Source organism: Dipodomys spectabilis, unplaced genomic scaffold (genome assembly GCF_019054845.1).
Source record: "Dipodomys spectabilis isolate Male_0828 unplaced genomic scaffold, ASM1905484v1 ptg000095l, whole genome shotgun sequence".
Taxonomy (NCBI): domain Eukaryota; kingdom Metazoa; phylum Chordata; class Mammalia; order Rodentia; family Heteromyidae; genus Dipodomys; species Dipodomys spectabilis.
In genome coordinates this window covers 48,027,993-48,310,000 of record NW_024870772.1, presented here as the reverse complement: position 1 = coordinate 48,310,000, position 282,008 = coordinate 48,027,993, and the positions used below count along the sequence as shown (strand labels likewise).

General features: G+C 47.2%; 4 protein-coding genes across 8 annotated transcripts; 2 read left to right on the top strand and 2 right to left on the bottom strand.

The window, feature by feature from the left end:
• The first annotated feature begins 63,685 nt into the window (after window positions 1–63,685).
• Veph1 (ventricular zone expressed PH domain containing 1) lies at window positions 63,686–181,864 on the top strand. The gene is made up of 14 exons (XM_042685563.1): window positions 63,686–63,740; window positions 68,925–69,209; window positions 79,574–79,789; window positions 88,039–88,213; window positions 104,851–105,017; window positions 109,324–109,533; window positions 127,401–127,621; window positions 136,439–136,648; window positions 138,176–138,573; window positions 153,303–153,442; window positions 155,537–155,671; window positions 167,123–167,240; window positions 175,505–175,641; window positions 181,393–181,864. Exons 2-14 carry the CDS (start codon window positions 69,072–69,074, stop codon window positions 181,627–181,629), a joined length of 2,502 nt encoding a protein of 833 aa, XP_042541497.1. The 5' UTR covers window positions 63,686–63,740; window positions 68,925–69,071; the 3' UTR covers window positions 181,630–181,864.
• Ptx3 (pentraxin 3) lies at window positions 95,062–100,480 on the bottom strand. The gene is made up of 3 exons (XM_042685565.1): window positions 100,351–100,480; window positions 99,591–100,004; window positions 95,062–95,669 (listed from the first exon to the last, which is right to left on the bottom strand). The coding sequence occupies exons 1-3, from the start codon at window positions 100,478–100,480 to the stop codon at window positions 95,062–95,064; spliced, it is 1,152 nt and encodes a 383-aa protein (XP_042541499.1).
• A 10,532-nt stretch (window positions 181,865–192,396) lies between the features above and the next one.
• On the bottom strand, window positions 192,397–194,118 carry LOC122112901 (sperm motility kinase 2B-like). Its single transcript, XM_042685850.1, has one exon. The coding sequence runs from the start codon at window positions 194,116–194,118 to the stop codon at window positions 192,397–192,399; it is 1,722 nt and encodes a 573-aa protein (XP_042541784.1).
• A 39,797-nt stretch (window positions 194,119–233,915) lies between these two features.
• Ccnl1 (cyclin L1) lies at window positions 233,916–246,058 on the top strand. 5 transcript variants are annotated; one of them, XM_042685376.1, is made up of 11 exons: window positions 233,928–234,275; window positions 234,541–234,615; window positions 235,169–235,278; window positions 240,671–240,791; window positions 241,506–241,570; window positions 243,231–243,330; window positions 243,436–243,540; window positions 243,624–243,765; window positions 243,992–244,103; window positions 244,387–244,485; window positions 245,319–246,058. In XM_042685376.1, exons 1-11 carry the CDS (start codon window positions 233,976–233,978, stop codon window positions 245,668–245,670), a joined length of 1,581 nt encoding a protein of 526 aa, XP_042541310.1. In that variant the 5' UTR covers window positions 233,928–233,975; the 3' UTR covers window positions 245,671–246,058. The 5 variants fall into 5 exon arrangements, with proteins under 5 accessions (XP_042541313.1, XP_042541314.1, XP_042541312.1 ...); XM_042685377.1 differs by lacking the exons at window positions 233,928–234,275; window positions 234,541–234,615 and adding an exon at window positions 236,780–236,852 and having other exon boundaries at window positions 235,189–235,278; XM_042685379.1 differs by lacking the exons at window positions 243,436–243,540; window positions 243,624–243,765; window positions 243,992–244,103; window positions 244,387–244,485; window positions 245,319–246,058 and adding an exon at window positions 241,813–241,826 and having other exon boundaries at window positions 233,916–234,275; window positions 243,231–243,324.
• Window positions 246,059–282,008: the final 35,950 nt, after the last annotated feature.

The window sequence follows — 282,008 nt, the reverse complement described above, 5'->3', positions numbered from 1 at the left end:
TCCCCACCCAGACTCATTATAAGCATGTATAGAATATCATAGTACAAATGCCTTGGTGTAACTTGCATATGTTAATTTAAAAATCTTTAAAAGCAAAAAGTAAAAAAACAACATCTTTTTCCTTTGTCCTAATGAACCTATGGTAGCTACCTCAACTTACCAACCATGTTAGTTTATAACTATATATGTATTTATAACATTTTTTGATACCACATGCCTAGGATCTGTTTTGAATAAATACAGTATAGGAATGCTCAGCCCTCCCTATGGTGAGGTTAGTTGTTAATTATTCCAAGGCAATTATTTATGTGCTTGCCGTGGGTCTGCGAAGCCCCAGTCCTCAGTGTTCAGACGCGGAAGAGACAAGTAGACTTGCAGAAAGACAAATTAATTATTTAGGGAAGAAAGCCTTCATCACGGCACCCAACCACTGCACTTATTAGGCTTTAGAAAAGAAAGGAACCATTACCCAACCCAGTTCACTTTTATTGTTCTTGGTTCTCCTTAAATATCAGAATTTCATATCTGCCCTATTTCATGGAAGGAGCCTGCCACCCCCCCCCACATCTCCCACCCGCTCCATCTCATCTCCTTTCATTACTACAGCCAAAGGACTCTGAGAGGCCTGACACGCACTCTTCCCTGTGGGAATTCCCTACAGCTCCAGATCCGGACTTCTGGGCGAACAATTGGTGGTGTGGGGGGGGACCCTGCAGCACCTCATTTTCCAGTGCTTTTGAAAACCGAAAAGCAGAGTGCATAGCCCAGCCTGGAACGAGGCCTTTCTTTTCAGCTATTCGCTGTAAAACATTGAAAACTAGAGCTATCAAATTTGATCAAATGTTTTAAAACAGGTTAAAATCGATCCTTGGGTTGTGTGTTGGGTTTTGCCCAAATAGGCCTTAGATTCGGGCCTGGGCAGTGTGAATGTATGTCATCAGAAAAGGGACAGAGAAGCCCTTAACGGTGACCGTTACAGCTACCCAAACTCAAGGCCTGTCAGAAGCCTTCTTCCTCTCCGCGTGGAATATCCAGTCTCTGGGCTTGCATGTACGCTTGGACTAAACGGATAAAATGCAGTGAGAGTTTTTGTCAAACAAAGACTTGTTTGGTTTGGGCCTTGTCAATCTTCTTTATGGAACAGAAAAACATGGAAACTCCTGGGTTAGCACACACCTGTGATGCTAGCTATTCAGGAGGCTGAGATCTGAGGATCACAGTTTGAAGCCAGCCTGGGCCCAAAAGGCCATGATACTCCAATTAATCATCAAAATGCTGGTAGTGGAACCCCAGCTTAACAGAGTGCTAGCCTTGGGGGGAGGGGGAAAGCTCCAGGACAGCACCCAGGACCTCAGTTCAAGTCCCAGGACACTGTCTGTCTCTGTCTCTGTCTCTGTCTGTCTGTCTCTCTCTCTTTTTCTCTCTCTCTCCCTCACACACACACACATACACACAAATACTCACAATAAGTGGAAACCCACAGGAGGCAGGGCCTTGTGGCTCTGGTCTGGATCGCCAGTGAATATTAATTCCATTTATTTCTGTGATGTTCGTCCAAGGGTAAGCAGCACCTTTCTTGGAGAAACTGCAGGTCCCTGACTGCCTTTCTCTCCCCGTGAATCCTCTCAACCCCTAGGAGAAGCTGGGGAGAAAACCCTCCCCCTGGCTGCCTGGACAGATGGATACTCTGGGTTTGGGGAGGTTACGTGGGTTTCCAAGGAGAGGCTGCTGGGGGAGGGAGCGCTGGGTTCTGGGTTCAGGAGCTGTGGATAGGAATCTCAGGAACACAGGCTCCTCTGTGTTACACATGCATTCGTGTAGAGAGAAGGCAGCTAGATGCTACAGGTTTTCTGCTGTGCCTTCCCATTACACACACACACACACACACACACACACACACACACACACACACACACACTCACAGACATGGGGGGGCTGGGGTTAGCCCTGGATTAGAACTTGCAAATAACTGGCTTCCTTTAAGGACCTCAATGCAGTCTATTGTTTCAGACTCTAATACTGGAAGGTGGTGTGGCCGCCTCCTCCCCTCACCCTGCAAACAGGGCTCAGGTATTTCATTATGGCCATATTTAAGGAGCTGGGATAAGAACAAGCCCCCATTGATACGGGCTTTACTTTCGGAACACACACACACACACACACACACACACACACACACACACACGACTTTATGGAAGATTTATTGCCATCATCACAGGAGAGAATAAAGATGGCGTGTAATTCAGGGAAGAAGGGAAATCCTACATCTCCAGGGATGTGGGCCAGAGGCCTTGCATTAGCATCCTGGAATGAAGCAAAGATGCAGGGCCTTGCTTCTCAGGTGTGAAGAGTGTCAGAGCAAGGGAAAAGAAAGATTCCACATCTTAAGAAACACATTCTTCTACTCAGTCACAGAGCTGGGATTAGAATAAGACACGTTAGAAGTTTCCAAAGGTGAACTCAAACAGAAGCCCTGCCTGTGGGGACAATGACCTGTCCTCAGGACACAGAAATAGACACATCAAAGTTGAGGAGGAAAGAGAATACCATCTTCCGGATGAGCGGGGCCTTCCCGCTTGTGTATATGCAGGTTTGTAAGTACAATAGATCCTTTGGTAACATGTTTGTACCTCAAAGGCTGATTTTTATTATTTTTATTTTTAATTTTTGAATTGCACGTCTGCCATCTAGTGGCCAGTTTCTAAAACAGCAGGCTCCTGGTGTTAACTGATGTCATCCCTTGGATGCAAATTACTTGGTTGAAGGGGTTTTTTTTCCTTTTTTTTTTAATGACTAATGCCTGCATCAATCATAGCAAGCTATCGAGAATTTCACTTCCGGCAGGCTGGGCTGGCAATGGCTTGCAAGAAGTAAAACTATCTGCATATTGGCCATTTAAATCATAGCAAGTTTTGTGTGTGTGTGTGTGTGTGTGTGTGTGTGTGTGTGTGTGTGTGTGTGTTATTTTTTCAGTGCTGAGACCAACTTCCTTGATTCATTACCTACAATTGAATTAACTTGACATTGTTTCTGGGGTCTGCCAGGAATTTTACCAAATTTATGCTTAAATTCATCATGTATTCTACTGTGAAAATGAAGGAGAGTTGAGCCTTTGATTGAAAATGTCTGCGAAGCTTTCTCAGTTCAGTGTTCTAGGTGGAGAGGGAGGGGGCTGTGGGGGGATGTGGGGAGGGAGGGAAGGAGTCGGATGGCCTTGAAGGGGACACAAGGATCACCATAGGAAGTTATACCACTGATCATGAGGGAGAAAATGCTTCTCAGGAGCATCAAGTTGACATAGAAAGAATTAGAATCCAAGCCAGAACACATTTTGTTTTTTTCTTTCAGGTCTTTAGCACCTCTGAAGCTTGCCATTCTCTGTGTGTGTGTGTGTGTGTGTGTGTGTGTGTGTATACTAGACCTGGGCATTGTCCCTTAGTTTTTTTTGCTCAAGACTAGAGCTCTACCATTTGAGCCACAGCTCCACTTATAGCTTTTTGGTTAATTGGAGATTAGAGTTTCTCAGACTTTTCCTGCCCGGGCTGGCTTTGAACTAAAATCCTCAGATCTCAGCCTCCTGAGTAGCTAAGACTACAGGCGAGCCACCAACACCTATCCCTGCTTCTTCCTATTTATTTGTTTTTGCTGCAACAACAATATCTAGTTAGAATGTCATATGATGATAGTTTACATTGTCTTTGGTTATAACTTCTTTTTAAAGGCTACTGATAATGTCTTTTCATTAAAGTAGTGGCATAAAATGTCCCTTTAGGAAGGGATCAATTCTGGGGACTGACCTCAGTCCTTTCCCTTGCTAGACCCTTAAAGTTTCCCTTTAAGATTAATTGACTCCAGGAAGCCCGTGAGTCGGTTAGAAGGAGCAGTGTAGACTAGGCACGGGCAGTAGGCACAGGAGCTCAGGGGAGGGTGGACTTCAGGGCAGGTCCATGGGAAATGGTGAGCTGCCCTGGCCTGGGCACACGCGGTCTCTCCTCCCCTGGGGGACCTGGCCTCACCTGCAGGACCGCCAGGTCTGCTGCTGTCTCTCCTGCCACTTCCTGCCTCCTCTTCTTTTTCTTGAATAATTAATTTACTGTTATTCTAGAGGTGATGTACAGAGGGATTACAATGACAGGAGTCAGGTAGTGAGTAACGAGTACGTTTCCTTTCGCAGTGTCTTCAGTTCCTTTCCCTGTCTCCCTCCCTCCTGTCTCCACCCATGAGTTGTAGGCATAGTCTACTTTCACCAGTGTCCAGCGAGCGCACTGCTGCACATTTCCACCCTTCTGCCCTCCAGTTCTGTGCCTGCCCCCGCCCTCCTGAAGATAATCACGTGAATACGCCATACATAAAGAAAGGAAAACCGAATCATCAAAAAATATAAATTATATATCTATATAAAGAGAAAGAAAGCTCTTGTGGTTCCATATCTTGGAGTTTATTTTGATACATATATATGTAGATAGATAGATATTATTTTATGTCAATATAAAGAGGCACATAGGCTTTGTGCCTTGGTGGTTTTCTCTTCTGTAGAGAGAGGGTTGGGAAGAGCAGGCTCAAAGCAGTCAGTGAACTGAGAGTCCTTCAAGCACTGTTTACAGAGAAGGAATTCTCTGTCCAAATTCAGGGCACAGAGCTAGGAGAGGAAGAGGTACTCTCAATAAAACCTCAGGTTGATAAAGGCAGACTTGATCCTCAGACCTCCGCCTCCTGAGTGAGCTGGGATTCCATGCGTGAGCCACCATGCCCTGTGGTGAAAAGGCATGGCGATGAGGACCTACGCCCATGTCCACCTGTCCCCAACCCCAAGCCCCCAGTCATGTCTGCCAACATTCTAGCTCCTGCAAGCGGCCATCATCCGATCAAAGATCTATCAGAACATAGCATGTCTTATCATGGGGTTTCAGAGGCACAGCAGAAATCTACTCCTGAAGGCCAGACAAAGCCGGCTGCAAGAACACAGCAGGCAGGGGCGGCTTTCCTGCTGTCTGGCTCCGAGTGGGGCGCAGCGTGGGCAGCAGGAGACAGCGCACGCCCCTCCCCCGCCCCCCTTCCCGCTGGGGAGAATCCACCATCGCACCCTGGTGACATCTACATCCTAGTGACATCTGGGGGACTGGCAGGTGGAGATCTGCAGGAAGAGCGGAGGATTATTCTAGGTGACAGGATCACGCTGGGGAGAAGCAGGCTGGCCAGCGGCAAGAGAATGCCGAAAGCTTAAGGAACCCTAAGAAAATCTGGGGTGCAGGAGAGCAGGCCCAGGTCAGGGCTGTGAATCGGAGATTCAGGATCTCCAAAGAACCACCAGAAGACCAGGCGTGGCGTGGGGCTCCCCACGGCAGAACTCTCACCTGGAGCAGCGCAAAGGTTGACCTGGGCCCAGGGAAGCATGCAGGAACTGCAGAGTGTGTGGCAGGAATGTGGCCCACAGGCTCTGTGGGGAGGGAGGAGGTCCAGAGACCGCCACGGGCCTCTGCAGGGTAAGCCAGCGCCTGCTGTCAGGCCGGCCTGCCTCCCACGCCCTCTTCCAGGGGCAGAGAGAGGTCTGAGCCACCTCGGGCCACAGCCACCCAGCCTGACAAATGACAGGTCCCAGAGCCACAGCCCCATCCTGGGCACCTGCCATCCTCCGCTCTGGACGTGGTCTGGCCTCTCCAGCTAGATGGGTCCCTGCTAGGGAGGTGGGTCATCATCGTCATCATCATCATCATCATCGTCATCATCATTATTATGATTAATTTAGGCAGCTGTACAAAGGAGCTGCCTCTGAGCCTCCATCAGCGTTGCCCCTTTCCACCTTCTCACCCGGGTGGGGCTTCCGCAAGACAGCATAAGGCAAACCTAACGCCAACACGTCTGCCCGCCTGGCTGCTCAGGACCCAGGGCTCCCCAGCACGGCTGTGAAGAACAGAAAAACCAAGGAGGGGTGACACTGTCCATGAAGAATGCACTCAGCACCCGACTTGCCATGTGGGGGCCCCTCAGTGCAGCACCTTCGTAATTGGAATACTATGTTCTTAAGTGCGGACTTTGGCCATCAGACCCCAAGCTCTCCTCTCTCAAGGATCCTCAGCCTGCCCCTCTGCCACCAGAGAAACCAGCATCCCTCCCCTCCTCAGCCCTACCCCTCTCCACAGCCCTCCCTCCTCTCCTAGCCTTCCTTCCTCTCCTCAGCCCTGCCTCCTCTCCTCAGCCCTCCCCCTTCACAGCCCTCCCCCTCTTCAGAGCCCTCTCCACCTCTCCTCAGCCCTCCCCCCTCTCCACAGCCCCCACCACACCACCAAACCTGTGTTTGATGTCCCATGTGCGGACCCCAACTTCTGAAATGGAGAGAAATAAATGTCTGCTCTTAATAGGTTGTCGCGTCTGTGGTGATTTGTCACCGCAGCTCCAGTGCCTGGCTGTATCCGCATCGCGTGGACAACTTATGTTTTTCTGCGGGAGGCCAGGCTACCATTCCACTATTGAAGGGAAGGGGTCCAGGTCTCAAAATCCCACAGCTCCTCCCCCCAACCCTCCTGTATCCACTCGGCACAGCAGTGCTGGGAGGTGGACAAGCAGCTGGGGGGGGGGGGGTGAGGGAGGGCAGCGTGAGCTGGGTCCCCGGGCTCTGCCACCCCTGAGCAAACCCAGCAAACCCTGAGTGGCCACAGAGAGCCACGGCAGACCCTCACACCCTCATCTGCCCCACCATGGGCCTGGGCCCCTTGCAGGCCCCGGCTAAGAAGGCTAGAGCAGGACACAACCTGTGTGGATCTCAGATCTGCTCCCAGATGGCTCTGCAGGGGAAATCCCAGCAGATCCCCGAGGGCCGGAAAGAAATGGGGATGGAAGGAGTGGCTCCCCCAGAGCTGGCCTCCTGACAGCTGGGTGGCAGAGGTCAAAGCCAAGACAGGCAGTGATGGCCACACATCGCTTCTCTTCGCTTTATCTCCAGACCACAGGAAACTTGAACTCTATGCCTCTTCAGGAACTGTTTTCAAGGACAATTATCATCATCTTCTTTAGCAAGGAAGCAAGCCATTTCTAAAATCTCTGTCTTATTGGAGGTGTATGATTCCAGAGAGGCCTGAGCCAGGTGCCCCCAAAGGAAGCTCCGTCACCCCACAACCCTAAAGGGCCCCTTGGAAGCAGTGGGGGACAGGCTTCAACTGTAGGAACATCAGGGACATTGGGTGCCAAGGAGGCTCCTCCAAGGTCTTCCTTTATCTTCCTCTCCCCTCAGGGCCTCTGTATGAGACAGGCAGCGGCCACCAGCCGTGGCCTGCTATCTAGAAGGAAAGACCCTGGATGCTAGCTCCTCCTTCAGGGGAAATGTCTTCACTTGTCAAAGCCCAGCTATCTGGCCTCTTACTCACATGGCTTTGAGCCATGTCTGTTTCTGTGCGAAGCTGATACTGGATTTAAAGTTCAGCATGGTTCTTTTGTAGGTTTATGGGAGGGGTGGAGGGAGGAAGAGAGGGAGGGAAGGAGGGAGAGGTGGATACAGAAGCTACGGGCCCCAAGTATCCAGGGGGATGCTGTGTCCGGTCCCCCTTGAGGAGAGTCGCTGCTGCTTTTGCCTTTGGGGAATTAACCAGATGCCCCCACCCCGAGATGTCCCCCCCCCCCGTGGCCCTCCTCCCCCCATTCTCTCCTGAGGCTGCCGTGACATGAGGTAATGACACTCATCTCCAGAGCCGGAAGGCCGAGCTCTGACTCATGCCTGTCTCATCTGAACGACTCTGCACTCAGTACCCATGCCGGCGTCTGCAGCCACAGAGGTACAGCGCCATCCACTGCTTGTGTACTTCCAGAATTCAGTTTGGGGTCGTAGGAATGGTTGTGCAATTTCTTTCTTCCTTTTCTTTTTCTTTTTTTTTGGTCGGTCATGGGGCTTGAACTCTGGGCCTGGGCGCTGTCCCTCAGCTCTTCAGCTCAAGGTGAGCACTCTACCACTTGAGCCACAGCGCCACATCTGGTTTTCTCACGGACTTACCTGCCCTGGCTGGCTTTGAACCGTGATCCTCAGATCTCAGCCTCCTGAGTAGCCAGGATGACAGGCATGAGCCACCGACACCCGGCTTTGCACAATTTCTTTTGACATCGGGCATGGGGAGCTCATGGATTTATCTGGGAATCCGGATCGAGTCTGATGTTCAGTGCGGCCGTGCTCAGGCAAGGCAGGGCAGGGCTGCTGCTCCTCCGCTGCATGGCCAGGCTGCTGCTGCATGCTGCCAGCCCTGCTTTCCTGTCCAGAAATGCCAGGAAGGTGGCTGCGGGAGGGTTCCCCATGCGGCTCAGCTCCTCCCTGGGCTCTCAGGACACAGGTGCTGTGTTCAGATCCTCCACCTGTCCTGCACAAGCCACAGTCTCCGCTTCGTGGAACCTAACCCCACCTGCCACTGCATCTGCAGCTGTCGGCCCCCAGAGGATGGCATGGAGAGATGGAGACCCCCTTCTCTCCCCCAGCCCACAGCAAGCCCAGCTTGTGTCCCACAAGGGTGCCCCCCTCCCCGTCCCCCTTCCCAGGCCACATGTACTCCTTTCTGTCTCACTGTCCAACTGCTATCTGTCACCGTGTCCCCTCCCTGCCATGCACCCTCAGCCCCTGCACAGGCCAGGGGCCATCCCAGGACACTGCTAGGAGGCCTTTCCCTCCCTTCCATCTCTCCCACCACCAGGGAGCCCATGGATAACCAAGAACTGAGGCTCTCTGGACTCCCACTGTGCTTCCCGGTGATTTTCTGATTGTTCCTGTGTCTCCACCCAGAGCCACAGCTGGCATGTGACCGGTGTCACAGAGCCGGGCACCGAGGTTCACACTGGCCCCACCAATGCCAGCTCAGCTCCCAACAAGAAGCCTCTAGGAGGGTGCAGTGCCCCTCTGCTTGCAGGCGCACCAGAGGGGGCCGGGGCATGTGCACAGTGGGTGTGGAGTTCTGTGTTTCATACGTACAGTGGGTGTGGAGTTCCGTGTTTCATGCACACAGTGGGTGTGGGGTTCTATGTTTTATGTGCAAGTGGATGTGGAGTCCCGTGGCTCATGCACACAGTGGGTGTGGAGTCCCGTGGTTCATGCACACATTGGGTTGGAGTCCCATTGCTCATGCACACAGTGGGTGTGGAGTCTCGTGGCTCATGCGCACAGTGGGCTGGAGTTCTATGGCTCATGCACACAGTGGTGTGGGGTTCCATCTCCTGTCCTGCTCCCCACTGAGCTGTCCTGCAGCCCCTGCCCAGTGTCCCTGCCTGGCCACCAGAGCTGAACTTTCTGCCTGCTGCCCCGGCAGGTCGCGAGCTGACCTGCAAGGAAGCTGTCTCGGGGCCTGTGGATTTCACATAACCAAAGCTATCCAGACAAGCAAAAGCTTTGGAGCCAGAGAAATCTCACTGAAGTCTCTCTATCTCTACTTACCTGTGTGGCTCTGGGTAGACCAAGTCTCAACTGGCTCGTTTGCAGCATGTCTTCTGGGTCCAGACTCGATGACATGAAATCTTATGTGGAAACTTTTATGTGCGTGTGTGTGAGTGCGTGTGTGTGTGTGTGTGTGTGTGTGTGTGTGAGAGAGAGAGAGAGAGAGAGAGAGAGAGAGAGAGAGAGAGATTCTTTCATCAGATGGCTCACCCATACTAATTCTCTCCCCTCACTTGATTGGGTTGGTCAAGCCCAGGCAGGGCAAGCACACTCTCTTCCCGGCTAATGCTGTCTGTGTACTCATAGTCTTTACAAATCCTGCTCCTCCTGAGTGCGACACTGAGCCATGCACCAGCATCAGGGCAGATGCGCTAATTGATTCACTAGGCTTGCCCTGCTGTGTCCCCCACCTGTCCTTCTCCGGGAGAGCGGGAGGTTCTGCAAAGACAGCCACCTCCAGGCCAGCCGGCCCTTCTCCCTCGATCTCAGCCATAACGCACGGTGATGGATGGCGTGCTTCCGCGCCGCCGTGTGATTGCGGTGAGCAGCGGCAGCAGCGGCGTTGAGGAAATTCAGACTCACAGGGAACACAGCGCTGCCCAAGCCACCGCTGTTCCAAAATTAGACCTTTCCTCCACTCCATCATTACATGGGTAAGCAGTCAGAACACTTCCTGAACGAGAACCACAGATCAGAAGTGATTTATAGAAACATCCACATGTGTGGATGGGTGGCAGAGAAAGGAAGGGAGGCTGGGCCCGGCCCCAGACCAGCCACGGCTCCAGCCAAACGACAGCTGCGCCTGTGCCAGCCTGACTCAGCTCACAGCCTCCCGGGACAAACAACTACGAGGGCCACTTGACTCACAGACTTCTCAGATCACGGGGTTGGCTGCAGGGCCTGCTCAAAATTCAGCTAGCTGGTCAGGCACGGGTGGCTCACGCCTGTCATCCTGACTTCTCAGGAGGCTGAGATCTGAGGGTCATGGTTCAAAGCCAGCCGGGGCAGAGAAGTCAGTGAGACTCTCATCTCCAAATAACCAACAAAAAGTCTGAAGTGGAGCTTCAAGCTTCAGTGGTAGAGTGCTAGCCTTGAGCAAAAAGAGCTTAGGGACAGTGCCCTGGCCCAGAGTTCAAGCCCCAGGACTGACATACACAAGAAGTCTGGCCTGGGTCTGGGCTTCTGATGAGCTCCCTCCATCTTTGGCTCTCAAATCTGCTTTCCCAAGGGACCTCAGGAGAACTCGTCCATGAAGGGAAGAGTTTGTGCTGTTGTTGTTGCTTTAACTTATTATTATTATTATTATTATTATAGAGGTGATGTACAGAGGGGTTACAGTTACACAGCTCAGGTAATGAGTCCATTTCTTCTTGAAGAATGTCCCCTCTTCCCTTCTTTTCTCCCATCTTTTCCCCTCCCAACCCCTCTCCCCCACAAGTTGTATAGCTCATTTCTCACGTGGTGTCTGGTGAGGATCACTGCTGCATTTGTTCACCCTTTGTCCCACCATTTCTGTGACCGGAAGCATTTTGATGCCAAAAAATGGCATTTGGCACTCCCAATCCTGAGCATTCTACGGTAGCTCGCTGTGGAATGTCCGCTGTCCATCTCACAGCCTCCCCTGCCCCCAGCCTGGGCAGTCACTTCCCATAGGTACCAAGTAGTGTGTGTTGGGCGGGGGGGGGGGGGGGGGGAATGTCTCAAAATTCCAAATTCCAAGCATGAATTCTACCGCCAGGACATTGAGTTTACATCATGATGAAGTTGACAAATCCCAAAGGAGTCATGGCACACTGGGGCCATCTGCTCAGGTCCAGGCCGAACAGTGAACACTGTCCGCTGCAGGCACTGGACACTGAGTCTTGTTCAAGAACACTGGGTGATGTGGATAGGCGATCAGGTGTGAGGACTGGTGTCTGGAGGATTGGTGAAGTGTGAGTGATATGGCAGAGCCCAGTGCCTCTTTAATTCAGTACCATCAAACTGAACTTCAGAGCCGCTGTGGGTCAGTGAATTCCGAGTGAGGTCTGAAATCCGGTTACCCATGGGACTCGCCTGAGCGGTTCAGTTCCCTAATATAGTCGCGAAGCATGTAACTCAGATTCACTGAAGCCTGAGCTGTAGTGAGGAGTCATTGTTATTTGTTTGTTTAAGTTCTTGGGTGATTTGGAGAACCACTGACTTTGAAATGTTGCACAGATCTTCTGATTTCTAAACATGTAGGAGACAGAGTGTGCTTTTGTGTGTGGGCATGGTAAGTGAGTGTATCTACAGTTTTTTTTTTTTTTAATTTTTTTGAAAAAGTTCGGTTTGGGGGTTTGATTTGTTCATTTTTGGTTTGTTTTTATAGGTCATGAGATTTGAACTCAGGGCCTGGGTACCACCCTAAACTTTTTTGCCCAAAGCTAGTGCTCTACCACTTTAAGCCACAGCACCACTTCTGGGTTTCTGGTGGTTCATTGGAGATGAGTCTCACGGACTTTTCTGGCTAGGCTGGCTTCGAACTGTGATCCTCCGATCTTAGCCTCCTGAGTAGCTGGGATGACAGGTGTGAGCCATTGGCACCAGGCTTTATTAGTGAAAGATGTTTGGTTGATGTGTGGAAATTGCAAAATAAAGATGTGGCCCCAACCTGGTGCTACCCTGAGCCCTCGGGGAGGAGCGCTGTGGGCAGAGGACGCCCATTCACGTTGACTCCACATCAGGGCCTCTTCCCCTGCCTCTCTCCTCATCCAGGTCCCCACAAGCAAAGGTGGCTGCATCAGAACCCACGAGGTGCCCTGTTTTCGAGGGGCTTCCCTGGAACCTGGGGGCGGGGGATTGGTCTGTGGCATCATTTCTAATGGAAAAAACCTTTGGCAGGGAGGGCCTCAGTGCGGCTTCCTGCTCGCTGTGAGGCGGCAAGGCCTGGGTTTATCTCAGCCGGGGCTTCTCAGAGACATGGATTTCTCTGAGAGTCTCCCGAAGTTTGCTTTCAACCCTGCCAAGGGCAGATTAAATGGCTACATGAATGGGCAAATGCAGGCGGCTTGGAAACAGATGGTTGGCTGTGCACGCTCAGACACTTTGCCAAGCCCTGGATGGTGGAGTCATGTGAATGAGAAATCCCATCGCGGCTGGGTTTTTATTTCTTCAACCTATGGCTGACAGCAGCTCCCCTGTGCCCTGGCGGCTGGGCCACGAGCAGCTACTCACTATTATTTGTCTCCCATTGGGCCAGGCTCCCAGCCTCCCTGGATTGTCCCGGTCTCTTTCTCTGAAAGGGAGTGTCATTCTAGACTAAATTCCTGATGGTGTGAATGACTTAGCAAGGGCTGCCGCTTATCCCCAGAGCTGCAGAAGGCTTTAAGGCCCTTAATAAATATGACAGCCACCACGGCCAAATAGTCTTCCAACTTGCATTGGGGATGAAAACAAGCTTGAACAGTCCTCACAAAGGGTATCTCTTCAATTATGCATCATGAATTTTAAAGTCAGTAGGCAAAGGTGTCAGCAAATGATGGCACAGCTGAAAAGCTGGGGGAAAGACGTGGCTCTGTGCTGAATGAATGCACAGATGCCAGAGAGATCGCAGTTCAAATCCCAGCTCTGGCTCTCCTAAACGGTGTGATTTTGGATGTTTTATAATGTCTCAAGGCTTGGTTGTAAAATCAGATAATCAGCCTCACACCTAGCGAGATCAATGAGCATGAAGAAAGGTACCATTCCTGACATTCATAATTCAACGAAGGACTTTCTATGCGCAAAATACCATTTGAGCCACAGCACCACTTCCAGCTTTTTCTGCATAGTTTATTGGAAATTAGAGTCTCCTGGACATTCCTGCCTGGGCTGGATTCAAACCTCAATCCTCAGATCTCAGCCTCCAGAGTAGCTAGGATTACAGGCATGAGACACTAGCACCTTTTAAACAGTGATCAAATAGTTTTCTCCAATGAACTCTCTTGTTGGTGTAAGTTCTAAAGAAGTATGGTGGTCACATGTGTAATCTTTGTCTTGCTATGATGTTTATTGCATATCCTTTAGTAAACACTGTCCTGTGTGGAAATTAATTTATAACTTCCAGTTATTCTATATGCCTTTCCATCCCACCCTATACACACATGGACCCAGACAAAAAGTTGTTTTTTTTTTTTTGGGTCCAGTCATGGGGCCTGAACTCTGGGCCTGGGCACTGTCCCTCAGCTCTTCTGCTCAGGGCTAGCGCTCTACCACTTGAGCCACAGCGCCACTTCCGGCTTTTTTCTTTTTTGCTTATGTGGTGCTGAGGAATCGAACCCAGGGCCTCAGGCATGCAAGGCAAGCACTCTACCACTGAGCCACCTTCCCAGCCCCAGACGAAAGGTTTACCACAGCACAGATCCAGAAGGATCTGAAATTGTTGTCTCTGTTGGTTCTCCTGACTATTTAACCCTGGTAAAATCCCTTCAGACAATTCAATAGTATATTCCAGATTTAAGAATCAGAACAAGCTAGGCACCAGAATCTTACACCTGTAATTCTAGCTACTCAGGAAGTTGAGATTTGGGGACTACAGTTCAAACCCAGCCTAGACAGGAAAGTCTGTGAGATGCCTACTTCCAATTAGCCCCCAAAAAGCTGGAAGGGGAGCTGTGGCTCAAGTGGTAGAGTGCTAGCCTTGAACACAAAAGCTCTCAGCGCCCAGGCCCTGAGTTCAAGCCCCAGGACCAACACATATAAAAAGAAAAGAAGAGAAGGAAAGAGGGAAAGCTGACATCTTATAAATCTTATAAATATAGTCTAGAGCCCAACGGCACCGTGAAGTTTGTTTTATTCCTTCATTTAAATGATAAGGTAAGTCAGGCGCCGGTGGCTCATGCCTGTAATCCTAGCTACTCAGGAGGCTGAGATCAGAGACTCTCGGTTCAAAGCCTGCCTGGGCAGGAAAGTCTGTGAGACTCTTATCTCCAATAAACCACTAGAAACCCAGAAGTGGCACTGTGGCTCAAGCGGGAAAGTGCTCGCCTTGAGCTGAAGAGTGCAGGGACAGCGCCAAGCCCAGAGTTCAAGCCCCACAACCAACAACAACAACAAAAAAATGATAAAGTAGTCCAGCCATACAGCTGGGAGTAGCAGATAGGGCAAATTAACTGGTCACAAGCACCATGCCAAAGGGGACTGGACATTAAACTCCTGACAACATTGCAGAAGAGGCTTCAGGGCAGTGAGATTCTAGCCTTAGCCTGACTAAAGCAGTCTACTGAGGTTAAAACGCTGCAACATCCAAATAAAATCAGTCCTCAAGGTGAAGTGGAGCAGAGGAGTCATGGAGAACTTCACTCCAGGAAATGAAGCGAGGGTCTTGAAGGACAAGTGCACACACCAATGACTGCACAGCAATTACAGGATCTCCTGAATCCACAAGTGACTGCACTGCTCTTACAGGATCTACTGTACCTGCTAGTGATCAACAGCTCCTACAGGATCTATTGCATCCACCAGTGATCACACAGATCCTACAGGATCTGCTACACTCACCAGTGATCACGCAGCTCCTACAGGATCTACTGTACTCACCAGTGGTCAACAGCTCCTACGGGATCTATTGCACCTGCCAGTGTTCATGCAGCTCCTATAGGATCTGCTGCACTCACCAGTGATCACACAGATCCTACATGATCTCCTGTACCCACCAGTGTTCACACAGATCCTACATGATCTCCTGTACCCACCAGTGTTCACACAGATCCTACAGGACCTCCTGCACCTGCCAGTGATCATACAGCTCCTGCAGGATCTACTGCACCCGCCAGTGTTCATGCAGCTCTTATAGGATCTGCTGCACTCACCAGTGATCACACAGCTCCTACAGGATCTCCTGCACCCACCAGTGATCACACAGATCCTACTGTGTCTAGTGCATCCACCAATAATCGCACAGCTTCTACACTACCAGGAAATAGGGTTTTCCTCTACTCCCTTCATGCTACCTCAGAACCAAAATTAAGCAGAATTAGCTGCTTTTTCTTCCCAATTCTGCCACTCTCCTACTTCAATGGGGTTTGTTCTACAGATGGGAGGTTTGAGTTGTTTGACACTTTAGCCTGCAGGCAACCAACTGATGGCCCCGTCCTCTGACTGTGAGTGTGGAATCCACTCCGCTACTTGGGCCACAATATCCAACTTCCCACGTGCTGCTTCGTGTTGGCCATGTGCCTCTATGTTCTCATCCTGGACGGCATCTCAGCTTTTGGTATTCCAGGATAAAAGCTAGTGTGAGGCCACGCAGGCTCCTCTCAGTCGCTCTGTCATACACGGTGTCTGTCACTTAGTTACAGCCCAGTTCATTTGCCTGCATTTACAGAGTCATTTTCCACCAATCTTCTGATCTTTTTTTTTTAAATGTGAACCCCTGAAGGGAGAAAGGATGAACAAATGCAGCCATGGTGCTCACATTATGTTGAAAATGAACTATACAACTCGTGGGTGGAGATGGGAGGGAACTGGGAGGGAGCGAAGGAAGGGTTGACATCTTTACCTGACTTCTATAGCTGTGGCCCCTCTGTACATCACTTTTATAATGACAATTAAATTTGTTTTCATGGGAACCTTGAGTTGACTCATTCTAAAATCATGATACATATGACTGCTGTCTTGGTTTGGCCTCATCCTGTGTGCTCTGATGGCAGCGTCTTTTCAGTGAAGGTATCTGGCAGGTGCTCCATTCCATCAGCTGCACTCTGAGACATTCTGGAGCAGTAGTGAGTTCTTTAGTTGTTCCCCAAGCTCATGGCATGATGCACCTATCTGCTGACTGGAAACGAGAGCCACATCTCTCCTCTACTGCCCATGTAGACTATTTCAGAAATTCTGTGGCTGCTTCAGTCCATGGCCCTCTTAATGGCATTGATTTTAATGTCATCTTCCTCAGATTTGTCCATATTTTTGCTTTTGTCCAAGCATCCACAAGTTGTGGATGAAATGTGGAACTGCTGACTCAGCAATCTGGATGGACACATCATTGGTGACATCGCATAAACATGTCACTTGACTGTTAGGAAAGAGATGGGAAGGGAGACTTAGAAATAATCACCTATTCAGAGCTACTTCTAACAACCAAATGACACAACTTAAAAGGAAACGTTGGGTTTCCTTGGGTGGAGAGGGCTTTTTATATTTGCAACGTCAAAATAATTGACTAGAAAGATTCGTAGAACCCAAATTTAAAGGAAACACAACAGCCATTTTTGCAAGAATGAGATCTGCCAGGCATGGTGTGGATGGCAGAGATCAGCATCTCACAGAGCAGGAAATCCAGGAGATGCTTTTCAACTATAAGTAAAACCCAGGGTTCTTCTGCCAGTTTTGTGACAGTCATTATTGTTGCATTTACAAGATGAGGAAGACCATGAGAAGCATGCATTTTCCTGTCATTTATCCACTGTTAGTGAAAGAACAAATAAAAAGTTAGTAGAGAACTTGGTGGTTTGCTTTCTAAGTTTTGATGTGCATCAGACAAGAAATTTCCCAATTATCACAGTGTCTTCCAGTGTTACTGGACTGTGGGACCATTTACTCATTGTTTTCCAGAAAATCCCCCCTGGAGATTTATTTGTTACATATGAATTCATAATCAAATTACTTTGTAACTCCAAATGAGTACACTTGGACATTGGGTGAACAATTCAAACCTACTTCCCTTTTGCTCAAATTTTATTTAAAAGCCCAAGTAAATCTTTTTTTTAAGCCACATCCATGTAGTTCTATTTTCAGAATAAGAGAAATTATTAAAGGTTCAATACACAAGAGTCCCTCTTACTCTGGTCTTCCTATCATGCTCTGTCCAAAGCTATCTAATCTTGACATGCTAAATCATTAGAGGCACCACCTACCCTGAGATCTCAGAGAAATGTTTTATTAGCCATCTTAACTTTGAGTTTAAGTCTTGCTTAAGTCAACAGTTAGATCAACGTCAACTGTGTGTCTTCCAATGGAAAGCTCTAAATCCCAGGGTAAAAAAGTAAAGATATTACCACTAGATTCCCTTAGTGGTAAGGAATTTCTCTGAAGAGATGCTGGTCTACAAATATATTTTTTTTCGGCATGAAACACAATGGGAATAAAGCAGAAGAACAGAAATTCTATGGCCCTCTTGTCTCCAGATTCAGTACCCTACCCACAGGGGGAAAATAGCTTTCATCATAAGAAACATTGCTTAAGTTATTTTTTTTTCAACAAGTAATGTTGTATGTGAAAAATTCTATCACCCGTGTTTTCAAGGAAAAGGGGTAGGTACATTACCTTGTGTTTCTACTTTATGATGACCTGTTATTTATTTGCATTTATAGACAAAATATCCTTTGGCACATCATGCTTATAAATCAGTAAGTTGTTCCTACTCCAGATATTTAATAGTACTTTTTAAACACTTGCCCTGAGCTAAGAGCCAGTGATTCTATGGATTGAACTTTAACTCAGGCTTTAAAACTGAGCTCCAAATAGAGATGACTCTTACTGGTGATCTGAGGGGAGGCTTCCCTCTTCCTTGAAGCTATGTGAGCCAAGCTTGCTCTCTCCTGCTGTTTGAAGTCATCCAGGGAGGTAGCAATGGCTGAGCTTTTGCTTGGAGACTCCCACAGACTCACCCGTCTACCAAGACCTAGCCAAGAAGTCACAGGAGATGGAAAACCAGGGGTCTTCCCATATGCTCCGCTTCATACTCATGACTAAGACCTCGGTGTCCTCAGATAGAAGCTGGAGACAATGGCTCATCCCTCTTCATTTGATATATCATCTGTGGGGTACAGTGCTTCCACTAAGGGGAAGAAGGAGACGTAGACAGAGAGAACAGAGAGAGGAGAGAGAGAGAGAAACTTCTAAATAGCAGGAGTCCTACAGTGCATCCACCAAATGTTAAGAGCTTTATACCACACTCCACAGTCCCAAAAAGTAAAAAGTAGGTTTCCTTTTTATTCTACTGTTTTGGTGTAGAATGATCCAGAAGTCTAGTTGCTTTTACATAGGCTGCTTGACTCGGCCAGAAATAGAAGCCATTGTTAGGTGTGGTCATTACGTTCTTCCATCAACATAACGATACTGGGAGTGAACAGTCAAAGCAAATCTTTGAATTGGGACTTGTAGAGTAAATCTCCTTCAGAAAGAGTCACGGCAACCTGGAATAAATAAATGTAATACCCAGGAGTGTTCATTTGACTTTTGGGAAGGGTGCAAAGTCCCTTGATCTAATCCCCTTCCCCGCTGCTCACAGTGTCTTTCAATGACTGAGCTGGGAACATACCCGGGAAGAGAATATCGATGATAAAATATTACCCAGTGTTTGCATTTCAATTTCATTGAATTCTGGTTTTCATCTCAAAACAGCTAACCAAGATGCAAAGTCTGGTCACAGTCCACAGAAAGGTTGCCAAGCTCGATTTTGTTAAGTCTAAGTGAACTCAGCCTGGGCGGCCATTTTGGTACCTGCAGCTCCGCCCACTTCATCTGCGTGCTGCAGCTCCACCTGGAGTTTATAGCAGTGGGGAATGGTGGTTAGCATGTTGCTGATGGGAGCCTTTGTGATTCTTAAAAAGTAAATTCAGCTATAGTGAGGTTGAAACACCGGGGAAAGGGGCTGGGAAGGTGGCTCAGTGGTAGAGCGCTTGCCTTGCATGCCTGAGGCCCTGGGTTCGATTCCTCAGCACCACATAAGCAAAAAGAAAAAAAAGCCAGAACTGGCGCTATGGCTCAAGTGGTAGAGCAAAAGCCGGAAGTGGCGCTGTGGCTCAAGTGGTAGAGCGCCGGCCTTGAGCTGAAGAGCTGAGGGACAGTGCCCAGGCCCAGAGTTCAGGCCCCATGACCGGACCCAAAAAAAATAAAAAAATAAAAAGAAACACCGGGGAAAATAGATTGACTAAAACTCCTTTGTCGTGAATTTTTTTAAATGTGCTGTAGACCAACATGTGAAAAGAGGAAAAAAATGTTCAAGTTCAAGCCAAGTTCGAATAGCTTTTTGCACTAAGGAACAAAATAAAACAAAAACAACAGTTCGAGAGCTCAACTTCCTAGACCCGAAAGCGTGTAAAAATTCAATATCTAGAGAAGTCATTTTTAAATCAAAAATTAAGTTTCGAAGTAATATTAAGCACAAAGTAGTGCATGCAGAGAGACCTGGCTCAGGCCTGCCTACCTCCCCTGACATTCAGCTTACATGCACAGTCTCTAAACTAGGGACCATGTGAAGGGAAAGGCTTGGTGACATCTCTTCTTCCCATGATGTGTGAGCACGTGCACCACAGTGGATTTTAAACTGGAGACAAAGACACTGGGATGGAATTCCTTCTCTGGTGACCCCATACCACAGCAAGCCCAGCCGCACAGGGCCTCCACCTTCCCCGGTCTCTGGCAGACCTGTGTCCTCACAGAAATAATCTACAAAGAAACTAGAGTCCGGAGGGAGAGGGTTTTGTGTCTCCATGTGCTCCAGGCCTCACATACATAATCAGTGACCTCCCATATTCCAACATGATGCCAGCTACTCGTAGGAAAACAGCGCAATAATAAGCTAGGGTGTCCTGCCGGACAGAGGGGCAGCCCCATCCACCTAGCAGCAGCCAGACACGCAGCACATCTGTCACAGAATTCTTCTATAACACTGGGAAGTGTGGTCCGGAGATGCAGAGGAAGGGTGGTGTTTCACAACCGCCATGGCCATGTCCCACAACGGTTACTTGCACACCTGTGTAGTAACACCGGCCATTTTTTCCAATAATGCCTTTTTGTTTGCCAGTCCTGGGACTTGAACTCTGGGCCTGGGCACTGTCCCTGGACTTCTTTTGCTCAAGGCAAGTGCTCTATCCCTTGAGCCATAGAGCCACTTCCAGCTTTTTGAGTGGTTTATTGGAGATGAGAGTCTCATGGACTTCCCTGCCAGGGCTGGCTTTGAACTGCAATCCTCAGATCTCAGTCTCCTGAGTATGAGTAACTAGGATGACAAGCATGAGCCACAGGTGCCAGGCTCCAATAATGCTTTTTAAGATCTAAAAGTATAAGTCTATCTAGACCCCTGGAGAAATTCTTTTTATTTAGTACTAGTACTAGGGCTTGAACTTGAACTCAGAGCTATTACTGGGGCTCGAACTTGAACTCAGGGCTAGTCCTGGGGCTCGAACTTGAACTCAGGTCTATTACTAGGGCTCGAACTTGAACTCAGAGCTATTACTGGGGCTCGAACTTGAACTCAGGGCTAGTCCTGGGGCTCGAACTTGGACTCAGGGCCTAGTACTCTCACTTGGCTTTTTTGCTCAAGGCTGGCACTCTACCATTTGAACCACAGCTCCAGTTCCTCGATCCATTTTATATTCAACAAATATTAGTTAATTGTCTATCAAGCTCTTTTGAATGCCTTGAGAACATAAGCAGAAGATAAAGAAAATCTCTATTTCACAAGTCTTTATAATGGAATTGAGACAGGAATCAGGAACTTTGACCTTTTATTGAACTAGGACTCTGAGTACCAAGACCAAACTGGGCCCTTTAAACCTGTTCTGTAACCTTTAGAAACCTGAACTCCTCCACTTTTCACTGGCCCTTCTATATTTATCAGGATCTCCATTTTGAACTTGTCTGTATGCCTCTAAGATTTATCAGAAAGATATTTAAGCTTTTGTGGAAGAAGAGTATGAAGTACTCATCCATTTTCCCTTTGTGTTTCCTTTATCACTAATGGAGAGAATAGCTAAATTTCTATTTCTGTGAAGCCCTGGGTTCAGTCTCCAGCATGAACACAAAACGAAAACCAAAACACCACTTCTGTGAGAGTATCAGGGTTTCCCAAACAAGCATAGAGGGGGGAAGCTAAGTAACGGTACTAAGGAATGATGTTTTTCAGCCAAATGGAGTACAAGGCTCCAGAAGAAGAGCAAAGTAGCAAATGAAATGAGGAAGCTGAGGAGCAGGTATCACATCGCAAATTTAGGCAAATGGACTTTGTCTCCAGCAATGAACGTTCTATCAAATCCAATTTCCTTCCACAAGCTTCAACTGAGTCGAGGCAGAATTGCATTTCAAGTAAGCATGTTTCAGTGATTGGCTGTGGATGTTAACAACAAAGGTTGAAAGCCATTATTTCTCCATGGAAGCTACCACAAAGTAGACCAGGAACCATTTCATGGCAAGATACTTAACACAGAGAGACATGGAGATATAAAAGGCCATCATTCCAGCCTTGTTGTTCCTATTTTTTTGGCATCTTTAAAGTAAACATCTCATCTTTTCCCAACTATTAAATATTAAGGGGCTGGGAAGGTGGCTCAGTGGTAGAGCGCTTGCCTTGCAGGCATGAGGCCCTGGATTCGATTCCTCAGCATCACATAAGCAAAAAGTAAAAAAGCCGGAAGTGGCGCTGTGGTTCAAGTGGTAGAGCACTAGCCTTGAGCTGAAGAGCTGAGGGACAGTGCACAGGACCAGAGTTCAGGGCCCATGACTGGACCCCCCAAAAAAAAAATATTAAGACTTCCTGTTCAACTCAATCTTTTGGATTCACCAAGTCCTGTGAATCTCCTGGAATCTTCCAGAAGGGGCTTGCAGTGGCAAGCACACAGACACTTGGGGATCTGAAGATTGGAAGAAAAGCATCCCTCTTATCTGATTAGAGGCTGGGACGGTGTGGGTCTTGGAGTACAAATGGCTGCCCAACATAGTCCTGGAAGACATCTGGTTTACCCTGCCCGGGGTGGGATGGAAACAGACTCTTCTCGTGGGCGAGGGCAGTACAGAAAGGCGGACACCTATAGAAGTTTGTGCTCATGGTACCAGACTGGAAGGGAGACTCCAGCAATGCCGCAGAAGTGACCACTGGGACAGGACGGGCAACTTCCTCATCTCGCTGTGATCGAATCCCCAATGACCACTGCCACCTGGCAGAGAGCCAGCAAATAATCGTTATTGATTTGCTACAATTTTGTTACCACCTCATGGAATGGGAGCTTGAAATTCAAATTGAATTATAGAAAAATAAGGCTCCATTTTCTGCAGGCCTGAGTGGCTGGGCAGTATTCTCATGGGCTACAATTTTATAAGAAGTTTGGTATTTGGGTTTAGTTTGGTATAATTGGAGGTGATTTGAAGAGAGGTTTGTTTTATGAACAGATTTTTTAATCTTTTATTTAAGTGGTTTTGTTTCATCAGTTAGCTGCTCAGAGTTTGAGAAAATAAAGAAGAGGGCGAAATGGTCTCTTCTTATTAGAGCCAAACAGAAGTGACCTTTTGAAAGTTATTAGTCTGAATCTTCACATAGAAAAACTCTAAGATAAACTAATAAAGTTTGATAGAATTAAGATCTTAAGGATTGACATTTAAAATTATTTGTTATCAATTTTAATCTTAATTCAGAGATTGTATACACATTTGAAGGTTGAAGTTAGTCCAAGGTTTTGCTATCAAAGTCCCCCACAGACCAGAATTCGGGGGAAGGGGGAGAGCAGAGACAAGAGGAACTCAAGTTCAAAATCAGCCTTTGCCACATAGTGAAGAGACCACACCACAACCAAACCAGCCAGACCCAAAAATCTCCTGCAGAAATTCTTATACACTGGATCCACCAGACCTAGAATCCGAATCTTTCTGCATCTCTGCGTCCAGAGATTCTGCCTTGAAAATGCTTTGCATTCTTTTTCTGGAATGAGTTCAAGCTGCGATATACCAATAGGTGATACTCATCCCCTTAAGAAGTTAAACCTTTTACAATTACCCACAACCAAAGGGGAGGCCTACCCACCCAGCCCTGTCTGCTTTAAGAACCACAGAGCCACTCAGATCACAGCTGTGGGTGGCACTCTGTTTTGTACACTCAAAAATACACAAGCAAACCCACTCTGGCCACTGGTGGCTCACGCCTATAATCCTAACTACTCAGAAGGCTGAGATCTGAGGATTGTGGTTTAAAGCCAGTCTCAACCAGAAAAGTCCATGAGACTCTTATCTCCAATTGACCTGCAAAAACCTGCAAGTGGAGCCATGGCTCAAGTGGTAGAGCACCAGCCTTGAAAACATAAGCTAAAGGATCATGCTTGGAACTTGGTTCAAGCCCCAGTACTTGTACAAGAAGAGAGAGGGGAAAAATCCACCTATTGGCTATGGAAAAAAGTTAGAAGAGGAAGTAATTCCCACCAATTTTCAGATAGTTGCCGAAAATCTTGATGGGGGAAATAAAAAGCTTTTAATTTTGTTAGCACAGCCCTGGGTTGGAGTAGGATGTTACGGAATGAGTGTACTGCAGGAAGAAAGGCAGAACTCCCACTGAGGCAAGCTGCTCCCCGCGCCCCGCGCTCCACTTCCCGCACCCTGCATCCCGCACAAGACAAAGGACCCACCTGAGGCCCCAGGGTCTCTGCCCCCAGCACAGGGGGACCTAGGCCCCCACCTCTGACCCCGCCCACTTGTCAGCAATTCTCCCCTCCCAAGATTAAATCTGAACAACAGGAAATTAATCCAGCTCCCATAATTCTCCCAGCCGGTTACTAATTTCTAAGCTCATTTCCTTCTCTAAACTCTGTCTCTGCGCCCTGCCTCGTCCTCTGCACCCTGCCCTGCGCCTTGCCCTGCGCTCTGCGCCCTGCGCCCTGCCCTGCGCCCTGCGCTCGCGCCAGGCCCCGGCGCCTCTTCTACTGCACCTGCGCGCTCTAGTGCCACCAGTGAAGTGGTCTTGCCCGCGCGCTGCATTCTAGAACCCTCCCTCGCCCGCCGGCGACTGCGCCCCACGTGGGCTCTGAGGTCGTGGGAGGGGATGCGATGGGTCCGGAGGGTAGACGTGTCGTTTAATGAGAACCCCATCTTCTCTCCAGTGAGGACCCCATCTTCTCTCCAGTGAGGACTCTGTCTTCTCCTCTGGCCCTGCGCCCTGCGCTCTGCGCTGCACCCTGGGGTCCCTGCGCAACTCCACAGGAGCCAAAGCCATGCCCTGTTCTGTTTTGGTGGGACTGAGTTTTGAATTCGGGGCCGGAGCTTGCTAGGCAGGTGCTCTACCACCGGGCCATACCTCCAGCCCTCTTTTTTGCTGGTTTATTTTCAGGATCGGATCTTGTGTCCAGCCTGACACGTGGCTAAGCAGTGATCCGCCTGCTTAGGGTTTCTGTATTTTCTGGAATGACAGGCCTGCGGCCCCACACCCAGCCTCTCTGTGGAGATGGAGGCTCTCTCAGGCTGTCCTGGCTCCCCAACTCAGATCCCGCTTATCTCGGTCTCCCATGCACGTAGCATAACATGGCAGGCCCATACAACTGCACTCGACTTTGAGATAAATTGGAGTCTCGTGGACTTCTCCACCCTGGGTGGCCTCAAACAAGGATCCTCCATTTCTCAGCCTCCCAAGTAGCTCAGGGTGATAGAAAGAATCAGCACCCCTTGCTAGGAATAGGTGACACTTCTAGCGTTCTCCCCCCCCCCCCCCCCCACACACACACACTAGTGAATCAATCTCTTTCTTGTCTTTGGGGAAACAGACATTTTTCTCAGCTTACATAAGAGGAAATTTCATCTTCTAAACACTGGACATTTCTTCTCTCCTTATTTGTTTGTAGAAGACACTCTGCTTTTGGCCTCAGACTTCCATTATATGTGTTTTCCAAATGCAAACTTCCATTATATGAGCAGAGTATGGTGACAGACCTGTACTCCAGGACTCAGGAGGCTGAGAACCGAGGACTGAGCGTACAAGGCCAGCCTGGGCTACATAGCAAGCCCTGATTTCAAAACGAAACAACAACAAAATCTATACTGTGGCATAAATAACAAGAAGCACTAAGTAGAGATACTCTTTTTGTGATATTAGTGCTGGGTATTGAACTGAGGACCTGTGCTTTTTCATTCAAAGCTGGCGCTCTACCATTTGAGTCACTTCCCTTCAAGCTTTTTGCTGGCTAATTGCAGACAAGAGCCTCATAAATTGGCCCCAGCTGGCTCCAAGCCATGGTCCTCAGATCTCAGCCTCCTGAGTATCTAGGATTACAGGTGTGAGCCACAGGAGCCCAAGCCCTCAATGATTTTTTTTTTTTTTTGTCGGTCGTGGGGCTTGAACTCTGGGCTTGGGCGTTGTCCCTCAGCTCTTCAGCTCAAGGTGAGCGCTCTACCACTTGAGCTATAGCGCCACTTCCGGTTTTCTGGTGGTTTATTGGAGATAGGAGTCTCATGGTCTCTCCTGCCCGGGACGGCTTTGAACCACGATCCTCAGATCTCAGCCTCCTGAGTAGCTAGGATTACAGGCGTGAGCCACCAGCGCCCGGCTCCTCAATGATTTTTTTAAAAACTGGCAATCACCCAAAGTCAACCAACAATGTTTGGGTTATTTGAAATAAAAGGTAGGTTTTGCTATTAAGAGATGTATTCAAGCTGAGCACCTGTGACTCATGCCTCATCCCAGCTATTGGGAGGCTGAGAACTGAGGATTGTGGTTCAAAGCCAGCCCAGGTAGCAAAGTCCAGGAGACTCTTATGTCCAATGAACTACTGAAAAGCCAGAAGTGGGGCTGTGGCTCAAGTGGTAGAGCACTAGCCTTACGCACAAAAGCTCAAGGAAAGCACCCAGGCCCTGAGTTCAAGCCTCGGACCAAAGAAAGAAAAGAAAAAAAGAGAATAAAAAACAAAGAGAGAGAGAGAGAGCAGGAAGAAAGGAAGGAAGGAAGGAAGAGGGGGAGGGAGGGAGAAAGGAAGGGAGAGAGGGAAGGAGGGAAGGAAGGAAGAAAGGAAGGGAGGGAGGGAGGGAGGAAGGAAGACCGCACTGGCTCCTGCAGTCTGGGTGCCCAGCCCATGGGAAAGGTGTATGCCACTGGCTCCCCGCCCTGGTGTGCATGGAGATTCCTCCGAGAAGGGTCATGCCCTCATCTTCAAGCTGCCTGAGCGGCTTTGCCCCATACCCTGCCCTCAGATGAACTGTGGTGTAGGCCCAGACCCCACCCGGGGCCGTGGTGGGCTGCCAAGGGCGCAGGGCTGAGCCTCAGCAGCAAAGATAGAACCTGGGGGTGAAGGAAGCATGCAGAAACCAGCCACAGGGAGCAAGAGCCAGAGAGCTGGGACTGGGGGGGTGGGGGGCAGAGGCAGGTAGGGCCTTGGGCAGCCAGGGAGGGGGAGAGGGGAATGAATCCAAATTAATCTCATTTGCTCTCCAGTTAAAAGAATTTTTAAAAGGGGTTTTCGGAGAGTCAAAAGTGCCACCAGGAATGCCGGAGTCCAGTTCGTCGTGCGTGGTGTGTGACTGGGCTGGGAAAGGCTAACTTCTACCCAGATGTCCAATAAAAACACTTAGCAAGTATCATTTCCATAAGGCTCCGTCTACTTGAAACACAAGCCAGTTGTTTGGGTCCAATTTATGAAACAAGGTCTCACCAAGGTTAAGGGTGAGGAGGCCCGATGACAACTAAATTGCCCTAAATGGAGCTGGAAATACCACCTTAAACATTCTCCTCTCCCAAGAAATGCCTAATCGTAAATCAAGCCGCTCAAAACGTATTAAAAATGACAAATAGAGCGAGCACTTACATTTCATTTTTTTTCTCTTTTAATTCACCAATGCATCAAAGATTTTCTCGAAGGCTCTGATTCTGCACAAAAAGAAGATGAAATGTACCAGGAATGGAAGATTCTGGGGATAAGAAAGGATATTAAAAAAAAAAAAATCAAATGGTGACCAGACTTAATGTTAAAAATTATTCTGAAAATAGACATACTCATTTAAAGACAAGGAGATGAGGCTTGTCTTCTCTGAGCGTAGGAGGGGCACTGAATCTCACCATCATTAGACACATGGTTTTCATCTTTGAGGAAATCGTGCATTCATTCCCGGGCATTCAAGTTCATGGGCGCTATTTGTCTACAAGCTCTCTCCTCATTCTTTAATAGGGTTTTGATTTCAATGGGGTTTAAAAAAAAAAAAGAACTTCCAAAGCTCAGTAATGTTTCCTGGATTACCATTAGACTCGCTTTAGAAGTTTGGAGGAATGTGGTAAATGAAACTTTATGTGCAAGAATCCTTCCTATGCCATTGCGTTAGGAATAACAAGCCATTTTTTTATGTGTCCCTTCCGCTGTCTGTAGAAATTAATTCTCTGCAATAAGAATCATTACGTGACTATGTGAAGATACAATGTTCATCTGGAGCTGGAACACATTAGGAAGCGAACAAGAGCGTAGAGGAGTCCAGCCTGCGGAATGGCCAGTCCTCATTCGCATTCTCGCCTGGCGTGGCCTGTGGCAGGAAGGAAGAGCAAACTCCTCTCCCTCCCTTCCGGGCTATTATAGAACACCTCGGGGAGTCAAGCAATTCTCCAGCCAGCGGGCCTGATTTTGTTTTTCACAGCCATTTTCAGTCTGCCTGGAAACATCTGTTTTTAATTGAATTTGGATTTGAAAACTAATTTCGGCGAGATTGGGTTCAGGCTCCAATCAAGTTGGAGTGGAGAGATTATTGCTTCTACACGTACCCCGAGCTTCAGGAGGCGCGGGCCAAGGGTACCCTACTTCCTGAAGGCATGCAGGAGACGCGTGCACTTGGAAATGAAGGGGGAATGGCTAATTCTCTCAGGGAATGTCTTTAAAGCCAGTGATTTGGAGTTTTAAGTTACAGCTTTTAGAATCGGGACTTGATTTGGGGAAAGGTCAGTTAGAGGGCATTGCCTTCCCGGGTACCCCCCCCCCCCAGGTGGTGCGGTGGTTTGGGTTGCTCATTGAAGAGATCAGAATCTCATTCTCTGTCTCTGTCTCTGTCTCTCTCTCTGTCTCTCTCTCTCTCTCCATTTGAAAGAAATGGCAACAAGTACTCTACTGCCTACATTACAGTTTCTCTTCTAATCTCCCAATGGCACAGAACCCTTCTGTGTACCCTACCACCTCTCACCAGAAAGATAGACGAAAAGAAGGAAAGTCTCAAGTCTCCCTCTGTCCCAGGCCGGGGCCACCTGCTGAGTACAGGGTCCCTCCAACTCTTTACCCACCAGACTTTTCTAAAGCCTCTGCCTCAAAGCATCTAATTTTAAATAAGCCTCTTCTTTTTCTAGTTCACACACACACACACACACACACACACACACACACACACAATGTATATTCTTGGAGTGGTCATTAGTGATGTATCACAAAGTACTAAAATCATACATAGCTGCTAAAGTGCAAGAGGCTGTTTTGATTTTCTTTAATGGCTTGGTCCAAAAATAAATAAATAAAAGTAAAACTCATGCCAAGAATTCTTAAGGGATTCTTTGATTCTCTGTTGGAGACTTGAATTGTTCACTTTGCAATGTGACTTCCAGCTAGTGTCAATTTTATCAGGCTGACCAAGAATATAAGAATAAGCACTCCTGGATGTTTTGAAATTGAACCAACCAAAAAGTAAAAGAACACCGAAATATACTTTTCCAATGTGATTAAAAAAAATTACTACAAATGTTAGCCACATCCATATTGAGAAAAGAAAAGTCTTGTATTCTTTCTGCATGCTCAAAAAAAGCTAGATGTTGGTGGCTCACACGTATAATCCTATCTACTCAGGAGACTGAGATCTGAGGATCACAGTTTGAAGCCAGCCCATGCAAGAAAGTCAATGAACCTCTTATCTCCAATTAACCACCAAAAAGCCAGAAGTAGAGCTCAAGTGGTAGAGCATTAGCCTTGAACAAAAAGAACTCAGGGACAGTGCCCAAACCCTGAGTTCAAGCCCCAGGACCAGCACACGCAAAAAATTAAAAGATGCTAGAAAGTTTCCTTACGTCATTAAGCAATCGCTCTAAATATTTTATTCTCTATAGACCATTAACACTCACTTTTATTGAGAAAAAAGCACTGATTATCATTCTCTAATTTGAAATGTTCTCTGCTGAGATTTTCAAAAGTAACAGCTCTTTTTTTCACCCTCAGTACCTGCTATTATGATCTCACTAGAATTTAATATCTAAAATGTGTCAATTTTAATGTTTAATCTTGGCTCACATTTTTTATTTGATGAACTACAGATAGCCAAGGAAAAGACCTTCATTTGAATTTGCTCCCCTGCTAAAATGCTAATAACCTCGGAGACGTTGGAAAAGGAAGAACTTTCCTCACAAATTAACGTCTCAGATACAATGATGAAGTGATTATAGCACTATTTTATTTCTTAGAAGAGACAATATCTAAGAACACAGTTATTCCTCAGTGGAATTCTAATGACAAAAGATTCAAAAAAAAACCTGAGAGAGAAGACTCACAAACTTGCGACAAGCCACAGACGATAGTACACAGGTGGGCACTCCTGAGACCCAGGGCCTGCAGTGTGACCCCACCCCGGTCATGTGACTCCCCTCAACCCAGGCTGTGTAACCCCCCCCCCCCCCCCCCCCCCCCCGCTAGTCCCAGCCTAGGCCAGCATAGTCAGCTGCAGGAAGGCCCTTCAGAGCCCGTAATGGCCTGTAACGAACAAAAGCAGCAGCAAGGATGTTAATTGTTCTTTTCCTTTCACTACCGAATACATCGTTTCCCAAGTCAGCAAGGTTTTACCTTGTGTTTCACAAACATGGGTGATAACTTCTCATTACTTAAAAAATGTACATCCTGCCGGGCGCTGGTGGCTCACGCCTGTAATCCTAGCTACTCAGGAGGCTGAGATCTGAGGATCACGGTTCAAAGCCAGCCCGGGCAGGAAAGTCTGTGAGACTCTTATCTCCAAGAAAACCAGATGTGGCGCTGTGGCTCAAGTGGTAGAGCGCTAGCCTTGAGCTGGAAAGCTGAGGGACAGTGTCCAGGCCCAGAGTTCAAGCCCCACGACCAACCAAAAAAAAAAATGTGCATTCCTTGCACAAATTCTAGAGGGTAGAATCAGTATCAACTAATATCAACAGTTGGAGATAGTAGCCTTGCCTGTGTCTCCTTTTTATCAGTGGTGGTGTTTTGCTTTTGGGACACCGTCTTGCTACTTTATCCCAGGCTGGCTCTGAATTTGCCATTCTCCCGCTTCCTGCTCCCAAGTGTTAAGATTACAGACATGCACCACCAAGCTCAGCCTCATTCTTACCATTGATATACAAGGTATATGAATCTATGTTCATGTGCAGAATATACAAGATACACCCAGTGTATGCAATACTTTTTCTTTGTCTCCATTATGGATAATTTTACACCACTACTTTAAAATCACTTTAGAGTGGCCTACTTATTGAGCATTTGTTTAGGCTGTCTCCACAAAAGCTAAATCACCTATGTGCTAAACATTACTGTTTCTTCCTTCTTCATTGTCTGAGTTCGAGTCTCATTGCTTTTCTTCTTTGCTCGGGAAAGTTTTTGTCCCAATACTCTGTTACCTGTGCTTATTTCCTAATCTGCTCTTTGTCTTTTACTTTTATATTTATGGTTGGCATATAACCTTAACAACTTTTATAATTAATTCTATAAAACTGTTTCCTTCCCATCCATTTCTTTCAATATTACATCAGGTGGGAAGCATCCTGTTTCTCCATGGATAATGATCGCCTAGATATGAAACTCACACGGGGTTTAGCCAAGCAAAGCCCACCTACAGCTGCCTCTTGTGTTCAAGTTCAAGGGGGGGAGGGGCCGCGGAGGGTGGTGTGGAATCTCCCTCAACCGTGCATGGCGGCCTGGTAGCTTCTCCTCTGGAGAACACTCCTGGGTACGGCTGCTGATTTCTTTATTCTTCTCTACTTCTTAATATTTCTTTACCTTTAAGAAATGCTTCATTTCAAAATAGTAACAAATATGTTTGGACTCGTTGGGTGCTCAAATGTGTTCATGAAAAAACCTGATTTTACTCTCATTCAACACTGATAAGCTCATCTAAAGGTTTTGATTTCTAGGACCTATGGCAAAAGAGAGGAGGGAGGGAAGGAAGGGGTAGAGATAAAGAGGGGGAAAGAGGGGAGACAAAGGAGAAAACAGAGAGAGGAAGAGAATGAGAAAAAAGAGAGAAGGAAGGAGAAAAAGAAAGAAAGAAAGAAAGAAGGAAGGAAGGAAGGAAGGAAAAGAAAGAAAGGAAGGAAGAAAAGAAAGGAGGGAGGGAGGGAAGGAGGGAGGGAGCATACAAGTGCAGATTTAAATGAGGGTTGAGAAGGGTGCAGGACTGGAAGCACACTGGCTTCCTGCTTGATTGACGCTGGCACACGGCGATGTCCACGCTGAAGGCTGTGTGCCTGCTCAGGTGGCATGCACTGGTGTTAGTATGGAAATCCAGTGCATGTGAATTCTGCTTCCAGAGCTGAAAGGAGCTTGAGAAGCTGCGAGGGTGGGTTCTATCCGGGGCTCTGCGGAAGGTTGGTCCCCATCAGCATCCACGCGTGGCGGGAAGGTGGACGCGGAGAGGCGGAGGCGCTGCCAAGGGCCGGGAGGGAGCCCAGCAAAGAATGCCTTGCAGCTCCCGCAGAGGCCAGGGGGTCCAGGCACAGGGCAGGAGGCAGAGAGCCACACATAAGCCCTGACATCCCAGTCATGCCAAGAGTCCCCTAAAAGCAGGAACACGGGAAGAACAATGGTCCTGAGGGGGCGATCGAAATATTCAAAAACAGTCCAGAAGTCACTGAAGATAAAGCGGAAGCAGTTGTTTCCTGAATTCTTATGCTTTTGGAACCCAGCGAATAGTCAGGAGTTGTGGGTGGTCAGGAGGTCAGGTGGTCAGATTGCTCAGCCAGGCACTCAGCTGAAACCAATTTGACTGATACTTGCCTTTTTGAAATAACTTCAATATTGGTTGATTTTTCTTTAGTCTGATCAATATCAAGATTCCTCGTTCACGCACAGTCTCTTCTCTAGCCCAGATACATGAAGTTCTCTTCACACTGCAGAAGATGCGTGGGCAAGGTGATCAAAGGTGCAGCCCTTGGTCAGCTTGGGTCAGGCCTGCGCCCCGTGGCCTCCACCCCATGGCCGCTTCCCCATGGCCTCTGTCCCGGGCAGGATGAGGGTCATCTCTAGACTGTCAGGATTTGCGTTTTCTCTGGCTCAAGATCTTACTGAGCCCTGAACAATTCTTGCATACGAAGCTACACTACCTCTGAAATGAACACTGTACCCTAAATATATTTCCAAAAGTCAACAGACATCTTGACTGTTTTACTGGTGAGCATGGAGGGAGGGAGGGAATCTCTTCCTGGCACATTCATCTCTCTCTCTCTCTCTCTCTCTCTCATATATGCCAATCTTGGGCTTGAACTCAGGGCCTGAGCACTGTCCATGCACTTTTGTGTGCTCAGCCCTAGCTCTGTAGCACCCTGGAGCTGAGCTGCTTAGGAAGGGAGGGGCGCAATGGAGAAAGGAAGGAAAGCAAAGCGAATTAGCATTCGAAGAGATTAAATGTAATATTAGTAGCCCTAGAAATTAACAACAAACCTAAAACATGAAAAGCTACTCTTGAGAGTGCAGCCAAGCCTCTCAGTGGAGAGAGGTGACAGAAAGACCAGAGCTTGAGACAGATACAAGGCCACGTGGTGTGAGACACCAGGGGATGGCTGGAGCTACCAGGGATCCTGAGATGAGGAAAAAGAAATTTTTTCACCAGTGAATTGCCTACATTTCTAAGGACCAAGAGAATGAGACAATGCAATTCACACCTCTGCACGCAGAGGCTGAAAATGAAGTTATTACCTCACAGGAAATATATCTCCCCTATCGGCACCCACATGGCTGAAGATTTGTCAAAAGAGCCAGCCAAAGGACGCCTCTGAAAGATCTCCAAGGAAAGAATTAAAAAGCAACTGGTCCATAAACTTCTCTATCCGAGCAGAGCGACTTGCTCCCTGTGGCCGCTTGATGGTCACATGCTCACTTAATCAGTCATTAATAAAAGCTGGAGAAGAGCCAAGAGTGATGATCAAAGTGAATGCACTTCTTTAGAAAGCCAGGAAGTACTGGGGTGTAGAATCTTAGTAAATACACAAGACAAATATCTATGTGGAGGTTAAAAAAGAAATCGTCCCTTAAAAATCAGCACATCATCTACCAAGGTAAGTCTGTGATTCCAGAAACTTCTCCAGTCTATTCTTAATTTTTTACTGCTAGCTTCGCATCAGGAGACATGAGACACACAGGCATGTGATGGTAAGAGTCTAGGTAAATCACTTCCACTTGTTTAACATCAAAACTGATGAAGCCTTTATTTTAAACCATTTGGGGAGTGTGAGCCGCAAAGGTAGAGTTCATGGTTTCTTATATATTACAACCACATGTTGAGACAATAAAAAATTACCTTCAAATAGGTTTTGCATTGGATGGGATCTGTTTTATTCCACAATGCTCCAGGTTAGAGAGACCATCAAATACACAATCCTTGGTGAAACTTAATTTTTTTTTGAACTCCGCATTGACCCCACGTTTAACAGCATTCCAAATTCAGTCTCCTTTCCCCACATGAGATATTGGAGCTAAGCAGGACTCGCTTCCAGAAACCTCATAAATTGTCTGAGCTGCACAGTTTCTGCCTGAGGGAGCAAATGGAACAGAGCTGGACTATTATACCATTGCAGACTATTTGCTGCCGAAATTCTGGATTAATTCTGGGTTGATTGAACAAGCTGTGGTGATGAATATATATATATATATATATATATATATATATATATATTCCATTGTCTTAGTGACCTTTTACAAAGTAGTCACTGATGCTGTGATTTATTTAATCGCCTTAGAGTAGCCTCGCTGAGGGGAGGGTGGACAGCGGAGGAAACCGATTGAGTGCACAGAAATCCTAACGGCTTTACCCGAGACTTCCACACCGTTTCTAATTCATTCATCCCACTACTGATCACTGAACACTTGCAACATGCTAAATTCCCAAGACCCAAGACTTGACAAGATGGAGACAGGCCCTGTTCTTATGACTTGTAATTCACACCATGACACCATGAGTTCACCTGATAAAACCTGACAGCATCTCAAGTTGGTTTTGAAATCGCATGTCTCTCCTTCGTAGGCCCTGCTGGGGTAAGTTGGCTGATGACCCAGTTTCCCCCTCTGTTAAGGAGAGGTTGCTATGGAGAATGAGAGAGCCAGGATGGCATGCAGAGGCCTGACCTCCTGCTGGGCCCACAGCTGGGAGCCCTGGCTCTTCCTGGAACCCATGGGGTTTAGAGCTGGTTCTGTAGATTCAAGCCACAGATCTCACACCTGTGTGGCTAAAGCCACCAGGGGGCAGCAGGGAGCCTCACCCCACTGGGCATCTTAAGGAAGGGGGCCACTCATTGGCACACAAGGGAAATGGTGTTTCGCATCACTTACAGAAATCGCCAGGAGTGTTTGACTTTTCCAGCTAGTCTGTCTTGCCTAACGGAATGGAACATGTCTTGATTTATCATTTCTGTTCATTTTCCAAATTACACAGAGCAATTGAAATACAAGTCAATATCATGGAATATAAATGTGCCACCTCCAGACACTCTCGAGATACTGAGATGGTGGTGAGAAACGTTATGCCTTATCAAAGAATCTTATGGGTTTTTAATGAGAAAACGTTCTATTAAAATAAAGGTATTAAAATGAACTGCTCTGTCTTAGTTTGTTTTCTTCCAACTCTTATGACTTGTGGTGTGGGAATTGTGGGCTCTCAGTCATACCCACACCCACAGAGAAGACATCAGGGACTCCTGCAGTGCAAATGAGGATGGACACTCGGGAAAGTTAGCCCAGAGCCATTGCTACCCTGGGTCCATAATGTGGTTGAAGGTGGCAAGCTCACTAACGTGATCACTTACACTCAGCTACAACCTGCAAGCCTATGTCCCCAAACTCACTGCCCACCCTATCCCTGGTATCTGCATATGACAGTTATGCGTGCACATGCCTGTCCTGGAGCTTGAACTCAGGGCCCGGGCACTGTCCTTGAGCTCTTTTGTTCAAAGCTAGTGCTTTCTCACTTGCGCCACAGCTCCACTTCCAGCTTTTGAGTGGTTAATTGGAGATAAGAGTCTCACAGACTTCCCTGCCTGGACTGGCTTCAAACCACAATTCTCAGATCTCAGCCTCCTGAGTAGCTGGGATTACAGATTGGAGCCACTACCACCTGGTTGTGATTTTTTTTTGAAGTTCTCAATATGCTTCATATTTCAAATGCATCTGAGGGCTGATTGTATTCTTTATTTTCCTACAATCTTACAGCTAACTTATCTAGGCCTGTGCAACAACAGGTCACAGTGTCTATGGAGGTCTCTCTCATTTGCCTGAAGCTTGTCTGTAGAGCAAGCACTTAGTGTCTGACTTCTCATTGTAAATAAACTTAGGGATGACAGAAAACTTTGATTTTCACAACTGAACTCCTTCGAAAATCACCCCATGGCCACAAGAAAAGAATAGAATAATTCAATATCTCACTAAAGATTACTGGAATTTTTGCTTTTATCAAAGAATATTCAAAAGGAATTCAACGTAAGATGGTGAATAGATTAGGTACACATGAGGTTAATTGCTTTTTGAAATGAATATAAAATGTTTGTAGGTCTTAAGGAAAAGGCTGTGAGTGCAATGTATTGACAACCTTGTTGTCATATTGAAAATGTTTTAGAGCGGTGCTTACTTAAGACCTTCAAAATTCAAAACACAATAGGACGTTGGTTCAACATAAACTCAATGTAATTGGAAATGCTCAGTATATTTCATATAAGAACATTTTGATATTTTTAAAATAAATGCACATCAGAAGAGGAAGAAGAAAATACAGTCATGAACTCAAGGCATATTCTACAAAATGAAGTAAATTGAGGGACGAGGTATGTTGGTAGGGATGGGAGAGAATCTTGGAAGAGATAACATTGGACAAAATGCCTGGTATTCATAAACCGCTTCATTGAATGACAGCTCCTTGTACAACTATGCAAAGATTAAAAATGAATATTAGGGTCAAAAAATCCTAAATTGTAACCTTGAATGATAAGATTCTTACCTTACTGCAGCAAACAAAAAGCCAATCATAGAGGCAAAGCTGATTGCCCGCTCTGGCGTCCAAGGAGTTGGATACACATTTCTGCCAGAGAGACTGAGCCCTGGGTCTCAGACACACAGCTTTCCTGGGTTCTGTGAAGTGTGCCCAGTCACTTGGGATTCTGTAACGAAGGCCTGAGCAGTCAGTGGTGCTGGTTCCTGGGAAATGCAATTTAATGTCAGAACAAATGGTCTTCTTGGCAAAGTATGTCTTCCTTTGGTCTGAGGCTTAGCCATAGATTGCTTTGAAACATAAATCTCAAATGTAAAATCTAAATATTCTGTGAATTTCTTTTCCTCAAATTGAAGACCTAAGGAAATGGAAAGACATCCCATGTTCATGGCTTATAAGAATTAGTATTGTGATAGGATTATGACCCAAACGATCTACAAGTGTGATATAATCTTTGCCAAAGTCTCAACTCTCTTTCTTAGAAAAACTGTATAAGTGGATTGCCAAGGGCCCCAAATAGTCCAAATAACTCCAAATAAAGAACAGGCTCGGAGCGCTCACTCTTCGTAGCTTCAAAACTGTGACAGTAGTCACAACAGTTCATCACTGCATTCGGAGAGTCATACTGAGCAGACAAACAGAACTCAATATCCAGAAGAAGTCCATACATCTTTAGTCAATTGATAGCTGATGGGAAAGCTAAGACTATTCAAAAGGCAAAAAATTTTGTTCCCACAAATGATATGAGGACAACAGGAAATTCACAGACAAAAGTTTATTTCTTACCTCACCTCATGTACAAAGATTCTCCAGTACTGCAATATATAATCTGTTTAATCTGTATATATGTGTATATATATACATATATAGAGACAAAGTCAAACCTATAAAACACTTCGAAGAAATTCTAAGAGTAAATATACATGAACTTTTTATTTGGTGATACAGTTGTAACTACAAAAGCACAGCAATAAAGGAAAACAGAAACTTCATTAAATTAGAAAGAAGATGTGTATCAGAGGACATTATAAAGAAACTGACAAGACAATGTACAGAAAGAAGAAAACACTTGTAAGTCATGTCTCTGTAAGGGTCGAGTCTGCAGCATTATAAAGAACTCTTCTTACGACACAACCACAAAAGGAAGATATCCCAATTGAAGCAGATTCATTTGGGGTAGATTCCTTTTTTAGTTTATTTTTCTATCATCTTTAAACAGTTATATAGAGGTTTCTCAGGCCAACACGTCAATGTATGAGCGCACACATCTGGATGAGTGTCACCCCGCACCCTTCTCCCCATACTGTCTCCAGAACCCCACCCCTCCCTCCATCTTCACAGACGGACATTCAATATTTTATTCTCTTTTTCCAATATGATTTGGGCTATTGGAAGCACCTTAAAATTCCCTTTGACTTGGAAGTTTCTCTTCAAAAAAAAAGTATTTTTTTAAGGCTGTTGGAATTTTGAATCTGTAGATCACTTTGGACAGTGCCTCATCGGAACAATATTCTGCCTTCCTACCCATAGCTAGTGGATGCTTTTCCTTTTTTTCTCTGTTTTTAGGTCTCATTTATTTCAGCAATTATTTATACTCTCCAGGGTACGGTGTTTCACCATTGTGGTTCTATTTGTTCCCAAGTATTTTCTTCTTTTGAATGGTATGCTAAGTAAGTTCTCTTAAGTTCCTGTCCACGTTGCTCAGTGTGACACAAAAAGGCACAAACGTTGTCTGTGTGTTGGCATTGTATCCTGAACCTTGAGTGGCCACCTGTTAATTTAGGAAGTGTTTTTAGGAAGTGTGTTAGTAGACTTCCAGGATTTGCTATCTGTGAGATTATATCATCTGCAGATGGAAATCGTTTTATTTCTTTCTTTTCAACTTGGATAGCTCTTACTTCTTTTTTGGCTTAATTGTCCTGGCTTGAGCACCTAGCACTGTTCTAAGTCATACTGGGAACGAATTGGGCATCCTTGTCTTATTTCTGATAATAGAAGGAAAAGTTTCCAGTCTTCTCCCACTGAATATGTTAATGGTGAGTTTTTCTACAACTACCCTTCATCCTGGGAAGAAGGCTCCTTCTGTTTCTAGTTGTTTGGTGTTTTCATCATGAATTGGGTGTTGGATTACATCAAAAAAATATTTACAGCAATTGAGATGATTATGGGTCTCTTTGCCTTTGTTCTATTAATATGGCATATTACACTGATTGACTTTCCTGGGATAAATCCCCGCGGGCTAGGGCATATAATCTATTTAATTCGCTGTGGGTTTCAGTTTGCTAGTATTTTGTTAATGGCTTTTGAGTTTATGTTAATAAGGGCACTGGACTCCACTTTTCTCTCTAGTTGTAGCGTTGCCTGACCTGGGCGTCCGCCACATCGGGTGAGCTCATTCCCTTCACTTCCGCTCTCTTGGAAGAGACTGAGGGACTGGTCTCACTTTTCTTTAAAGGTTTCATAGAATTCACCGCTAGAGCCCATATGTTTCTTTCAGGTGGTTTTGGATTTGTGTGTGTGTGTGTGTGTTTTGCCAGTACCGGGGCTTGAACTCAAGGCCTGGGTGCTGTCCCTGAGCTTCTTTTTGTTCAAAGCTAGCACTCTGCCACTTGAGCCAAGCACCACTTCAGCTTTTTTGAGTAGTTTATTGTAGATAAGAGTCTCATGGAGTTTCCTTCCCAGGCTGGCTTCAAATCACAATCCTCAGATCTCAGCCTTCTGAGTTGCTAGGATTACAGGCATGAGCCACCGATGCCCAGCTTCCTGGGTGGGTTTGAATGACTAGTTCCATTTCTTAACTTTTAGATACTTTTCTAATTTTTTTCTGACTCAGTTTTGGCAGATTGCTCCTCTAGGAATTAGCCAACCTCAGTGGGCCTGTGCCAGGCACAGCACCGACTCTGGTGTCTGTAAAGTTGGGAATAACGCCCCCCTGTCGCCTCTCATCTTATTTGCATTTTCTTCTGATCCTAGCTAAATGTTTTCTAGTTTGTTGAATTTCAAAAGAACTCAAGTTTGATTTGTTGAAGCTCTCTACTTTTTTTTTTTAAGACAGGATCTCACAGTTACGTTTAGGCTGGCCTTGAATTCATGATCCTTCTGTCTGTGCCTCCTAAATGCTGGGATAATAGGCATGTACCACCATGCCCGATCTCTACTGTTTGTCTATCCTGTGTTAAAGTAGCCTTCGAAAAGAGCCTGAAGGTCATAGACAGCAGAGATGTTCGTTTTAAGTACAGAAGACTCTTGGACAAGTTTTATCGGGAATGGAGTAGCATTGGGTCATTACATTTGTAAACGAACAGTTTTATTCCCAACTCTGAGGCACAAACACGGAGAGTTTCAACCTCTGTGAATTCTTCCTTCTCTAAGAGGTACAGAAGCGCCTGCACCTCGCATCCACACACCACCCAGCCGGCAGTGAGACAAAGACCACCCTCCAGGTGTTCGATGCTAATCCCCCCGCTTGTGGTTTGATTTGCTGTTAATGCCTCTTCCCCCTGTGCGTTAGCACCGTGGACCGGTGAGGAGTTGGGTGGACACCGGAGCACCCTGCGTGCGCCTCTGCAGGCCCCAGGCGCTCGGCTGAGCGGCGTCCGGGTTTAGGAAGAGCCATTGGCAGCCGTGCTAAGGACTTCTGTGACCACCCAGCCCGTGCGCCCCGCGCCGTGGTGACAGCCACCACCCCCGGACGCCAAAGAAACCCACTCGTGGCCGTGGAGGCGATCGAGAGCCCTGGAGAGGCGCGGGCAGGCCACTCACGGCTGCTATCACAGCAACGGGAGCAACGGCCTGCCGTCCCTTCAGACCCCGCAGGGCGCCCTGAGAACCAGGCAAGAATGTCCGCTCGCCCACCGAGCGGGCAGCGCGGTGAGGATGGCCCTGCACGCTAACGCGACCCAAGTCCCCGGAGCCAAACCGCCGGGTGCTGCGCCCGGGTGCTGCTCCGTGGAGCGGGAGAACGCTCGGGAACAGCCGTGGGGATCGTGCGTGGCTGCGCACCCCCCCACCCCGGGACCGATCGCCCCCGAGGCGGACACGCTGGGCGCGCGGCCCCCGCCCTCCGTCCTCCCCGCCACGCGCGCCGCGGCCGGTGCCAAGCCGTCCCCGCAGCCCCCCACGCGTGCCCCGGCGGATGCCCGCATGGCGGCCTGAGCAGCGTGGCTGGCGCCGGCTGCAGGCCACCACCCGAGCGCGCGGACCTCAGGGCCTGGCCTGCGGTGGAGGCGCCGGCCGCTGGGGTCAGCTGCTTCTCCTACAAGACGTGGCCAGACGTGGCATCCTTGAAGAGGCCGCTGGCCATCCGATCACCGAGGGCTGCTGCTCAGTGTGGCTGTTCAGGTTCACTGTGGTTGTACAGGCTCTGGTTGCACGGGCTGTGGTTTTCCGTCTGCACTGCTCTACGCCCAGCAGACTGGACATCCTCCCCACCGAGACCAAGAGATGGCAGCCGGAGATACCAGGTGTTAAGCATCCAGCACTGCTGACTGACCCTCGAGGCTCTGGTTCTGTAGTAATTTGCCCTCACTCCCTCTAGACAGGAAAGCTTTGGGAGGTGTAGGAACTCCACACACACACACACACACACACACACACACACTCGCTCTGCCTCACATTCGGAGATGAGAGATGGCTCTTTCCCCTCATTCCTATTCTCACGTTCTAGAAAAGCAGGTGAAGATGACACTTGGAAAAGAATCACAAGCCAGGAATGATGGCTCATGCTTGTAATCCTACCTACTTTGAAGGCCGAGAGCTAAAGATCTTGGTTCAAAACTAGAAAGGAAAGTCTATGAGATTCTTATTTCCAAGTCACCACCCAAAGGCCAGAAGAGTAGTTGTGACTAATGGTAGAATGCCAGCCCTGAGCAAAAAAAGCTAAGCAATGGCGCTCAACCCTGAATTCAAGCCCCAGGACTGACACCAAAAAAAGGGGGGGGGGGATAAAGAGGAGGAAGTAGAAGGAACAAGGATGTGATGGAGGGAGTGGAAAGAAGGAAGGAAAGAGGGAGGGAAGGGAAGAAGGAAGAAAAGAAGGAGGGTAGGATGAATGGAAGGAGGGAAGGAATGAAGGAATGAGTACTTATTGTGACTTTATTTTGGTTAGTAATGCTGGTGAGTCTCTTCTAATGTTTCCTCTAATGTAAACTGTCTTTTTGATCCATTGGATCAAATTGGATTGCCTCTTTCTTTCTTTCTTTCTTTCTTTCTTTCTTTCTTTCTTTCTTTCTTTCTTTCTTTCCTTCTTTCTTTCCTTCCTTCCTTCCTTCCTTCCTTTCTTTCTTTCTTTCTTTCTTTCTTTCTTTCTTTCTTTCTTTCTTTCTTTCATTCTTTCTTTCTTCCTTCCTTCCTTTTTTTTTGCCAGCGCCAGAGTTGGAACTTATCATGCTGTCCTTGCTCAGCTTTGCTTGCTGGCTAGTGCTGTACCACTGGAGCCATGCCTCCAACCCTACTTTTTGCTGGTTATTTTGGTGATGGAGTCCTGAAAACTTTTCTGCCTGCGCTGGCTTTGAACTGTGATGCTTAGATCTCAGCCCCCTAAGTAGCTAAAATTACAGGCATGAGCCATCAGCCCTAGATTTGGATTGCTTTTTTTTCCCTTTTAATTCTTTATAGATCCTGTATGTTAATCCATCATCAATTGTATGAAATTTGGCTATATCTTTTCTCCAGCTGGAAAAAAATTATATATCATTGACTCTTTTGTATGATTTAACAGAAGTTTTAAATTACAACATAATTACATTTATCAAATGCATTTGTGGTTTGGGGGGTTTTTTGGTCCTTAAGAAACATTTTTATTTTCTTTTTTTTTTTTTTTTTTAGGTCTGAGACTGGGACTCAAAATAGGTACCTGACACTTTTGCTCATTAGCTAGCATTCTGCCCCCAGTCCCAAGAAACATTTCCACCTAAAGATTTTTTGAAAGTTTTGATTTTTATATTTCTAGTGTTTACCACATAAATGTAATTTATGATGTGAGTTGAAGCTATGGTTGTACTTTTTTTTTTAATTTGACTAATTATTTCCCCCCTTACCATTTGCTAGTTTTTATTTCCCCCTTGGGTCTGCACGGCCAGTTATGAAATAAATGCAGTGTTCCCACATCCTGCAGGCGCTTTCCCACTCGGCTGGCCCGCCAGCCCGCTGGCCCCACGCTCTGGCCGAACCACGCTGCCCACTGCCGCAGCCTTAAAAGAAATCCTGCCATGACTGGGCTGTGGCAGAATTACACACAAGCGAACCAGTGATGCAGAATAAAAGACTCCAGTGTTTCCTTTTCTGTGTGTGCTTGGTATGCCAGATGTTTTGTGTTTTGCCTCTTTGGGGCACTGGGTGCTTAGCTTCCCCTGTCAGGGAAGACAGTTGGGTCACTCATAGTGGGTGGGGACAGAGCCATGAGTGGACTGTGTGTGAATGTCGTGTATTCTCATCAGTGAGCTCGGGGGGTTCGCTCAGAGCGCAGAGCAGCCCTCTGGAGCAGCCTCTCCCCTCTGGCACCCCATCTCCAGACTCGGGGCCCTACCTGACTTCCCTTGGGTCTGCTTTCAAGGCAGTGAGTTAGAAACGGGACTAAATGAGTCAACAGCCCACCAATCGTTACTGTCAGCGCCTTTACGACTTGAGTTTTGTGTGTCATTTGGGGGTTAACTCCAATTCACAAAGCGATAAGGGAAAAAATCAGTTTTGAAGAGCCTAGATAAAGCCAATTTTCAATGTATTTTTCTCATTGTAAGTAATTGCTGAAGTCATCGTAAACATGATTATTCTTCTCCAGATTGTCTCCCCCCCCAAAAAGTAAATATCCATTTTGCTAAATCTTTTGTGCTTAGTGGTGTTACGTATGCATTGCCTACCCTCCACACAAGAAAGAAAGCATTACTGCCAACATTTCTTTCCCACAGAAAGCGTGCACCTAGCTTACTATTTTTAGATTATTTGTGTTTTTGTAGTTACAATCTTGTGAGCGCCAAAGAGTGTAAGCAGGAGAAACCATAGTCACCTGGATTTGAAGAAGATGAGTTTGGTTTCTGTGAAGGGCGGTTTGAGCCGTTAAGGAAAGATGCAAAACCAGAAATGGGGTTCTATGAGAGACTCCCCCGCCCCCAAGGAGCATCACACACAGGAATCTCTCACCCAAGTGGGCAGAAGGAGCAGAACCCAAGACGAGTTGCTGATCGAGAATGAAAGGTTGGCTGAGGCGTGCAGGCTTGGGTGTCGGGCGCCCCTGGGGTCTAGTCTTTGTACTTAGGTTCTTACGTGTATGTGAGAGCAGGTCCCAGGAGTTAGGGAGCATCGCAGGGAAGATAGGGGTGTCTCAGGGCTGGGGTGGGAACGCAGTTTGGACTTCTCAGCCACTGAGACACAAGCAGGGTCAGGGGAGAGGGGAGAGGGCCTGAGGCTGACGCTGTCCCGGCTTTACAGCGGTCACCAGAGGCATGGATACAGGAGACAGCTGGCTTTCTGGTGGTGAATTGGAGCTAATCATTTCATGGACTTTCCTGCACAGGCTGGCTTTTTTTTGGCGGGGGGGGGGGGGGGGGGGGGGGGGGGGGGGGGGGGGGGGGGAAGTCCGGTCATGGGGCCTGAACTCTGGGCCTGGGCGCTATCCCTCAGCTCTTCAGCTCAAGGCTAGCGCTCTACCACTTGAGCCACAGCCCCACTTCCGGCTTTTCTTTTCTGCTTATGTGGTGCTGAGGAATCGAACCCAGGGCCTCTGGCATGCAAGGCAAGCGTTCTACCACTGAGCCACCTTCCCAGCCCAGGCTGGCTTTGAACTGTGATCCTCAGATCTCAGTCACTTGAGGGCCTAGGATTACAGGTGTGAGCCACCAGTGCTCAGCTGAGATTTGTATTTCTTGAGAACTTCATCTTCCCTGTGTGATGGCTCTGACTGGTGGACAGTTCAGCCCCCCGCCAGTTGGGCCTCGGGCTGGGCCTCAGCCAGGCCTCGCTCTGGGAGGTTGTGGGCAAACCTCCTCAGAGGTTCACTTCCTCAGCTGCACAAAAAGTCCACTGTGGTAGGCGTCAGTGCCTTCCTAGCAACATTTGGTGAGAAATGTCAAGACGGAATTAAGCTCAGGCACAAAGATTTACAGCCAAATGCCGGCCATTTTCCTCATCTTTATGATTCATTCAGACTTTGTATTCGGGGCCTGTGGCCACGGTAATAATGCAAAGAGAATCGAAATCATCATTCATATTATTAACAAGTGGGTTTTTTTCCAGTAATATTTTGAGTAAGTGCCTAATAAAGTTGAAGAAATAAAAGTTACTCATGTTTATTAAAGAGGAATTACTAGGTTGCCATTCATAAGCTTGAATATCCTGCTTAATGGTTTCCATACATCCTAGCAGAAACCCAGTGAGTGAATTATGGGGAAGCAGTCCACAAACATGAAGTGGTTTCCTTTTCTACCGTTCCTTCCCACTCCCTGAACTCGCAGTGGGTTGTGTAGCTCAAGGAAGGTCACTTCTTACAACAGAATGAACGCATTAGGGTGACACTGGTTGTATTTCAGCCCACAAGTGAAGGCCCCCGAAGCTGCACGGTCCGACGGTGCCCCCTTGTGGAACATGCAAGGAACCGCAGACAGGAATCTAGGCTCTGCATCTGGCTGGAGAAACAATGACTAGAATTTGTGCTGACCACACTGTTAGGAAGATGGCCCTATATACACCAGGAAATGATGGTAGCTGGCCAGAAAGGGGGAACGAGGCCAGTAAGGCTTGTAATCTGAGGTTCTAGAAATTTCTCTAGCTCATGATGGATTATAAAAATGCCAAAATGAGGTTCACCAGAGGAGCCTTGTCGTGAGCCGGACCTGCTGTGTGAGGGTCCCGCTGTACTGCGGCTGGCAGCTTTGCTGTTCTCTGAGCTTCGGTATTCCCCTGTGTAAGACAGGACAGTAGCAGCACCTCGTTAGGGGTGGACTGCTGTGATGAGGGCTGCCGTGTGGAGAGAGGGAAAGAGTGGTCCGGAAGTATTTTTAAGTGTAGTGTCTGCTATAATAGTGCACTCTCTCAGTGTCTGTCTGTCTGTCTGTCTGTCTGTCTGTCTGTCTGTCTGTCTGTCTCTCTCTCTCTCTCTCTCTCTCTCTCTCTCCTGTCTGTGCATTAAAGCACTGATGGACACTTGCCTTGCTGTTTCTAAAAATGGTTCCAGATGGGCTGGGAAGGTGGCCCAGTGGTAGAGTGCTTGCCTCGCATGCATGAGGCCCTGGGTTCGATTCCTCAGCACCACCTAAGCAGAAAAAAAGCCAGAAGTGGCACTGTGGCTCAAGTGGTAGAGAGCTAGCCTTGAGCTGAAGAGCAGAGGGACAGCACCCAGACCCAGAGTTCAGGCCCCACGACCGACAAAAAAAAAATGGTTCCAGAGACAGACATTCACCAAACACCCAGGAAAGCTGTGCCATAGAGTTGGGGGGCAAAACCTCTCTATAAGTCTACCAGAGGAGGAAGCCAGTTCTGCTGGAGCCATAGTGTGTGTATGTGTGTGTGTGTGTGTGTGTGTGTGTCTGTCTGTCTGTCTGTCTGTCTGTCTGTCTGTCTGTCTGTTCTGTCTGTCTGCCCAAGTGTGCCCACATGTTTGGCTCCATGTGTCCAGCTGGTTTCCACCCGGAAGAGGTGAGGTGGGCAGAAGCAGCAGTGTTCAGCAGGCTGCGCAGGCCACGTAAGTGGTGTGAAGTGGGGGTAGCGTCACTGTGAGAGGCTGTAGACAAAGACAAAAAGCAAAGATCAAATGGCGCCCTGCACATGGAAGACGGCGCCCTGCACATGGAAGACGTCTCCCTGGCCAGATTCTCTAACCTGTTCCCACGATGTAGCTGGCAGAAGGGAAGTTCCTTGTCCACCAACTAGCAACTGGAAGTGAAAGTCCTGCTCCTAATCACTGTAAGAAATAAGTTTATTTCACTTTTCATATCACGGATTGACAGCGTGATGAGCTCTAAAAGTTCATTCATCTTGGCCAGTGTCATGAAATCAAACACAACCAAGCTCAGTGGTTCCAGTCAGCCATCTTGGATGGTCCCTGCGTGCCAGCCATCTTCCAGCTTTGCGTAGATGGCCCCTTGGCCTGGTCCTTCTGCTGCTGTCCTCAGACCCCTGTGTCCAGCACTCCAGTTCTTCCCTTCCATGGACTCGGGCAATTCCAACCTGGTGAGCTCCACCTCTGGGTTCCCATGTGCGGTTTTTCTTCTTCTGGATCTTGACAAGCATCGTTATTTGTGGGGTGGGTTAGGAATAGCACTCGGTACTGTTGGAGTCTCCCATGGCCCTCGGCCCTCATCTGGGACCTGAAATCCCCTCCAGACCTTTGATTCATTCTTCCTGCTGGCTGGACCACTCACCACGTGGGAAATCCCTTGCTTTAGTAGATCTAAGACCATTTTTCTCGGCTCTGCCTTATCCACACAGATTGATTTTTAGTGCCCCTATAAGACATTTGGGGGGGGGGGGCGGGGTCCGGTCTTGGGGCCTGAACTCTGGGCCTGGGCGCTGTCCCTCAGCTCTTCAGCTCAAGGCTAGCGCTCTACCACTTGAGCCACAGTGCCACTTCCCGGCTTTTTTTCTTTTTGCTTATGTGGTGCTGAGGAATCGAACCCAGGGCCTCATGCATGCAAGGCAAGCGCTCTACCACTGAGCCACCTTCCCAGCCCCCTATAAGACATTTTTATATTTGTCTTCAGCCTTCCCTTTCTGCCTCGGACTGTGATCCTCCTGATTCTACTTCCTATGTGGTTGGGATGACAGATGTACAAAACTATGCCCAAATTTTCATTGGTTCAGATGGCTGTCCTGGAGCCATGATTCACTTGATCTCAGCCTCCTGAGTAGCTAGAATTATAGGGGTGAGCCACCACACTCCTCCTAAATGAATCAATTCAAACAAATCCAAATAGACTAATAGCTATAAAGTTAGCTAATTCTTCCAGAGTGCTTGCTATGCTAACGACTTGAATGATGGGTACTGTGCTAGCTCATTTAATTCTCCTAGCATCTTCATAAGCTCCTGCTTTCATTTAGCTGAAGAATGATGGGATAATGCTCTGTACAAAAAGGACACAGCTGCTGTCTGTGGGTCAGCTTCAGCCAGCGGCCCGAGTTTTTACATAAACGTGCTGGTCTGTAGCTACGGTCCCATCCCATGTGTGACCACCACTGGGGCCCGAAACTGGGAAGACTGGAGCCCCCGTGGCAGGGACAGTGTCATTACCTGGTCTTTCCATGGGCTTATATTGACCACCTACTCCAAAAGCTTTGTGATTGTTGTTCTTGGCCATGTGGCTTAAACTCTAGGTCTAGACTCCAACCCTGGGCCTTTTCCTTTAAGGCTTTGAGCTACAGGGGTTTTTTGCTGGTTAATTGGAGTTGAGTCTCTCTGACTTTCCTGCCCAGGCTGGCTTTGAACCACAATCCTCAGCTCTCAGCCTCCTGAGTAGCTGGGATTACAGGTATGAGCCACCAACACCTGGCACCCAGAAGCTTTTGAGGCATGCTAAGAAGTCATTTTTATTTTATGTTTGTTTGCAGCCTGAGAAGGGAGCTCCATTACTCTCCACACCTATTCTAATTTTCTAGTGCTAGTATTTTATGCTTTGATAGTATGTTAAAGCCAAGTCTGTGCATTCATAATGTAAACTAACTTTCCTTGGTAGGAATTTTTTTTTAAAAAACCCTAACATGGTCTTTCTGTTTTACAAAATTTAGAAATTGATAGTGCCTAGGACCAGACCTCTTTTTCCTTTTATTTTTTGCCTTTTCGAGTATTGCTGTCGTTTTCATTGGATTGAACAGTTGAAGTCTGCAGAGATGACTCATACCCATATGAGTGGCGATGCTCTAGCCTGGCACGTCACGCCTCCACCTCCACCTCCTCCTCGGCCAAGGCCTTTGCGCCTTCTCCCCCGACGTGGCATGGGGCTCGACACTTTCTTGTCAGAGACAGAAGAATCAGATGGTTTATTTTCCAGAAGCAATGAGCAAATTCCGGAACCTTCAACATCAAGAGGAACCAGGAAAATCCACCAAGGGATTGCATTTGTTGGACCTTGTTTGAACTCACTTTTTTTTCTTTGTTTACTCTCATTAATGCAGTACATGTGTGTAAGAGGGGGGGGGGGGGAGGGAGAGAGGGAGAGAGAGAGAGAGAGAGAGAGAGAGATGTTCTCAATTTTCATGACCCAACCTTAAGCAAAGGAGAAAAATGCCAGAAGGTCCAACTAGGAGACTATTCCTCTAATAAATATTGGTTTTGATACCATCAGAGCCCTGGGAAAGGGAATCAGAAACTTGCTGATGATTCAGCAGCTCAGTCAGTGAAGAGCACGTGGAAGTCGTGCACCACGCTGCTGCATTCGTACCCACGCTGTCCACGCTGCCGTCCACCATGCCTCACCCCGGCCCTGCATGGGTGAATCTGTGCTTAAAGATATGTCACGGCGAATCAACAAAATATGCAGTTTGATCAGCACATTCTGGGAGCAGATCATTAAAATATGCAACTGGATCCCTGAGTGCATGAAAAATTAACTAACAAGTTTTGTATCTTGATCAGTTTAATGAGCAAGGAGCCGCTGAACACGAGTGTCAAATCGCGCAGCCTGGCAAGGGGCAGGCGGGGGTCTGGAAGGGTTGGAGAGGAGGCTTTTTCGGGTTTCAGCATGCCAGTCAAGTTCAATGTCAGGGAAAGCTGATTAGCATGACGAGGCGGTCCAGCCGGAGCCCAGCAGGAGGTGGGATGCGGACCTTTCTCATGCAAATGAAACAGTGATTCTCCCTTGAAGGCTTCATGAGGCCTCGGCCATGTGCCTGGAAGGCCGTGCCAACAGCATTGGGCATGTGTACACGCGAACACACACACACACACACACACACACACACACACACACACACACACACACTCATGGGGGGGGAGGGGATGTAGGAGTAGTGGCAGCCTCTTGGAACTCCTTAAATCATCTGACCTTGGAGAGAGGGAGGGGTGGAAGAGGATCTCTTTAATCAAACTGAGTTAGATGGGCACTGTGCTCCTATGAAAGCAGAGGCTTAGAGCCATGAATGCCCGGCTAGGGAGTCGGAGGGAAGAGGGAGGGAATGAAGCGCCAACGGTGGATGGATGCCCACCAGGAAGACGTATCAACCGGATTGTCACAGATGACTCCAGGGCCCATGGTCACCCTGCTATCGGGCAGGCGACAGGCCACTGTGCACGCAGCCACACACAGCCCACTGGCTTGGCTGGTGCAAATGGGGGCTTGAGCGGCTGTCTGTTAATTCTGCATGGTGACTTTATCTTGGCCAACCGGCTGGTAACATAGCTGCGGGAAGGCTGTTTTCCCAGGGCATACCTTCCCCTCCTTTCACAGGGAGCTGGATAGCAGCAGAAAGATGGCAGGCCTAAGGGAAAGACCAAAAGCAAATCCACGGGAGAATGGGCCACCAACAAAGAGGAGATTGGCAGCCATGCAGGGCTGAGGCCGGAGCTGGCTGCTGGCTGGCCATGCTCTTAGAAGAGGGCAGGAGATGGGAAAAGAAACAGGCTCGTTTTCTTCCTCCCCTGACTAAATTGGATTAGGCTTTCCCAAAGTGTAGCCCAAATGACGACGATGGGTCAAAGGTGAAGTCTGAACAAACTTTTCACTTTCCATAGTTACGAGTTCTATTTGCATGAATATTAGGTAATACAACACCAATCCCATGACATCACCTCCTAGTCCTTAGGGTTAAGTACAAAAAGGAGCCAAAGTAAACTACAGAAAACGCTACTGCCTGTGTACTAATACACACACAAATGGATTTCTCAGGAATTATAAAGGAATTCTCAAATGGATTCACTTTAGGAATATTTGAGCCTGGCAACTTCTGCCTGAGTAAGAAAGTGTCGTGCAATCCAATCTATAAGCCAGACTGTGTGCATTGTAAATGTGTAGATTGGGGTAGATGTGTGTATGTATGTGTGTATGTCCATCTATGCAAATGCACCCACACCCTAGACCTGAGCTTAAACTCAGGGCCTGGGCTCTGGCTCGGAGCTTTTGTGTTCAAGGCTAGTATTCTACCATTTGAGCCAACAGGTCTACTTCGGACTTTTTAGTATTTTATTGGAGATAAGAGTCTCACAGACTTTCCTACTCAGGCTGGCTTTGAATCATAATCCTAGATCTCAGCTCCTGAGTAGCTAAGGTTACAAGCATTAGCCACCAGTGTCTAGCTGGGGTAGATGATTATTAGCAGGAAATTGGGTGGAAATCAAAGCATTCTAAATTAAGAAGCAGAGATCAGGAGAATCACCATTTGAGGCTAACGTAGGCAAAAGTTAGCAAGACCCTCTCAGCATGCACCCATCCTCCCAGATATACAAGAAATTTTATATCCAATGTATTTTAATAACATCAGGAAGAGAATGAAGTTCAAGCCACATTCTGGGAGAACATATTTCAATACATTATACATGTTTGAACATATATGTATATGAATAAAAGAATCCTAATAAAAAATGATCCCAAAGAACTTGTTGTGAATGAATAAGCACAAAAATGGACAAGTAGGCAAAAGAAATAAAGATACACATGCAGATGAATTTTGCAGAAGGAAAGATGAATAACAGATCAATGGGAAGAGGATGTTCAGGTTCACTGATGACAAGCAGAATCTCCACTGAGAGGGACATAACCTCACACTCAAAGAAGTGGCAAAAACTTAAAAGACTTGTGGGTGGAGATGTGGCTCCGGTGGTAGAGTGCTAGCCAGTGAGTGAAAGCATCAGGTACTGAGTTTGAGTCCTGGTCTCATACCAAAACCAAAACACAAAAAGGAAAGAAAGGGGCTGGGAAGATGGCTCAGTGGTAGAGCACTTGCCTTGCATGCCTGAGGCTCTGGGTTCGATTCCTCAGCACCACATAAGCAAAAAAGAAAAAAAGCCGGAAGTGGCGGTGTGGCTCAAGTGGTAGAGCACTAGCCTTGAGCTGAAGAGCTGAGGGACAGTGCCCAGGCCCAGAGTTCAGGCCCCACGACCGGACCCAAAAAAAAAAAAAAAAAAAAGGAAAGAAAAATGTTTAGACATTACCAACTGTTGGTGATGTAGAGTAAGTGCTCTCTGTAATAGAAAAAAACTGGGAACAGCAGTGAATGGAGAAAGGCTACATAAAATGGAGTGAAAACAAGGAGTGAAAACATGGAGCAAACTTCTGTGCAAGTTTACTAACAAAATCAACCATAGATCCACAAATTCCCAGAGTAGAATGTTGAGCAAAATCATGAATTTCAGACTGATCTGTACCATAGAATCACACCAACTACATAAAAATAGGACATAAAACCATGAAGAAAAAGAAGAAAGCCAAATGTCGGTGGCTCACTCCTGCAATCCTAGCTACTCAGGAGACTAAGATCTGAGGACTATGGTTCCAAGACAGCCCAGGCGGAGAGGTTTTGGAGACTCGTCTCACACAAACCAGCAAAAAGACAGGATTGGAGGAATGACTCAGATGGTAGAATGCCAGCTGGGAATGAAGAAGTCAAGCAAGAGCAGAAGGCCTTGAGTACAAGCCCTGATACCAGTCCAAAACAAAACAAAAATTAAAGCAACCTGAGAAAAAGAAGGAAAGAAAGAGAAAGGAAAGAAAGAAAGAGGAAGGAAGGAGAGGAAGGAGGAAGGAAGGGAAAAAGGAAGGGAAGAAGGGAAGAAGGAAGGGAGGGAGGAAGGAAGGGAAGGGGAAGGAAGGAAGAGAAAGGAGGGAGGAAGGGATGGGGAAAGGAGGAAGGAAGGGAGGGAGGGAAGGAGGGAGGTAGGAAAAAAGAGAAGGGAGGGAAGGAAGAAGGGAAAGGAAGGAAGGAAGGAAAGAAGGAAGGAAGGAAGGAAATAATATATAATTGAAACTGATATGCACTAGTTCTGGATAGACAGAGAAAGGGGAAATTAGGGAAAAGCATACATTCTAATTGAGTGCTCATTAAGAAATGAGCTGAATGGTAAGAACTTGAATGTGTTTTAGTCATATATACATGACATATATATGAAATACATATCAATTGTACGCTCATGTATATATATTTTATAGGACTCATACCTAAAAAACACAGAGATGAGCACATGAGTGTTCATTTCTTAGCATATGTGTGTGTAGATACAGACCTCATACATGAATGCCTATAAATGTATGCATAGGACTCACAAATGAAAAAAAAAAAAACAAAAACAAAGGTGGTTTTACAAGACCATAACCGTCTCGTTGACGGACCTGACCACAGCCGTCTTGGGTCATGAGGAAAAAGGATCTGTGACCGCTGGTGATACAGAGCTGAGACACCGGTGCAGACGTGAGTATTTGGCACCTGCCACGTAATGGTTATTGAAGAAATGTTGGGAGAAATGGAAGAAAAGAAGGGGAAGGTGGTGGAAGGAAAGGTGGGAGAGAGAGTGGCTGAAGAGCAAGGGAAGGGTGGGGAGTGAGGGGCCGGTGCCCTGCATTGGGAAGAAGTAAATCTGCACAATAGATAGACTCTTGTCTGTGGGCAGTGCCCAGTGCCACCTGGCGGGGGTGAGCCTGTTCTGTCTCAGGACGCCTATCCTGTCCGGCCCAGTACTAATGGCTGTACTGACAGCTGCCGGCCACCACTGAGACTTGCTTGTCAAACATGAACTACTACGCGGGGTTATTATAGTATTATAGATTTTTTTTTTCCCCCTGAAAGAGTAATCACTACTACTCATGGGAAGTGACAGAAGCTGCCTGGTAGTATTTAATCGAATCCAAAACTATAAGAAATAGTCCAGCTATGTAAGACATAGAAAGAACAAAAAGGATTTTTTTTTCCTGAAAAATCACGATAGAAGGAATGCCGCTGTGTATAAAAGAAAGCTGTGACCTGACCCAAGGAGTCACCTGCTTCGGATTCACTGGAATTGGGGTTGCAGTAACGCATCCTTTGTATGCCACAATTTGCATTATAATTAATTTTGTAAAGTCAAATAGATACAAAAGAATATTCAAAGCACATTTTTAGAATACAAAATTGATTTTTTTTTTAAAAAGAAGAAGAACTTGAGCCTGGCAAGGTTGCTCAAGCCTGTAATCCTAGCTACTTTCATAGATGCAAATAACCTATTGGAACAGCATTCAACCTCCTCCTTCCTCTCTTCAGCCCAGGCCCTCTGCTGGTCTCCACACACTGTCCAGTCCATTCCTCTGATCTACCTTCCCTGCATTATCAACAGCTTTTCATTGAGTTTCTTTTCACCACTCTCATATGTGCTGGCAATGTGCTACAAAGTTATTCAGCCTCTTTCTTTTTCCCTCTACCTTCTGTGGATCCATAGAAATAATTATGTAAATGGATATACATATTATGTATGTACACATCCGTGTGTGTGTGTGTGTGTGTGTGTGTGTGTGTGTGTGTGTGTGTGTGTCTTCTAGGTCTAGCTTCCACATATGAGTAAAAACATATGTTATCTTGTTTTGAGCTTGGCTTGTCTATCTCAATACAATGTCATCTAATTAATTACATTTCCCTGAAAAGGACATTATTTTGTTTTTCTATGTCTTTGTGAAATATTCCATAGTGTACATAGATAAGAAATAGATAGATGATAGATAGATAGATAGATAGATAGATGATAGATAGATAGATAGACTGACTGACAGCACATTTTCTGTATCTGTTCATCTGTTATTGGGCACTTCAGTTGATGATGTCATTTGACTGTAGTAAGCAGCGCTGCAGTAAACATGGCCATACAGGTCAGGTGTCTTTCTGGTATGTTTATTTACTCTCCTTCAAATATGTGCCCAAAGGGGCTAAGGTCACAGGGAGATTTTACGCTGTAGAGGAATCGCCACACTGATTTCCATAGTGGTTGCATGAGTTTACTCTCCCACCCGCAGTGTGTGAGGGCTTCTTTTTCTCCACATCCCCACCAATATTTGTTGCTGGGTATATTCCTGGGTGGAGTGAGATGGAATCTTTGTGTAGTTTGATTTGCATTTCCTGATTGGCTAAGGATGATGAACTTTGCATTTCTGTACAGCCAAGGATGGTAAATTTCCTGTACAGCCAAGGATGGTACAGCTTTGTGTATGTTAGCTGTTTGTATTTCTTTCTGTGTGAACTGTGTGTTCTGTCTATCCACCCATTCATTGATCAGATTACTGGTTATCTTGCTGTTGAACTTTTTGAATTCTCTTATACATTCTGGACATTAATCTTTTATCTGTTGAGTAGCTAGAAAAGATTTTCTCCCATTTGTGAGTTGAGTCTTGGTTTGGTGACTGCTTTCTTTGCTGCACAGAAGTGCTTTAATTTAATAAAGTCCTATTTGTCAATTCCTGCTTCCATTCTCTGGGCATCTGGAGTGCTATGCAGAAAAAAATTTACCTATTCAGCAGGATTTTTTGAGATTGACCTGAACATAATTTGTGTGTTTTTAAGCCATTCAATTCTTCAGTCATTCATGCCATCCCAATACATGAACACCACACCTTACTTTTCTTCTTGGTGAGTATTGAGGTTTGTTATGTGGTTACATTCGTGTTTCGTGCACTCATTTATGAGTGTGCTTCCTGAGGACTGTGAGTGGGCGTGGCCAGGGTGGGTCACAGCGCAGGCACGTAGCAGCCCACAACCATGGGCACCGGAAATCTCTGTCCTCCTGGGCCGGTGGCTCGTGTTGAATGAAGCCAGATGTCATTTAGATATCTATCAAAGAGCAGAGCTTTTAAAAAAGCCAAAAACTCTGTTTCTAAAAAGGTTCTGACTGATAATTCTGAGGGGAAACAAAAAACATGATGTTAGTGGTAGAAAGTGAAATATTATGTTTGGCACTAACTATTGGGAAAACACCCAAGTTTTGTGGGTTCCTGACTTTATAACTACAAGATATTTGGATAAAAGTATACTTACTGGAGGTAACATATGAATTCATAATCCAAGGGGGGAGAAGCCTCATAAAAATAGCTTAACATTAAGTATGTCTTACAAAAGAACCATTTAACTTGGCAAAATATTAATGAAATAAAACAGATGGGTCAGATTTCCTTTAAAATCCACATAGGAATAAAATGTACTCAAAAAATACGTTACGGCCTTTGCCAAACTAGAAACATCTGAAAAGAACCTAAGAGGGCTCCTTAAGACACAGTAAGTTTCTGGCTTTGCGGACCGTTTAATTATGTGTTGTTTTCATAATGCAGCACATGAAGGCTGGTGGCCATACCTAGCTTACCAAATGCACAAATCACTCTTTATGGGGCAGTAAAGATAAAGACAATAATACCACCCACACAAAAAAAACATTGAATTTCACAGTCTTACCTTCCTAACACATGTTTTATATCAACCTTACTAGTTGTTTTCTGAAATCCCCATTAGTTAATTGTTTGGTCCTTGGAATTTAGTTGGAAATCTCTTCGAGGGCCCAAAGATGCAGGAACTTAGCAAGGGGTTTTTGTGGCAACCATGATGGCATGGTTTGTAAAGAACGAGGCTTACCTATTCTGGGAAAGCATGAGCAGAGGTCAGACCTTTTTCCAGGCATATGATTGCTTCATTTTGTGTCTGAACTCGGTAAGCTCTTAAACTTTTAAAAACCTAGATTGTAGACATTATACAAAAATATCCATAAGTGCCATTTAAGAGAAAATGTAGTAAAATTTAGTCTAATCCCAGTGCGTATGTAGACTAATTTTGTAATCCTATGGGAAAAACAATGCACTTTTGAAATAAACTTTTTACTGCCTTAGAATTGCACTTTCCATAAAGATAATCTAGGTAAACCTAACCAATTGCTTCGCTTTGCTGAGGGCAATAAAATATAGAAAAGTAATTTTTAAGTGTTTGGAGCTAAAAAAAGATCATCTCAAGGTTTGAAAATACAAAACAGATAGTTTTGAGTCGAGATGTGGAGAAAACAGAAGGCCTGGGGATGAGCCAGGTAGGTTTCGGATGACCCGCTGGTACTTGAGCATCACAGAGGTTGAGAAGCTTGGCCATGGCTCAGACAGTGATGCTCACAGAAAGAGGAGGAATGTCAGGCATCGGTAATCCTGTAATCCTAGCTACTCAGGAGGCTGAGATCTGAGGATCGCCGTTCAAAGCCAGCCCGGGCAGGAAAGTCTGTGAGACTCTTATCTCCAACAAACCACTAGAAAACCGGAAGTGGCGCTGTGGCTCAAGTGGTAGAGTGCTAGCCTTGAGTTGAAGAGCTAGGGACGGCGCCCAGGCCCAGAGTTCAAGCCCCATGACCAACAAAAAAAGAAAGAAATAAAGAAGGGAAGGAAGGAAGGAAGGAAAGAAAGAAAGAAAGGAAAGAAAGAAAGAGGAGGATATGATGCGGTCCCAGACCTACTGCAGGGGAAGGAGAGCAGCTGAAGCTTTTGAGAGTTTACAGGGCAAATCAGAATAAAGAAGCTCAAGTTGGCCTCAATTTATCTCAAGACGCAAAACTGGATGAGAACCAAAGCTAACGCCCCCAGGTACCTGACAAGAACATGATATTCTTAGCCTTAAATAAGCTCTATAGAGTACATTGCAAATACAATGTCCATTCACACACCAACACACAATGCCACATACACACACACACACACACACACACACACAAGCAAACAACAAAATAGTCCCAATAGTTCACACAAGAATTTTTTAAAAAACTAAACAAAGAAAAATTTTAGACACATAAAAATATGATGGTTGAGATTAAAGTAGTAAATAGGATAGAATATTAGTCACAGCTGAGGAAAAAAAACTCATGAACTGAATGAGAAGGATGAGTAGCCAGAATGAAGTTAAGAAAGTCAAAGGATGGAAACAATACCAAAATGTGACAGCTAAATAAAACAACAAAGAATAATGTTGTGCATGGGTTCCTAGGTTCTTGTGCTTTCTTCTACTAAGAGGTAAAAAGAGAAGCTGTGAATCAATTACCTCAATTTCACTTGATTTGTGTGTGTGTGTGTGTGTGTGTGTGTGTGTGTGTGTACCAGTCCTGGGCCTTGAACTCAGGGCCTGGGCACTGTCCCTCAGCTATTTTACTCAAGGCTACAGCAGCATTCTACCACTTGAGCCACAGCTCCACTTCTTATGACCTCAGTTGCAAACTCAAGAAAGTAGAAAAAAAGAATAAACCCAAAGAAAGTAATCATAGTGTATGAAAGCCATCCACTGGTAGCTGACACCTGTAATCCTAGCTCATTGGGAGGCTGAGATCTGAAGACTGCGGTTCAAAGCCAGCCTGGGTGGAAAAGTTCCTGTGAGCCTCTTATCTCCAACTGACCACTCAAAAGCCAGAAGTGGTACTGTGACTCAAGTGGTAGAGTGCTAGACATGAGCACAAAGAGGGTCAGGGACAGCACCCAGGCTCTGAGTTCAAAGCCCACAATGGGAAGAAAAAAAAGGTATGAAATCTATAAGTATACTTTAAAGGAACTATTTAGGAAGTTCAAGGAAGAATGTCACTCCAAGAGTTGGGAAATATAAAGGTAGTAGAAGTTGAAGATAAACAGTGAGATCAAAGCAGACCTTAATGAAATAGAAATGACAACAACAAAAGAAAACCAACAAAACTCAAACTCATTCTTTGAATAATGAATGGCAAGATGGTACAAACTAATTAGAAAGAATTAACCAAGACACGTTTTAAAGTAATAATAGAAAGTAAATGGTGGTGCTAAGCGTTTGGTTACTTTTATTCGTGTTTGAATTGCAAACTTTTGGAAGGATGTGTGCTTTCTCTTGTGGTAAAGAGTCAGATAGGAGCCAGGTGCATGGGATACAGGAGCGTTTGGGTGTGTAAGTGGATATCTTTATGCTTCTAATATAATTTAATGTATAAATTAAATATTTTCAAAAATTCAATTAGAGCAAAATACAACTTTTTGTAGCAAAGACCCCCCCCTGAAAAAAACCAAAGCTGAGACACAATTTAAATATTATTATTATATAAGTAGTAGAGTTTAGAGTCTACAATATGTAAAACACAAATCAAAAAGAAAAAGAGACTTCAGATAAATGCATGAAAACAGTATAACCTTCAGTTAGTATTTTAGAAAAGTCACAAACATGTTCAGAATTTAAAATACATTTCATCTCCTCACTTATCAGGAAAAAAGAAAATCAACATAAAAAGGTATCATTTTTATTCGCTAGTAGGTCAAATTAAGAAGTCTTTTCTAAGTTGTCAGAGAGGTGACAAAAAAGAAAACAGCCACCAGGCTGGGAAGGTGGCTCAGTGGTAGAGCTCTTGCCTTGCATGTATGAGGCCCTGGGTTCGATTCCTCAGCACCACATAAGCAGCAGGGGGGAAAAAGCCAGAAGTGGCACTGTGGCTCAAGTGGTAGAGCTCTAGCCTTGAGCTGAAGAGCTGAGGGACAGAGCCCAGGCCCAGAAATTCAGGCCCCATGACCAGACCCCTACGCCACCCCCCCAAAAAAAGAAAACAGCCACCCTAATTGTGAGTGTATTGGTTGTACAGTCATTTTGGAGCATCCTTTTGGCAGTGTTTTATAAAACTAAAATGTGACATGCTCCACAATGCAGAATCTCGAGCACATCCCTACACCTGTGTTAGAGAAGGCTTGCAGGGACTCTCCTTCGGGTATGTGCTTAGCTGACACTCACCAAGGCCTTGCATTCCAACTGTGAGCCCAAGCACTCTACAAATCTCACCCCGTGGCCCCATACAATCTCACAAAGTAAGCACCATGAGCACCCATCTGTCCCTGTGCTTTCCTCAGTTTCCCCTGCTGTCCAGGCCCGTCAGGACAGCCTCCTTCCTGTCCACAGGCTGGAACAGTTCTGAGCCCCATCCTGAGATTCTTGCTTCCAGTGCCCTGACAGTTTAAAGGATTGACCTCACTGTCAGACTGGAGTGACCACCGCTCACTCCCCTGCGGCCACGCCAGCCTCACCGTGGCCGTGGGGTTGCTTGCATCCCATCCCGAGATACCTAGGGATAATTTTTCCACCTGTCCTCGGAGTCCATTACTTTTATCATAGCTGGGATTAGCTTATGTGGTTTGAATGGTCACTGTCTCATCCTCAGTGTGGGGTCCCAAGGGTGTGGGGTGGCCTGGGGAGGGGCCTGGAGCAGTGCAGATGGCAGCCCTGTGCCACTGCAGCACCCCCTACCAGGCCCCTCCCCAGCCCTTCCCCAGGCACACACACGGTGACCCTTCTCCCCCTGACTATCCCAGCTGCAGGACTCCCTGGGGATGGAGTAGGCAAGGGCCACACGTGGAGCTGGGGGACAATATTCCTCCCAGCTTGACTGCCCCTGTGAGCCGGCCAGAGTGGAAAGAGGTTGTCCCGAAGTGAGTTTCCAATCTTCTTAGACTGTGTGGCCACAGCCAGAATCCCAAGTTCCTCATTACTTCTCAGGCTCACCCCTGGGGACGGGGGGCGGTGCACAGCCATGAGGGTCAGTCGTGAGCATGCTGGCCACTGCACAGGTGACTGCCCTGAGTCCTGGAGAAGCCTCCTGGGGCCAGCCTCAGTGAGGCCCGGCTCTCACATCCCCACACCCCTCCAGCACAGACAGGCATGCCCATCACCCCAGCAGACAGATGGGTTTCTTGAGGCAGCTACCCTCTGAGCCAGCTTTGTGGGGGCTCCAGACTGTGTCCCAGTTCATCCAAGGAGGCGCCTGGCCACGGCACCCTGGGGCTTGCTGCGAGGTGAGAGAAATTCTTTTTTTTTCCCCCAAAGCCAGGCTACTGTGCAGACTTCAGGGCACTTATCTAACAGGAGGCACCCTGGGAGGTTGGGAAATGTTCCCAGAGTGAGGCCTGCCAGTAAGAGCGCTGATAGAGAATGTAAAGAGCTCTCTCTTTCTCCCTGGCCCCATGGAGTGGGGGCTCCCCACCCCTCTCTCCCCTCCCCTCCCCTTCCCTCTCCTCCCTGGCTGGAACCTGGTGGCAGGTGCCAGGATATTTTGTTTCTCCTCCTGTGCCATTCTCCCAGGTCTGTGGATCTTACAAGGTTTCCTTTCTTCTCTTGGTAATTCCCAGAGTTCTCCTGGGAGCTCTCGCCTGTACAGACAGCCTTACACCTGTTGCTCGGGCTCTTTGGGGAGTAGCAGGTGAGTACCTACACCTCCCCTCTGTCCCCCGCCTGGAGACCCCCTCTCTGCTACATTTCTACAGGTTCTTAAGATGTCACCTCTTTTATTCCTGACATGAGCAATGTGTGCCTGGTCTGTGTTTTTTCTATTGATTTAGCAAGCTCTTCTTTTTGTTTTCCTTCCTCAGTAAAAGGTTGTAGTCTTTTTCCTCTCATTGTCAGGACTGAGAAACTAATAAGGGAAGAAAATGGATCTCATTCCGGGAGCTTCTTTCTTTCTGCTTATGAATGATTTCTATTGTCAAATGTTTATCTTATTGGTGCATTTATACAGGTATTCCTTCCCCCAAGAAATGTTTCCTGAGTTCTTCCTTTGGGCCAGTAGAAGGTAGAGCTAGAGTTCCTCAAATGAGCTCCACCCCGCTGTCTCTCTGAGGGTCATCAGTTTTTGAGGGAGCGTGGGGTAAAGCGCAGAGGTGGAGTAAAGCGCAGAGGTGGAGGAGCAGTGGCTATCTGACCTCACAAGGTCAGAGGCAAGGGCTGTGCATGGGCCCTAGCAGGCGGCATGCGTCCAGTGGAGGAATGGGCAGCAGCAAGTCATGAGGAAGAAAGGAAAACAACAGTCAGATATCAGTCGGTTCTTAGTTGCAAGCGACAGAGCAGCAGTGTCTGGTGAAACTGAGATGAGTTGTCTGAGAAGATTGGAGCCAGCAACAATGCCAGGGGGTAGGGGTGGAGCACTGTTGCTCATGGCATGGAAACCACACAGCTGCCACTGCCCTGGGCTCCAGGTCACCCCACTGGTAACCCTGGTCACCCTAGCAGCCTGACCTTGCAAATACATCCACTCAGGAAACTTAGAGGCTTCTGCTGCTAGACTCAAAGTCATTTCTGTGGTTCTTCTTCACCAAGTTCTTTGCTTCAAAATCAATCTTGCCCAGAGAGGCAGCGTGGATATCCTTGGGCAACAACAAGCACAGGAATGGAGCTTTTACCTCAATGGGCAGAGCGCCATTTTGAATTCGAAGCAGAAGAGTCACAACGTGTCTGGTGGCAGAATTGAGGGGATGACCAGGGGCTGGGTTGGTGACCTGGAAGGGACAGCTGTCACTATCCAGTTGGTCAGGATGAAGGGTCACCAGCTCCTTACCTATATCCCCAGGGAGGGGCTGGTGGCCACCAGCCACCAATCTACTTCCTATCCCCATGTGGGCTGCTCCACACCATGCACACATAACAGCCCTGGGCTAAAGAGGGCCCTGCTGGTTGTGTGACAAGTCTTCCACAGGGTGGCCTGGGGGGGGGGGGGGGAGTGGGAGTGGGGGGGGGCAGCAGTCAGTGTATTGGCTCAGCTGTGGCCTCACCAAGAAGCTTACTCTTTCTGTCTATAGTCTGAGGACCCTAGCTTCATTGTGGCTGGATGGAGGTAAAGGTCATTTTGTACTCCTACAGGTCCATCTTCCCTTCTCCCTTTTCTTCCCCTCCCTGCTTCTTGTCAACAACTCAGGCAATTACTTCACTGAGCCAGAAAGGGAAGTACCTATATCACTAAGCCTGCCCACAAGATGGAGTCTCTGATAACAGGGCTGCTGTAGGCCTAATGGTCTACCTTCTTAATATCTCATTTAATCATAAACCCAGCACACTGGAGGAGGGGAATCCTGCAGGAGCATGCAGACTGGGAACGTGGATTGTGGCGTCACTGCCAGACCTCTTCATCCAGATCATACAGAACATGAAGGACACAGAGTGGACAGGACTCAAAAGAGTCACTGAAGTGTAGAGAAAGAACGGAGATGGGTGGAGAGGTACTTGGCTCTCCTCACACAGGAGGAGCCAATCAGGAGCCTTCTCTGGCTCGGAAGTAAGAGGTGCTGCTTTTGTTATAACAGTTGTCATTGAAATATACCTTTGACGATGAAACAAACTCTACCTGTCATGGTGTACATCTCTAGTGCCCTACTTTTAAAAGCAGGATGCTCATAGTCAAACCAGCTTTAGGGAAACTGGCTTCAGAGCCCCAAAGGAAGGTACCATGTTTGCTGGTGGCAGGATCCACAAGGGCAAACAGTCCATCTATCCTCTTGCTATCGTGTCTGGCAGCACAAATGTCCCCTCCTCGCGGGCCAGATATTCCTCCTCACCCTCAACTTGGCCTGGAAAGGTCCCATCTCTCTCCCATACATTAGTCACATTGTCCCTTTAGGGCCCATCCAGTTGATGGACATTGATTCCACCCAATGAGCATGGTTTCTTAGGGAGATTTAGCTAGGGTTATGGCTGGGATATGTGGATAGTGGGTGGTAGGCAGGGGAAAATGGTTTTTCACCTCCTGAGCGTGGCTTTTTATTCAGCCAGCAGTTTGTTTGCACAGCAGCCTAATTGCCGGTGATGTGAACATATTACCATTTCCTTACATGTTCCCCTCCCCAGAGGGTCACAGTTTGACTGAATGCACTGGTTGGGAGAGGCTCAGATGAATTGTATCCCCTACAGACAGGCAAGACCTGAGGTCACTGGAGAGGAGAGAAAACCCTTTTCTTCTGCACCCTTGGGAGAAAAGAGCCTCCGGTGCCTTCAGAGCCTTTGAAGAGCGTTTTCCTGCAAGAGCGAGGAGTAAGAGATGAGGGACCACCCTGAAAGACACCCTCCCCCATGTCAGGCCTGAAAGAAGAGTTCTTTCCTTGGGAAATAGGAGGAAGTGTATCAGCCGTTAGGGAGAAGTTGGAGGAATCCCTGGGGTTGTTAGTGTTTTCTTCCCAGCTCTAATGCCATGCCATGCAGATGCAGGCAGGGACAGAGGCAAAGGTCACGCAAGGGCAGGGTGCTGGGAGCGCCTGCTTTTTCTCAGCAATCTTCTAGCCATGTGGAATTTTCTTCCAGCGTGTTAGGCTTCAATATTTCATTCCACTCTTCCCCTCTCTCCCTTTGTCCCCAAGTCCTTTCCTCCATTCCAGGGGGAAAAAGTGGGGGGAAGGAGACTACATCTGATAGAAACCTAAAACTTCCTTGATCCCTTAAAGTGAGTTATTAATTAACAGAACCTAAATTACTGGTTGGTAGACAGATGTAAATCTAATTCTTTTAAACTGCCCAGCAACTCAGAGAAGCGGCTGGAAGTCCACCAGAGAAACCAGTTAGGCTTTGTGCCAATGGTCAGGTCTGAAGAGAAGTTTGGGAGCCGGGAGGGGAAGTTGCTAGTTTGTGGATTCCACACTAGGTTGGAGGGAGGGGCAGCCGATGCGGGAGGCGCAGGGAGCCACCAGCAGCAGCAGCAGCAGCAGCGGCAGCAGCGGCAGTGGCGGCAGCAGCGGCAGTAGCAGCAGCAGCAGGCCAAGCAGGGGCTGCAGACAGCCTAGCAGCTCACTCTAGGGTCATAGCTCAACTGCACTAAAGATCAGGCTTCAGCCACCACAGTTGCCTGGCCTACGAGGTACGGTTGTTTACTTTCCTGTCCTTTTGTTCAGCTAAAAACTAAAGCTGATGTCAGAGAGCTTGGGGAAAGGGCTGGGAAAGGGCTGGCGGTGTCCAGCCGGGCAGGCAGGCACTTCAGGTACTGGGCTCAAAGTCCACGCCTTGGTGGCTGACTACATACAACACATCTTTAGGCCTTAGGAGCTAAAAACCGCTGCTTCTCGATCCTTAAGGTGTGCCGTTTGTGTGTCTCTTTACTCTGTGATAGTCTCCTTCCCCAAATAATTTTGTTGATCTCAAGAAATGCTTTGAAATGGGCAGAAACTGTCCCTGCCTACAGTTTTTCTACACAGGTCCACAGCGACCAGGCATGGCCTTTGCTGATGACCACCGCTGCTGTGGCTTCCTCTGGATCGCATCTTCCAGTCTAACCACCTGCTTTTCTTCTTCTGCACACACATTAAATTAGTATAATAAGCAGCCATTGTGTCCAGTGACACACATAGGTTCTTTACATTTAAAGAAGAGAAAAAAATACTTAGGAGATTCTTTGGATTGCTCATAGAGTTGTATAGTGTGCGCCCTGTACATACAAATGAAGAAAACTCTAACATGAGGGCTTTTCATAGTTGGAGGGTTTGGGATATTTTCTGGCGGGGGCGGGGGGGGGGGGGGAGAGAAATAGACATAATAGACTTGGAATTAGGGCTCAATTTTTATGCAACGATTCGTATCATTCCAGAGCAAATATGATCTGCAAATAAACTTTAACAGGTAACAAACATGGAGACAGTATGAAACTACCCTGAAAGCCTGCAGGGTTTAAAAAGCTCATGGGTAAGTTCTCTCTCATTCCCTGCAGGGAAACCTAAGTTTCCTCTTTACCTGGTTCCAATGCTGTAGCATGTACAGAGAACTAAATAGATTGAGTTCCTACTTAAATCAGTGGCCAATTTGATGTTTGTCTCTGCTTAATGGCCATCAGCCTAGTACAAACACACAGTACGAGTCCTGGTCCAAAAGACAGAGTCAGTGGGTATCGTCTGGAAGATCCGAGCCTGGAAACTGTGTGCAGAAGTGGTAGAGCCGTGCCAGGCAGAGGCACCCAGGGGAGTGCAGGGCACAGAGGCAGGCATCCAGGGACAATAAGCCCTCTGCAAAGGGCTGAAATGTGTGCGGCCAGTTCCATGGGAACGCCTGCAGTCCTGTCAGCCCGTGAGCAAAGGGACGCCCTCCCAAAGAAACTTCTAGCCTTTCTTTCAAGGGGAAAAATAATCTGAGAGCTTTATAAAAAAACGTTCTGGGCCCGGAAGGGTCTAAGTTAGCGAATGGATATTTTTAATTCAGACCAAGAAATCTGAAAATGTATTGGTGCATAATAATGCTGTCCAAAAACACAAAAGAGAGAGGGAGAGAGGAAGAGAGAGAGAGAGAGATGGGAGGGGGGAGAGAGATCTTGCCATTCTCGAAACTTTCTGAAGTTGAGGAAATCAGGAATATTCTGACCTGAGTTGAACGCTAGGGGCTGAATTCCTCTGGATAAATTGACTTCCTGTGCTAAGTAGGTTTAGGGGAACGCCTCACACCCCTCTGAGAATCAGCATTCTCTACTGGCATACCCCCAGAATGGAGGGAATGAACTCTCCCATGTGTGTATTTCCGGATAGTCTACACATGCATAACGAAGTATTCCTTTACTCAGTAGTGCACATGAAGTGCAAGTACCCTTGCAAGGTCGTTGAGAGGGTGCGTGATGTCCCTCTCGTAAACTTACTTGGAAAATTCACGCATCTGAATTTAGGCACAAAAATGGTCTGAGATATAAAGAATTAGGACACATGCTCTGGGTGGAGGGAGGGGAATCACCGTTACTCTTCAGCCTTAATGCGGGTAGGGTCTCTCTCCAGAGGATAAAATAAAGTTGTTACCCCCAAATCTCCAGAAATACATTCAAAAGCAAATGAACTGTATCTGGATGTTAAGACTGGAGGAAAGGGTGATGAAAATGCATACATGATGCAAATAGAGAGGACCAGAGCGCCTCAACACCGAGAACGCCTATTAGTCATCTGTTACCTCTGGAAAGGGAGGCAGGAAGCCACGTGCCTGGGACTCACACCATGATCCTAGCTACTCAGGAGGCTGAGAAATGATGATCCTGGTTCAAAGCCAGCCCAGGCAGGAAAGTCCACAACACACATCTCTAATTAACCACCCAAAACCCAGAAGTGGAGCTGTGGCTCAAAAAGTAGAGCAACACCAGCCTGAGAGAAAAAAAAAAAACCCAGGCAAGGGTACAAAGCCCTGAGATCAAGTCCCAGTATAGGTGCATGTGCGCATGCGCGCATACACACACACACACACACACACACACACACACACACACACACACACACACACACACACACACACACACACGAGGGATAATAGGAGGGAATGAGCTACAAGAACACAGTGCTATTAAAGGACTGGTCCCACTCCTTGGGTGGACGAAGGACAGGATTCTGGGTGAATAAAGGAACTTTCCGTACGCGAGGTGGCGGGAAATGCTGGTGATCATGTGGTGTGCAGGAGGGTTTATGGGGTCACTCTCCTCTAACCAGGAATCATGTCCACCATGGCTTGGAAGGTGTCACACCTGGAGAGAGAGTGTACATCCTGTGATCCTGAAGAGGGACTTCTCTGCAGGAGAGCCCTGAGTACTTTCCTGTGATGACCCGTAAACCCACTAAATCCCCTCTGGGGGAAAGCAGGGGCCAAGAGGAATACTTGGTGTTTTTTAAGCATGGTTCAAAGCATGTACTGTTAGCTTTTGGGTTAACAGGGACAGTTTGAGGTGCCTTTTGTTCTTCTCTGAAATGTTAAAAAAGGTAAGCAAGAGTGACTTTTTTTCTGGTTGTTGCTGCAGTATTTAGAAGTACAACCAGTCTGGTGTAATCCTAGCTACTCAGGGAACTGAGATCTGAGTATCATGATTTGAAGCTAGCCAGTGCAGACAAATCTGTAAAACTCTCATCTCCAATTAACTGCCAAAATGCTGGAAGTCAAGTTGAAGCTCAAGTGGTAGCATGACAGCCTTGAACAAAAAAAACTAAGGAAGAATGCAAAGGTTCTGGGTTCTAATCCCAGAGCCAACACACACACAGAGATGGGCGGGGGGGGGGGGGGGGGGGAGTGGGTATCAGGCCTCAGCCCCATCTCCCCTGGGCCCTGGGGAGACTGCTGACCTTCCCCACCCCCATTCTCCCCAGGGTGAGTGTAAGTTTTCACCAACACTGGGAGTTCTGTCTTCTCCCCTAAACAAAACAAGGCTCCTTTACTGGAGCTGGCTTTGTATCCCCCAGAAAGCGGCTTTCACTGGGTGCCTGTCCAGAGCGAGGTGCTGCCTGTCACCTGACCCTGCCCCTGGGGGGGGGGGGTGCTGCCCGTGGCTTTGGGCTGCATTCCTGGAATTCCTCTCCCTGCCACAGCCCACACCACCCTCCTCCCTGAGCTGAGCGGAGGTCACCAGCCGGCTGCGCCCAGTCTGAAGAGGTGGAGTAGCAAACAGCAAGTTAACGAGACAGGTAAACTGGGGGACAGTTGTGACTCCTCGAAACCATCATGCTTGTTTCTTAGGGAGAGCTCCTCCATCAATCTGTGCTTAAAAACAAATGAAAACCAAAAAACTAAAACTGCCTGAAGAAAGTGCGCCTCAGATAAGGATTGCTTTAAGATTAGGGTAGGAAATAATGAAAAGGAAAGAAATTAAAGAGGTGGAACACAAGAGGCTTTTGCAAGCCGGTGGGTTGTTTTTTGTTTTTTGGTTTTTTTTGGGTCCGGACGTGGGGCCTGAACTCTGGGCCTGGGCGCTGTCCCTCAGCTCTTCAGCTCAAGGCTAGTGCTCTACCACTTGAGCCACAGCGCCACTTCCGGCTTTTTTCTTTTTGCTTATGTGGTGCTGAGGAATCAAACCCAGGGCCTCAGGCATGCAAGGCAAGCACTCTACCACTGAGCCACCTCCCCAGCCCCTGTTTTTGTTTTTTTGAGATGCAGAGAGTGTTGAGGTTTGGAGGCTGAAGTGGCCTGTGGCTCAATGTGGCACTGAACTTGCTGTTTCCTCTTCAATAACATATATTATTAATTAATAATTACTAACAATTATTGACACAAGGTTGGTGGGAGCATGAGGCGGGGAAGCTTTGAGCAGAAATCTTAGAGTGGGAAGCCCCTGAGTCTGGAGGTACACGTGGGTACACGCATGTGTGTTTCAAGCATACTCAAGTGTGTGTACATGTGTGCATGTGTTTGCATTCAGGTGACCCTCAGGATAGTGACATTTGTAAGGAGAAGGAGTTTCTCAGGGCATCAGGCAAAAGTTGTTGGGGATCTGACCACCATTGCTGTGCTGGAGCCAGGCTCTGTAGCTCATTCTATAATCCCAGCTACTCAGGAGGCTGAAACCCGAAGATCAGGGTTCAAAGTCATCCTGGGCAGCAGGGAAGGGTTAGGTGCACACCTGTGTAGGAAGCAAGACCCCTATCGGAAAGCAGCCAGCAAAAAACAGGGCTAGAGGCATGGCTTGGCTGCATCATACCACTGTAACATGTGTGAGCTTTACCCAACCCCAAGGTTCACCTAACCCTGAGGGCTGTGGCAGAATCCTGGAGCTTGTTGCTGCTTGATTAGGAGCACGTAGGAGTATGGTAAGGCTTGAGATCATGTATGAACTAAGGGAAGTGCCAATTTCTATTGCCAAAATAGCAGAATGAATCTAGGGAGGAGGGTAAGAATGGCCTCCGTGTTCAGGATCCTGAAAGACACCAGGCAGGAGTCTAATAGCTAGTCCTGTGTCCCCTCGTTCCTTTGATCCTCGCCTTCTTTTTGATTTCCACAGCAGTCTGGAGAGGGGACAGCTAGCATGTGCCAGGCCTATTTGTTTCTTGTCCACTTTTTGTTTGCCTTGAAATAGAAAAGAGAAAATAAAGAAGTAAGTGCAAGGTATGAGCTGCACTTTTTTTAGGTTAAAATTAAATTCCAGGGAGATCTAATCATTTCTGACAGAACTTCCTGAGCCAAAAATAAGTCGAGAGCTCATCTAAAGACCATCAAGCTGAATCTGTCACTCGGTCCACATTTCCCCTCTGGCGGAGCTAAGGTCACGTCCTGTGCACACATGCCGTTCTGCCAGTGGCTGAAGCCTGTCATTTGTTTCTCTTTCCAGAGAGCGGCTGAGACAACCTCAAAGTCTGGAGGAAAATGGCTTCTTGTGGAATATAAAATCTACCTCCTGGTACATGGTTTTCTCTTCCTAACGCCTGATAACTGAGCACACAGATCTTCAGAAAGTCAACTGATCAAATCCCTCATCATGCATCAACTGTTCAGACTTGTCTTGGGACAAAAAGATCTCTCCCGAGCTGGGGACCTCTTCTCCTTGGATGACTCTGAGATCGAAGACAGCCTGACAGAAGCTTTGGAGCAGATTAAGATAATTAGCTCATCTCCAGTAAGTACTCTAGTTTATAGACAAAATCTCTAAAGTAATGTAGGATTGGATACCACCCGGGGTGGAGAGGAAGTGATGGTTCCAGGGGAGAGGGAGTACCAGTGATAGTCATTCACTGCTCTGTGGTTCAGTTGGTGTCTAAGAAGAAGCATCTAGTTGCTGGAACAATAGATTTCATAGAGCAGTGCTGCACTTGTTCCATGTGCACTGTGTTTTACATGGCTCTGGATGGCTCAGATACTTACCTCCCCCAAAGACAGACACTCAAAAGGATGCAATCTTTTCTCCTGGCTCTGATATCTGGTTCTATGTGGACAGCCTCAGTCTACTGTCCCAATGCCAGAGGCTTTGTGAAGAAGTGCTTAAGGCATGGGTCAGTAATCATTGAGATCATTAACTTTCGGACCCAGGTAAATATAAATCCACTCTTCTATAAGAAAGTGAGAATGTACAAGAGAATCAAATGATGACAGCGCATGTGAAATACCAGGGTGTGAAACCCCGCTTGAGCAACTAGCACACACTTTACAAATAATGATCAGAACTGTAAGACAGGTCCTGTGTGGGGTAGGGGTGCTGGTGAGGGGTGTGGGTATATGAAGAGAGTGAAGGAGGGAGAAGATGGTCAATGTGCTTTACATACATGTGTGAAAATGGAAAGATATTATATTTGTTGAGATTGTATTAGGAAGGGAGTAAGAAAATGAGGGAAGGTAACAGGTACCTTGTATGTTATATAGATGTATCAATATGAAGCTCCATTCTACAACTAATGGGTGCTAATAAAAATGCAAAAAAGAAAAAATGAACAGAAAAAACATCCAGGGAGTTGCTGGCCTAGCAGGCAGGTGTGCCACCGTGTGCCTTCCTGTGGGGACCGGAACTCTGGAGATGGCAGCCCCAAGTGACGGTCTCACAAATAGAGTGGGTGAGCGTTTCATTTACACCCTTAAAATGACGTGGTGAGTGGCAGTAACAAACTTGAGGTCAAAGCTGGCCTGCCAAGATCCACGGGACATCAGTATCTGGGGCAGTGTGTGCTGGAGGCTGAATAATGCAGGAGGCAGGATGGGCCTTCCTGCTGCACAAGTAATGTGAGACCCGGACAGCATCTCCTGGGCACCAACAGTATGGTTACCAGGGCTTGGTGATGCAGACTGAGTTGTCTCTCAGGTTGTCTACCTCTTCTTTGCTCCATCCTCCACCCTCTGTTCCCCCATTTTATTCAACTCACCCAATTTTTTTTTATCAGTCATGGGGCTTGAACTCTGGGCCTGGGCACTGTCCCTCAGCTCTTATGCTCAAGCCTAGCTCTCTACCACCTGAGCCATAGCACCACTTCCAGCTTTTTCTGCTTATGTGATGCTGAGGAATCAAACCCAGGGCCTCATGCATGCAAGGCAAACACTCTACCACTGAGCCACCTTCCCAGCCCCAACTCACCCATTATTAATCACAGGGGTGAACAGACCATTTTAAACCTCCTCCAGGCTTAAACCTCCTCCAGCATTAAGCCTGGCACTGGTGACTGTGTTCATGCTCCATGGCTCTCTTCCACGTTCTGGTAGAGAGCTGGTGTCAGGGCATCTGGGCAGCCCTGGTGGCTCCTTGTGAAGCCTGACAGCGTCTGGCTTGCTGGCAGATGCTTCCCCACTGAGCAATATCCCAAATGTTCGTCCCTTCCCAGGTATCGCCTCTCACAGCAATGGCCTGTCCACACTTTCTTCTCCAGAACATTCATCAGCTTAGGGTGACTCAACTCACCAAGCGTTCCTAGTACTTTTCCACTTTGCGGGGTGATGCTACCATTCCCAACAGCCCAATTATGACCTTTAAACAGCAAGATAATCCATCGAGGCATGATTAAAGCTAACAAATTTATTTGCACTGTTTACACCAGAAAGGGGGCCTGTGACTACCTTGTCCGGGGCTGGATACCCAGAACCAAGAGCAGCCTCGACCACCAAGCCTCCAAGCCTCCAATGGGCAGCCCTGATCCCCTGACCTTTATTAGTTGGTCTGCAAACCTCCAATTAGTCTGTCGGTCTGCAGACCTCCAGCCCCAGACCTCCAAAGCTGCAAAGCTCCAAGCCTCCAAAAGGGAAGGCTTTTGCCTTTCTTCCCTTCCTCCTCCTCTGCAGGCCTCTCCACTCTCCTCTGGCCTGCCCTGCTCTGCTCTGGGAGGCCTCTCCACGGGCCTCTCTAGAGGAGGCCCCGAATGACCTCCGACCTCCCGAGGAGACCTGCCCTGCCCTCCACAGGCTGCCCTGCTCTGCTCCGGCAGGCTTTCCCCTCCTGCCATCTCTCCCTCCACTCCTACTCCTCCCCTTGTCGCTCTCCCTCCCTCCTGCAGCACTCCGGTCTCCTCCAGTCCCCTTAGGACTCCCCTCAGGACTTGGAAAGCACAGCCCTCATATAGGCTAGGCCCCTCCCCTTTTCGGCGGCATGCCCGCCCCTCCGGTGGCATGTCCCTCCCCTCCATTGGCACGCCCCGCCCCGTGGAGCAGTGACGTCAGCCTCTCCATGTCCCGCCCCCTCCAGCGTGCCGGGCCACGGGTCACTCTGATTGTCGGGGCCCCGCTGGTTATTACATAACCTCCCGAGGAGGGCCCAAATGACCTCCGGAGGAGGCCTGCCCTGCTCTGCTCTAGTAGGCGCCTCTTGCCTGCTCTCCCTTCCTGTTGTCTCTCTCTCCACTCCGTCTCTCCACTCTCTATTCTCCATCACTCCATCCACCTCCCCCAGGACTGAGGGTTTCATTGACCTAACGGTTTTGTCAACTGTCATTCTTGCTCCTCCCCCAAGCTGCTCACTGTCCAATCACTTCCTGACAGCTCGTCACGTAAGGCTCGAATCCCCACCCCCTCCAGTAGCAGGCCCCGCCCCCTTTCTGTGGCATGCCCCACCTCCAGCGGCATGCCCCGCCCCTTTCGACGGCATGGCACGCCCTTCCGGCGGTGTGCCCTGTGGGGCGGTGACGTCAGCCTCTGGATGCGCCGTCCTCTCCAGCAGGCCGGGCCTCGGGGCCAGGCTGATTCTTGGGGCCCCCTGGTTATTACACCCCTCTTCTCTAGAAATAACATGGCTGGATAGGCCATGTTTATCTTCACAAGTGAAAAGATGGCAGAGCAGCTCAAGCTAACACGACTCATCCGGGTCCCGAGGACTGTCTCCACCAGAGGCCTGCGGCAGTTCCGGGCCACAGCCTCCAGGCTCCCGGGCTGCTTTGTCTCTGGCAAACTCAGGACTGAGGGCAGGTGAGCTGTCGGCGTCTGTGGGCTGTGTGGGCTGCAGGCCTGCTCACCGGGCGGCCGGCCGTGGGGGAGCTGCCCAGGGATCCCCAGTGACCGTCCATCTGAACAGGGATTCCCCAGTGACTGTCCCGTGTGAACAGGGATTCCCCAGTGACTGTCCCGTGTGAATAGGGACCCCCCCAGTGACCGTATATGTGAACAGCAATCCCCCAGTGACCATCCCGTGTGAACAGGGACCCCCCCCAGTGACTGTCCCATGTAAACATGGACCCCAGTGATAACCCCTATGAACAGGGACCCCCTAGTGATCACCCCATGTGAACAGGGACCCTTCTAGTGACTGTCACATATGAACAAGGATCCCCCAGTGATGGCTCCATGTGAACAGGGATCCAACAATGACCATCCCGTGTGAATAGGGATCCCCCAGTGATTGTCCCGTGTGAACAGGGAGCCCCCCCCAGCGACCGTCAATGTGAACAGGGACCTCCAGTGATCACCCCGTGTGAACAGGGACCCCTCAAGTGACCGTCCCATGTGAACAGGGATCCCCCAGTGATCGTCCCATATGAACAGGGATCTACCAGTGACTGTGTGAACAGGGACCCCCCCAGTGATCACCCCATGTGAACAGGGATCCCCCAGTTACAGTCCCGTGTGAACAGGGACCCCCCAGTGATTGTACCATGTGAACGGGGACCCCCCAGTGATACTCCGTGTGAACAGGGATCCCCCAGTGATTGCCCCATGTGAACAGGGATCCCCAATGACCATCCTGTGTGAACAGGGATTCCCCCAGTGATTGCCCCATGTGAACAGGGATCCCCCAGTGATTGTCTCATGTGAACAGGGATTCCCCCAGTGATTGTCCCGTGTGAACAGGGACCCCCAGTGATCACCACGTGTGAACAGGGATCCCCCACTCATCACCCCGTGTGAACAGGGACCCCCAGTGATCACCCTGTATGAACAGAGATCCCCAGTGATCACCCCATGTGAACAGGGGTCCCCCACTGATCATCCCAGCAACAAGTCTGTGCAGCTTCTCTTTCATTCATTTCTATCACATCTCCTTTTTTTTTTTTTTTTTGTTAGTCCTAGGCCTTGAACTCAGGGGCTAAGCCTCTCTGTGCTCAAGGCTATTGCTCTACCTCTTGAGCCACAGTGTCACTTTCGGCTTTTTCTGAGTAGTTTAGTGGAAATAAGAGCCTCACAGACTTTCCTGCCTGGGCTGGCTTTAAACCTTGATCCTCAGATCTCAGCCTCCTCCATAGCTGGGATGACAGGCATAAGCCACTGGCCCCTAGCTCACTTTCCCTTCTAATGGTTATCCCTAACCATGGAAGCAAAGGAAACATGGTAACTTCCAATTGACATGTACTAAGCTTAAGGTAAGGCTGTCTGCAGCCTCTTCTCTCCCTTTTCAGGTTGACCCACAAGGCCCCCTGTGGCTCGCCTCCCATTAGCACTGCCCATGACCTTGGGGGGGGGGGGGCTGGACATTAGATTTCCTTACTGGATGTCTCCTAAGGACCTGGGCCCCAGTAACCAATTTCTCTGCAGGAGCTTGGACCTGCCCTCGTGGCAAATACTCACTGCGCCAGCGCTCATGCGGGTGACGCTGGAGTGGGGTTTGATACTTTTTCTCTGTCCTTCATTTTCTTGTTCCTCCCCCACCTCATTTAGTTTATTGTTGTTTTAATGGTGAAATATAGTGGGGTTGCCTTTACATACATCAGCTAGTAAGTACATTGTCTATTGCATAGTGTCATCTGATCCCTCCCCCCTCCTATTCCCTCCCTCCACCCACAGCTGGCATAGTTCACTCTCCTCATGGCCAGTGCAGCCATGCGGTCCACTGCTGTACTTCTTCACCGTCTCTGCTCTAATTCCCTGCCCTGCCCCCTACCATGTGTTTGTGAATACACCTTATGTAAGGTCATCCACAAATGGAAAAAAATGGAGAAAAAAGCCCTTTGTTTCCCTATCTTTGGGGTTCATCTCCGTATGTGTATTATTTTATATACAACTGAAAAGGTGCTTGCACCTTTGTGATTCTCTCCAAAGATAATCTTCTTTAGTTTCATTGTATGTGAGTATCTGGAATTCTGTGTAATTGTTCATATCCCAGTGCGTTTTAGATGTAACTTCCACATATCAGGGAGATATGCCTTGGATCTCTCAGAGCTTGGCTTACCTCAGTTAACATGATTTGTTCAAGGCCCATTCACTTCCCTGAAAATGACATTATTTTATTCTTTCTAATGTCTGTGTAAAATTCCATTGTATATAGGTACCACATTGTTTGGATCCACTCATCTTTACGGCATCTGTGTGTTTCCATATTGTGGCTATTGTGAACAGTGCAGCAACGAACATGGGTGTGCAGGTGTCCTTATCATATCCTGGCTCATGATGGTCAGGTAGATGCCCAAAAGTAGTATGTCTGGATTGTAGGGAAGGTCTGTGTTTAGTTTTTTGAGGAACCTCCAGACTGCTGTTCAGAGTGGTTGTGTTAGTTTATGTTCCCACCAGCAGTGCAGTAGGGTTCCTTTTCCCCCACATCCCAATTCACAATTTTAGCCAATCTAACAGGGGTGAAATGGAATCTCAGAGTTATTTTGATTTGCATTTCCTTTACGTCTAGGGATGGTGAGCATTTCTTCAGGTGTTCCTTTGCCATTCTTCCCTCTTCTTCTGAGGAGTCTCTCCTTAGCTCCCTTGCCCATTTAGTGGCTTGTTTATTAGGTTTGGGAAAGTTAGTTTCTTAAGCTCCTTGTGTATATTTAATATTAGGCCTTTGTTTGATATATTGCTGGTAAAGATCTTCTGCCAGTCTATTGACTGTTTATAATTTAGTAACTATGTTCTTAGCTGTGCAGAAACTTTTTATTTTGATGTAGTCTCACTTGTTGAGTCTCTCTCCAGTCTGCTGTGCCCCTGAGACTCTGTTCAGGAAGTTCCTGCCTGTGCCCATAAGTTCTCATGTCTTTCCTACTCTCTCTTGCAGCAGTTTCAGATTTTTGGGTGTGATGTTGAAGTCTTTGATCCACTTTGAACTGATATTAGTATGTGGTGACAAGCAGGGATCCACTTTTAGTTTTCTGCATATGGCTACCCAGTTTTCCCATCAGTTGTAAGAGGCTATGTTTTTTCCCACTGTATGTTGTTGGTTTCTTTGTCAAATATCAGATGGCTGTTTATATCTGGTTTTATTTCTGGGTCTTCTAATCTGTTCCATTGATCTTCAGGTCTGTTTTTGTGACAATACCAAGCTGTTTTTGTTATTATGGCTCTGTAGTAGATTTTGAAATCTGGTATTGTGATACCACCTGCATTGTTGTTTGTTTGTTTGTTTTTGCCTAGAATTGCTTTGGCTATTGTAGGTCTTTTGTTGTTCCATATGAATTTTTGGATTGTTTTCTCTATCTCAGTAAAAACTGTCATTGGGATTTTGATGGGGAGTACATTGAATTTGTATATCATTTTTGGCAGCATGGCCATTTTCACAATATTGATTCTACCTGTCCATGAACATGGAAGGTCTTTCCATTTCCTGGTGTTCTCATTGGAATTGTATAGTTTTCGCTATGAAGATTGTTTACATCTTTGGTTAGGTTGATTCCTAGGAATTTTTTTTGAGGCTATTGCAAATGGAACTGTTGTTCTGCCTTAATTTTCTTTTGGTAAAGGGCCCCTCTTGATGGGGTCTTCACCAAGACTCACTAGCATTGGCAGATTGCTGCCTTGCCTGCCAGGGGAGGGAGGGACGAAGATTGCTAATCTAAGCTAGTCCATCAGAATTTATCCCGAGTAATCACAGGTGGGAAGCTAGCAGAGGCAACTTACCAGGAGAATGGTGGAGGCCAAAAGAGGGGGTCATCTGTCTGTCACCCACGCTGCCTCGCCCACGGAGCAACGGCTAAGCATGTCGGCATTTCCTTCAGATCTACAAGCCACTTGTTAGTAGTAACAGCAACAGAATAGCAGCAGTTGTTGTAGCTACCCCAAATCTTGTTGCTGCTTTCCATAAAAATATTCTGGCAAAGTCACTGCTCTTCCTCTCTTGGAAGTTCAAATGCTTAGTGTATGCCTCCTTTTAGCAGATGAAAGCTTGTTCCTGAAACTTTCTACACATTCTTCTTGTTCTTAATCTCTGCCTCCAGGAATTAAGAGTCTATCTACCCTCTGCTTCTGCAAAGGGGGAAAAAGCCTGAAACATCGGCGACAAGCTCAGGTCTCTTGGCTGGCTTCTGACTTTCTGAGTGGACACTCTTTGATCCTGGGGTTTCCCATGATGGAGAAGGGACAGAGCTATTTCCTGGGAGTGTCAAATTAACTAACCATAGGAAACTTGTTTCCCTAATTTGTCACAATAGTGGTAAGAACAAGAGTAATTTGTCTATAGATTCTAAAAAGACATTTTAATGAAATTTACTTTTCATTCTTGAGATAAAACCAGAATCAGAAAACTAAGAGAATACATGGGTTCTTTTTTAATACTATAACTTACAGTACCAAATATCTGTCTCAATGACAAAAGCCAACATTATGCTTATTAAAGAAATTGAACAAAATGTGTAAACTTTGGAAAGTGAAAGAGACATGTCCTATATGATTTATAACATTTACTGAACTATCTTGGTTTGGCCATAAAGTTTTACATCAAAAAGGAAAGGATGAAATCAGTGTTCTTGGGGTTTTTTGGTCTTTGTTTTTTTATTCTTTGCCATTCCTGGGCTTGAGCTCAGTGCCTGGGCTCTGTCCCTGAGCCGCTCTGTGTTCAAGCCTAGCACTCTACCACTTGAGTCACAGCACCACTTCCAGCTTTTTCTGTGTATGTGGTACTGAGGAATTGAATCCAGGGCTTCATGCATGCTAGGTAAGCACTCAGCCACTAAGCCACATTCCCAGCCCAAATCAGTGTTCTTGGAATCATCACTTTTATGTGGAAGCTTAGGAAATTCTTGATAACAAAATAAGCCTTGATAGGTAAAATGCACACACCTCAGAAAGGCAGCAAGAACCACAGAACTCCTAGAAAACCCAGTAGGTGATCTAGATACTTACCATAAGGAAGAAAACTTGAGCTAAGCAAGTGCTTACAAAATACAATGGATTTGCTACATGAGTAATAGCTAATTTAAAGGGGTAAACCACAATGTGTTTGTTAACAAGAACAAAACAAGACAAGATACAAAAGTAAGCACCTCAAAACACTTTGTAAGTTGGGGCTGGGAAGGTGGCTCAGTGGTAGAGTGCTTGCCTAACATGCATGAGGCCCTGGGTTCGATTCCTTAGCACCACATAAGCAGAAAAAGCCAGAAGTGGTGCTGTGACTCAAGTGGTAGAGCGCTAGCGTTGAGCTGAGGAGCTGAGAGACAGCGCCCAGGCTCAGAGTTCAGACCTCATGATTGGCAAAAAGAAAAAAGAAAAGAAAAGAAAGAAAAAAAATGAACAGAAAAAGAAAGGAAAAAGAAAAAAAACTTTGTAGGACTTGAATAAACAAAGTGACAAAAGTATAATTACAAAAGAAATGACAAACAGATCAAACAGAAAACACAGCCTTGCAACTGAACTTCATGTATACAGAGCAATTATCTAGGAAATGAGTTATTCTGTGAGTGTGTGTGTGTGTGTGTGTGTGTGTGTGTGTGTGTGTGTGAACTTGAACCCAGAACCATGCACCTACTAGGCAAATTCTCTATTGCTGAGATCGACCCCCCAACCCTGGAAATTAAATGTCTAATACATAGTAGTAAGCAGCAAAACACAGTAGCTACTTGGAAGAAAATAGACATTTTAATTTACTTCTCTAAAAACAGATTAAAACACTATATTGACTGGTTAAGGTGACTTTCTAAAATGACAAATAATGGAATATTTTGTTGATTTTTTTATTCACCTAGAAAAAAAGAGGGGTTTGCTAGATTTTCATTATACTTTTCAATAAAGAAAGCAACATGTTTTTAAATAAAATCACAGAAAAGGGAATGCATAGATGACCTCTGTGCCATTTCAGAACACTACCTGGCACTCTCATTCATCAGTATAAACTCTTTTTCACATCTTTTGAACTTTTGTACCATATCTATACACTGTATTTGAAGTCAAAAAAAATTAAAAACAAATTTCTAATTTAAAAAAGGAAAAACAATGAAACATCAAATGATTGATAAGGTATGACTATCCAAATTCTTAGTGTATTAGTAAGTAGTAACAAAACACTCTAAAAATAATAAAATGTGCAGACACATTTGCAACCCAAATGCTGGCGTAATACCCTTGATAGAAAAACATAGTGCACCAGGGGAACCAAAATAAAGTCATCTAAGGTTAAAAAAAAAAAAAAAGACATGACACAGTACACAATTTTCAAAGAAGAAAACACAAATGACAAAAAGATGTGAAAATATCTAGCCTCTCTTTGGATCAAGGAAATTCCTAAGATAAGCAGCAATGAGATACTGTTTTTCAGTGATTAAATTACAAAAATAAACCAAACTTAAAATACTTTGATCTTACAAAGGCACGGGGAACTAACTTGGTCTTCACCCTGCTGACCGAGGGTAAATGACTTTTATCCCCCCAAACTTTCTGGAAAGTCATGCTATGAGTCTTGAAAATATCCCTGCCCTTCACCTCAGAAACTTCTTCTTTAGATGAATCTAGAGTACAATGAATCCACGATGCAGGAGGGAATTGTTCAAGGCATGTACTGTCCATTCACTGTATCATGTGTATCCTGAAAGAGAGAGGCAGCTCATGAGGAGAAATGAAAAATTGCTTGAATTCTTTCTTTTTCATAACTGTTACTGACAGTCACATAGCCTGAAGATTAAAGTCACTTGCAAATGACTAATGAAGCTCCTCTGGGCTCTCGCTGTCCTCCTTGGTGGGTGCTGTAGGACCCTGTGGTATTTTGGCAAACTTGCTCATCTGCACGTCTCAGGGGGGAAAGATATGTATGATGTCCGGCTTTATAACCTCACCCCCACCCCTCAGCACCCAGCATGGCTTCCATTTTCTCAGTGACAGAGCTAGTGTACCCTCCTTTGAAGGATGACTTTGTAGACTATGACTTAACATGAAGGTGTCCTTTCCAAATAGGATTACCAAACCAGTAACAATGACCAGGCTGTGGTTGAAGTCTGTATCACAAGAATAACAACAGCCATCAGAGAGACAGAGTCCATTGAGAAGCACGCCAAGGCCCTGGTGGGGCTCTGGGACGCCTGCCTGGAACACAGCCTGAGACCCTACGGGAAAGACGAAGACACACCTCATGCCAAAATCGCATCGGACATCATGAGCTGCATTCTGCAGGTAGGTGGGTGCTCGTGTTCTAGCAGCTGGATGCCGAGCCAGCAGCATGTGGAAGCACATGATGGTTCTGTGCCAAGACCCTGTATCCCAGGGCCACTTAGACACTGTGTGACCACACCACTGGCCAGGCCCAGCAGCACGCTCGCAATCCCAGCTGCTCAGTAGAGGTGGGAGGAGTGCGCTTCTGAACCAGCCCCAGCAAAAGTGTGGAAGATCCCATCTCAACCAAACCAAGTCTGGCAGTGTATAGCTGGCACCTCAGAGGCAGAGATAGAGAGTCATGGTTTGATGCCAACCCAAGCAAAAGCATGAGATGCTGTCTGAAAAACAAGCTAGGAACGGAACTGAGGGTATGAGTGCAGTGGAGAACAAGTGTGAGGCCCTGCACTCAATCCCCAATAGCGCACGCACACACACACACACACACACACACACACACACACACACACACACACACACACACACACACACACACACACACACACACACACACACACACACACACACACACACACACACACACACACACACACACACACACCATTACTAAGCCAGAAGGCTGCTAAGTAATACACTGAGAAGGTTCTATCAAGCCCCCAGTTCTAGACAAGACATGCTGTAAGGAATTCAGGTAACACCACTGCAAAACTCCCATGTGGTTCGTAAGGTGTACACATAGAAGCAGCTGATAAAAGCAACATATGCCAGATCCTAAAGAGGAAATGCATGTGAGGAAACCTTTCCCCTCAGTGGGGTCCAAGGAAGGAATGGAGATGAAGCTAGAGATACGGTGAAAACAAGTTCCTCTGCCCTGCCTCTCCCTCCTCTGCTGGGGCGCGATGCCTGGCTCGGGACAAACCCGGTCTTTCTCTTAGAAGTTGGGACATTTTGGGAGAGAAGCACACTTACAATTGTCTCACTGTAACCTGGATGTTGGTGGCACACACCTGTAATCCTAGCTACTCAGGAGACTGAGATCTGCGGATTGCAGTTCACAGCCATCCTGGGAAGGAAAATCTGTTAGACTCTTGTCTCCAATTAACCACCAAAAAGGAAGAGTGGAGGTGTGGCTCAAGTGGTAGAGTACCAGTAGTGAGTCAAAAAATTGAGCTAGAGCACAAGGCCCAAAGCTCAAGTCCTAGTACAGGTACATGAGAAGAAGGAAGGAAGGAAGGGAAGGAATGGGGTGGGGGGTAGGGGGAGGAGGGGAGAAAGAGGGAAGGAGGGAGGGAAGATTCAGTAAGTCCCATTCAGGACATCAATCCACAGAAATCCAGTACTGGTAATTGATGAATGCACACTCAGAGGCCCCTTACTACATGAGCAATCTCCATGTGTGGACAAGTACCTAAATGAAGCTACTGTTTGTGTGGGGTTTAGAGCTTCCACTGAGCTAGGTTTCCATTGTCCACTGCCATCTCCTGGAAAAATCCTGAAAAAGAAGATCCCTGCTCCCCTCTCCTCCCTTCCTCCCCCACTCCACCTTGCCCCTCCCAAGGCACTGGGCCTTCCAAGATGAACACACCTGGTGGTGAGGGTCAATGGAGACTGAGAAGTACACTGGGGATGCTGCTCTTGTTGCTTGGATGGTGTGCTAGAGTGACATTCTGGAGAACTGGCAGGTCGGCCAGCAGCCACTGGACGCTATGAGAGCCAGTTCCAGCCATTCCTGCAGCCAGGGCCTACCAGACTGACTGACCAGAGCTGTGGCCATGTCATCTCTTCTCCCCTCCCTGCCCTTCTGCTGATGCTTATACAAAGAGAGACATCATCAGAGGGGCTGCCCAGGGACAGGGCACAAGGAATAATTCCTAAACCAGACCACATGTGTTTCCCTCTTTTTAGAGAAGTCCGGTGTCCACTTGCCGGTCCTGCTGAGTCCTCATTCAGTCACAGCAGGACAACCAGGCATACAGAAGAAGGACTGGCTATCTCAATCAGATTGCTAATTGATAATGTTGAGATTCTATTGATAATCTCAGATTAGTTAAGATTAGGCAATCTCAGCTCTACAAGTCACCCTAGTATAATCTTGGCCAAATCCATCCTTCTGTGACCTCAGTTTCCTTGTATGCAAGATGCAGGCAATAGGAGCAGCTTGTTAGGAGCTTGTATGAGCCCATCCTTGCCAAAATGATTTTGTGGTGAGGAGTCAAAGCACAGTCATATAGCAAGTGCTGCCTGAACATTATTAACTGTGGTTGCTAGGGTCATCAGCTGTACCCAACACTTTCCCAGGACAATTAAGTTCATCCATTATTTATTGGAGCCATTGTCTGATCATCTAGCTCTACCCTAGCCCAAGTTATAAGCTTGGTTTATTCATGGAAGTGATCTCAGCACCTAAAATAGCACCCAGTGCAGAGCCGGTGCTCAAATCATGTTTACTGAATTACAGAACAAATGAATGGGCTTTGGAGAAATAATGCCCCTGGCTTTGGTAAAGCTACACTGCTCTCCAGAGTGGGGCCCAGGATCTGATCCCAGCATTAGACAGAGGCCTGGAAGGGAAGAGAACTGGGGCAAGCCACCGCCCCTGAGGTCTGAATCTTAGCATCTGTCACAATGCCCCCTGGAAAACTGTGTCAATAGATTTTTCTATTTAGCCAGACTGCAAGGAACCTGGCACTTTATAGGTAATTCCAAAATAAGTGTGACAATGCTAGAAGGAGTGTTTTAATAATTGAATTTTTCTCAAGCTCGATCATTTCCTACAGCTCTTTAGTTGAATGTCAGACCTGAAAAACAGCACACTTTTCAATTGGTGACATTGTACATAGTGGTCTCTTCTACTCTAGCTTGTTTCCTTCCGATCTTAAAATGCTGGGAAATAGTCCCAAAGTGCAATTTCGAAAGAAGAAAAAATCTTCTCTCAAAAGCTCAGGCTGGTGTTCATCCAGTTAAGAAATATAATCATTGGCAACCGTAGAACAAAGCCCTTTTGTTTTACCTCTCCAGCAGTAGATAGCTGACCCTACAAGCACCCACACTCAGTCTCCTCTCCAGCACTGTACACTCACGCCGAAGCTCGAATACGTGCCAGGGCTTCCAACACTGCCAGTTGCTGCGTACATGGTGCAGTTGCAGGACCAGTGCCGCCAGACTTTCTCTGACCGTGTGCCATATCTGTGATCCAAATCATTTGGGAGATAGAAATAATTCTATGGGCCTGAGATCTGTTATATTCGCTGCCTTTGAACGAGGGCTCGGGTACTGAGAGGGGGTTGTTTGTTACTTGCTGGTTCCCCAGGACCTGCTGTCCGGCGGCATCTTGGCTTCCTCGTGCCTTACTCACATCCTGTTGGTCATAGCAGAGCCCATGACTTCTTGATGCCCGAGGAACTGTCTAGACACTGGGCCCAAGAGGCTCTGGTGGCCATTCCTTAGTGATTGTGTGAACTAATTGCTCTTTTCTTGATCTTTTCTTTCTTTGAGAGAGGTCCAAGACTCATGTGGGAGGGAAACAGAAAATTCGGGTTTGTTTGCTTACAGGATGGCGTTAGTCATCTGGGGTGAGGACATACATTTCAACTGGAACCAGAAATAGACTTGACTAGCTGGTCACTATTTTTCTCCAGAGCACCTACAGTTGTTGTAAAGAAGAGATCAGACTGGTTAAGATAGGCTGGTTTCAATGTTGTTACTGGCAAGTAACGTTGACCCCAAAGCTTAAAATCATCCAGGTCTGGAAATGGTGATTTCCGTTGACTGATCTTTCACAGCTTCAATGCCAATACCATTGTTGTTCAACAAGCTACAAGTGTGCAAGGGGGTCGGTTCTCCTGATGGAAGGCATACATCACCTCTCTACCTTCAAGCCGTCCTTGGCAAAAGAGCCAGAATAGATCGGACACACCTGGAGTTCTTTGGTGAGAATCTCTGAGAATTGTGTGAATGAGCTGGCTTCCATATTGAACCCACTACAGTGTGCCATTCACATTCAGAAAATTCTGAAACAAAGATGGTGACACTTGCATATAGTTTACTGTATTTATGCTAACTTTTGAGTCTACTTGAAGCTGAATTTCAACTCTTTCCTATGACATAAGATAGCTAAGAAAAAATGGTTAGCCCATGTCTGAATTAATTTTCAGTTAACAAAACTTCATCATTAGGACCTAGACCAAAATTAGCATCTAAAGAAACAGCGATTTTGTCATGCTGTTAGACTGTTTGGGTATCTTCATTTGTAAAATGTCTGTCTAATTTTCTATTTGGTTGTTTCCTGTTTCTCAAAGATCTGAAGATTTTCTTATATATTCTAGGTATGTGAGACTTGTTGGATAAGAGTATTGCAAATGTCTTCTTTCACAGTGGGAGTTATCCTTTTACTTTTAAATGCTGCCACTTGATGACTAGAAATTCTTCCTTTAATCTATTCTATAACTTTCTCTTTTTTTCTTTTTCTTTTTGTCAGTGGTAGAGCTTGAACTACTGGGCCTGGGCACTGTTCCTGAGCTCTTCAACTCAAGGATAGCGCTCTACCACTTCAGCCACAGCACCACCACTGGTTTTCTGGTGGTTAATTGGAAATAAGAGTCTCATGGACTTTCCCACCCCATCCTCAGATCTCAGCCTCCTGAGTAGCTAAGATTGCAGGTGTGAGCCACCAGCACCCAGCTAAACAGTGATTTTTTTTTTGCTAGTCCTGGGCCTTGAACTCATGGCCTGGGCACTGTCCCTGAGCTTCTTTTTGCTCAAGGCTAAAACTCTACCATTTGAGCCACTGCACCACTTCTGGCTTTTTCTGTTTATGTGGAACTGTGGAATTGAATCCAGGGCCTCATGCATGCTAGGCAAGCACTCTACCACTAAGCCACATTCCCAGCTCTTCTCTCTCTTTATTGTTAATATTTTTGAGTTCAGTTTGAAGATATCTTGGCCTCCAGGTAGGCCTGCGGCCATCAGTATATTCTGTGTGCTTTCTTTTCTGCCTCAATTTTCTTTTCTCATCTTTAGATATTCTGTGTATCTGGTGCTGATTGCTGCTATGCCTGGTATAATAGTGAATACACAGTTTTCTCCCATGTAAATAGCTACTTGTCCCAATTGTCACCACTTCCAAGATGACATCATACTGCCGAGAGACCTGTATGCCACTGACGATCTGTAAGACTTGGTTTGGGAAAGGTGAAATCCTCTATTTCCTACCATCTACAGATTTAGCTTTCTCTCTCTCTTTTTTTGTTTTTTTGTCTGTTGTGGGGCTTGAACTGTGGGCCTGGGCGCTGTCCCTCAGCTCTTCAGCTCAAGGCTAGCACTCTACCACTTGAGCCACAGCGCCACTTCCAGCTTTTTCTGTTTATGTGGTAACGCAGGGCCTCATGCTTGCAAGGCAAGCACTCTACCACTGAGCCACTTTTCTAGCCCAGATTTAGCTTTCTCTTTAAGCTCCAGGAGAAACTTTAAGAACAGAAGTGGGCTAGGCATCTGTGGCTCACGCCTGTCATCCTAGCTACTCAGGAGGCTGAGATCTGAGGATCACGGTTCAAAGCCAGCCTGGGCAGAAAAGTCAGTGAGACTCTTTTTTTTGGGGGGGGAGCGGGGGTCCGGTCATGGGGCCTGAACTCTGGGCCTGGGCGCTGTCCCTCAGCTCTTCAGCTCAAGGCTAGTGCTCTACCACTTGAGCCACAGCGCCACTTCCGGCTTTTTTCTTTTTGCTTATGTGGTGCTGAGGAATCGAACCCAGGGCCTCATGCATGCAAGGCAAGCGCTCTACCACTGAGCCACCTTCCCAGCCCCGTCAGTGAGACTCTTATCTACAATAAACCACCAGAAAACCAGAAGTGGAGCTGTGGCTCAAGTGGTAGAGCACAAGCCTTGAGCTGAAGAGCTCAGGGACAGTGTCCAGGCCCAGAGTTCAAGCCCCACGACCAATAAAAAAGAAGAAAATAAGAAGAAGAAGAAGGAGGAGGAGGAGGAGGAGGAGGAACAACAACAACAACAGAAGAGGTGGCCCAGGCCTTGCAGTGTCAAGATACAGACTCAGATGACAAAGATATCAGTATAGAAACGAATTAAACAACATAGAATTTACCTCATCTCTCATCAAACAACTCAGGATAGCAGTCCAGGGGTGGTATGGTGACTCCGTGGTGTCACAAACCCAGGCTCCTTCTCTGTCTTCTCTGCGCACATCAAACAATGCCTGGTTTCTCTCACTTATGGTCTAGATAATTGCTCAGTTTTCTACCTTCTGTCCCAGGCAGCATTCAAGAGAGAACAAGACTCAGGCTCCAGTCCCTCCATAATAATGACAACAGAGAAGCTGAACATACAAGCCAGGCACAGGTGGTGCATGCCTGTAATCCTTGCTACTCAGGAGGCTGAGATGTGGAGAATTGTGCTTCAAAAGCAACCCAAACCCCCCTCTCCCCCCCCCCCCACAAAAAAAAAAAAACAGTCTGAGAAACTCTATCTTCAAACCAGCAAAAATCCTGGACTAGGGTCTCAGCTCAAGGAGTAGAGCACCATCCATGAGCTCAGATTCCAAAAGAGAGTAAAAGGCCCTGAGTTCAAGTCCTAATGTGATACATGCGCACATGCACACGCACACACACATACACACACATTTCTATCCCATTGTCTGAAGCTGTACTTGGCAACACCCAGTTGCAAAGAGGGTTGGGAAATGCTATCTCTAGCCATGTGTCAATAGAAACCCAGCAACCTTCCACCAAAGGAAAGGGAGTGACAGCTCCTCCTAATATCTCCCCACCTGCCCAGGTCTCCCTTCAATGTGTTACTTGCTGTGGATTGAACCAGGATGCTGGTTGCCGATGTGTAGGCTTGTGTTTAGATGGTGATCCTTAACCCAGACTTCTTTGAAACATGGTCAGTACACTCAAAATCCTAGAAAGTCTTCCTGCAGCACAGTCAGGCTGTGAGATCTACTTATCAGAGAGTGGTCAGTCTATATTTATCCATCCATCCATCATCTATCAATCATTCCATCTATCTATCATCTATCATCCATCTGTCCATTATCTATCTATTTACATACTTCATTTGCAGTACTGGGTTTTAACTCAGGCTCTATTTTCTATGCTTGGTTCCTTTTAAGGTAGTCATACTTTTTCTCCTGGGGGGGGGGGGGGGGGGAAGGGGGTGTCTGGAACTGTGATCTCTCATTTATGCTTGGGTGTCACTTGGTTTATAGACATATACCATGGTGCCCACCTTTTTCTGTTGAGACAGGGTTTCTGGAACCATTTTGACTGGGGATAGGATGGGGAGGACAGCCCTGTGACCCTCCTGACCCCCCACTTCCTGAGCATCTAGGGTTCCCTGCATGAGCCTCTAGCACTGGGCCTATCCAGCATGTCTGGGAAAGATGGTGACATTCTGTACAGGTGAAGGCTGGCTAGTGGGGACCCCATGAACACAGCAGGATGGGAAAGGGTTCAGATGAGAATCCAGGGCCTGCTTTTCCCCTGCTCCCCTCCCCCACACGAGGTGCCATGACAGTTACCACCAGAGAGGCAGAGAGGTGCACTTCTTTTTCATTGATGTTATGCAATTTGACCCACCATAACCCTATACCTGTATTATCATAACTCTACTCTAGGAGCCTAGCTCAGTAAATACTTTATAGGTGGATGGATGGATGGACGAACGGATGGACTGATGGATGGATGGATAGATGGATGGATGGATGGACAGATGAATGATGGACAGAAGGATGGATGAATGGATGGGTGGATGGACAGACGGGTAGACAGATGGGTGGATGGATGGATGGATGGATGGAAGGATGGCCTGACGGATGGATGGATGGATGGGCAGACGGATGGACAGATGGGTGGATGGATGAGTGGATGGATGGATGGACGAATGGATGGATGGATGGACGGGTGGATGGATGGATGGACAGATGGACGGATGGATGGATAGATGGATGGATGGATGGATAGATGGATGGATGGACGGGAGGACGGAAGGACGGATGGATGGATGGAAGGATGGACGGATGGACAAATGGATGAATGGATGGATGGGTGGGTGGGTGGGTGGGTGGGTGAATGGATGGATGGATGGATAGATGCATAGACAGATGGATGGATGGACAGACAGATGATGGGCAGATGGGTGAATGGATGGATGGATGGAAGGATGGATGGATGGACAGACAGATGGATGGATGGATGGATAGATGGGTGGGTGGATGGCTAGGTGGATGGATGGGTGGGTGGATGGATGGATGGATGAGCCATGACTCATTTATGAGTGGCTGGCTTGTGTCTCCCCAGAATTACAACCGGCCCCCCGTCATGGCCGTGGCCATTCCGGTAGCCGTGAAATTCCTGCATGGCAGCAGCAAGGACATGCGCAGGAATTTGTCCAACTACCTGTCACTGGCGGCCACCACCAGGGCGGAGTTGCTGGCAGGCCACACGGAGGCAGTGCTGTCGAGCGTCCTGCAAGGTGCGGGCAAGCTGGGTGTGTCAGGGTGGAGGAGTGCATCCAGGAGGCACGGACACGTGCGTGGAGGGCTGGGAACTTGCACATGGAGGGTTGGGCGTGCGCGAGGAGGGCTGGGCAGTATGTGGAGGGCTTGGCAGTACATGGAGGGCCGGGCATGTGCACACAGAGGGCCGTGTGCGCAGAGGGCCAGGTGTGAGCAATGATGTATACAGAAAATACATGACTACTACTCCTGGAGCGAGGGTCACGTGGAGGGCCATGCATGTGGAGGGCCATGTGTGCTTGAAGGGCCGGGCGCGTGTGTGGAGGGCTGGGCCTGGAGTGAGGGGCGCGTGGAGGGCCATGCGTGCGTGGAAGACCAGGCCAGGAGCGTGGGCGTGTGGAGGGGTACATGGTACATGAGGGCCAGGCTTGGAGGACCGTGCACTTGGAAGGCTGTGGGTGTGGAGGGCTGGTGGGTGGAGGGCTGGTGCGTGGAGGGCCGGGCCGGAGCACAGGGTGCTCCATAGGCACAAGTTGATGATGGACTGGAAAGTCCTTGCCAGAGCCCGCTTCTCTTCCCAGGCGCAAGCCCCAGCCTTGGGCCTCCTTCCCGCCCTGCGCCCCGAAGCCCAGCCGTTTCCCATGACTCTACTCAGCTGGCGCCACCCTCAGCCATGGGGAGTGAGGCCACAGCATCATGGGCAGTGCTCGCTGAGGCCAGTAGGGCAAAAACCCTCCTCCTCCTCTGCTTTCCAAAAGCAGAAGCCTTGTGCAATGAGGCATACGGAAAATGCAAGGCAACTTCACAAATAGGAACCTGACTCAAGAATACTACCATGCACACGCAAGCACACGCACTCACACAACCAGCTCAGCACACCTCTGACGGTTCTCCCCACATTTGAATGAAACATGTCAGGTGACAGAACATTCACTTGCCTTCTCCTTTTCTCTTTGGTTTCAGATCTACCAGAAACCAGAGTTTTTTATATTTGTGGTCAGAAAACAATGTACTGTATTATTTGATATGCATCTAGACGTCTCCAGCCATCATTAATAAAAATGCATGAGGTCCATGAGTATTTTGGCCCATATACGACTGACACAACCCCTTCCTGTACATGGATGACACAACCCCCTCCACAATATGACTGACACATCTCTCATCTGACTGACACAACCCCTCCTGTATATGGCTGACACAACCCCCTCTCCATGCTCAGGATCAGCATCAACCCCTTGCGAAGTGAGCTGAGCTCCTTCAACTGCAGGATCAAGTTGATAGCTCCTTTTTATATGTGGTGTTGAATTTGCTAAAAGTCCAGAGGAGCAATTATGATTTTTTTACCACATTGAAAATATTTTTTGGAAAGAATTCTAATACTCACCAAACATTTTAAAACCATAGTAGTTAGGCTTGTAAGTAATTTATGAAAGAAAAAAAAGAATCATTATGTCTTTACAGCTGCCAAGAACTTAGCTCATCCATTTGTTTGTTCTTAATGCTTTTTCAATAATGAAGAAATCTTTGAAACACAAAATACACTTTCTAAAGTCATTGCAAGCATTTGATATAAACAAATGACTTGGTTTATTTGTTCAGGCAGTATTAAAATTACCATAAAAATGGTAATTAGACCTATGAAAGGTTTTGGATTTTAGAGCTGATGTAACTGTAAAACTCCCCAGTCACTCTCTGGGGTTGCAAAGCAAAGAATTTTGTATCACTGCATCATTTTCTGCTTTGCAGAGCTTTGCCTCCTGCCAAACAGCTTTGGAAATCATCACTGATTTCTTTTCTCATTCTTAGCCTTTATACCTTCTTCTTTAGCTTGTAGTGTTCTAATCTTTGTTCTCCCATAGTTATACTTCTAAAAAAGAAAAGAAAAGAAAAGGTCACCTCCCCAATAATTACAGTACCGCTGATAATAACTACAATGGCTAACATTTATTACATGCTTTCTTTATGGTAGATTATATCACTTGATACCATAAGAACCCCATTTTACCAATAAGCAGAATTAAGTAACAGAAAAGTCCTGCTATCAATGGCTGAAGAAGAGAAAAAGGAAGGTTGAAGAAGAGACGGAGACTCAGGAGGAACCAGAACAACAATTTGCAAACACGTTGTGTGACTGAGAGATACACAAGGACTTCAGACTTCCGTTGTTACTTGATTCGGGGTTCAATGGCCATTCCCAGAGCCATGGCTCAGCTTGCTTTCTGTGGATTTGGTTGATTTCATGTCCCACAGTGTGGACCACCCCAGCTTTCAGGTCCCCTTCATCAGGAATACTAATAGCCAGAAAATGCCCATAGCCAGTCTCAGTTTTTCCTTTCTGACAGGGACCACGTGACCATTTCTGAGCCAACCCATCACTGCTACCAGTGTGCATGCTGTACATCAAATGGTGGAGTTGTGGTTGCCAGCCACCCTCAAAACAAGATGGAGTCAGCTTCACGATAGCCACTTGGGTGAGGGATTAAGAAGGAGTGGATCCAGAAGAAATCCAGACTGTGGTCAGGACCCAGCACTGGACACAGAGACTCTACAGATGCCCACGGTATCATCTTTAGATGAGCATGCTGAATCGCAGGGAGCTTAAAGCAAGACTCTTTCATGGCCATTTCACTGGAAAGCCTACTTTACTGCTGAATCCCAGCTCCACCAAATACTGGTTGCATGCTTCATTTTGCTGAGCCTTCATTTCCTTCTGCATAACAGATTGGTCTGGGCAATCACATGAAAGGAGGCCTGCACATAGCCCTCAATAGGTATTCGCTTAGAATAGTGAAGATAAAATCATGACTGTCTCCTTCTATTTGAGCTCGTTAGGGCCAGAGACAATCTACATTATCCCGGGACAAATTCCTGTATTGAATCACAAGTTCTTTCCCGCGGCCTCCCATGTGTGGTAGGCCTTTCCCTGGGGCAAAACCCCATGTTGCTCTTTCACACAGTAAGCTTCCAAATACTGGGGCACAACTACCATTTCTCACTTCTCCTCCACCCCACCCCTCTTCTTCCTCAGTCATAACTATCACAGATCTCCTGCCAGCTTGCTGACTTGGCATATGATTACTCAGCCTGCGTCCAGGACATTCTCTGGTCCCTCCTGCTCTCCCCTTGCCATCCTGCCCTCCATAGCTAACCATGATGGGCCAGGCTTCATCCTGAGAATTAACGTGGACATAGCCTCCTGTAAAGAAGCTGCATTTTGCCTAGCATATCCAAGAAACAGATTCCCACAGCATAACATCTTTAATGTCTTTTGTGCTTATGGTCCACCAAATCTCCAAAGACTTTTTTTTTTAAAAAAATAGGAGTTCTTGAAAGGACACATGGAGCGGTGTCTGCCGAACTCTGAATGTTTCCTTCTTGTTTGTTTCTGTGAGACTTTTATCTCCAATAAACCACCAGAAAACCAGAAGTGGTGCTATAGCTCAAGTGGTAGAGTGCTAGCCTTTAGCTGAAGAGCTCAAGGACAGCACGCAGGCCCAGAGTTCAAGCCTCCACAACCAACCAAAAAAAGAAAAAGAAAAAAGAAAATAAGATTTTCTACAAGCAAACCCCAAATACTTCATAGTCAGGTTTTAGACACAATAAGAGAAATTTCTGTAAACTTGCAGAAAGTGATGTCAAAACCCAGGAACAATTAATTGAAAATATATTCATAGTTATTTATGTGTTTATTATTATTCTCGCCAGTACTAGAGCTTGAACTCAGTGCTCCTACCACTGGATCCACAGCCCCAGTTCCAGCTTTTTGCTAATGAATTGGAAGTAGACTGACAGATTTATCTGCCCCACTGGTGTCAAACCATGTTGTTCATATAACCTCCTGAGTAGCTGAAATGTTGCTGAAATGATATTATTTAAAGCAGGAAAAAAAGCACACAATACCTAGTAGAAGAGTGAAATAAAATTATAACATTTTGGAAAGCAATCAAAGATAAGCAAATATATCAATATACTATGTCATGAATGGAAGAATTTGATGTAGCTCAGATGTTGCTTTTTAACATATTCAGTGAAACAGTAAAATTCCAACTGAGATTACTATGAAGGACAACAAAGCCGTAAAAAAGACAAAACAGAATAAAATATCTCAGCCAATTTTGAAGATAGGAGTTGTGCAGTAGCGGGGAGGCAATAATTTCCTTAACATGTTGTAAAATCCTAGCAATGAAGAGAACACAGTACAGGTGCAAGAATAGGCAAGGAGCATGAACCAAGGGCAGAAGTAAGCCCTTACAGACCTGAAAACTAGATAAATATACAGCAGTGAAGCTTTGCAATAGAAGAGTAAACTATTCAATGAGTTATCCTAAGATATTTGTCCATAGCACATGTCTTTAATTTCAGGTGACATAGAAAACTGGATATAAAAACTGATAGCAACGTCACAAAAACAAAACAAAAATAAACTCAAATTATACCTAATGGATACATTAGTGAGTGCTTCCACTTGAATTTGAATTAAAAAAAATAAGCCAAGGTGTCACCTGAGTTCTCCCAACTTATTCTTTGCCGCATGCATACGGGCCATGCCACCTGTCCAGTATGGGAAAAAGAAGCAACATGAGCTACCACATCTTGCATGCAAGGTGACTGATTTATTAGGAGCATCTCTCTGGCCTTAAAGGATCGTGTTGAGAGCTTATAGGGAAGTCTATTTGTACATGTTGATCAGGACCTCTGTGACGTGGTCTACACCACTGGTATCTAACTGGAAAGCAGTGACATCCCTGAAGCAAGGGCCTTAAGAAGGAAGTCTGCCCTTTCAACATACCATTCCCCTTGTGCCCTGGCACAAACCACAAGATGGCTCAAATGACTGGAAACTTAGCAAATCTGGGGAGAAAATGTCATATTATCTCCAAAAGCGTTCCAATTCCTTTCTAATTGACTGACAACATCCCAGAAAAGGCTGTCTAGTTAATTAAAAATAAATGCAAATTTTATCTCATTTCTTCCTTTGTGTGAAACAAGATTCAAACCATTGCTTAGTGAGAAGTCTCAGAGAAATGGAGTTAGAAAATTCATTCCAACATAGCAATAAGAATATGCATCACGCAGGACAGATTAAATGTAAGTCAATAAAGCATCTATAATTGGAATATTTCTCAGCCCACTGTTCATCATGATTTTGGGATTCTCCAAATATCATCATCATCATCATCCTCATCATCATCATCATCGGAATTGTTATCAGCAACAGTGTAGTACCTGCCATGTACCAGGTCCCTAGTAAATTATTACAGTCGGAGCCATGGCCATTTGTTAACTTTGATACTTCCTAGAGAGATACTCAAGCATTAAAAATCCATGGAACAATTCTTCCTGAAAAAAAAAATAATAACAGCTTTAAGGTAATGCATTACAGGTTGTTAGGAAAAAAATTACTAAACCAATACTTTTAAGTAATGAGCTATTAATTTCATTTTATTAGGAATATTCAACTTGAATGCTAATACACATAATAGAATATGAATAAAAACCTGGAGAGAGATACTTTGGAACAGACAAGAGCCTTCTCAGGACTACTAGCCCAGCCTTGAACGTGGTGCCTGTCAGAGCTGACACCTTCTCCACTTCACCAGCAGATGGGGCCCTGTAGGAGGGGGAGGCCTGCACCCACCCCAATTGCGTGCACACTCAGAAAACGACTCAATGGAAAAGAATCCTAGACTCTCAGTCAGTGACACCTTAAGTTACATGATCTGCTGAGTGGTTTCCTGTCCTCAAATCCAAAATAGGTCTCCTGAAAGGCAAATGTCACCAAAGGTGAGGTGAACATGCTCACATGGTGAGGGAGCACTGTAGATTGTTGTAGAGTGGCATGGCTTTAGTGGAAGCTGGACAAGTTTATGGGAAAACTGAATCTCACATCTGTAGAGCAGCCCTGGATTCTGCAGCCTGAGCTCGCAGATTTTCCCCTACTGGTATGGATCTGTGTGACAGACAGCATGGGGTCTGATGGTACAGACCGGTGGCTGGAGTTACAGCCACCACCCCCACACTCCAGTCAGAGAGGAGGGAGGGGAGGACCATCACACACAGCAGTGAGCTGTTCAGAGCCATCCCACACTCCAGTCAGAGAGGAGGGAGGGGAGGACCATCACACACAGCAGTGAGCTGTTCAGAGCCATCCCACATTCCAACCAGAGAGGAGGGTGGGGAGGATCATCACACACAGCAGTGAGCTGTTCAGAGCCATCCCACATTCCAACCAGAGAGGAGGGTGGGGAGGATCATCACACACAGCAGTCAGCTGTTCAGAGCTAGGGCACGGATGGCGTTGCTGGCCCTGTGCAAAAATGCCTGGGGAGAGTGTGGGCCCTGAGGTCAAGCCTTGTGCCCAGCACACACTCACACTGACACATTCACACACGTTCACTCACCCAAATTCAAGTGGAGGACACGAGCTAGTGTTATAAAACATTTTATTTACAAGAGACTTATAAAAATAAAATTAATACAAACTCACTTTACAACATAACTTACACGACTGTGTTCTGGGGAAGGGCCGCGGTTACCGCCGTGCAGCCCCCCCCCCCCCCGCGCTTGTTACAAGCTCACGTGGGAGTGTGGGGTGTATCAGAGCGAGGACTGCGAGCCTCCTGTTCTCCTGGCAACGTAGGATGCGCTCAGGCCGCAGCGAGACGAACCCAAAGCGACTGGCCGCTGTCCTCTGCGCCGCCGCCCGGGAGGGGATGGGAACGGGGCCGGCCGTGCGTGGCCCAGCCTCCCCGCCGCACCCCACGAGCCCGTCCGGCGCCGCGTGTCCGCGCACGCAGGGGGGTCCTCCGGCCGGCCCCGCAGGGCGCGCATGTCCGTGTCGCGCGTGGGGAGGGCAGGCGGCCTAGGAGAGGTACTGCGCACCACCATGGGGCAGGATCTCGGTGATGCCCCAGCCGACCACGTTCCCGCGGACGTGGCAGGACTCGTCCCCGCCGGCCTCGCGGATCTCGGCCTCGCTCAAGACACGGTCCCAGATGTTGAAGCCGGTGAGCCACCCAGAGAAGGCGGGAGCGTCGTCGACGCTGCCGGCGCCTCGGCCGCCCTCCTGGCCGATCCGCAGGGCGCCGCCCGCAGGGACCTGATGGCCGGCGGCCACCTCCGCCGCGGCGGCCAGCAGCTGCCCGTCGGCCCACAGGGAGGCGCGGCCGCCCCGCGACGCCCACGTGCCGCACAGGTGCGTCCACCGCCCCGGGACCACGGCCCGGGCCGCCGCCAGCCCCTGCCCTTCCCCGCCCACCACGAGCTCCACGGCGCGGGGACCCAGGGAGAGCTGCATCTCGCGTGGACTCTGCTCCGTGCCGTAGGAGAAGAGGACGGTCTTGTTGAGCACCTCCGAGGCCCGCACCCAGAGGCACGCGCTGAAGGCGTGCAGCTGCAAGGGCCGCACGGGGTGCACGCTGCCAAAGATCCGCGGGGAGCGCATCGGGAACACGAGGGCCACTTCACAGCCTGCCGGGCGAGAGTGGGGGGAGAGGGGCGGGCGTGAGACACGTGCACTCCGGGCCATCTAACTGACATCACCATGCACATCGCTGGTGATGGAGAGGCCTCTGTCCACTGTCTGCCTCCTCCCACCTTCCCCCCACCCTGCCCGAACCCCAAAGAGAAGATAAACCCCGCCAACCAGCCCCAGCCCGCATAATAATGACAACCAGGCCTCACAATCCCTCCCCTGCAACTGCCATCTTTTCTTTGTTGCCGCTTTTCTAGTGGTCCAGTCACATTGAGTTACATCAGACAATGATCCTGTAATCTCCAAGGATCTGGAGCTCAGCGCCATCTCCTCTTCTTGCTATGCTTGGGATCCTTGAATAACAAACTGAAGCTCAATGCACCTAGCCCAGTCTCCATCATTAAGTGGAATTCCACATCAGCGATGGAACCTGGGAATCCACCTTCATATACCACACATTTGGGGATGGCTGTGCATGTCTAGTTGATGAGGTTTTTAAACTTGGGTTTTAATGTGGGCAGCCTGCTTGCAGAAGCCCCTTTCACACTCCACTGCCTCCTAATAACAGAATCCTTACATTTGGCTATGTCACTGAAATTCAGCTTGCTATGTTGCTATTAGGGACTGGGCAGCTCTTGGCAAGCCCCTAGTCGCTAGGCTTTAGTGTTCTGTATAAAAGGCCCCACCTCCTCTGTGAGTCTGTAAGAAACAAGGTGTGTAGCACTCAAAAAGGACTTAATGGGTTAAGGACATGATTAAAAACGCTTAACTTGGTCAAATAAACCCTTACAGTGGCCCAAAACTGTAATTCTAGTTATTCTGGAGGCTGAGATCTGATTGTGATTCAAAACCAGCCTCAGCAGAGAAGTGTGAGACTCTTATCTCCAATGAACCAGCAAAAAGCTGGAAGTAGAAGTATGGTTCAGTGATAGTTGTAAGTGAAAAAGCCTGAGCTCAATAGTTAAGCAGGAATAGAAAAATCTTTGAGTAGTGACTTCTTTTTTCAAAGGGCCTCATTGGAGAACACATTTCTGCAGAAGAGCCCTTAGGAAGAATTAACATCAGGCCAAGAGGTCAGTCTGCTGTTAACCATGTCCCTCCCAAGGCCATATGACTGGGCTGAGAGCTGGAAGGGAAGACGTAGGTATGTTTGGGGAATGGTGGTGCCAAAGCCTTTAACAGATAAGCTCAGATTTCTGTAGAATATATATGTATATAGAGAGGGAAATTTTTAGAAACTAAATTGAGATTAAACATTCACTTTATAACAACCTACAGAAGATGAACCATAAAATAGTGATTCCTATAGCATGTAAAGGCAAATTGGGGACTAGACAGATCTTCCAGGAAACAAAACTTTACATGTTTCCATGTAAAGTTTTTTGATAGCCTGTGTTACTGCCCAACAGGTGGCTCTGATCCAGGCTCTGTCCTGAAAACAGTAAGCAGAAGTAGACTTGATCTTTCAATGATAGTCAAAGAAGATGCAGTGATCTAGCAAAGTCATAAAAAAGTAACACAAGAGCCCTGATATCAGTACTCACAGCTGTCATCCTTGCTATCCAGAAGGCTGAGATCTAAGAGTGACAGTTCAAAACCAACCTGGGCAGACAAACCCAAGAGACTCTAATTTCCAATGACCCAGCAAAAAGCCAGAAGCGAAGCTATGGCTCAAGTGGTAGAGTGCCAGTCTTGAACAAAACAAAAGCTAAGAGACAGTGTCCAGGCCCTGAGATCAAGCCCAGTCACTGAGATATTTTATTCTGTTTTGTCAATACTGGTACAAAAAGAAAGAAAGCAAACAACCAAGCACAATACTAATGCATAGCACTGGTCCTGTCACCCCTGAAAATTCAGATTGTTCTGTGAAAAACAATGTCAGAGGTTTTGTAATTTTATTATTATTTTGCTTTTTGTCGGTCATGGGGCCTGAACTCTGGGCCTGGGTGCTGTCCCTCAGCTCTTCAGCTCAAGGCTAGCACTCTACCACTTGAGCCACAGCACCATTTCCAGCTTTTTCTGCTTATGTGGTGCTGAAGAATGGAACTCAGGCTAGAGCCTCATACATGCAAGGCAAGCACTATAACACTGAGCCACCTTCCCAGCCCTTGTACATTAATTTTTAATGAGGCTTTTTTTACTGTCATGGGGTCTGAACTCTGGGCCTTGGTACTGTCCCTCAGCTCTTCAGCTCAAGGTTATTGCCTTGAGCCACAGCACCACTTGAGCCACAGCACCACTTCTGGCTTTTTTCTGCTTATGTGGTGCTGAGGAATCCAACCCAGCGCCTCATGCATGCAAGGTAAGTATGCTACCACTGAACCACTTTCCCAGTCCCTAATGAGGCATTTTTTATGAGATTTTGCTGGGTGTGATGCTTTTCCTTGCCCTATTAATAAAATCAAAGCTCGTGGGACAGAGGTTGTCATATCTGTGGGTGTTTGAGGATTCAGATCTCTGCTAGGTTTCAGTAAGGAGGTACTCAAGAGGGAGCTGACTGCAATGTAATTTACTAAGTCTGTTGAAGCAGGGCCAGGGGTCAGGTTTGCATTCCACAGAGCCCCTTGATGGAGCCTGGGAGACCCCAATTTCTCTGGCTGGGGTACAGTGCCTGGTGGAAGCTCATGTTGGAAGATTTCTGTGGAATTTTTTTTGGGGGGGATGGGGGAGGGGGGGGGTTGGGAGACCAGTGATAGAATCTCTTGATTCCTCTTTTAAATGGCAGAAGCACAATCACGAAGTGACTTTTAGCTAGTCTTTCTATTCTATCAAAGATTAAACAAAATTAAAACCAGGTTCTTACAGGGCCAGCAAGATGATTAGCCCCCCCTTGGGAGTGAGGCTGGCAGGGGAAAGATTTATTGGAGGAACTGCTCCCGGATTTTATGTACCCTGTATGTGCAAATAGACTAAATCCGTGCATGACAATAGCACAGAACTGTTTGCTACCACGTTGAGGAGCTCTACTGTATGTTGGATTTTACGCTTTCTGTCTGAAGCTTACTTCACAGCTCAGGAACTATTCCACTGACTCGCGATCTCCGATACTTAGGAGAAGACGAACCACCTGCCTCAGCAGGTCCGATGAAGCCTGTGCCCCCACAGGCTTAAGAACGGTCCCCCCCCCCTCGTTTCCTTGAAATAATGGGTGGGGGGATTGCTTGCAATTGTGTTGTTTCTGAGATTTCTCAAGAAACATTCGAATTATATTCGAATTATCTGCACTGACCTTCTAAAACAACGCACGTATTGGGTTTTGTTTTGTTTTTAGAAAAGTTGACTTCTGCAGTGTTACTTCTGGCTTCCAAGACCTTCCTTCCTCCCTCACCCTGTGTGATTCTGGCTTCAGGGAGGCCACGGACAATCGTGGGTCCCTGGTCGGTGGCCCTCGAGTCTCGGGCTACCACGGGCAGGGAGGGTCACCGACAGCCCCTGACCCTCGCGGTCCACCCCTGGGAGGTGGAACTGGACCCCGGGTTCCCGCGGGGAAGGCGCGGGAGGAGCCGGCAGAGGGCGGGTCAACTCGGCTGGAAGTCTGCCGGACTTAGTGCAAGGAAATCCGAGCTCCCCGAAGACAGGGGCCCGATAGAATCAGAAGAGGAGGAAATCCCGAGGGGAGGGAAAGCGAGCCGCGGGGTGTGTGGGGGCGGGGGGGGGTGAGGTCCAGCGGGGCTGGCGGAACCGGCGTAGGGGCCTCGGGGTCTGGGTCAGGGCTGTGACGTTACCGTCCCCAGCCTCCTCCGGGCTCTCGGGTCGGGGTCGTTTTGAAAGGGAGATTTCCGGCCGGGGACGGGGTGCGCGCGGTGGGGGAACCGCCGGGGCCGTGCGCTCCCACGGAGAGGACCCGGCGCGATCGCGACCCGACGCGGGAGGGAGGACGTGCGGGTCCCCGCGGGTCCCCGCGACCCGGACCTTACCTGCCGGCAGCCCGTGGCGGGCAGCCCACCGGCGCACCGCCCGCAGCTCCGCGCGGGTCTCCCGCAGCTCGCGCAGCATCGCGCCCAGGGCGCGCCCGGCCTCCGCCTCCGCCGGCGCCGCTGGGCGCCGCGCCTCGGCGTCCTCCAGGCGCGCCAGCCGGCGGCTCGCGTCGCGGCTGCCCTGCAGAAGCTCGTCCAGCGCCCGGGCCAACCGGGCCTCCCCGGGGCCCGCGGCGCATGGCCGGGCCAGGCCGCCCGCCAGCCGGCCCAGCTCGGCTCGCAGCCTCTGCATCTCCCCGCGGAGCACCGCGTCGGTGGCCTCCAGCAGCATGGCCTCCCGCATCTGCGAGTTCTCCAGCATGGTGAACAGTTTGTCCCACTCCGAGGGCTCGCGGCGACAGTCGCACGGCGTGGCTAGGGAGCAGGACACACACGCATCGGTCACCGGCCCTGGGCCTTCCCCGCGCCTCCCCGGGGGTCCCAGGTCCACTGCAGGCCTCCCTAGGGATCCCAGGTCCCGGCCGATCTCCCCGGGGGTCCCAGGTTCGGGCCGATCTCCCCGGGGGTCCCAGGTCACCTCCTGCTCCTAGCACCCCTCCTCTGAAGGACACCCCCAAGCAAGATGCATGCAGGTCTCCAGAGCGCCCCCCGAGTGAATCTCTAGGCGCAGACCCCTGTCTGCGCGATCGTCTTTGTGCCGTGCGCGCCGGGGTACAGCGGGACCCGAGAGGCGCCGCGGCGGGAGAGCCGGGAGACTCACGCTCGTCGGTGGGGAGCTGCGCGGGCTCCAGCTCGTTATCCAGGTTCAAGTACAGGAGCTCGTAGTCGTCCGCGGGGCCGGCGCCCGCGGCGGCGCTCAGCGCACACAGCAGCAGCGCGGGGAGCCGCATGGCCAGGGCGCGCGTCGGGGCCGCGGAGGGGATGTGAGCCCCGGCCAGGGAAGGAGCGCGGGGGCCGGCCGCGTCGGAGCCCAGCCGCTGAGGGGATGTGAGCCCGGGCCCAGCCCGGCCCTTAATAAGGACCGCGAGTCCGTGCGGGGCCAAACGCGCAACGCCGCCCCGCGCGCGCGAAGCGAGTTCCAGCTTCTGGGGGAGGGGACGGGGGAGGTCGGGGAGCCGAGAACTTGCACAATGGTTTACCCTGATTGGAGGAGGGCCAGCGGGGAGAGAGAAGAGGGACTGGACTCCCACTGTCCCCTGGAGATCAGTGGTGACTTGGATTGGCCGGGCTGGGGGAGGGGGGGGGTCGGGAGCGCAGGGGTGCAGAAATCACCATCTGGCACAGGGGGGGCGGGGGGAAACCTGCGCGGGATTCCCACCCCGACCGGCCGGCCGAGCAGAGGAGCCAACCCTCTCCCGGGTACTAAGGGCGCGCCTGCCTGGCCCTGACCTCAGCCGGGAACGTGCCTGTCCAGCCTGGAATTACGTCCACGGAAGACGGTACACTTACTTTGCCATCCTCCGCTGTGACGGCCACAGAAAACAAACGCATCCTCTGTGCAGAGGCTTTGGGAAGATCTAGAAACCCATTTGGGGATTCTGCCTTGCTACCGAATTCTGTGATCCCAGTACCTGGACAGACCCAAGACTCATTGCACATTCTCCTTCTCAGACCCGGTTCATCTGCTCCTGCAGACGACCCACTGCCCACGACATGGCTAGAAACCGTGCCTAGGGAGACACGGGTTGGTAAACGTGGAATCAGCTGTAGGGTGGATTAGAGAGCTGCTGCCCACATCTATAAACAGAACACCGTCCAGCCATAAGAACAAATGAAGAAAATCCTCAAAAAAAAAAAAACACGTCAACGTGGAATGGAAAAATATATTACTGCATATGGTATATAATGTAGTAGGATATACTATCATATAATTAATATCACCATACAACATAACTACATCATAATTAATCCACTATAACCTATGGTATTATTCATAAAATGTGAAATCATGCAAAAGATTATGGAGACATACACGTGTACTAACGGTGTAAAGATTTCCCGTGTAGAGAAACACCGATTCTTGCATGGAGATTGTCTTCAGGGAGAACAATGAAACTCATAAGAAACAATTAAGGCAGGAGGTGATGGACGGTGTCTGGCCCCTGCCCTTATTGCCTATGCTGTCATAATTTATGAATGAGAATGAGATTTCTTCATCCAGCTGTGTTCCCTTTTCTGGATACTATTTTATTATCTTTGAATAGTTCAAGAAAGCAGTTTATGGATATGGTGCAGCTTGATCAATGTTGCCTGTCCAACACTCTCACCCACCCCTCCCAGCCGCCTCCTCCCCATCCCTCACTTTTCTTCGTTTTTAAGTCAGATATTGAATTTTTTTGCCATTCAGCAGAGCAGTTTGTGTGATCCCTTCAACATTTCCACCCCCTTTGACCCACCCTTTCCCTTATTTTTCTTAATTCTGTGGTATATACAATGAATTCTTGCCTGAATTCTCCCCATTTCCCAGCTTCATCTACCTCTCTCCCTTTGGCCCCCACAATCCCCTCTTGCAAGTACCCATTTCCTGGTACTTATTTTACTGGGCTTTGACTTAATCTTCTCAAAGAACTATACTATTTGAGCTTTCCATAGTCTATTATCCTTCAGTAGATTCATTTGGAACTACTTGCATACCACCTGTGGGTTTACTTATAGATTGGTGGGCACATTCTAGCATCAGTTTCTAACACAGAAAATTATTCTGCATTGACTTTTTTATTACTTGATTTAAAATTGAGCTCAGCTGAAAATGACTGAGCTAGGATTCTCTCCTCTAAGCTAGTGACAGTTCTCCTTCTAGGCCTTCAGTTACCATTATACAAAAAGCCACTTGTGGTGTTTCTGTCCCACACCATGATATCTTCCATCAGAAGATGGTCATCGTGTCACTATAACTAAGCCCTGTGACCTAGTGTGTTCCGTACAAATTCAGTGCTGCACTCAACTCTCAATCCTTCTGGGTACCAGTGCTTCATGTCTATAATACTAGCCTGAGATCTAAGGATCATGGTTCAAAGCCAACCTGAGCAAAGAAGTCTTTTCTTTGCGTTGGTGGTGGTGGGCTTTAACTCAGGACCTGGGCACTGGCCCTGAGCTTTTTGGCTCAAAGCAAGTGCTCTATCACTTTTTTTGTGTGTGTGTCTTTTATTTTTTGGTACTGAGGATTGAACCCAAGACATCATACTTGCTAGGCAAGCGCTTTGCCCCTGAGCTACATCCCAGCCCATTTGTTGTTGGTGGTGGTGGTGGGGCCTGAACTCTGGGCCTGGGTGCTGTCCCTCAGCTCTTCAGCTCAAGGCTAGCACTCTACCACTTGAGCCACAGTACTACTTCCAGCTTTTTCTGCTTATGTGGTGCTGAGGAATCGAACTCAGGGCCTCATTCATGCAAGGCAAGCACTCTACCACTCAGCCAACTTCCCAGCCCATGCACTCTACCACTTTGAGCCACAGCACCACTTCTGGTTTTCTGGTGATTCATTGGAGATAAGAGTCTCACAGACTGGGCTGGGATATAGCTCAGTGGCAAAGCGCTTGCCTAGCAAGTGCAACGTCCTGGGTTCGATCCCCAGTACCAAAAAGAAAAGACAAAAAAAAGGGTCTCACAGACTTTCCTGCGTGGGCTGGCTTTGAGCCATGATCCTCAGATCTCAGCCTCCTGAGTAGCTAGGATTACAGGCCAGAACCATGGCACCTGGCTCTATGAGACTCTTATCTCCAAGTAACCATCAAAAAGCTGAAATTAGACCTATGGCTCCAGGGATAAGGATATAAATTTGAGCAAAAAAGCTAAGGGAGAGCACATGGTCCAAAGTTCAAGCCCCAATATGGGCATACATGCGCTCGTGCACACACACACACACACACACACACACACACACACACATATACACGAACACCCCACTTTCAATCCTTTAGGAAGCTCTTATTAAGTGATAAACAGAAAACAAATAAATTACATAAAGTTGTTGAAAATGTAATGTAATGGACACGATTTTTTTTTAAATCTGAGTATTTCCAACACCTTACATTCTGTGGGCATACAACTAAGACATGTTTGAGCTAAGTCCAAAAAATACAAATGGGAAAGACAATTCTCAATATTTATTGTCACCAAATACATTCATTTTTATCCCTTTCACTAAAGGTAAGCATTGATATTCTGTAAAACCTCAAAATATTTGAGAATTCTTTCCTTCATACCCATTATTAAGTATCTTTTACATAGGAGTGCATCCTCGCCTCTTAATGAAGATCTATGTGTGTACAGTTCCTGCTTTTAAAAAATTCTGTCCATGTATGTCTCCTATAAACAAAGCCAAATTTAAAAGAAAATCATTTGGGGCTGGGGTATGTTTAGCTCAGTGGTAGAACATTGCTTAGCTTGTGTGAGGTCCTAGGTTCAATCTCTGGTGTTGCCAAGAAAAAAAAATGAAAAAGTAAATAGTGTCAAGAAAATTCTTGTCCAAGAAATCCCTAGAAACCAATTCCTCTGAGATGCTTAAGTATTTGAGAGGAATTTGGGAGCAAGAGAAAAAAAATCCATACCATCAAGCAATAAACAGATGGCTCCCATATGTTGCTTGCCTATGGAATATTTTCTCTTGAGGTGTTGCCATTTGAAATCCCTGTGTCTGCACACCTTGTGGAGGCAAATCATATGTGACAAACTGAGGCCCTTCAAAGAGTGCAAAAGTTAGGGACTTAAATCTGCATGGCTACTTTTTAAACTATTCCTAACACAATACCTGCTTTCTGAATGTCCTTGACCTCCATCATTCTTTGTGGCCCTCAGGAATGTGAAGACATTCCTCTGTGGTTTTTCCCAATTTTTTTCTCTTCGTTCAGTTTCATTTGGGTTCAAGCTTTCAACACCACTGACTTTCCATTTTAGCATCATTGAAACCTGGCTCCTTGTCAGGAATTCTCCACTGGAGCCTTTCCTTCCCAGGGCGTGGCCTGCTTACTGTCAAATGTGCCTTGTTTCCCCGAGGTACATTACTCGGGAAAATTTTTACTTGGATAAGAGTACTGATTGTATCATGAAACAGCCCCTTTCATGAAATCAGCTTAAATCATGCTTTAGTGGAGTTTTTTTTTTTTTCCTCAGAATAAGATACTGTGGGTTTTTTTCTCCCCCAACAGAAAACAGTTACTGGCCTTGCTATGTAATGCATAAGAAAATGCAAAGGTATGTATTGACATCAATGTTGTTTCTTCTGCAAGCCGACTGATGAAGCCTTTTCTGGTTCACCCCACAGGAAATGTCATGTTACTGAGGGTGCTACCTGCTGTGTATGAAAAGCAGCCTCAACCAATTAACAGACGCCTGAGTGAACTCCTGGCCTTGATGTCTCAGCTGGAGCCCCCAGAACAATACCATCTACTGAAGCTTTTGCATGTAGCAGCAAAGAGAAAACACGTGGAGGTAACTGCGCCTTGTACACTTGCTGCAAACAACAAGATGTAGTTCCTGATGGAGGGAAGGAATGGTGTTCTCAGGGCTTCTCCTCACTCATGCATAAATAAACACCGTTCTTCAGGAAAAGCTCTCAGCCACTTCCCATACCTGTGTGTATGCATCTGTGTACATGTATAGATGAACTGGCTCATGCAATTATGAAGGCTAAGAGTTCCACTCTGTTGTTTGCCAGCTGGAGACCCAGGAAAGCCTGCGGTGTGGCCCTCAAGTCCCAAACCCTAAGAACTGGAGGAATAGTGAGGGAGGGCGAATCTGTTTGAAGACAGGAACACCAAGCAATCAGGCAAAGCAAAATTTTTATTCTATTCTATTTTATTCTATTATTTTTATTTTATTTGCATTTTTCACCAGTGGTAGCATGCACATTGGAAGGACAATGTGCTTTATTCTACCTACCCACTGAGATGTTGATTGTATTGACAATTGTTCTCACAGACACACAGATAGAATGTAATCAGTCAACTGATATCAGAAATGATCCTTCCTAGGTACAACAAAGGCAAGCCATAGCGCAGATCTGTAGTCACTGCGGGGCAGTTTCAGTGCTGGTTTATTATTTTCTGTTTGCTGGAGATTGAATGCTGAAGTTAGGCAAGCATTCTACCATTGATCTAGATCCCAAACCCTTAGTGCATGTCTACTATGTTTATACAGAGTTAAAAATAAGTAGTTTCTCAGGTTGGGCCAAGGAAAAGATCATTTGTGAGGAAATCAGCCCATAATGAGAGCAAAGCCTCATTTTCTAGATAGCACATCCACTGTTGTTTGTATTTAAATGAAAGATTGAAATGATGAGGGTATTGGTGATTACTAGGAACACAGAGCCCAAGCCAGAGGACTTCCAATCATGGAAGCTCTCTACAGTGAATGTTGTAGAAAAGTCAAACAGGACTTCAGATGAGGCTTGATCCAAGATTCAAGCATGCGAACAAAAAAAAAAAAACCTCTCTTCCCACTTCTCAGGTTTTATTTCTAGATTTTTGGACCCTCAAGATCAGAGGGTCAGTAGCTCATCTAATAAAGTATTGATCTAGGGGTGGAGCTCAAGGGCTGAGTGTTTGCCTGCCACATGTAAGGCCTGGGTTCTATCTCCAGCCCAGGTCACAGCAACATCCACACACCCTGGGGCTGCAGGGTGTGCCTGTCCAGCCAGTGAGCTCCCATTCTTCCTCAGCTCCCAGCAGACTCCAGACTTTTCTCTGAGATTTGAAGCCAGTTCCTACTAGACAGCGCTAAGGACACCAGCCTGAGGAAATGCCTGAGAACAATCTAAGAACAATCCATCCTAAGCCCAGAGCACTGCTTTTCCTCTGTGTGTGTTTGTGTGTGTGTGTGTCTGTTTGTGTGTGATAAGCTTCAAGAAATAGCTGTTTTCTATCAGTGTTATTAGGAATGCACAGCAAAATAACCAAATCAGGTTTCATATCTAAAACTATTATTACTTTGCTTACGGGCTCAGTTTCTCTGCCCTTTCCTATTTCTGCAGATTCAGTGGTGCCCAAAAGTATATATCAGAGACCCTTTTCCAGACACCCTCTCCCCTCCTTCCCCCTCCTCTCCTCTCCCTTCCTCTCTTCTCCTCTTCCCTCCTCTCCTCCCTTCTCCTTTCCCTTTCTTTTTTCCTTCCTTTTTTCTTTCCCTTCTTTCCTTCCTTCCTTCTTTCTTCCTTCCTCCCTTCCTCCCTCCTTCCTTCCTTCTCTTTTTCCTTCACTCTTTCCTTCCTTCCTTCCTTTCTTTTTCCTTTCTTTCTTTCTTTCTTTCTTTCTTTCTTTCTTTCTTTCTTTCTTTCTTTCTTTCTTTCTCTCTTTCTTTCTTTCTTTCCTCCTTATTTTCTTTAAGGTATAAACAATACAACAGTGTCCTGCAAGATTTGGGGTGTATGGCTGGCATTCAGACTCAGTAATGAAGCTAGCTAGTATGACTAGAGCTTCATGTCCTGTGGAGCATGGTTTCCAGGCACACGATCTGCATAGCAAGGATTGGGATGTGGAATTGGATGGAAGGGGCAGGAAATGCATGAGCATTTTCCTTTTCTAATAGTCCCGGGTTGGGTGTGAACCTGACCCAGAGCAGCTGGCTGTGGCTTCTACCTTGGTGCCAGGGATCCCTGCAGGACACAGCCGCTTCCTGAGGCACAGGCAGCCTCACAGAACTGCGGGTTCATCCTGGAAACCAGCCCCGTCCTTTCCTTCCCAGAGTACCCGTCCCAATATGAAGTTCAATCTATACATACGTACGATAATTCTGCTCATCCTTCAACTATGTTGTTTATGTTAAACATCTACAATCACTCAGCTGTGGAGTGAGAATAATGTTTTATTCAAATGTCACCCTACAAAATTATTTAGATTTCCCCTCCATCGATTAATCCTCAATATTTATCAACTCATCTGCTGTGCTAAGCACTGGAAACCCACAAGCACAAAATCACCATGATTCTCAGCCTGCTGAAGTTCATTCCAGCCTGAATCACAGGCATCCAAACCAGTGCTGAGAAAGGGGAGGCAGGAGGAGAAGGAGGTGCAAGGACCCCAGAGCCAATAAGGGCTCCATGGAAGCTGGACTGAGGCAGAAAGGTGACAGCCATAGACTTTCCGGAAGGACCAGTTCATCAAAGGCCTCGCGAGCTCTCTGGAGAATGAGAATCCCAAGTAGAACAAATCAGATGAGTAAAAGCCCCAGTGAGACACAAGAGCAAGCTTGGTGGGTGAGGACCATTTTTGGAGCAATACAGGATAATTGAAGCATGCTGTTGGAGGAGGTAGGATGGAGAGAGAGAGAGAGAGAGAGAGAGAGAGAGAGGAGATGAGGGGGTGGGGCTGAGTGTGAGGGGGCGGGGCCAAGCTTCTGTCTGGACAGCAAGGACTGCAGTGGACGCGGGCATCATGAAGGGAAGGGACACCACTGTGACCACAGGATGGGAGGGCACTGGACAGGCAAGACAGAAGGCAGAGGACCTGTTGGGGCGCTGGAACTGTCCACATGCAAGGCTGTGGGATCCTGGTCTCAGTGGATGTCCCCACAGAGGGGCCTTCGCCGAGCCTCCAGCCTGCAGTGGGGTTACCTTCTGTAACCGTGCAGCCCTGATGCAGTCACTTGTGTCTGGAAGGAATCCTGTCGGATATGCAAGCAGCTCTAATAACCCCAGCACCTAGAACACCAGGTGCTACAGAAAGGGCTCAGTGGATGTGTGTGGATGGAAGAAGGAGGAGCAGGGAAATGGGGGAGAGAGTGGGTGGACACATCTGTGGGGTGTCGGGCAAGGGGAATGGACAGGCCTTGGTGATTGCTGGCATATGAGGGACAGGACTGGGAATCACCCCCGTTGCCTGGCTCGAGTAGCCCCATGAATAATTGTGTTGTTTATGGAAGGGAAACAGTACACCAGATTCAATTCCAACACTGAACTACACTTACAAGCTACCTTACCAAAAAAAGGAACAAGCCAAAAAAAAAAAAAAAAAAGAGCCAACCAATAGCAAACAAAAAAAATAAGCCTAACAGAAACATGATGGCCCATTTTCTTTACTCGTTTAACTTTACATGATTTTTTTCTTTCCTAGTTCTTTTATTTTAGTAGACAAAGCATCCTTAAATTCTCAGTATGCCATAAGTCTATGTACTAATGTAGTGACTTTATTCTACCCCAAAATCACATGTTTTCCTATGAATTATTTCATTTTACATTTATAAAAGCATTTGAGAATCTAGAAAGAAATGCTGGGGCAATGGGAATATGGTAGAAATCATTTTGCTTTAGTAATTTTATCCAACTGCTATTTTCTTGGATCAAAATGGAAGATTGAAGGCAGTGTAGGAAATCTTTCCCGTTGGTATTGCTGAACTGTCTCAATGGTATTTTCCCAAATTGAAGGCTTTGGGTAAAAAGCTTCTTACACATCTCCATTATCCTCTAAATCATAGCTCCTGTAGTTGGTAGAAGAAATGGAACATTCCTCCACATGAAATCTTGGTTCATGAGTAGCAGCCTCAAAGCATGATGTAAGCTTTATTCTTCCATGGCTGGGCCCAGATGAAGAAAAGAAAGAAACTGCAAGTCCTGAAGATTTTATTGTACATTTTACATTCCCAAGGCTAGATGTTTGCCTGAGTTCCTGTGAGCATAATAATCCAGGATGTGTTAAGTTCATATGTAATACTCAAAGTGTTGGCTCTCAAATGAATTCTGATTTAATTAAGCTTCTCTAATTGTCTGTTCTTTCTCCCCTCCTCATCTCCTCTCTGTCTGCAGGTGGTACAGAATGGTGTTCCTTTCCTCATCAAGCATTTGAAGGATGCAGCCCACAATGATGCCATTCTGAACATTCTTATAGAGATAGCCAGTTATGAGCCGCTGGCTTTGACCAGTTTCCTTCCAATGCTGAAAGAGACCAGTGAGAAATTCCCCTACCTCATCGGACAAACGGCCAGGATCTACGGAGCTGTTGGGCGTGTGGATGAAGTGAGTTTGGCTTTTTCCTCTGTTTTCCTGAGTTCCTTAGGCACAGTGGCCTGCCAGAGCTCTAGAGTCCCCAAATTTCTTCTAAAACCTCTTTAGACCTTTTCGTGGCATCTGCCTCAAGGGATTGGAAGTGTGGAGGAGAAAAAGGAAGAGGGAGGGTTAAGATGAGGAGCCCCTAAGACTGATTCAAGACCACTTTAGAATAGTAACAACCCATAAACGGCTTCATCTCCTTTCTGGATGGAGCTCTACTTAGCCGCATGTGAGCACCGAGTTTCCTCTCAGAGGTGTGGACTCATGAGAGCCCGTAGCTTTCATGTCAGTAGGAGCCTGGGCTCTGTATGTTCTGAGCTCTCTGGATCATGTGACTCAGGACAGTGAAGTAAATGTTTGTGGATGTCAAAGTTCCAGCCTAAATATTTGCATAATGGAATCGTTCAGCAAGAACAGCAGGATTCTGTCAGAGCCTTAGGGATTAAGCATGTAAGAAAGCTTCTGGGAATTTGAATATGTACATACACACATACACACACACACACACACACACACACACACACACACACACAAATACGTTTCCTCTCTAATGACTTTTTTATGTAGGGGGTTAGGATTTTAAGTATTCTTAAACAAAAGCAAATATATAATTGACAGAAGCTTTTCATTTAGTTTACTTGTATGCAATTAGACAAGGATAACACTGCTAAGATTTTAAAAGGAAATGTCATAGATCACTAAATTCAGTCCCCTAAAGCACAATTAAAAATCAAGAAGGTTAGCTAGGTATGATAGCTCACACCTATAATTCCAGCTACTTGGGAAGCAGAGATGGGAGGATTGAGATCCTATAGTAACAAACAAGACAGACATGATACATGGCTACAATCCCAGTCCAAGAGGATCACAGTCGAATGCCAGGCCCAGGTAAAATGTAGGAGACTTTATCTGAAAAAAATAGCTAAAATCCCAGAGGGAAAAAGTGGCCAAGCATCTTCTAGCAAACATAGGCCTGGAGCCTCAAACCCTGGTACTGCCAAAAGGGTACCATGCCAGCAATGGTAGTAAATGCCTGCAATCCCACACGCAATGGGATTGAGGCAGGAGGACTGTGAGCATAAGACCAACCTGGGACACATGACAAGACCCTGTGTCAAAGAAAGACAAGCAAACCAACCAACAAAACCCAGGCAGGTGACATGACTTACCCAGACAAGGACAGCTGGAGCTAAATCACTACTATACTTCACATGCACCTTCAGACTTGGTCTGAAACCCACATCTGTGGTGCTATTTCTCTTCTTCTGACTGAGTTGTGTTCAGCCCTGTGGTTCCCAGGGTTCCACCTGATGGAAGGTCTTGTCCAGCTCCCAGAAGGAGGTGGGGAGCCCAGTTCCCACACAGCCTAAGACTGTCATGTGATATGGGTCTCAACGGCATCATGTGACGTGGGTCTCACAGGGCACAGCTGCTCAGCAGAACCCCTTTCTACCTCTGCTGTGGGGAACCCCTGCCATATGCCCTGGCTGCTTCCTGGACCTGATTCCCCTGTTGGTATCTTTATTGCCAAGGAGGCTGGTGTAAGCTAACAGCTGCCTGACTCAAACAGCTGGCATTTCAGATTTTTGCAAGGAGAAAAAAAAAAAATCAGTGTCCGTGATGTATGTATCTCCTTTTGTTGCAAACACATTGATGATTCACTGAGGTGTGTGAAAGCTCTGGGAGTGACTAAATGCCCACTGCCCACTGCAGTCTACCCACAGCAGCTGCACTGCTGTAGGCTCACCCGAACGCAGGCAAAGCTCCGAGAGCAGTGTGGTACTGACAGCATGCATGTGGCTCCCAGCCGATGCACAGCAAGGAGAGTTGGACTGACATAGCCTGAGGAGTTCAGTCCTCCCTCTGTGTTCTCAGGAGATTGGTACCAGCACCCCAGAGGGTGCCCAGATCTGCAAGTGCTTAAATACCTTGCATAAAATGGTACAGTATTTACATCAAACCTTTACCTACTTCCTATTTACTTTAAGCCCTCTCCAGATGGCTTGTGACACCTAATGCAATATGAATGCTACACTATTGACGTAGCACTGTAGAACAGGTTTGGCTGAGAGCAATGCACAAAGCCCTAAGCAACAGTGCTTTAAACAATTACAGCATCTGTTTCTCTCAAGTGTTATGTCTAGAAGGCAGTCAGTTCAGAGCTCAGGCTCTTTCTATGTAGTTGCTCTCCCAGCTACAAAAACACTCAGAACATATGGCAACCATGACAAGATGGTCCAAGTCAGCTACCCTGTCCACCCATCAGGTCAGCATCTCAACCAGCAGGATTGGGGAAGAAGAGAGTGACTCTTCTAGACAGACATGCACAATCCTTCACTTGCATCCCACTGGCTAACTAGAGCAAAGATGAATATCTAGCTGCAAGGGAGGCGGGAATGTCTCATCTCCATTCAGTTGGCCATAGCTCAGATAATCAAGAGAGATGGGCAGAAAGAATGAGGACAAGCAATACTTGCAGGTCAAATCATTTCACTGGGTCTTTCTCCCCTCAAAAGTGATGGCTTTACATGGGATGACCTCTCTTCTGGCTCTTATTTTGATTCTGTCATTCCATTTCATTTAGGATCAGTCTAATAAAATGACCTGTGCTCAGAAGTACAAAATTACTTCTCTACTCAGAAGCAATGCCCCCCTGGCCCTTATTTCTGCTTTATTTAAGTGAACATGCTCAACTATATAAAGAAAATGTTGTGAAACTATATGAAAAGGCCAAAACCCTGGGGAGGGGGAGTATGTTTCTATTCAGCCCATCTAGATTCTCTCAGATTCTCTCTAGAAACAAGAGTTTCTGAGGTATGCTGAGAGTTGGGCATAAGTGAAGTCCATTATGGGATCCTGGATATCCATGGAAGATGAAATGATAATAGAGAAAGGGGCAGGAGCTTTGTCCTAAAAACCCCACCACAGTCTCTGTGGGGACCCTGGGACGGGAGGAGGCAATATGAGACATGGTGTTCTCAGAGTGTGGGATGAGAAACGGGCCCTAGTGAGCTCAGGCCCTCTCTTCTCTCCTAAACCATCTTTGTTGAAAGCTAACTTGACTTACAGTCTGTCTCTTTGACACCTGAGTACATTTCAGTTATGTTCAGAGCTCTAAAGAATCAGCTACTTTTCCTACGACGATTTAAAAGATTTTAGAAATACAAAATGATCATTTTGACTTTGGGAAACTCACTCCAATTTGTAAAATATATATGATCTGGGGCTGATTGCTACCTGCTGACTGGCTTGTAGAAACCCCCACAGTTTGGTCCTTAAGAAAATATGGGACCATCAGTCCAGAGATAGCCACAGGGCAGACTCAGCCTGGAAAGTTATTAATTGGCTTATGTCTTACCTTCTGTGCTTGCCTGAGCCTGGCATAAGAATTGCAGGTCTGGCTCCAAGAACCAGACTGGGTGTGATTGTCTTTCAAATCAAGGCCCATCTGGGTGGGCAAATGGTTTCCGACAGCTTGGTAATGGAACCAGAATTTTTTCTTCTGTTTTGCTCAGCAGAACAAAGCTGTAGTCATACATCCTTATTTTTCTCTACCCTCCCCAAAGGAGCTCAGTGACTTTCCTTGCACAAATTTAAATAGAGCCATGATTAATATAGCTGGGAGGATCTTGTGTCACTGAAGGAGATTCTATAATAACCCATAGGCCTCATCCGAGCCTGTGCTTGTATCGAAGGCTCATCTTCTGGGTGGCAAGTGCAGCAGGAAGGATCCATGGACCATGCTGGACTGGGCTACCCCACCCTTGAGATGCTCTTTTCTGCCCTGAGAAGGTCACTGTGAAGGTCACATTTAGTTCACCGTCTCTCTAGGATTTACTCTACTCCTGTGGGATGCTCTGCTGAGGCAAATTCACAAAATAAGAACTAGTACTTTATTAGACATATCCCCCAAATAGCAAAAACCCAGGAGTGCCTGTTTTCTTTCTCAAATGAGAAGGTTGCCATGGAGAGCTCTCAGCCAACAGCAGAAATAAGCTTGGTAATTGCTCGGGGTCCCTCTCACTGTCACCCCCAGAGAACTCACAGTCAGCACTGGGCGGTACCTATGCCATGTGCTGACAGCAGCACAGCGACAGTGAGCCAGTGAGCTGAGCTGTGCAGATGATTGGGGGTGGGGGTGGGCAGGGGGAAGCATCTCCCAGCCAGAAGCGTGGGGTCACGCCCTTATTTTTCTTTTCTGTGCCATGCCTTCAGTTCTGGTTTTTGCTAGTTGTTTGGACATAAGAGTCCTGCACACTTTTCTGCCTTCGAATGGTTTCAAACCGTGATTCTCAGATCTCAGATCCCTGCATAGCTAGGGTTATAGGCTTGAGCCACTGGCACCCCACTTCTGACTAGGTTTTAGCATTTTTGTTTGTTGATGTCTCCCCTCGCTGCCTGGACTCTCTCCCCTCACTGCACAAGGCCTTGGCCCACACAATAGGTTGTGGTAATCAAACTGGTCTTCTTCCTATCAAATAGGCCAACGTGGAAAAGACTCTTTAGAAGGATTTGATTTTTATTTTTTAGAGGCTATCTTGAATTTATACGATCTGTCCCTCTACCTAAGTCTCAAATGAGTGCACTGAAACTGTTTTAGGTCAACAGCTCCATCCTCATTAGGGCCTGATCTATTAGAAGTCAGAAACCAGCAAGTATCGAGTGCTCTGTTTTTGAGCTGGAAGCCAGACGTTGAGCCCACAGCCGTACAGAGTGGAAACGAGGGTTGGCAGCATCAAAGTGCTTAGCAAATGCTCTCCTCGCACAGGCAAGGATGCTGCGGGCTGCTTGTGTTTCCTCAGCTGGAGACCACTGGGCTGCACCTGTGAAGAATCAAATGGCGCGTCCCTGGCGCCAGCACTGCCGTCGCAGGCGTTAAATCCTGTGCCCTCTCCCTTGTTATTCTAACTGGCTGGAATATGCTGGCCCAGCACATGGGTGTATTTATTACATCCTCTCTGGGCTCAGAGTCATGGATGTTTTTTAAGTATAGAAGTGACCCACAGTTTTGCCCAGGTCATGTTTCTCTGACATCCGGCAGACCTACAAAATCAGTTCCATGAGGAAAAGGAAAGAAAAGACAAAGGCAACTGAAGAGCGAGTTACTGCTCTCATCCTGCTGCTGGGAAAACATCCTGGCAACTGGGGTTGGGGGAAATGGTTCACACGTTTAACTTGCAAATCGAGAACCTGGGGAAGAGCCCACCAGTGATGTGGGACCATAGATCCCCACGAATAAAGAGTTTAGTGAAAACTTGGGTAGACTCAATGACGTTAGGATTCATTTTTCTCAAACTGATGGGTGCCAGTTGGCTGCTAGTTAATACCACAAAATTGTCATTGACTGAGAAAGATTTTCTTTTTCTTTACAGTGAAAATAATTTTGGTTTCCTCTTAGTGCTGAGAATCAAACCCAAGTCTTTGTGTATGCTAAGGACTCACTGTTCCGCTGAGCTATACACCCCTAGTCTTTGAAAATAACAACACTTTATACTATAAAAAAAAAAAAGGTTCTACGCTAACTGAAGACTAAGCCAGTTGCTAGTGGCTCACGCCTATAATCTTAGCTACTCAGGAGACTGAGCTCTGAGGATTGTGTTCAAAGCCAGCCCAGGCAGGGAAGTCCGAGAGACTCTTACCTCCAATAAAGTACACAGAAAAAGCCAGAAGTAGCACTGTGGTTCAAGTGGTGGAGTGCTAGCCTTGAGCAAAAGAATCTCAGGGACAGCACCCAGACCCTGAGTTCAAGCCCCAGGACTAGCACCAAAATAATTAATAACAATAATACAAAGGCCAAATTTCCAAGTGGAAGGGAAAAACAAAACAATTTCAAATATACATAAATATACTTCCAAATAAAAATGTTGCTATCCCATCTCTCAAGGAGTTAGGGCTGGATTGCTGATTGATTCTTTCTAGATACACATTCAGTGGGCGTAATCACAATAGAGAGAGGAGAAAAACATAGCCACGGACCTAAAGATATGCACAGCAAATGGGAGCAGGGGAAGCAAGGGAGACGTACAGGCTAGACAGATTTAGTTTGATGCTGGCTGTTTATGAATCTTGGGATGAATGGAGAAAGTAGGAAGTGCCTCTTGTGCGTGGGGAGTAGAGGTGGGAGTAGGAAGGGTATCATAACTGTGGCTTGTAGGCTAGGTATGTGTAGGGGCAGAGGAGAGGGTCCCAGGGGAACCACACCCCAGCATCCACTGGGAAAAGGCACTGACTCTTCTGGAAACCCTGAAGTTTCTACTGCTGGGAGTGGAAGGTGAAAATGGAAGGGAGGACAAGATGGGCTGGCCAGCGGACTGGGGCTGCATGCCCGCACTGAGGAGTGCATTAGCAGGCAGCTTTCCCCTTCTCTAACTTTGCCCAGGTGATCTGGGGAGAGCATTTTGTTTCCCTCGGTGGTGTAGACACACAAGTGTAATCTTACACTGCAGAGTGTCAAGAGCCGCATCAGTAAAAGGATGGACAGTGCCGTCAGTAGTGGAGAGTGCTGTGCATGAAGTGACGTGCTGTCATGGTTATCCAAAATGTCCAGTGACAGTCAGCTGTGCGCCTTCCAACTGACTCAGTCTACTGAGAGCCTCAGAACTCCCTGTAGGCTGGGAAAGCTTGGCAGCTCTCACGGTGCTAGGACACTGGGCCACGATGCTAGGCCACTGACACATGGTGCCAGGACACTGATACCCGATGCTAGAACACTTACACATGGTGCTACACATTGACACACGATGCCAGGACAGTGGCACATGGTGCTAGAACACTGACACAGGATGCTAGGACAGTGGCACATGGTGCTAGAACACTGACACAGGATGCTAGGACAGTGGCACATGGTGCTAGAACACTGACACAGGATGCTAGGACAGTGGCACATGGTGCTAAAACACTGACACAGGATGTTAGGACACTGGCACATGATGCCAGGACACTGACACAGGATGCTAGGACACTGACACACAATGCTAGGACACTGACACAGGATGCTAGGACACTGACACAGGATGCCAGGACACTGACACAGGATGCTAGGACACTGACACAGGATGCTAGGACACTGACACATAGTGCTAGACATTGACATACAGTGTTAGGACACTGACACTCAGTGCTAGGACACTGATACACTGTGCTAGGACACTGACACAGGATGTTAGGACACTGACACATGATGCAGGACACTGACACAACATGTTAGGACGCTGACACACGATGCCAGGACACTGACACACCATGCTTGGTCTAAGACACTAACACACCATGCTAGGACACTGACACAGGATGTTAGGACACTGACACACAATGCCAGGACACTGACACAGGATGCTAGGACACTGACACACAATGCTAGGACACTGACACAGGATGCTAGGACACTGACACAGGATGCCAGGACACTGACACAGGATGCTAGGACACTGACACAGGATGCTAGGACACTGACACATAGTGCTAGACATTGACATACAGTGTTAGGACACTGACACTCAGTGCTAGGACACTGATACACTGTGCTAGGACACTGACACAGGATGCTAGGACACTGACACATGATGCAGGACACTGACACAACATGTTAGGACGCTGACACACGATGCCAGGACACTGACACACCATGCTTGGTCTAAGACACTAATACACCATGCTAGGACACTGACACAGGATGTTAGGACACTGACACACAATGCCAGGACACTGACACAGGATGTTAGGACACTGACACACAATGCCAGGACACTGACACAGGATGTTAGGACACTGACACACGATGCCAGGACACTGACACAGGATGTTAGGACACTGACACACAATGCCAGGACACTGACACACCATGCTTGGACACTGACACTTGGTGTTAGAACACTGACACATGGTGCTAGGAAACTGACACACAATGCTAGAACACTGACACACAGTACTAGGACACTGACACATGATGCTAGACACTGACACACTATGCTAGGACACTGACAGTGCTAGACACTGACACAGGATGCAAGGACACTGACACATGGTGCTAGACACTGACACACGATGCCAGGACACTGACACACCATACTTGGTCTAAGACACTAACACACCATGCTAGGACACTGACAGTGCTAGACACTGACACAGGATGCAAGGACACTGACACATGGTGCTAGACACTGACATACGATGCCAGGACACAGCCATATAATGCTAGGACACTGACACAGGATGCTAGAACACTAACACATGGTACTAGACTGCCACACGATGCTGGGACATTGACACATGGTGCTAGACACTGACACACGATGCTAGGACACTGACACAGAATGCCAGGACACTGACACATAATGCTAGGACACTGACACTTGGTGCTAGGACACTGACACAGGATGCTAGGACACTATCCCACAATGCGGGCTCCTTCTCACAGGGGGTGTCTCAGATTAGGTCCCATCCAAGTAACATAACAGAGGCACACAGACACTGCCAAGTGTAGTGCAGAGAGAGCTGGTGGCAGGAGCAGCTGGTTGTGAGGAAGGTGGGGTCTGCAGAGAAACTGGATTGTGTCATAGCTACTGGGTGTCAGGATCTGCTTCCTGAAGGCAGCCTCAGTCCTGAGAACAGCAACTTGGCATCACCCACCATGTCAGCAGAGTCTGCAACTCAAGTTCCCTAGGGTGCATGCCCCAGGTGCCTGGCCTGGCCCACGGGTGTGCATACATGCACGGCGTGCTCACACTCACATACCACTGGAGCTTGCTTTGGGAGACGTGTTCATTTTCACGTGAAGAATCAATGAACACAGCCCAACCTGCACACTTGTGGAAACGCCACAGGAAAACCCACCGGTGGTTATCATAACAAAACAGTATTTTTGGCTGGGGCAGGATAAACCATACTTAGGAATACACAAGTTTAGGGATATTGCTCACACGTTCTCTATGTGGGCACTGTAGGAGCAAAGAGAAATAAGATGCTACCTTTTGAGAGGCTGTTGGCTTCTTTTTTTGTTTGTTTGTCAGTTGTGGGGCTTGAACTCAAGGCCTGAGTGCTGACCCTGGCCCTCTCTGTGCTTAAGGCTAGCGCTCTACCAATTGAGCCACAGTGCCACAGTGCCACTTCCATTTGAGGGGTTAATTAGAGATAAGAGTCTCACAGGGGGACTTTTCTGCCCTGGCTGGCTTTGAACCAGATCTCAGCTTACAGGTTACAGATCTCAGATCTCAGGTTTGCTCGGGTTTGTGACGCTTCCTGTGCATGGCTGTTGGGGTTCTCTCCCCACCCCCGCTTCTATGATGGTTTCACACAGAATGTCAGGGGAAACATAGAAGCCCATTCCTCTTGCTCAAGTTTCATATGGAATTGTTTAAAATCTTACTTGGCTAATCAAATTCCCAGAGATCCCTTCAGGCTGGGACAGACAAATGTCACCATCCTCGAGGCCTTATTACAACTCACTGCCAGAACAGAGGATGAGAACACCTGAAGGCAGAAACACTTTCTAACTATAATTCTATTGCTACTATTAAAGTGTTGGACAGAGGAGTTGCCATTTGGTAAATCAGGTAATGAGTACATTGCCTTTTGGACAATGTCACCCCTTCCTTCACTTTTCCCCAAGTTCCTTCTTCCTGTCCATGCCCACGGGTGGCGTACTTCATTTTCCACATGGTATTTATTGGACATTTGTTCATCCACCCTCCCTCCATTTCTGAGAGCAGATACGTTTTCTGAAGAGCTATGAATGCTTTTTGGACTGGTATATGTCAGCCTTCATTGTCTGCTTATCACAAATGTAAGCCTTGATTTATTTTGTGGGGATTGGTGGTGGTTCATAAGGTCTGGACTAACGCTCTATAGGGAAGACCCTTAGCGGGTACCAGTGACTTACACCGCCATTCTAACTGCTTAAGACAGTCAGGAGGATTGCAGTTTAAGGCTAGCCTGGGCATATACACAGATGTCTCTTCACCCAACAGCTGAGGATTGTGGCATGCTGCTTCTATCCCAGCTCTGAGAAGAAGCCTACAATACCCAGATGTGGTCCAGCTGTGCACCAGGCAGGAAGCAAGACCTCAAAAAACAGCCATGATGTTAGGCATCGGTCCCATTAACAGCAATTTCCTTCCTCCCTCTCTCCCTCCCTCCCTCCCTTCCTCCCTCCCTTCCTTCCTTCCTTTCCTCCTCCCTTCCCTCCTCTCTCCTTTACCTCCCTCCACTCCTTCCCTTCCTTCCTCTCTCCCTCCTTCCCTCCATTCTCTTCCTCCCTCTCTCCCTCCCATTCTCCCTCCCTTCCCTCCTTCCCTTCCCTTCCTCCCTCCTTCCCATTTTCCCTCACTCCTTCCCTTTTTCCCTCACTCCTTCCCTTTTTCCCTCCCTTCCCTCTCTTCCTTCCTTCCTCCCTCCCTCCCTCCCTTCCTTCTTTCCTTCTTCCCTCCTTCTTCCTTCCCTCCTTCCCTCCTTCCCTCCCTCCTTCCATTCCTCCCTCCCTTTTTCCTTCCTTCCTCCCTCCCTCCTTCTTCCTTCCCTTCCTCCCTCTCTCCCTCTTTTCTTCCTTTCTGTCACTTCTCTCTTCCCTAAAGCAGTTAAGGCAGATCACAGTGAAAATCCAGTTTCTATTAGAGTAAATTTTGTCATTTTGCTCCTTTCTCTAATGAGCAGTAATGAGCACATGCTTTTTGCCCACTTCTTCCCTTATTCCAGAAGCAATTCTCTTTCTCTCCCTGTCTCTTTCTTTGTTTCTCCTCAAACCAACCAGCTCTGGCCCCGCATACCTAGCCAGGGGCCTGTGGTTACTTTTCTCTCGGCTCAATAATTATACCACATTTGTTAAACAGATACTGTCTAATCACCACCAGGCTGCTGCTTCAAGTTCTCAAGATATTTTTCAATACTGAGTTCCCTACGTTCTTTCAAGAAGTTTGCTTAGTTAAAGCAAAGGGAATAGTGGAACCTTTGTTCTGGGTAATCAGTGAGAGGTCATTTGCATGAAGGGGTGGGAGATTCCGGCTCAGAATAATCCAGTCTGGGACCCTTGAGCCGACACAAAAGGTTTACCTTTAAGAGGCTCCGTTCCCAAGCCCTGGGTGAGTAGAAAGAAAATCTGAACTACACCACCTCTAAACCTTTTACCACCCACAAAACAGCACTGCATTCAAGGCTCAAACTAGACTGCTACAAGCTTTAAAATCTATTTGGGGATCCATGCAAGGCACAAATGCTGGAAAATAAACTCTTAGCACAAAGGAAGGGACTCAGGTATTGAAATGTAAATACGGCCACACTGAATAAATGCTCTGTGGGGTAAATTTAAAATGGGAAAATTTGATTTGATAGTAGTTCATGTCCAGCAGTTTTGCACCTTAAGAAGTAAGAAATGAAAACTGACTTGTGGAATTTAAAATCCTTTGTACAACTACTTCATACGTATTTTTAAAGGAACCTGAAAAAAAAAGGAAAGAAGAAATTAACCAAAATGAAGTGAAAACATGATGTTGCCTCAAAGAGCATGAAGTTAAATTAATACATGAAGTCAACATTAAGTTACTAAGTTTATTAAATTCTCAAGTTAATAACTCACTATTAACATATTGACTGAGGAACTGAACACAGTAAGCCAGCTTCTACATACTTCCATTTCATCCAAACTTTTTTTCGAGTAAGATATATAGTAAGAATCAGATTTAAGTAAGTCTGTGTCATATTGCTTAATAAGGAAAAAAATAACACCTCACTGGATTTCCTACACTAGTGGGATTTCTTTAGTATTCTGTGCCATGTACATTGCGCTGAATTGACTCCAATTCAGCCTTACTTTTTATCCTGTTACAAAATCCGAGTTTCATACAAAACAAAGGGTACATCTGTTCTCATCAGCTGTTTCTTAACTTTTATTACTGGAACTTATTTTTTAAAATTGTTTTGTGCAGACAGCGTTTTTCACTAGGCATGATTTATTACCCTGCCACGTGCCCCAGAGACTTCTTTCCTGACGCCCTCAAACTGAGTCAAAATAATAAAGGGAGTAAAGACTTCCTTCCCCATCTGACTGAGTGATCAATTAGGGTATGGAAGCATGTCTGTGCTTAAAGTCAATTTTATCAATCATCGGGTAGAAAATATGTTCAATTATCCCAGGATAATATAGAAAACAATTGAAGTGTGATTGAAGATTGTCACTTGGAATGCTATCTTAAAAAATCAACCAGGGGCCAGTGGCTCACGCCTGTGATCCTAGTTACTCAGGAGGATGAGACCTGAGGATCTTTCCTGCCAGCTCAGGCAGGAAAGCCAGTGAGACTCTTACCTCCAATTAACCACCAGAAAACCGGAAGTGGCGCTGTGGCTAAAAGTCATAGAGGGGGCTGGGAATGTGGCTCAGTGGTAGAGCGCTTGCCTTGCATGCCTGAGGCCCTGGGTTCGATTCCTCAGCACCACATAAGCAAAAAGAAAAAAGCCAGAAGTGGCGCTGTAGCTCAAGTGGTAGAGCGCTAGCCTTGAGCTGAAGAGCTGAGGGACAGCGCCCAGGCCCAGAGTTCAGGCTCCACGACCGGACCCAGAAAAAAAAATTAAAAAAAAAAAAGTGGTAGAGTGCTAGCCTTGAGCAGAAAAGCTCATAGATAGTGCCCAGGCCCTGAGTTCAAACTCAGGGAAAAAAAACAAAAAAAAGCTCAAAATTAGGTGACTTGTACCTAAAATAGATACTGGTAAAGTTTGTGTCTGTTTGGATTACCTTAGCACATAAAACAGGATTCCAGGCAGTTCACACTCTGTGTGTTCTGTCCAACCCTTGAATATGATAAACTAACATTTGAGACATCTTTCTTTACAAGCTTTGCACATTTTATGCTGGCATTTTAAGACCAGAAGAGTCTTATTCTTGTTTGCAAGGTATATTTTTTCAAGAACTAAATCTATTGATTAAAGTGTATGGATCCCAGGGCTGCTGGACCTTACTGGCTTGTGTACTTCAATAGCAGCAAGATTTTGCAGAATTGACTTAGTTTGATGAAACAGTAGAGATGATTTTATGAAATCTCCATCCTGAGTACATATGTTGTAATATTCTGAGGCTAAATAGAGTGCACAATACCTTTTTTCCTCATTTTTTTTCTGTGCTAGTACTGGGCTTGAAGTAAGGACCTTGCAATCTTTCTTGATGTTTTCCACTCCAGGCTGGTGCTCTACCACTTGAGCTACACCTCTACTTGTGACTTTCTTTTTGGTGGGGGGGGTCCGGTAGTGGGGCCTGAACTCTGGGCCTGGGTGCTGTCCCTCAGCTCTTCAGCTCAAGGCTAGCACTCTACCATTTGAGCCACAGCACCACTTCAGGCTTTTTTTTTTCTGCTTATGTGGTACTGAGGAATCGAACCCAGGGCCTCAAGCATGCAAGGTGAGTGCTCTACCACTGAGCCACCTTCCCAGACCTACTTGTGACTTTTTGATGGAGATAAATTTCGAATGGCTTTTTCTGCATAAGCTGGCTTTTTAACTGTGATTATCAGATCTTAACCTCCTGAGTAGTTAGGATTACAACGTGAGCCACGAGTGCATTGCTTGGCCCAGGACTTCTGAAATACAGTGTTGCCTTAAGGAAAAAAAAAAAAAAAAAAATATATATATATATATATATATATGTATGTATATATATTTGTGACTTTGACCTAGTAGCTCAACTAGCTATTTCCTTCACAGAATAGTTTTTACTTGGAAGAATGTTCGATAGATAGCCAACAATTATTGAGTCTGGATATTTGGTAGATATTATCTGTTAAAGATATGAAGTGAGCCTTTACTTCAGCCAAAACCACTAACATGACCTCCCTCTTCCTTCAGGATCCATGAGGTTTGATTCCAGGACCCCCAGGGCTGACAGAACCCAGATGCCCCATTCTCTTGTATAAAATGACATAGTATTTACATGTCACCAGCATACATTAAGTCATTGTCTACCTTAAATCACTTCTAGATGATTTTTAGCTCCTTACATGCCAGGTTGTCCTGTAAGAAGCAGTGCGCTGTATTGTTTGGGGAACACTGTTGGGAACCAGATCTGACTGTGGGCTGTACAGATGGGCCGTGTTTGCTCTGCACCTTTGTGATCTGCTGTTTGCTGAGCCCACAGATTTGGAAGGTGGCTACAGCACACCAGGTGCATAGCACAGAGAAAACGTGAGAGGGGAAATGAAAATGTGAGTTTGGGACCATCTGTGCCCACCAGTCTAAAAGCGGCTTACCAGTGCTTATCCGAGGACTGGCACCATTAATAAACTTGTGGTGTGGGGTTAATCTAATGAAGCTCAGGCTTTGGAAGTCCAGCCTAACAGTGAGCAAGTATTTTCCCAGATGACTAACGTCATGCACAGAACAAAATGGAGCCATAGACATGAACGGAGCTTGGTCCAAAATGCTAATAATTCATGTTTCACATTGCAACCAGGTTCTAAGAAACTATTACCTATTGAGTTTTGGTGCAGCATCCAAGAATATATACACATCTGTTTGGATAATAGGCCTTCTTTCCCCAGCTTAAGGCCAGATTTAAACCCACATACAGAAGCAGATATGAGAATCCAGCTGGTGTCCATTCTGGTAGCTACAAAAGAGATTTGCACAAATGAATAAAGAGACCACTCTCCTTGCCCCATAGTTGTTTTGGAAAATATGAATTTTTTTAAGCTGGGAATGTGGGCACATGCTTCTTTGTCTTCTAAGAGTGTGCTGATTCTTTTGAATCTCTCAGTTTTAATTTCCAATGTGGTAAATGCCCGTAGATAGACAAAATGTCTGCAGGGCTCTGAGGAAGGAAGAGGGCTGGGAGCGTGACTCAGTGGTGGGGTGCCTGATCTCACTACAGCCAAAATAAATCAATAGAAGTTAAGCGAGGAAGGGGGCCTAAAGCCAAAAGGTTAAAGAACAGCCCATCTATTTGTTACTTCCAGAGTGTACACGATGTTTGTGTAATAAACCAAACCCAAGTCAGCAAGGAGAACTAGGCCTGTGCAGGCCCAAGCCATGGGGAAAAAGGGGCTGGCTTGTTGGTGGGCGGGCCTGGGTTTGTGAGGGAGAGGCACAGGGAGAGAAGGGACAGTCTCAGGAGGGGGTGCACATGTTGCTTGGAGCAAAGGGGACCTTTCTACCCGTGCCTCAGTTTCCTCCTGACAAATGGCAGCAGTCCATGCTTCTCCAAGAACTGCATGAGTGAACACTGAAAGCTTGGTGCTTAGATTGCTCTGGGTGGCTCTGCTGTTGTGGTTGTAATAATAATAACAATAACAATAATAACAGTAACAACAGCTTGGTGTCAGGTTCGCTATGAAGGCATGCAGCAGGGCCTCAGGTGGGGTGTCTGATGGTAGAACACAGCCTCCAGCTCCCAGAGACAAAATACCTTGGGGCTGAGGAAGAAATGAGAACCTCCTCGCCCCATTCTTGCACTAGCATTGCACTCTGTGCTCCAGAAGCTCCAGCTGTTACCCCACGAGGCTCCTAGGTGCACCCAGGGACTGAGAACAGGCCGTGCCAGGGTGGCCCAGATTCCTGTGTCAGCACCAGAAAAGTCTCCATTTTTCTTCTTCCTCAACTGTGATTAATCTTCCTTTCAGCTCAGTGAAGTTGCCAAAAGATCATCCAGAATTATGTCGATGTCAGCAAATACCCATGCAGCCAGCCCACCTTTACGAGGACAGATGCTTCCAAGAAAGGCCTTGCCAGTTTTCATAGTGAGAGTTACTTAGGTTTTGTTTTTTTTTTCAGTGCAGGGCCTCACACATCTCTAGTCCAGGAACAGTTCCTAATAGGGGAACAGGAAACTTTCTAGAAAAGTAAATGACATGACTGTGGCTTGACTTAAAAAAAAAAAAATTATATATATATATATATATATATATATGTGCGTGCGTGCGTGTGTGTGCGTGTGTGTGTGTGTGTGTGTGTGTATAGAGAGAGAGAGAGAGATGTTGTTATTGTAAAGGCGATGTACAGAGGGGTTACAGTTACACAAGTCAGGTAAAGAGCACATTTCTCTCTCCCAGTTTTCTTTCCTGTCCCCACCCACAAGTTGTCTAGTTCATTTTCAACAGTGTGTAGTGAGCACCACTGCAGCATTTGTTCACCCTCTGTCCTCCATTTCTGTGCCCTTTAATTGCTTTACCAAAGACATACAAATGAACATACAGGACAAAAAGGAAAGAAAAACAGCAATAAATAAATAAATAAATAGGGAAAAAACTATTTCCGGGAGTCCATTTCAATAAGTATTATTCTGTATGATCAGATGCACATGGGATTGTGCCTTTCTGTTCCTTCCCTAAGAGTGTCCCCCTTTGGTCTCATTGTGTGTGACTGGCCTGGCTTTTTTTTTGGGGGGGAGGTCTGGTTGTGGGGCCTGAACTCTGGGCCTGGGCGCTGTCCCTCAGCTCTTCACTTGAGCTACAGCACCACTTCTGGCTTTTTTTTTTCTTTTTGCTTATGTGGTGCTGAGGAATTGAACCCAGGGCCTCAGGCATGCAAAGCAAGCGCTCTACCACTAAGCCACCTTCCCAGCCCTGGCCTGGCTTTTTTAAATGTTGGAGCTAAGTGTCATATCTCATGCCCGTAATCCTAGCTACTCAAGAGGCTGAGATCAGGAGGACTGAAACTTGAGATTAGCCTCTGACCAAAAACGTTAGTATAAATAGAGGAATTTCAGTTTAGGCTGGGCCATGATCCTCAGATCTCAGTTTCCTAACTAGCTAGGATTACAGGTTCAAGCCACTGCTACCTTGCTTGGTTTTTTGTTTGTTTGGTTGGTTGGTTTGGTTTGGTTTTTTTGTCATGGGGCTTGAACTCTGGGCCTGGGCGCTGTCCCTCAGCTCTTCAGTTCAAGGTTAGCACTCTACCACTGGAGCCACGGCTCCACTTCCGGTTTTCTGGTGGTTCATTGGACATAAGAATCTCACAGACTTTCCTTCCTCAGGCTGGCTCTGAACCTTGATCTTCAGATCTTAGCTTCCTGAGTAGCTAGGGTTACAGGTGTGATCCACCAGCGCCCTGCCTGTGTGGCTTTTACACAGTTTCTAAAAACCACGAACTAAAGACTAGGAAACTCCACTGCTAGAATTTTCTTTGTAGTAAGTACAGAAATCCTTTGCGACCACATACTTCATTTGTAGGGTCATGTTTTGGCATGTCAGTTTTGCTTGACTCAATTAATTGGGGCGCATGCACACGTGCGAGCAAGCACACACACACACACACACACACACACACACACACACACACACACACAGAGGAGAATGCTTAGTTCTTTGCCAGGCCCCAGTAACTGAGCACTGAGGAGGCCTCTCTGGGAGTCTTGGCTGGCATCTTAACTGTTAGAGAAGTCTAAAGTAAACGGGGCTCCTTCAAGGCAAGCACGCCCCTCTGGTTGGCCTGTGCCATCCAGAGTCTGGTACAGGCATACCATATCTGTTGGGTGATTGAGTGAAAGCATAGGCAAGCCAACACACATGACCCCGGAAGTGTTTACAGGTGTTGATCATTTAAATCTAACTTCCACATATGAGAGAAAACATGCAAACAGTGTAACAAAATAGCAGGAAACTGAACCATGTTTTGTCCGGGTGGGAGGAGGAGACGAAGGGAGAGGAGAAGGGAGAAGAATGCAGTCATAATATTCAGTGTACACATGTGAGCAGGGAACCAGGAAATGGGGTGGCGGGGTCAGGAGAGGTGGGGGGAACCATGGACGGGGTGATACACTGATCAAGAAGCCTTGTACTCATAATCTGACATGTTGAGCTGGAACCCCTTGGTACAACTACTTAAAGATAATATGTTTTAAACTCTGCCCCTTGCGGTGCGGTCAGGAGCGAGCACGGAGCTGCCTGCCGCCCCTGGTGAGCCAGCTGGCCAGCGCTGAGCACTCATCCCACCACCTCCTCCTGCTGGAGATCAAAAGCATCACCGATGCCTTCTCCTCCATCCTCGGCCCCCACAGCAGAGACATCTTTCGCATGAGCAACAGCTTCGCCACCATCGCCAGGCTCCTTTCGCGACAACTGGGAGCTGCCAAGGCGGAAGGCAGCAGGTGAGCAGAGACCTGCTGGGCCCCAGGCCCATGCCAGGGAGGGGCTGGGCACATGCAGACCGACCCCTGGCAGCAGACTCCTCTTCCCACGGGCTGGGGCGCCCCAAGGAAGGCCAAGCCCACATCCAAGCAGAGAGAAACTTCTAGATCAGCTGGGTCATATGCCAGAACTTTGCTACCTACTCAATAAAAGATGTGCAGGATACAGTAAAGTAGTAAGAGTGTAGTGCAATAGTCATGCTGTTCAATACTTCTTTATTTCTTCAGCAAGCATTTGATAAGTACTTATTATGCACCAGGTACACAATACGTGAAGAGACTGAACATATTCTCGCCTTTGCTTGTTAATAAAGGAGATAAATAGTTAAATAATTAGAAAAATCTAACTTGACAGTAGTGGAAAGTTGTTGATGAAATGGCTTCAAAGAACTTCAGGCATGCTGAATGGAAGCCTCTTCCTCTGTCTGAAAGGGAGCTGAGATCAGACAAGACTTGGAGGAGGAGATGTTTAGAACTGAACACAGACTGCATGTGCAGAAGCAGGTTTGTTTAAGACCTGTGTCACCGTGAGTGGCTCGGGTGTAGGTTATGAGAAGGACAGCCACTGAAGACACTGCTTTTATCCTGTAGGCTATGCCATGTCTTCCTGAGCTCCTAAGCGTGGAGCTTAGGAGCCCATTGCTCTGGCCTCTGGCCTCCTTGCGTAAACTGTCTTGAGAATCAGCTAGGAGTCAGGGGAGATGGGGAGGGACAGGACGGTGTCCACATGTGTGAGTTGTGAGGAGGTGGTGGGTGAACCAGCAGTAGTCTGGCTGTGCCAAAACCAGGGTACCTGGAGTTGATGCAGTGCACAAGACTGACCTGGCAGTAGCTGGAGCTTTGGAAAAACAAGGGAGACCTTGCAAAAGAGAGGGAGGGAGGGAATGAGGGGTGAAAAGGAAAGAAGGAAGGAAGGGAAAGGAACGGCAGAAGAAAGGAAAGGAGGAAGGGAAGGAGGGAAGAAGAGAAGAAAAGAGAGGAAGGAAGGAGAAGGGAAGGAGAAGGAAGGAACTAAAAACAGAAAGCAAGGAAGGAAGGGGAAGAGAGGTGGAAAAGAAGGAAGGAACTGAAATGTGGCGTGCAGGGCCGTGGGGCTGTGGCTGGGTGACAGGTTGTGCCTGTGTAAGCCCCACCCCCCCCCAGTAATTCCACCCCCAGCACCACACAATAAAGGTCACCCCTCACCCCGCCACCTCCGCCTCACTATATCCATTCAAAACACTTCTCAGCCTGCACCCCCTCTCCCTGTCAGTCTCCATCTAATGGATGCTAATCAAGGGGCAGGAGCCTCCAAGCCATTGTACGGCTGCTCAACCCCCTTGGTGGGTTGCTAGGGTTTCTCTTCCATCATCCCCCCCCCACCTCCATGACTGTCACAGAGACCATTGAGTCCCAGTCATTTCCATCTGTACCCCCAAGATAGAAAGGTCTATACTTTTGTCTACAGCACACAGCAAAACCTGATCCTTACAATTAAAGAGGGAAAGAATAAGCGACGAGATGTAGAAGGGAATTAAAGATGATAAAATACAAAACAAGATGTCATCTCATTTACAAATGTGACACTAGCTCAGCAGGCCAGATTTTTAGACCTGAGGCCAAAACTATTCGAGTGTTCAAAGAAAGCCCATTAGCCTCCCAGAGAGAATGAGAAAACAAGCACTGAACTTTCTTTGTGCCAAACGTTGCTGAGTAGAAGTTTCTCAAGCTGCAGCAGGTGAGAATGTGTTTTTCCTGTTGCTCCATTCTAACAAGTGTTTATTTATATCTAAGTAAAATGTGTGTCCAGACATACTGGACATTGTATGCATGTATGAAAATGTCACAACGACCCCCCAACCTTAGATGACCAATATATGCTAGTGAAAGTATTTATTAAAAACAAAAATCACCTTGTAACAAAGAAATAACCAACAGACACTAAGTCACAGGACAGCCAGGGCAGAGCATTTGGACTTTGAAATTAATTCTGGAGAAACAAAAGGGTGCAGCCGCCTTTGTGGATTGCCAAGATGGGGAGTGGGGGAGGGAATTGCCCCACCTGAGGCTGAACAAATTCTACAGAGCCTGCTGGGTGGTCTTTAGCCATCCCCTGTTTGTCAAGGCCAGGAAGGAGAGCATGGCGCCTGGCTGCTACCGGGTGAATGGCCGGCACCAGTGTGCTGCTATGGTCAGGCACTGAGAGCAGTTTGCTATAAGTTTTAGGAGATCAAGCCCAGACCCCAAATGGGCTTGGGAACTGTGAGGAATGGAAACTGTGGACAGAAAGAGATAGGGAAGTAAACGAGAAACCGGAAAAGAGAGTGAGACAAGATGAGGAAACAAGAACAAGAACAGAGGAGTAATGCTCCAGCCTTGCTCCCTAAACTTTTGACTGGGCTAAATGATAGATACATACACACATACATACATATGATAGACGATAATGACAAACATGATAATGAACAACATGATAGACAGATACACACATAAATACATACATATGTACTTACGGTAGAAGATAATGAGAGATATGATAGATATGATAGGCAGATACATAGATAAGTAGACAGATACATACATACATAGTTATGATGATAATGTTGACATGATAGACACATGGATAGATACATAGATATGATAGATGATAGTGATATGATAATGATAACATAGATAGATAGATATAGGATAGATAGGGTGGACAAGCAGACAGACAGACATAGATTCATTAGAGAAATTACACATAAGAACTCCCACTTATGGGGCTGGGAAGGTGGCTCAGTGGTAGAGCGCTTGCCTTGAACTGAAGAGCTGAGGGACAGCGCCCAGGCCCAGAGTTCAGGCCCCACAACCGGACCCAAAAAATAAAAAATAAAAAAATAAAGAACTCCCACTTTTTCAGGCAAGCCATGTGTACACAGGAGAATTCGGATTCTTTGTGAGCGGGGTAATGCACATGGTGGGTTCAGGATGTCATAAGTGCCATGGGTGTTCTGGTTAGTGTGGTCCCTGCCTAGGACAAGCTGACAAGCGCTACCCAACAAAGCTGCTTTTCAGAACGAGTTTTCTAAGGAAGAGGTGTATCTTGAAGAAAGAAAACTGGAACAGCCCTGTGTGTTCCTCCCTTCTCCGTGGTCCCCACTTCATTTTCGGCCCCTCTGGGAGCTGCAGGATTAAGTCTGGTGAGAGGCTCTGCTTAGGCTCCCCGGGGATTCATTTGTCCCCTGGCCATCCTCCTCCAGTGGGCCAGCCAGCGCTGTGGGCTGGTTTGCCTTCCTCAGATACCTGAGGAATTCATTCATTAGCCAGCAGGAGCTCCTGCTGTAGGCTCGGCCATAGCGATGGGCCGGCGAGGCCTGGGCTGCTCTGCAGAGTGTGGGCAGAGGATGTGGGCAGCCTGCTTCAGAGGGAGGGTGCCTGGCTGCTCCCCCGGGGAATAGGGGAAGAGGGCAGAGCCCTTCCATGGAATGGGGCAAGGCTGAAAATTGGTGGCCAAGGGAACTGCGCCTGGGAGACCCCATTTCCACACAGCCCAGACTTCTAGACAGGAAGGTGACCAGGAGTCCAGCCCTCTCCCACCAGTGAGGGGTGGGGGACGGGGTCCAGCGGCTTGGTATTTCAGCCCGACCTGCCCCCCACCATGGTCCTTGTTCTTTCTGTCATCTGTCATGTTTGGATTTTATTTTCTACTATGATGTCATTATTTTATATTCTGATAGGGGATTTCTGAACATCTTCTCAGTTTGGGTAACAAGAAGGTGCATAATTCCTTTCTCCAGTTTTATGGAACGCTTAGTGACTTAAGACTCCACTCTGTTGACCCAGAGAGACCAGGATAGGGTCATTCTTCCTGGGAACTAGTCTTCCTAGTCACCATACGAGGTGTGACTTAGTCCTGCAGTAAACTAGGAGAAGCCCTGGGGCTGGAGGACCGGATGGAGTGAGTGAGGTGGGGAGCACATTCCCTCCACTGCCTGGCTGACCTGCAGCCAGTGCCACATCTCTGCTCTTCCCCTCCTCTGGCTTACAGGGACCCGCTCACCCAGCTGTGTGAGAAATCATCCCCGCACCGTGGCTCTGTTCCACGTCTCCCAGTGCAGGCCTGAAACCCCAAAGAGTACCTAGTACCAAGCACTCTTTCAATAGATAGATAGATAGATAGACAGATAGATAGATAGATAGAGATAGACAGATGATAGAGGGATAATAGATGATAGAGAGGTAGATGATAGAGCTAGATCTATGGATAGATAGATATATGGTAGAGGGATAATAGACAGATGATAGAGATAGATAGATGATAGAGGGAAGATAGGTAAGTAGAAGATACACAATAGAAGAAAGATAGGTTGTGGGGGAAAGATAGGTGATAGAGATGGATGATACAGGGATGATAAAGAGATGATAGAGCAATAGATAGGGATAGATAATGGATAAGTGGATGATAGAGAAAAGATAGATGATAAAGAGATGGACAGACAGACAGACAGTTTTTTCCAATACACATATGCCTGTGATAAACTTCATATTATTAACTTGGAAGCATTTGGAACAAACCATAAGTAATAATAAAATAGACCAAAATTATGACCTCCAACTACAATGGAAGCTATCTGAGCCTGGTCTCTCTGGTCCTGTCAGAATATCTTATTGGAATGCCTTTTGCTTTTTCCCTTCACTATGAAGTGAAGGGGAGGGAGGCGGAGCTTAACTGCTCTTAAAGGTAGACACAAAGTAGCTAGCAGGTGATGACCTACACCGCGCTGCGCGGGTATCCTGGGCTAGGGACATTTCTTGTCCCTGGTGAGGTGGAGCAGGGTGCCTGATTTCATCATGCTTCTCAAAAGGGTGTATAATTTTAAACAAATGAATTGCTTCTGGAATTTTCCACTGAACATCATGGGCCACTCTAACCCCAGAAAGCAAACCTCAAAAAAGTGAAGCACACATGCCCTCAAGTCCTTGGGCATGCGTGCGCACAGGTGATTTTACACAACATGTCCTCCAGGCCAGAACTACTGGAGGTATGACTCAGACCAGCACCCCGCGTACACAGTTTCAAACCAGACTGCAGCAGAGTGAGTGCAGACACTGAAGCCAGAAAATGTGCATTTGGAAACACCTGCAGCGACTCGTGTTGCTGCCACATGCAGCGCTCACGCAGGTTTTGCCTTCTGTATTTCCACGCTGCAGACAGCTGAGCATCTGCATGACACAAAATTGGCCCTTCCTTGTACAAGGCTTAATACTTTTGCCTAGTTGTAGGAAATCCCTCTCATGATGTACGATTGTTCCAAAGTCAGACTTGCAGTGCCATGGGACCGGCCTCCCTCGGTCAGCACACGAAGAAGCCCCCCAGTGAAGGCAGGGTGCTCTCTGCTCCTGGGGTTTGAGCAGGCACCACCTGTCTTCCAGACTTCACTTTGCCTGCACACACCTCCCTCTGTAGGGTCCACAGTGGGAAGCAAACAACTCGGGTTTTCCCACTTGAATTTTTCTCTCTCTGTGGCCTCACTGTCCAATCTATTACCTCGAGTGATGCTTTTAGAAACCCAGCAATGCAATCATGAGTACCACTTTAATTTAACAAAAATGAGGATTGAGTGATTTTCCCTTGCACAAATAAACTGCACATGGGAGCTGTGGGTGGGGTCTTGGCACCCTCGGGTTAGGAGCAGCCCGTGTCTGCATGTCATCTCTTCCATTTTGTTGTGCTGGCTTGTTTTCTTGCAAAGATGGAGATTGAACCTAGGCCTCGTGCGAAGAACAAGCCCTGAGGCCCCAGCCCTTCTAGAAGATTCAGGTGGATAGATAAACTGAGGAGGCAGTGCTTCTCAGAGAAATGCTACCCCAGGCAGGCCCACACTCGGACCCCAGGGTGAGGGCACATTTGCCCATCTCTGCTCTTACCTACTGAGTGATCAGAGACAGAAGACCGTGCCTGGGCCCTCGGTCATTGCATCCTCCTCCTCCCGCAAGATTCCCTCTGCACAAGCACAAGTCCTGGACACGCAGCTGTAAGCCAACATTGTCAGATATTAACTCAGGTCATTCGTCTTTGATTTGGGAGCCAGTCTCTCCACTCCTGCCAGCCTTATAGTCTTTCTCTCAGTTTAGGGAGAGCAGAAAGCTACCCAAGGGCCAACTTGTTTCTCATGAGAGGGAGGGGGAGTGGTTATTAGCCTTCTCCCCACCCACCCCTCACCCTGGTCATCCCTAGAGGTAATTGTTTAAACTTTACTTTGGCAACTGAGACCAGAAACCATTCAGACTGGAAATCATCGGAACCTCTTGTCATGTGGTGTGTTGAGTTAAGGCCAAGTTAATATTGAGGGGATTATAGAACTCTGGCAACGCTTTCTGTAAAATTACCTCTGGAGTTAGAAGTGACAAATGGAAAAGAAATAGCAACCCCTGCCTGGGCCCAACCCACGGGCCAGAGCCCCACAAATAAACATCCACAGGGCTGTGGCTCCACCGGCAATTGTACATTCATGACGCATTCCCTTCTTTGGAAGAGGAGCAGGAGAATTTGTTTATCTCTGGAAAGCATCTCTGTTTTCAAAGAGTCATTTATCATCCTCTATTCTCTCTCTTTCTGTCTGTCTGTCTCTCATTCTCTCCTCTCTCTCTCTCTCATATCTTTTTTTTTTTTTGTCGGTCATGGGGCTTGAACTCTGGGCCTGGGCGCTGTCCCTGCGCTCTTCAGCTCAAGGCAAGCGTTCTACCACTTGAGCCACAGTGCTACTTCCGGTTTTCTAGTGGTTTATTGGAATATGAGTTTCACAGCCTTTCCTGCCCCGGCTGGCTTTGAACTGTGATCCTCAGATCTCATCCTCCTGAGTAGCTAGGATTACAGGCGTGAGCCACCAGCGCCCGGCTTCTCTCTCATATCTTGGGGCTTGAACTCTAGGCCTGGGCACTGTCCCTGAACTCCTTTTTGCTTCAGGCTTGTGCTCTACCACTCGAGCTACAGCACCACTTCCATCTTTTTCTGTGATTAACTGGAGATTAGAGTCTCTGGGACTTTCCTGCCTGAGCTGGCTTTGAACCACAATCCTCAGATCTCAGCCTCCTAAGTAGCAGAATTATAGGCATGAGCCATGGGGTACCTAGCTCTCTATTCTGTTTTAAAAGTAAGAAGAGGAGGGGCCGAGGAAGTATTATAACGCAAATCCTTTCATCTATAGTTTCCCAACCTTCTAATCATTACAGGCGTGATGATTAGACCTACCTCTGGCTATGGCTGAGTGCATGCAGGGGGTTGATGCGCAGCCACAGAAAGGTCTCTTTGAACTATCCTGAGACTTATGGCTGCTGCTGGCTCTCCACTGTCCCCCTGCTCCCGACTTCTGTGTTCTATAATGCTCCAGATAACAAAAACCAAGGACGGAGAGAATTCTACTCAACAGAGCCTCTTGTCAGTCTCACGTCTGCAGACCATTTCTTTGGAGAAGACATTTTATTGTTGTGTCTTCACTCTTCCTTACCACCTGGGGAATGGGCCATGCTCCTGGGCCTCTGCCTCGGGAGCAGGAGGCAGGGTGGAGGAGAGGGCAGCTGACTTCCAACACCACCGCTTGCTCTTGCTCACTTCCTCTACCCACTGTATAGACACAGGAACAGAGCAGAGATATGCTTCCTGCCTGCCCAGAAGCAGGGTTTAGCTCAGACCTCACAATTTAAAACACCTGAAAGCCACTTGAATTTTAGAGAGAAAAGTTTTTGTGTTTTTACCATAATTTTAGCATTAAAAAAATACATCCTTAGGATGTCCCTACAAGGGAACATACAAAAGTAGTGACAAATATTGATCAACAACAACATTTAAAATATACAAAATAGTTTTGTTTTATAAAAATAAATAGGTATGGTTAGATCCTGTAGTCTGTTAATACCTTTGCTCTGAGGGAGGTGACTTAATCAGTACCTAGTGGTTTATCAACTCTACCATAAGCCAGGTGGCCAGCAGCTCACTCCTGTAAGAGCTGGTAAGGTCCCCACTGAAGGGCCAAGCCAGACATACCTACAACACCGCCTCTCACCAAAGCTGGAGGTGCTCATGCAGAGCCATTATGGGAAGCATAAAACAGGCGGATCATAATCCAAGCTTGGGCCTGGGCAAAGAGTGAGATCCTGCTCAAAATAACCAGTGCAATAAAAGGCTGGACACATGGCACAGCAGTAGTTCAAGGCCCTGAGTTCAAAGCCCAGTACTGAAGAAAAAAAAAAAGCAATCAAACAAAAAACTGCTATAGAACTACTCTATTTGGAACTACTAATATCATTTATGGAATATCTCCTTTCCCCAACATCTTCAATTTTAGACTTTTCTTGCTTTAAGGATAAGCTACACTAATTTCTTTAAAATTAACAAAGCTGGGAACTTACAAATCCACATGAAGTTTACTTCTCTCAATTTTAGTACAAATATATCAGCACATGTAAACTTGCTAGATAATATGTGATGTGAATTGCATATTTTTGGAGCATTCTCAAATCAGAATATAGTAGAATAGTCAAATAGTAGAGTAGTCTTAAATACTTCACCATGTGTTTCTAGTACAAAGTGGACCGAAACACCAATGTTCCCCAATTCTTTGAGCATAAGTTATATACAAGCAATTTTGAAGCTCTATGTCTCTAATGGACACTCAATAAATACTTGATAAATGGGCAATAAGATACTATCACCCAGCAAAAACCTAGCTCTGAATAAAAGGCAGTTAAGTCAAGAAAGTCGCCACTCTGAAGGCGGAATGTGACCATCATCTAACTTGATCCTTTCTGTTCCTTTAGGATAAAAACCAGCTCTGATGTTGCATTTCCTGAGAAACTGGGAGAAGCCAAACTCACAGCAGCTGGAAATAAAGACGATGAAAAGCTGCAGGTGAAAATCCAGGCCTTTGAAAACAAAATGAATGCCTCCATCAATAGCTCCGGCTCTATCAGGCGATACAGTTTGGGCCATGTTTGCAAGGAAGAAAGAAAAAGCATGAGATTCAACAGGTATGAATTTTATTCAGCTCATTATTTAAAGCATGCACTTCATGTTTGCTATTGGTTCTGTTATTCATGGTGTTTGGGGAGTACTTTTTTTTTTTTTTGTCAGTTGTGGGGCTTGAACTCAGGGCCTGGGTGCTGTCCCTGAGCTTCTTTATACTCAAGGCTAACACTCTACCACTTGAGCCACAGTCCACTTCTGGTTTTTGAGTGGCTAATTGGAGATAAGAATCTCCTCAAATAAAATAAAATAAAATTTAAAAAAAAAAAAAAGAATCTCACGGTGGGGGGGAGGCTTGGGAAGGTGGCTCAGTGGCAGAGCGCTTGCCTTGCATAAGCAAAAAGAAAAAAGCCGGAACTGGCACTATGGTTCAAGTGGTAGAGCGCTAGCCTTCAGCTGAAGAACTGAGGAACAGCGCCCAGGCCCAGAGTTCAGGCCCACGACCAGACCCCCCCCCCCAAAAAAAAGAATCTCACCCGGACTTTTCTGCCACAGCTGGCTTCAAGCTGCAATCCTCAGATCTCAGTCTCTTGGGTAGCTAGGATTATAGGTGTGAGCCACGGCACCTGGCTGGGGGTACTTTTTATGCATCTATTACCACCCAAAGTTCTGCGCTTTTGTGGGTGAAGTATTAACCATAATGTTATCCAAGCTCATTACTTTAATTGGGTAATAAAAAGGAAAGACAAACCTATGGGTTTTTTTTTTATACCTTTTGAATATAAGCATATGTCAATTTTGTTTTTGTTTTTGTTGGTTCTAGGGCTTGAACTCAGGGCCTAGGCACTGACTTTGAGCACCTTTCGAAGCTAGTGCTCTAACACTTTAAGCTATTAGCACCACTTCCGGTTTTGTGGTGGTTAGTTGGAGATAAGAGTCATGCTGACTTTTCTGCCCATGCTAGCTTTGAGCCGCAGTCCTCAGATCTCAGCCTCCTGAATAGCTAGGATTACAGACCATGAGTACAGGCACCCAGCTACATATACCACTTTTGAGAATGATTGCCAACAGCTTCTCTTGACAGCTGGTGAAAAATCAGAAGTAAAACTAGAAAAAGAGCCAGGTACTGGCAGCTCATGCCTAGAATCCTAGCTACTCAGGAGGCTGAGATCTAAGGATGGAAATTTGAAGCCAGGACAAGCAGGAAAGTAAGTTGAGACTCTTCAATTAACCACCAAAAAGCTGGAAGTGGAGCAGTGGTTCACTAGCCTTGAGAAACAAAGCTCAGGGACAGTGCCCAGGCCTTGTGTTCAAACCCCAGAACTAACATTGAAAAATAAATTAGAAAAAGAATAAAAATATATAAAGTCCACTTCAGAGCCAGTTTTGCTATGAAATTGACTTTTAAATCTTGCTTTTGGGATGATTGAGATTTTCAAAGATAGGATTTATTACATCATGGGGGGGAGGGTGGTCAATGAATCATTCTCCTCCCTGGAGGCAGTAAATATTTGTCCTTGTGTTAAGATTTCTTTTCCTTTGCAGAGTGTGATAACCAGACTTGTTTAACTATAGGGCCTTCTGTCTCATAGGTCCAGAAGTTTGGCTCTGCACACCCTGCTCTCGAAGGGCATGAGCTCCGATGACGGGGAGGAGGAGGAAAGGACTGAGCCGCCCACCAGCCTCTCCCTGTCAGAGATAAACCCATGGGGCCACAGGAGTGACATGCTGGCCCTGAAGACTGACACCCACCAGCCACCACTCAGAAACCCCTCGGCTTCACACCCAACCATTGCACAGATAGAATCAGAGAATCTGACAGAAACAGTGCAAGGGAAGTCTCAGGAAGCAACTCCAGGGGCCACCACGAGTCCTGCAGAATATCAAGATAAGCTCTACCTGCATCTGAAGGAAAACCTTAGTGCCGTGAAGGCCTATGCCCTGGAAATCGCCAGGAAGGTCCCCATTCCCGATCAGTGCACCATTGAAGGTAAGCACTCCCACCGACCCATCCATCCACCCATCCATCCGTCCATCCATTGTTCCAAGCTTGAGAAATTTCACATGGTCAAGAAAACACAGGAAATCAAACCACATGAATGTGGTACAGTTTAGCAAAGTGGATTCTTTTGAAAGTATTCCACTATCTTAATTACTTTTGTTGTTGTTTGTAAAATTCTTCTTCATCCTTCAGCTGGTCATTTGAACCTACTTGGGAGCATCAGGCCACTAACAGATTTTTACAATCATGATAAATTATTTCTAGTTACACATCTCCAGAGTGCATAAAAATCCTGGAAAGAATCTGGGCACCAGTGGCTCCTACCTATAATCCTAGCTACTCAGGAGGCTGAGATCTGAGGATTTTGGATTAAAGCCAGCCCAAGCAGGAAAGTCCATGAGACTCTCATTTCCAATTAACCCCCCAAAATGAAGCTGAAAGTGGAGTTGTGACAAGTGCTAGAGCACTAGCCTTGAGAACAAAAGTTCAGAAACAGGCTGAGATTTGATGATCACTGTTCAAAGCCAGCCTGGGCAAGGAAAGTCTGTGAGACTCTTATCTCCAATAAACCATTAGAAAACCAGAAGTGGCGCTGTGGCTCAAGTGGTAGAGCGCTTGCCTTGAGCTGAAGAGCTGAGGGACAGCGCCCAAGCCCAGAGTTCAAGCCCCATGACCGACAAAAAAAAAAAGAAAGAAAGAAAATGGCAGCACCATGGTGGGGGTGGTGTAGGAGCCAGTCAGCAAACCAAGGACACAGGGAAAGCAGGGTGCCAGGGACAGATCTCCCTTGAGAAACACAATTGAAGGTGGCACCTGAAAATAGCAGAGGAAGTGGCACCATGGCTCAAGTGGTAAAAGCACTAGCCTTGAGCTGAAGAGCTAAGAGATAGCACTCAGGCCCAGAGTTCAAGCCCCATGACCAACAACAACAACAACAAAAAAAAAAAATTAATGAATGAAAATAGTAGAATTTTAAGTCCTGACAGGATTAATAAGCTGATGGTGTCTTGGGCAAAAGAAATCATTAGTAATATCAATCCTGTCTCTAATTACAACATGGCTATGTCTCATCACAGACTTGTTTTGTATTCTTTTATGTTTTAACTTTTCTTACCTGTATTGATAACAAGTTTCCTGGCAGTCTTTTTTTTTTCCTTTTTTTTTTAATTGTGAAAATACTGTATAGAGGGGTTACAATTACATGGGCAAGATAATGATCCTGGCAGTCTTATCCGATGAGCCCTCATCCTGCCTCTGGGGAAAGGTGGTGATTTGAGAGGTGGGAGCTACCGTGACAGAAGACCCCAGGCAGGCTCACCCTTCTGACTGAACTGGCTTAGATGGATCAAAGGCCTCTTTGGCTCATTTGGACTTTCTCTGGTGATTCTTAGACCTGATCTTCCTTGTACACACCGGCACAAAGGCCCTAGCACTGTGGCTGAGTTTGCTATCCATCACAGGCTACAGCCAAGGTTCCCCTCCAGAGAAAAACACAGCCAAGAGAGCCATCCAGTTCATCCTCACCCGCGACTGACTCTCGGGGCTTGGTAGGAGAAGGGCTGTTTACACTACTCTACTTTCTGCCCTTTCCTACTTGGGGGTTGGGGGGGTGGGAGTGGATCTGCGCCAATTGGAGGCTTGAACAGCTCATAATAACACCAGGTTCTTCAGCACCTCTGTGGAGAACCCTGGCCCTTTCAAAACTGCAATAACTTGGTAAGGCTTCCTAAATTCTTCAGGAAAGGGCCAAAATAAAAGTAATATTGCTCCTAGCAAGTGCTGCTGTCATCTGAGCTCCACAGGAGATAGAGATGAGAAAGGTCAGGGTTGCAGACCAGCCAGGGGCAAGAAAGTTCATGAGATAACCCCCTGCCACCTCAACAGAAAAAAAAAAAGAAAAAGAAAAGAAAGAAAAGAAACGTTTGGATTGGCTGCGCATGCCTGTCATCCCAGCCATGGTGAGAGCAGAAGGAGGGGATGGTGATCAAGACAGCCAGACAAAGAGTGAGACCCTGTCGCAGAAACAATCAGAGCAAAGGGCTACGGTGTGACTCGCACAGTAGAGTGCCGGGCTGGCAAGAAAGCCTTGCGTAGTAGTGCTCACATTCAGGATTTTATTATGATAGCGTAGGAATACCTACAATCAGCAAACCCAGTCAGATGAACTCTTTAGAACTGATTATTTTTCTAAATATCTATCTAAGGCACAAGTTGAAGAATCTAATGCAGGAGAGGCTGAGTAGAGGGGATCTACAGCAAACGTCAAGTTAGATACATTTCCATTTGCCAGAATAATTTGTGTGCTTGTGGGTTTACATTTGGCCCAACCTGTGAACTGCTTGCTACAAAATAGACTCCACTCTTGTGAAAATGTGGGCAAAAGTCTGCAGATAGTTCAAGCACCTAGTTGTCATAAACACTTCTTACTGCCTTGAATTATTTGGAGAGTCAAAATTAGTTGGTGACTCAAATAACTTGGATTTTTTTCCCCCAAAATAGTGAATGAATCCATCATCTTTCCTTTTGATACTGATATTTCTTATCAGGGATGACCTGGAACAGAGTGTATATTTTTTTAAGATGACATTTTGGGATTCATTCATATGTTTGCAATTTCCTTGGTAAGTCCTTGCATGGGGGATATGTGTAAGGGATGGAAGATTTATTTAATGACTCAACTGTCAATACATTCACAAAGAAAGGACACAGAGTGGTGGCAGAGATTGTATAACTCATTCAGGGAAAGCCAAGGTCATCTGGCTGGTACAGTTTTGCTTCCTGTCATAAATCACTCAGCACAGTAGGGTTCTGCTTCTTCCCTTCAAAACTTACTGGGATACGATTTGGGCTTAGAAATTGTGTTCTGTTGAAAGTAAGATTCATATAAAAGAAACTTATCTCATCTTTATTGATGAATCTATGCAAACCATTTAAGAAACAAGAGCAAAGCAAAGTCATGTCTGCAACGCTTAAAGTTAAAGAGCTGCCAGTAGGATACAACCACAGAAAATAGTTCCATATTGAGGCTGCTGTGTCTCTCTTGCAAGAGTAATTGAAGGTTCACCAGATGCTGGTGGTGCTCACTTCTCTAGTCTTTGCTCAGAAGGCTGAGATCTGAGGATTGCAGTTTGAAGCCAATATGGGTAGACAAATGCGAGAGATTCATCAATTAACCAGCAAAACACTGGGAGTGGAACTGTGGCTCAAGTGGTAGAGCACCAGCCTTGAGTGGAAAAGCCAAATGAGATCAGAAGGCCTTGGGTTCAAACCTCAGTGCTGGCATGAAGAAGAAGGAAGAGGAGGAGGAGGAGGAGGAGAAAGGGGGGGGTGGGAGAGAGAGGAGGAGAAGACAGAAAGGAAAAGAAATAAAATTAAAGGGAAAAAAAAGAAATTCTCTTGACATTAGGCTTGTCCACATGAAAGGAAAAACTGGCCAGGCACCAGTGGCTCATGCCTATCATCCTAGCTACTCAGAAGGCTGAGATCTGAGGATCATGGTTCAAAGCCAGCCCAGACAGGAAAGTCCATGAGACTCTTATCTCCAATAAACCACTGGAAAACTGGAAGTGGCACTGTGGCTCAAGTGGTAGAGTGCTAGCCTTGAGCTGAAGAGCTGAGGGACAGTCTTCCGGCCCAGAGTTCAAGCCCTATGACCAAAAAAAAAAAAAGAAAGAAAGGAGAGAGAGAGAGAAAGAGAAAAAGAGAGAGAGAGAGAGAATGAGAGAGAGAAAGAGCTGAATTGGACTGTTTTGACCTACAAAAACAAAAGTTTCATAGAGTGCAGGCTGACACCCCATAATAAACGGTGCTGAGGGGCGAGGTGCTCAGAGCCAGGACGATGCCGTAGAGAGGCATGGGGACACAGCCGCCTCCCTAACCCAGCTGGCCACTTTCTGCCGCTGATGCTGACCACGGAGGGACAGACGGGCCTACAGGTGGCCCCTGCAAACCAGGCCAACCCCAGGTCTTCCTGCGGTTGGGTTGGGTGACATTTTGAACATAAAAATAGGCTGGTATTGCAAGTCAGTGTATCCTCCTGAGCCTGGAGGTCGCTGGTTTGGTTTCCTGGGCTCAGGAAGTTCTGTGTTCCCCGAGCAGAGGCAGGCTCCGGGTTGCTCTGCTTGATTGATTGCTTCCAAACAAGACCGGGAGGACTGAGTGCATCTGACAAAAGGTGCCTTAAAATTCGGAATCATTGGTATTTGTTCATGTGAACAAAAATGATTGGAGGAAGAAAAAAATGCGCACAATAGTAAAACAGAACTTTGAAAAACCTAGACCATCACTAGAGTTCCATAGAAGCTCGTAGAAGAGCTTCTAAAAAAATTTTTAAACCCTTCATCAGTGTTACTTTGGTTTACTTTGAAATATTTCTTCATTTGGGGGAAATACATTCCATCTGTCTAGACTATCAGTGAGCCTGATTCACAGAAAGCTAATTTTCAAGCTAAGAAGAAGGTCTTGTCTATAATCAGACCGTGTGAACTCGTTTATCTTGAAGTAAAGGTCACTATAAATACCAGGGGCCATTTTCATGCTCAGTACAAATCCTTGTTGGCTATGGGTGTGCGGTCCTACTGTCCCCAGCCTGTATGGCGACTGGGCCCCCCGCCAATGCTGGTCCTCTCGTCCTTCTGGTCAATTATGCCATCCACAGTGGGCTTCAAAGCCAACAGAAGCATAGCCAAGAAATAAGAGAGGGGAGGAGGAGGCACAGCCTATGGCCAGTAAGGAGATCAGGGGAGTCCCTTCCAGGGCCTGGGTTCTACTTCAGAAACCCTGCAGGGGCAGACATATTCCCGGCATGCTCAGGTCAGTCTCCCAGTTCAAAAGGAAAGATAGAGCATGCTTAGCTTGAGGATTTGCACATGTTCAAAACTTTTAAATGGCAGGTGCTGATATTCAGGGACCTGTACTGTTGTGTTGTAAAGATGGCAGACAGGCCAGGCACTGGTGGCTCATGCCTGTAACCCTAGTTACTCAGGAGGCTGAGATCTGAAGATCACAGTTTTGAACTGATAGCCTGGGCAGGAAAGTCTGTGAGACTCTTATCTCCAATAAACCACTAGAAAACAGGAAGTGGCGCTGTGGCTCAAGCAGTAGAGCGCTTACCTTGATCTGAAGAGCTGAGGGACAGCCCCCAAGCCCAGAGTTCAAGCCCTACAACTGAAAAAAAAAGAAAAAGATGGCGGACAGGAGCATCTGGAGAGCAACAATGGGGAATGTATGCTCAGTGGTTTGGGGGAAGTTTCTTCTTTATTTTTTAGTTTAGCCATGGGGTAGAGATTATTTCTCCATGAAGGAAGCTATAAAGTCTGTAGCTTTTGTTCTTTCTCACAGAATCTGAGAGAGAAACACAGTAAATGGAGCCTTGCAGTGCCCTGCTTAGCCAAGTTGGGTAATTGAGGGAGAAACATATGGCTGACATTTCCCTTAACATATGCAGAGAATTAAAATTGGGCAAAAATAAGTTGGAGACAACATACGCTCTCCTAAACACAAGGTATGGGAAGGGGAGTTGATGCAGGTGCTGTGTGCAAGTTTACCCACCATGGGGATTCCTCAGCCAAGGCAGTCAGCCACATTCCTTTTTATGGAAACTGACATTATTTTGCTGTGGCATTGAAGTCACATGAGGGTTTGTTTGGTTTCTTTGCCAAGTTCTTTCCAAAAGAACCTTGAATAGGCTTAAATGTAAGCTATCTTTTCCAGTAAATAGTTAAGTCTATGCCTATAGCCCTGTCATATCTTCCTATTGAACTTTTATTTCATAGCCACACCAAAACAGTTATATCAGGAGATATTTTTATTTCAGTATTTGCTTGTTTTTTATTTAAACAAAGTCTTTAAACTTATCAAAAGTTGAGTCTACTGCACAAGAATCAACACAAATGCAGAGTTCCTCGGTGTCCCTAGATTATTGACATTGTACCATCTCATTAATTCAAATGTCAAATTCATAGCAAACACTTTGATGTTATTATTTCTAGAGACTCTACCATATTTAACTTTACATTCCCTGATCTATCTTGTATTTTGAATCTGTGTGCAATGAGGAGAATAACTATTCTTTTTCTTAAAGTAATTCAGTAACTTGGTAAAAACACAAAATACATGAGGAAGGTTTCCAAAGCAAAAAATAGAAAACAAGCCAGGGGCTAGTGGCTCACATCTATAATCCCAGCAACTCAGAAGGTAGAGATCTGAGGATTATGGTTCAAAGCCAGTTTAGGCAGAAAAACCCATTAGATGCTTATCTCCAATTAACCAGAAAAACAAACAAACAAACAAAAACACTGAAGGTGTGGCTCAAATGGGAGAGTGGCATTAAGCAAAAGGAGAAGTGAAATGAGAATCACAAGGCCTTGAGTTCAAGCCCCAGTATTGGCACAAAAAATAAAAATAAATGAAACAACAGCGTATTGCCATTCTTGCTTGGTTAAGGTATCTGTGAATACATTCAGTATGAATGACGATGTCCTAATGGGCCAGGAAGACCAGCCATGTTCAACTCAGAAGCTGATTTTCCAAACACTTGGAGCTTCAGAGTTCCCAGATGCTTTAGTGAAACGTGGCCGTTGTTCATTTTGACCTGGAGCACATTTTTAAGGAAATGTAACCCATGTGTTCATTTTCACTCTATCCACAAATGAATCCAAATTCGTGCTCACGCTGTCTCTGGGGCAAGGCTTGAGGTGCTCCCCTGAGCCCCAGGAGGCGATCCACTGACGACAGCTATCTCAAGGTGGGCTCTGCCCCATGGCGAGGGCCCTGCCTGCATGACGACCCTCTTGGGTTTTTTCAAATAACGGGAATTACTTGCGATATAATATCCCATCTTTGTTCTGATGTTAAGCTATTCTGAACCCTGGTTCTCTCACCTTTTCATTCCCTAAAGCAGAAAGGAAAGCTTTGCTAATGCTTATTTGTAGTCACTCCTGGTATTATTGTTGAGGTTCTGGCATCAATGAAGTCGTCAAAAAATGACAGAAAGGGGACTTCAGGGTGCAGACTGGCATGTCTAGGCCTCCTCTGCAGAGGGGAGCGGAGGGAGGGAGGCTGGTGCCTGTAGTGGCCGGTGGGCCACTCTTCCAAGGCTTTGCTTCAGCTGACACCCCGAGCAGTGTTAGGAAGCCATGGGCTTGGGAGGGACAAATACAAGGTCACTAGCACAAAAAAATTGAAATCAATACATAAAACAATAGCATGTTGTTATTAATAAAAACAAGTTATAACACCATAGGCAGATGCAAGGCCACTACCAAGCCCTCAGCTTCCTAACACAGCTCATGAAAGTGAAGTGGGGAGTTCAGGTCCGGCTGGTGCCATCTTGGCCACATGGTGGAGGAGGGTGGGGTCTGGCATCTTGTCTTCATGCTGGGGAAAGGGGAAGTCCTGGCCTCCCAGGTGATGGGAGTGCAGGGGCCTGTACTCAGCTGATAGGCTGCTAAACCTGTCAGCCCAGTGCCTGGGAGTGGGAGTTTCCTGTGATCCTGCCCCCTGCCTTGATCCCATTTAGGCCCAGACCAGCGCAGGCACCATTATCCCATGCCACATGTCTGCATGTTCCTGTCCTGTCCTGTCCTGGCTCCTGGCTCCTCTCCAGTCACCACGGCATCCCAGTTCAGCTCTCCATCGGAGCTGAATGGGTTAGTATTGTTTTTTTAATCTCCAGCCTTCCTGGCTCAGTTTCCTAACAGTGTTGTGTCTTTGCTGACTGCTGGCTTTTGAGACAGGAGTCTACCACGCAGTCATTAGCCTTTTAATGAAGACTTCAAAATGTGGCTTCTCCGTTTTCTCACCTTACAACGAAAGAAGAAATGGGGTACGAGGTCACTGAATTGTATATAACAGGCTTCACCCACTCTGAGCCAATAACCTCTACTGCTTTTCCCGGAAGTGCACTTGGAAAACGGATGAGGAAAGCAAGCATTTTGTGGCGGCTAGCATGCTTTGTCCTCCAGCAGACATGGGTTCCATTCAGGTCCTGTGCCCCCTCTTCAGAAGGAAAACATTTGATTCCATGACTTCCTTTCCTGTAATAAATTTTCCTTTCTCCGCCCTCTCTTTGATGTCCTCCTCTCCCGCAGTTCACCAATTTGCACTCTATCCCATGCACGTTCCTCTCATTCTTGAGGTTCTTCTAATCTCTTGGGTTTCAGTACCCAGCCCAGATCCCCATTCTTGGGAAATTCTTGGTGATGCCCTTAGACCATTCCTAGTGCACAGTAACAAATGGCATCAAACTTCTTCAGGCATAATGGCTCTCCACATTGCAACAGCAATGACACCAAAGGAAAGTGATGTGTAATGACATCGGTCACGATCTGTGCTCTTAAGACTGCAACTCATCACCTGCAGTGGCCTTCCTGAGAAGTTTCCCAGCAGACCCCAGGCTCCTGCTGATTTGAGTTTCCCTAAGACTGGCATTATTTTCTAAAAGCAGCTTCCAAAGTCAAGGTAGACACACCCAAATTCGCTTCATAGAATTCGTTTTCTGTTCCACGAATCCCATTTAGCAGCAAAACAAATGAAGTAAGATGACTGCGACCCTTTGCATGCCTGCCACCTGATTAGACCACAGCAGACGTCACACCAAGGACGTCTTGTGATAGCTCTGGTGACCTTTGGACTTGCCAAGTACCACTGTTTGCGAGAACTTTAGGGCTTGACACATCAATATACACTCGGAGGAAGTGCTGTACACCTGCTCCAACCTCCCTGACACAATCAGCCCTCCTGACAAGGATGCAAAATGCTTGTCTTGAGGCCAGTGGGCAACACTGAGACCAGAAGGTCTTACTCGGGACTGGCAGCTAGAGCACAGGAGGAAAATGAATCACACGTGGACTGCTGTGGGACTGCCTTCCCACCCTGGGGAGAAAAAATGCAAACAGGCTCGTTTCCGTGGAATTTAATAATCCAACTTTCTAAAGGTTTCTGTCCTCCAAATCTGGTTGCCGTTAGGCCTTTCGCAGCATCGCTAAGTAACTGGTCATGCGTGGCCCTGCTACCTACAGAGCTCACAGCTTACTGCCGCGTTCGCCTCTACAAACGTTTGGTAGATCGCCACTTAGTAAGGCCAAACTTTTATTTAGAGCATATGGCTTCTCATGACGCTGGGTGAGCACTGAGTGATTCTGTATCACTGCCAGACACCAACTGCATCAGCCCCATGTCAAACAGAAATGTGTGTTTGATTTAAAATGCATAGAAATTCCACCATGCCTTTCATGTCTGTGAGCTCGGCTGGGTCTCCTGAAAATGCCCTACATTTATTTCTGACGATGTCTGACGACTCAGCTGCTCTGTGTCCATACTGTTAGGATGCATAACTGGGGTTTAGGAAGCATCAAGGGTGGGTGGCAGGAGGACTCTGAGTTCCTCCCGTGATCCTCCCTGGGAGGATTCTGTGACGTCGGATCAGTGCTGCGTCACAGCTATCAGAGAATGACTCCTCCCCAGAGGTCTCCAAAGCTCACCAGAAATAGCACAGTTCTTTAAAGATGCATTCGATTCTCAGTCAGATCTATGACCTCTTATTATTGCTACTTTGAGGGGATTACTGGCTAAATTCCTAGAAATATTAGAGACAAGATGGAAATGAACCAAAGATATAAATAATGACACTATAGCAGCCGGTGCTGAAATTGTAAGTAGACTGTCATCTAGTCAGAAACACTCCTGACAGGTGCTCTCTGGAGCAGCTGCTCCTCATCTGCCGAGGAACTGGAGACCAGAAAGAGACTGCAGATGTCACGATTCAGACGCATCAGCTTTATGACATGACAGCTTTATTTTTAAATCTGAGCATTACTAGGATAAGCAAATGACTACTTGAAAATAGATGACCATTCCTCAGTAAGATCAACACAGAATGACCATATGACCAGATATTCTTAAGAATGGAAAACAAGAGTTGAAACAAACACAGGTGTTCATACTGTTTGTAGCAGCACTGTTCAAAATAACCAAGAGTGAAAAGAACCCTAACACCTACCAGTGAGTGAACAGACACAGAAAATGTGGTATGTCCATACCACAGAGTATTATTTAGCCACCAAAAGGAATGCAATGCTATACATGCTGAACCCTGAACATACCCTGCTAGATGAAAGGAACCAGGCATAGTTCCATTTGCTTGAAATGTGCAAAGTAAGCCAAGCCCTGGATGAAAGATGCAGAGCTCCATTGCCAGGAGCTGGAAGGAGGGAGTAACAATTCGTTGTTCAATGGATTTCCATTGGTGGCGATGAGAAAGTTAGAACCAGACAATAGTGATGGACATATACCATAATGAACAGACTAAATGATGCACTTTAAAACGGTAAACTTTATATGTCATGTGTAATTTTATCATAATTAGACATTTAAAGACCTGACCACACATTCTGAAACATACCCCATACTTAATAAGCATCAGATTTGGACAAATAAGCCCTGGAAATATAACTACAGATTGTGCTAGCTAATCCTTAGATGCCAGGGCTAGCATCAAGCATTGTATTCTAGACTCTCTTTCATTTGTGTGTATGCTGACCCCGGGCTTGAACTCGGGGGCTGAGCACTGTCATTGAGCTTTTTTGTTCAAGGCTAGCACTATACCACTTGAGCCACAGCTCTATTTTCAGCTTTTGATGGTTAATTGGAGATAAGTGTTTCACAGACTTTCCTGTCTGGGCTGACTTTGAACCTTGATTCTCAGATATCAGCCTCCTGAGTAGCTGGACTTCTAGACATGAGCAACTGGCATCTGACGTTAGCCTGTGTTTCTAAAAGTATATAAAAGGAAATTGAAATATAGGAAGAAAAAAGCCCACATCTCATAAGTGGCACACAGTGGAGCTGAGATTTGGACCCAGGCAGGAGTCCCTGGGAAGCGGAGCATTCACTCAGAAGTGAGCTGAGCTGACCCCTGACCACGCAGGTTGTCTTTAGCTCTTTAAAGAGCCTGCATTCTTATTTCCTTTATTCTTTTTTTTTTTTTTTTTGCAAAGGAAAGGAAGTAAACATTTATTCATTTTTCTTTTTTCAATGTTTTTTATTGTAAAAATACTGTACAGAGGGGTTACAGTTACATGAATAAGGTAATGAGTACATTTCCTATTGAGAATTGTTACCCCCCCTTCCTTTGTTTTTCCCCTGACATCCCTTCCCTTCCGGCCTCCCCAACTCCTCCTCCCTTCCCCCCCCCCCCCCCCCCGCAAGTTGTGAAGTTGGGTTTCAACATAGTGTCTTGTACATCTCATTGTTACAATGGGTCAACCTGTATCCTTAGTTCAGCATTTTGTTATTTCCCTTCCCCTCCACAAATTAGAAATATGTATATACAAGATGCAGGGCAAAGACATCAAATACAGTGAAAACAGGTTATACCGTGGGGGGAGTACATACAAAGAAACAAAAAAAGAAAATCACAAAGTACATTATAAGCAAGAAAGAAAAAAAAAAAACCATGTGTCCCTATCTTGGGGTTCATTTTGCTTAGCATCATCTTATATGGTCATATGTACATAGCTTTTGACCTTTTCTGCTTGTCCTACACATATACTAGTTCTTGCAACTAAGGTAAACCATGGCACCTGTGACTGGGCAGTGCTGTGTCTTCCAAGAGCAGAGGGTGCATGGCTGCAATGGCCCGGGGCCTTTCTCCCTTCCCCTCCACACTGTGGAGAACCAGCCCATCAAGGGAGAGATCATTGAACGCCATCAGCTTCCTCTTGAGCTCCTCAGTGGACCGTCTGACTTCTTCTAGAGAAGGAAGTGTATAACCAGCTGTTTTAAATTTACTACTAGACGGGAGAGTCCTGAAAGTTGAATAACATTGCAGCTCAATTTTATACTATATTATAATATTATATATTATATTTCTCTAGGCAGTGATAAGAAAATGAAGGTATAAATAATTAATTACAGTCAAAAGAGAAAGGCAACTCTTTCATTTCATTAATTGTGATGATGATGAATGACATAGCTACTGGATTTGAGGTCACAGAAGGATGGAATGGAACACATATGTATAACCTGAAAGATGTAACTATGACATCAGATTTAAAAGACACATGGACCTCTGTCACGTAAAACATTAATTTATATTAATTTATAGCAAAAATCGTTTTATGCTCGTGACATTTGCTTGTGCTATAGATGTGCCTCAGGAAAGTCCCTTGCTTCCTAATGGCTTTGGCTCAGGCGGTTCAGGGTGGGATTTGGGGGTCAGTCAGCTGGTCAGTCAGCTTGTCCCTGGGGTCAGTCCCCCCAGGGACAAACAAGCATGAGTGAAAATGCACTGCACCTCACTCACTGATGGCATAGAAAGCTGAGCTGCACTGAAGACCAATAAACACCCATCCACAAATCTCTAAAATACTGTGAAAGCAAAGGTGATATGCAGTTACAAGCCCGAAGGAACTAGAGAGATGGAGGTCTAAATTATACCGATTTTGACCCACGCAGAGTTGGACCTCCCTTGGAAGGTCACTTCCCAGTCACGTGACCTGGGGCAAATTGTTTAGTGTCTTCAGATGGTTCCTTGAAGCTGGAAGTATCTATGTACTGTCTCATAAGCATTATTAGGGTCCCTATCACCTCTGAAGAAACTTTAATTCATTTCTGCTTTTTAACAGTGTGAGGCCATTCTTTTAATTCACTTAAAAGTTCAGATTGATTCTGTGACAATGTTTCCCTGAACTACCACTATAATTCTACAAATGTTAAAAGTCTGCCACGTGGTAGCACCTAAAGCATCTAACGTGGTATCAGCCATACTGAGTTCAAATCCTGCCTCAGGATGAACAGCCTTGAGCTTTTATCTTTTTTTTTTTTCTGGATTCCCAAATGCCATTCTTCTCTCGTTGTGTGGTAACAATTTACCTTTTAACCAATTTACCTATAGAGGGCGGCACACCGCTACATGTTATGTGGTTCCAAGGTGAGCAAGGTGGTCTGAGTGGATCAGAACACTAGGCTGGCTTTCTAATAGTCTAGATTTCCTCATCTCCAAAGTGAAGTAAAAAGACATGTGTCAGTCAGCTTTTCAGAGCTGTGACAAAAGACCTGAGGAAAAGAGGCTTATGGGAGGGAAGGTTTCTGTTGACTTACAGCTTCAGAGGTTTCGGTGCATGGCTGGTCTGCTCCATTGCTCTAGGCCTGAAGTGAGGCAGATCATGGAGGCAGAAGTGAGAGGCAGAGGAGGCTGGCCTCTCGGTAGCCAGGAAGCAGAGAGGAGGGAGGGGAAGGGTGGGGCTGGGGAGAGGGGAGGGGGAGAAGGAAGGAGAGAGGAGGGGAGAGGAAGAGAGAAGAGGGGAGGGAGGAGAGGAGAGGAGAGGGAGGAGGAGAGGGGAGGAGAGGGGACAGGAGGGAAGGAGAAGGGAGGAGAGGAAAGGAGGAGAGGAGAGGGAACTGAGGGGGAGGGGAGGAGAGGAGAGGAGAGGTGAGGGAACAGGAGGGGAGGGGAGGAAAGGGGAGGAGAGGAGGGAGAGGGAGAGGAAGGAAGGGGAGGAGGAGAGGAGAAGGGACAGGAGGGAGAGGGGAGGAGAGGAGAGGGGAAGAGAAGTGAGGGAAGGAGAGGAGAGGGGAGGAGGGGAAGGGAGGAGGAGAGGAGAGGAGACAGGAGGAGAGGAGGGGAGGAGAAGAGGGGAGGAGAGGAAGGGAGGAAAGGAAAGGGGAGGGGAGGAGAAGAGAGGGAAGGAGAGGAGAGGGGAGGAGAGGGGACCAGAGGAGAGGAGGGAAGAAGAGAGGACAGGAGTAAGGACATACCCTACTCCCTCCAGCTTGGCTTCCCCTCTTAAAATCACTCGGACCAAACCATGGAGGAGGAGGAGCTGAGCGCCTTCTCAGCCCCACCACAGGAGTCTTCAGGGGAGGCCTCAGGTTCAGACCATAGCCACTGTGACTACGACTGTTCCCTGGTTAACCCCAGCCTTGCACATTCCGCCTCGGCCCGCGTTCACTCCGTCCATTCACTGACTCATCCTGGACCGTCCCCACACGTGGCTCCTCCCACCACACTCACTCTACCCCTCCCCCATGTCACCACATTCTTTTTTTTTTCTTTTTCTTTTTCTCTTTTTCGTGGGGCTTGAACTCTGGGCCTGGGCGCTGTCCCTCAGCTCTTCAGCTCAAGGCGAGTGCTCTTGAGCACTCAAGCTACAGCGCCACTTCGGGTTTTCTAGTGGTGTATTGGAGATAAGAGTCTCACGGACTTTCCTGCCCAGGCTGGCTTTGAACCGCGATCCTCAGATCCACCAGAGCCTGGCTTGTCACCACATTCTTGCCCCTAAAGGATGATCTCATTTAGTAGCTCTAACAAAGATCTCCAGACTTCTCCTGGAAGTTGTCTTTGTAGTTTCTACACAGCCAAGAGAACAGGGCCACAAGTAGCCAACACCCCCTCCACCCATCCCCCACCCCCTGTCCACCTCTGCCTGTCTGTGGGACTTATTCCTCCCAGGTGTCCAATCAGAGGGATGGGCCGCAAGCTGGGTGAGCCTTTTTTTTATTGAGGGGAAGCCTTCCCTTCTGTGGTGATTGCTTGAAAATTCTCCCCATGTTGTCATTCAAAACAAGAGAAAGCAACCTGTTCCAGAAAGCTTCATTTAGGGCTGCCTTCCATAAGAGACATGTCTTCTCTCCAAGCTCGGTGAGCTCACAGCCTGCATGCTGAAGAAGGGCTTCCAAAGGTGTCAGTAACAGTGGGACTCTTTGCTTGCTTCTAGACACGGTGAGAAGCTGTGTGGCCAAGCTGTTCTTCACCTGCGCCCTCAAGGGCCATTACTGTCTGTACAGTAAGTCCAGCTTCACCCTCGTCAGCCCCAAGCCCGAGCCATGGATCAAGATCATGTTTCTCTTCCAGCAGGTACGGGGCACTGGGTGGTGCGATGCCCTCCATGATCGATCCCCTCCAAGATGGGCCGGCGGTGCACTGATGATCATTGTTACTCAACTATGACTTTGGCAAAAGCCAGTATGCAGATTACAGCAGCACATACAGTTCATCAATAATTTTACTCTAGGTTTTTATATTTTAAGATAAACTTTCTTATAGAGGGAGCTGGGTTATTCATCCATAGGACAAAGCTAGTCTTACCTTGAATTAGCTTTTTTAAAAAAAATTATTTAAGTAGTTGTACAAAGAAGTTCCCATCCTACAAAACAGTATATGAATACAAAGTGTCTGACAACATTGTCACACATGCTCCTAACCCACTCCTTCTCTCACTTTTCTTCTTTTTTTAAAATTGTGATTAGATGATTACATAAATTTCACATATTTTGCAGTATTGTGGTTGAATTCGCTTTTTAAAATGATAGGAGTGAAATCAGAGGTAGAGATCTTGTGTGGCACATAGAAGGCTCTGAGTTGGAACCCCATACTGCAGAGAAAAATGAAAAGCAGTGGAAAATAGCAAATACAAAACAGCAAGAAAAAAAAAACATCTTATTTGGAGAGATAACTTGACTTTTGTCGAGTTAGGCTTTATTTCTATTTCTTCTCTCCCAAACCAACTGATTTTCTTGTGAGCCTTCCCTTTGGGGCAATGGTAAGACATACTAATAAGCTACTTTTTCTTTCTACTGGTTGGATGAAATTTCATTTAAAATGTTGACCTTAACAATGACAACTTCCATGCCAAAGTGTGAATTACCAAAGAGGCTTTTGTTCGGGAACACTTGTCTTAGATACATTAAATTGTTACCTAAAATATCAGTGTAGATTATAAAATGTGGGTCGCTGTGATTTCACACACCATGCTGTGAATGAGGAATTTTGCAGATGGCTGGCTCTCCCACATGGTGATCTCTCCACTCTGGACTTACATTCAAAAGTAAAATGCTTAAAAACAATCGATTCAATTTTACAAAAAGAAAATGGAGGGCTACAGGATGGAGAAGGGAAAACAACACAAAGGAAGGTGAGAAGAAAAAATAAACGAGATGCAATGTTCTATGTTTGAAAATTAAACCAAAGAGTAAGATATTTCTGCGATAAATCCTACAGACATCACCAGTCAAATAATCATATTGTTTTTATAAAGTCAGGCTTATTGAGGACAAACGAATTTCATGATGAAGAACATATCAAGTACTACAGTGATACTATAGTAGTTAGATACGCACTGGCTGTGGCTTCCGGACATCAACTTTTCCAACAGGAAGGAAGTCTTTAAAGATCTCGTAATAGCGTCTCATACAGAGCAACCCAGATTTTGATGTGAATCAAACTGACTGCAAGAACAAACACAGAACATTGATTCCTTTGTTTTTACTTTTCTTGAAATGATGATCTTAGTTTTCTTCCACTTTACTTATATTTGTCAAATAGTTTTCACCAGTGATTTGGTATTCACCTTTGGCTTCATTCTTAAGAGATGTTTGAAAAAAAAAAGAAAGAAAGAAAGAAAAAGAAAGAGAGAGAAAAAAAACAAAAGAAAAGAAAAAGAAGGAAGGAGGGGGGAAGGAGGGAGAGAAAAGAAAAGAAAAAAAAGAAAAGAGAAGAGAAGGAAACTTGGCTTTCCTCTCTGGTAGTCTTATTCTATTGATTTTGTCTCTTCTGTCTGTTTAAGCAAAATCACTGAAGAAGCTCCCCCATGTTTTTTACTGTAACAGTTTCTTTATTTTTCCAAGCCTTTGTTATTATAAAAACCTGGGTGAGTCCTAGCTTGGGGGTAAGTAGCAACCCAACTTTCACTCAGGTGATTACAAACCCAGGGCTACTCTTGGGTGCTGAGTCTGAATTGCTTTTCTGTCAATTTCACACTTCCTGGTCTTTAGACTAATGAGTTTGCTCTTCAAGACAGAGCTCTTTATTGCCCCAGTGAAATTTAAATCACCTGAAAGATCACCCCAAGGCCACGAAGGGTGGTGGGACCGAGCAATCAGTCACCTATGGGGTCCAATCACTAGCTGTCTCTGAACCGAGAGTAATGAGATGCCTCTCGTCTTGATTCAGAGCCTGTTTCCTGAGCCCTTGTCCATACAGAGTCATTCTGTGCAGTTACTCCGAGCCCTGTGGGAGAAGACACAGGCAGGGGGCACCCACAGCTTCGAAACCGCCATGACGCAGTCCACGTTCCCACAGCAAAAGGTAAATGCTTCTCTCTGTGGATAATTACTTTATGTTATTGTGATGATTTTTTGGTACCAGTCCAGCATGAATCAGGACAGCATCCAGGCCCTGATTTCTTTATCTCAAGGCTAGTGCCCTACCACTTGAGCCACAACACCTTTCTAGATATTTCTGAGTAGTGTACAGGGGCTGCGAAGGTGGCTCAGTGGTAGAGTGCTTGCCTTGCTTGCATGAGGCCCTGGATTCGATTCCTAAGCACCACATAAGCAGAAAAAGCTGGAAGTGGTACTGTGGTTCAAGTGGTAGAGCGCTCACCTTGAGTTGAAGAGCTAAAGAGCCCAGAGTACAGGCCCCACAACAGACAGTGGGTCACACCTGTAATCCTATACCCAGGAGGCTGTGATCTGAGGATCAAAGTTCAAAGCCAGCCTGGGAAGGTAAGTCCGTCAGACTCTTATCTCCAATTAACCTCCTGAAAACTGGAAGTGGTGCTGCGGATCAAAGTGGTAGAGCACTAGCCTTGAGTAATAAAGCCTCAAGAACAGTACCTAGGCCCTGAGTTTGAGCCCCAAAACCAAAAAAAAAAAAAAAAAAAGTTGTGCAAATTTATAGGATGTTATGGGATGTTTAAATACATGCATTCAGCATATAATATTCTAATCAGGACAAGAATATGCATCTTCTCAGACATTTGACATTTCCTTGTAAACATCCAAAATCCTTTGTTGAAATATCTAGCACCTGATCACTACCTGGAGACACCCCATTGGGAAGTAGAAGCCCAGAACGCCATCTCTGGTCTAATTATAAGTTGGAACCAACAAACATGCCAATAACTCAAAGTATAAACAAGTAGCAAATGAATTAAAAGTGTGACATCGTGACACTCCATCATATCTCTTTGGGTGATGGAGAAAGAGGCAGGGTGAGCCATGGGAAGGGCTGATGGGAAATTTATTTCTGTGAGTCTGTAAGAGACTAAAGAGACATCCAACTATTTCATCACTATTTTTTGGCTTCAGTTTAAGAATTTGACAAGAAGTATTTGCTTAAAAAGGGAATACCACAATCGAATCAGCATAAAATAAAATGGAATTCCTTGCATATTTCATTCAAATTTTCAATTGTTGCCTCATATCAAGACAATGCATCAGAGTCTCATAAATTTTTCGTTGTGAACCATATTTTTACTGGAGGCATAGTAAATTAAAACTTGGCAGCCTATTTCACATCCTAAGAGATTTAAAAAAAAAAAAACAACTTGGCAACTTGATTTTTCCTTGCTTACAAGCATACTGATTCATCTTTCTCCTATTTCATGCCAATAAATTTCCCTCTAGGGTAAGTTTAACTGCAATGCTTGACATTTCATAATTTCGTTTATTCATGAGTAATAGAAAAACTTTGGTACCTGGAATGTACACTGTGTGGCAAATTTATCTGACCGGGACTTCTCCATCAACTTGGCTCTCTCTACCTTTTATGAAGAGCTCTGCATACAAAACACAAAATAGCTGTGAGAATTGTGCAGAGCCTGCTTTATTTTCACAATACTGAGCCTGTGTGTATGTGTATGTGTATGTACATGCACGTATGCATGCACTAGTGATCTGGAAGTGATGGGCCCTTGTGCATCCGTTCCTGCAATGAGGCTTTGCCTCAGAGCTGGGAATCCAGGCACTGGGAAAAGAAGAAAAGCAGTTCTGAGAAAATGCCCAAGCATCCAGACTATAACCTTCTGCAGGATTTGTTATAGTAGTTGCCTTTTAGTGTGTGCATTTGTGTGTATGTGTGTGTGTGTGTGTGTGTGTGTGTGTGTGTGTGTGTGTGTGTGTGCCAGTACAGGGACTTGAACTTAGGACCTTACACTCTCACTTGACTTTTTTTTTGCTCATGGATGGCACTCTACCACTTGAGCCACAGCTCCACTTCCAGCCTTTTGCTGGTTACCTGGAGAAGAGTTTCTTGGATTTGTTTGACCAGGCTGACTTGATCTACTCAGATCTCAGCCTCCTGAGTAGCTCGGATTACAATTGTGACCGTCAGCTCTCAGCTAGGACTTGTTTTTGGATAGAATCTTGGACATTTAAAGCTGAACTTGATCATAAAGATCTATTAAGTTAGTGCTGAGCATGGTGGTTCCTCCATTATTCCAATATTTGAAAGGCTAGTCAGGAGGATTACAAGTTCAAGACCAGCCTTGTAGAAGTATCCACTTAGAGTGCCCATGGTCCATTGCTGAAGCTTGGACATGGCCAAGCCCTTCTTCAGGAGACCCTCAGGAGAGAGGGGCAGACCAGCTGGTGTTGGGCCTGATGTCACCACGGTGTGTGAGCAGCTCTAGCTCTGACACAGATTTTCACCATCCCTTCCCTTCTGGAGTGCACGAGGGAAGCAGCCTTGTTCATGCACTGAGGTGGTTGATGCTCACTGTCGAGAGCATGCTGCCTGCCCAGCACTGAGCCACCTGCCCAGCAGGAAAGGGCAAACTGGATTGCTCTGCCCACTTGAGACCTGCACTTTTACAGAGCCTTCATTTATCTAGATTTTGTTTAGGGGGTGTCTATTTATGTAGGCTGGTCTTGGACTCAGAAAAGAATTGCAATTGTATTGTGCGTTTCAATATCTAGAGATACCCTTTATTTTTTCTTTCAAAAGATTTTCATCTGTGGATCTTTCTATTTTTTTTATCATCACTTTATCTCAGAGATCACCCTGCTAAACATTAAATTGGAACTCAGCTCACCTCAGTTAGGAAGTACTGACATATTAACACACTCTTCATTAACATATTTCTAACATTCATTCATCCCACCCAGGAACCAGACATATCACTATGTTTATTCACGTCTCATTTCTCCCCATGGCTCTATGACCCGGAGAAAATTGACTTCTCTTCTACTTAATGTAGTCATTTATAAAATGGGGACAATAGCATGTTTGTTTCATTATGTTGTTGGGATGAAGTGACATTAAGCATATAGGAGAATTCCTGGAGGGTTTTGTATGTCCAGTGAAATTCATCTGCAAGTATTGTTATTAATGTTGTTGATTCTGATAGGTTTCTTGTTTCATTTTTTTTCTTTGGCGATGCTGGGAATTGAATTCAAGGCCTTGCATTTTCTAAGCAAGTTCAAGACAATACCTTTTTACTTCATAATTTGCATTTCTAGGAATCCGTTCCAAAGAAATAATCCAAAATATGACCAAAACTCAAGACGCACACAGAAAAGAATTGGGGTATGGTTATCAAACAATTTAAATGTCTAAGGATGAGAAAATAAAATCATGAGCTATCCATTTAAAAGAATATTCTGGGCTGGGAAGGTGGCTCAGTGGTAGAGCACTTGCCTTGCATGCATGAGGCCCTGGATTCGATTCCCCAGCACCACATAAGCAAAAAGAAAAAATAAAATAAAATCTACATATATTTTAAAAAAAGAATATTTTAAAACCATGAAATACCATAGTTACCAGTGATATTTTAATAACATTAAACCTAAGAGTATAAGTAACATATTTTAAGATATACACACTTTTAGAGGACTGCCAAAGGAAAATGTACAAAAATGTGAACATTGCCTGGCTGTGGAAAGTCTTCGTGTGTGCATTGCTTTTATAGTGAAGTAACGTCGTAATATTGAGCCATGTACTTAAAGGAGGCTCCATTCTGGATGATCCAGGCCTATTGTGAAATATGGATTTCAGGAAAAGGAGGAAAAGGCCCTGACTTCCTGAAGAAACGAACAGGATCTCCAGAGGACATCAGTAATTCTACCCCAGACCCTGCCACTCGGCCCTGCAGGGGGAGCCAGGCTCTCGCCACCTTCGGTGGAGCGGACAGCTGCAGCCGCCAGCCTGCCAGGGCCAGCTCTGGAGAGAGAATCCCCAGCTTCCACATGTGCTGCACTTCCCAGAGCAGGGCAAGTTCCAGACGCCAGGGAAACAAGGTCTAAACTATGCCCATCACGGAAACAGAAAATAATCGAGCCTACTGCTGCAGTAAGATGTCCCTAGCTGGCTACAGTTTGGATGTTTCTGTCCCGATTGCTGCGAGCACACCCAGGGCGAGCGGCTAAAGTGGCAAAGCTGACCTGGATGGAAGGGAAGGAGACCTGGTGATGTGTCCCAAGGATGGGTTGGAGTGTCTGGAGTTAAGGTGTTCGTGTGCTTGGATAAATAAATGCACAAGTCAGTAGATAGTGAATTTATTTTATATGAGAGGATTTAGGGCCACGTGTATGGTGGAAGCCATAGGCATCATGGACGGTGGACCTCCAGGAGCAGAGGGAGCTCCTTAGACAGATGAGTTATGATGAACCTCCCTTTCAGAGCAAGCTCTGTGGGGTGTGGGCTTGGGGATTTTGGAAGTTAGGTGGTGGTGGGGGGCATCCATTTCAGGCTGTGAGCTAAAATGAGCAGAATTTGATAGCAGAGTCTTAGCAGCCAAGGTGAAGTAAGGATTAAAAGGAATGAGAGGCCAGGCCAAGGGTCAAACCCAGCCACTAGGGGGAGGTAGTGAGGTTGGTGAACCAGAGGCCGAAATCTGGGGTTTGGGAGCCACAGATAGATGAAGGTGGGGTGGGGGTGCAGATGCAAACACCTAGCGCTCTCTTTGCTCTGGGAGGCCAGAGCTAAAATACAAGTTCTGGCTTAAAAGAAGAAGATGGTTCCATGTGGGAAAAATGGAATGAGTGACAAGGGAGGGAGGGAGAGAAGGAGGAAGGGAGGGAAAAGGGAAGAAAAGAATCACAGTGAAACCCTGCCAGGTCCATCCTGTTAGCCAAAAATATATTTTGCACTGAGTGCCAGTGGCTCCACCTGTAGTCCTAGCTACTCACGAAGCTGAGATCTAAGGATCACAGTTCAAAGCCAGCCTGGGCAAAGTCCCCAGCAGACTCTATTTCCCATAAACTACCAGAAAACCAGAGGTGGCTCTGTGGCTCAAAGTGGTAGAGCACCAGCCTTGAACAAAATTGCTCAGGGAGAGTACCCAGGGCCTGAGTTCAAGCCCCACAACTGACAGAAAAAAAATTACATATATATGCATATATATATGTATATATATATGTGTGTGTATGTATATAGGTATACATATATACATATACTATATACATATACATATACATATATATATATATACATATATATATATATATCAAAGTGAATGCCAATGGCTCACAGCTGCAATCCTAGCTACCCCAGAGACTGAAATCTGAGGATCACAGTTGAAGCCAGCCAAGCAGAAAAGTTTGTGAGAGAGTCTTATCATCAATTAACCAACTAAAAGCCAAAGTGGAGCTCTGGCTCAAGTGGTAGAGTGCTAATGTTGACCACAAAAACTTGGGGACAGTGCTCAGGCCCTGAGTTCAAGCTCCAATACCAGCATATACACACTGTGTGTTTGTGTGAGTGTGTGTGTGTGTATATGTGTGAATCATGAGATCACCATGCCACCTCCCTTGCTGCACTTCTGCTGAGAGGCCAGTGCTATTACACTGCGAATGCCTGGTCAGCTGCCACCTCACCAGGAGCCACAGTCCCTGTGCTGGGGGGACCCATGACACAACTCCTGTGAGATGGCCCAGGGGAGTTGTTCCACGCCACGTGGGCATTCACACATGGAGCAACTTAGGCCAGAAAGGTAGATTCGATAGCTATCAATGGAACTATAGAGACATCATAACCATGGAGACGCTGAAAATCAAAGGGAAGAATAAGGCAATCTTGGAAGAGGACGTAAAGAGGAAAAAGCCCCATTCAGGGTCCACTGTAGATGGCAGCTGAAGGGCACAAGCTCAGGAAAGAGCTGCTGGGTTGGTAGAGCACTTTTTCGGCATGCATGAAACCTCTGGTTCAAATGCAGCCAAAGGAAGGAAGAGCCTGTTTTTCTGTAGTCCTTGTTTTATCCTGGTTGAGAAACTATCATGCTACTAAATACCAGCTACTCATAGCCCCTAACCACTACCCACATGTATTCAGACTCTGTGCATATACTCTCCTAAACATTTGAAATTGGCATGGAAGAGCTTTCTGGATTTAGCTGAGGTCCTCACTTACCACATGTATTCTATTTCTGTCACTGTTCAAAACCAGACTCTCCCAGAATGCACCATGCCCATTTACTACTGTCCTGAACAGTCCTTCACAGTCAGACAGATGTTCTGCATCAGGCCAGGAATTTTTCTTTAAAAAAAGAAAAAAGAAAAGAAAAATGTGCAGTGAACAGTTAATGAAATAACTCTATTCCGGAGGGAGCAGAGGTATGCATTCCTCTGCAGTGTGTTCTCTCCTCTTGGTGGTGTAATAGACCTTCTCTCAAGTAATCAGAGCCTGTGTAAAGCCCTCTTTCCCCCTGCTGACCTAGCAGTGTGTAAATGCCCGCAAACACCGTGCACAAATTGGCAAGGAGAAACAGCGCCTCTTGTCATAGCACATAAATGTGTAGTGGCTGGAAACTCAGGATCTGGGCTTAAAACCTGCCTGTGCTGTTTCCTTAGCTGCCCTCTATCTGATTCCTCAGTGCCTTGGCTTTCTTACCTGAGAAATGCAGGAAATCACATTCCTGCACCCTGGGCAGGAATGTTATGAGAATGGAAAGACAATGTGGGTGGGCCAGGTAGGAAGAGGGCAGTCCCTCACTCTTGTAAGAGATCGGTAAATGCTCAGTGGTCCCGTGACCCCACAAGTTCCTCTGAACCAAATCACCCCTCAGCCATGCCTCCAAAACCTTTCCTGCATGTGGTAAAGCAGTCCACACACTGCAGAACTGTTTTTGGAGGGGCCTCTGCACTCCAGTCATCTCTGGGGTCGGAGTCTTCTTCCCCTCAGAGAGGCTGTGTCTTCTGTCTGTGCAAAAATTGCTTCAGGATAGAATCTAAGCATGGAAGAATGTCCAGTTCATCCAGATGCTGGTCAGGGGTGGGGGGACAAGGGTGGTGGGCCTGCGGCAGGGTCCCCCACAGTGCAGGGTCACCGTGTAAGCTCCAGAGGCCACTATGCATACTGACACCCCACTATGCATACTGACACATCCCATCAAGTTGCCTCGAGCTGTCACTTGTTAGCAAACTTATGCTGTAAATATCCTCTCACCTTCCTTAATTTTTTTTTTTTTTTTGGTCAGTCATGGGGCTTGAACTCAGGGCCTGAGCGCTGTCCCCCAGCTCTTCAGCTCAAGGCTAGCGCTCTACCACTTGAGCCACAGCTCCACTTCCTGGCTTTTTCTGCTTATGTGGTGCTGAGGAATCAAACCCAGGGTCTCATGCATGCAAGGCAAGCACTCAACCACTGAGCCACCTTCCCAGCCCCATCCTCGCGCCTTTCTACACAGCCTGGTTTGTTTCCCCTATATTCTTATATTGTCCAAATCCCTACTTTCATGAATAATTTTTCTAAAATTGGAGGGAAAGCCATCCAACCAATGCTTTTGAAAACCTGTTTTTCTCATCTGCAATGACTTTGCACTGTTTTGAGTTAGATGATGCTTGTCATGAAAGTCCTTCGTAGTGCATGCTTAGGAAGATGATTTTGTATGCTATTTTCAAGTAAAAATGAATACTTTGAAATTCAATATTCTTCACGTTTTATCGGGATCTAGCTTGAAATACACCTGAGCAAATATGGCAACCCTAGATAGAACCATCACTTACATGGAGAATCAAAAGGCCAGGTTGTTGACAGAAATCATTTATTTGTAGTTGTGGATCAAAAGACTTGATTTCCTACTGGCTGTTAGAAGTCACTCTGAGTTTCATGTCATTCATAATAATACAGCAGCTTGCTCCAAGGCCAGCAAGAGAGTCTTGTATGGTTATCTGGTCACAGGCTGAATCTCAATGGATGCACATGCACACATGTATGTAAATCATGAGATTAATATACCACCTCCTTTGCCATATTTTTGGTGAGAAGCAAGTGCTAAGCAAGATCTTCCCTTATTCGACGGGAGGAGATGGACAGGCAGGTGAACACAGGAGGCAAGAGTTCGCCCACAGAGGCTCCGTTAGAACTCAGAGAGTGGCTGAGAATTACTTATAAATTATTCCTTATCATTCTTCTCCAGTCTAGTGATCATAAAGGGAGTTTGTAATGCATTGATTTTAGTTGTCATCCTGAAAAAGAAGGAGAAGAAGAAAAGAAGACTAGAAAGAAGGTGGAATAGAGAAGAAAGGCAGAGGAAAGAGGAGGGACAAGATAGAGTTCATAAGCAATGTAGACTAAAATAATGATGACTATTATTGTAAGGATGAAAAGGTGTTTGCAACTTTAAAAAATATAATAAAAAGAAAAAAGAGAAGGAGGACAAGGAAGAGAGGAAGAAGAAAGGAAGCTAAAAGAGAAGAAGGAGGAAGAGGAGGAGAGGAGGAAAAAGGAGAGGAAGGAGGAGAAGAAGGAAGAGGAGGATGAGAAGAACAAAGAAAGCAGAAGGAAGAGGAGGAGGAGGAGCAGGAGGAAGAGGAGGAGGAGGAAGAGGAGCAGGAGGAGAAGGAGGAAGAGGAGGAGGAGGAGGAAGAGGAGGAGCAGGAGGAGGAGCAGGAGGAGGAGGAGGAGGAGGAGGAAGAGGAGGAGCAGGAGGAGGAGCAGGAGGAGGAGGAGAGGGAGGAGGAGGAAAGGGAGGAGGAAGGACCACCTGTGGATGCTGTAGGACACAGAGGGTAAAGATAAATAGGAGAGACAAATAATGAGTTGAAGCACACTCACGTAAGAGGTCAGAATCCCCCAGATTTAGGATGACTGGCTGTTGCTTGGTTGCTCCGTGCTTGCTGCTTTTGTAACCAGTTTTACTTGGCTTTCCTCGCATGCTGGTGGTGATGAGCTCCAGGCTGCCTCTCTCCTCCAGGGCTGTTCCTGCCCCAGTCAGGAGTGCAGTTCCACCATCTCTGTGCCTCCCTGGGTGTCTTTAACACCTAAATCCTCTGAGGAGGTGAGGCTGCTGCTTGCTTCAGAGCCTGAGCTCAGGGATGGGTTACCATCTGTCTCAAACTTTTCAAGGCACTTTTTGCTAAAGCCAGTGTGGATTGGCAGCAATAATCTGGGAGTGTGGGCTCAGAAGAGGAGACATAAAGGAGCCCTGAGCACGGTTTGAAGCACTTTGGTTTGCTAGTAGTATTTGTAAGGAATGAAAAATTGATCCTTAATTGTGTGAGGAGCTGAAAAGCCATCTGCATGCCAATGGCCAAGTCCAGACTTCAGGGACTGAACAGTTTTGAAACTGATATTTATGAACATCTGCTTTTCCCCCATAAATTTTAATATGGATTTCATCCTTTGAAACCTACAAAACTCCCAGGTGCTTCTTCAACCATTATCTTGGGGAACATTCTTTAAAAAAAAAAAAGAAAGAAAGAAAAAGAAAAAAGTCTTCATTTTCCCAAGCAACACACTCTAAATCACTTCTATAAAAATGCTTTCTGATATATACAGTGCTATTGGAATGCCTGTAATAAGCTATTAAATGTTAGGAATACAAAAGCTGTGGTCAGCATTTTCTGCTAAGCCCAAGGTACAGACCATCAGAGTCTTAGTAATCAAAGCTGGAAAGTATTTATTCTGTTATTCCACAAGTAGCTTTTTTTTTTTTTTTTTTTTTTTTTTGTCATTCATGGGGCTTGAACTCTGGGCCTTGGCACTGCCTTTCCAGTTTTCTAGTGGTTTATTGGAGATAAAGAGTCTCACCAACCTTTCCTGCCCAGGCTGGCTTTGAACCATGATCCTCAGATCTCAGCCTCCTGAGTAGCTAGGATTACAGGCATGAGCCACAGGCACACAGCTCCACAAGTATCTTTTAATGCTTGCTACGTACCAGGCACTTTTAGGTGCTGAGGTTTACCATAACGAACTCTACAGACAAATCCCTGTCTTTGGGACAGACTAGGCTGTAGTCTTTAGCAATGTTCTCTTTAAAACAAAAATCTCCTTAAATTTCCATGTAGTGCATTGGAAACAGGCTGTGCACTGAGCCTGCCAAGCGGTGATGCTGCTCCATTCCTGATACCAAACTTGACCCTGGGCACAGAGCTGTGTAAACGAAACACATATGTGCCTGCTCTCCAGGAGCCAGCATCTCACACTGTCTTACCTGGATCAAGAAGAGGAGGAGGACGAGGGGGGAGGATTTGGGAGACCCTAGTTCCTCCTCAATCAGGTACCTGAAGCAATGCAAGCATCACCTGTGCCACTCAACTCTTGAGAACACATGGAATTCCTCAGGTAGAGAAGACAGGAGCCCTCGGGGCCAAAGATTGGGAATCAAATAACAGCTCAACAGAAGACAAATGCAAAATGGATACAAAAGGAAGCTGTAGTTAACAAGATTGTTAACTTGGGAGCAACCCTTGAAGAGGACAGTCCTAGCCATTTTGTAATGATGGGTTTGAGTTATTTGCCTAAGAGAAAGTTTAGGGGGACAGTAAGTTACTTAACTCAGACTGATAGATTTCCATCCATTTACAATCTAATGGAACCTCTTCACTCTGCCGCTTGCCAGATGGACCCTCAAAATGGGCGTTCTCTTTGGTGTATCGAATTCCACTCAAAGGCTCAGAGGAGAAAAATAATTAATTTGCTGATAAATAAGACTGATTTCTGTTAAAACCAAGAAAGACATATTATGGAATACCATGCAAAATTTGCATCTGTATTTAAGATAAAGCCTTAAAACTAAGTAATTAATTACTTAGAACTCTGTGCCCAGGGTCAAGTTTGGTATCAGGAATGGAGCAGCATCACCGCTTGGCAGGCTCAGTGCACAGCCTGTTTCCAATGCACTACATGGAAATTTAAGGAGATTTTTGTTTTAAAGAGAACATTGCTAAAGACTACAGCCTAGTCTGTCCCAGAATTACTTAAAACTAAGTAATTCTGGAGCCTGATGAGTAGTTCTGAAGGACGAAGGCCCTATTTCCCATCGACTCGTTCGTTGCAAAGCCAACCTTATTAAAGAAATATTTTTGGAACCTGTAGACAGGGACAGGAGGGAGAGACTGGGGGAGAGGGAAGGAAAAGATGACGTTGCCCCGAAAAGAACTGCACTTGTTATCTTCTTATGAAAGGGTAACCCCGTCCGTGTAACATCTCAATAATAGCAAACACATTACATTAAAAAAAAATGTTGAATGAATGAATTGGTGGTCAATATTAAATAAAATGTAAATTAAAATGTAGTATTTCCTTCAGCCACACTGGGGCTTGGCTGGGTCTCTGCAATTCTGGAATTGCTACTTGTGACACCTTTCCCAGAACCCCAACACCCAGGCCCTGAGGCCATGCCCCTCCCCTCCACAATCAACAAATGTGCGTGTTTGAAGAGTTCGAGCTGACTGTTCCAACTCTAACTGACCAAGTACTGAGCCTGCCCAAGCAGAGCACTGACGTCCCAACTGAGCGCCCTCCTCCACTGGTGTGGACATGCAGAGTGGTGGCAGGCTGCTCCAGTCATGTTCTGTGTGCTTCGTGTTTCCCAAACAGGCTCTGGACCAGGTTCAGCTCCATCTGGAAGAAGTGCGGTTCTTTGACGTGTTTGGCTTCAGTGAAGCAGCTGGAGCGTGGCAGTGCTTTATGTGCAACAACCCTGAAAAAGCAAGTGGTAAGAAGCCCCTGCTGCCGCAGAGAGCTGGTGACACCAGGTGGACGAGGGTCCGGGAGCCCCGCTGTTCTAGCTGGCCAATCTCTTACTCAAATGCCCTGAGTAGCCATCATGCAGAGCCATGCCTAGTGCCTATTCCCTGCTTCATGCTGAGAAAGGCAGCTCACCCAAGTGAGCATCCGAGAAAAGGCAGGGCGAGAAACAGAGGTAATGAGCCCAAGAACACAGCCCCATCTCCCTGAGTGAGCAGGTGCACATTACCCCTGGCTATCCCTCATCGTGGGGCTGGGCGATGGAACTGTGTAAAAGTGAAAGACTTTAAGAGGAAGTAAATGTCCAAAGAATAATTGATTATCAGTTATTCACCCTTCCTCCCTTTTCTGCTGTTTGAGTTTACTGACCTTGTCTAAACATAATAATAATGAGAGCCAGGTAATGTACTACCATATCAGACACTGTATCTCATTTAGTAGATACAATAACCTTAGGAAGTATTTATCTCTGACTTACTGAGGGGGAGACTAAGGCAGGAGACTAAGGTCCTATGGGGTTTGAACCCAACCAACTCCAGAGCCCACGTTCTGCATCCTGGTGGTACTGGACACAGTCTGGCTGGTAGAAATAGGGGGAAGGTGAGTCTAGGGCTACGAGGTCAGGTTGTCTTTGGAAATGGAATCTTCCATGATTCGTTTTCCTGCTGGGAAGAGAGCATCCTCACCACTCAATCATAGGAGCAGTGCTCAGGCCCCGCGGGATGCTGGGAATCCATTGATGATGATGCCTGCGCTCAGCCCTTTCCTTTGGAGGTTTTGTGGTTCTCAGGGTGATCCATTGCAGGACGTCTGCTCTCCGGTTCACTGCCAGAGTGTAGAGACTGGAATGAGAAAGCGTGTGTATTTGGCCAGATGGAGGTGTGAGGGGCTCACAAACACCAATTAAAATGCATTGCTCCCTAGAATAGCTGCAGAATGGAAATGTTGGCAGAGGAGGCTGCAGCCTTTGTGAGGCACAGATTGCTGCTGGCTGATTAGAGAGGCACCAGAGTGAGCACCCCAATTTTTTGATCCAAGTAAATAAGGGATTGGAGAATTGAGTGGCTCTGATATAAAACTTTCTACCTAGACCTTATTTCATATATATATAATATATTTCATATATATATATTATATATATATATTCTACCTAGACCTTATTTCATATCTATATTTCATGTATATATATATATATACATATACATATACACACACACACACACACACATATATATATATATATATATATATATATGAAAGCAACAACTTACTGGAGAGCATGGTGAAATGAGGTACTTATCCCTTCAGAGTTCCCACTCCAAGTTCAATAAGTATCTCCTTGTATCCGCCCAAGAGAGGCCTCTGGAATGGGACACGCGCTGGACACACAACGTGTTCCTTGAGAATCTGTTCTCCCAGATTCACTGCCATGCACTTGGAAGGAACATTTATTCTCTCTTATTTGTGTTTCTCACAGTTAAATATAGACTGGGAACATACAGCAATAAAAAGCCAAACAAGGCCCGATATTTTATAGCAGAACATATTGAATCAAAATGTTTGGCCCTGAAAATCTCAGTGCGATGGATTTCTTTGCTCATTTCATTTTGCTACATGAAACTCATTTAGGTCCGAGGGAAATCCTATTTTCAACTCTTTTTTTTTTCTGCCCCTAAAAAAGAAAAAAAATATTCCCTGAGCTTATATTTGTTGTTGGTTTCATTTTATTTCTAAACATACAAATTATGCATTTACTCTGAATGAAAGCTCTTATATAATACTATGTCCATGTGTGCTTCTCTTTTTATATTTTCTTTTCTTTATTCTTTTTTTTTTTTTTTTCCGTAGAGCTTGATCTCTGGGCCTGGGTGTCTCTGAGTTCTTTTGCTCAGGCAAGCACTCTACTACTTTGAGCCACAGCGCCACTTCTAGTTTTCTGGTAGTTAATTGGAGATGAGTCTCACCAACTTTCCTGCCAGTGGCTTTGAGCTGAGATCCTCAGATATTAGCCTCCTGAGTAGCTAGGATTATAGGCGTGAGCCACCAACACCCAGTTTCACATGAATTTTTCATAGACATAGTATTTACATTCATGCTCTGTTTAAATCCTAAGTTCAACCAATCAAAACAGCAGAATGAACATTTTGTGTAGTGTGCACATTGAGCCTAGCACTACAGCCCATGTTTTATTGACACTGGGCATGGTCTTGTCTAATTGATGGTGTGTCTTCGCAGCATGACCTTTGGGGTAGAACTCTGAATGAGGTGCAGGGTCTCAGCTCTGAGAAGGATTCATCCTCTAAACAGAGACAGAGGGCATACAGGAAAGTATTCCGCATACCTCCTTGGCATGTCTTTAGCATGCAATAATTATTGGTTGAGTGAATGTAATACTTCTTTTTTTTTTTTTTTGGTTGGAATGGGGCTTGAACCCAGGGCCTGGGCACTGTCCCTGAGCTCTTTTGCTCAAGTGTAGCGGTCTATCACTTTGAGCCACAGCATCACTACCAGTTTTGAGTGGTTAATTGGAGATAAGAGTCTCACAGACTTTCCTGCCCAAGCTAGCTTTGAACTGCAATCCTCAGATCTCAGCCTCCTGAATAGATAGGATTACAGATGTGAACCACCAGCCGTTGGCTGAAAAATGTACAACATTTCTAAAAGGCAAAGTCAGCTATGCCTTGCCCATTGATGTGCATGCTTCAAGACTGCGATCACCAAATGGGGCACTGGGCCATACCCAGTCCATCATAAGCCCGCAAATAGAACCTGGAGCTGTTCCTCTTCGGGAGATTCACCCCATATGAAACCAAACCCCATATGAAACCGAAGGCCATCCCCAGCCTTAGCATCCCTCTCAGCCCCTCTCCCAGGCCAGAAGCCCACCAGCCCCTAGAGTCCAAGTAGGAGTAAACTCAACCACAAAAGGCTAGATACACTAGATTTGGCTGGGGATGTTTGTTGTTGTTTTATTTTAGGGATTGGCTAACCATGCAGTGGTTTTTCTCACATATTGGATGTTTCGAAGCCGACCAGCAGCTTCATAGTAGTAAGACCCTGGACATCAGCACCTATATCCAAACCCAGCCAATACTTCCTACAGTGCAGGAGGTCATAGGAATTGAGGTCACATCACTTAATCCCCGCCCCTTTGGTGGAATGCTGCCTGCTGTCTTCCCACCGGCTTCCCTGTCTACACACACAAAGTCACTGCGGGGCTGGGAATGTGGCTTAATGGTACAGTGCTTGCTGGCATGCATGAAGCCCTGGGTTTGATTCCTTAGTTCCACATAAACAGAAAAAAGCAGAAGTGGCACTGTCGCTCAAGTGTTAGAGTGCTAGCCTCGAGCAAAAGAAGCTCAGGCACAGGGCTCAGGCCCTGAGTTCAAGCCCAAGACTAGCAAAAAAAGAAAGAAAGAAAGGAGGGAGGGAGGGAGGAAGGGAAGGAAGAAAGGAAGAAAGGAAGGAAGGAAGGAAGGAAGGAAGGAAGGAAGGAAGGAAGGAAGGAAGGAAGAAAGGAAGGAAGGAAGGAAGGAAGGAAGGAAGGAAGGGTCACTGAGCAATATCTAATGATCAATGAAACTTCAGTGTGAATCCAGTCAGGGAAACCAAAGCAGCTCTGCTAGGATTAAAACTGCTCATTCTTCTAAACCATGATGCATCAGCTTTACAAGCATCTTCCCACTTTTTTTTTTTTTTGGTCTATGGGGCTTGAACTCTGGGCCTGAGCACTATCCCTTAGCTCTTCTGCTCAAGGCTAGCACTCTACCACTTCTGGTTTTCTGGTGGTTTATTGGAGATAAGAGTTTCATGGATTTTCCTGCCCGGGCTGGCTTTGAACCACAATCCTCAGATCTCAGCCTCCTGAGTAGCTACAGGCATGAGCCACCAGTGCCCGGCACATTTTTCTCACTCTCTTACCACTCTATTAACTCTACAGATGAGGGAACCAAACACAGAGAGATGAAGTTGTTCTCCCAAGGTTGCACAGAGACCGAGGGGTAGAACCAGGCTTTGAATCCACAGCCTCAACTTTCAAATTTTAGTCCAAATCCAAGGACATAGAATAGTGAAATTCCAAGAACAGTTATTCCATAACACTAATATACAATAAAGATCTAGGGGAATTCTAATTTGTTTTAATTTGCCAACCTCTTCAGTGGCTTATTTTACCAGAAGAGGAGGAAGCTCAATGTGGTAATGTGTGGGAAATTAGCACATGTGGCCAGGAGTTACAATAGAAACACTTCCAGTCCAATCACAGATTCACTTTTGGTAACCATTTGATAGAAGTACTTTTATATAATTTTACTAGACTAGAAAAGCCACAGGAATAACTCGGTCATCCTGGGAGAGTTGCCTGGCTACATTAATTTCAGATCTTCTGGCTCCAGATGTAAAACAAAATCAAGATTGAGCAACTGTGCTTAACAGAACACAGCTTCTTTCTGGAAATCCATGCAAATGCTGTGTATCAGCAGGAACTACACAGTGCATGTAATAGTAAGAGCTCATCAGCTGGACTGGTCTGGGATGCATCTGGTCTTCTATGTAGTCAGATGTTTTAGTAGGAGGAAGAACTCAGTCCTGACTTTCACTCTTGTTTCTCAAGATGTGTGGGAGGCTTTGCTTCTAACTCCCCACCCCCACCCCTGAAGGGGGCCAGGCAGAGTTCTGGCTTGGTGCTCAAGCTCCTCCAGGATGATCTCTCTCCAGTCCCTAGATATTTAGAGTTTGAATGCTACTGTCAGCAGAGGACCTCCTTGGGTTCTAAAGAAAACAGGAGAATTCTTTTCATACAACCTTTGTCCCTTGTCCTCTGCAGAAGTGATTTTGAGTATTTGTGCAGGAGTTTGCAGCCCCTGAAATCACATGGGCAAGGAGACATCACTTGGGAATGAAATCCGTATTCAGAAGGCCTTTATCGTAAAGAGGTTTTCTTCAGGCATTTGAGGGTCGCCTTTGATGGGCACTGTTCTCACAGGCAAGGGGATGTCCTGAAGATGGACATGTGACCTCTGACCTCTGAGAGGCCAGCCTCCCACCACAGAGAGCTCACGCCCGTGAATACCATACTTCTCCATTTATTTCCAATGGCAGCCTTCTACAACTGCTAAAGTAAGGCAAGAACCCCTGAAGTGAATGCAGGCAATGGTTGGTCTGTGGTGTGTCATCTTTCCTGTGAGAACACTGTCTCATCTGCTGAAAGTTAGAGAACAGAGACAATGAGGTGCTTCTCACAGAAACCACTTGTGGTCACATGTTCATATTCATACTGACTGCTAGTTTCTTCTGATCATATAAAACTGAACCCTAGTTTACAAGTCAGGCAAAGAGTCCATTTCTTGGGGACAATGTCACCCCTTCCCTTACCCTCTCCGAGTTTTCCCCTTCTACCCACAAGTTGTGTAGTTCATTTCCAACATAATATTCAGTGAGTATCACTGAGACAAGTACTGAGTACTGAGAGACAACTACCCTTTGTCTCTCCATTTCTGTGCCTCCCCTTACCCTCTTAAAGACAGCTAAATGAGCAAACAGAACAAAAAGAAAGGGAAACAAAAGCAGTACAAAAGAAAAAGCCTCGGGGCTGGGAAGGTGGCTCAGTGGTAGAGTGCTTACCTCGCATGCATGAGGCCTTGGGTTCGATTCCTTAGCACCACATAAGCAGAAAAAGCCAGAAGTGGTGCTATGGTTCAAGTGGTAGAGCACTAGACTTGAGCTGAAGAGTTGAGGGACAGTGCCCAGGCCCAGAGTTCAGGCCCCATGACTGACAAAAACAAAAAACAAACAACAACAAAAAACACCTCTTCGTTCCATATCTTGAAATTCACTTCAATAAGGATTATTTTGTATGATCAGATGCACATAAACATTGCGCCTTTCTGTTCCTCTCCTAAGAGTGTCCTCCGTTGGTCTCACTGTGTGTGAATGCCTAGAGACCTGTGTAATTTCTCATGTCCCAGTGTATTTTAGATGTAGAAAACCATGCATCATTTGTCTCTCTGAGTTTGGCTTGCTTCACTTAATATGATTTGTTCTAGGCCCATCCATCCATACAAATGACATAATATTATTCTTTCTAATGGCTATATAAAAATCCGCTATGTATAGGTACCACATTTTTTGGATCCACTTTATTGAATGGCATCTGGGCTACTTCCACAGCTTGGATATTGTGAATAGTACAACAATGAACATGACTGTCTTTACAGTATCTTGGCCTGTGATGTTCTGGGTAGATGACCAGCGGTGGTATGACTAAGTCATAAGGAAGATCTATGTGTATCTGCTATCCAGAGTGCTTGTACTAATTTGCATTCCCACCAACAGTGTGTAATAGATTCCTTTTTCTCCACATCCCTGCCAACATTTGTTACTGTTTGAATTCACAATGTTAGCCAATCTAAACAGTGTGAGATGAAATCTTGGGGTTGTTTTGATTTGTATTTCCTTTATGGCCAGAGATGGTGAACATTTCCTCATGTGTTTCTTTGCCAATTCTTACCTCTTCTGAGAAGTCTCTCCTTATCTCCTTTGCCCATGTAGTAATCCTAGCTACTCAGGAGATGAGATCTAAGGATCACAGTTCAAAGCTAGCCCAGGAAATTCCAGGAGATTCTTACCTCCATTTTACCACCAAAGACTAGAAGTGGAGCTGTGGCTCAAGTGCCAGCCTTGAGCAAGAAAAGCTGAGAACCAGGCCCCAAGTTAAGTCCAGGACCGGCTACATACATGCAAACAAATAAACAAAAGAAGTACAACTCAATTCCACTACAAGACTTGCATGAATGTTAAATAACCTTTGTTGGAGGAAGCCTCTGGGGACAATTCATTCCCTCCCAGTCTATGCCACAACCACAGCAGAAAAGAGGTGTTCCTCTGTATTTCAGATTCATGGTCCCCTTTGCTCCTTTCTAATCTCCTTCTAGAATACAGGAGCTGACACACAAGACAGGATCAGGTGAGTGCAGATTATCCATTAAAAAAAAAAGTCAAGGGCTGGGAAGGTGGCTCAGTGGTAGAGCACTAGCCTTGAGCTGAAGAGCTGAGGGACAGCACCCAGACCCAGAGTTCAGGCCCACAACTGGACTCAAAAAAAAAAGTCAATGCCATTATTTTGAAGGTGCTATGGTAATTGAACTTGTGTGTATATGTGCGTGTGTGTGTTTAAATCATTGCTCTACTCCAAATGGAGCTTTCTACTGAGCTCAGATGCCTTCATATAAGTTTAACTCTTACTAAGTATTGGTAGCTCACACCTACTGTAATCCTAGTTACTCAGGAGGCTGAGATCTGAGGATCACAGTTCAAAGCCAGCCCGGCAGGAAAATCCATAAAACTCTTATGTCCAATTAACCACCAGAAAACCAGAAGTGGCACTGTGGCCCAAGTGGTAGAGCACTAACCTTGAACTGAAGAGCTGAGGGCAGTGCCCAGGCCCAGAGTTCAAGCCCCATGACATACCAAAAGAAAAAAAAATTAAATCTTACAGAGTAGGTAAAAGAAATGAAATCCTTCCGCTCAGCATCTCATCTTCTGACACTGTAATGAGTCTTCTGATGGTATCACTGCGCTTTGCATTGAAGTAAGCCACAGGCAGCTGTGACTAGGAAAGAGAGGGAGGGGGAACAGAGCACCGAGCGCTGGGTGTGTTTGCCTTTCAGTGTTGAAGCTTTAGGAACCACTCTCTTAGAGTGTGGCCTGGTCTTTAAGTTGCCAAACAGCTGTATATGCTGAACCTGTGACTACTTGCAGAGCTGTCTTTCGAAGTAGTTTATATGTCACAAGCAATAGAACTGTGTTGTTTATTACTTAGTTACTAGGAAAATTAATAGTAGGAAGTGAGCTTTTGATAACTAAATCTTTTGTGCCAAAATTTCAAACTTGCGCTAATGGGATTTGTTTAAATCTACGGAACAGAATATGTTGGAGCAAGGCCGCCCCAAGACACAGAAAGCAGGGTGTCTGCAAGAACCCCTGCTAACCACAGGCTCAAGTGAGCTAAGTCCCTTCGGAAATCTCCCTGAGGGTTTTCAACACTTCCCACAATGTCCGTATCGGGCATTCTTTTAGGCAGAAAGAAGGAAAGGTTAGCTAAATTCACGATTTATTAGCCCACTTTTTCAATATGCTTGTGGGTTCTGGTTTACCATACCATTCCAACCTTTGATCACTTGCCAAATCAATAATGGGAAATAAACAGTTTGATCCTGTTGTCTTCTTCCGCAGTTGTAAATCAAGAAGGTCAGCCCCTCATGGAAGGAAAGCTTAAGGAAAAGCAGGTCAGATGGAAGTTCATCAGAAGGTGGAAAACGCGCTACTTTACACTGGCTGGGAACCAACTTCTGTTTCAAAAAGGGAAATCTGTAAGTTCCTCTGTTGTCTTTCAAGCTTGCATTTTTTCATTTTTTTTTTTTTATTGTTAAAGTGATGAATGCTTGCAGTTTTTAAGGTCTCATTTCCACCACCCAGCTAAGAGTTTTATATTGGGTTAATCCTCTGATGAAACGCTTTTCCTTTTCCACTCTCCTTTTCTTGCAGTATCATCTTGTGACAAATGTCCTTTTGTCTAGTCTCTGGATTCCTACATTATCTCGCTCATTGTCATTCTTCAGTTTTATATAGAGTCTTTATCTGATTGACTTGAGCATTAGAAATTGAACAGTAGAGCAATGACTTGGCCAGCTTGGCTCAAATACCAGGCATTCTGTTTTCTTATGGACCACCTACACGCAATTGTGACTTATAATATTAACTCTCATTTTTTAAAGTACTATAGGTTATATTTGGAAATGCAAGGCCAAAAAAAAAGAGAACAGTAGACAGGAAGGAAGGAATGAAGGTTGATTTGTTTAAAGTAACTTCTATAGTCAACAAAGCTCCATTTTTATTAGCATATATTAGTTGTACAAAAGAGTTTCATTGTGATCTTCTTGTATCTGCATATGAATACCCCCTAACAAATTCACCTCCACTTGCCCCCATAACAAATTCAGCCCTTCTGGCCCTCCTCCTTACCCCCCTCCCTGCTTCTTGAAATGTTTTCTATAGGTTTCTGCTTCTGTGCATACGTAGAGAGTAACAGAGTTCAATTTTGATTAGGAAAAATACTTGTCTTTCAATCATTTAAAGTTTGGTTCATAATTATTAAAGTAAATGCTAATTTAATTTTCACCCTGAACTAAGATGCTCAGTGAAATGTCTTAATTCTGAATTTTTCTGTGGGAAAATTTCCCCTAAAATAGCATTCCATTCCAGTCAACAATACCAAGTGATCCTTTTCCTCCTCTTTGGAACAGTTTTATTTATTATTCAACTCTACTAAGGCCAAATCAGGGGGAATAAGATCTTGACCAAATTCTTGGCTATTTTGACATTCGAGAATAATCACTTGCATTTATTCAATGTTTATTATGGTCTCGCTGATGGCCTCAAACTATCACTGTTATTACAGATGAGGAAGCTGAGGTTTAGGGACATGGCGTGGCTTGTTTAAGAGAGGAACCCATAACGCAAGGAAGGGTTGGACTGGAGCCACGCTCAGGTGAAGTGTTCCAACCCACGTTCTGAACTGAGGATTCTCTGTAACTTCCCCCACACTTAAAATGCAGAGCCTGTATTAGTCAAGAGCTGTATTAGTCAAGACATAGAACCGAAGGAATACCTGCATTCAGCATAAGTAATAACCGCAAAGGATCAATGGAGTAAAGGTAAGTGGGGAGTCTGATCATATGTACATGTATGGACACATCAGAATGAAAGCCCTTCGTGTAACTAATTGAGGCTAAAAATGATAGAAAAGAGGCTGGACACTGGTGGCTCATGTCTGTAACTCTAGCTACTCGGGAGGCTGAGATCTGAAGATCATGGTTTGTAGCTTGCCCAGGCAGAAAAGTCTGTGAGTCTCTTATCGTCAATATCACACACACACACACACACACACACACACACACACACACACACACACACACACACCAAAAGAGGTAGAGCTCAGGCCTTGAGCAAAAGAAGCTCAGGGACAGCACTTAGGCCCTGAGTTCAAGTCCCAAGACTGGCACAAAAACAAATAAATAAATAAAAGGGAAAGATAAGATGCACAGAGTACAGAAGGGACTTATATTAAGAATTGACTCACACAAGTATGGTGGCTACGAAGTTGCAAAGGGTGGAAGTTCCACAGGCCACCTGGGAGCTGGAGAGCCAGGTGAAATTCTGTCTACCATGTAAGACAGCCAGTGGTGTCAAAGGCCAAGGACTTAGGCCTAGGGGCAGGGAGGGGAGGGGCTGGTGAAGTTCAGAGTCTACAGGCCCAAGAACCAGCAGTTGCAATGCTGAGAGAGGGAAGACGTGCCACCTGCACCTTCTATGTCACCACGTCCCCATTGCTGAGGACAGCTCAGTTTCCCAGTCTACTGACAACGCAGTGCTAATCTCTTCTGTGAACACTTCGCAGACAGACTCAGACATGATGTTTTAATCACTATCTGCATACCTATTAGCCCAGTCAAGTGGACATAGGCACTTAACTACCACAAAAGCCAAATTATGAACTATTTTACTCAACAGGAATCTATTTCGTGTTTACTTGTTGAATGAAAATAAATATTTTGGTGACAATACACATTACTATCTTTGTGTGTGTGGCAGTGGTGGTAGTGTGTGTGTGTGTGTGTGTGTGTGTGCGCGCGCGTGTGTGCCAGAACTGAGGCTTGAACTCAGAGCCTTGCACTCTCCCTTAGCCTTTTCACTCAAAGTGGAGCTCTACCTCCTGAGCCACACCTCCAGCTCTGTTTTTTACTAGTTAATTGGAAATAAGAATTTCTGGGCTTTCTAACCTCAGCCTCCAGCTCTCAGCCTCCCAAGCAGCTAGGCTTACAGGTGTGAACTGTTGGCAGCAGGCTCAAATTGCTTTTTTGATTTAATTTTTTTTGATTTGTTATCACCAAGTGAGCTTTCTGTGCAGGAAGATCTTTAGAAATTCAGTTTAAGCAGTGATTGGAGATTTTTTTGGGGTGGGGTGGGGTCTAGTCATAGGGCCTGAACTCTGGGTCTGGGCGCTATCCCTCAGCTCTTCAGCTCAAAGCTAGCGCTCTACCACTTGAGCCACAGCGCCACTTCCAGCTTTTTTCTTTTTGCTTATGTGGTGCTAAGGAATCAAACCCAGGGCCTCATGCGTGCAAAGCAAGCACTCTACCACTGAGCCACCTTCCCAGCCCAATACTTAATTGGGTCTTTTGTTTGTTTGTTTGTTTTTTGGTTGGTCATGGGGCTTGAACTCTGAGCCTGAGCACTGTCCCTCAGCTCTTCAGCTCCAGGCGAGCGCTCTACCACTTGAGCCACAGCACCACTTCCTGATTGGAGATTTGAAGGAAAGACATTTTTGGCCTAGATTCACATTGAAGCAATTTTAAAGTGTTTAAAATGACCATCTGAATTTCCTGTTTTCCTCCAAAAGATTAGGGAGGGAAGGGGAGAGAACATGGTTTCTAAGACCCCTGATATAGAGCAGAATTCATTTGTAAGTGACCTGTGTGCCTCTCCCTTCAAAGCTTTCAAATAAGGCTTAGAGTAGAAGCTGTTTTCAAAGTAGCTAACTTGTTTGACATCTTTACCGGGGAATAATTGCTTGACATTCCAGAAATCTGACAGAACATGGGGCTCAAAGAGTGGGAAATAATATAATGTCGCACAAAAGCTGCAGCCCAGCGCCCCTACCCTCTGGGGACAAGGGCCAGCCAGTGGCCAGCAGGTCATGGAAAGCTCAGCTGCATATATGAATCTGTTCTTTAAATGAGGATGGTGTGTGCTTCAAAATGAAAACAGGCTGAACGATTACAGTATAATCCTTTACTTTTATATTCCTAATAAGGTCCTGACACCCCAACCAATGAGATGCATGACCTTCACCTCTGACAACTCCCATCTTAACTGTCCCCAGCTCCTCTTTAGTCACTACAGGAACTCCTCCTCATCAATCCCTAAGAGCTGTGACTTCTGTATTATGGACTAAGTCAGAGAAATGCGATCCTATTACCACCAGACATTTCATGTTAGGTTACTCGGGTGGTGTCTTGTGTAAACATCCTCCAACATCATCCTGTATATCCCCAAAAGAATCCTGAAGCATTCTTGAAATAGATACCTTTAGTTGCATTCACATATTTGTCATAAGCACTAGAAGAGTTTGACCTCTGTTGAATTGTAAATATTGACACTTCAACACAAAAGGAATGCATCTCTCCTTTACATGTAATTATTAGAATAAAATACAGCACTTTAATACCTAACACCACCCATTTTATTTATTTATTATTTTTCTGTGCTCATATTGGGGCTTGAACTGAGGATCCAGGCACTGTTCCTTAGCTCTTTTGCTCAAGATAGGCACTCTACTGCTTGAGCCACAACTCTACTTCTGGCTATTGGGTGGTTTATTAGATGTAAAAGTCTCACAGACTTTCCTGCCTGGGCTGGCTTTGAACCACAATCCTCAGAGCTCAAACTCCTGAGTAGCTAGGATTACAAGCATAAGCCACTGGCACCCAGCCCATCCATGTTTGTTTGTTTTTTAAATCTTTTTTGTTTTTTGGGTTTTTTTTGTCAGTCATGGGGCTTGAACTCAAGGCCTGGGAGCTGTCCCTGAACTCTTTTGCATAAGGCTAGCATTCTACCATTTTGAGCCATAGCACCACTTCTGGTTTTCTGGTGGTTAATTGGAGTTCAGAGTCTCACAGACTTTCCTACCCGGGGTGGCTTTGAACCACGATCTTCAGATTTCAGCCTCTCTAGTAGCTAGGATTACAGTCGTGAGCCACCAGTGTCTAGCTCATTTTATTTTATTTTTAATGTCCATAAATTAACTCTTCATTAGTAGAGATATCAACATTGCTTTTTATCCTTCTGTTCCTATTTCTGTTTTACCTCTCCATGACAACTTTATCCTGAAGGCCTGCCATCTTTCACTATAATAAAACCATGTACATAATTGAAAGTTAAGTGTTTTGAGTTATTGTGAGCATCAGTCCCTAAGGAATAAGATTTTTTCCAGCTCAGTTAGCTTTAAAACACATTATAGCATTTGTCTAAAAAAGACTAAATATAATAGCAAAGTTAAGAAATAACTATTGAGCATTATAATGGGAACATCTATTAATGAATTGCAAAGGATATTGAGCTTCCTGATTGACAGCTATTTCCTGGCACCAACAAGTTGAATTCCTTCTGGGGTCAGTGTTGCTGGGGGTTTTCTAAGCTGAAAAACGTGGTTGTAAGAGGGACTGTGGGCAAGAAGAACTAGAAGATTCTTGAACTAGAAGATTCTTTCTTCACTGACAGCATGTATCCAGGATCCTGAAGAGTAGAAATTGCTTTAGAGAAGTTTTTCATTACCTTAAAAAATCACTCCTGGTAGCTGGGAAGGTGGCTTAGTGGTAGAGTGCTTGCCTAGCATGCATGAAGCTCTGGGGTCAATTCCTCAGTACCACATAAACAGAAAAGTCCAGAAGTGGTGCTGTGGCTCAAGTGATGGAGCACTAGCCCAGAGCACAGAGAGGCTCAGGGACAGAGCCCAGGCCCTGAGTTCAAGCCTAGAACTGGCAAAAAAAAAAAAAAAAAATCACTCCTGGTGACAAACATGAGGGCATTAAACATTCCCTCTCTTAGCATTTGAGGACAAAGCATGCTTCCACAGAGCAGAGACTTCAAAAGAGTTTGATCTACTCAAACAAGAGAACTCTGTTTACTCAATTAACAAGTTGGGAAACCCCTTATCAGAGAGATAACAGAGAGAGGGAAAAATGCTGTGCCCCTCAGCCATCTGCAATTGAGTTAAGAATATTCTGAATTGTATGGCCGCCATTGCTCTATGAGTATAGTGCTAACAGCACATAATAGAATGAAGAGTCAGAGAACTGTGGTTCAGGAAATCCTGCCCAGCCACTTGGAAATAATGTCCACGGGCTGCCTGGTGCCTGCTGTAACACAGCCCCAGTCACCAAGTCCTTCTAGATTTCACAAGGCCTCAGCCTCCAACATAGCGAAGGGCAGCGGAAGGAACTGGCCCAGCAGGCTGGGCCCCCTCCGAGCCAGCTCATGTTCTTTCCTTCCCTTGCCTGCAGAGAGACGATGCTGATGATGCCCCAATAGAGCTCAGCAAAGTGCAGAGCGTGAAAGCCGTGGCAAAGACACGCAGGGACCGCGCTCTCCCTCGGGCCTTCGAGATCTTCACCGACACCAAAACCTACGTGTTCAAGGCCAAGGACGAGAAGAACGCAGAGGAGTGGCTGCAGTGCATCAACGTGGCGGTGGCGCAGGCCAGGGAGAGGGATAGCAGAGAAGTGACCACCTACCTGTAGCCAGGAGAGGGAGAGCAAAGACGTGACCTCCCACTGTAGCCTGCCGGGGTCAGGAAGCCAGAATGCCTGCAACTGACCACCACCGGCCCAACACAGCCAGATTCTAGCAAATTCCATGCCCCCAACCGCTACGCTGGCCACAGGACAGCTCTCTGAGCCGTCTGTGGAAGAGCAGCTGGGACCATCTCTGTAGTATGTGGTGGCCCAGAAGGGGCGAGTTTGGGGTGAAGGAACTTCTGCAGACGCACCACGAGAACCAGGAGATGGACTCTGATGAAAAGCAGTCCATCAAAGTGTTAAAGGGGGTGGGGGAGGGGGGAAGCTAGGCCCTGGTGGTTCACGCTTGTCATCCTAGCTATTCAAGAGGCTTGAGATCTGAGGATCACAGTTCAAAGCCAGCCAAGGCAGGAAAGTCCATGAGACTCTTGTCTCTAATTAAAGATCAAAAGGCCAGATGTGGAGCTGTAGCTCAAGTGGTAGAACACTGACCTTAGGCAAAAAGATTCAAGGACAAGCCGGGTGCCAATGTCACATGCCTGTAATCCTAGCTACTCAGGAGGCTGAGATCTGAGAATAGCAGTTCAAAGCCAGCCTGGGCAGGGAAAGTCCATGAGATTCTTATCTCCAATAAACCACTCAGAAGTGGCACTGTGGCTGAAGTGGTAGAGTGTTAGCCTTGAGCTGAACTGCTGAGGGACAGTGCCCAGGCCCAGAGTTCAAGCCCCACGACTGACCAAAAAAAGAAAGGTTCAAGGACAGCACCCAGGCCCTGAGTTCAAGCTCCAGGACCAACACACAGATAAGTAAATAAATAAGAACCTACCAGGAAATATCAAAACATTACATTGAATAATACCATTTAACTCACTTATAAGCATAGAATTACATCCATCTTCTTTTTACAAATAATGCTAATATGTGGTCAAATTGTTCTCAAATTAAGACACTTATGTATTTAAGTGGCTGTCTTTTAGAGTTGCTTATTTAACTGCCCAGGAAGCCACTATAAAATAAATAGAGCATAGAAAGCCTTTTTTTTCCCTCTTCCCTGAGCTTGAAGAGTGAGTTAACGGTGTGTGCATTTCTTCTTTTGATTCAACCTTGTAGTGTCTTCACATTGCCAGCATTTATGGTTTTGCCATTGCTTATGTATATAAACTTATTAAGGTGCTGCATCCAGGACTGTAAGACAGATTCCAGTAACCCAAACCTGGTATCGGGTCCAGCCCTGGGGGCAACAGTGGCCCCTAAGATTGTTTGCTTGTTTTAATTTTATTTTTGTCATGGGGCTTGAACCCAGGGCCTGGGCCCTGTCCCTGAGCTCTTTCACTCAAGGCTAGCACTCTACTACTTTGAGCCACAGCGCCACTTCCCATTTTCTGGTAGTGAGTTGGAGATACGAGTCTCACAGACTTTCTACATAGGGTTGACTTTGAACCTGGATCCTCAGATCTCAGCCTCCCTAGTAGCTAGGATTACAGCTGTAAGCCAAAAGCTTAAGCTTGTTTTTTAACCTAGGTGATATTACAAAGGAGACAAGATCATCCCTTCCCATGATCATAGTGACAAATGTGAAAAGATTCTTTTGGATGAAGTTAAGACCCTGATCAGTTAGCTTAGAATTAACCATAGAGATGTGGTGGAAAGGCCTGACCTAATCAGGTAAGTTCCTTAGAAGAGAGTGAATGAGCCAAGGACTTTCCTCTAGCCTGGACTGAGCTTGGCACACCAGTGTTGCCATGTGACCTGGCAGCCGGCTGTGAACCTGTAGGAGAGCCCTTGCCCACAGCACCTAGGTGTGCCTTAAGGAGTGCACAGCCCAGCTCACAAAAATGCTGAGCGAGTAAACATGAACTGTTCTAAAATGCTAATTTGTTGGCAGTTTTAGCAAGTATTTCAGCATAATAGGACAAAGTAGGGAAAATAGAAGAAGAAAGGGAAAGAGAAACATTTCCCTCCCCGTGTGGAAATGGGAGGTAAAGTCTTCCTCTGGAGCCAGGGGTCAGCTGCTGCCTTCCTAGCTTCTCCAGAGGCTCAGAATTAGAGGAACATAATTCAAAGTCAGCCTGGGCAGAAAAAAATCCACAAAATTCCATCTCCAAATAACCGGCAAAAAGCCAGGCTGGAGATATGGCCCAAGTGGTAGAGCACCAGCTGAACAAGGTGAGTTAAGCTAACACCCTGAGTTCAAGCCCCATGGTAGCAAAGAAAATTTTTCTTTTTAAAAAATAATTTTTAATACCAGTAATTAATATTTTAATGGAAAACCTTACCTGACTGGACAGAGGATAATTATTTCCTTGACATTTACTTACTATCCAGTTTAGTGTAGAATCCCTGAGGAAGATTACAAACAGCCGACACCCTGACTCCCCCGCTTACTGACTGGGAGAAGGACTATAAGAGAGGTCATGTTTGAGAAACACACTTAAATCAATTGTAACTTAGGGAGTGTAAGTGTACTACGAGTCACGGATGTCAGCACACAATGGAAATAGAGTTCTAGAGGGCAAAATTGGAATACATAGGTAGCTGCTAAACGTCTGCAGCTAGATGAAATCACCTAAAAAGAATAAGAAACAAGCCAGGCACCAATGGCTTGCACCTGTAATCCTAGCTAGTTAGGAAGCTGAGATCTGAGGATCATGGTTCCAAGACACCCCAGGGAAGTCTGTGAGACTCTTCTCTCCAATTAACCACCTAAAAACCAAAGTGGTGCTGCGGCTTCAAGTAGTAGAGCACTAGCCTTGAGCAAAAATGCTCAAGGAAAGCACGTAATCTCTGAGTTCAAGCCCATGATCACCAACAACAACCACAAAAAAAAAAAAAGAATAAGAAACACAAGGATTCGTGGGACCTCTTAGTACAGCCGCATTTAAGCAAAGGCAGGCTGGATGGGCTGGGTAGTGCTCATCTGTAGCCCAGGAAACATGACACAAAAACCAGATTACACAGGATTTGGGGCAGGTGGGGGGAGGGGGAGTCAATGATTTGAAATTATGAAGAGTAATAACTCAAGACAAAGCTTGACTTTCACAATTAGGACGCAAGTTAAATTTCAGAATACTGGAGAATTCATGAGAGGCGAGGAACTAAAGCCTTATAATTGGACTGGCTTTTCAAAAAAAAAAAAAAGCCTGAGATGAAAAAGGTAGCATGAGAATATGTTTTCTTGTTTGCTTTTTAGCATGTCTTAAGGGAAGTGAGAAAGGTAAAAGTAAAGCTAGGAAGGGAGCAACACAGAGAAAGAGAAAAATAACTTTGTTCCTGACTGGGGATATAGCTAACATGGTTGAGTGCCTGCCTGGCATCTGCAAGGCCCTGAGTTCAAACCTTAGTTCCACCAAAAGAGAGAGAGAGAGAGAGAGCACAGAGGAGTCTGTCCCCTCCCCAGCCACCCTGGCTCTGCGATCTCTCCCGCCTGCCATGGTGGTAAAGCCAGCCCAGGGCCTGGCTCTGGGACCTCTAGAACTGAGCTGTTTAAACTCCTCTCATTCACAAAGGTAGCCAGCCTCCACTTTTTCACTCTAGTATGGGAGAGACTTACACAAGCAGTGGAGAGCCGTGAGATCATCAAATAGTCGCAGAGGCTCGGGTGGCATTGCAACTGTTATTAAGTTTAAGAGCCAACAATGAGCTCAAGCCTTTTAGGAGAACACAGTACACAAGAGCATGTTGTTAAAAAATAAAAATTGGTTAATTGCAGATTCTTTTCCCACTGAATGCCTGGCCCAAGAAAAGAAAAACTCTACCAGCTCAATCTGAGGGGGAAAGAATTTACTTTTATCATTTATTACAAAATCTTTGTGAGGGGCTGGGAAGGTGGCTCAGTGGTAGAGCGCTTGCCTTGCATGCATGAGGCCCTGGGTTCGATTCCTCAGCACCACATAAGCAAAAAGAAAAAAGCCGGAAGTGGCGCTGTGGCTCAAGTGGTACAGTGCTAGCCTTGAGCTGAAGAGCTGAGGGATAGTGCCCAGGCCCAGAGTTCAGGCCCCACGACCGGATCCCCCCCCCAAAAAAAAAAAAAAATCTTTGTGATTTAGTTCATCAAACGCCTATAATGACATCATGGTTCTCCATGCCTCTGGACATGATCTAAGGAGAAACAAATATAAGTATACTTAATGCCCTTCGTGGCTTTACTCCCTGATCCATTCCAAACGCAAGTTGATTTTCCTGGGCTCAGGAGTTTCAGGGTCCAGCTTCTAGTGGGAGTTTTAAGGGCCCCAGCTTCCAGTGGGAGTTTCAAAGGCCCCAGCTTCCAGTGGGAGTTTCAAAGGCCCCAGCTTCCAGTGGGAGTTTCAAAGGCCCCAGCTTCCAGTGGGAGTTTCAAGAGCCTCAGCTTCCACTGGGCTTTCCTGGCCCTTCCACCCAATGCCATGGGCTCACCACAGACTGACTGGACCTTCCCCGGGAGCGGCCATTCTTGTGCAAACACACTGATGCCTTAAAAAATGTTGGCTTGAATAAAATCTTTATCATGAAAAGAAATTCACACGGCCTTCACGTGTATTTCATTTTGATTCTTTTTCCCCAAATAACCTTGGAAGCATAGACGTGTAGGTGTAAAGATCTTAACTGGCTGTTTTTTAAGAACCTCGAATTTGGTAAATAATAATAGCTGGGCACCAGTGGCTCACCTGTAATCCTAGCTACTCAGGAGTCTAAGATCTAAGGATGGCGGTTCAAAGCCAAGCCAGGCAGGAAAGTCCATGAGACTTATCTCCAGTGAATCACCAAAAAAACAAAAGTGATGCTATGGCTCAAAGTGGTAGAGTGCTAGCCTTTAGCAAAAAAGTTCAGGGACTGCACCCAGGGCCTGAGTTCAAGCCCCAGGACCACCACCAACAACAACTAATAATAACAACAACAAGAACAATGCTCAATGCTTTTCTTCTTTCCTTCCTTCCTTCCTTTCTTTTTTTTTTTTTTTTTTTTTTTTGGTCAGTCATGAGTTCAAGACCCACCGCCAACAACAACAACGAAAAAAGACCCTCAGAATCGTTGGTACAGGACGAGGCACGTGTGCTCCTGTAAAGCCTGCAGTTAGAGACAGGGCTGGGAGAGAAGCTCAGCACAACCCCAGTCCAAAAGTCAGTCCAAAAAAAGTCAATAGGCCTACCACCTGACCCAGAAATCTCCCAAAGATTTGGAGGCCAGTATTTCACAATCAAATATTTGGGATAAAAGTTCATGTGTGTACATGTCCCCATGTTCATGATGGTGCTATTCACGACAGTCAAGGCATGGAGTCAACCCGAATGTCCATTGATTGACCTAAGAAAGAAAACATGTTCACACACAGTGTGGCGCAAAATTCAGCCTCTTTGTGGAGGGATGTTCTCGTTTGGAACACCACCATGTGTGCAGCTGGGGAACATAAAATAGAGCTGGGCAGGGGAGGAGGAGCGCGCGCGTGCGCGCGCGCACACACACACACACACACACACACACACACACACACGGAAGCAACTGAACTCAGAGCCGATGGTAGAAAAATGGCCATCAGAGGCTGAGGAAGGAACCAAATGGGAAGATTGTCACCAAAGTGAGCAAAGCCTCCATTAGATGAGAGAAAGAAGTTGGTGACTGAGCGTTTGGCTCTGTTTTGATTGGCTTGGACACCCACGCACAGCGTGGAGAACACCATTAGTAATGATGTGCTGAACGTTCAGAATCATCCAGGAGCAAACCCCGGGCATTCTCATCACAAATATGAGTGATGGCCACGTTAATTCACTTGATTTAATCATTCCATCTTGTGTTCATAAATCATCATCACTGGGTATCCCATAAATATATACAAGTATAATTTATCAATTTGTAACTTTAAAAAAGAATGAAGGGCCCAGGGACAAAGCAAAGGCAGAGGAGGAATAGAGAGACTCAGAGAAGAAAAAGTCCAAAAGTCAGTCCAAAAGTCCAAAAGGAGACCCCCTACATGTGTTGGGGAGAATATAAATCGTATAGCCATATGGGAAACCGCAAAAAAAGTCAGTAGGCTTACCACCTGACTTAGCAAGTGGGCACCGGGTTGCTGCCAGCAGAGTTACAGAGAAATCTGGGAGAAACAGAAGCACACTGGGGGAGGAGGGAGGGGGCATTGTGCCCATTGCGAAGATTAACAGGCATAAGGCAAGAAGAAAGCAAGAACAGAGAATTAATTCTTGACCAGGAGTTGCAAAATCCACTCCCAACATTTATAACCAACATGATCATATCAAAAGCTAAAACATTGTTATTAGAAAAATAAGGCTTTTGAGAGATGAGAGATTGCTTTGAATTCCAAGGTCCAATGCTCATCAGTGCCACAGTCCCAGGTTGTACTATAGATAGTGGAGCTGGAAAATGCTCAGGTGATGTGTATCCATTTTGCCACACTTTCCCAAGACCAGAGGGAAAGGCATTGGTTGGAGGAAAAAAGATAATTAATGAGAGAAAGAGGTGGGGGGAGGGAGGGAGGGAGAGCCAGACACTGGTAGCATATGCATGTAATCCTAGCAATCTGAGGATTGCAGTTCAAAGCCAGCCCAGGCAGTAGTCTAAGAGACTCTCATCTTCAATAAACTACTCAGAAAAATCCGGAAGTGGCTCTGTGGCTCGAGTGGTAGAGTGCTAGCCTTGTACAAAAGAAGCTCAGGGACAGCGCCCAGGCCCTGAGTGCAAGCCCCAGGACCAGCACAGAAAAAGAGCAAGAAAATGAGCAAATGAACACAAAGCAAAGCATCACACTGTACCTCATGAGTATGCACAAACACAACAAGAAGCTGTTCTGAATTCCTGAGAAAAGAGCTCCGTAACCGGGTCTCTGGTGCTGGAGCCAGGGCTCCAGAGGAAGCCCGCGTTGGTGTTTAGAAGAATCTGAGCGCAGAACCAACACTGCCTCCCCCAGAGGTACAACACAGAGAGACCGGACATCAGCCTCAGCCTAGACATGACCATGACAGGCTGCTGCCGTGGGCAGTGAGCCTCAGCACAGCACCCTAAGACCTAGCACCTCAGCACAGCACCCTGACCCAGCACCCAGTACCTCGGCACAATGTCCTGAGACCAGCACCCAGCACCTCAGCACAGCACCCTGAGACCCAGCACCCAGCACCTCAGAGTAGAAGAGGGAGGCAGTCAGAGTCACAGGCATGCCCTTGGAAAGAGGTTGAATGAGCCAAGATGGAACCCGGGGCAGGGGCATAAATCATGACAATAATAATACCACCTTCTAGGTGCCAGCCACTCTCCTTCCAGGCATTAGATGAGTCCCTATCTGGCTTTGTCCCAGACAGCTGTGGTCAATGGGACACAGACATGCCCTGACTGTCCCCAATGGACACCAAGGCCCTGAGCTGTCCCTAGATGGACACCAAGGCCCAGAGCTGTCCCTGGATGGACTCTGAAGCCCAGAGCTGTCCCCAGATGGACACCAAGGCCCAGAGCTGTCCCCAGATGGACACCAAGGCCCAGAGCTGTGCCCGGATGGACACCAAGACCCTGACTGTCCCCAATGGACACCAAGGCCCTGAGCTGGTGGCCCGAGCTCAGCGACAGGTTTGCTCGCTTGAGCTTCATGCTGTCACCTCTGTGTTTGTTAAGCATTCTGGACCCAGACTAACACTGACTGGGTGAATTCTCACCTAGGGGCTTTGATGACTGTCATTGTTCTCTAATAAGAGTTTGCAGAGGTCAGACCTAGAGGCCAGTCACCTGGCGCCTGAGGGGGGAAAAACAGAAGGAAGGTGGTGGAAAACAAGAAGGCGAGAACTAGGAACTATGTGAACTCAAGCTGACCTAGAGCGGCAGAGCTGAGGACTTTGAGAGAGCCGTCCATCACATCATTGCCACTGCCCAGTTGTGGCCGGCAAAGATAAAAACAGAACATAAGCAAAAAAAAAAAATACTTGTTGGCCGGATGTGCTCATGGCTCACCTGTAATCCTAGATACACTGGTGGCTGAGATCTGAAGATCAAGGTTCAAAGCCAGACAGGGCAGGAAAGTGTGTGAGCCTCTTATCTCCAATTAGCTACCAAAAAGACTGGATGTGGAGTTAAAGCCTCAAGCACTAAGCTAAGGGACAGTGCCCAGGCCCTGAGTTCAAGCTTCAGTTCTTGAAAACATACACACACACACACACAGCACTTGTAAGTTCAGGACGATGAGAAAAGGAAGTTACACTCAGGGAAATTCTCTTATTTCCTGGAGTCCCAAACATCACCAGCCCTGGGAATTCCTGCCCCAGCCCACACAGTGAGCACATTCAAAGAGGTCAAAACAAAGGGACAGTTTCTAAAGATAAAATGACAAGGATAACCTCATACCTTTTGAGACAATAATGACAAGGGTGGTGGCAGTTTGAGATGGCATAAAGAGGAAGTGCTCCCTATGGGCTTCTCCAGGGGACGTGGTGCAAGGCAAGAGTCTTGTGGAGCTAGTGGCGCCCATCAGGAAGCCCACTGGGACAACTATAACTTCCCGGTTGGTTGGTTGGTTCAAGGTGGAAACAAGTAACTTCATTTTGATTACCATGCTGTCAACTATGGAGTTCAGAAAAGAAAGTGTTTTGGAGGAGGGCTAGGCCTGCTAAAATTGGGAGCACTAAGTTTGAGGTACCCAGGGTGCTCCCCTGTGTGTGGCTGGTATCTGGGGATGCGTTTGGAAGCGTGGGCATGATAGACTGCTGCAGCTCAGAGGTAAAGCAAGATGAGGATGAGCCAGACCTCGGGCAGAACCACCCAGGAAGGGAAAAGGCCTCTCTCCTCTCAGCCCCACCTGCTTTCCTCTGTTGTTCCCGGTACTCTGAAGGATGATTCCGGTTTTTATACAAAAACACAGAGCACTTTCTAAAAAGCAGTGTCATCTTCGTGACCCCGAGGACCCAGAAATATAGAGCAGACAATCATCTCCACTCAAAGTCAAGGGCAATGAAACACAAGTTTCTCAGGCCTTCATCTAAAGGCCATTCAACAGCCAGAAACTTCCAAAAAAATAAACTTGCTTGAGGACAAACTGGGGTTGACAAAAATTCACATAAATCCAATTACATGTGTTAGCCAAGGAAGCCTCCTCCCTCAGCCTCCTCCCTCATAGCTTAACAGCTATGTCATAAAGGCAGCAAATAATCAGCCCCTTTGGGATAGCCAGCACTTCTCACTTCCTCTCACCTGGTGAGATGGGGTCTTGCCAGTCTGCGTAAGGGCAATAAACCTTTCCTTTGTTATTCCTACCTCGATGTCCTAGTGGTTTTCTGGAGTGTTTTGTTTTTTTCACTTACAGCATAGTGAGCTTGTCAAGCTCACTGTTTCTTAAATCTTGTCAAAGCCAAGGACATTCCAAAAGGCACCATTTCCACACATTCATTATGTTTTGAACAGTTACTAGATATTGAAGCATGTTAATGTTAATTAATCCTAAGGCTTGAAATTGGATTGAAATTACAATGACAGACCATTAGGCATGCCCCAGGAATAACAGCTTATTAAGTTGATGAGAACCACAGGAACAACCTTAGAAACCGTATCCAAAGTAGGAAGTCTGAAGTGTGTGACCTGTAAGGTTATAGGCGAGGAAAGAACACGCAAGAGGAGGTGTAAAGGTGAATAAAAGAAAATTTTATTGGGGGCTGAGAAGGTGGCTCAGCGGTAGAGCGCTTGCCTTGTATGCATGAGGCTCTGGGTTCGATTCCTCAGCACCACATAAGAAAAAAAAAAATCCAGAAGTGGCGCTGTGGCTCAAGTGGTAGCATGCTAGCCTTGAGCTGAAGAGCTGAGGGACAGTGCCCAGGTCCAGAGTTCAGGCCCCACGACCAGACCCAAAAAAAAATTTATTGGGGTACACTCCCAGGTGAACTCCCTGGTCAGGGTCAGAAGGGGTTAGCAAACCGTTTAGTCAGTAGGGACTTGCAGCAGGTGACAAGTGTGAGTGGTTTCAGGCAGGTGCCGCCAGGACAGGATCAGAAGGTTCTCGGACCGTAGGGATCAGAGGGGGCAGACCATTTAGTCTTACAGCAGGTGACACGTGTGAGTGGTTTCAGGCCGGTGCCGCCAGGACAAGTTCGGAAGGGTCTCGGACCATAGGGATCAGAGGGGACTCAGACCGTTTAGACAGCAAGGGCTTACAGCAGGTGACAAGTGTGAGTGGTTTCAGGCCGGTGCCGCCTGGGCAGGATCAGAAGGGTCTAGGACCGTAGGGATCAGAGGGGGTCTCAGACCATTTAGTCAGCAGGAACTTGCAGCAGGTGACAAGTGTGAGTGGTTTCAGGCAGGTGCCGCCTGGGCAGGATCAGGAGGGTCTCGGACCGTAGGGATCAGAGGGGGTCTCAGACCGTTTATTCAGCAGGAACTTGCAGCAGGTGTCAAGTGTGAGTGGTTTCAGGCTGGTGCCGCCAGGACAGCTGGTGTTTCTGGCGGCTGACACGAGTGTGGGTGGTAGCAGCCTAGGGAAGCCCGTTCACAGGCAAGTTCAGCTTGTCTTGAAGGCCGGAGCAGCGTGGTAATCGTTTCTTCTTCCACTTGAGCTGCAGGAAGAAAGGAAACGCAGGGACTGAATTGCAGCGGACAATACTTGATAGGTCACCATCCCTTCCTTCTGAAATGCTATCCCCTTTACACACCCTCCTTCTCCCCCTCCCCCCTCCCTCTTTTAATATCCCCACCCCACTCCCAGACAGAGGACCACACACCAGGGGTGACGAGCCACAAGGATTTCCTCCACCTACGCCCAGAGCCCAGCGTGCAGCGTCCACCCACCTTGTTTCCAGATTGAGAGGCTGCTTCCTCCTACTGCTGCTGCTGCTGCCGGCAGCAGCAGCATAGCTTCTCCAGACAGCTTAACACGTTCTTTCTGAGCCGCTTCCAAAGGGTCTGTCTTCCATTCACTGCAGGAGCCGGGGGAGGAGAGTCACTGACCTCTGTCTTTGCCTCCGTCTTCGCCTCCGTCTGTGCCTCGGTCTTCGCCTCTGTGCAGAGATTCTTCTCAATGGTCGTTTCTGCCGGTGGTGCTTCTGAGGGCAGCTGGATGACCTCCTCTACGTCCTCAGGGGCCTTGGCATCGGCTGCTTCTGGACTCAGGGTGGCGGAGCTGATGTCCTCCCGCTTCTCCCGCTGCTTGGCCCGGGTCCACGTGTTGTATAGGATGTGGGGGAGGGAATCGGCTCTGCTGACCGCCGGCGTCTCAGGGGTTGGGCCGGTGGGGAGGGTGGGAGTTGCTCCTGCTGCTGCTGCAGCGGGAGGGAAGGACTTTCTGCCCTCCGTTACCCACTCCGTGCCGGTCATGCAGGGGCTGCAGAGAAGGCAGGGAAGGCATATGGAGGCACTGCTTTTTCTGCGGCCGTCCTCCTCCTCGTCCAGCTGGTCGACCGGCACAGGGCGCCGGTGGCGCGCCGGAGCGCTGGCCCTCTTGATGTGAAGGGGCAGGGCTCCCGGGAATGCAGGGGAGGGGCAGGGTGGACGCAAGGGGAGCAGGCGCTTCATCAGGCGGGTGAGATTACGGCCCTTGTCCTGCTGGCCCTGCAGAATGCGGTAGGTTCCCATCGCTGCGTTGAACTTCCTACCTGACAGGGCTGCCTGCACATCTGCCGGGTCAAAGCCCAAATATATGGCCATGACATATAAGATGGTAGGGTCCGGCTTGTTCGGCGTCCTCTCTTTGAGGGATGGGGAGGTGGACCCCATCGGTCTGAGCCAGGGGTGTCGCATTATCTGCTTCACCAAGGGCCTCTTCTTCGGATCCTCCGTCAAGAGATAAGCTAACATTCCGCAGAGTTCCGGGGAAAAAGATTTTCGGAGTTCAAATCTGCCGCCCAGGACCTGCTTCCTGAGCACAACCCAGGACCTGCCTGTGAATGGCACGTTGCCCATGACCATATAGTACAATACCACCCCCAAACACCAGACATCCACCTTGGGGCCCTGGTGGTGCTGCTGCTTGAACATTTCAGGGGCCCAATAGGCCATGGTCCCGTACTCTCCCTCCAGCTCCTGCCCAGGCTGGAACCTCACACTGAAGCCAAAGTCACCCAACTTTGCTGTGCCCTTGCTGTCAAATATGATGTTGTCTGGTTTGATGTCCCGATGTGAGATCCCATTGTCATGGCAGTACTTGATTGCTCTCAAGACCTGCCTGAACACCTGTCTGGCCTCCTCTTCCCTCATCCTCTGTACCTTCTTCAAGTGGTCTGCCAAGTCTCCTCCATCCAAATATTCCATCACCAGGTAAATACGTTCCTCTGACTCCACCACCTCGAAAAGCCTAATGATGTTTGGATGGTCCACCGTCTTCAGAATGTCCAATTCATTGGCAAAAAAGGAGCTATCCCTCTTATCGAGGACTTTTACAGCCACCAGAGAATCAGTGGGCAAGTGCCTGGCCAACTTGACTGGGGCACAGCCTCCCTCACGAATGGTCCTTAGCAGTTGATAGTGAGCCTTGAAGAGCTCATTCTTCACGGAGATGGCCTCCAGGCTCTGCCAAGATTTTGCCTCTCTACGCTTACTAGCCATCCTAACACAGCACCCTAGTGATACTGTCTAGGGACAAGATCAATGAAACCAAATACAGTCAAATATAACAATGAACAATGAAGCAAAATAGAATGAATTATAACTATAATGAACACTAAAATGTAAATATATAATAACAATGATAAAATGTAACTATCTAATGACTAATAAAACGATCTACTATGTAAATATAGAAGGAATGGATAACACTAATGAACAAGATGCCTAAATGCTCATGTAAAATGAGAAAAAGAAAAGAAAAAAAGAAAAATTTGAAGAAAAAAATAAACTAAAATAAAAAACTAACTAAAAAAACAAACTAAAATAATAACAGCAAAAGAAATAAAAAATGAAAATTAAAGGAAATGAAATATAAAGAAAATAATTACAACTAAAACAACAAACAGGAAAATAAAAAAGGCAAAATAAAAAACCCAAAGTCCGAAAGCCAAAGCCAAATCACAATTCCAAAATCACAAACCAGAAAATCGAAGCCAAATCAGTACACAAAATCCACAAACGCAATAAATCTCCTCACAGCCCACCAACTAAACTCCGCCCTCCAAACTACCTACAAGAGTCCACCAGTCACCGCCCAATATATAGAGAGCCACGGTAATTGTTACCTCACATCAATGGCCGCTGTGATGACAGAGCTGCCAAGGGCCCCGCCCATACGGGTGTCGCCCCCTGCGCTCCTCCCAGTTCCTGGCCTTCAGGACACTTCTTAGAAGAGTTTCCCTGGACTGGTCTTGCACTCAGGGCCTGGGCTTCTACACTCAAAGCACATGTGCTTGCAGTTGGGCACAGCCGGAATTCTATCTTCCCCGTGGTTCGTGGGAGATTATGGACTCAGGAATTTCCAGTACAGGTTGCCTTTGAATTATGCTTTGGAATTTATGTAAGAAACCAGTGAGTTATTTACAAAAATCATTCAGTCCAGGCACCCACACACAGTGAGACCAAAGGAGGACACAAAGGCACAATGCCTATGTGCATCTGGTCACATAAAATTACATTTACCAAAGTGGACTCCAAGAAATAGGCACAAGAGGTTTTCTCTTTGTTGCTGCTTGTTTTCTTTTTCTTTTTCTTTTCTTTTCTTTCTTTTTTTTTTTTTTTTTTTGACTAGCTCAAGACTAGTGTTCTACCACAGCACCACTTCCAATTTTCTGAGTGGTTTACTGGAGATTAGAGTCTCATGGACCTAGCCCGGCGCCCACAGCTCACGCCTGTAATCCTAGCTACTCAAGAAGCAGAGAAGCGAGGATCACGATTCCAAGCCAGCCGGGGCAGAAAAGTCCATGATACTCATCTCCAATAAACCACTAGAAAACAGGAAGTGGCGCTGTGGTTCAAGTGGTAGAACGCTTGCCTTGAGCTGAAGAGCTGAGAGATAGCACCCAGGCCCAGAGTTCAAGCCCCATGACAGACCAAAAAAAAAAAAAGTCTCATGGACCTTCCTGATCCTCAGATCTCAGCCTCCTGAGTAGCTAGGATTACAGGCCTGAACCACTGGCACCCGGCTTTCTTTCCTTTTTGTCTCGTTTGTACACTTACCTGTCTTTGGGAGAGTAAAAGGGGGGCACAGAGATGGAGGGACAAAGGGTGAACAGATGCAGCAGTGGTGCTCACTAGACACTACTGAAAATGAACTAGACAGCTTGGTGGGAGAGAAAAACTGGGAGAGAGTAAAGGAAGGGGTGACACTGTCCAAAAAGAAATGTGCTCATTACCTGACTTATATAACTGTAAACCCTCTGTACATCACCTTCACAATCACACAAAAGTTACATTAAAAAAAGACTCAGATGTATACATTAGGACTTAGCTCACAACATAAACATGAGATACAAATAAATGTCTTTAATAAATATTTTTTTACAAGCCTTTAGAAGTGTAAAGGAGGCTGAGATCTGAGAATCAAAGTTTGAAGCCAGCCCAGACAAGAAAGTCTTTGAGACCCTTATCTCCAGTACATTACTCAGAAAAAGCCAGAGGTGGCACTGTGGCTCGAGCGGTACAGTGCTAGCCTGGAGCACAAAGAGGCTCTGGGAGAGTGTCCAGGCCCTGAGTTCAAGCCTCAGGATTGGCACAAATACATATACATCTTTTGCTACCTAAAAAAAAAAAAAATGTTACGTGTAATTATGCAAGATTATAACATATAAAATATAAATTATATATAATTATATAAAGTATTATATGTGATTATATCTATCTAGATATATTCAGAATAAATGTTTTTCTAAATAGTGTGTTTTAGAGTAAGAATTCAAACCAGGCACTGGAAATCATCTGAGCAGATGATTAGTAAGGATGTGGCGACATAACTTAGAAGAATTCTAATTGCTTGTCATTATAAATGCACTTTTAAAAGATAGCCCTTACGTTTTCACAAACTTGGATGTTCTTTTCTCTCTTTTTTTTTTTTTTAAATTGTAAAGGTGCTATACCGAGGGGTTTCAATTACATAAGTCAAGCAATGACTGAAAGGATCCATTGAAAGGATAGGGTCTGTCACAGCCAGCTCAGGGGACCACTCAGAGGCAGGCAGACACAGGAGAAAGATTATTACAAGGTTTACTAGAGGAGTCACATTTGTCCCAGAGAGACAGGGCATGGTGGCCTCCGCTATCTGGGTCAGAAGTGAGGGGGATGGGAGCTCAGGTGGGTCTGGGCAGAGAGAGGGAGGGGCCAGCAGGTCTGGGTGGAGCTGAGGACCAAAGGTGGTCATAATGCTTACAATGACTTTTTGAACAGTGCCACCCTCTTCCTTGTTTTCCCCCCAGTTGTATAGTTCATTTCCAACACAATGTCTCTTTCTTATGAGATAGTTTCTCTCTGGTCCTCATCTGCCGTCCTTCTCCATCCAGAGTTGACTGCTTCCCTTGGACTTGAGATCCTAACATTTCTAGGTTCCTAAAGTAATCATAATAATAATTGTCAAGTCCACTACCCCTTCCTACTGCCCTTCCTTCTCTAAACAGAAATAAACAGAACCAGTCAGACTGGCCCTGAGACTACCTTTCTGTCCTTCGAGTCACCTAACATTTCTTGACCATCTACCCCAACTCTGCCAACAGGCTGAGCTGCAGTGAAGTCCACGGTCAGGTGCCCGGTCCCCCACTCCACTCCCCGCAACTACTTCCGGGTCATCCAATGGACTTTGCTCAAGCAACGAGCATTCCTCTTGTATTTGCAGGATCAGATTGTATTGACCAGTCTGTCAGCAATGGCAGGCTCTCGTGACCTGATTGAGGTAAAATGGGGGTCCTTGGAGTTTCTGCAGTGGTGAAGAGCAGGATGTCGCCCCACTGACAGGTCACCATCCGTGGCTGTGTAACCTGAGGGAAAACCGGAAACTTCTTCCCCTCTCATTTTGCTCCTCTGGAGAATCAGCTAACTCTTACTCTTGGGGAAGCAAATGAGCTGCACACAGTAAGTTTACAATTCTTCAGGTAGTTAGAGCACATCAGAAACTCCCTACCCCATCCCACCTGTCTCATCTCTCTCCCTGCCTCCCTGGCTAAGTGGAGGCTTCAGGCAGTTGTGCGTTTCTGTCCACAGCCTCCCCTCAGATTCGTTTTTCCACCTACTGCTTCCACACTGACCACCACACTAGCACTAGAACACAAGCCAAGAAAGAGCTCATCATCTCTACCTCTGCTCACGCTCCCTTCAACCTCCCTCCAACCCCCCCCCACACACCCCCCCACTCCCTGGACGTCTGTCTGAATCGCTCTCCCTCTCCCCTTCTCACCCCTCACACACTAGCATCCTGCTTTCTATCCTCTCTGATGGCACCCTTTCCCTTCAGTTGCCAGCACTTCTAGCCCAGGCCCTTTCCTTCTCACACCCAGATATGTCAGCAGCCTCTCAGACATAATGTCTGTCCCTTTCCTCCTCTGCCAGCACCAGATTCATCCTCCTTCCATGGCTCATGACAAAAATGTAGCATTCTTTTTTCTTTCTTTCTTTTTTTTTTTGGTGCCAGTCTTGGGGCTTGAACTCAGGATCTGGGCACTGTCCCTGAGCTTTGTGCACAGGCCAGTGCTCTACCACCTGAGCCACAGTGCTAATTCCAGTTATGCGGTAGTTAATTGAGATGAGTCTCCAATTTCCCTGGCCAAGCACGATCCTCACATCTCAGCCTCCTGAGTAGCTAGGATTACAGGTGTACGCCATCAGCACCCAGCAAATGTGGCATTCTCATAGAGTGAAGAACTGGGAACAAATATAATGATTACCACAGTAGAATAAGAATTCTTGCCAGGGATAGTAGACATGCCTATAATCTCAGCCAGAGAAGCTCCAGTTCAAGGCCATCCCAGATTTCACAACAAGTTCAAGACCAGTCTGAGTCACATAGTAAGATCTCATCTACAAACACACACAGGCACACACACACATGCATGCATGCATACACAAAGATTGGGATGTATTTCAGTGGAAGAGCACTTGGCTAGCACATGTAAGGCAACAGGCTTAAGCTCAGAATTAAAGGAAGAAAGAAGGAGGGAAGGAAGGAAAGAAGGAAGGAAAGAAGGAAGAGAGGGAGAGAGGGAAGGAGAGAGGGAGGAAAGGAGGGAGGGAGGGGAGGGAGGGAGGGAGGGAGAGAAGGAAGGAAAAGGAGGGAGGGAAGGAAGGAATGAACAAATGAACAAATGAACTATAAAGGGAAGGAGGAAGATAAAAGAAAGCTTCTTAGATAAATGATTTGCCTTTCATATGCATGAAAGTTTGCTATTATACATAATACGATTTATCTGAAACCTTAGGAAGTCTCTGTTATGTTCAAAAGAATCATTGACCTGAACCCTCCATCCATCCTTTCCCTAATCTCTTAAATTGGTAATCGACTGTAGACTTTATGTTGCTGGATCAGACACAAGCTGGCCCTTAGGAAGACAGGCCTTCCTTCCCTCCTGACCCAGTTTGGCAGTGTTCCATGGTTAGGACTCTTAAACTCAATGCATTTGAGGCAGGTGGTTTGATTCTACAAGCTTTTTTCATTCCAATACAGCTTCAAAATTAGGTCTGTTAGGAAATAGCCAAGCAGGGCAAGGAAGATGTCAGGAAGTCCAAGACTTATCTTGGGTGATGCAAATGACTGACTTAAAAACACTGGCATATGCCAGATGCTGGTGGCTCATGCCTGCCATCCTAGCTACTCAGTGGATTGAGATCTGAGGATTGTGGTTCAAAGCCAGCCTGAGCAGAAAAGTCTGTGAGACTCTTATCTCCTGAAAAAATGGCACTGTGGCTCTAGTGGTAGAGAGCTAGCCTTGAGCTGAATTGCTCAGGGACATTGTCCAGGCCCAGAGTTTAGGCCCCATGGCCAACAACAACAACAATAAAAATTGGTATAGTCAGGTGCCAGTGGCTCACGCCTATAATCCCAGCTACTCAGGAGGCTGAGATCTAAGGACTATGGTTCGAAGCCAGTCAGAGAAGAAAGTCCATTAGACTCATCTCCAGTTAACCAGCAACAAAGCTGGAAATGGAGTTATGGTTCAAATGGTAGAGCAAAAACAGCTCAGAGACAGTGTCTAGGCCCTGAGTTCAAGTCCCAGGACTAGTGTGTGTGTGTGTGCACGCGCTCGCACACACACACACACACACACACACACACACACACAAATCCCTGGCATGGCATAGTATCTTCCAGAACTCACCAGGTTGCTCTCAGACACAGTTCTGTCAGGAGAACCTAAAGATTTAAATAAAAAGACCACTAAAAAAAACACACCAAGGTTTTCTTTGAAGTCTCAGAGTTGTATGCTTCTGAAAGCAAGAGGCTTGCTCTTGCCTGTGGGCAGAGCATTCTTCCTATGGCCTCCTGACTTCACTGCTTTTCCACCTTCTCAGAGCTCCAGTGGGGGGTCTCGTGCAATGATCAGCCATCACTCTTCTTGACTGTTTCCGGAGACCTGGCTCTTTCATCTTGGTTCACTTTCTTTTTTTCTCTCGCAGAGTAAGTTTATTTGATGAAAAGAAAGCTGCAGAAGAAAGCAGTAGGACTTGCATTCAGAGAGGCCCCGGTGTGGGGTCCCAGTTTGATTCTTTCCGTGCTCTTCCATATTGTTGGGTCCTTGCAGCTAGATCCAGGCCGAGTTGGTTGTTCTTAGATACACAGGCATGTTCACTTAGAGCAGGGGTAAAATACACTTGGAAAGTCCTGCTCCTTCCCTGTGCCCTTTGTTTCCATCCCCTGTCCCTGTCCTTTTCAGTGAGAAATCATATCTTCTGGATCCTGTAAACTCTGCAGAAAAGCATACAACTTGTTTAGACTAACTCCTCAGACCCTATCTTTAAAGCACCTACTGAAAACACCCCACTGTCTGTCTGAACCGAGGAGGCAATTCCCCAACCCCCAAACCTGGCCTGCATGGGACCCCACAGCCCTTCTTCACCCACTGGGTGGGTTCCAAGACTGCAGAGCAGCACAGGCTCCCACCACTCAGGCAAAGGAGCCTGGGTCTTGGGCCCTACTATTCAGATAACTTGAATCTCTTTTTTTTCCCCAGTCGTGGGGCCTGAACTAGGGCCTGGGCTCTGTTCCTGAGCTCTTCAGCTCAAGGCTAGCACTCTACCACTGGAGCCACAGCGCCACTTCCAGCTGTGTATGTCGTGCGAGGAATTAAACCCAGGGCCTCATGCATGCAAAGCAAGCACTCTATCACTGAGCCACCTTCCCAACCCCATAACTTGGATCTTATGCCATGATATTTCTCAAGAAAATTACTTGGCCCCTTGGGTTTTTTGGTTTTTGTTTTTTTGCTTGTTTTGGGTTTTTTTGTCAGTCGTGGGGGCTGAGCCCAGGGCCTGGGTGCTGTCCCTCAGCTCTTCAGCTCAAGGCTAGTGCTCAATTCCTTAAACCACTGCACTACTTCCAGTTTTCTGAGTGGTTTATTAGAGATAAGAGTCTCAGGGACCATCCTGCTCGGGCTGGCTTTGAACTGCAATCCTCAGATCTCAGCCTCCTAAGTAGCTAGGATTACAGGCGTGAGCTACCAGTGCACAGCTAAACTGACATAATCCAGCTTACTATTGAGATATAAAAATTCTCAGACAAGGCACTGGATATTTTGACTTTATTGATTAATTTGAAATGGTGGCCATATTAAGAATATGCATAAATAAAATTGTTATTTAGCTTTCCAAGACATCCCAGCTCCCAAATATTAAGAAAATATTTAATGTAATGAATATTAATTTTTTAATCTAAGTAGAAATGATGGTGTCTTCTCTGTTATCTCCCTCAGGGCATAATTTATTGAAGGTAGATATATTATACTCAATTAACTTCTAGTATAATATTCTCAGTTTTATTACCTCCACAGTTATTCAATTAGTAATAATTAAATATTTTTTCAGACTCAATCATTGATCATTTGGTGGTAATTACCACAATAGGACTCAAAACAGAGTCAAAAAATTGTTTGGCTTCATCTGGGTAAAATTACCAGCATGTACAATGACATTCCGTGAAGAGCAAGACAAGGGTCTGTGCCTTTGGGCGAAAAGCGCATGCAGTAATTGCATAGAGAAATGCTGACCTTTATTTCAAACTATAATAACTTTGTAACCAGCCTACTCTCTTCACCAACAATTGCGAATTCCCAATATTTTCCCATCCTTATGGGCATATTAAAAAAATTGCGGGCTGGGAAGGTGGCTCAGTGGTAGAGCGCTTGCCTTGCATGCCTGAGGCCCTGGGTTCGATTCCTCAGCACCACATAAGCAAAAAGAAAAAATGCCAGAAGTGGCGCTATGGCTCAAGTGGTAGAGCGCTAGCCTTGAGCTGAAGAGCTGAGGGACAGCGCCCAGGCCCAGAGTTCAGGCCCCACGGCCGGACCCAAAAAAAAAAAAAAATTGCATATTAATAGAGACTTCCTTCCTGGCCCCAAATAAGAATATAAACAAGGAATCTAAGTCTAAATTATCCCACATTATATTAGTCCCCAAGTAGTAGATAAATATAACGTTTAAAAACATACTTCGTATTTTAGTCTTCTCCAAACACCCAGAGAAAGCCCCGTTTCTCATTAGCATGGAAAGCAAAGACATCATAGACATAGTTACTTCTTTCCAATTTTAGAATTGAAAAGGACCTTCCTCTCCTTTTCCACTTCCTCCAAGCAATGCCATCTTAGAGCAGTTAACCTAGCAGATTAGGGAGGCATCTACACCCGTGGGAGCCAGTACCCCCAAGGCATGATGGTATCAGGGCTCACATAAAGGCAAGAGAGTTACCACCAGGAGTGGCCTCACCACAGCAGGGGACAGGGCCTGAGCTGGTTAACCGTCAGGAGTTCAAACAGGGGAGGGGGACAGGTGCCCACTTCTATCATCCCAGCTGTGAATTCTGGTCGGATTCCAGATTCCACGCAAAGCCCCCAGGCTGGGTTTTGGTGATGCCAGCCCTGAAGGAGTTCATTCAGAACACACTGTCTGGCACAGGGTTCCGAATGTTCACAAGCCAGCAACAGGCATAAGTGAGCTATATTTCCTAGAACAACAAATAATGAGGTAGAGAGGAAAATAAGATCCCTAAGCTTCCACTCATTCAAAGAAATTGTTTAAATGTTCCAGGAAACTGTTAAAAATTGGTTTGGGGTTTATTTTATTTGAAAATGCTTAAAAACAGAGGAGTTACAGTTACATAAGTCAGGCAAAGAAAACATTTCCTGCCAGGTGCCGGTGGCTCATGCCTGTAATCCTAGCTACTCAGGAGACTGAGATCTGAGGATTGTGGTTCAAAGCCAGCCTGGGCAGGAAAGTCCGTGAGAGTTTTATCTCCAATAAACCACTCGAAAACTGGAAGTGGCACTGTGGCTCAAGTGGTTGAGCACTCACTTTGAGCTGAAGAGCTGAGGGACAGTGCCCAAGCCCAGAGTTCAAACCCCATAACCAACAGGAAAAAAAAGAAAACATTTCCTTTCGGACAATGCCATTTTTTTTTTTTTTTACAAAATGTCACAAATTGTCCCACAAAGCACAGAATGAAATGAGTCTAAAATCCCTCCGACAATTAGAAGTCAGGGCCAAACATGGAGGTGAACGCCTGTAATATCACCGCCTAGTACACTAAGATAGGATTTCCAGTCTCAGATGAAACATCACCTTTAAAAACAAACAAATAAACAGGACTGGGAATGTGGCCTAGTGGTAGAGTACTTGCCTAGCATGCATGAAGCCCTGGGTTCCATTCCTCAGTACCACATACACAGAAAAAACTAGAAGTGGCACTATGGCTCAAATGGTAGAGTGCTAGCCTTGAGCAAAAGAAGCTCTGGGACAGTGTCCAGTGCCCCAGGACTGGCAAAAAAGAAAAGAAAAGAAAAGGGGCTGTGAAGTTGGCTCAGTGGTAGAGCGCTTGCCTTGCATGCCTGAGGCCCTAGGTTCAATTCCTCAGCACCACATAAGCAAAAAAGAAAAAAGCCAGAAGTGGTGCTGTGGCTCAAGTGGTAGAACGCTAGCTTTGAGCTGAAGAGCTGAGGGACAGTGCCCAGGCCCAGAGTTCAGACCCCACAACCGGACCCCAAAAAAAAAAGAAAAGAAAAGAAAAGAAAGCAACAGAAAAGGAGACTAAATCATGAAGTCACGTGGCCCGGCATACAATTCCAGACAGCTCTGCCCTCTTTAGAAAAGCTTATCCCAGGTTTCCTGCTCTGGACCCAATCTTATCTCAGAGGATACAAAAACAACTAAAACCCTGTCCTGGAAGCCCTAGAATCAAGAGAAAAAAAAGAGGAAATAATGGGCTAAACTTCAGCAAAGGGCAGTTGACATAGAATAGTAGGTTAGCATATAGACCTATAATTCAGTTACTTAAATTCAAAAGTTAGGTCTGGCTTATGGTTTATCTTGGTTGTGTGGCTTTACAAACATATTGAACTTCTCAGCTTCATTGTTCCAAGATAGACAAACTCACCCAAGCATACATACACAAACATATACATACCTACAAACACACACACGTGTAAACACACAAATGAGTATCTCCATCATATTGTTACTGTGAGAAGTGTACCTTGTGCTCAGCAAGCACTACGTGTGTTTGTGAAATAATTAAATAATAAACAAGAGACAAAGCCAACCCCACAGGAAGTCACATACCACTGTAAGAATTAAAAGAATAGATTCCAGCCCACCACCAATGTCTCACTCTTGTAATCTGAGCCACTCAGGAGACTGGGATCTGAGGACCATGGTTCAAAGCTAGCCCAGGCAGGAAAGTCCGTGAGACCCTTATCTCCACAAAACCACCAAAAAGCCAGATGGAGCTGTGGCTCAAGTGGTAGAGCGCTAGCTTTGTGCACAAAATCTCAAGGACAGCACCAAGTTCTGAATTCAAGCCCCAGGACCAGCCCAAAAAAATAATAAAATCAACAGAGTCCACCAGTCTCGGGTGGTGGGCAAGGACTATCAGAACAGAAGCAAGAGCAAGTCTTAGCCAGCCCTTAGGCCCAGGAGAGGTCTGGCGCTCCTTAGTGCCCTCCCCCAATTCCTGCTCTCAAATCCCTGCTCCCTGAACTGGCAGCCCAGCCGAGTCTGGGGAGCAGATATGCCCAGAACCCGCACTCCCTCCAAGAGACCATGCAGTCCACGAAGCCTCCTCCAGTGCTTCCGACATGAGGCTGCTGGGTGGGGTTTCTAGGCTTTTTTTTTTTTCTTTTTGCCAGACTTGGAGCCTGAACTTGAGACCTAGGTGCTGTCCCTGAGCTTCTCTGTGCTCAAGGCAAGCACTCTACCACTTGAGCCACAGCTCCACTTCAGCTTCTTGGTGGCTGATTGGAGATGAGTCTCATGGACTTGCCTGCCCAGGCTGGCTTTGAACCGCAGTCCTCAGATCTCAACCTCTTGAGTAGCTAGGACAACATGCGTGAGCCACTAGCGCCTGACCATTTCTAGGCTTCTCACATGAACCAAAACCCTACACGGAAATGAGGATGAAGCTCCCACCCTGGAATGAGGACAGAGAAGCCTCTCATATAGCTGGAGGTCAAATGATTCAACAATTATCAGACAAACTGTCCGCCAAGCACCAGGTGAATCCTTTGCAAAGGTTCGCTGATTTGATTCTCAAAACGATCCCACAAGTCCAGTGTGAGGCACTGCAAAGCCCCCTCCACATCTCCACACCCCTCCACGCTCCCTGTCTTCTGAGACACAGGTGAGGCATCCTGGCCACTTTGGGGCAGAGATGAGCAAAGGCTGGTAGACGTCCACACACACACTGCTTGCTTTCTGTGCTTCCCACCCCCTCCCCAACCCCAGTGATAGAGCAGTCTTGCAGAAAGGTGAGCTAGCAGACTGAAGGGCAGGGAGACACAAAGAAAGGACACCATCAGGAAGTGAAAGCTGCACACCCAGACAAACTCTCAAGGACCATCACTGGCCAAGGAAGGAAGGGTCCAGAGCAGAAAAAAAAAAGGTAGGAAACAGGGCAACGGAGAATGAAAGATCAAGGGGCTGACAGCAAGGGGAAGCACTGGAAAGAACTCTCTTGCAGGATTGGCAAAGAACTGGATGAAGTATTTCAGAGACCAACAAAGCCTGAAGTACAAGCGTACAAGCAAACGTGGAGACGCGGAAACTTCACTATCGCCAGAGAATGATGGAAAGAAGTCCTGATAGGTCATTAAAATATCAACATCTTAAAACCAGCCAAGCTCTTAGAGTTTGAAACACAAGCCCATGTTTAGACAGGTCACAAATAGCAATAGGGACATCGCTTACATACTGGAACCCTGCCTTGTCTCCTTAGAGATTTTCTGAATCATATTCATACATCACCCAGGCTGGATTGTTTTCAATGCTATAGACATAGATCCTACACAAAACTTTCAATATTTCTGCCCCAGTTAACAAGAATAAATTGTATGGAAACTGACAGATCTTTGGAACAAACTTAATGAGCTTATATTTTGAGATACGCAATCACAAAAGTATGTCTTCAAGTATTTCTTTTTTTTTTGTCGGTTGAGGGGCCTGAACTCTAGGGCTAGGCACTGTCTCTGAGCTCTGCAGCTCAAGACTAGCATTCTACCACTTGAGCCACAGCACCACTTACGGCTTTTTCTGCTTATGTGGTACTGAGGAATCAAACCCAGGGCCTCATGCATGCAAGGCAAACACTCTACCATTGAGCTCCCTCCCAGGCCCATATATTTCCTTTTGATTGCATCAAAAATATTGGTGATTTTTCACAGACATACTGGAGTCATGCTTTAAAAAAATACTCTTAGCCAGGCACTGGTGGCTCACGCCTGTAATCCTAGCTACTCAGGAGGCTGAGATCTGAGGATCAAGGTTCAAAGCCAACCCCGGGCAGGAGAGACCGTGAGACTCCTATCTCCAATAAACCACCAGAAAACCGGAAGTGGCGCTGTAGCTCAAGTGGTAGAGCGCTCACCTTGAGCTGAAGAGCTGAGGGACAGCGCCCAGGCCCAGAGTTCAAGCCGCACGGCCGACCAAAAAAAAAAAAAAAATACTCTTATTAAAAATTCCATGTGTTTAGTAGGTCTCATTCTCTCGATTTGCTGGGGTTTTCCCCTGTAATTAAAAGACTGTCCTACCAAGAATGTGGTGCAAACCTGTAATCCTAGCACTCAGGAGGCTGAGACAGGAAGAATTTTAGCTTGCGGCCATACTGAGCTACATAGGAAGAAAAAAAAGGAAGGGAAGAGGAAGGGAGCAGAGGGGTGAGGGGACACTCAGCTGCTCAGAGCGACCGCATCACTGCCATATTACCAGACAATACAGGTGAAGATTGAGAGGTGCATTCCCAAAGAATAGAAAAATAAAATGCAGAATGAGAGATAAAAAAAAAGATTCCAACTTTCCAATGATATCACATTCTTCAGCTATTACGAAAGTGGTCCAGTAAAGATTTTTCATCTTATGTCAGTAATGACCAGAAAATTACTAAAATAGTATGGCCATTTCAAAGTAATTGATGAATTTCTACATAATCAATTGGGGTGTCCTCTGACTTGTTAAGCCATATTTCCTTGAAGAAATATTTACAAAGACCATCCATATGTAGAGATGGAGCAAGCAAAACTGCTGGCAAGGACTATTTCCAAAAACAAAAGTTCTTTCCCAGTGTGTGTGTGTGTGTGTGTGTGTGTGTGTGTGTGTGTGTGTGTGTGTGTGTGTGTGTGTGTGTGTCCTGAGATTTGAACTCAGGATCTCCATGCTGTTTTGGTCAAAGCTACTCTACTCTACTCTGTGTCACAGCTCCACTTCTAGGACTTGAACTCAAGGCCTCATGCTGTCACCAACCTTTTTCACTCAAGACTCAATCTACCACTTGAACCACAGCTTCATGTCTGATTTTTTTGTTTGAGGGTTTTTTAATGTTTTGTTTCTTCTGTCTTTTCATTTTTTGATAGTGGGGAACAAAACCCAGGATGTTGCATTTGCTACTGAGTTGCTTTGCCACTGAACTATATCCCAGCCCACACTTCTGGTTTTCTGATGGCTAGTTGGAGATGAATCTCTTAGATTTGTCCAGCTGGGCTTGCTTTAAACCTATGTTCTTAGATCTTAGCCTCCTGAGTAGCTGGGATTATAGTTGTGAGCCACAGGCACCCAGCAAAGCTTGTTTTTATTTTAAGAAAAAGGCTTAAAGCAAGGTACTGGATTATATCTGTAATATTAGCTACTCTGGAGGCTGAGATCCGAGAATCACAGTTCAAGGCCAGCTTGAGCAGGAAAGTCTGTGAGACTCATGTTTTGGTCCAAAACATAATAATGAATTTGGTAGTTGAAAGTTTTGTACTCTGTCCCCTCTACCCCTGCACCCAAAAAATTTCAACATAGCCTCAAGAAAATATTTAAAAGCTCCATGTACTACTACTTTGTGCCTACAATCAAGAGTACTAAAGAATCTCATAATATTCTCAAATATTTCAGGCTGATCTCCAGATAGCCTTTATCTGGGAAAGATGCTCTCGATAGAGTTCAATCAGTTGTGCGTCTTCAAAACATAAAGGTGAACCAGAACATTGAAGGCATATAGACAATATATTTTATTTTATTTTTTTTTTTGAGTCCAGTCGTGGGGCCTGAACTCTGGGCCTGGGTGCTGTCCCTCAGCTCTTCAGCTCAAGGCTAGTGCTCTACCACTTGAGCCACAGCGCCACTTCCAGCTTTTTTCTTATGTGGTGCTGAGGAATCGAACCCAGGGCCCCAGGCATGCAAGGCAAGCACTCTACCACTGAGCCACCTTCCCAGCCCCCAGACAATATATTTTAGAAATTCTACTTTTCTACAAAGGAAACAAAACATTCTTCAACTATTTCCCCCTCTGGAAAATTACAAACTTGACCTTTTCTTCTCATCTTCTTCTAATTGCATGAAATTTTCTCATGGCCTGATACTGAAATTTAATCTCTCAGTATTCCTACTTTGTCCCTCATGGTTGAGTGGAATGTTCAGATTTTTTTATATTATGCCTCATTAGGCAAGAAATCAAGCAAAATAGACATTTATGATAGACTCCAAGTTGTCTGGCTCTAAGTAAACACACGCACTAAACTTCATAATGCACCAAACTTCTAAACAGTCATCCTGGTGACTGCCGCTGGGCATTGTGGGCTAGTGGACCCCAGTCCCTGCAGGGCCAACCCTGCTATGAGCTGCTGGCCCCTGGGAACATGTCCGACATCCGTGCTCTCACACGTATGAGACCACGGCTAAATTGCATCCAATACCGAACAGGACCCAAGAGCTGCGCAGGTAACTGCCACACGGTATTCTTAGGAGATTAGTGACAAGAAAAACAACTCCTGATGAGCACAGTCCCTTGCGACCCTCACTCAGTGGCGTGTGCAGACATGCGAGCCCCCGCCGTGCTGGCCGAGCTGTCCACCGCAAGCAAACAGACCGTGCAGAGAGCAGCTGAAGACCATGGCTTCCGGCAAGGGTGGCAGAAGGCGGTGGCATGGAGCTTGCAGGCTCCGCCTAACTAGCGGTGGATTGAAATCACGGGAGCCAGAATGAAAATGCGACCTTTTGTGTTCATGAAATATATGGTCTGAAGCAATAAACATGACAGAGTTGAGAGAGCGCGTGTGACCCCTGCATCCATAACCTGAGTGTGGCGCTGGTGGCGTTGACTGGAGGAGGCCGAATGGATTTAGCAGAGGACCAACGAGGCAAACCCAAGCAGCCCATTGGGGCTCTGGCCTCTGGGCTGGCCTTCCCTGAAGTGTAGACTAGGAGAGCGTGCATGCTTATACCTTCCACGCAGCCCTAACACACGCATGCACACCCGTGCACACACACTCCATCTTAGAAACGAAAACTGTGTTCCTCTCCACTGGGTGGAACGTGTCCGCAGCCTCTGCCTCCTGGAGAACAAACTCCTTCCACTCCTCCATCCGATGCTGGACAAAATGAACGCCGAGATAGGAAACGAGGGTTTCTGTTGTTGTTGATGCTGTTGTTTTCAATGTACTGTATGAAGTGCTTTTTTTTGGGGGGGGGTCCGGTCGTGGGGCCTGAACTCTGGGCCTGGGCACTGTCCCTCAGCTCTTCAGCTCAAGGCTAGCGCTCTACCACTTGAGCCACAGCACCACTTCCGGCTTTTTGCTTTTTGCTTATGTGGTGCTGAGGAATCAAACCCAGGGCCTCAGGCATGCAAGGCAAGCACTCTACAACTGAGCCACCTTCCCAGCCCCTGAAGTGCTTTTTTTCTTCTTCTTCCCTTTGGTTTATCCCTAGTAGTCACTGTGTTTGATTCTGGTGCCCTGTGTCTCATATATACGTTTATCTGATTTGGGAAAGGGATGGGGAACAACAAAATGGCGAGACAAAGGACCAAGGGTGAACCAATGCCACAGCCACGCTCACAAGAGGCTAGGTTGAAAATGAACTGTACAACTTGAGGGGGGAGGGGATGTGGATAGAGAGGGAGGGAAAGTGGGAGGAAAATGAGGGGGGATAATAATGTTCTACAAGAAATGTACTCATCACCTTCCTTATGTAACTGTAACCCATCTGTGCATCACCTTGACAACAAGATAAAAGTAAATTAAAGAAGAAAAACAAAGAGGGGCGAGGGGAAGGCTGACCCTGACACCCGCCCTCCTCCAGGTGTAGCTCCTGGCCAGAGTCCAGAGGCAGAGAAAGGCAGGTCTGGTTCTGACCCTAGCAGCCTGGAGTGTGAGACCCCACCCCCACCCCACCCTGGCATGGTCCACTGTGAGGAGCCCGGGGGCAGCTGCCTGGGTAGAGGTCAGAGCGGGCTGTCCTCCACCATCTCCAGCAACCGCCTCCCGAGGGGACTGGAGGAATCCAGCAGCCTAGTGGCTCACACCTGTAATCCTGGAGGCTAAGACAGGAGGAGTTCAAGGGCAGCCTAAGCACATAGCAAGATTCTGCCTCAAGGGGAAAGAAATTCCTAATTGCAGCTCTAATTTGCCAAATACTTACTTTCACTAACCAGAAACAATTGAATCACTTCCCCTTCTACTCCATCTTCTGTTCAACTCGGTATTGTAAGATTGAAACAAATACTATATAATCCTTAAAAATAAAGCTCAATATCTCTGCTGAAAGAAAAAAAAAATCAGACCCTGCCAACAAACGTGGCCATCACAGTCATTGTGGTTTGGATACATTTGGTGTGCGCAGGGTGGGCTTATAACTATCTCAGTATGCACAGTTAGTGTCATGTCCAAGAATCTTTGCCAGGAAAATGTTTGTCAACATAGAAAGAAAGAGAGAAAGAGGAAGGAAGGAAGGAAGGAAAGAAAGAGAGGGAGAGGGAGAGGGAGGGAGAGAGAGGGAGGGAGAGAGAGAGAAAGAAAGAAAGAAAGAGAGAGAGAAAGGAAGGAAGGAAGGAAAGAGAGGGAGAGGGAAAGGGAGAGGGAGGGAGAGAGAGAGAAAGAAAGAAGGAAGGAAGGAAGAAAGGAAAGCAGCAAGCAAGCAAACAAGCAAGCTTGTTGGTCTGTTGTAAAATAATGAATTTCATAGTAAAATGCTGCCTCCTTCTGGGTAAATTGCACCAGACATTGTTAAACCATGATGGGAATGTCATCTTATGGGGAAACAACATAATCAAAACATGTAAAAACATCAACAATTTTTCAATTTGAAGAAAATAGAAGATTACATAGAACCAAGAAGGCTTGCCCATGCTATTTTTGAAGCAGCAAAACCAACGTACAATGTCTTCTTAAATACACAATTCACTTCTCTGACGTTTCTGTGTGTCAGTCCTAAGGTTTGAACTCAAGGCCTGGGTGCTGTCCTTGAGGTTTTACACCCAAGGCTGGCACTCCACCACTTGAGTCACAGCTCCACATCTGACTTTTGCTATTTAATTAGAGGTAAGAGTCTCTTGGACTTTCCTGCCTCTCCTGGCTTTGAGCTGTGATCTTCAGATCTCAGCCTCCTGAGTAGCTTAGGATTACTGTATGAGCTCTGTACCCAGCTCATCTTTATTTTTTCTTCTCATCTTCCACCTCTAAAGTTTACATTTACCAGTTTTAATAAAAAGTATGAGCCCATCTTTACTTTTAAAGATCTTTTAACCCTGGACACTATGTTGAAAATGAACTGTACAATTTATGGGTGAGAATGGGAGGGAAAAACTGGTGGGGGGGGGGAAGGGAGAGAGATCAAGAAAGGGAAAGGGGTGACATTATCCAAAAAGAAATGTGCTCATTACCTGAGCACATACCTGTACATCACCTTTTCAATAACAATATAAAAGACCTCTTAAGAGTACCTGGGGAAGTAGAAAATAGAAGATGAACTAGAATGGGCATATTTTCATTTCATAGCAGGCTGCCATACCTAAACTGTCAGAGCTTCTGTCTGCAAGGTGATTGGTGCCAGCACAAGCCTGGGAAGTAAGTCCTTAAGCATGGGGAGATGCGACACTGCTACAACCTGGGAGTTTGGAGAAGCCACTCAATCCCTCTGAGGCTCAGTTTCCTCATCTGTAAGTTGGGTTAAATTGAGCCTGGACAGCCCTTGTCGAGGTACATAAACATCAAAGTCCGTGAGAACACATCACTTCTTATCCTTAAGGCCTTACTCTCAGGACTGAAGTAAAAGGATAGAGCCCATCAACAAGAAAGCTGCTTGAAGATGTCGGCCCCCTTTAAAGCCCTGGTCCATGGGGGTCCAATGAGCACCAGGGGCTGGACTGCCAAAGGGACTTCCTGGTTCTTTAAGGATCCCCCACCAAAGTGAAAGGAGTCAAAACCCCAACCAGCCAAGAGGCCAGCGGGCACCCCAAGTTCTCCAATGCCTCCCTCAGGTGGGGTGCACTTTAACCACATGCCAGATTGGCCTGTAAAATGGGTAGATAGGCAGGCTCTACCTCATCGGGATGCTGAGCAGACACATGAGGCAGTTCCAGAGGCCGCTCGGTGCCCGGCATAGGAACATACGGTCTGCGGTCTGCGTGCTAGCTGCAGCCCTTACAGTCATGCTAATTGGCTAGATCGCTGCACGCGCTTACAAAAGGCTTGTCTCACAGCTCTTCTGTTTTGAGACTAAAGGACGCTCCTTTGGCTCTTCTGGCCATCGGGGGATTTAATTTAGAATTTGGCTCCTATATTCGTTGTGTGGCATTACTGAACACAGGTACTTCTTAATCTTTCTATTACAAAGCAATAGACAATAACTACTGGTGGGGGGAGGGGACATGAGCCAAACCACTCTCCAGTCTTCTCTGCAGCCCTGCAAACAGACGCCGGGAGGAGAAGCAGGCCTCAGGCACACTGCAAGCTGTTGGCTGTTTTTAACAACGAGGGAATGTTCTAATTCCATTTCTCCCAGAGCAGAAGCAGCTCTTCCTGACTCAAAATTATTTGTTTAATCACTCTAAGAAAAAGGCTAGAAGGCACCAAAAACAGCTTTGATAGAGAACTAAAGTGGCATTTGGCCACTAGATGGCATTTAAATCATGTGGCAGGTTTTAGGCACACTGATCTGTTTCAAATTTTAATTGGCCTGCGCTTGGCTGGAGCAGAGCGCTGGCAATTCATTACAGTACCTCATTTTGTCCGGACTTGGCTGAGGCTGAGCTCTCCATATCCACAGCTGCTACAGACAAAAATCCTTTTTTTTTTTTTTTTTTGGAGTTATGAAAAAGAAAGACGCAATTTTAAATTTCTGCCTGAAATCTTCAGATCAGTGGTTTGTTTGGGGTTTTTGTAAATTTTTTGAGGCTGAGGTTGAGAGGCAGGGTAAAGTCTACTTGGCTCACTGTAGTCCAACCACCAAGTCTGAAGAACCCAGCGCAGCACAACTCTCTAACAAGCCGTCTCAGCTAGCCACGGGCTCCTCTGAGCTCTCCACACCCATCAACTCTTTTCAATTAATTCCTAAGAAACGCCAGCCATGGACTAGTAAAACATCCCAGAGGAAAAAGGACTGGAATCTAATCCTCACTGAATAAAAAGGTGGTTATGAAGAACAGAGGACAGGATATTGAGAAAAATATTTTACATTTCAACAATACGACGAAAACCATAGAAATGAAATGCATGCTAAGATAAATCATAAAATGAGTTTATGTACTTGCCAAAGAGGGGAGAGGATATTCTTGTTTGTTGAGACCGGATCTTGCTATGCAGCCAGGTTGCCACCTTGGTCTCCAGGGATTAGGGTGACAGACACAGTCACCGAGCTCAGCTCTCTCATTCCAGAAGATTTTGCACAGAGAAATCAAGGAAGCAGATAGAAATTCTTTCCAGCTAGTACGTTTCAAGTTTCCTGTCAAGGCCAATGATGTTAAATTTCAGTTGCCCACTAGATGGTGCTGATATTACTAAGTATCCTTAACCAATGCAACGTTTATTACCATCTGAAGTATGTCATGGTGTGTGTGTGTGTGTGTGTGTGTGTGTGTGTGTGTGTGTGTGTGTGTGTGTGTGTATGTGTGTGTGTTCCTCTTGTAAGAGGAAAACATGGATCTCTAAAAACTTTAAGGAAAATGAATCATCATCTAATACGATGGAGAGTTCTCCATCTTATTAAGCTTTTATCAAGCTTTTATCTCCATTCAATGCAACACAAAGGAAAATAAGAGAGAAATAAAGAATGACAAAAGGCAGTAGACAAAAATCACAGTTTTTTGGAAGTTGTCAACATGATAGCTAAGTAGTAAGTGGCCTAGGAAAAATGTGGAACCGAAGCTCAGACAAGAGGCAGTAAGTAAAAATCATATTAAGTAAAGCAAGCCAGACCCAAAGAAACGTAGGCTGCCTGGTTTCCCTCATTTGTAATAATTAGTATACTCCTAGGATAGTCCTAAAAGAGGATTACAATAGTCCAATGGCTATGTCCAACTTGAGCAGGTGCAGGACAGAAGACTACAGCGTACAGAGGGCATTAGAAAGATTAGACTCATAAAAACTGTTCACAATGTATTGGATATATAAACCACATCAGAGTCTAACAGTCAGTGGAATGGTACGGTGCCTGCAGAGTTTTAAGGTCAATTATGATTGCACCACACTCTATACCCAAACAAACTCTCAGTGGAGTGGGAAGGCTAGAATAAGGTATTGCTAAAGCAGAGTCAAAAATGGGAAGGAAAACTCATAGCAGAGTTACCAGTGTGGGCTGCAACTCCATGTGTCACCTGATCTGAGAGGGAGACATCCCCCACACCCATGCGCCCAGCAAAAATGGCTTCCCACAGCCATCATCCTTTGGAAATAGGAACGTGCCCTCTGTCTTGCACCTTGGGTGTGAAAAGACTAATTGTTGGTGTGAATAAAACAGATTGCTCTGAAGTGAATCAGACAGATTGCTCTGAGTCACCCACAACCAGAAAAGACCGGAGGGCACCGCCCCGGAAGGCAGCATCTGCATTGAGAAATCCGGCTCCAACCCAACGGGGAACCATATCGGTGCCAGTTTCTGGTTGGAATTACAACAGCACAGGCCAGAGCCAGGTGCCACCACGCCCGGGCTGACGTGGAGAGTTGGCAGTGGAGCTCTGGACTGTGCCCTGTGACCCACTCCCTCTGCTGAGAAGGCCTGACCTCTGCCCCTCCGAGACGGCTGCAGAAGGGCTGGCACTGGTGCCAGTCCTCCAGGCCAAAGGGTGCTCACAGGATGTCACAGCACAGCCATCTGTCAGAACAGGCCATGGAGAAGCCCTTCCTGAGAGGCACAGAAATGTCCACGTCAAGAACGTGCCCCTCAGCGACCTCCAATCATGAGCCTATAACCCTGGCTACTTGAAAGGCCGAAACTGGGAGGATTGAGATTCAAGGCCAGCAGACAAAGTGTTTATGAGGGGAAGGGGAAGAGGGAGAAAAATGAGGGAGAAATGTACTCACTACCTTACTTAGGTGACTAACCCCTATGTAGATCACCTTCACAATACAATTAAAATTTTTTTAAAAAATTATGAGGTCCCCATCTCAGCTGCGTACATTTTCTTTTTTGTTGTGATTGGTGGTGGCAGTGGTGGTAGGAGTAGCGGTAGTGATCATGGGGCCTGGGTGCTGTCACTGAGCTCTTTTATTCTCAAAACTAGCACTCCACAACTTTGAACCATGGGCTCCACTTCCGTTCTTCTGGTGATTGATTGGAGGTGAGCCCCACAAACTTCCTTGCCCTGGCTGGCTTGAAATCAATACCCTCATATCTCAGCCTCCCGAGCTAGGATTATAGGCACAAGCCGCCAGCATCCAGTTGTTTTTTTAATATTACACTTTTGTATTATATTAATGATCAAATGCAGCTGAATGCTTTAAACAGGTTCCTTTATTAAGCACAAAAATAAAATTCTCCAGTGGGAGAAAAAGAAAAGCTAGACACTGTGACCTGAGCCTGTCATTCCAGCTGCATAAGAGACAGGAGGCACAAATAGGAGGACTGAGGTCCAGGCTGGCCTGGGCACAAAGAGTGAGACCCTGGAGCAAAATTAATGAAACCGACAACGAGGAAAGGACTAGAGGTGTGGCCAGAGTGCCCAGCAAGCACAAGGCTGTGCGTTTACGCCCCAGTAACACTAAATAAAAGGATGGACAAAAACAATACAGGCCCAGTGGACACAAGGGGTTTCCTGCTCAGCTGCTTACCCTGCAGCATCCCTCGTGCCAGACTGGACAGAGCCGGCTGTCCAGTCCCGAGCTGTCACCCAACTCCCTTGCAGGCACGCTTGCTGACCCTCGGGAGAGGCTGATTCACTTTGTCACAGAGCTGGAAAATGGCTCTAAACATTTGTAATCTGGTGTTGCCACCATTAGGCCTGGGTGTGCAGAGTTTCTCTGATGAGCGTTTTCTGGGTCAGAGAGTCACTGCGGTCATGAGCATCATCAAGGCCTGGACAAGAGGCTGCTGGAGCTGGCCTGGGCACCATGTCTGCCCAGAAAGCTCAGGAGGCTAAAGGAATACTATCCCCCAAACCTCCATCCCAGGTTTTGTTTGTACTAGTAATGAAGCTTGAAGTCAGGGCCTGGGCACTGTCCCTTGGCTTTTTCACTCAAGGCTGGTACTCTACCACTGAGTCCATAGATCCACTTCTGGCTTTTTAGTGGATAATAGGGGCTGAGTCTCACAGACTTTCCTGCTTGGGCTGGCTTCAAATCTGGATCCTCAGAACTCTGTCTCCTGGATAGAAAGGATTACAAGTGTGAGCCACCAGCCCCAGCCTCCATCCATTTAGATCAGTGGTAAAAGAGCAGTCTCAGATCTCCCTCCATCAGCGAGTTAAGTTTCAGAGAGAGAGTTTCCTTGTACTAGATAACAACTTATCACAAACACTTCCAAAAAAAAAAAGGAGAATGCTTTGCAGACCAAGTGTTCCCTGCATAGGTCAGTTGTAAGCTTAGTTTTAAAAAAAAATCTAGCTCTCTGCTCTTTTCTAGCTCTCTCTGCTCTCTCTCTGTTCTTTTATCTGTCTCTCTCTCTCTGTATCTGTCTCTGTTTCTGTCTCTGTCTCTCTCTGTCTCTCTGTCTCTGTCTGTCTCTCTCTCTTTCCCTCTCCTATCTACCTACCTGTCTATGTATCATCATCAATCTCTCTTTTATTTATGAGGTGCTTGGGTTCTCAGGGCCTTGGGCTAGGCAAGAGCTCTAGCACTTGAGCCACAATTCCAGCTCCCTGATTCTTTTTTTTTCTCCCTGATTCTTGAGTTAGGAGCTCAACTCCTGTTTTTACTGGTCAATTTCTCTCAGTTTCATTCAAATGGAATTGATAAAAATGCCTCTTTTATCAGATTAAATGGGTTAATCCACTTAAAAAAAATCTAGCTGGGAGCCGGTGGCTCACACCTATAATCTTAGCAGAGGCTGAGATCTGAGGATCTCAGTTCAAAGCCAGCCTGGGCAGGAAAAGTCCATAGGACTCTTTTTTTTGTTGTTGTTGTTGTTGTTGGTCGGTCATGGGGCTTGAACTCTGGGCCTGAGTGCTGTCCCTCAGCTCTTCAGCTCAAGGCAAGCACTCTACCACTTAAGACAATACGCCACTTCCAGTTTTCTAGTGGTTTTTATTGGAGATAAGAGTTTCACGGACTTTCCTGCTCCGGCTGGCTTTGAACCGCGATCCTCAGATCTCAGCCTCCTGAGTAGCTAGGATTACAGGCGTAAGCCACTGGTGCTCAGCCCATGAGACTCTTTGTCTCCAATAAACTACCAGAAAACCAGAAGTGGTGCTTGGCTCAAATGGTAGAGCACTCGCCTTGAGCTAAAGAGCTCAGGGCCAGCGCTCAGGCCCAGAGTTCAAGCCCCATGACCAACAACAACAACAACAAAAATAAAATCTGTAAATTCGGGGTGGGGGGGGACACATACTAGAGGCTTGCACTTTACCACTGAGCCATACTTCCAACCATTTTTTGTTGTTTTAGGGTGAGGGTCTGCCTTCAGGTCAGGTGAGCACCTGAGCTGTGACCCATCGCCATCTCAAACACACTCCACCTTGTCCACCTTCCGTGGAGATGCAGCCTCACAGATTTCTCTGCAGGCCGGCCTTGCACTGTGATCCTCTGGTTCTGAGCCTCTTATGTAGCATGAGCTGACAGTGCACATCGCTGCACCCTGCTAGAGGTTAAGAAGAAGTGGCTTCACCCTTCCCTGCCCGGGCGGACCTGAAACCTCACACTTCCTGAGCTCAGCCTTCCAAGTGGCTACAATTATATGTATGAACCTAATCAGTAATTTTTTTTTTTGGTCGGTCGTGGGGCTTGAACTCTGGGCTTGGGCACTGTCCCTGCACTCTTCAGCTCACTGCGAGTACGCTACCACTTGAGCCACAGCTCCACTTCTGGTTTTCTGGTGGTTTATTGGGAGATAAGAGTCTCTCGGAGCCGGGCGCCAGCGGCTCATGCCTGTAATCCTATCTACTCAGGAGGCTGAGATCTGAGGATCACAGTTCAAAGCCAGCCCAGGCAGAAAAGTCGTGAGACTCTGATCTCCAGTAAACCACTAGAAAACTGGAAGTGGCGCTGTGGCTCAAGCGGTAGAGTGCTCGCCTTGAGCTGACGAGTGCAGGGACAGTGCCCAGGCCCAGAGTTCAAGCTTCATGACTGACCAAAAAAATAAAAAGAGTCTCACGGACTTTCCTGCCCAGGCTGGCTTTGAACCGTGAGCCTCAGATCTCAGCCTCCTGAGTAACTAGGATTACAGCGTGAGGCACCAGCAGCCAGATACTAATCAATATTTTTGTGTGTTCTTTTTGTTCTGGTCCTGAGGCTTGAACTCGGGGCCTAGACCATCCTTGAGCTTTTTTGCTCAAGGCTAGTTAGTGCTCTCTCAATTGGGCCACGGCTCTACTTCAGTATTTTTTTTGGCTGGGGGGGGGGAGGGGGAGTTCGGTTGTGGAGCCTAAACTCTGGTCCTGAGCGCTGTCCCTCAGCTCTTCAGCTCAAGGCTAGCGCTCTACCACTTGAGCCACAGCACCACTTCCGGCTTTTTTTCTTTTTGCTTATGTGGTGCTGAGGAATCGAACCCAGGGCCTCAGGCATGCAAGGCAAGTGCTCTACCACTGAGCCACCTCCCCAGCCCCTACTTCAGTATTTTTTTTAATGGCATCAGCTTGACTAAATCTGTCCCAGACGCTGAGACACATTAAAATAACGTTTAATGAGGAGCAGCAGAGGGTCACCAGTATGAATAATGGAGGCATGAGTAAGGAAAAAGCCTTTAGGGAGAAAAGTCTGAAGGGATAAGTGGACTCCAAGAGGAAGCAGGCCTTCAAGCTGAACCCCATGGCAGGGAGGACAGTGTGGCCCCTTCTGGTCATTCTATCTACTACAGATTACAGCCAAGGCCAAACCCCTGCCCTGGAGGATTTACAATCTCCTGGTGTGGAAGGTGTCAGCACCACCTGAGGAACAGTTCCAGGAAGTCCTGCAAAAGTATCCTGCGGTGGCCGAGTGTGTACCTCAAGTGGTAAGAGCACAGGCTTAGCATATCCTAGGCCATGAGTTCAATCCTCAACACGGGGAAAAAATGTCTTAAGGCAATGCCCACACCGGTATGTTGAGACCACAGTGGACGTCCGTTTGCCTGGAGGGAAGGTTCCAGAGTTAGAAAGACACCTCTAGTACAAATCTGAGCTTTGATTCTGGATTGGCTGGCTGGTTTGGATGTACAAGAATAACTTTAGCCTCTGTGTTGAGAAAGGAAGACATAGGCAGCTGCTTGTCCCCTGGGCAGCAGCTGACCTGCCAAGGAATGAGGGGTGAGGATTAACAAACAAAGAGAGGGTCTGGTGACAGAAGTTGGAGCCAGAGAGACCAGGGGGAAATGAGGTATGGTCAGGTCACAGTAAATACTCATCCACTGCCCTTAAGATTAGGGGACCAAAGTCATTTAGGGAAAAATGAAACAGGATAACTTCAGGAAACTGAGACCTGGTGCAGCCAACTGAGAATACGGTGTTAGAAACATAGAAGTGTGGGTCTTTGCTTCAAAGAGACACAACAGGATGCATCCTTCCTGAGTGGTGCTGAGAGGTGTATTCCTCACCCCAAGAATGAACACTTGTCTCACAGGACAACACCTTCCTGAGAAAAATGCTTCCCTAAAACTTTTCACCTGCCCCCAACTGCAGATAGCAGGGTGCCTCCTTATCTTGAGGATAAGGATATTTGAGGGCAGGATGCATTCTTACCTAGAAACTCAGGAAGTAACTCCAGGCATGATCAGAGCAAAGACAAAGTACCCATCTTTGTATAACTTGAAGCCAGACCCCCTGTCTTTACCATATAAAATACCCCAACCACCCAAGGAGTTGTATGCCTCTCTGTGTGTGTATGTGTATGTGTGTGTGTGTGTGTGTGTGTGTGTGTGTGTGTGTGTGTGTATCACCCCGTGAGAGTGCTCACAAGCTGCTAGTGTGCCCCGCCCTACTGTTTGTCTGCTTATTTACTCAACAAAGCTCCGCCCTTACCATTGTGACTTGTCAAGAAATTCTTACTCTGTGATCAAAGTCTAGCACCCTAAGTGAAGAGTCACTACTTTTATTTATTTATTGTTTTATTTTATTTTTTGTTGATCATGGGCCTTGAACTCTGGGTCTGGGCACTGTTACTTGAGCCACAACGCCATTTCTGTCCCTGCTTTTAAAGGAAAGCTTCACTAACCTCCTCTTTGTCAGGTGAGAGTGACACCTGGCTTCAGTAGGTGTGACCAGGGGTGGGAAGGGAAGAACCCAGAGGGCACTGAGAAATGCAGCAGGACGAGAAACCTTCAAGAGTGGCTAGTTTTGTTTGGTTTTGTCAGTTGTGGGGCTTGAACTCTGGGCCTGGGCACTGCTCAAGGCAAGGGCTCTACCACAGCGCCACTTCCGGTTTTCTGGTGGCTCATTGGAGATGAGTCTCATGGACTTTCCTGCCCAGGGCTGGCTTTGAACCTCGATCCTCAGATCTCAGCCTCAGCAGCTAGGCTGACAGGCGTGAGCCACCAGGGCCTGGCTGAGTTACTTGCTGTTAGCTGATTTGGATCCCCAGCCAAGAGCCATCTGATAGCAAGACCTTAAGGAAAAGGCCCTAGGGCACAGGTGTAGAGGTGGCTGCTAGCTCCCCCTCAGTAAGTGGGTGCAGGAGCAGAGCTGTGTGGTTATGAGGTGACCGTCAGGGCCACCAAGGGAGTTATAGTCTTATTCCTTTTTTTTTTTTTTGCCTGTCCCTGGCATGGGGCCGGGGCCTGGGCCTGGGCACTGTCTCTGAGCTTCTTCAGCCCAAGGCTAGCGCTCTACCACTTGAGCCACAGCACTACTTCTGGCTTTTTCTGCTTATGTGGTGCTGAGGAAACGAACCCAGGGCTTCATGCATGCTTGGCAAGCACTACCACTGAGCCACCTTCCCAGCCTCCTCTGCTTTTTTTTTCACCCCAGTCCCATTCCCAGGCCCCCTCCTCTGCTTTAAGGAATCGGATGACACGGGGAACGGAGAAAACAGGAGGAAGGGAAGCTGGACACTAGGTCCACGAGTGGGCATGCTATGTAGAGGGTCATCTAGAGGAGGGCGATGTCCCATGGAAACGTGTGCCTGCCAGAGCGATGGGTCCTCGCGGTTGAGGGTCCGGCTGGGGGCTAAGCTAGGGCAGGGAGGGAAGATGGGTGGGGGGAGAGAGGCCAGCATGGGCAATCACCTCGCCGGCAGGCCCACGGAGGGGGCAGGAAGGGGACAGGAAGGGGACTCAGGCTCTAGGGGGCGAGGCCCAGGAGCGGCTGCCCGGACCCTAGGCCTGCAACCCCAGCCGCCGGGGAAGCTGAGATCTGAGGATCGCGGATCGAAGGCAGACCGGGCAGGAAAGCCGTGAGACCCAGACCTCCACTGAACCGGTCAAAGGCCAGAAGTGGAACTGCGGCTCAAGCGGTAGGGCGCCGGCCCCGAGTTCAAGCCCACGCCACGCCTCCGTCCCGAGAACGACCCTGTGAAGATCGGGGCGTGGGGGGGGGCCCTCTGGACATGGGGCTACAAACTACCAAGGGTCAGCGCCGGGGAGCGAGGGGAGGGGAGGGCCGGGGCCGGGAGGCGGGCGGGAGGCCGGGGCCGGCGGGACGTCCGTCCACCTGTCTACACTCGCCGGCGCCTACGCCGCCCCGGCTCCCACCCGCTACAAGGAGACGGGATCCCCCTGGACTTTCCGGGCCCACAAAGCGAGCTCCGCGCACGCGCGCCCGGCCCGGGGAAGGGGAGGGAGGGGGAGGGGCGGGAGGACGGATCACGTCACAAGAGAAGGGGCCGCCAGGGACGTAGGGAAGGGACGCTGCGTCATGTCCGCGCAGGCGCAGAGGTCCTGCGGCCCGGTAAACCGGCTTAGTTAGATCCGGCTGTAGAAATTGGGCGGAGGGAGGCACGGGAGGATCACTTCCGGGGCGGGCCCAAGTAGTGCTCTTCCGGCCCCGCCCTCCCCCGCGGCCCGGCCACTTGGGTTTCCTGGAAGTGACGTGGTCACGGGCGGCTCCCTCCGGGACGCGGTGCCGTCGCGTGTGCGGGGCCGCGGGGACACCAGCCCCTCTCCGGGCCCGACGCCCCGCCCGTTACTCAGGAGGCTGAGATATTTGGATCGGGGTTCAAAGCCGGCCCCAGCAAGAAAGTTCTGGAGACTCATCTCCAATTCACCAGCAAAAAACTGGAAGTGGAACTGCGGCGCAAGTGGTAGAGCGCCAGCCTCGGGTGGAAAAAAGGCGCCCAGGCCTGCGTCCGAGCTCCAGGACCACCGACCGACCGATCGGTAGACAGAGACATGGATAGACAGACAGATAGATGGACGGATGCATGGATAGACAGACAGACGACCCCGCTCAGGCCGAGGCGCGCCCGGGGCGGGCTTCTCGCAGCCCCTCTCTGAGAGGCGTCCAGCTTGGTGCAGGGTCCTCAGATCCCCAGCCCAGTGCGATCCATTCGGCCCGGCCGCTGGGGGAGGCCCTGACCTCCACCCGGGTCCTGAGCCCCGGCCGGCGTGGCGCAGAGCCCGTGCCCGCGATGCGGACGCGTGGACGGACGTCCCGAATGCTTCCCCTCGGGCGCCCGGTTCCGTCGGTGTTTGCTGCCGCCTCCCAGGCGGGCGGTCAGTAACGCTGCCCGGCCGCGCCCCGCACACGGCCCGCCGCAGCCCTAGAAGGAACGCACCCCTGGGTGACACCGTGAAACCTGGGGGAGGGGAGGGCCTGATGAGTCCCGGCGGACCCGATGGAAACCCACCCGCGGGAATCCCGGGAGAGCTTGTCCTTTCCGCTACACTGCGTCCTTCTCCCAACCCCCCCCCCCCCACTGTCTCAGGAGTCAAGCCCGCACTGCAAGAGAGCCCAGGTGTTGCCCAGCCAGGTGACTGCAGCCCCTGGTGCCTTGACTTGGGGCCCAGGGGCCAGGACTGAAGTGGGGGGGTGCGCTGCGGGCCGATGCACCAGGCCGTGAGGACGAGTTCGTGACGCAGAGGTCAGATTCAGCACACTGGGCCCGCTGGAGAGGACTGCCCTTGTCCAGAAGCTTCCTCACTCCTAGGAAAGAAGCCTTGGCCACCCACTGACCGCTATTCACTGACCCCCCTCAGGTTCCCCAGAGGGGACAGGACCCCTGGGCATCTCCCAGGGCCCGACTGGGAGAGGGTGTTTTGTTTGCAGTGTTTCTCTGTGACTAATGTGTCATTAGCGGGCGCACACACACACACATATACACACACACACACATATACACACTCACACACACACACACACACACACACACACACACTGCATACTAGCACACAGTGATGATCCCGGCAGCCCTCCTGTTAAAACTGGTCTCAAAAGGCATTTCCGGGAAGTCCACATTCAAGGTCTGAACTAAGCAGATGCTGAGTCGTAGAATTCTGTTTCCAGCTCCGGTCTGTGTACTTTTTTGAGATTCCCATCCCTGGTCAAGATCATGGTCCAGATAAGGAGGGCAGTGTAGACTGCGTAGCATCACACACACACAGCCCATGCAGTCATTCCAGGCTTATCCTGTGCTCAGCAGGAACAAGCCCTTCTCTCCCCTCTCCTCCCTTCCCCTCTTCCAAGGTTCCAGCAGAAGGCCTTGCCAGACTGGAATGCTAAAGAAGGCGCTAGGAGTGAGGGAAGGGGGTGAAACTGGGGAGGAGGTCAATCAATGCTGCCAAAACCACAGGCAACAGGGGAGGTGTGTGTGTCCCCAAGGGAAAGCTGAAGAAAGTGGGGTGGATGTAAGGCAAGCTGTCTGCTCCATTTCTCAACATACCAGCAAAGCCCAACCTTCCAGTCCTGGCTGCTGGCTTTTCACTGCCCAAAACTTTCCTTCACATTCATGCCATGACAAATGGCCATGAGCATGGTTCTTACTTACCAGACCACAGGTTGCCTTTGTATCTCCTGTGCTTGCCATCCTTTGAGCCATTTCGGTACCTCATACATCTTTCTGTAATCGTTAGACTAAGCTGTTGTTTTTTTTTCACAACAATCTTTAAGCTGTGTATTTTCACTGGGGGAAAACAATGACAAAGAGCCTATGGGTGCCAGACATGCCAGACTGCTCACAAGCAGTGGAATTGGCTGAGGTTCTCAAAGACAGATGAATACATAAAGAACAGATGACACATTGATAGCATGGAATATTACACTGCCACAAAGAAATAAATTATGTCATCTCCAAGAAAATGGATAGAATTGTATAAATGTGTATACACACATTCACAAAACGTGTTTGTAATTGTGGGACTGGGAGAAGAATGGCTGAGGGTGAATAATACTAAAATGACATTGTGTCTATGTATGAAGACCCCATAAGGAGTCACACTAAAAACTGATTAAACCTGGTGGGCTAGACCAGACGGGGAATAAAATAATAGAGACACTTATTCTGATTAAATATAATACATGCAGGAATAAAATAGCATGGTACCCCTTGGTACAATAAATATACACCAAAAAAGAAAAGAAACAGGAAAGTAAAACAGGCTGCACTGGGGAGGGATACTAGCAGGAGGGTAAGGAGGAATGAGAAAGTGCATGAGGATGAATAAAGCGATGTACTTTGTATGAATATATGGGAACAGAACAATGAAACCAGTTGAAATGGTTCTAAGAAGGCTGTGGGGATGCAGAATGCATTGTATGCATGTGTGGAAATGTTACAGTCAGCCCCCACTTTACAACTAAGGCACATAAATAAAAATTCAATTAAAAATTAATTCAAGACCAGATTAAACTACCTGTCTCATAAAGCAAAACTCCCTAACAGTCTCAGACTTGAAGTCTGTTTATCCTATCCGATTCCTTAAAGAATCTGTCCTGGCATTTGCATCTCCAGGGTTTAGAAATTCAGCCTCGCACTTACTTGTCATTTCATAAGATGCTGGGCAGGGAAGGTGGCTCAGTGATAGAGCAAGGCCTTGTGTTTGATTCCTCAGCACCCAAATAAGCAGCAAAAGCCAGAAGTGGCCCTGTGGCTCAAGTGGTAGAGCACTAGCCTTGAGCTGAAGAGCTGAGGGACAGTGCCCAGGCCCACAGTTCAGGCCCCATGACTGACCAAAAAAAAAAAAGTCAAGATGCTCTGAGGGTCCCAATTCAAAGCCAGCCTGGGCAGAAAAATCCACGAGACTCTTATCTCCAATTAACCAACAAAAAACTGGAAGTGAAGCTGTGGCTCAAGTTGTAGAGCACCAGTTTTGAGTAAAGTAAAAAAATAAAAAGCTAAAAGACCATGCTCAGGTACTGAGTTCCAGCCCTATTAAATAAATATTTCAGATGGATAGAAAAACAGGTACAAACTATTTCCACTAAAGCTGAGCAGGGGCTGGTAGAGAATTTGCATTTCCAAGGACTGGAAAATCAATGCATTAATCTGTAAAGTTTATTGAAAACAATCTTTTGGTAGAGTGTGTGTGTGTGTGTGTGTGTGTGTGTGTGTGTGTGTGTGTGTGTGCTTGTCCTGGGGCTTGAACTCTGGGCCTGCGTACTGTCCCTCAGCTTCCCTCAGCTCCAGTTCTGGAAGGTTTTGTTTTGTTTTTTTGTTTTTCATGTAGTATTAGGTAAGAGTCTCATGGACTTTCTTGCCTGGGTTGGATTTGAACTGTGATTCTCAGATCTCACCTCTGGAGTAGGTGGTAGATCACACCTCAGCCACCAGAGCCCAGCAATTGTACTTTAATTTCCTTATACTTCTGAAGGCTTAAAAAAGTGATTTCCAGTGGGCACTTGGAAGTGACAGTGCCTTCTAGAAACAATCTTAACCCTAGATGAAAACATAAGCACAGGAAGTAGATGATTCCACTTCCTTTGCACTACAGATAGGCCAGCTGTCAATCTAGCTGAACTACCCTGATTAATGTGGATGTGCCAGTTTTTTTCCCACAGGTTATCCCACTCAGAATAATGAAAACTTTGGATTTTCCTGTCCTATAAAGCTTTTGCAGTCCCCTTATCCCACAGTGCCATGACCTCGGAGGTATGAGTGAACTTGCTGGTGTGCACAACCCTCATCTCACTTCCATCTTAGGGCTGTGTGACACATACCCACAAAGTCTGTGGCATACAGCAACACATATTTCATTCTTACAGAGGCCAGAGGTCCAAAGCCAGTTGCCCCTAGGTGGAAGCCGGAATCCCTTCATGTGTTCATATCCACAGGCTATTTCCTTACTCATGAACTGACCATACTCCAGGCTATTAACATTAAACAGTACAAAGAATGAACGAATCAAATGAGTGCAGTGCCTCAAACCTGTATCCTTAGCTACTTGGGAGGCAGAGATCGGGGAATGAAGTCTTGAGGCCAGCCTGGTCTAAAAGAAGTTCGAAAGACTCCATCTCAACTTATGGCTGGATGCAGTGGCTCATGTCATGCCAGAGACACAGGGAACAAAAGTAATGGGGCCAGAGCCCAGGCTGGCCTGGCATAAAAATGGGGACCTATTTTGAAAGTAACCAATACTAAAAAGAGCTGGAGGCGTAGGCAGTGGTCAAATGTTTGCCTAGCAAGTGTGAAGCCCTGCGTTCAAATCCCAGGACTTCCAAAAACAAGAAAGCATTGTAAAAATGAATGCAGCCAAGCCCCAGCTTGTACCACAGTCAGGAAACAGAAGAAAAAAACTCTTTGAAAGCAACCCCCATACCTAAAGACCTCCCGTGTTGCTCTGCCTCTTACCACCCCCCTCCCCGCAAGCAGGGCCAAGCTGAGGACCACACCCTGCATGCCCTGGCCTCTGTGTGTGTGTGTGTGTATTCAGTCCCGGGCTGGAGGCAAGATCATTTAGGTGGTCTCTCTAATGGTTCACATGTGAAATAACACAGACACAGTACTATGAGAACAGGCGGATTCAACAATAAATCCTTCCTTGAAGGACTGATGAGTGATCAAGAACAAATTAGAAATAAGGGTCTGATGCTGTATCTAAATGGTAGTTTTGCACTTAAGAGCACATAAGAGGCTTTGAGTTCAAGCCTGCACAAGAGGGAGTGAGAAGAAATACAACCCAAGATAAAATGGTAAAGCAGGGCATGTCTATAATCTCAGCCCTGGAGAAGTGGAGATATGAATGAGGACAGTGAGCCCAAGGTCAGCCTGGACAACACAACAAGACCTTTAAAAAAAAAAAAAAAAGGAAAACCAAACATAATACCGAGAAAAACAGAGACTCCAAGATATGCCTGGATGACTAGAGCCAAAAATTTTCATGTACATGCTTGTAATGGGGCTTGAATTCAGGACCTTGGCCTGTCAGCGGGCTTTTTCACCAAAGGCTGGAACTCTACCACGTGAGCCACAGCTCCACTTCCTAGAGTCCAGGAATTTTAAACCTGTAAAGGGCCCAGCCTGACTTCATCTTGAAGATAGTGAGCCATGGCGGGACCAATTCTTAGCAGAGAAAGCAGTGGAACCCCCGGCCAGTGATTTACTGAGCAGTACACACCCAAGGGTGAAATCAGACACTTGCATGGATGATTGCTGATGTGACCAGGATCTGTGTGGCCACAGAATGGCCACAGGACAAAACAAAACCTCATTTAGCTTCATGGATTGTTCACAGGCAGAGACCCTAAGCTTGTTCCTGTGTTCAGAGAACTCTGACTGGCAAGGTCAGGTTCCACCTTCTCCCTGGCATCACCTATCACGATGATAAATTTTCCCTGCCAGCATTTTGGCTTTAGTCATCCTAACACTGCCTGTGTGGGAACCTCTTCCTCCACGGGGAGTTCACTTCCTCTAGGTAGAGACATTTTATTTGGCTAAATTTCTGTGGCATGGCTATTAGATTCCTGCGGTCTAATGGCGAATTACTGATGACTAAAGGAATGAAATGGAAGTATGCCAATTTTGACTGCAGATATAAAACCCTGAGTTTAAATAATAATGAGAAGCACACTTCCAGGAGAGGCAGAAGTCTCCCAGGAGAAGGAGGATTTAATTATCAGGGATATGACACTTCAGAGGCCTGGAAAAGGCCTTGCTCTTTCCAGTTATCTGAAGCCTGCTGTCTTCAAACAGTAAAAATAGAGTTATCACTGGATTTCCCTTTACCCATGTATGAACTAGGGGCTAATACTACCAGGATCTTTGCCTAAAAAATGCAATACACACACACATATATATATATATATATATATATATATATATATTACATTTATTATATGTATGATGTATATCTCATATGTCTTTTTTTTTTTTTTGCTGGTGGTGGGGCCTGAACTCTGGGCCTGGGCACTGTCCCTCAGCTCTTTAGCTCAAGGCTAGCGCTCTACCACTTGAGCCACAGCGCCACTTCCAGGTTTTTCTGCTATGTGGTGCTGAGGAATTGAACCCAGGGCCTCATGCATGCAAGCCAAGCACTCTACCACTGAGCCACCTTCCCAGCCTTCATATGTCTTTTTGTTGTTGTTGTTGTTGGTCGTGGGGCTTGAACTCTGGGCCTGGTCGCTGTCCCTCAGCTCTTCAGCTCAAGGCAAGCGCTCTACCACTTGAGCTACAGCGCCACTTTTGGTTTTGTGGTGGTTTATTGGAGATAGGAGTCTCATGGTCTCTCCTGCCTGGGCTGGCTTTGAACCACGATCCTCAGATCTCAGCCTCCTGAGTAGCTAGGATTACAGGCATGAGCCACCAGCCCCCGGCATGTCTTTTCTTTTATGGGCAGGTACTAGGGCTGGCGCTCAAGGCCCTTGTGCTGACCCTTAACTTTTTGGCTCAAGGCTGCTTCAGCCACCGCTCTACTTTGTTTTCTTTTTGACGTTTACAACCAGGCTATATTTGAACCATGATCCTCATATCTTAACCTCCAATGTAGCTTGGATTACAGCCATGAGCTACTGATGCCAGGCTGTCATTCCTTTTTTTTTTTTTTTTATTGACAAGGAACTCAACAGCCTCACTTGCTTGGCTGTATTGCTTTGCTCTTCGATGCTTACCTTTCTCTCCCTTACTCTGAGTCATCGATATTTCTGATTATGTCTTTCTATAGTTTAATGTTGCTTTTTTTTTAAAAAAAGAAATAGTAACATGAGGGGAAACAAAGGAGGAGGCAACAATGCTGATAAGAAATGTACTCATTACCTTGCCCATGTAATTGTAACCCCTCTGTACAGTATTTTCACAATAAAAAAAATAGTAACATGAGAAAATAACTCCCTCAAAATGATTTAGAAAAACGTAAGTTTTCCAAACTTGAATTATCTAGAATTTGAACCTGAAAGTGAAGGGCTTTGTGTTTTAATCCTGAAGTTAATCATGTGGAACAGGGTGTTGGCCTTACCACCTTGTATATCCTCTGCATTAGTCATAGTTTGTTTTTTGTTTTTTTGTCAGTCATGGGGCTTGAACTCAGGGCCTGGGCACTGTCTCTAAACTCTTTGTGCTGAAGGCTAGCGCTCTACCACCCTGAGCCACAGTACCACTTCCAGTTTTCTGGTGGCTATTTGGAGATAAGCATCTCAGGAACCTTTCTGTCAGCACTGGCTTTAAACCCTGGTCTTCAGATCTCAGCCTGAACTGCTAGGATTAAAGGTGTGAGCCACCACCCAGGGCTTTGGTCATGATTTTTTTTTTTTCTTTTGTAAAAATGAGATGAACATTTAAACCAACACTACAGTTTGAGCACTCCACACAGAGCACGTACTGATCTGCAGTTGGGGCCTGGAGGCATGGTCCCAGGGCTCCAGCCCCAGTTCTAGACAAAAGGAAAAGCTTGCCCTGGCTTCCACGTGTGTTGGAGCTGGGGGAGGGGGGGAGTCGAAGGGAGGAGGGGAGCCTGAAGACCACGTGCTCAGGAGGCAAGGCGGATGTGGGCTCCGAGTACCAAGTTCTGACAGTGCCCGGGATGCGTGTGTGTGATGGTGTATGTTTGTGTAATGGTGTGTGTGGTGTGTGTGTGATGGTGTGTATGTGTGATGGTGTGTGTGTGATGGTGTGTATGTGTTATGGTGTATATGTGTGTGATGGTGTGTGTGTGATAGTGTGTGTGTGATGGTATATGTGTGTGATGGTCTGTGTGTGTGTGATGGTGTGTATGTGTGATGGTGTGATGGTGTGTGTGTGATGGTGTGTATGTGTGATGGTGTATATGTGTGTGATGGTATGTGTGTGATGGCGTGTGTGATGATGTGTGTGATGGCGTGTGTGTGATAGTGTGTGTGATGGTGTGTGTGATGGTGTGTGTGTGGTGTATGTGTGATGGTGTGTATGTGTGATGGTGTGTGTGTGTGTGTGATGGTGTGTGTGTGATAGTGTGTGTGTGATGGTATATGTGTGTGATGGTCTGTGTGTGATGTGTATATGTGATGGTGTGTATGTGTGATGGTGTGTGTGTGATGGTGTGTGTGTGTGTGATGGCGTGTGTGTGATAGTGTGTGTGTGATGGGTGTGTGTGTGTGATGGTGTGTGTGTGATGGTGTGTGTGGTGTGTGTGATGGTGTGTATGTGTGGTGTGTGTGTGATGGTGTGTATGTGTGGTGTGTGTGATGGTGTGTGTGTGTGATGGTGTATGTGATGGTGTGTGTGATGGTGTATATGTGTGTGATGGTGTGTGTGTGATGGCGTGTGTGATGTGTGTGATGGCGTGTGTGTGATAGTGTGTGTGTGATGGTGTGTGATGGTGTGTGATGGTGTGATGGTCTGTGTGTGTGTGTGTGGTGTATGTGTGTGTGATGGTGTGTGTGTGATAGTGTGTGTGATGGTGTGTGATGGTGTGTGTGTGATGGTCTGTGTGTGTGTGTGGTGTATGTGTGTGTGATGGTGTGTATGTGTGATGGTGTGTGTGGTGTGTGTGTGATGGTGTGTATGTGTGATGGTGTGTGTGTGTGGTGTGTGTGTGTGTGATGGTGTGTATGTGTGATGGTGTGTGTGTGTGTGTGTGTGTGTGATGGTGGTGGTACTGAAGCAGTCAGCGGGACCCTCGGCTGGGGTCAGAGACCCCGACGGTGACTGTGCGTGCTGGGGGGAAGGAACCGCCCCAGGGGCTGTGTTGGTAATGAATTCGCCGTCCTCTGCAGGCCTCGCCCCTCGCACCACCGGGAGATCACAACTGGACCTCAAGGGCGTAGAACTCTTCAGTACGTTAATCCGAGGCTGGGCACGAGCCTCGGCGCTGCGGGGGCGGGACATCCGGAAGGGCGGGTCTCCATCCCGGGAGCCCGCCTCTTCCTCCCCCGTGGCTGGCGGTCAGGGGCAGTTGGCCCCGCCTCTGCTCCACCCTCCGACCAATAATTGGTCAAGAGGCACTGGCCGGAAGAAGCTCCGAGCCAGACAGTCTTTCCTCCTTTGAAGTTTTCTCGAGACAAATCGAACCTGGTCTTGAATCAAAGTAAAAATACAGCCTGGAGCCGGCGGCTGGTGCCTGGCAATCCTCCCGAGGCGGAGATCTAAGGAGCACAGTTTGAAGCCAGCAAGGCAGGCAAAGTCCCCGAGATTCTCCAAGGAATCACTAATGAATCTCCGATTCATCACCAAAAGAAAGGCTGCCAGAGGAGCCGTGGCTTATGTGGTAGAAGCCCTGGGGCGGTTCCCAAGCCCCAGTGAGTTCAGTCCCCAGGATCCACATATACAACAACAATAATAAAGGAAAAATACTGCGTGTGTGTGTGTGTGTGTGCGTGTGTGTGTGTGTGTGTGGTTTAGAGGCTGGCACTCTGCTTCAGGAAGGTACTCTACCCCTTGAGCCACACCCTAGACTATAAAATGAATTATTACAAACTCCTAAATTAGCTTGCTGGAGAGGGTGGTGACTGGCTAAATACAGAAAGTTTCCATTTAGGATTGTTATTAAAAACTCGGCAGGTAGTGCACAGCTAGGATGGAGGCAGGAGATTTCAAGTTTGAGGCCAGCTTAACCCGAGGGAGGGAGGAAGGTTGTGTGTGGAAACTGAGCCAAAACACCTGACTTTTTTTTTGGGGGGGGGGTGTCAGTCTTGGGGCTTGAACTCAGGGCCAGGGAACTATCCAGAGCTGTTTTTGCCTAAGGCTACCACACTACCATTTTGAGCCACAGCACCACTCCTGTTTTTCTGGAGGTTCACTGGAGATTAGAGTCTCACGGACTTTCCTGCCCGGGGCTGGCTTTGAACCGGGATCCTCAGATCTCAGCCTCTTGAGTAGCGGGGATGACAGGCATGAACCACCGGCGCCCGGCTAGAAGACAGGTACTTGGGGGTTTTCGCCTTCTGTTTAAAGGGCAGCCAGACATCTACGTCATAACGACCCACGTTTAACCGAGCAGACTTGCTCTCTCTGCCCGATCGACAAGGTGATGTAACCAGAGTTATTAAAACATGCCAGGTGTCCAGAAAAAAAAAAAAGGGTGAACGTCTCCCAGGGGCGGTTTCTACCTCCCCGATAGCAAACGGGGAGGGGGGTGAGCGGGAGGGGGGGTGTGCATCCGGCTCCCGCCCGCCTTCGGCTTGCTTCTGGTCAGCACCGCTGCCCAGGCTGCTCTGTGGCTCGTCTGCGCTAATGCTCGTCCAGGACCGGGACAGGGCCTAAGCCGGGCCCGGAGGTCCACGGGCGGCTGACCGTCCCGCAGGGACCCCGGCGGAAGCACCGCGGGGCGGGCTGCGACGCGGTCCCCGTCTTGGGCGGGTGGAATCCAGCCACCGCGCGCTGCGTAGACCAGGGGGGGGCCGGTAGCTCGCCGCTTCCTCCCGCGCACCGTGCGGGCTCTGGGAAGCGGGCGCGATCGCCACGCAGGACGCCGTCCCTAGGGCCCGCAGAGCCCGGCCCGCCCGGCCGCCTTCACTGCCGGGAATGTTCCAGACGACCGGAAGGGCTGCGCGGCACCCCGGGAAGGCCCCGGGCGGGGCGGGGGACCCCCGAGGTCACGGTACAGATCAGGACAGTGGTCACGGGGAGACCCGGGGTGGGGGGCCCCGAGGTCACGGTGCAGATCAGGACAGGTCACGGGGAGGCCCCGGGCGGGGGCCCCGAGGTCACAGTGCAGATCAGGACAGAGGTCACGGGGAGGCCCCGGGCGGGGGCCCCGAGATCACGGTGCAGATCAGGACAGGGGTCACGGGGACACCCGGGCAGTCGCCCCGCTCCTTGGATGGACACGCCCCCCATTCCTACTTTCCGAGGACCAGGTCAGGCCTCTGGTTCGGTCCCCCGCGGGGCGCCGGGGCCACAAGCCAGCGGGACCGCAGACGGCGCGGACGTCCCCCGCGAGCTGGGGAGGCCAGGCAGCCGCAAAGGACGGCGGCAGGAGGCCGCGGTCCGGCCGAGCCCGGCTCGTCTCCACGCGCACGCGCAGACCCGAACCTCGCGACCACACGGGGCAGGGCGGGGCAGGGCGCGCGGGGCGGGGCCAGGGCTCGCCACCCGGCGTGGTGACGTCACGGCGGAGGCGCACGCGGCGTGAGGCGCCGCGCCGGGGCCGCTGGTTAGTCTGGTTTCGGGTTCCGGCTGCGTCGGGCGTGCGTGCAGCTCGCGGAGACTATGGCGTCCGGGCCTCACCCGACCTCCACCGCCGCCGCCGCCGCCTCGTCGGCCGCGCCGAGCGCGGGCGGCTCCAGCTCGGGCACGGCGACCACGACGACGACGACGGGAGGGATTCTGATCGGCGACCGCCTCTACTCGGAGGTGTCGCTCACCATCGACCACTCGCTGATCCCGGAGGAGCGGCTGTCGCCCACCCCGTCCATGCAGGACGGGCTGGACCTGCCCAGCGAGACGGACCTGCGCATCCTGGGCTGCGAGCTCATCCAGGCCGCGGGCATCCTCCTCCGGCTGCCGCAGGTCGGTGCTCCGGCCGGCCGGGGCTGGGCTCGGGCCCGCCGGCCCCGGGGGAGGGGCGGCGACCGGGGCCCTCGGCTCGGCCGGGACCGGGGGAGGGGGAAAGTGACCGGCCGGGGGCGATCGAGTGTCCGGGCTCGGTCCGGTGGGCGGGAGGCCCGCGGCGGGCGGGCGGGGAGCGAGCGAGCGAGCGGCGGCGGCGGGCGCACAAAATGGCGGCGGCGCGGCGGGCCCGCCTGACCCCGCTTCCGGTCTCCCTTGTCTGCAGGTGGCGATGGCGACGGGGCAGGTGCTGTTCCACCGCTTCTTCTATTCCAAGTCCTTCGTCAAGCACAGCTTCGAGGTAAGCGGGCAGGCGGGGCGCGGGGCGCCGCGACCTCGCACCGGGCGCGGCGGCGCGGCGGTGGCGGCTTTGTGCAGCCCTCGCGGGACGGGCCGCCGGGGCCGAGCCGGAAGACGGACCCGGAGTCCACGTGGCCGAGGGGCGCGGACAGCGCGCGACCCTCTGGGGGGGGGGGGGGACCTGGGAGTTGAGTAATAGAGTGGCTTTCTGGAGGCTGAGGTCTGAAGGCCGCGGTTCGAAGCCAACCCTGGCAGGAAAGTCCGTGAGGCTCTGATCGATAAGGAGCCGCTCGGCAGAAGCGCAGAGTCGCGCTGTGGCTCAAGTGGTGGAGCTCTGGTGTCGAGCATAAGAAAGTTAACGGCGCCTAAGCTCTAGTACCGAAAGCTGGTACTCCACCCGGTCCCTAAACGCGTAGTTTTAGTTCACCAAAGATGGTCCCACCGAGTTCTAAAGCTTTTGGATAAGTTCTGCGATTTGGAGGAAAAAATATTTTCCTTTCCTCGCGTTTACTTTGTGACATGGGAGTTAAAACAGTCATTTTTTATTTCCACAGATTGTTGCCATGGCCTGTATTAACCTTGCATCAAAAATCGAAGAAGCTCCCAGAAGGATAAGAGATGTGATCAATGTATTCCACCACCTCCGCCAGTTAAGAGGAAAAAGGTAAGATTGGCGTGACTGACATTAGTAACCCTGTTGCTACTGCTAACTAACTGCACCATCATCAAAACATCTTTTCTCTCAAGTCAGTTCAGAAGCAAAGCAAACTGACTCTAGGTGTTGAAATTCACATAGGAGTACCGATGTTTAATTTGGAAAAAAAATAAAACCCACCCAAACACCCAATTAACCAGCTATCTGAAGTTTGTAGAGGCAGTTGCGTTTGTGGACAATCCTAGCAGTGCTGTGAAGCCAGTCCATTGGCTTAAGATAAAACAAGAAAGAAAGGGAGTACGTTGGGCTCAAGTGTGAGTGTATTATGTAAGTTATTTTTCCCCTCTCCTCTTTGGAAGACTGAAGGCTGGCTGTTCAAGCACTGTAGCTCAAGTTAATATTGTGGCAAGGTTCTGCATAGGTTGTCTTCTCTAAGTCCAAATGATGTGTCGATTGAGGTTGGCTCTTGTTAGAACTTCACTGAACTACCTACACCCTAACGCATCTGAAGGACTGAAAGGATGATAAAGTTTGAAGGCAAAAGGGATTAAACAGGTATTTTGTTTGGGTCAGATGCGGTCAAAGTGGGTTAAAACTCAAGATTGGGTTACTTTTGGATATGGCCCACTTACATATATATAGAGAGAGAGTCCGAAACAGTGCCCACTTTGAGGTGGTGTAATAACCATAGCTGGGCACCCCTTTTCTGTATTTACAATGACTTTGTCTATAGTGCTTGCTGCCCAAGTGCAGGAGTGCTTGTGTAGATGAGATCTGGGGGGCTTCCCAGCAAGGGGCGGTGAGTTCCCAGTCCTCCTGCCCAAAGCTGTGTCGCAGTGATGGAATTACCCAGCCAGGCAGATGCTAAAGTCATTTTCAGATGAGTGCCCCGCCTGGGACATGGCCACAGATGCTGCTGAAAGCATTTCTATCCCTGTGTTGAGGAATAGGGTAACTTAGTTTACTAACTGCCTTTAGTCTTTGTTGTAAGGAATCCTTAGAAATGGGAAGTCTTCAAACTGGTACTTAGATGGTCTGAGCTTAAATTTGTACTTTAAGATGTCTTCAAGGTGTTTTTCATAATAGGCTCTTGAGGATGGTGTTTGTTTGAAGGAGGTTTTCTGGTAGTATTAGAGTCATTGAGCCAGCTGCTATGTAATCCCATGGTTGTCTTTTTTTTTTTTTTTTGAGTTTTCCTGACAGGCTTGTTTCCTTCTTTGATGTCAGAATAGGATTGTAACTAAAACATCTTGGAATCTAAAATAATCCCATCTTACTGACTTGGATGTAATCCCATTTTTTGGTCATTATTTCTGAGAAATTAACTTTGTTTCAATCTTAGTCTGATGATAGCATGAAACTTTTTAAAGGAGTTAATTGCATGGAAGCTCTTTTTTTAAAACAAAAGCAGGATATAAGTGTTTCTATGCATATTACAAGTTTACTCAGACACGTAGCTTGTATATGTTATTAACTTCAACTCTTTTTTCCCTTGCAACCGACTATACAGCGACCAGCTACATTTACCAAAGCCTGGGTGATGTGGAGTGGTACATAGAGATGAAGCTGTCGTCATGGCAACAGTGAGTGAAGTATCGAAAATCCCCAAGGAGAAGCCAGTGCTCTGAGAATAGGTCACTGGAATCGGGGACTAACAGGTTGGCCACTGGTGAACCATTTAGAAAAACTCCTGTTTCTTGTTAAAAGCTTTGTCTTTGCTGTCCAAGTTATTACAACAATAGCTTCATGCTTTTTGTTACAGGTTGTCACTAGAAGTACTGTCAAAATGAAAATTTAGTTAGGTGAAGCATTGCCAGTTTGTCTTGATGCTGTTTTTTAGTCTAGTTTGTGCATAACTGTAATTGTGTGACCTTGAGCATTACATGGACTTAAGACTAAAGGCTTTATTTAGACCATCATTTCCAGTCTTGGCTCCGCACTGAAGTCACCTGGCGGTTTTAAAGAAAAGTGCCGGTGCCTGATCGTTTACCTGGCTTACTACGGCCTCTTCTTCATGTTTTTGTTGTTTGGGGCCTAGTGTTCTCTTGCTTAGCTTTTCCCAAAGACTGATGCTTTACTCCTTGAGTCACATCTCCACTTAAAGCTTTTTACTGGTTAATTGGAGATAAGTCTCGCAGACTTGCCATTCCAGGCCAGTTTCAAACCACCATCCTTGCATCTCAGCCTCCTGAGTAGCTTGGATTCCGAGTGTGAACCATTGGCACCTGGCTTCCCCCTTCAATTTTTGGGTAGTTTGGTGACTCTTTTTAAAGTTCAGGGCACATGGCCTTAAGGGGAAATAAACATGTTCCTTTGATTAGTTTACATATAATTAGCGATATTAATTAGTGATATATTTTAGTGCACTTGCAGTAAATTAAAGGGTTTCATTTGTTTTTTTTTAAAGGAGCCATATTCATGAAAATTGTCTAACAGATCAATTTTCAAAGACTTTCAATCATTCTCACTGATGACAATGTTGTATTTCAACATGTAAACTATAAACACTACGTGGTTACTGCTCCAACCACCTGTAATTATTTTTGTGACTGCAGAGGGCCTTGCGATCACTTGGTCCCTCTAGGGGAAGGCCCTACTTGAGCAGCAAAGTGAGTAGCAGCCTGGGGCCCATCTTGTTTAAGTGTGGTTTCTTGAAATAATTGCTCCAAAGTCTGTCTTTAAAATACACAAGCAAAACTAACCATGTTTGGAACTCTTTAATTCTGATTTTTGTTTGTTTTGCTATATTTCAATCTTGCTAAAAGTTACCAGGAACTTCAACAATGACCAAGATTTCTTAAAAGTTGGAGATTGTTCTCACATGAATTAGCAAAATCAAGGGTTAGAAATCAGAAATCTCCAGGGGTTGTGAGTTCAAGCAGTGGAGTACAAATCCCTGAGTCCAATCAGTTCCTCACCTCCTTCAGCCTTAAGCTGAGGAGGAGGGTTTGGCAGGTAAATATTATTAAATTTCTCCAGAGATTTAAAATTTCCTTGTATTGACAAGTTCTCCATTGGGGAGAAAATGGGAGCAAGCCTTCATTCAATGTATTGCCATAAAATGTACTTTGATACTTTGTTGTGCTAATTAATACTTTGTAAAGTTAAGTCTTTCTCTGGAATCTATTTGTTACTTATTTCTGGAGGTATTTTTCTGTTCTTGCTAACCAATTTTTGTAAGGTAGTTGTAAAACTTGTTTGAATCTTGATTTCTGAACAAAATAACAGTATCAGTTTATATATCTATTATACAAAGTAACTTTAGAAACTACAGGTTCTACCACAACCGGGCAGGAATTTTAAGTATGTAATTGAATTATAGTAACAAAATAGGTTTTGTTTCTCAACCTGTTTTTCATGTTGTTTTCTGTTGTGCTGATGGATTCAGGTCTAGCTTGTCGGGCACGGCCTGTACCACTTTTAAGTTGTATGTGCCTTAAGTTTCTTCAAGCTGTTTTTAAAGTTGCAATTTTTGGTAAATGCCAAAAAAGCTACACAATGATTAAGGCAGAGTGGGATGGAACAATAATTGAAGCAGAATGATCTGAAATTCATTAGTGATGAAGCCTGATTTGGGACTAAACAGTAGCCACAGTTGAACCCAGTTGAACCCTGTTTGATTCCTAGAGGAAGTTTCATCACTATTAAGGGCTACTTTTGAAGCATACTTTTTAGTATGGTGTAAATAATTTTGATCAATGTAAATATAGAAAAATGAGATAGAGCTTTTTTACATTCCTATAGAGGGGTTTTGGTAGAGCCTTCATTTCCTAATGCTAATTGAAGGGAAAGTCACTCGTTGAGTCTGAAGTGGATTTTTCCAGCTACTTTGCACAGATAAAACTTGGAAAATTGTAAACATAAAGTCTTTGGAATATGCTGCTGCTCTCATTTGTATTGTTTAATTTCTTTTTCTAAAGAGCCTTTATAGCCTTTTATTCAGGCAGCCCATGCCCCCTCCTTGGTCTTGGTTCTCCATTTGCTCCTTTTGTGGCTATACCAGGAATTGAGATTTTAAGTAACAACTATGCTCTCATTATTTTGTTAGCTCTGCCAACTTTTGCTTAATGTAACTTGACAAAAATTGTATGGAATAACTAGTCTGGTAAGCATTCTACTTAATAAATTTTGATAAAGTAAGTATGGTGATAACTTGTCACCAGAGCAGTTGGTGACACAGCTCACTTCTAGTTGATTTCTAATGCACTGTCTGCAAATATTAAGATTGCAGTTTTCTGAATCTGTGTGCATTAAGATAAGGATTCAGACTGAATATACCATGTTCTGTCCTAACCAAAAAAAAAAAAGTAATTTGGCTTAAAATGAATTGAGTGTATGTAGAATATTTTTATGTAATCAATGTAATTAAAATGCACTTCTTATTGGTAAGATCAAAGAATGTATCGAGGGACATGGTAATTTCATAGACTTAAAAAGACATGTTCTGTAATATTACTTCACTTAAAACCAGTTTTAAATTATGAGACAAACTGGTCATTGTGGCCCTTACCTGTCAGTCCCAGCTGATGCAGTAGGATAACAGGATTGAGGCCAGGTTGGGCCACATAACAAAATCAAGTTTTCAGAATAAAAGATTGTGGGTTTTCTGTAAATGATAGGATTTTTACAAGAGCCACGTGAAACAGTGACCTTCCTGTTTGCTGACAGCAGGTGTGGTTGGCACAGTGGAGACTTGAAGATAACTGAGGCCTGCCTGCAGGATTTAGACTGAACGAAAGGCCGTCATTTCCTGAGCAATGGCCACGCACAAGTGTTACACTGGAGCAGAGCTTTAGCTGACCAAGTCAGGCTTTGGTTTTATAAGTCTTTTTTAACCTTAAACCTGATCAAGGCTATTTTCCTTGACAAGTTGAGCTGAATCTTTGATTTTTAAGACTTGCAGCAGAAGCATATTCTTAGAATAATTGGTTTAAACCAATTGGCTCCCAAAGGAGATCAGATTTAGCTATACTAGTTCTTATTTTGTCTAAAAAACTAGCCAAGGGTTAATATTTTATAACATTATTGTGACTTAAGACTATTGTAAATGCATCAGAGTACACATTAGTATTTGTCATTGGAGGGATGGCATCTAACAAGTTTGTGAATAGTACATTAGCCATGTCAACTCTAGTTATTGTGAGAATTTGAGATGAGAAATAACAAAGATTTCCAGTGTTCTCCCCCGACCCTTGCATTAAATCTGAGTTAGTGTGTTAGGAACTCAGGCCTAGATAATAGCATAACTTGGACAGCACAAGATGAATGCTTTAACTTGTTCCCAGGAGTTTAGAAAAGCTGGTTTCTGTTGCCAATAGTTGGTTGGAAGGGAAAATGGAGCTGCCACAAATAAAATTTTTGGATGTGCAAAACAGTTTTGATTTTATTTCTTACAAACCAGGACTCCAAGCCCTCTGGTCCTTGACCAGAACTACATTAACACCAAAAACCAAGTGATCAAGGCTGAACGGAGGGTGCTGAAGGAGCTGGGGTTCTGTGTCCATGTCAAGCACCCCCACAAGGTGAGTGGAGACTGCTGGGCTAGTTCGTAAGTATTGGGCTTTTCCAAAAATTGAGTTTTGCTTGTCTTCAAAAATGGAAGAGCTTAGATGCTGACATGGGGCCGGTAGGCGTGAGAATGCGGGCTTCCCAGTGGGACCGTGGGAAGTACTTTTCTGCTTTGTGATTGAGTCCCACCTTGCTCTGAGGAGTGACCACATGAGCACCTGGCACACCACCTGCTGCTCTGGTGTGATAGCAGCTCACTGGGTGAAGCCTTGGCCCTGTCAGGACACATGGACACACTTGTCTGAGGGAGTGATTTGCCTGTACACCAGAAAGCTTGACAGAAGCCAAGGCCCTTCTATAACTGTAACCCCTTGTATAGCATCTTTTTATGTAATAAAAATAAAAAGTAAAAAAGTCTCTGACTTTGGGACATGTAAAATATATGCTGAGAAATTGGGTGTAATTAGCCTAGCACTGTACCCACACATAGTAAAGTGCCTGGCTCTATGTTCTTACTAATTGAATCAGTGGCTTTTTTTCTCTGTACTTCACGTGCTTTAAAATATGGAATTTAAAAAAATCTAGTCACAACTCACCAATGCCTGTTGGTCTTTATTAGCTGCAGTTCTCAGATTCAAAACGTGTATCTAGTGCTTTTTACTGTTTTATTCATCGAGCTTACTCTGAAAGAAGTACCAGCTAAGTTGGATGTTTTCCTTTTCCTTCAGATCATTGTAATGTATTTACAAGTACTAGAGTGCGAACGTAACCAAACCCTCGTTCAGACTGCCTGGTAAGTTGCTTTTTTACATTGCTTTTGTAGTCAGGAAAACAGAAGCAGAAATAAAGTAAGTTTCATTTTCTCTTTCTAAAATAATGAGATAAGTTTGTTTTGGGGCTTTTTGTTTTTTTGTTTTGTTTTTGACCAAAAGGTAAATAATGCTTATTTCTGCTTCCTGTTTTCTTGGCTTGACTAATTACTTTTAATGGAGAACTCAATTTAACTTTGTTCTTTTTTCTACTCTTTAATTAAAGGGTAGTCCCTGATGGTAAGTCATAGAGCTCTGCCCTCTGCACTTCAGCCCATGACCTCAGGATGGCCTGATTGGCTGCCCTGCTCTCCAGCCAATCCAGTGCAAGCTCTCATCCGAGATTCACTGAAGTGGTCCATATCCATCTGGCAGCATCTTCTAGTTCTGTCGGGGTGTCAAAAGGATTTGTATATTTGCTTCTAGAAGTAACTATTCAACATGCCTGTGTATTTAATGTATACCTGTAACTATCAAAATGAATAGTTCATTTTTGATATTGTCCAGCGATTATGCATTAAAATTGTTTTTTGTTTTTTTGTTTTTTTAATTAGAGGTTTGACTAAATTTCTACTTAGGTGTGTATAGTTGAATTCTACTGAAAGAGGCTACAGCCTTCAGCTTTAAATGGGCAGCAGTCCCCATTTTGGGTTGATTTACAGATGCTGGGCTGTTGTAGGCAATGATGTTACTAGAAGGACTTCATTTCTAAGAAAGAGAAGTTCATATTACCTGACTGCTACTGTTAATTTGGATCTTTGCGATTCAGGTACATGAGTGACTGTCTACAGTCAAGCCAGGAGGTGTGGTTCACCCATACCTCTTTCACAAGACTGTTGATATGCAAGATAAGTGATTTTATGTTCTGGACATTTCCAGCAAGATACCTTTTGGATTCAGTAAATATTAGTAACGCTAGAATAGCTTCATTGTTTCATGAAATGTGTGACTATTTTAATGTGTTCAATGAAACATTTATGGGTATAAGAATTTTCAAGAACTCCATTAATTCTAGTTCAAGCTTTTAAACAACTGTAGTAAGTTCTGTAGAGGGTGGGCTCGGATGAAGTCGTTTACTGTTTTTGTTGGGGGAAAAAAAGGTATGTAAACTAGAGCTTTAATTTATCTTTACCACTGTTCTTTTCTTTCCTACCTAGGGTTTTTGAAGCAATTTTTTAATTTAATGTAAATTGGTGGGTTCTTGCTTAAAATGCCTTTTTACCCCTGTCACAGTATTTTGAATTTTTGAAAGAACTTGGTTGACACTGCTTTTCATTGTGGATAAAGGAGAGATGGTCAATAATTCATGGCTTGAAGTATTGTTGGAGTGGTTTATGTCATTAATGAAGCTTATGTCATTAACGAAAAGTCAGTTGACTTTTAAAACATTACATTAAAAGAAAGTCTTAAGGGTAAGTTTCATTTGGACAGTAATAAAAATGACAGCTTTCATCCTACATAAGATAACTCAAGAATGGCCTTTGTACGAAGTTATTGCTGATTTTTTTTTAACAAGTTAATTATATGCTAGAGTATGAAGTTGTGAATATAGAGAAGAAAAAAGAATGAAGTAGATTGAGTCTCCAACTTTATGTAAGCTCCGGCTTGTTTGTGTGCACAGCTTACAGTGAACATCTTTTTCAGGAATTATATGAACGACAGTCTGCGGACCAATGTTTTTGTTCGCTTTCAACCAGAGACTATAGCATGCGCGTGCATCTACCTGGCGGCCAGGGCTCTCCAGGTAGGTGTGGTGCCTGGCCCTTGAGTGACTGTTGAGAATCAATGCATCATTTCAGGGCTTCTGACAGGAACTAGCACAGATTCACCCATTCTCTCTCCATTGTAGATCCCACTGCCCACTCGTCCCCACTGGTTTCTTCTTTTTGGCACTACAGAAGAGGAAATTCAAGAAATCTGCATCGAGACGCTTCGGCTCTACACCAGGAAAAAGGTGACTTCTGTTTACTTAAGTTGATGTTCCAAGTCTCTTAAACACTACGAGAGTGAAATACTGACTTCCCTTTTCTCCAACAGCCTAACTATGAATTGCTAGAAAAGGAAGTAGAGAAGAGAAAAGTAGCCTTACAGGAAGCCAAGTTGAAAGCAAAGGGACTGAATCCAGATGGGACCCCAGCCCTCTCCACCCTGGGCGGCTTCTCCCCGGCCTCCAAGCCCTGTAAGTGTTAGACGCTGGCACTGAGGGAAGCTGAGGGCGGGGAGGTCACTGCAAACTGGAAAAGTTTTTAGCTTGGTAACAGTTACTCAGAAACAATGTTGCCGCTTTCTGACTATCACAAAGCTGGCAGGGTTGAGGAAGGCATGATGGTTGGGAGTCCTGCTGAGATGGGTTGGGCCCTCTGTTAAACCAGTATGGAATTCATTTGCGGCTCTGTCTTTTAAAGCGTCACCTAGAGAAGTAAAAGCCGAAGAGAAGTCTCCGGCATCCCTCAGTGTGAAGATGGTCAAAAAGGAGCCTGAGGACAGACAGCAGGCTTCCAAAAGCCCTTACAATGGGTGAGTGCTTAAGCGTGGCTTTGAGGGATCTTGTAGTGTTCATCTAACAGTGATGCTAAAATGTGTGTGTGCTTTGCCAATCCTGGGGCTTGAACTTGGGCCCGGGTGCTGTCCCTGAGCTGCTTTTGCTCAAGCCTAGCATTCTACTACTTGAGCCCCAGTGCCACTTCTGGCTTTTTCTGTATGTGGTACTGAGGAATCAAACCCAGGGCATCATGCTAGGCAAGCACTCTACCACTGAGCCACATTCCCAGCCCACTGAAATGTTTTGTTTTTCCCCCAGTGTAAGAAAAGACAGCAAGAGAAGCAGGAACAGCAGAAGTGTGAGTCAGTCCAGGTCACGGACGCGGTCCCGGTCTAGATCACACACGCCACGAAGACAGTAAGTAGATCCTACCAACAATCCTATTTGGGACTCTTTAAAGCTTACGGATTTGTTTTTTCCAAGGTTAAGCTAGGATTAGGCTTCTTTTTGGGGTGCTATTGGGGTTTGAACTCAGGGCCTTGGGCTTTGCAAGGGCTCTGTGGTTTGGGCCATGCACCCTAGCATTTTTGTTTGTTAATTTTTAAATAGGGTCTTGCATTTGTTTATTCCCAGGCTAGCCTGGACTGCAGTAATGCTGTTTGCACTTACAGGAAGCTCGGACAACAGGCCAGCTCCTTCTCCCTCCCCCATGCTCTTTCGCATTGGTTTGTCTTATTATCAGAGTCTTGATTTCCTCCTGAATGCTGGCCTTGCCGGCAGCTGAGCCCACCTTTTAGGGTTAGGTCTTGTTAAACACCAGATCAGTGAGGAGAAGTGAGCTGGATGTGGTGGTGGGGGTGCACCGGGGGGTTGTTGGTTTTCAAGCGGAGTGTTGTGATGGAGTGGTTTTTCCTCTTTTGGAGGAGAAACAGTACTGTGGATGTGCATGTGCGTAATCTCACAATGTGAAACCATTTTTAACGTGAACATTTCTTCACTGGTTAGCTTTAGGAATAGATTGCAAGCTCTTGTGACTGTCTGAGCTTGTGGGAATGTAGAGCAAAGGCTGTAGGAGGTTATTCCCTGTGTTGGGACACTGGGAAGGAATGACGCGTGGTAGGGAGGTGGAGGGGGACATCTGGCCTGTTGTCCTTGATGGTAGTCCGTTGCTTTGAACCTGTTAGTGAACAACAGTGGGTATCATTGGCCTCTGCAGAAACCGAGTTAAACTGTGAATGTTTGTTCCCAAGTTACAACAACAGGCGGAGCCGCTCAGGGACATACAGCTCGCGCTCCCGCAGCCGGTCCCGCAGCCACAGCGAGAGCCCCCGGCGCCACCACAACCACGCCTCTCCCCCTCACCTGAAGGCCAAGCACACCAGAGACGACTTAAAAAGCTCCAACAGACACGGCCACAAGAGGAAAAAGTCCCGTTCTCGATCCCAGAGCAAGTCTCGTGATCATTCCGACGCTGCCAAGAAGCACAGACATGAGCGCGGCCACCACAGGGAGCGGCGGGAGCGGTCACGCTCCTTCGAGCGGTCGCACAAGGGCAAGCACCACGGCGGCAGCCGCTCGGGCCACGGCAGACACCGGCGCTGACCCTGCGGCCAGGTGTGCGGACTCAACCCCAAGTGATTAGGATTCGATTGCTTCAAACTAGGTCTCTAGAAACATGGAAGACATTTGCTTTCGAAAAGAACTATGTTGAAATTCTTTTGCACATTAAAATGCCCTAGCAGTATCTAATTGCAAACCATGGTCAGGTTCGATTGTACTTTATTATAGTTGTGTATTGTTTATTGCTATAAGAACTGGAGCGTGAATTCTGTAAAAATGTATCTTATTTTTATACAGATAAAACTGCAGACACTGTTCTATTTAAGTGGTTTATTTGTTTAAATGATGGTGAATACTTTCTTAACACTGGTTTGTCTGCATGTGTAAAGATTTTTACAAGAAAATAAAATACAAATCTTGTTTTTCTAAACTGCTTCAGATCTTATTTAAATAAATTATTATTAAAAGGCACGATTTTCAGGTAGCAGAATGGCTGTATTGGTTTTTCTGAGAAACCCGTTTTTCAGTTGGAGTTGGTGTGGTTAGGGGATTCTTTTCTGCCTTGTGAGCTACTTGTCTGGCCAACAGTCACAAGAAGTTTAAAACCTGACTCACTTCCTTAAATGGTACCAAGAGATCCTTTTAAAGTTAGTATATACTAATTCTTTTTGGGCAGGGGACCTGTGTTTGAACTCAAGACCTTAGACTTCCTAGACAGTACTTCGCAGGTACCACCCCTGATGGTAAGTACTAGTTCTAACATGGACCAGTTTTCACAGCAGCACTCTCAACATGACAGTAAATGTGGCCCGACCATTTGAGATTGAGCGGTGGCTCTGAGGCTGACCGGGCAGTTAAACCCATGAAGAGGAGGAGAGGAGCAAGCCCAGACTCCCAGGCAAGCAGCTTACTTTTCTTCCATGTTGGGCCTGAATTAATTGAGAGGATTTTTTTTCTGGCCTACTTTGTTTACTTAGCTTTGTCTACCAGACTTGGATCCAGATGAGTTACTGTTACAAAGTATCAGATAGTACCCACTAACTCTTTAAGTGTGTGTATGGGTGAGGGAGGGGCAGTGTTGGTCCTGGGGCTTTGAACCTAGGGCTTGGACGCTGTCCTTGATCTTTTGTGCTCTACCACTTGCCACAACTCTCAGCTTTTTGGTGATTAATCCGAGCTAAATGTTACGTTTGGATTTTCCTGCTCAGGCTGGCTTGGGTGATCCTCAGATCTCAGCCTCCTGTATAGCTAGTATTATAGGCTTGAGCCAGTGGTGCCTGGCTAAAGATGTTGTAATTTGAGTATTCTGAACACTGGTTAACATGTTTTCCACAGTAGCCGTGGGGCTGCAAAACAGAGGTCGCTTCACCACACAGGGCTTTGGGTGAGGCCCAACAGCATTTGGGTAGAAAAGTAATTTTGAATTATGAAAACAGCAGTGTGCTAGCATGAATTAGTAACAAGGTGACTCGAAAGACTAGACAGTTCAAGACTTGTTTGCACTTTTTTTTTAACCTGCACACAAATAGTAACCCATTTATGGGGAGCGGGGGGTGCTATGTGGTCATTTAGTTCATGTGGGGTTTTTTTGTTGCTCAATTTGCTTACAAATCGATATTTCTGAGGAACTTAAAACTGTTTTGAAATTAAACTGCTTAAAGATGGGAAAAGCCAGGTTTTTAATAGTTTCTTTGAATAAGCTTTGCCCTTGGAGTAAGTAGTAGGTGAGGATTGTTTGGGGTCATGGGATCCCTGCAGGTATGAGGTGAAGTATTATTACAGTGTTTAGAAGGGTATACAGGTGTTAAGTCGTTCTCTGGTAAGAGTTCTAGACAACTGGAGAAACATGTTTTCAATAGAAGTTCTAGGTACAGTGCCAGATTGATTCCTTAATGTAATCCTGTGTTTTTTATAATTGTTTTATTGAAACAAATGTTCACTGGCTTTAGTCAAAGTATTGAAAATACTGTGTAATATTAACTTGCTGGTATGTGCATAGGTATATGTGGGTTCCATGTTTAGACCTGGTACCTGAATCACGAGAACTCGTTATGTGCATGTATCCTGACTTAGGGAAGACTTGTGAAGAATTCCTATATTCTGGATTGCTCAGCTGGTAACATTACCCTTATTTGCTCCCTGTACTTGAGGTGGTTTTATGTCCCTAGAAACAAGGGCACTATCTTACCCACAATGCAATGAGTAACATCAGCTCATGGACTTCCTGACCAACACTGTAATCTGCCAGTTGTATTTATAGCAAACTCTCCTGTGTGCCCTCGGCAGTCCCAGATCAAACCAGAGTGGCATGTTGCCTATAACTGTACTATCTGTAATTATGCATATTTATGACCACCATTTAACTCACATATACAGCTATGAAATCAGGCTAATGTACAGAGTAAACCAGCTGCTTACCAAGTGTTTCCTGACTGATTAGGTAGGTGGGTTTTGTGGTGTAGGCAGGATTGTCACCGAAGTGAGCTTTTCTCAGTGCATTATACTGAGTCCAGAACACTGGTTTGTACCATTCATTATTTGTGTCCTGTCACCAGGGAAGGTGCTGACAGTTGATAAAAATGTTGCTGATTTTCCTTTTTGTGTGTGTGCACAGCTCCAGCAGAGCCTGGGTACTGTTCTTGAGCTTTTCCCCCCAAGTTAACTAGCACTCTATTTCTTGAACCACATCTACACTTTTTTTTTTTCCTCTTTATTTTTTAGAAGTCTATTGGAGTCTCACGGACTTGCCTGATTCTCAGATCTCAGCCTCCTGAGTAGCTCAGATTATAGTTGTGAGACACCAACACCCAGCTGGATCTTAGGAGGAGATAATTCCTCCCTTCCCCCAGCGAGCTTAAACTCAGGGCCTGGACACTGTACCTGAGCTCTGTATGCTCAAGGCTAGGGCCCTACCACTTTGAGCCACAGCTCCACTTCTGGTTTTTGAGTGATTAACTGGAGATGAGAGTCTCAAGGGGACTTTTCTGCCTGACCTAGCTTTGAACCGTGCACAGTCCTCACATCTGACTCCTGAGTAGCTAGGATTTACAGGCGTGAGCCACTGTGAGTCATAGATGAAGGGCTTTTCAATCACACCTAACCTAAGCCTCATTGATTAGTTGTTTGCCTGGGACACTTACTGCAAATTCTTCTGGTTGGGGAGCTGGGTGGCTCATATCTGAGGAAGCAGAGATCTGATGGCCAAGGTTCAAAACCAGCCAAGGCAGACAAACCCAAGAGAATTATTTTCCAATTAAGCAGCCATAAACCAAAGTAAAGCCGTGGCTCAAGCAGTAGAGCCTCCAGCCTTAAACAAAAGACTGAGAGCTGAAAGTTTTGAATTCAAGCACCCTGTAGTACTGGCACACACGTACACATACACACCACCGCCATCACCACCACCACTACCACCATTCAGAATTCCCCCTCCAAATACCAGTTGCCATTGCTCTGTAGAGTTTCCCAGTGTTCTTGTGTAGGGGTGTGAGGGGCCTTCTGTTGGATTGTAATTACTACCCAATGCTACCATCTTGTTGCTCAGATCACCCCCAGATTACCCAGTGGGAGCCCCTTTTCTTGTGTCTTCACAGGAACATGTGCAGACTTCCACACGTGTGACTTGGAGAGGCCTCCTTTGTGCTCTGGCTGTGCGTGTGGAGCTGGAAGCTCCTGGGAGCATGGGCTCTGACTTCAGAAGCTAAGCTGTAGCTCCAAGGGCAATGGCTGCTGCTTCCAGAGCAGCACTGTTTGGTCTCGGGACTGAGCTTCAGCCGCAGGAGGGCACTGTTGGGCTGCATGTGACGGAAGCGGTCAGCTGATCCACACTGATGCTGGAGGGACTCACCTGATTCCCAGCAAACTAGTGTCCGCTGAAACATCTGCGTGAGCCTCACTTTGGCCCCAAACCCTGAGCTGCTTAGATGCATGTCTCCTCTGGATTCTGCTGGCTCAGCAAAGGTGGCAGCAGCCCCGTTTGGGTGGACACTGCGTGTCAGGTGCCATCCTGTTTCACCTGTATTATCTCCGTGGATAATATTTCTGTGCAGATGCATTCTTGGGCCTTGCTTGCGCCAGGCAAGGCGCTGCCACGTGGGCAATGCCCCCAGCCCTTTTGCTGGTAATTTAGTTTTGATTGGCCTCAAACCCTCATCTCCTGCTTCTACCTCCGGAACGCTGAGATGGTAGGCCCGAACTGCCGTCCCACCACAATGACCTCCTAGCATCTTTCAGAAGAAACCTGTCGTGGGGAAGAAAGAAATCCACGGGGTGACGGCTTCATGCGGCTTGCGGCAGGGTTGAAACCCAGTTTGTGACAGAGTCCCTAAACGTTCCTGTTCTGTGTACCACTGTAGGTAGATGCCCGCTCGAATCTAACCTTCCCACAGGCAAGCCTGGGCCTACTGGCCTCCACAGAGAGGCCTCACTAGGAGATGGGAGCTCCCGGCGACGCTGCTGCTCCTGTTGCTCAGGGTAGAGGTGCCTGAGGCTGCCGCCAGGCCCAGCCCTCTCCTCCATGGACTGTCTGTGCCATTGCTCCCTCTTGTGGCTGTTGTGAGAATTTGTAGTGGGGACACTGGCCAGCCGTGGGAGAAGTGCCGGACACCACCAGGGTGTTTGCCCTGGGTGGATCTCTCCTTCTCCTGACAAGCTGCTCTGTTCATTCACCAACCAAAACACGGTGTTTGGTGCTAGCAAGTACCACTTGTCCTGGCCTGGTTTCCGGAGTTTTTGTTCCTTGTCTTGGCTTTTCGTTTGTTTCTGTTGATACTAGGGCTGGAACTTATCGCCTCAAGCTGTTTTCTTTCTCTCTTTTCTCCCCAAACCCCAAACTCTCTCTGTGCTGAACTCAGGACCTGAGTGCCTCCTCTGAGCTTTTTTTTGCTTAAGTCTGGCACTCTACCACTTGAGCCACAGCCCTACTTCCAGCTTTGGGGTGGTTAATTGGAGATAAGAGTCACTCACTCTCCTGCTTGGGCTGGCTTTAAACCTTGATCCTCAGATCCTCAGACTGCAGCCTCCAGAGTAGCTTAGATTACAAGTGTGAGCCACCTGTGTCCTGCGAAAGCTTTTTCCAATTAAGTTTAGCACTCTACCACTTAAGCCATACCTTCCGGCTCCACTTCCAGACTTTTGGTGGTTAATTGAAGATAAAAGTCACTTAGATTTGTCTGCCTGGGCTGACTTTGAACCTCAGTCTTCAGATCTCAGCCTCCTGAGTGGTTAGGATTATAGGCCTGAGTCAACTCTTGGCCCGCTCTGGTCTTTGCCTATTGAGAATGGAGATTCAAACCGGGCACCAGTGGCTCACACCTGTAATCCTAGCTACTCAGGAGGCTGAGATCTGAGGATTGAAGTTCGAAGCCAGCCCAGGTAGGAAAGTCTGTGAGAGTCTTATCTCCAATTAAACACCAGAAAACCAGAAGTGGAGCTGTGGCTCAAGTGGTAGAGTGCTCATCTTGAGCTGAAGAGCCAAGAGACAGCTCCCAGGCCCAGAGTTCAAGCCCCACAATGACACGGGGGGGGGGGGGGAAGAGAATGGAGAGCTATTGAGGTCAGTTTCTCAAGTCTTCATGGAGCATTTACTAAATGTCAGAAATGATCACTGAAGAAACACTAGTCATGAGCAAACATTTTCACTTTTTTATTGGCAAAAGTAACTTGGCATCTTTTTCTTTTGAGTCAGTGCTGGGGTTGAATTTGGGGCTAGGGTGCTGTCCGTTAGGGTTTTTTTTGGCTCAAGGCTGGCACTCTACCACTTGAGTAACACTTCCACTTCCAGCTTTTTGCTAGTTGAATGGAAGAATCTCATGGACTTTCCTGCCCGGTCTGGCTTTGAACCATGATCGTCAGATCCCAGCCTCCTGAGAAACTAGGATTACAAGGCCCAAGCCTTCTGCACCCCTAATGATTATTTATATTCCAAGAAAAGGAAAGCTGCTAGAAGGTAAAGAAAGAACTGCAGTTCATTGACAACAGAATAAAGCACTTTCCCTCTTAATTTGACCAGATTTAGAATTGACCACAATCTCTGCAGGGCTTTACATGAATATTCATCGATGAGAATGCTGATCCTCTTTAGCCACTTCCAGAATCTTCTAAAAGGCCAGTGATTGAAGCGGGGCCTTTGCAAATCTTGAACAAGAAAAAGCCCCCAGCTCGGCTGGCCACATTGAGCCCACCAGAAAAAAAGGAGAAAAGAACCCTGGATTCATCTCTTCTGTAGACAACCATGAATTGTGGGTCCCCAAACAGCCAGGCAACTGCGATGCAGAGCCTGACTGTGGACAGCCACACCCGTGCTCGCTGAGGCCTGTGCCGGTCAGTCAGTGCACTGTGGGAGGAGGAGCAGGGTGTGGGAGTTCATTTTCATCACCACCAAGCTGTCCCCACAGAGATGGCCGCCCCGGGACAGTGCAGGGCCGCCTGCGCTGCTACTGCTGCTGGGCAAGGTGTGCTAGTTTTGGCCGGGGGTGCCTGGCCTTGGCCCTGGTGACTTGATAAAGAGCCAGAGTGCTCTCTCTCTCCGCCACTGCCCGGCCCAGTAAAGTCACATCGGGCTGAGTTATGGCTGTGTGGCTTGGATCCCTTCCGTTAGAGAGCAGAGCTGTCTGTGACCGCTCTCTGGGTCCCCAAAACATGTTCTCTGTGGACTGGTTCCTCAGGAGGGGGAGATTGGAGCCCCTGTGAGGTGTGGGACTGGGGCAGGACAGCCCCTTCCCACATCTGCCCCAGCCGCTGCTGGAGGACCGGGAAGGGGTGAGCATGCGGGGGGCTTGGCTCATTCTGGGGCCCTCTCGCTTGGTGTGTGTGTGTGTGTGTGTGTGTGTGTGTGTGTGTGTGTGCGCGCGTGTATGCTGGGTCTTGAACTCAGGGTCTGGGTACTGTCCCTGAGCTCTTCAGCTCAAGGCAAGTGCTCTACCACTGGAGCCACAACGCCACTTCCAGCTGTATGGAGATAAGAATCTCTCAGACCTTCCTGCCCAGGCTGGCTTTGAACTGTCCCTTGAGTAGCTAGTATTACAGGCATGAGCTACCACATCCAGATCATTCTGGAACTCTCTTTCTTTTCTTCTGAAAATAAGACAGGGATGGAATTTAGATCCAAATCATCTTGGCTTCAAAAATCACATTCCCAGAGCCACACTGGGATAAGGCTCAGTGGCAGGTGTGGTCTAGCAAGTATAACAACTTGGGTTCGACTCCCAGTCCCCAAAGAGAGAAAAGCCACAACCCAAACTCCTCCCCATCTGTGACCGGCAGATGCCACTGCAGCTACAGCCACAGGACCAGGACTTGGCCTTTGAGTGCTGGGACCAGGGAAGGGGAAAGGAAAGTGGGACAGAGGCCGGGCCACGCCCGGGCAAAGACCACTGCCTGAGTGGAAGGCCCGAGCTGTCCTGGGTCAGAGAAACTCCTGGAAGCTACAACTTACCGGCCTGGTACTTTCCCAATGAGCTTCGGGATGCTGTGCTAGTCTCAGCCCTCCCGAATTCCACGCACCAACATTCGAAACAGGACTGCAGTGCTCGTGGTCACGTGATGGTACACGCAAAAATGCCAGGCAGGCGCAGCACACCGCGAGACTGCACACAAACCCAGGCCTGATGTCAGCAAGGGCCGCCCCAAGAGGAAAGATCTGGAAGGTTTCTCCTCCCTCACATGGTACAGACCTGAGCCTGAGTGTGGCTTCACCATACTGTGGGTGTCAGCTCTTCTCAGGGACCAGTGCCGGAACCAGCAAAGCCTCCGATGCCCTGGGTCCTGTGGGGCTCCCAGCCCCCTCCAGACCCTCTCCTCATCCCCCTCCCCAGCCCCCTCTGGTGTTTGGAGTTCACTATGCCCCTCACCCAAGAGTGTGGCGGTGGGGACTCCAAGTTCCTCATGTTCACAGGAGAAATAGGGAAGGAAGGAGGAAGAAAGAGAGAGGGGGGAGGGAGAGAGAGAGAGGAGGAGGGAGGGAGAGAGCACGAAAGCAAGCTGGGAACCTGTGGCTCACATCTGTAATCCTAGCTACTCAAGAGGCTGAGATCTGAGGTTCCAGATTTGAAGCTAGCTGCAGCAGGAACTTCCTTGAGACTCTTATCTCTGGTTGACCACCAAAGAGCCGAAACTAGAGGTGTGGTTCTGCTGGTAGAGCACCAGTCTAGAGCAGAAAAAGCTAAGTCCTTGAGTTCAAGCTCTGGTCCCAGCACAAAACATTAAATATAATTTATAGCTATATTTGTACAAAAATGAGTAGAACTCTTGCTAGTTCCGTACTGTATGTCCATTATCATGAGTTTTGTTAAGAAATTCTGTGTTGGGGTTTGCTTTAGCAATTTAACAGAAATGACACCTAGGAGCAGCCTGGCCACTAGGGGGCAGTGGGAGGCCACAGGTGCCCAGGGCCGGTGGGTGCTGGGCAGACGCTGTCTCTGACTACAGGGGGCTGGCTGCTGGAAGCCCTTTCTCAGGGCTGGGTGTGCCTTGGCCGGCTATGGGGCCAGAAGCCAGTGGGTGGGGCTGACCCGACCACCCCACTGGAGCACTGGGGAGGGAGGTCCACTCTGGGAGTCTCTGCAATGGCCCAGGTGGGGTCCCCCCCAGCCGGGCTCCACCTGCCAGTGCAGACTGAAGAGAGGCTCCAGACTCCATCCTGCCCAGCCTCCCCGGGCCTTTGCTCACTCCCTGAGAACGTTCTGGAACCTGGGAGGTGGGAGACACAGATGCTCCCTTGGGAGCTGAGCAATGCCACTGAAGACACACAAGAGGCAATTATTTCCCTGCACTAGGGCACGGAGAAGTAGGTGCATTCAGGGACACAGCCAAAGCCAGCCTGAGGCTGGAAGGATCCAATCTGGGCTGGGGAGGGTCAGCCTTGCCCCCAGGAGGTCACCAGTGGGCAGCCTGGCACAGAGGACACGGGACACTCGCTCGAGCACACGCCCAGGGGAAAGGTCAGTTTCCAACTCAGACACCTCCCTCTGTTTCCTTCTGCAGAGCTGGAAGGGGAAGATGCGGCTCCTGCCAGAGAAAAGAAACCCAGGCTTCCGGCAGCCCAGGGAGAGGTTAGTTGTCTTTCTAGGCGGTGCTGTGGCTTCACCATTTTCCTTTTTCCTTTTTCTTTTGTGCAGGTCTTGGGGCTTGAATTTAGGACCTTTTCTTCTTTGTGCTCAAGGCTAGCCCTACTCTACCACTTGGGCCACAACTCCACTTCCAGCTTTTTTAGTGACTAATTGGGGATCAAAAGTCTCACAGGCTTTCCTGCCTAGGCTGTCTTTGAACTGTGATCCTCAGATCTCAGCCTCCTGAGTAGCTGGGATGACAGAGGGGAGCCATGGGCGCCAGGCTTTGGTTTGTTTTTTGTTTCAGAAGGAAGAATCCCAAACTGGTGTGAGCATCCGCTGTCCCTGGCAGAAGAGAGCCAGGCCTGAGCTCCAGCCAGGCACCCCTGCCAGAGGCCTGGAGAAGCCCCGTGTGGTGGACCTGGGCTGCAGGGCTGGCATCTGCCCAATGAGTGCGGTGTGTGCGTGTACCTGGGGCTGGGTTAGCTGCCTGGGGCTGGGCCAAGGAGGAATGAGCAGCCTGCCACAGATTCAGAACAAGAGACCCAGCTGAGTCTCTGGGATTGGGGTGGGGTGGCAGGCTGGTCTAGATGGAGGAGAGACCCAGGAGGAGTGTGGCGGGGGCGCTTTCCTGTGTGAGGAGTGTTAGCCCCTTCCAGGACCATGGTACCCAAAGCCCATGTGGTTCCCAGCCCAGCTTGGCCAGACACAGGGACTCAGAGCAGAAGGGAACGCTAAGGGGGTCTGCTCTGATGGACGGTCTGCTCTGATGGACAGTGAACTCTGATGGGCAGAGCCCCACAGTTAGGAGACTAGACTGGGCACAAATACACAGCCAGGAGTGAGGCCAGGCATCCCCAGTGCTCTACCGCTGGTCTGGGGTAGAAATGGGACCCCCTGGCTTCCTGACCTATAATAGCCACAGTCCTTGCTGATGGACCCCGGGGTGGGGGTGGGGGCCCACAAGGTCCAGGAACTTTGACTTCAGGGCAGACTGGGAATAGAGCTGGACCTCCACATGGGGAAGCTAGAAAGACAAAAACGCACAGACACGGTGGCTCACGCCTGCCATCCAGGCTCCTCAGAAGGCACCGTCGGAGGATCGGGGTTCGATTACCCTCCAAAGAACCACGAAGAGGACGGGGGTGGAGGTGTGTCTCAGGCAGTACAGCTCTGGCCTCAAGAGAAAAAGCTAAGGGACAGATGGAGGCTCTGAGCCCAGCTGCCAAGACCAGCATGCAACAAATACACACGGGACCACTGTGAAGTCAGCCTGGTGCTCACACACTGCGTAGATGGCACAGATCCCACGTGTGGCAGGATTCCCCCATCTCCCAGGTCTGAGCCCCTTGCATGGCTGGGTTCCTCGGCCCCGTCACGCCCCTGGTCAGCGCTGATAACCGTTGTTAGCAAACCCTTAGTTTTTGTGAACTCTAAGGACACAGCACAAGCCCGCTGATTCATACCACATCCCGGCTCTGCTGGACCTGGCCAGATGGCAGGATGCCAGTGACTGGGTCTGGTGGGCTTCCTGCTCAGCCGAAGGTGGACAACCCGTGCCCCTCCATGCTGGCAGCTCTGGTGGAGAAATCCCCATCCCCTCCTCAGCGGCCCACGGTGCCCCACGGCCGCGGGGCTCAGCCCTCGGGCTGGCTTTTATGGGTCACTGGCTGGGGCGTCCTGTGCCTGTACAGAATGTGCCATCAGCATGCAGCGCTCCCTGTCTTAGCCACGGGGAGCAGATGAAATGCTGAAGCTGCACAAAGAGCTCATCTCCGCACCCCCCCGGCTGGCATCAGCCCGCTCCCCCTCCTCTTCTCAGCCAAGGCCAAGTTTAACATTCATCCTTAGGCTCTGAATCCATCCATCCTGCAAGGCTCCTCCATCTCCCTCCCTGCATGCCAGGTCATACCAGCTCCTCTCTCTGTCTCTCTCCGCCTCTCTGCTCTTCCTTCATGGTCCTTATTCTCATGACTCTGTGGCTTGTTCCCCTGCTCAAACTGATACACAGTTATCTAGAAGTGAATGCATTGGCTTACAAAATTATCCATTAGCTTCCCCAAGCAGCCCAGTGAGAACACAGGGATTTTTCTGGCAAAAGCAGTAAGGTCAGTGGGGTGCTGGTGGCTGATGCTTGGTATCCTAGCTACTCAAGAGGCTGAGATCTGAAGATGGCAGTTTGAAACCAGCCAGCCAGGAAAGTCTCTGAGGCTCTTTAGCATCAGTGATCCACCAAAAAGCCTGAAATGGAGGTGTGGTTCAAGTGATAGAGCACTAGCTTTGAGCAGAAAACCCAAGTGAGAGCTCAAGGCCCCGAGTTCAAACCTCAGTATTGGCATGACGAGAAGGAAGGAAAGGAAGGAGAGAAGGAGAGGAGGAAGGAAAGGAAGGAGTGCAAAGTCACAGCACTTAGTCCACTGGGGTGGTTCTGGTATTTCTGTAATCAGAGAACCGATAGTGGGGTACTAGCTCTCTGATGCTGTATGTCTACAGAGCATGGAGGGAGGAAGTTTAATGCCTCCTTGAGTCCCTTCAGCCAGGCTACTTCCCCTACATGGATCAGAATCTCAGGGTGGGACACAGGTGACAGCAGCCTTCAGACTCCTCTCAGTGGCTCCAATGTGTCCCATTCCCAGGCTAGGGTCTCCCAGTGACAGGGGCCTAAGAAATACCACCTTGGGGGGTGGGGGTGGGGAAGCACCATTCCCTGTCCTGCAATAAACGTGGGACATGACTGGATCGTTGTTGACAACCTGTAATCCTTGTCAGGTCAGTTCACTCCCAAGCACTACAGGATGAGAGAGGTACCCCATGCAGTTACCTAAGTCTAAGGTCACGCACAAGGCTGAGATTTGAACCCTGAGGCCTCGACGTGGACCCTGTACATTCTGTGTATAGGAGCCGATAGGCAGTCTTTATTGTTGCTCATGGGGCTTGAACTCGGGTGCCATCCCTGAATGTTGGTGCTCTATCACTTTAAGCCACAGCTTAACTTCCGATTTTCTGGTGGTTAATTGGACATCAGAGTCTCACGGACTTTCCTGTTTGGGCTGGCTTTGCATGGCGATCCTCAGGTCTCAGCCTCCCAAGTAGCTAGGATCGCACACATTAGCTCAAGGCTCGGCTCTGACAGTCTTTCTTTCTCTGGGCAGTGTTTTGAAGGTTCACTTGATATTTTTCAATTGACATACACTAGTGGCTCAAGGGGTTTCACTGTGAGAATTCCATAGATTCGTGCAGGGCGCTTTGAGCCAGTTCACCCCTCCTTTGGAGTGTTCCCACTCTACCCCTCCCCCCTTTCTAAAGGGTGCTTGCTGGGCTTCATTGTGCCAAGTTCGCTAAGTGAGACCCTATCCCAAAATAGCCAGAGCAGCCAGGCGCTGCTGGGAGGGCAAACATAATTTTGTGCTTCTGTGTGGATAAAAGGGTATTGAGGTGAAAGGCATTTGTGCAAATTCCAAATAGATTTTCCCATCAAGAAAAACCCAACTTCCTATGGTGGATTAAGCTCTGCTTCAAGAGAAAGCTGGGGTAGTTTGCTTTGGTTTCTAAAATAAAATAAAACCCTCCCCAAACACAAAATTTTTACCACAGCAGCAAAAAGAAAAAGGTCTTATTTTAAAGCAGAGTGAGACAAAAATTAAGAAAATCACTCTAGCCAACTTAAATTATATCTGCCTGTCTATCTATCTATCTTTTATCTACCTTGTGCTGGTATAGAGGCTTGAATTCAGACCCTTGAGTTTTTGCTTGGCTTTTCCCCCTTAATGCAGATGCTCTACCACTTGAGCCACACACTTTTTTTTGCTGGTAAATTGGAGATGAGAGTCTCACAGACTTTTCTTTCTGGGCTGACTTCTAATTGCAATCCTCAGATCTCAGTCTCCTGACTAGCTAGGATTACAGGTGTGAACACTGGCACTCAGCTCACATTAAATGTATTACAGGTATTAGTTCTTCTTCAGCATAAATTAAGCTTCTAGAGAGCTAAAATTTAATAGCAACAAAAGGGTGTCCCAAGCTACCCTTCATATAAAAGGGCATAAAGAAGTTCCAAGTCCCGGTTAGCCAAGCTAAACTCAAACACCCACGAACAATGAGGGCAGAGGGGCTGGTTGTGACTCACGCAGGCCAAGGCTGGCTCTCGTGGCCCAAGACCAGGCGATGGGGAGGGCTGTGGTGAGGGGTAAAGACAGCTCTTCCCAGTGGGAGGCCTCCTGGGCTGGAGCTCGTCTGCCTTGGTCTAACCTTGCATCTGGCGGTCTCCTAGCCCAGCTCACAGGGTAGAGGACGGCCCAAGATCGCCCAGGTTGGCACCATGTATGCCATGTGTTTGTGGAGGTTCTTGGCATGTGGTTGGCATTTGTCAATGTCAGAGCCTTTCGTGCAGTCCTGGGGTGTCAAAGTTAGCAGATGGCAAAGCCAGGAAGCCAGCCAGAGCCACACTGAGTACTCAGTAGGCACTCAACCAATGCTCAAGGCCAACCTTGAGTGCGCATAGTAAAGAGAAAGTTCAACAAGGCACAGACGGCTCACATCTGTGATCCTAGCAACTCAGGAGGCTGAGATCTGAGAGTGGAGGATTGAAGACAGCTCACACAGGGGAAGACCATGAGACTCCTGGCAAAAAGCCAGAAGTGGAGCTATGGCTCAAGTAGCAGAGTGCCAGCCTTGAGTGAAAAAGCTAATGGACAGCGCACAAGCCGAGTTCAAGCCCTAGTACTGGCACAATAAAAAAAGAAATAAAAAAAAGGAAAAGAAAAGAAATTAAAAGTCCTCTCCAAGCTCAGCTGATATTAATCGGGACAAAAACCCTCCTGGAAGTTTATCTCATTTCCTAGTCCACATTAAATCGTTCCTACTTTTAGTTCTTTAGCTAGAAAGAACCTATTTTTATTCTAATGAAACCATTGATTATGGTTGAACTCCTAATGGGAAAAAAAAGACTTCTATAGTTACATAAACATCTGAAAATGTTTGTGTAACTTGCATAACTAGCTGATAATGGAACCGTGAAATCATTTTCTTTAAAAAATTGACAGGAAGATTGTAAGATGCTCTCCTTGGACAAATACTATTTCATGCGTCACCGACTTTAACCTGAAGATTTTTAGCATAATATTATCTTTCCTTCTATTTTTTGGGGGGGAGCTGGAGATGATATTGTGTTTGAACTCATGACCTGGCACTAGCCGGGCAGACATTCTATACCTGAGTCACACTCCCAGCTCAGGACCTGGCACTAGCCAGGCAGATAGATACTCTACACCTGAGTCACACTCCCAGCTCTTTTTCTATTACCTATTTTCCATACAGGGTCTCCAGGTTTTGCTTTTGGTTGGTCTCAGACAGAGAGCCTTCTATCTGTGCTTCCCAAATAGCTGAGATCACAGGTATGTGCCACACAGGCATGTGCCTGGCTTATTTTGGGCTGGTCTTCAACTAGAATCTTCGTAATCTATGACCACACACTGGGATTACAGGCATGATTCTGTTTTATCAGCTGATGGAATTATTACTAGCAGGCTGGATTTCATTCCAGAAGACCTGGGACGTAAATCATGGGTGAACATTCCCCTGCCTCCCCCTTGGCCTGCTCACGAATACAACAAGGCCCTCTGTAGCATGACTTGAGTCTACAGCTAAGAAGCGAACCCAGCAGGACTTGCCTATTAAGCGTTACTTAATAATTAACTGGTAAATCATGTATTATTAAGTAGCTGCTGCTCAGTTCCCTCAGGAAGAAGCCTTGAGGAAGATAAACTCTGGATCTCTGGGAAAGTAACAGGCAGTTCCACCCAAAAGGATAACGTCTGTGGATTAGCACCGACCTCCACCGAAGAGCAGTGGTAATTCCAGCCCGTGTGGCTCGCACAAATAAACAGGAACACTTCAGAGAGGGCATTCTCAGAGAAACGGAAGGTGTTGCAACTGTATTTCCTGCCTCTTGGAGATGTATTACCCCTTCACCTCTGACAGAGGGCTGGGGAGCAAGAACCCAGCACCCCACTGTTTGAAGCTGGACCAAGCCAGGTGTTTTCTTACAAGCTGTTCCAGCTGTTGGCCTGTTCCATGTTCAGAATCGTCTTTATCCCGCCCACTTTCCAGCTGTCTTTTGCCAGCCCTAGGCCTTTTTCCTGGCCACATTTTGTAGGCCTTGAGCACCTCAGGGGCTGTGGACCGAGCAGGCGCTGCAGGCAGACAGTGTGGAGGATGCGTGGGGCTCAGCTGCCTTCGGTGAGGTCATAGGTGTGGCAAGCCGAGCAGGGTCTAGGGGTGACACCCCCCCCAAGAGACACCCACTTGTCACATTTTCTCTCAGCACCAGAGAAGTGACAGACGCTGCCCAAAATGTAGAACCTCAAAAATAAAGCTGTCTGGGCCAAGTGCTAGTGGCTCACGCTTGTCATCCAAGCTACTCAGGAGGCTGACCTGAGGATGTGGTTCAAAGCCAGCCTGAGCAGAAAAATCCAGGAGACTTCTAGCTTAAATGAACCAGCGTACAGCTGGAAGGGGAGGGAGGGGTGGCTCAAGTGGTAGAGCATCAGCCTGGCATGGGAAAAGCCAAGTGACAGGATGAAGCCCTGGGTTCAAACCCTTTGCTGGCACAAAAAATAAAGCCATGGGGTCCTGAAGAAAGACGAGGAAGTTTGAGAGAGGCCAGGGTTGGGTGGGAGCTGCCTTCCAAGCACTGATTCGAAACTCTGGGAGCACTGCAGGTGCTTTCCTTGCATGTGGAGGAAGGGTTGACCAGGGCCTTGAACCCACATTTCCTTCCTTCTGCATACGCTCTGTTCAGAGGAAGAATGGCTGCTCCTGTCCTCAGTCTAGTTGCTAATTTTTTTTTAATTGTTGTTGTTTGTTTTTTTGGTTCTCTGGAAGTGACTCATCTCCCAGGGCCTCGGTTTCCCCATTTGCAAATGGAATGGCAGAGCCATACCCATGGTACATTTCTCCTTGGCTGCAGCGCCTAGATTCTAATACTATTAAAAGATGCATGGCTCCACCCAGACAGAGCCAACTCTGTGCTGGAGATGACTAAAGATTCTCATTGACTTTCTGATGAGGAGAAGCCAGACTCTTCCCTGTTCTGGGCCTTGGGAAGACGGAACTATTTTGAGGCTGGGCTGATTAGAGATAAGGTGTCTCATTTCTTAGCCAGTCTCTAGCCCTGACTCACCCTGAACAGTCTTAAGCTTACAGCTTAACCCTCGATTGTTGCTGCTCAGCGAACAGTACCCTCAGCTTGCCTGTGAAAATAACACTGGGCACTGTGGCCTCAGGAATGTCAGCAAAGAAAATTCCTGGGCCTCTCTGGCTGGCCGCAGTTCTCCGGGCACCTCTTGCTGTTCTTTGCTGTGGTTCCTGCTCTGAGCTACATGAGGGGGTGGAGGGTCCCCTCTGCAGCCCTCTTAGGAGAGAAATCCGGCCGCCCCATCTGGTTCTGCAGGGGACAGAATCAACACTGGATGTGTGAAAGGGGCCCTGGCCGGTCTGGAGCACAGAGAAGCCTAGGGTGGGCACAGCACTAAGACCACTTGTAGGGAGGAGGTTCAGAAAGCCAGCAAGATGAATCTACAGCCCACCTGGCAGTTTAAGGTCAAAACTCATTTTTTCTTTATGCCCTTGGTGGGCCTTGAACTCAGGGCTCTTGCTGCTCTGCCACTTGGGCCACTTCTGGCTTTTTGCTGGATAATTAAAGATAAGCATTTCTTGGATTTGGCTGGCTTCCAGTGGGGAATCCTCAAATTTCAGCCTCCTGAGTAGTTAGGATTACAGGTGGGAGCCACAGCAACCAGAGTCAAAGGTTCATTTGTAAGAGCATAACAATACTGCTTTCACCAACCTGTTTCTACCTGCAATATGGGCTGGCAGGACAGGTGTTTCCCTCTGGAAAAAGGGCTCCAGCTGTTCAGAAAAGAGTTGTTTACTCTTCATTAAACACATAGACTTTAGTTAACAGATAAACATTAACACACCATCATCGTGACACCCAGGATCTTCATAATTCTTCACTATCTGATTAGTGGTGGATCACTGCACGGGGTGGAGATTTACAATGTACTTGGGAAGCTCCTGCCCTGGCCTGCGTATCTATTATACAGCTGCAAGGAAAAGCAAAATCATGTCATTTGCAGGAAGATAGATGCAATTGTAGGACATCATACTGAATGAGACAAGTTCAAAAAACAAAATGTTGCCAGGTGCCGGTGGCTCATGCCTGTCATCCTAGCTACTCAGGAGGCTGAGATCTGAGGATCACAGTTCAAAGCCAGCTTGGGCAAGAAAGTCCATGAAACTCTTTGTTTTTTTTTTTTTTTTGGTCAGTCGTGGGGCCTGAACTCTGGCCCTGGGCACTGTCTATCAGCTATTTTAGCTCAAGGCATGTGCTTTACCATTTGAGCTACAGCGCCACTTCCAGCTTTTTTTCTGCTCATGTGGTGCTGAGGAATCAAACCCAGGGCCTCATGCATGCAAGGCAAGCACTCTACCACTGAGCCACCTTCCCAGCCCAGTCTATGAAACTCTTACCTCCAATAAACCACCAGAAAACTGGAAGTGGTGCTGTGGCTCAAGTGGTAGAGCGCTAGCCTTGAGCTGAAGAGCTGAGGGACAGCGCTCAGGCCCAGAGTTCAAGCCCATGACCGACAAAACGAAACAAAAACCCAAAAATGTTGCATGTTTTCATGCCTATGTGGAAACTGGACCTAAAAGACACACACGTGTATAAGCACACACACAGATATTTGAATAAACACAGAATATGAATCCAACTATTGGACTCCATAGGGGGAGACAAAGGGGAAGAGGAAAAAGAATCATAGAAGGTGAGTATGTTTGAAATACATTTTGAAAGAGGATGAATATGGTTTTTTAAAAAAAGATGGTTTGCAACGATGAAATCAAGAAAAACCTTGCTGAGTTGTTTGGGGGCACGGAGAGGGACAGGGTGGGACTGGATCATATTGAACATGTATGTGGAAGTGTAATCATGAAATCGCCCTTTCTAGAACTAATGTAAGCTAAGACAAATAAAAGGAAAGAAAGGAAGGAAGAAGAAAGCAGAGAAAGGTATCTTTCTTGTGAGGCCTCGGCTCTGCCCCACGGTAACCCTTGGACAGCCCCATGGATGCTGGGACACTGCCTGCCAAGTTCAGGGGTTCAGTCGGCTCCTTGTCCCTGCCTCCCACAATCCCCCGGGCCAGCTGCCCAGTGCCCTCCGCAGCCTCCAGAGCCCACGCACGCGGTGGGCAAGGCCAGCTGCTGGAAGAGGGGATGCAGACGCAGGCGCTGCGCCCACCACACAGCGAGGTGGTGCTTCTACCTTGTGCTTGCTCCCAGTCTCCCTGATGGTGTGATTAGAACCACTTCCTGTTACAGGACACGTGAACTTCCACGGAGCAGAGGCATGGGGGTGTTCAAGGTCCTCTCCCAGCTCCGGCCACGCCTCCTCCCCCTTCCCTGGCACCTTCAGCAGCCGGGTTATTTTGAAGCTGGTCTCAGGGAACCTAAGTTTAGTTATTATCTAGTAGTTATCAAATTGCCATGAGTCGTTTTTTTTGCCAGTCCTGGGGCTTGAACTCAGGGTCTGGGCGCTCTCCCTGAGCTTCATTTATTCAAGGCTAACACTCTACCACTTGAGCCACAGCACCACTTCCAGCTTTTTCTGAATAGTTTATTGGAGACAAGAGTCTTCTGGGGACTTTCCTGCCTGGACTGGTTTTGAACCATGATCCTCAGATCTCAGCCCCGTGAGTAGCCAGGATGACAGGCGTGAGCCATGGGCACCCGGCTTTGAGTCACATATTTCAATATGACCAGTTGTGACTCTTTCCGGAAGAGACCGACTGTGCTGAAGCAAAGCCGTGGATCCCCCGCCCCTGCCGTTCCCCTGCTGGAGCACACCCATCTGAGCCTGTCTATCCCCTCCATCCGGTCACGTTCACTCAGTCACATTCACGAGGGTGCTCCCTGTTGTCTGCTGTTGGACACCTCGCTGTACTCCGTCCCTGCCTGTGGTCTCAGGAGATGGGAGCGTGCCTGTCGGGGAAGGAAGACTGTCCTTGGCTGTCCTGGGCACCAGCCCCGGGGCAGGGGCCCCTGAGCTTGGCCTCTGTGGTTTTGATGCCCCCAGGGTGGGGACCTGGGACCTCTTACCCCTGCTCCCCACCAGGCTTTTGCCATTCTGCCTTTCTGGAGGCCAGCGCCCCCCAACACAAGCTGGCAAGTCAGACGTGCAAATGGCTGGAGCTGACCCCAGAAGGACACGTGCCCCCACGCCCCAAGGTGGAACTCCAGAGAAATCCACACCCCACGCCCCACGCCAGCCGCTGACCCAGACACTGGGCACAGCTGCAGGAGCGAGGAAGTGCCCTCTTCCATGAGCTGGGCCACGGGCCGGAGCTGGGGCCCAGGGGTCCCAAAGAGGATGGCCCCTCCCCCCCGTGCCCCTTCTCCCCAGCCCACCAGCAGCTGAGAGTCACCATCCCTGTGCACCCCCTGGAGGAAGCCAGTTCAGTAGAGATCAGAGCCCGCCTAGGGGTCCCGGGAGCCTGGGCTAGGGGCTCCCCAAGCCCACCCCTGATGAGGCCGACGCCAGAGGGCAGGCCAGGAGCCACTCGCCCACCAAGGAGCTAAGCGAAGCAAAGTCAGGAAAGGGCAAAGTCAGGCTTGGCGGGGGGGGGGGGGGGGGGGGGGGGGGGGGGGGGGGGGGGAGGGCAGGCACAGGAGGGGCTCGGGGCACACAGGCCGGTCTTTCTCCCAGGCCCCAGCACAGAGGCTCAGTCCCCATGGATACTGGCTGACAGGGGAACTCTCAGGACACATGGAGGCCAGGGACCCCCTTGGCTTCTGTCTCCTGCTCACCCAGTTACCTTAGCAACCGCAGCCCCAGCCAGGATCAGGAGGAGGCAAAGCACCACCTGCCGCTGCCTCCTCCATCAGAGGCCCGTGGAGCAGAGGAAGAACTGGCCTGGACTCCGGAGCCCTGAGCTCCTGCCCAGGCTGTGTCGGCCTGGAGTGGCTGTCCCAGAACAGGCAGGATCCAGGGCTCTCTGGCTGGTTCTGTGCTGCTGATGAGCAAAGGCTTCTGGGTAAGAAGCCCCAGTGCCTTTACTCTGGGTGGCTTCAGCCAGGGATTTGGTGTAGCAGTGGGGAAATGCCTGTGACTCATCTCTGTGACTCAACTTGGACTTATCACCTGGGGTGCAGACTGTGTTGCTGACCAAGCAGATCCCCACGCCCCGAGGGAGCAGGCAGACAGCCGGCCAGCACGGAAGTTCCTTCAGCTGGAGTAGGCGGAGCATTGGCTTTGGTCTCTGAGTTCAGGCAGAAGCAAAGAGATGGAAATAATCAAACATAATTATGAGGCCTTGCACTGGTGGCTCTTGCCTGCAACCTTAGCTACTCAAGAGGCCCAGAGCTGTGGATGGTGGTTCAAAACCAGCCCACACAGGAAAGTCTGTGATACTATCTTCCATTATTCAGCAAAAAAGCCAGGAGTGGAGCTGTGACTAAAATGGTGGTACACTAGCCTTAAGCAAAAAAGTTCAGTGATGGTGCCTAGGCCCAGAGTTTAAGCCCTAGGACTGGCACACACACACACACACATGCACACACACTTGCATATGCATACATACACACACATCATGAGCAGTTAACTCTGCCACCAGCTGCAATAACAGCAATGGTAATAAAAGCAATATCATTGATAGGGCCTTTGAAATGCTCAGAATGTGTCCATTCTGTTAATATTGCTTTTTGAGGCATTGGGGACAGAGCCCAGGACCCCCCTTAGGGCCCTAACACCCAGCTACGCCCCGCTGCTCTCCCCTGTCACGTTCCTGCACTCTTCCAGTGCAGCAACAGAACCACACGACACCCTCTGCTTTCCAGGGGCTCAGGGGCTGTAGTCCTGGGCCTCTGGGTTTCGACGATACCAGACGTGGCTTCATGACCTCTGCCTCCAGGTCTCTGGGCCTTTGGCTGAAGCATGTTCCGTACAGCTGTGGTACTCCACTCAACCCCTTGTCAGGGGCCTTATCTACTCGACACACAATTCCACAGAGCATTCTGGGGCTAAGCACTGAGGGTTTTACATAAGGAGCAAAAAAATGTGGTCTTTACTCCTGAGAACATTTCATGGAATGTTTCCTCCGGCTCAGGGAGATCTGCTATGCTGGCACAAGATAGAATCATGACCACTTGATCCCTTGCAGGTCTCATACCCCACAGAAATTCTAAGGCTGCATCCTTTGATGGGAAAAGACACAGGTCTCCTGAAATTGGGGGAGATAACTAGCATCAAGGAGCTGCGTGCCATGTGTTACACTAGCCCTGGCCAAAGGACGGGCCCTGGCCTGGCTTTCTGCACACAGGCTGAGGGGCCACTGGACTCCAGGCAGACGGCCTGGGAATGGCACTCTGCAGACAGCCACCAACACATGCTGGCAGGGATGGCTTTGAACTGAGATCCTCCTTTCTCAGCCTCCTGGGTTGCTAGGATCAGAGCAGTGAGCTGCCAGCATCTGGCTCAAAATAACATTCAAGAGACAGGTGGGATTTTCTGAGCTGGCTGGGGAGCGGAGGTTGGGGGTGGAAGGATGACTCTGCCCCAAGGCTTCCGGCATCTCCCCAGCAGGTCCGTGCATCTGCCAGTGTGTGCGGGACTGGGGGGGGTCTGCTGTGGGTGGCACCCGGGCCCCACCCCTGTGTCAGCCTCCCTGCAAAGATGCCAGCAACAGGGCTGGTGGGTGGGACCAAACACAAGTGATGCTCCTAGCGCCATGACAACGGATGCACTTGGAGCTGATGACGGCTCCCCTCCCTCGTCTGCCTCTGCTGCTTCCGGCATAGACTCTGAGTTCTTAAAATATCTGCCCAGCTGTGGAAGCAATGGTTCAGTGCCCAGTGCTGTGGGGGCCGGGGGTCGGAGAGCACTTCTGGGGAGCATCTCTGGGGAGCACCTCTGGAACATCTCTGGGGAGCACCTCGGGGAGTTGTAGGTAGCACAGCACCTGGAGCTTCCTCCTCTCTGCATTCCCTCCCCTTTGGCGGGATGTCCTCTCTCCCATCAGAGCTGCAGTTGCTAAAGCAGCAGCACAATCTGGCACCTGCACCAGGCCGAGCTTGTGGAAAGCAGCCAGGCTGGGCCAAGCGGCCTTGGAGCGTGCAGAGAGCTGCCTTTTTTCTTTTTTGGTGCTAGCCCTGCGGCTGGAACTCGGGGTTCAGGGTACTGTCCTGAGCTTTTGTGTTCAGGGCTAGTGCGCTATCATTCGAGCTCACTTCTTGCTTTTTTCGGTGGTTCACTGAAGGCAGTAGTCTCAGGGCCTTTCTTGCCTGGGCCAGCTTTGAACCTTGATCGTCAGGGCTGAGTCTCCTCAGCAGTTTGGATGACTGAGTCATGGAGTAGAAGGTCGCCAAGCTAATCAGGGTCTTGGCACTAGACCGCTGGTTCTGTGCCGGCCTTGGGGCGATGCCCCCAGTGGGGTTCAGATGGAGATGCGGTGCCCCCTGGTATGCCACCTGTGCGTGACCTTGAACCCGAGTTTTATAGTGCTAGCAAGCAAGCTCTACAGCTGAGAATGAGGAGATGGGATGACACATTGGGGTGCCTGGGCCTGTCAACATGCCCATATGTGCCTGACACCCCAACAATGAAAAGGGAGCAGCCCTGCCTGCTGTGAAGGAACTGGGATTTCATGCCAGGGAACACCACCACCCATGAGCCACCATGGACTCCATGCAGCTCACCACTTCCTCCAAAGGCAGCTCAGGGAGACACCGTTTCATTAAGGACATAATGTAATTCTTTGACAACAGGACTCTCCCCCAAGACCCACCCCATCCATGTGTCAATCATTTCTAATCAAGTTTGCTTACCATCTGTATGGTTTGCTTTCCTGTATGTTTGTTTGTCAGCTTATGTACTTATTGACAATAACGGGGTTTGAAATCAGGGACTTGGGCCTGCTCGGTGGGTGCTATACTGCTGAGCCATACCTCCTGTTCTTTTTTTGAGACAGGGTCTCATTTCTTACCCAGGACCTGGCTTTCCATTGTAGCTGGGGTGATCAGTACCTCCTCCCTGCTTCCTTCCACTGAGATGGTGTGTCATGGGTGATTTTTCTGCCTGGGGCTGGCTTGCACCCACAATTCTCCAGTCTTAACCTCCCAGTAAGCAGAATGATAGGCACATGCCATCTCACCCAGCCCTAGGCTGAGAAGGAATCTCCTGAACTTTTCTTTTTCTTTTGTCAGTCGTGGGGCTTGAACACTGTCCCTGCGCTCTTCAGCTCAAGGCCAGCACTCTACCACTTGAGCCACAGCGCCACTTTCAGTTTTATGGCGGTTTCTTGGAGTCTTACAGACTTTCCTGCCCAGGCTGGCTTTGAACTGCGATCCTCAGATCTCAGCCTCCTGAGTAGTTAGGATGACAGGTGTGAGCCGCCGGTGCCTGGCTTCTCTTGAACTTTTCTGCGCAGACTGGTGCAGAACCTTGATCCTCCTGTTTTCAGGCTCCCACGTAGCTATTCCAGATGTCAGCGACAAACCCCTGACTTGGCTTTTTTAGATGTCCACGTGGATACAAGGCAGGAGAAAATTTTCAGATCGCTATAAAAAAGTGGGAGCAGAGCCAGAGTATACATATCCCAGGGGACAGTTCTGCAGTAGCCCCTCTTTCCATCTGGAACACAGAAAGTGCCTCAAATCTGGGCAAGCTCTGAACTGCCCCCCACCCCCCCAACCCAAGATCCCCTTGGCAGGAGTGAAGCCAGTCAGAACATCAGAGAACCCGGCTCAAGAAGGAGCCAGCCTCCCGAGACATTAGGCGTCTGGCTTGGCCACTGTGCTAGCCTAGGCCACATTTGTTTTTTTAGACCTAAGATCTAAACTGTCAGAGTTTCCAACTCCACTTTTTTTGGTAACATAGTAAAGGAGGAAGAGTTCTGGAAGTGGCAACTTGGTTGGTGTCTAATTTCAGAGACATAATTACATACTTCTTGCAGCTTGAATGAGCCGGAGCTCTGGTTCCCCGGAGCGTCGGATGCGAATAGCACTCCACGGGATGAATGCTGGCTATTTTCAGTCGCCTGCGGGGAGAGCAAGGGCACTGTCAAGCGGTGGCAGGCTGGCATCGTGGGTGAGCTGTCAACAAGATGCTTCTCTCCACTCAGATGCCCTCTAATTGGTTGTTGGCGTGTGACGGGTTTCTCCGTTCTACGGCGGGGGTGGTCTTGTCTTCCCCCCATCTCTGCCCCTTACAGAGGCTGCCCCGTCATAACCAAGTGCCCAGGGGGTTGGAGAAAATCCTCCTGAAGAGACCGTAGGGCGGTCCACACACCACGCTGGTCCTCACACACCATACACGTCTCTGTCCTGTGTGCAGGATGGGGGGTGGGAGCAGAGATGGGCCCTGAAATGGCTCCTCATGCCACTTGGAGCCGGTACCCCATGCACGCCTGCGGCCAGCCCTCGCTGCCCTGCAGGCTTCCCTCCAGGGAGGGCGGAAGGGCCTGGGGTCTGGCTTTGAGCAAACAGAATTCAGGGAACACAAAGGGTGGGTGGAGGCCTCTAGGCCCAGGTCCACGTGACTGGCCTGGGAGGATCCTGACTCCTTCATCTCCTGCATCAGGAGCCTCCATCCCTGCCCTGCCCACTAGGGGACCTGCAGGTGGGACGGGAGGGTCTGGCCCTAACCGCTTGCCTCCCTTCTTGGAGAGCTGGTGGGAATTGCCAGGGGGAAGATAATATATTCAATACAATGAATGCATTCAATTGATATATTCAATATAATCAAGTAACTTTATTTTCAAAACTCGTAAATCTGCCGAAGGGCAGCAGCTCCCACCTGTAATCCCAGCTACTGAGGAGGCTGGGATATGTATGAGGATCATGGTTAGAAACCAGTCTGGGCAACAGAACTCATGGGACTCTCATCTCCAATTAATCAGCAACAAGCTGGAAGTGGGCTGGGTGTCAGTGGCTCACACCTGTCATCCCAGCTACTCGGGAGGCTGAGATCTGAGGATCATGATTTGAAGCCAGCCTGGGCAGGAAAGTCCGTGAGACTCTTTTTTTTTTTTTTGTCGGTCATGGGGCTTGAACTCTGGGCTTGGGCGCTGTCCCTCAGCTCTTCAGCTCAAGGCGAGTGCTCTACCGCTTAAGCCACAGTGCCACTTCCAGTTTTCTAGTGGTTTATTGGAGATGAGAGTCTCACGGACTTTCCTTGCTTGGGCTAGCTTTTTTTTTTTTTATTATTTATGTAATTATTTTTTAATTTTTATTTTTGCTGGTCCTGGGGCTCCAACTCAGAGCCTGGGCACTGTCACTGAGCTGCTTTTTTTGCTCAAGGCTAGCACTCTTATTGAGTCATGGCTCCGCTTCCAGCTTTTTCTTTTTTTTTTTTTTGTCGGTCGTGGGGCTTGAACTCTGGGCCTGGGCGTTGTCCCTCGGCTCTTCAACTCAAGGTGAGCGCTCTACCACTTGAGCTATAGCGCCACTTGCTTCCAGCTTTTTCTGTGTATGTGGTGCTGAGGAATTGAACCCAGGGCTTCATGCATGCTAGGCAAGCACTCTGCCACTGAGCCACATTCCCAGCCCCTCGGGCTAGCTTTGAACAGTGATCCTCAGATCTCAGCCTTCTGAGTAGCCAGGATTACAGGCGTGGGCAACCGGTGCCTGGTTTATCTCCAATAAACTACTTAGGAAAAGCTGGCAGTAATGCTGTGGCTCAAGTGGGAGAAATGCCAGACTTGAAAAAAGCTTAGGGGCAGCATCTAGCTCTGAGTTCAAGCCCCAGTACAGATGCACAAACGCAGACACACATCTTAAATCCAGGGATGTAGACGTGCTACTTGGTCTTGTGTCATAACCCACTTTCTCCCGGGACCCCAGGCCTGGAGAGGCCCAGAGGCGCTGGTGGTGGCAGGACCGGGCTGTGGGGAGAGATGGACAGGCCTGGTCCCTGAGAAGCTTGCCTGTGTTTTTATTTTTCTCTTTCCTTTGGGCAGTTCTGGGTTTTGAACTGAGGACCTTGCGCTTGCTGGGCAGGTGCTCCACTGCCGAGCCATTTCCCCAACGCTTTTTTTGCTTTATTTCCTAGGTGGGCTCGCGTGTTGGGGCGCAGCGGCCTGGACAGGAGTCTCCTACTTTTGCCGCCTCAGATGTTGCACACACTGATTGCTTGAGACCTACCTCGCTAACTTAACCTTTGACTTCTGCCTTCCAGAAAGCTGGGATTGCAGGTGGGAACCACACATCCAGCCCCCCCAGTGAGCTGTCTTAGGGGCTCTGCCCCCATCCCTCCCAGGGTCAGGCGCTCAGCTCTCAGCCCCTTTTGCCCTGAGCTGGAGCTGAGCGGAGGGTCATGCTTCCCAGCCCTCCTGCGGATGGCAGGAGGGTCTCACAGGCCGGCCGGCTGCAGGTGTGCACCCTGCGGCAGAGGAGGAGGCCCGAGCCCCTGGAGATGATGAGTAACCCTTCCTGGGGGGCCTTCCACACACGTGGGGCTGCAAACACGGAGTGTGGCCAGTGCAGAGCACTGAGCAGAGCCACGGGGGCCCGGCTGGCCAGAGCAGGGGCCTTTGCCCCCAGTGCCCCCCACCCTGGCCCGGAGGTGTCCGGTGCTGGTCATCCAACAAAGCCCTGGCCGGCCTCCCCTTGCTGTGTAGCCAGAGGTTTCCAGAAATCCCACAGCCTGTACTGAGCCCATTCTGATGCCTACACCCCCTCCCCCCCACCCCCACCCCAAGGAGCTGTTCCTTCCCCAGGCAGGACCCCGTGCCCTCTTGGCTCCAAGGGCCTGAGATCTGGAAGGTTCTTGCTGAGTTCAGAGCTGTAAGGCTGGAGACTCCGCAGCGCGTGCTCAGTGGCGGTACCGGAGGTGGCTGTGTGCATTCCAGGAGGTATCCCAAGGGCAAGTCCTGTAGGTGAGCATGGGCCCTCGGGTCCACAGGCCTCAGGAAAACGGCCCTGAATGAACATGCCGGCCTAAGAAGGAGTCCTGATGATCTAGAAGGTTGACCAGGCAGCAACCTGGAGGCAAGAGACAGGGAGGGAGGAGACAGAGAGGAAGGAGGAAGGAGGCAGGAGGCAGGGAGGAGGTAGGAGGCAGGAGGCAGGAGGCAGGGAGGAGGCAGGAGGCAGGAAGGGAGGAGGCAGGAAGGAGGGTGAAGGGAGGTAGAACGGAGGAGGGAGGAGACAGGAGGGAGGAGGGGACAGGAGGAGGCCAGAGGCAGGACCAGCCTCCACTGGGCCCTGGGCTAGCTTCCATGCGTTCCCCGGAATGCCCACGAGGGGGCAGGAGAGGCCGAGGTGGAGGCCATGGCCCTCAGGCTGTAGGGAGCACTGGTACCAGGCAGGCCGACTTCGGCCTGCAGCCCTGAAGTGCCTGGATTCCACGTGGCCTGTCCTGTGACCTCAGATCCCACAGGGCCGTGGCAACCGAAGCATTAATAAACAGGAAGAGAAAAAAATGACCGCAGGTCATCTTTTTCTTACCACGTGTGGGTTTGCCGCTTGGGGGCTCTAGTATCGATCAAGATGAGCCAGACTGCAGTGACTTCAAACCCAGAAGAGAAACTGAGCCTGCCTGCGCGTCCCTCATCTCAGCCTTGGAAGTCTCGAGGCCTCTGGGATATCCGCACGTGATTTGAGAGAACAAAATAATTCCCACATGCCTTCAAAAGTCATTTCTCCCCAAGAAACTCAGGGGGATTGGGGTTCCTCAATTTGGGATTAAACTGTTTCTAATCCTTAAGGTTTGAGCAACTGACTTCCTGTAGAAAGAATCCTTCTAGATAGATAATCAGACCCAGAGATCTGACTCTAAGCTTCCAAGAATACAATTCTTACCAAACCTGCATATCTTTGGAAAGAGGGGTTGCTTCATGGCAAATTAACGGGCTGCTGTGTGATTCTCTTTCCTGCCAAGAGTGTTAGACTAAAAGTTTACCGGTGCTTGATAATATTAGGAGAAATCTTTGCCTTAATGAAGTTAAAGGCTCATTAATGAGTTGGCTCTTTTGTCTGAGGACAAACCAGCCAGATTCCAAGTATCATCCTCAAAAACCAGATCTTTAGTGGAATCAGAACTTGTATGCAAAAATGTTCAGGTTGCATGTGTTGAATTCTCTGACTTCATGCTGATAGTATCCACCATGGAGAAGCATCTTTTTAAAGACAAGAGTGGCCTCTCAGGTTGCTTAAATGGTTTGCAAAATACTCTTAAGAATTGTTTTTTTTTTTTTTTTAATTTTAATGATACCACAGATTAGTTCCTCTGAAACGGTTGGATTTCCAATGAAAGACACAAACGGGCTTGGCTATATTTGGACACGGATGTTGCTGGAGTTTCCACATTCCTTTGTTTAAAGGTATTTCATAAATGTGGTGGAATGTGCCGGGAAGGCACATGTCTGATTGGGTATTCAGACCTACAAAGGAATCACTGTGGGGACAGAGCTTCAGCCCCATCTGAGCTCCTTCTCACAGATCACACAGCTTGACCTTGATTTCTTCAGATGTAAGTAAAGAACACTGGTGTAATTGGGATGTCAGGTTTTTGGATGCCTCAGGAGTGGGGAAACGTGAGGACTCCATGAAGCGGAGTCCGCGGTGGGGATGGGGGCAGCTGTGGGGACAGTGGCAGAGACAGTGGGGGAGGAAGGGAGGTACAGCTGCAGGGGACAGACCCCAGCGCCCCTGGGCTTCCGCCAGCTTCACCTGCCTCTTCCCCAGAAATATCTGTCTGCCAGGTCCTCTGGAAAAGGCCCATAGGCCACTTCTGTCCCTCCTGCCCTCCCTTCCCCCTTCTTCCCTCCCTTTTCTCCCCTAGGGCTAGTTGCTATTTGTGTTTGTCTAGTTTCTCTACCTCGTCCTTTGCTCTCTGGTGTGGCTTGCTCCTATCTTGTTTGAGGACCTGGGCCTGCCACACCCCATAATGAGAGGCAGAGTGGCCCAAGCCACCTGTTCCCAGCGCCTGGACTCAGCTGGTTGAGGATACCATGTCCGGGGCTGCATACCCTCCGGGCCCAGGAGCTGAGTTCTTTCCCTCTGCTCTTGGGTCTGGTACCCTGCGCAAGCAATCATCCACCTGAAACAGCACTCATCACCTGGATCAGCACTCATCACCTGGACCAATACTCATCACCTAGGCCAGCACTGATCACCTGGACCAGCACTGATCACCAGGACCAGCATTGATCACCAGGACCAGCACTCATCACCTGGACCAGCACGGATCACCAGGACCAACAATGATCACCAGGACCAGCACTGATCACCTGAACCAACACCGATCACCTGGACCAGCACTCATCACCTGGACCAACACTGATCACCTGACCAACACTGATCACCAGGACCAGCACTCATCACCTGGACCAGCACTCATCACCTGGACCAGTACTCATAACCAGAACCAGCACTCATCACCTGGACTAGCACTCATCACTTGGACCAGCACCAATCACCTGGATCAGCACTGATCCCTGAAGGCCCACTGTCTGTCCTGGGAAGCTCTGAGTACGTTCCATGCGGTGGTGTAGCCCAGGTAGTCTCCTCTTAAAGGAGAGGAAAAGCCAGTGCCTGCCTGCGGCTGTGCTTGAGTCCCCTGACTCCTGTGCGTGGGTGCCACCTGCCCTGAGTGTCCCACCCCGTGTGCCTGCCCTCAGGTCCTGGCATGAAGTCCAGATATCAGGAAGTCAACTGCACTAGTTAGCTTCTTGTGGTAGGCTGGTGCTCTACCACCTGGGCCACACCTCCATGTCCGGCTTCTTAGTGGTTCATTGGAGATGAGTGTGTCAGGGACTTTCCTTTCCAGGCTGGCTTTGAGCTGCGATCTTCAGACCTCAGCCTCCTGGGTGGCTAGGATGACAGCGTGAGCCAAAAACTCACCCAAGGAAACTGTCAGAGACAGAGACGCATAACGAGGTAGAAATGTATTTATGACAGAACCTCAAAATTACTTCCCAGTGGCAGGAAATGCTCCAACAAACGATGTGTTCCTATGGTTATGGGTGATACAGCCATTCAGAATCCTGCTTCTGTGAAATATTTCATGCTACGGGGCAGATTTGTGCACTATCTTGTGTGCTGGGAGTTGAACCGACTCACACAGAGTTAAGGATTCCTGGTAATAAAATCTTGTGTCTAATTGGAAGAATGGGATCAACGCACTTGTCCCGATGACCTGTTCTTACTTCCTTTGTTTTGTTTGCAGTACTGTGATTTGCACTCAGTCTCTTGGGCTTCCCAGGCAAGTGGGTCTGCCATCTGAGCCGTGCCCCCAGCCTGTTTTGCTTTGTTTTTTTCAGGTGGGGTCTTGTTTTCTGCCTCTGACTGTGATTCTCCTACTTATCACCTTCTGCATAGATGGCATCACACTTCCTGCCCTGGCGGCTTTGAACCTGTGATCCTCCCAATCTCCACCTCACATGTGGCTGGGATTGTAGGCAGGAGCTCTCAGGCCTGGCCATGATAAACCTGTGATGGGAGATCACCGGTGGTTTGGGGTGCTATAAACATTTTGAGGGCGGAAATGAAGTCTTGTTTAAGGTTATTCCTCTAAGTCCTTGCTCCTATCGGGTAGATGATAGCTTGTTGAGGGAAGGAAACAATGCACTTCTTTATATTTTTCCCTTTTTCTCTTCTTTTGTGTGAGACTAGGACCTGGTCGTCAGTCTCTCCCCCAACTTTTCCTGAGCTGAACGAGAACCTCTGTGAAGGGAGGAAACGGGTGGCAGTCATCAGACGGCATGGTCAGGAGATGTGGTGTGAGCAGCAAGGGGAGAGGTGTTCCTCACAACTGTCCCTTGGCAGTGAATTCTAGCCATCTTCCCTCTGGCCAGTTTTTCATTTCATAGCATAGTCTGAAAACATGGAGTGTGGGGGAGAGGGCGATGCGAGGGCCTTACACTGGGCCGGGCTCTCCGAGAGCCGAGTTACTCAGACACGGCAGGGCAGATGCTGGGGGCTCATGCTTGCCCTTTGCAGCTCAGGGTCAAGCTCACCCACCCTGCCACCCCTGCCCCTCTTTCATCTGGTCTTCATCACACCGCCCCCGGGCCTCTGCCACTTAAGGAATGAGAAGTATTTTTTTTGTTCTGGTTCGTGATAACGCTAATGTGCACTCTTTGGCATAATGGATGGTGTTTGCAGCCTTATTCCTGCTGGCATGAAGGGTTCCGGTGTGTAAAATTCGCCTCTGAAATATATATTTTTCTCTACTGGTTGCAACTAGTAAGAATTCTGCTCTAATGGGTAAAGAAGGCTCTGTCCTCATTTAACACTGTAGAGCCTGAGAGATGGTCTATCTTTCTGGAATCATCTCACGGTAGGGATAGATCCAATTTACTAAAGGGCCTTGTTTTTGACACACAAATATCCTTTCCTGTGCTATCCTTCACAAGGCAGTGATTCATTAAACACACACACACACACACACACACACACACACACACACACACACACAAACAAATCAGCCTCTCAGGATTGTGGGTTCTCCAGCTCGAGAATCCCCCAAGTTTTGCTTTCTTCATTAATTTTAGCATGCTCTTTCCTCTGCTGCTCCTCTAATCACTAGATTTACGAGCCAGACTTCTAGCACCTGCTAGAAAAACATTTTCCCCATGTTGCATGTCGGAGGGGGGCTCACTGTCACCCCTCCCGCCCCCCCGGCTATTGGTGTTCATTCATTTGACAAAGTAAAACTCCGTTGGAGGCCCCCAAAGCCATCATGACAGTGGAAAATGACTGGCGACATTTCCAAATGTCAACAGGTAAAGACAGTAACATGAACTTGTAACCTGGGTTCTCATTCCTTTCACATCGCTCATAGACTGACCAGTACAGCAGGACATCTCTCCCTCCCGGGCACGACAAAGTGGCATACGAAGGCACTTTGGCGAGTTTTCTTCTTAAAAAACACCCTTCCGTGTTGGTTATGGAATTCAGTCCATGCTAACTATGGAACTATGAGAGAGTCAACAAGTTTGAATATATTATTGACATAAAGCTTAGAGAATAACTCTTAAGTTAAACTCATCAGATGCAACAGTGGTCTGACTCAAAGAGGAACAGGTGTGTTAAAAACGTCAATTTCTTGGCTGGTCTCAGCTCACACCCGTCATCCCAGCCACTCAGGAGGCTGAGATCTGAGGATTGTGGTTCAAAGCCAGCCTGGATAGGAAAGTTCATGAGACTTCTTTCTCCAATTAATCACCAAAAAGGCCAGAAGTGAGCTGTGGCTCAAGTGGTAGAGTGCTAGCCTTGAGCGCAAAAGCTTGTGACAGCACTCAGGCACCGAGTTCAAGCCCCAGGACTGATACCAAGAATAAAAACACCCTCCACATCCCTCTTCCTACCAAGTACACCTTTATCTTCCCCTATAAGAAAACAAAGCACCAGGCCAGAGAATCGGAAATGCAGATTCCTTATAAGATATAGAATCTAGATAAGTGAACTTGTTACATTTAGAGAAGTTTGTAAATAACAAAAAATGTTTTTTCTCTTTCTTTCTTTCCTTCTTCCTTCCTTTCTTCCTTCCTTTCTTTTTCTTTCTTTCTCTCTCTCTCTTTCTTTTTTTTGTCATGGGTCTTGAACTCTGGGCCTGGACGCTGTTCCTCAGTTCTTCAGCTCAAGGCCAACACTCTACCACTTGAGCCACAGCGCCACTTCTGGTTTTATGGTGGTTCATTGAAGATATGAGTCTCAGGGACTTTCCTGACCAGGATGGCTTTGAACCACGATCCTCAGATCTCAGCCTCCTTAGTAGCTGAGATTACAGGTGTGAGCTACCGATGCCTGACTCAAAAGAGGTTTTCAACTTTTGTTTTTCAAATCAAGCAGATAGAATATAGATGGAACGAAAGCCCGGTGCAGTATGCACATCTATATGTCCAGCTGTTCCAACGTTGAGGTGGGAGAATCACAAGAATTTGAGGCCAGCCTGGGAGACAGTGCAAGGCTGGCTAATGCAAACATAAAAAACAAAACAACAAAATAAGTTTTAAAGCTGGGAGCAGGTGGGTCATGCCTATAATCCTAACTACTCTGGAGGCTGAGATCTGAGGACTGTGATTCAAAGCCAGCCTACGCAGGAAAGTCCATGAGACTTTTATCTCATCCAAAGCACAATTCAGAAAGAAATAGCCACAGGCTGGGAAGGTGGCTCAGTGGGAGAGTGCTTGCCTTGCATGCATGAGGCCCTGGGTTCGATTCCTCAGCACAACATAAGCAGAAAAAGCCGGAAGTGGTGCTATGGCTCAAGTGGTAGAGTGGTACCCTTGAGTTGAAGAGCTGATGGACAGTACCCAAGCCCAGATTTCAGGCCCCACGACAAAAAAAAAAAAAAAAAAAAAAAAGGAAGAAAGAAAGAAAGACTCAGAGAAATGAAAAAAGCTTCTATAGGCACCAAGATGATAAGGCGAGGTGCAGGATGGTCTGAGATGTGCAAATAATTGGTGAGCCAAGAAAATTCAATCAGTTGAAGAAATAAGGAAATTGTCAGGTCATTCTAAATCAACCTCTTTCTGCTGGAGGTTAATAAAAAAACGAACAAGAACCAGGTCCAGTGGACAACTCAGGAGGCTGAGGTTAGGAGGATGGAGGCTGAGGACAGCTCAGACAAAAAGCTAAGTGTGGTGGTGCACACTGGCCATTATCACGGTGGCAGGAAATATGACTAGGAGGATGAACATCCAGAAGAGCCTGGGAAAAATGACTCCTGGCCTCCAGACAGCCAAGCAAAAGGACTGGAGGCATGTCTCAAGTGGTAGTGTGACAGGGAGCCTCAAGTTTTGGCCTGATTATTGCCAAGAAAAATAAAGCAAAGAGGGGAAGGAAGGAAGGAAGGAAGAAGGAAAGAAAAAAGAAGAAAAGAAAGCAGAATTCAAATACTTGTCAAAATAAATCGGAAATGGGTAGGAATGAAAACTGATGTTGAGGGGTTCCAAGGTTACCCCTTTTTGGGGGCCAGAGCATCGAGAAATCAAGCAGTTCAAATGTGGAGAGTAACTGCTAGAAGTTTGCACAGACAGGGTATAAGACATAAGCAAAAGAAAAAATAAGCCGGGCACCGGTGGTTCATGCCTGTAATCCTAGCTACTCAGGAGGCTGAGATCTGAGATCGCAGTTCAAAGCCAGCCCAGGCAGGAAAGTCTGTGAGACTCTTATCTACAATAAACCACTAGAAAACCGGAAGTGGCGCTGTGGCTCAAGTGATAGAGCGCTCACCTTGAGCTGAAGAGCACAAGCGACAGCGACCAAGCCCAGAGTTCAAGCCCTACGACCGACCAAAAAAAAAAAAAAAAAAAAAAGAAAAAGAAAAAAAGAAAAAAAAGCAAACATAGTGGTGAGAGAGGGAGAAGACTGAGATGCAGAAAGTATATAATAAGAAGGCACAAATCTGGAGGAAGAACAACACACTACAATAAAACAATGGGAATTTATACCCACACTAAACTCTCCGGTGTTAATTTCACATTACTGTCAATAAACAATTCCTGTAAATGAACTCTGAGACTCAAAGCCTTCATTCTACAGTGACCCTTTCAACATTTGAAGATCTAGAGCTCAATAAATGGATGTTTTCAACAATTTCCAGGAGTACTCCAATGGTTGTGAAATTTAGAATCCTTTTATTCTTGTAAATATTGGCCTTTGGTTTCATCTGGAGAGGCTTTTCCTTCTGAATAGTTGTGTTCTTGCTAGGTCTTGCTTTCATTTTGTGGCTGTGATAATATTTGTTTTTATATCTCAGTTTTTACTGATCAATCTTTCCTCTCCCCTTCCCTCCCTCCCTCCAGCCCTCCCTTCCTCCCTTCCTTCTTCCCTCTTCCTTCTTTCCTCCTTCCTTCTTTCCTGTCTTTTGTGATGCAGGTGATTGACAGAAGATTCATGCATAGAAATGCACTCTATCATTGATCTATATGCCTAGCCTTACTCCTAGGTTCCTGAGTTTTTTCTCTCTTTTTAAAGGTAGAGTAAGCACTTTTTTTCTGGTCCTGCGGTTTGAACTCAGGGCCTAGGTGCTGTCCCTGAGCCTCTTTGTGCTCAAGGTTAGCACTCTACCACTTCTGGCTTTTTCTGAGTACTTTATTGGAGATCAGAGGCTCTTGGGCTTTGCTGCCAGGGCTGGCTTTGGACCGAGATCCTCAGATCTCAGATCTCAGCCTCCTGAGGAGCTGGGATGGTGCCGTTTGCATGTTCTAGAAATAGATGAGACAGCAGAAGCCTGGACATAGTCTGGAATGGGATTATTGTTAAAAAAGGGCATAGGATACTTGCCACAGGCCACCAGCCTCAGAAGCTAGCTCATTAGCTTCCCACAGTGTCTGCTCAAGGCTCTGACAAGGTCCTAGAGTTCTGGTTTTCTCTCTGCCTGTTGCTTTCTTTGTCCTTTAAAGCGTTCCCGTAGTTTCTAAGCTTGTTGTGAGGCTGGGTCTGGGCTCTTGGTCCTGTGTCCATGAAGACATTGTCTTTGCTCTGGGGTGGGGGTCACATTCTTTTCCAGGACATAATGAGAGGGCCAGGCCCTGGATTCTTCCAACCCCCCTGCAGCTGGCCTCTTCTTAGCTGTGTGACTGGGGGAGCTGCTCTGCCTCCACGTTCTCTTCTGCAGAAGGAAGCTGACACCCACCGCTCGGCCCGAGAGGAGGGAGAAAGCCGGGCACCTCCATGATCCGAGGTTTGTGTGCGCCTCCCCCGCCTTCCTCACCTCTGCAGTGGACTCATGGGACAGTGCAGAGTCACACCAGCCTCCTCTCCAGCTACTCCCAGCTCACCACATCCCGGGAGAAGCAGCCCCACTCACACGATGCCTGACCGGGAAGGAGATTGTCCAGATTCTTGTCCAGATTCTTCTTGCTCTGCTGCCTCTTTGCCTCTTTTTGTAAAATTTCAATGCAAGTTGTTTTTTTTTTTCTTTCACCCTTTTCCCATGCCATCTAGTCCAAGCTGGCCTTGGACTTTCCATTCTCCCACAGCTGGGATTACAGGCATGTGCCTCTGCACCAATGCACCCAAGGATTTTAGTGGATCATGGAAAGTTGCGGCTGCTCTAAGACCTATGTGCCAGACAGACACAAGAAATCCAATTGTTCCCTGCAAACTGGGGCCCGGAGCGAGGAGAGTAGCCCCTCAACCGGGCAGGATGACTCCAAGCCTTCTTATTTCTGCCTTTCTGGTAATGACAGAAAATCCTTGAGTGGCCTGCAGGGAAACCTCAGCCCCAGCTTGAGCGGCTGAAGGAGCCAAACAGACCAGTCTTTACACGCGTTTCACTCAGTGAGATTTCAGGCTGAATCACCCCCTCGAGAGTGGGAGGACAAAATC

Excerpts from the sequence above, each read along its gene's own strand:
- Veph1 (XM_042685563.1), top strand. The coding sequence starts at position 69,072 with ATGCATCAACTGTTCAGACTTGTCTTGGGACAAAAAGATCTCTCCCGA. Across the intron at positions 88,214-104,850 it reads GCTGTCGAGCGTCCTGCAAG|GAAATGTCATGTTACTGAGG; the intron begins GTGCGGGCAAGC and ends TTCACCCCACAG. Across the intron at positions 105,018-109,323 it reads CAAAGAGAAAACACGTGGAG|GTGGTACAGAATGGTGTTCC; the intron begins GTAACTGCGCCT and ends CTCTGTCTGCAG.
- Ptx3 (XM_042685565.1), bottom strand. The coding sequence starts at position 100,480 with ATGCGGCTCCCCGCGCTGCTGCTGTGTGCGCTGAGCGCCGCCGCGGGC. Across the intron at positions 100,005-100,350 it reads GCAGCTCCCCACCGACGAGC|CCACGCCGTGCGACTGTCGC; the intron begins GTGAGTCTCCCG and ends CCTGCTCCCTAG. Across the intron at positions 95,670-99,590 it reads CCGCCACGGGCTGCCGGCAG|GCTGTGAAGTGGCCCTCGTG; the intron begins GTAAGGTCCGGG and ends CTCGCCCGGCAG.
- LOC122112901 (XM_042685850.1), bottom strand. The coding sequence starts at position 194,118 with ATGGCTAGTAAGCGTAGAGAGGCAAAATCTTGGCAGAGCCTGGAGGCC.
- Ccnl1 (XM_042685376.1), top strand. The coding sequence starts at position 233,976 with ATGGCGTCCGGGCCTCACCCGACCTCCACCGCCGCCGCCGCCGCCTCG. Across the intron at positions 243,541-243,623 it reads GGCTCTACACCAGGAAAAAG|CCTAACTATGAATTGCTAGA; the intron begins GTGACTTCTGTT and ends TTTCTCCAACAG. Across the intron at positions 244,104-244,386 it reads TCCAAAAGCCCTTACAATGG|TGTAAGAAAAGACAGCAAGA; the intron begins GTGAGTGCTTAA and ends TTTTTCCCCCAG.